The 246,636-nt window shown below is 44.0% G+C and overlaps 6 protein-coding genes and 1 long non-coding RNA gene across 9 annotated transcripts; 5 read left to right on the top strand and 2 right to left on the bottom strand.

Annotated features, from left to right (window-relative positions):
* The first annotated feature begins 56,989 nt into the window (after positions 1 to 56,989).
* Positions 56,990 to 152,426, top strand: gabra3 (gamma-aminobutyric acid type A receptor subunit alpha3). Of its 2 annotated transcripts, XM_076020269.1 has the most exons (11): positions 56,990 to 57,481; positions 86,356 to 86,462; positions 107,289 to 107,410; positions 110,003 to 110,070; positions 126,826 to 127,046; positions 132,279 to 132,361; positions 133,570 to 133,713; positions 135,894 to 136,046; positions 140,767 to 140,972; positions 147,109 to 147,147; positions 147,285 to 152,426. In XM_076020269.1, the coding sequence occupies exons 1-11, from the start codon at positions 57,479 to 57,481 to the stop codon at positions 147,603 to 147,605; spliced, it is 1,467 nt and encodes a 488-aa protein (XP_075876384.1). In that variant the 5' UTR covers positions 56,990 to 57,478; the 3' UTR covers positions 147,606 to 152,426. The 2 variants fall into 2 exon arrangements, with proteins under 2 accessions (XP_075876384.1, XP_075876385.1); XM_076020270.1 differs by lacking the exon at positions 147,109 to 147,147.
* A 13,400-nt stretch (positions 152,427 to 165,826) lies between these two features.
* tmem164 (transmembrane protein 164) lies at positions 165,827 to 182,397 on the top strand. The gene is made up of 6 exons (XM_076020245.1): positions 165,827 to 166,669; positions 174,321 to 174,370; positions 176,980 to 177,046; positions 178,171 to 178,249; positions 179,423 to 179,523; positions 180,865 to 182,397. Exons 1-6 carry the CDS (start codon positions 166,232 to 166,234, stop codon positions 181,069 to 181,071), a joined length of 942 nt encoding a protein of 313 aa, XP_075876360.1. The 5' UTR covers positions 165,827 to 166,231; the 3' UTR covers positions 181,072 to 182,397.
* A 4,926-nt stretch (positions 182,398 to 187,323) lies between these two features.
* Positions 187,324 to 199,860, bottom strand: ammecr1 (AMMECR nuclear protein 1). Of its 2 annotated transcripts, none has more exons than XM_076020242.1 (6): positions 198,193 to 199,853; positions 194,677 to 194,787; positions 193,446 to 193,560; positions 193,018 to 193,108; positions 192,825 to 192,921; positions 187,324 to 191,249 (listed from the first exon to the last, which is right to left on the bottom strand). In XM_076020242.1, the coding sequence occupies exons 1-6, from the start codon at positions 198,672 to 198,674 to the stop codon at positions 191,135 to 191,137; spliced, it is 1,011 nt and encodes a 336-aa protein (XP_075876357.1). In that variant the 5' UTR covers positions 198,675 to 199,853; the 3' UTR covers positions 187,324 to 191,134. The 2 variants fall into 2 exon arrangements, with proteins under 2 accessions (XP_075876357.1, XP_075876358.1); XM_076020243.1 differs by lacking the exon at positions 187,324 to 191,249 and adding an exon at positions 191,353 to 192,364 and having other exon boundaries at positions 198,193 to 199,860.
* Positions 199,861 to 203,177: 3,317 nt separating this feature from the next.
* Positions 203,178 to 215,717, top strand: kif4 (kinesin family member 4). Its single transcript, XM_076020244.1, has 31 exons — positions 203,178 to 203,382; positions 204,208 to 204,344; positions 204,440 to 204,554; positions 204,665 to 204,855; positions 204,950 to 205,039; positions 205,133 to 205,299; positions 205,391 to 205,485; positions 205,730 to 205,849; positions 206,075 to 206,250; positions 206,423 to 206,484; positions 206,601 to 206,733; positions 206,903 to 206,961; positions 207,095 to 207,200; positions 207,378 to 207,485; positions 207,635 to 207,805; positions 208,107 to 208,210; positions 208,339 to 208,483; positions 209,134 to 209,244; positions 209,373 to 209,456; positions 209,871 to 209,984; positions 210,118 to 210,273; positions 210,381 to 210,478; positions 212,570 to 212,699; positions 212,792 to 212,962; positions 213,074 to 213,184; positions 213,285 to 213,353; positions 213,487 to 213,588; positions 213,749 to 213,922; positions 214,004 to 214,129; positions 214,263 to 214,379; positions 214,995 to 215,717. Exons 2-31 carry the CDS (start codon positions 204,222 to 204,224, stop codon positions 215,199 to 215,201), a joined length of 3,735 nt encoding a protein of 1,244 aa, XP_075876359.1. The 5' UTR covers positions 203,178 to 203,382; positions 204,208 to 204,221; the 3' UTR covers positions 215,202 to 215,717.
* Positions 215,718 to 225,345: 9,628 nt separating this feature from the next.
* On the top strand, positions 225,346 to 232,907 carry adssl (adenylosuccinate synthase, like). Its single transcript, XM_076020241.1, has 13 exons — positions 225,346 to 225,628; positions 226,209 to 226,311; positions 227,007 to 227,075; positions 227,213 to 227,263; positions 227,342 to 227,408; positions 227,553 to 227,660; positions 227,825 to 227,906; positions 228,244 to 228,370; positions 228,777 to 228,931; positions 229,215 to 229,339; positions 229,417 to 229,514; positions 231,332 to 231,481; positions 231,658 to 232,907. The coding sequence occupies exons 1-13, from the start codon at positions 225,392 to 225,394 to the stop codon at positions 231,708 to 231,710; spliced, it is 1,425 nt and encodes a 474-aa protein (XP_075876356.1). The 5' UTR covers positions 225,346 to 225,391; the 3' UTR covers positions 231,711 to 232,907.
* Positions 232,908 to 236,257: 3,350 nt separating this feature from the next.
* On the top strand, positions 236,258 to 244,599 carry kcnk4b (potassium channel, subfamily K, member 4b). The gene is made up of 8 exons (XM_076020239.1): positions 236,258 to 236,513; positions 238,485 to 238,596; positions 238,833 to 239,109; positions 241,018 to 241,132; positions 241,213 to 241,373; positions 241,467 to 241,653; positions 243,203 to 243,342; positions 243,437 to 244,599. Exons 3-8 carry the CDS (start codon positions 238,921 to 238,923, stop codon positions 244,091 to 244,093), a joined length of 1,449 nt encoding a protein of 482 aa, XP_075876354.1. The 5' UTR covers positions 236,258 to 236,513; positions 238,485 to 238,596; positions 238,833 to 238,920; the 3' UTR covers positions 244,094 to 244,599.
* LOC142884538 (uncharacterized) lies at positions 240,132 to 242,138 on the bottom strand. The gene is made up of 2 exons (XR_012926179.1): positions 241,487 to 242,138; positions 240,132 to 241,370 (listed from the first exon to the last, which is right to left on the bottom strand). It is a non-coding gene; the product is annotated as an uncharacterized LOC142884538 (long non-coding RNA).
* Positions 244,600 to 246,636: the final 2,037 nt, after the last annotated feature.

The raw sequence follows: 246,636 nt of genomic DNA, 5'->3' as shown, positions 1-246,636 counted from the left end.
AAGGGGCGGCACACGGATTAAACTGGAGATGAATTTAATTCAATGAAAAAAAAAAAAAAAAAAAGAAATATGACACTCAACAATCAATGGGCAACTGAGCAAAGAGCTTTGCCAACGCATTCGCTCTTCACACTTAGTCCATCACAACAGTCAATGGTTCTTCCACCAAGCTGTTATGCTGCAAAGTACCACAGTATCAGAGCAAAAGACACGTCAACACACTACTGTTGCCCTCTTAGCTAAAAAAAAAAAAAAGAGTCACGTTTACAGTAATATTGTGTGTTGGTAGCTTGAACATTCCAGTAAAGCCAGACAAACTAGTATATAGCTAATTAGTTCTATATTGCAGGGTAGTGCAGAATGTTCACGGTGCATTTTTAATTGATTAAAAAGCAACACGATGGTGCAATCATTAGCGCTGTTGCCTCACAGCAAGAAGGTTGTGGGTTCGATCCCGGGCTTGGGGCCTTTCTCTGTGGAGTTTATATATGTTCTGCCTATGTTGTGCTTGGGCTCTCTCTGGGTTCTGCGGCTTCCCCCGGCACTCCAAAAACATGCATGTGAGGGGAACTAGTTTGACAGCCTCCTACATTGAACCCTGGAGTTTGAGCATGCTCAGTCCATGGACCCTAGTTGGTGGCATTCACAATAGTAACTATTTGAAGCATTCCATGATTACTGCAATTAACTCTAATTGGCATCTAGATCAAGGGCCCCCGAGACCTGCAAGTTGTATGCTCTTTTTTAAACTCCATTCATGTTGCATAACGCATGTGAGTTACTGGGTCACGCTTGCTCCTCTGATATAAATAGTATCACATGGTTAATGCATTGGTGCCTTCCAGTCACTCCCCATTTCTCTTGCGGTTCATATCTGCCAAATGCCCCAATCGACGCTAAGTAACAGATAATAAAATTTACTTGAGCGGTCGGAGAGATTTAAACAAGTGGTGGTGGTGGTGGTGGTGGTGGTGGTGGGGTGGAGTCTCAGTTAGGGTTTTACCTAATGGGCTGTGGGAGTTTGCGGGAGATGCGAGAAGGCAACAACAGAGAATTCATTTATCGCCGGCCAGAAAAGCGACAAAGGGTCTCGACCCTCGCTGCGAGATGTGCGTCTGTTACCGGGGCGGATCTGGTCGACGTCGCTGCTCTCTCACCTTGGATTGGAAAAAAGCAGAGGTGGAGACCACCCTGGGGAGGCCGAGATTGCAGTACTGGCCTGACTCATGTGAACTTGCTGACCCGCAGGCTATTGTGTTATCCAGACTTGACTTACCTGGACTTGATGGAGGAGTGGGATGACTGAAATCCACTGGGGTGGTCCAGCGGGGCCCATATGTCACACTCAGGTAAGAAGAAAAAAGCAAGGAGAAGAAAAAAAACAAGAAGGAAGTGCCTTGGTAGGTGATAATAAATGCTTTATTACAAGTATAACATATTATAGTTACAATTGAAATCATCACATTAAGAAGCAAACAAACACATGCACAACACATGTCACATTGTTAATAATGTTATGGCATTACATTTATACAGAGGTAAAAAAAAAAAAAATAAGATCTATGCTGTTGATGCTTTGCTGTCACATTTGCACCAAAACAGCTCTAAACTGTTCAAAGCAGCATTTCGGGAGACCTCCACCCCCCTTTCCCCCTCTGCCGTGTGTTACAGGACACATGACAAAGCTCTGAGAAAATGGAAATTCAACTACAATGTACATGACTCTATTCATTGACCGCAGAGATGAGATTGCAGGCTTTGAAAGCGCACGGCTCTGAAGCACTACCTTCGAAGCGGGCTACCAGGCAATTGTTGCTATGCTACGGCAGAAAGCCCCAATCAAAGTGCAGCGTGTTGCTCGTTGAGGCTGAACTGCACCACAATGTTCCACATATTTGTGAGGAGCGCTGTTTACACTCACAACCGTCGGTGCAGGAGAAAGGAGAGCAGGGAAATGCTTCGGCTTTGTCTACACCTCAGGCTCCAGCGTGAAGGAGAGAGAGAGAGAGAGAGAAGAGATGAATAAGGCAGAGAGATGCATTGCACAAGCAGAACCAATAGAGATGATTTCACTGAAAGTGGTGTAAACTCTGAATGCGACGCATGACCTCAGCCCTGCGTGACTGCCGTCCATTAAACCTGGTCATAACAATGAAAAGCCTAATGCTAATTGCTCACAGGGATGCGCTAATGTTGCAGCATAATTGGAATCGAATGGCCATGTCTTTATTGACCATAAACAAGACAGTCATGGCCCCTGGAAGAAAATGGTGGAAAATACAAGCCATACATTAAAAAGATCAATTGTGGCGTTACGGTGCGCTCATCCCCAGGGGCGTGTCTCTCCCTTCGCACAACAATTCTCTTTGTATTTTTAAGGAGATTTATTTGCAGTGCAGTCCATGGACCGGCTCCTCGTTGGAGCAGCGGCCAGCAGCTCACAGCAAAGAGGTCACAGGTTCAAATTTGACCCGGATCTTTCTGTGTCCGCGTGGGTTCTGTCCAGGTGATATGGCTTCTTCTCAGCATCCAAACACACACACGCTGGGTTAATTGTCTGGATTGTTCACATGTGTGAACGCGACTATATCCCTGCAATAAACTTGCAACTCTTCCAGGGTGTAAACCTGCCTTAAACCTGCAGCACCTCCGCCATAAGCAGTGATGAGAAAATACAAGTGGACAACCCATAGCGGACAATCGTCCATTTTCAAAAGTCAAAAAAAAACAAAACAAGACAGACCAAAACTCTAAATGCTAGCCAACCCACAATCAGTAAACAGCTCACCTGAAACACCTCTCACATGTTTACGTGGGAAACAGTCCAAGAATAAAGTCTGTGTAATTGCACAAACATTCTGTCTGTCACTGGCAATAAAAACAAGTAACAAGTAACTTTTCTGTCCTGTTTGTGGTGTTGTTCTCTGTTTCTCTAATGTTGCACCATTCACCATCAGTTGTAGCTTTGTTTGCATTGTTTACCAACTACCAGCCACTATTTGTTCCCAGTAAGTCCCTCCTCTTTTTCTGGTAATTGGCCCAATCATGTTGTGATCAATAGAAAACTCCTCAGAAGGGAGTGTTTCATGGATTGATTTACATGATTTCAGACTGAAAATCTCAGTAATCCAGTTCCCTTTGCAAGGTCACCGCACCAGGAGGGCGACAGTCACGTCATGCCTACTTCAAAATTAGCATGACACGCGACACTTGATGCTAAATGGCTATTGATGGGGGACAAACACTAATAAGGATCTCTGAGGCCGCTGGCCATCCTGCCTGTGCCTCCTCACAACTCTCAGTGCATTTCATTTAAAGAACACTTGGGGTGTTGCATATTTAACCAGACCCTCGTGGCTTTGTATCGATAGAGAGAAAATAATTAATTAAGTGTTTGTAAAGGTCTGACATGAGGTTAATCTTCTCAATGGTTTATCGATATCGCAACAGCTTGTCTGTGACACGCACGCTCATCGTCCAGTGGCATGGTTTCCTTTGAGGGCGCCTGTTTGGCTCGATTTTGATTTTGTCTTTTCACATTTAAGTGAAGTTGCCTCTGCATGAGTGTCACCTTATAGCACCCTGCTAGTTGTTTTTCAAGCTATGTCTATGCTTAAATCCATGACGTCTTTCCGTTAAGAGTTCAGCGCGGCGCTGATTTGTCTCTACGGCTGCGGCACAGCAGCGGCTTCATGCGGTCTTTCCCCACATTCCTCTGGCACATATGTAGCTCCGCTAGCCTCCTTTGTTTGCATTCAAAGCGGCCTCATTTCCTCAACATTCAAATGTCAACACAAGCCAAGCACCAGCCTGCGTGTTTGTCTGGCTCTCGGAAAGAAAACAATGGATGTCAACAGGAAAGCTGCGAGAAGGGCTTCACCTCCACACGGCACAAACGTGAAGCATTTCATGAATAGGATCATTTTGTCAAAAAATAGCACGGCAGCATCCCTTGCCCTTCTATCTTCTATCTGTATTCTACGTGGGATTTTCTACACGGAACTCCTGTGAGAAAGGGTTAATGAATTCCTCACACAGATAGATATTGCCATGGAAACAGCTGCGTGACTGCTTGCAGCTTGTATACACACAGGAGGGGGGGGGGGGGAGAGAAAAAAAAAACAATGGTGCCAAAGGTATTTTAAAATTCAGCAAGCAGACACTTTCCAGTGCACATAGCTGCGTTTAAGATTTTTTTTTTCTCCCTAAGAGCCACAAAGAAAGAGTGTTCAGCGCCCACCTTGCACCCCAACCTCAGGTCTCCCCACCCCACCTCCTTCTCTTCTCCCCTCTCCTCTCCTCTCCATCTTTGCAATTCAAAGGAATGTGATTGGCGCTGGAGATGCTATTAGCGGTAGTCGCCGAGTTAATGCATTCAAAAACACGAGGCGTGGGTGTGATGGATGGGAAATAACGCTCCGTCATTCCCTTATTCGCCTTGACAAAAAAAAAAAAGAAGAAAGTACATGCAGGCGCTAAAGTGTACGTGCGAGGGGCCGAGGCGATTCCAGCAGAGAATAATTAATTCACAATATGAAACAGACCTAAGGCGGCGGGCGCGCCTCACGGCTGAGCTGCCAGACAAGGGATGGATGGATGGATGGATGGATGGGTGGATGGATGGATTGATGGATGGATTGAGGGAGCCGCGCCACTTCTCACGCCTTCGAAGGGAGGGATGTACAAGTGCGCACGGCTTCGCCCGCTGCCCACACGTGGACGTGCCAATTTCTCATCGTCCACCATCGTGAAATCCGGCCTGGGGTTTTCCAAACGGGTGACACGGTGCTCCATGTCGCGGTGGAGTGGAGGAGCTCATCCACCCCTGCACAAGAACATGTTCTCTCACTTGGCCATTAGCCGTGCGACGCATGTTGATGGTCTCCTGCGCCCCCCCAAATGGACTTTCATCCTCAAGTCTGCAAACGCGGCTTTGTGGTTTGGTTTGTACGCCGCTCGCTGGCGGCACTCAGTTGCTACTGAAGCAAAATAACCGTGGCGAGATTCATAAATATTTTGAGGCGCATCGAAGAGCTTTCAGGACCATGGAGAGGGCAGGAGGGGGCAGGGGGTGAGGATTGTTGGGTTTGTCAACAATTTAAACAGAGCAGATGAATAAACACAAACAAACCGAGGCGAAGAAGACAAATTATTGCTCCAATTTTATTTTATTTTATTTTTTTGGTGGTTGTGGTTGTGGTGGTCCCTTTAGTGGGTTTTTTTTTTCTCTGCTAAGAGGTTCTTACTGACTGGAAGTTGGTTCTTTTTTTCCCTCCTCCAATCAGAAACAAGAGCAGGGATTCTCCGAGGAACTGAGCCACATTCCATCAGCATGTGTCCTGTCCATTAAGCGGGATGTTGCGTGTGGAGCATTGCTCCACTTTATTTCTTTATTTATTTCTTTTACAAATGCATGAACTGTAGAATACTGCATAGGGTAGCAACAAAATTCCTGAATTTTTTTTTTCTTTTTTGTAAGTGAAAGCAGCACCGGGGTCGACAGCTGTAAAGAAATGTATGATTTGAGGCACTGTTTAATTATTTGTGAGTTCTAAGTGTACTTGTGGTACTTTCACATTACTGATTTCGTCTTGTGGTTGCTGCTTTGCTGTGCGCAGCGTAATGTGGACCAAAAAAATACACATTTTTAAAACTTCTGAAACTTTTAGAACTTAAAAAAACCTTGAGTTTGCTGTAATTCCACACAACCATATACACACACACATATATACATATATACGTTTCTATATATAAACATAAGTGTTTTACTTCACTTAAATACTCAAATAACACAAATAAATGAATATGCACGTGTAAATGCAGAAGAAATAGGAAACACTGAAGTTGTGGATCGAAGGGATCCGTATCATTCGATTCATGATCTGGGATCAGACCAGTGCATCCGTTTTCCAGTCACATTCATCAGAACTAATTAAAAAGGGATGGACTCCAGCGATCTCCTCATCACACAGTAGGATTGAATGTGGTCAAGTATAATTACTGAGCTGCAAGCAGATTGTAATTGGATAATCATTTTTCTTAGTAATTCCGTTCGGTATCCTATCCTCCAGCGTATTATTGTTGAGATAAGTCACCTATAGCTGCGTTACACGTTACAGGATGAGATGAGAGCTGTCGCTTATCGTACAGGTGCAGAAAGGTAAGCACAAATTAGTGGGAGATCCTTTTTCAGACAGGTGTGTAGAGACAGCTTATTACCTCGATGGTTACGAGGTGAGTGGAGCCAAAACACTGAATGTCGTTAGTAAGAATGGAGGGAGGTTTTTCTTTTAAAAATGAAACTTGCACTGTTGTATATTGTCATTTCCTGAAATCAGCTATTACAGTAAATGTGCAGTGTACATTTTGACACTTGACATGTTGTGATTAATTCATGAGAACGTTGCATCGACAAAATGCAAGAGACAAACTAATGCTAGTTTTGTACTTTTTTACAAAGTTTTAGTATGGGCTCCCAAGAAAAGCGAGGCCTTTTGTGGTTGGTGGATTATATCGTTGTAACAATGCTTCTTCGCAATAAACATTATAATGTTGTAAAGCCTGTTTATTCCGCTCTTAAATGGAGCCTCATTAGTAAGGGAACATGCATTTGTGATTGAACAACAGGTTCTGGGGAATCAAAAGGTTTGCCAACTCTTGAGAGAAAAAAACACATTTTACCATTCAGATTTTATTATTATTTTTTTTTAATTATTCCACAATTTCAAAACAGAAATCATCCAGTGCTAAACCTTTTTTTTTCCCAGCAGTTTTGGCTGAATTTTTTTTAACACAGGGATAAATATGTTAGAATATTGTTAGATTTGATAGTGTAACCATTAAGTGAATAATGTATAGCACAGCAAAACCAATGAAAAGTCTCACAGTGTAAAACTGTCACTTTTTGGTTGCAGTGACCAGGTTTGTACTTTGTCACTGAAAAACGTTCCCATTTTGCTGCAATTGAACTTGCTCGTCAAAGCTGCAGTGGGCAACTCCCCCCCCCCCTCAAACAGGCCAAGTGGTAGATATCGCCGCTCACCACAGTGAAGTGGGATGTACTTCTATTCCGTTCAATAGACCAATAGCCGTCCCGTGCTTGTGTACATGAACATGGACGAGGGTCCTAATTAAATGACCTTGTTGAGCTTAAGCTGTAGCAGAACTTGCTGGTCGGTTGCCCCTGAGGACCATCAGGGAACCACTTCAGATTCTAATGAACAGGATGGAAAATCTCGGCTCCGCATGAGTTATGTTGATTCGCTTGTGTTGATCGATAATTCCATCCACCAGCCGCAAATAGATCATGGTGATTTTGCTTGATGGGGGGGCAGTAAAATCTTACTTATTGCTCCAATACAGGAATGCGGAGCTGTTACTCATTGCCGACATTATTTAGTGTGATACCAGCTTTTTGAATCTGCTTCAGTCATTAAAAAAGATTATCCACCCTTAAATTGTAAAAGTACGAAAAGTACTTTCCTCTTCCTTCTTTGTTGTAACACCTTTGACGTAAATGATGATGAGGCAAGGATCTTCACATGGATGCAGATAATGCTTGCGAGTACAAGAAATAAAATGACATACAGGTTCAAGCACATCCTGCACAAGAGTATTCGACAGAAGAAGAAGAAACAGACTGATCTGACAACATTTGAATGCAAATTTGCAATGAGCCTCGTCAGGACAGAAGCAACTACCACAACAGCGTATTACAATAGCGAAGGTGGATTTTAAATATAACATAGAACCTGAAATGTGGATAATTCAGACCAATCAAACAATCCCGAACAAAACTTAACAAAAGCTCCACATTAGGTTGGTTTGGTTTGCTGATGATGGTGCTGCGGCTAAATGCATAACAATGGCTTTGGTCCTTTGAGTCAGGAGGCTCATCCAATTCCCTCTTCATTTTTTTTCTAGGTAAAATAAATCTAGAAAAAAAACTAAATCTAGTTTAATATTATGGTCCTTGTAATAAGCATTAGTTAATGGGTAACAAGTCCCCTATAAGATGATTATTAACATTATTAAGTGGTAGTTTACACTAGATAAGTCTTAACACCGTTTTGATACTGTTGATATCAAATAACTAAGAACTTATTAACAGCTAATTACGATTCTTGCAGCTACCATATCTGATGCAAGAACAGGGACTTATAAAGGCTAATAAATGGTTTGTTATGTATTTATTAATGACTAACAGTCACTTTGACAGCTTCCACATGTGGAATAAATGTTGTGGTCAAGGTTGATAAATTTGGGGGAATCCCAAAAAACAAAACCTATTTATTATTACCTATTTATTAAGAGCCTTCTCCTTACACCCACTTTGTGTGGGCTGCCATGTCATCCAGGAAAACATTCAGGCTTCAAGATGCAGCATATTTCCCTCTGCAGTTTCCAAATAGTCCCGTTTTCTCCCGACTCTGCCAACAGGGGGATGCTTGTTTATTCTCCAGAATAGAGTTGGGCCCTCCCTCGATGAGAATTTGATGTGATGGATACGCCTTACATGAGCCATGCAGGCCGCCCATTTGCCCCGGCCCACAAGGCTAACCGTCTGCTCGCAGGGAATCCCACGCCGCAGAGGAGAGGCCGCTGTGACTCTTGAGCCACTCGGCTGGACAGATAAATTGCAGTGCCCACACGCTCCCGAGCCAGAACAGTGATTTCACTTGCCATTGTACATCATGTATTGGCCTGACCCGCACTAGGGGCTGGCCACAGGAGAGGGATATCAAGCCCTGGATAGCCATTGTAATCCAGACTCTGTTTAATCTAATATTTTCTAATGAGACCTGGCGACACCGGTGGACCACAGACACAGATGGCCGGCGTATAATGACCCGCAACAACTGCTGCCGAAGGGCCTTTCCCCACGTTTTGTTTTGCTGAAGTCCGAATGAGTTGACGAGCTGCTGAACTTTATCGGTAGGATTTGGCGTGGGCAACATGTCAGGAAAACCGAAAGCTGAGAGGATCCGTCGCCCGTTCATTGGACACGAGTCACAAGTGGCAGAAAAAAGAACACACTTTTGTTTAAGTGAGTCTGTTTCCATTCAAAATGAACCAGCAGATTTTCCTGCAGCTACCGCCAGTGTTGTTGGGATGACTCCATAAAGTAGTCCAACTACTGATTACTCCTTAAAAAGTAATCTAATTACTTCTTTGACTACTAATTACTTTTATGAGTTTTCTCTCAAAATAATGTTTGAATTTCCAGCTATCAAACGCAATTGCTGTTTTTTCTTTTGCTGCAGCCATGCTTGTTTTAATGCATCGTTGCATATCAACGACGTTGCATGCACGGCTGCATCATCAATCTGCGACACCGTTGTTTTCGGATGTTTTTCTAAATTTCAGACATTTTGTGGATAATCAGAAATTTTTAGCTTGCAAAATATTTCATAAAAGTCATGGATTTGTTACTTGATAAAGTAATTATGATATAATAACCATTTTTGCCCGAGGAATCCCATTACATTACTCTGTTACTAAAAACGTGCTTTAATTACAATAGTAGTTTACTTAGTAATAGACCACTCGCCAACACTGGCTGCCGCACAGGTAATATGGCTGAATGGCACCTTTGGCGGCGCTTCAAGGCAACTGTCTTGTGAACTTTGTGTTGCTTCACGTCATGCTCGACTCAGATTACATGGCGGCACAGTGGAGGACAAACCCCACCGCTCTAAACTTGCTACTGCACAGCGACGTGTGCGCTAGAACGGCGCGCAGTTCCTGCTGCACTTGGCCGCGATCGCGTTCGTTCCACAAGCGAACCACACCGGAGTTGTGAGCAGAGCGAGGCCTCCTCTTCGGGGAGCTCACGCTCCGGTCGTTTTGATCCACGTCCAGTTTGGATCATTAGATTCTGACCACCCCGAACGAAACCGTACCAGCAAGAAAACAGCACCAGAGGACCAAGTTAGCCAGCCCAGGGGCGATGTCCAAATTGAATAAAGCCACCGTTTCATTTTTATTTGATTTCCTCGGCTGTGCTCCTTTTAATCTCGGCAAAACAAATGGCATTTATTAGAAAAATGACGGCGCAACATTCTTTGACCATTTCTGAGAGCTCCACAGCTGACTCAGAAAGCCCTGAGGAGGAAAAAAAAAAAGGAATCCACACTGAAGACCACCCAACACAGCAACGGCCCCGACACCGCTATGATCATGGAGGAGGGGATTTGTAGGCATCTGCATCAAGGCGCATATCATCTCATCATTTATCTTTGAGAATAAACTGCGCCATTTATCAGCGAGTGCCACCGCCGACGTTCCTGGCTGCCACTGCCTTAAATCACACAGGTGGTCGACTGTGATGTACGACAATATGCAGAATCTCTCTCATATTTCAGTCGTGTGATCCCAGCGGTGGCGGCTGCGGCGGCAGCAGCGGGGGGAAACGGCACAGGTGTCCCTTTTGAACAGGAAATCCCTCCCCCCGCTGGGGGGGGGGGAAACACAGCAGATCAGAACAGGTTTCTGGGCACACACGCACTGCGTTCACAACAAATAGCATTAGTGCCAATTCATTATAAAAAAAAAAAAAACTACAGAAGGAAACAGAATAGGAATTGAAGTAAGGGAATAGGGTAGAGAACGTAAAATGGTTGGTTGGCGGGTGGACTGCTATGAATCATCTGTGTCTCATGTGTCTCTTCCTCCTTCACATCTTCAGAAGGAAACATATTTTACCCAATCACAGCCTTCATTAACGAGCTGGCAGTGCACACAAACAACATGCGTGTAAGAAGACAATGAACTACTTATTTATCACATTCTGTTGACTCTTTTGACACAATCCACTAATAGAGTTCAGCCACTTGATGGTTATCAGTAATGCAAGAAAAGAAAAAATAATAAAAAAAAAAAAAATCAAACACATTTTTCCTTTCAATACTTCATTATTGCAATTATTTGGACGAAACTGTAAAACATAGCTCAATGTTTTATTTTCCATTAAAATCATTCATTTGTTCATTTATAGGCCAAATCTCTCTCTCTCTCTCTCTCTCTCTCTCTCTCTCTCTCTCTCTCTCTCTCTCTCTCTCTCTCCCTCTCTCTTTTTTTTTTGCAAAACGTAATTAAAAATAGGATTTTGGTTTGGTCTTTGTGCAAAGTTAATTGCAAATGAAAAAAAAAATCGAATGCTCACCACAGACATTTTTATTTTTCCGGAAGCAATACTACAATTATACATCTTGATCTGATGAAACCGACACAACATGCTCTCTAAGACGGAGCCGCTCTTTGAACCAAATGCTAATGCAGCTCAGGTGCAATGAACGTTTTAGCATTGCAACATTTGCGATGCAGCATTTATGAACGGGTGTTGAGGGAAACATTATCAGTAATGCAGATTTGTGGAACTTCACCATGCAACAAACGAACAAATAAATAAATGCAATCAGCACTGTAAAGAAGCAAAACAATGGCTTGCAAGTTGTCAGACTGTATTCTTTGTGTAATTTATCTCACACTGTCATAGAGGAATTCTCACTGGAGGCCATCCGTATACAGTTTGGACAGGAACAAAACCACAGAGAAACATCATCTGGCTGAACAAATCAGATCCTCCTCTTAATCTATCTTGGCACGAGTGGCTGATGGAAATTGCAGAAAAACAAGGGAGGCCAGCACTGTCTGGCCAGACGCTTACTATGCCAAGTGGTCCCAGGGTTGAAGCCGACACAGTCTCAGTGGCACCTTGCCACTTTCAATTCGTTTGCTGATATGTTTTATGGATTTCTTGCTGTCTTCACTCTTTGTTTATCTGCATTACTAATGAAAAGGATATTGTCACTTTGCTTTTTTCCCCCACTACACCCCTTGATAATATAATTAAGCTATTACTTTAAAACGGCCTGCTTTCTCATGCCAGAAAGGCCAAATTGTTAAGAAAATGTTCCACTTTAGTTGGAGTTCCACCATTAAAACGGTGTATTGGATCTATGTTTCTGCTCTTATTTTGACTGCTGGCATCAACCAGAGGAAAAAAAAAAAACAGCACTGAAATGATGACTCATCATTCATTTGAGGCTTCGGGGCTTGAAATCTGAAACACTAGTACAATATGTGACAGACGTGCAGAATGACCCGAGGTCAATGTCATTTCAGATGTGAGCAATCAGCACGACTGTGCTGCTGATGCCTCATTGACCTCACTGATTGTGATTGGATCAATATATGGATTTTCCTGAAGGGGAAGAAAAAACATGTTAAACATGTCCAGTCTTACTGCTAAAGAAAAACAATGTCTTCATTCACCGATTGCAATAATTCACAGGAATTACATTCAGGATCACTGTATTTTTTTTTTTTTTTTTTTTGTAAAGTTGGTGAATTTTATGCACTATGCTCAATCTTTTCTTAACTCGACTGTTATTTTTCTTCCATTTCAATTCGAAAAAATATTTGAAAATGTGACTCATTGCACACTTAAAATGATGGAATTTAAACAAAATAATAATCATTATATTTTTTATTTATTTATTCATTTTCATTGTTGACGTACGTTTGTCTCGCAGCAAAGTGTTTAGAAATACTCCTCTGAGAAATACTCCTCTGAGGTTCAGAAGGTATAAAACAAAACAAATCGCTCTTGCCATTTTTCTACCTCCTGCGTAACGTGTCAGTTAAACACACGACATTGTCTCATTGTCTCACTATAGTGTCACTATGTGTGGGACTGATTGAAACCACCCAGACTCCCAACAGCAACAGCTGTGGCGTCCACTCCTGGGAAAAGGGACGTGTGTGTGCATGCATGTGCGGTGTGTGTTGTGTGTGTGTGTGTGTGTGTGTGTGTGTGTGTGTGTGTGTATGTATTCTTTGTGTCCAACGTGTGTACCTCTGTGCTCCTGTGTGCATGTGTTGCGTTGGCTAATGAGGTTCAGCCAAGGGACCTGAGCCATCTCAAAGCAGCTGCGCTACTCTCCGAGAGAGGTGCCCTCACGTAGACGGGGACAAATTAATCAGGTATAAGAGGCACATTCTGTATCTGTGGCTCGTCACTGTCCGCCGATAAGGCAGAGGGATGGAGCCCATCGCAGCCTATTTACAAATGCCTGAAACAATTAAATCGATGACAAAGGAAATCACTTTGCAACATCTGACAGAATCTGCACTCAAATTATTTACACCATAATTGTATGATCAGTGCACGTGCCACAATCGCAGTCTGTTACAACAAATAAGCACATGACTGACTGGCTTCTTTTCTCTCTGTGTCTCTCCCAGAGATGGTCAGTGTTGAATTAAGCGCACTTGAAGCCTGATTATGCATTCTTCCGTAATGCAGCCTTCAGTGGCCACTAATTTAGAAACAGAAACTTCCCCAGGGCTTCTTTCTGCTTTGCTTGGTATATACGGACTCGCGTATAGATGATTCACCTCTTATTCCTATGGCAAGAGGCTCTGTGAACTCCTGGGCAGGTCCTGGCGGATCGGGCTTTGGGCCGACGCGTTTCCCGAGGCTGGCCACGCTTCCAACGCTAAACACACACAGGAAGTGGCGGTCACTCCTACAGGGCAAGCCGGGCCTCTCTCCAGTGGCGTCAAAACGAATGCAAGCGGATCCGTCAGCCTAAAAGAAATGTGCACGGCTCAATATTTTTTTTTTTTGCGTGCGTAAGAGACCTGGGGGAAGAAACTCATACACTGCGCAAAATCAATCAAAGACAAGACTGGGGAGCCGGGAAAACAAACAGCCAGTGCGACTGGAGTGAGGATGTGCGGATGTCAGTGGAGTGGTGCTAAAGATTACGTATTGACAACCGCGTCTGCATGTTATAAGCAATGATGCTAGACGAATAATGCAGATGGTCACACAATCGCAGCAGACCGAGTGTTTCCTAAAGCCTCTGGATGCGTGTCGCACACCCCCTTCGGTAAAGAGGCCATTGAATATATGTGCACAAAGCGTGCATGGAAAGCATGGAACTCAGAAGTTGATTGGCTGGGTGAGAGCATCCCGTTTATAATCAACTTTAGTGCTGGTGGTATAAGCAGGTCGCTGGTTGCTGTAAATCTTGAGGCTCCCGTTAGCGCAAGGGTGGACATTGGCTGCAAACCTGCACCCTACCCCCCCCCCCCCCACACACACACACACACACATTCTGCAGGGCTTGCGACTGTGTGTCGCAATGTTTGTGTAAAGTTTTTGTCCTCACATTAACGTAGGAATGGCAGGAATGGACCACCGTGGCGACCTCCATGCCAATCCATTGAGTGGCAGTCTTTCAGTGCGTTTCCATAAAACCGTTTAATTCACATTAAGCATTTGAAATTTTATGGGAATGGCGTATTTCTAAAGGTCTTCTAATTTGCAATAAAGTTTGTAAGGTTGCTTGAAATGGTTTCAGACTTTTCTTCTTCAAAACTAGCTTATTGCAAATGGGCAAGAAGTTTTATTGAGACGGGTATGCCAGATAACCTTGCACTGACACATTAACATTAAGCTCATATGACTGTTGCTGTTTACCTCCTCCTGGATGTTTCCCTGTTTCCATTCCTTGGCTTTTGGCATTAAAATAAAAACATAAGGAAATAAAGCACTAGTGTTTTGACTTTTTTTTCAATTTTAAATGCAAATTCTCAACAATCCAACTCATATTCGCTCATACGTTTAACAGAATCTCAGATAGTTTATTTGCCTATTCTTCCCATTCTCAGTACTTCACCTGCCTCATCAGAGAGCAGGAGTATGAAGTATGGATGTGGAGTGCATGGAAACTTTAGAAAGCGCAATCCGCTGGAGGTTTTTCAAGACGGATGAGCGAAGATTGATCCCAGAGCGGCCCGCTTGCCGCGAGGGATCAAAGATCGCGCTCTGATCATGAAATTCCATTTACGCGACAGTGTGTCCTACTTTTTCAAATACAAGTCTAAGACGTGCGAAGTAGCATGGCCGGCCTCACCTGTCCCCTGGGTGTCCTCTGGTTATTTGAGTGTGAAGACCCAGTGTAGGTGTGTAGAACGCAACAGCATTTGTGCCTCCTGATCTCATCTGACAGTGCGGAGAAAAAAACGACAGTGACAAAACAGAGCGGATTTACGCAGATGTGGACGATCCTGAGGGAGTGCGCTTCCCCCCCCCACCCCCACTCTTCTTCTGCATCTTTTTTTTTTTTTGCACACGCGCTTCATTGATTTCCCAACTGAGGGAAATCTGTGCAACCAGAGGTCACACCTCAGCTCCCTCGCTCAAATATTCACCCTTTACAGGGAAAGGGGTTTTTACGGTGAGCGCGGCAACAAAGTGTAATATCACATTGTCCACACATGTCACCACTCGTGTCCGGCGGCCGCTCGTATCAGCCAGGGAGCAACCTTCAACACGGGGAAGGACGTTCCGGAGCCAGAGAGGATAGATGGATGTGATCCCAATAACCCTTGACACCCAGCGGTTAGTCCAGTAGTGGTCCCGCAAAGCTATCAGTTCTTTTCCGGTAAAGAGCATTAGAAGCCACTACATCATGTGTCCCACACTGTCAGCCCTGAAGTGGCATGTGATTCCCCCTGCACATTTATCATGCCGTTACCGCTGGGATAGCAAGCAAGGCCCCGGAAAGAAAGAAGAAAAAAGGAGGAGGAGGAAACATATACTTTTAATACCGTTTAGGATTGATTTCAGTTGCTGACGCCAAAAAACCCCCATCAGGGTCCTGTTCATCGGACCAGTAGTTTAATATCCCAGCGCAGTCCGTCACTGTCACCCCTCTGTTGAAAATCATTCATCAATCTGTTTGTCAAGTTACAGCGTGAAAAAGGGGGATGACAGCGTACAGCGGGATTTGGTTCATTCGGCAGATTTGTTTCATTCACGAAACTTGTTTGACTTAAAAAAAACAACAAAAAAAAACAGAAGATGTGTGTGTGTGTGTGTAATATACATATATATATATATATATATATATATGTATAAAAAAAATCATCTAAATAATTATGGCCTTTGTAATTAATCAATTGTAAATAATTGTATTTTAATCGCATATCAATATTTGAGTTGGTAGCAGAGATTTGGAAGTACTTAAATAGATTTTTCAGATTCTATACTTTAGTCGAGAAAATCTTTCATTCAACTTTTTACTTTTACTGCCTAAATTTGTACACAAATATCTGTATTTTCTCCTCCTTACATTAAAAAACATGCCTCTTACTTTTGTGTTTATATGTATTTAAAATTATTTATGTTAAAATAAATTCACTTCTCATAGTTGTTGTTGCTTGAAGTGGGGCTATTTGAACTATGTTAATGTGTAGTTCAATAAAAAACTGGATCATCTTGCCTGGATCTTAGAGGCAGATTATTTGAGAGTGCCTCAGCGTTGGGGTCACTGTTTAGTACATTGTCAGTACAAGAAAAATACAGATGTAGAAAATTATATTGGCTACTGTTAAATGTAAACATCCAATAATGGTTCATTGGTCATAACTATGACTGATTACAGTTTGGTTGTGCTGCAGTTGAAAAAGAACAAAATTGTACTATTAACAGTAGCAAAGCTGTTCAAAATGATCAACAAATATATTGTTTCTTTAATGGCCCAATAACGTTTCATTTATACATTTCATAACTTCAGGACTATGAGTAAAGGAGTTAAATCAGTACTTTTACCAGATTGTTTAAAAACAAAAAAACAAAAACAAGCATCTATACTTTTACTTAAGTAGAGAATGTGAATGATTTGGTTTATTTGGTGCTCTGACGTTCTTGTTAGCTCTGGTGCTCGTACTAGCTGCTAGTAAGTGTTTTGCTTTCAGGTGGTACCTGTCTTAGGCCCTGTCCACACGGGAACGTTGCTGTTTTTTTTCTTTCCCAGGGTCGAAAAAAGTTGCGTCCACACGCTGACAGATGGAAACGGAACGGTGGGTGAAAACGATGTAATGTAAGTATGCCACACCGAAAGGTGGAGCTGTTCACAGACGCTGACACAGCCACCGGACCCACGATTTAGAAAGAGGGCATTTCCGCTACACACTAAACACACAGAAAACAAAAACGGCGAGTAGCGGAAAAAAAGTGAGTCTGAGGTTTTGTGAGGTTTTGTAGAAATATTGCCAACAAATCTTGAAGCGCCTGCGATACAAAGACAACTCCGCTGGCCGCTATCGTTGTTGTTTGTGCCGCTGCATGCCGTGTTTTTTCCCGTCACTGTCGATGACGTCATCGTTTTACAAGGAAAAGCCGTTTTCACTGTCCACACGGCAACAATGTGAAAACTGTGTTGCCAGATTTTCCCACTCTGGGACCCGTTTTCAAAAAATACCGTTTTGCGGACCCAAAACGCCGTTGCCGTGTGGAAAAAACGCCATAACGGTTAAATACTTTACCGTTTCCACCAAAAAACATTCCCGTGTGGACGGGACCATAGTCTTCAAGCCAACGCCCCTTTTATATTGATAGCCAACGATCTTCGCCTTTGATCTGCACTGCCTTTATTAACCAGTCTCCCGTGTTCCCCCGTTGCCAGATTATCTGTTTTGCATTGCACCAGTAATCCAGCGCCTGTCTCCTTGTTGTGCTCCTTAGTTCCCCGGTTGACAACAGCCAGTCTCCGACCCTGACCCCGCCGTTTGCTCAGAACAGCCCTCTTATTCAGCCTTCCATCCACTCTTTTTTAAACGTAAATTTCCCATCCTAAGGGCTTAGCAAGACGGCGCTATCATTGTCATCTACCACATCTGTTGTTAGCACAGGTAACTTGTTATCCCAACTACGACTACTACTACTACTACTACTACTACTACTACTACTACTACTACTACTGCTACGACTACTACTCCGACTTCCGCTTGTCTGACGCCACTCAGTACGTCGCTATAATCCATATTGCCAGAAACTCAAATTAACGCGATAATGTCCCGATCCTAATATATACATATTTATACATACACATATAGTATATTTACATATACATATTTATATATACACATATTTGTATACACACACTCAGGTGTAGATCCTCAAAGAAGGGCGCCCAGCGCTAAAATGCGGCGCATTTTGCGGCGGGATTGCGCCCGCAATTTGCGCCACAGATGCGGGGATCCACAAAGGTTTTTGCGCTAATGACATGCAGGCGCAAACACGGCCACAAATGCGGCACCTGAAACAGGTGCGATTGTTGCGGTCTGGCAACCTGAGAGCAGTTTGTGTCAAAGGTTGTTGGTGAGTGCATGTGTTTGACAGTGAAACTCTGCTATAGGATAAACGCTCCTGTGCTCCTGGCATTACGATGCCTCCTCCGTCTACCAGACTGCTGCCATGATGGAAAGAAAGTCAAGACGCAAGACGCGTTAGAAGGGGGTGTCCTTTTGCGCGTAATGACTCATTTAAATAAATTCAAATGAGTCTGGCGCAATCCTGCCGCTACCTGCACCTCGGCGCATTTTCCTCCGATTTTCACGTTTGCGTCCCCTCTGTGGATCGGAATCCCCGTTTTTGGGGCTATTTACACAGATTTTCTGCCGCAAAAGCCGCGCAATCGCTTTGTGGATCTGGCCCTCACTCTCTCACACACACACACACACACACATATTTGAAGTGCTGACATTTCCTGTTGTCTGGCTCTTGTACAAATACGACTGAAAAAAATCAGGCTTGATTTATGAAACTACCTCCTTTTGCCCGAAGGTATTGATAGACCACTCGTCACACCGCATCTCATTGCCACTATTGATTTCATGGTGGAGGGGTTGTGCTGTGACCTTAGATACTGCTTGTGGATTGCCTGGCTGTCACTCACTTCACGTCAAGGGTCACACGCAGACCCTCACACATCCCATAATACCAGCTGAGGGTCGCTCCTTGCCAATTTCCTCTTCGATTAGTTCAAGAGTTTGCAATGGCGGCTGCGAGTGTGTGCACACGTGCGCTACAAGCAGAAATGAAGAAGACAAAAACAGACCCTTTATTCAAATCTGTAACCTATATTGCCTAGAAACAAATCTTCCCTGCCCTGTCTGCAATACACATCACACTATATGTATCCTATATTTAGACGTATGCGTGATGTGTGTTGCGTGTTACATGTTACACGCCTTGGTGTGTGTGCACCGGGGTTTCCGCCTAGAACATCACAGCTTTGGCTAGTTTTTATTTTTTTCCCCTTCCCCGGTGTCTCTATCTATATTTGTGTTGGCACGCGTCAGACAGCTCTGGAGATGTGACAGGTGAAGCCTTCAGCCGCGGCCCTCGCTGGGTGCACCTGCTCCCGGGGGCTGGCAGGTGGCGCCGAGCGTGCCGACTGCTCCCAGAGGGAACAGACGGGCTGGCGGAAGGACGCCTTTTAGGAGCAATCAGGGGGACGGTGGGAGAGCACTTAGCTACTCGGGCTACAGGCTTCTGGCGGCTCTGGTGGACCGGCGCATAAGGCAACATGTAATTAACTTCTTTATCTCGCCTGGTATTGTTAGCCCGGGCGCCACAGCCCCATTCTTCACTGCTTCACTGAGTACGCGGATGAGCAGCTCCTGCCACTGGCCCGCCGTATTTCTCCCTCCTGCCAACGTTTTTTTCTTTTTTTGAATAGCTGGAGCGCCTCTCTAGAAGGCTCCACCCCTTTCATGTTGGGACGATTATAACGCCTGTGACGATCCATACTGTGTCCCCTTCCATGTGTCTGCGCGTGCTCAGCACTGAAGCTCCCACTGACAGCGTGTGCTTTTAGCCCGCTGGCCACATGACGAGAAGGAATCCCGTGTATGGAAGCGCCGATCCGGGTCCCCGTAAACAGGCGATGCGACATAGTGATTAGACATATATGAAACAAGCCGGGTGAATAACAACATGGCTTTTAGTGTGTGTGTGTGTGTGTGTGTGTGCGGGTGCCTGTCTGCACAATAAAAGCTAGTTCCGCCGTGTTTCCAGGCAAATAAATGCAGGGAGAATCTCGTTACTGATGAGAGGCCCCTTTGAATCAAAGCATAAACAAGGCCAGTCAAACAGCACGCGCTCCGAACGAGGATGCCACACAGCTGGGGGGAGGTGTGTGTGTGTGATTCAGATTCAGAGGGGGTAAAAACAGTGGGGAGTGAAGGATGGGGAAACCCCCCTGAACTAAACAAAGCCCACAGATATGGCATATGTATATATATGTATATATATATATGTATATATATGGTCATTTATTTATTTATTTTTTCACCAGCCTGGACCCTGCAGCAGCAGCGAGACGAATGGCATCCAAACTGTGTCTCACGGCTGAGACGTGGGTTTACGGAATGACTCCACAACAGCACAGCCATTGGTTCAGAGGGGGAAAGACGGCTCAATCCCTCTACTCGGGGAGTGGGAGGTGGGCTTTTTTTTCCTTTTTTTTTTTTTTGGAGGGGGAGGAGGCGGCAGCATGGAAAGATGTGGATCCAGGAAAAGGGAAGTGTGCCCATGGAAGAGGTGGGGGTGGAATAGAAAAGAGGAGGAGGAGGAGGACGGTGGCGAGGGTTTTTCTCGTCAAAGCACGCGGCGAGAGGAGTGCTGCAAAAAATATGGCCCCGGATGAAGGTGATAATGTGATGAGAGTGACAAAGGTGGATGTGCCACAGGAAGAAAAAGGGCTGGCGTTAGACAATGAAGGCTTGCTATATGGTTGCCATGGAGATGAGCGAGTCTCCCAAGCCTCGTCATTTCTCTGACTCCTCCCGCCAACGACGAGATAAAAATAGACACGGACAGAGAACAAAGAGCTATTTCGAAAAAAAGATGAGTGAAGAAGATAGGTTGTGGTAGAAAAACAACAGGGTCACGCGTGCCAGGGTTCATGTGTGTCTTCAGTTGTTGGTGGTGGTGGAGGGTTTTTTTTTTTTTTTCAAGAAAATAATATCAAAGCGGAGCCACAGAGCAAACACGGAGCGGCTGGAGTGACTGACATGGCTTCGCTTGTCTGGCCGAGGAAATCCCATCATTACTGTTTGTCATTATTAAAGCAACAGGAGAGCAACATGAGGGGCTGGCAGGCTTGACGAGGCACAATGACCACATCGACACTGACAGCTCATCAGTCTCAGTCCAGGGCCGCCTGCGTCGCCACCGTCCTGCATTACTTGGTGGCAGCTACTTTAAAGAGCGCCGTTGTTGCATCTCCAACTTGATCTCTCCGTTTTATAAACAGCCATAACGACTTGGGTTTTTAGACACTCCTGCGCCTTTAAGCCCTTCATGACATGCTAGCTTTAATAACATGCTCCACTTCAGCACTGTGTGCCAATTTCAGACGACACGCTGATTCCTAGCAGGGCTTTTTTTCTCTCCCTCGTTTGCAGACTTTCTGCACACAACCCTCACTAAAGTCAAGGCCTCAGTCTACACATAAATGCATTCATTTGTTTACAAGCCAAGTTTTTTTTTTTTAACATCTGCATTTTTTAATCAAACCACACCTTTCACCTGTTTGCCAGTAGTTGGTAGCAGGTGAGAGGTGTCTCCACTGCGTGCATCAATTTGGAGAAAACAAGTGTTGTATAAAGGAATTTCAAGAAATGCCAACTCCAGTCTGCTAGAACAGTGGTGCATATTTAATACAAAGATCATAAATAACACGCTTTGTCCTGATTGGGATACATTTTTATTTTTTATTGTTATCAAACTTGAAGGAAAGTCATCATCAAAGGACTTTTATATCCACCTTTGCACTGCAACTTGTTTTCCTGACAAATTCATTCATTCATTCATTTTCTATACCCGTTTCTTCCCGAGCTCAGGGTCACGGGGGTCTGCTGGAGCCTATCCCAGCTGTCTTAGGGTGAAGGCAGGGTGACACCCTGGACGAGTTGCCAGTTCATCGCAGGGCCACATAGACACAAACAACCATTCACACTCACATGCACACCTACGGACAATTTAAAGTGCATGTTTTTGGATTGTGGGAGGAAGCCGGAGAATCCCCTGACAAATTAAATATTTCAATTATAATTTATTCTGATGTTTGGTTCAAGTGTTGTATTTACAGACGAACCATTAAATAAATAAATGTTTAAAATATATATAGTTTGTTTTGGGGACTCGGGGGAGGAGACGGGGCCCAGAGGCAGACCAGGGGAGCGGCAGCTGGCCCGAGCTGACAGGACAAGTGCTAATGGGATGCCCCATCTGCTGCTCCTGTTTTCCCTGCGACGCCCATCCCAGTGCCAACCTCTGTGCGACTGGGAAACATCCTGCGCTCTCCCGCTGTCTGGCACCTCATTAAGAGCACCAACGTCCACATTGTCCTGAATACCTGACACGGCAACTTCTTACTGTGTCAACACAAACGGAAAAGATACACTGGCAACAGCATTTTGTAGTACTAAACACAGACCGCCCATTTGGGTCATAAATCAGTTCGAAACCAGTTCCCTTGTGTGACATCTGAAAGTGACCTGTTGGAATGAATATCTACGTTTTTGGTATCATAAGAGTCACAAAACACAAAAATAACTTGCATTTTTATATGTTGTCATGTGTTCTATGTTTCATAGCACTCATTTACCAAATTGACAGGTTTGTTTGAAGGGAAGTGGTCGTATCGCATCAAAGTGTCTCAGGATGTGGATCCGTTCAAAGTTCTGTGATACTACTGAGACATCACAAAAAGCTTAAATATGAAAGAAAAAGTTTGCAAAATACTTTCTGACCACTAGAAGCTGCTAAATCTTATACATTTGTTCTTTAATTTTTTGCACCACTATTTGCATGCTACTTTTCTCCTTTGCAGTCATAGAATTAGCAAATTTGCACCAGAACACAGAGCTGCACGCCAAAAGCACTCAGGTGGGAGCAAAAAATACTGTTTGTGCATGAACTCAGAAATCGATATGGAGTTTCCCAAAGAAGTTGTAGCAAAATGTATGAATCATCAAGGTGAAATGTGCCAGAGGCTGAAGGATTACTAGACTCCATCATGATCACAGTGATTGTGTTTGTTTATTTTTCTCCTTGGCCACTGCGATATTTTACAACTCTCGATAGAGGTTTAATAAATATAAAAATGATGTGCCGGTAAACATTCTCCATCTTAGATATGGACCCGGCTGAAGTCCATTTATCCGATGCGAGCTGCATTCATTTTGGGCTCCCGCTGACAAATGCAGCAGGGTCTGGAGTCTCAAGTGCAGGTTTTTTCCATTAAAGGAGTGAGGAGAATTGTTTCCCCAGACCTCTAATTTGTAGAGTGCAAAGCATCACTCTCCTCCGCAGCATATATAACATCCTCTTCTCTCTCTCTCTCTCTCGTGCCACATTTATAGGCACCATCAGTCACTTGGCTGCACACGAGTTATGATGATTATCTGGACGCGAGGTGCCCCTCCACTTCCTCATTCCTTCATCCTCCTGCCTGGACCAGCAACACATGGATCAAACCTGCCTTTGCAGCACCATCTGGTGACCACTGCTGTGATTCAGGAAGCCTTCACGCAGATGACTGAGGAGGAGGGTGGGGGAGAAAAAAAAATATCAACCCCATTCTCACAATCTTTTTCCCTGCTGTCCTGTAATACCACTTTCGTCCTCTGGATGGTGTCTCAATCCTGTTTCCTTCCTCTTCAGAAATGATGTGAGCAGGTTTTTGCAGCCTTGGCTCAGTCGACCAACATGACATTTCCAGCGTTTTTCTTCACAACTCACCGGAAATCTAATACAGTTTGCTTTTCGTTGCTTTCCCTCTTTGAAAAATGTGTGTTCTTGGCCATTTTGTGTTGTTGCAAAGTTGCAAATCATTTTTTACAAGGTGAAGAGAATGCGGTAAATGAGAACTTACACAAACCATTGCAATGATTTGTGTCCTTATGTTCAGATGTTGTCGAAAAAAAAATGCAAAAAATATATAATGTCATACAATTGAATTTAATCAATGTAATTTCTTTTTTTTGTGGGATTTTTCTTTTCATCACTGAATCTAAAAATATTTTAATATAATAATTCTGTATTTAAATGATTTCTTTCTTCTTTTTTTGTTGAGACTATTCTTATAGTTCAAACAGTTCAACATATTGTGAATTTTGTAATATATTACCAGCGTCATTATTCATTATTATTATTGTTATTGTTATGTTGAAGAAAAAGGGCCAGGATGCTGATGGATGGAACCTATATTGTAGACTTTGACCTCTCATCTCGCTGGTTGCAACCACTTGCTGACAGCATATTAGTGTGGCGCTCATATATTTGAAAAAGAATAGGTTCATAACCTCCAAGGCCTCACTAAATGAGGGTGTTAATCTTTGGAGGCTGTGTCACACAGTGTACCCGGGTGTTTTAACTGGGACTGATGAAAACTTTTGCTCACTTGCAGTGATGCAGAATAGAGGTCAACCAGATTAGGTGTTCCTATTATATTCAGACAGCAGGTCAGCTAACGGCTGGCAGATAACGCTGATATGGCATGAACTTCAATTAACATTTAAATTGATGTAGACCTCAAATCAAATCGGATTTTCGTTGTTTTTCTTCCACCTGCATTGCCTCTGTTTTCCTAAATTTAACCTTTAATCCTTGACTTAGTAAAGCAGTAGTATTATTTTAGTAATCTGCAAAGAAAGGTTTAAAAAAAAAAACCACAGAGACAAAAGACAAAAGTAGCAGTGCACTGAACAGCAGTATTTAGAATCCCCTTGAACAAACAGAACTTTGTATCCCCTGCAGCAATTAGTGCTGTTTGTTCACCTTCCATTGGCATTATGTCCAAACAGCAAAAATCTGCCAGACATTCGGCCAACCAATTAATCTGTCTACCTCTAATCCAGAGGTGGAGGGAGGGAGCAGCCACGGCCAACCAATTGATTTTGGTATGAGCCAGTGGCAAAGGCAGTAAGTGAACTGTGTGTGGACCAGTAAAAAGTTGGACCGGTCACTCCCCCCCCCGCCCCCCAAAAAAAGACTTTAAAAAAGTTCTCCTGCTAAACTAAGTTGAGGAGGAGGCCTCCTTCAAGGGCTTTTTTTCTGCAGTCCCATCTAAAGCTCATAGTTAACACCAAACAAGTACACAATAGATACAATACAATGCTACAAAATACAATGCTAAAATATGGATGGACGGCCCAGGGCCACCTCTGGCCACAGCTCTGATTTGAACTGCACAGAATCTCGACTGAAAAGTAAGTGGCTTGGTTTTCTATGTTTGTTTATAGTGTTTGAAATCATCTCAAAATCAGCACTCAAGCTGCTGACTACATGACGCTGTATCGCACACGGACTGTGATTCAATACCTATTATTGATTAGAATTTTGCTCCGACGACGAGCATTACTAGGATTTTTAATGAACTATTTTCTGTTTAAAGACAGAGGAAGTACAAGCAATATAATGATCATTAATTGCTAATAATCACCATTGGTGTGTGAATGTGTGTGTGAATGGGTCAATGAGAGGCCTTTGTAAGGCACTTTGGGGGGTGCTATGAAGGGGCTGGAAAAGCGCTATATGCAGTCCATTTACTATTTTACCACCAATTTTTTTTTTTTTTCCCAATTCCCACTTTTGTGATTACAGGTTGTGAAAGATGACGGCTCGGATAAAATTGCAGAGCAGCCTCTGACAAATAGGTGCACAAAAAGTCCATGTGAGCTACACAAGGGTAAAAGGCTGGCAAATAGTGACACACAAAATGCAACAAGGAGCAGGCACAGGGTGGACTATATATAGCCCGCAAGTGACAAGACAAGTGAACAGGACACAAATGGAACTAATCAGAGCGGCACACACACAATCTGGAGATTGTCGCTGACTTAGTTCCTCCTTCATTTCGGCGGTCCTCCCTCGTGTGTTCTGCCTGGCATTACTTCTGCTTTGCTTCCCACTTTTTCAGTTCTATTGACAGCCGCGCGGTTTTACCTGCACCCTGTTACCTCGTCTGCTATCCCCCTGCGTGACACTCTGTCACTTTGCTGTCGTTTCAGCCGCGTCTTTATTTGCGTCTCCATCTCTGTGTCGTTCCTTGTGGATTTGTTTTTGTGTGTTCATGGGTTGCACTGTAGATTACCTGCCGCTGATAAACCTCAAGCCTTACGTAGGTTAACTTTAGCATTGCACAAAATACATTAACACGCAAGCTCCAGCCTCAGGGTGTTTCAATCTGGGCTGAAATCCACGTCCGTCTAATAGCAGAAATGGCCTTTGGGGAGATTTTAAACAAATCACTAAAAGTTGCAATAACACTTAAAGCCAATGATCCAGCAGGTGCATCTTTAGATCACTGGTGTATCAGGTTTTGCCCTTAATCCTTTGAAGTCCACAAAGACTAAATGTTCTTGGATACGAAAATGAACCTTTTCATCTATATTTTCAGCAGAATAAAATTAGCTGGACTCACCACAAAGAAGTCTAAAAATAAAGACAACAGTCTGAAGGAGCAGATAAAGAAAAAAAAAGATTATACGAATCCACTAAAGACCATTCTCTAGCTAAATGCTGGCATGACATATCTAAATGGCAGCAGGTATTAAGGCTTTCCATCATTCATCATCATTCAGTCTCTGTCTAAATCAACAAATTATACATATTTATGATGACAGTGGCAGCATCAATGGAAAATACTTTCCATCAAACAGCTAATACATACATTCACCCGGGCCACATGGCAGCAAGTCAATACTTTAGGAATGTGGACGTGGTGAAGACAAAGCGAGTATCAGAACGGGGAAGACAGGGGGTTTAGGCGACGTTAACCCCCTGCGACCCTGGCTGTTGATGCCAGACGAGCTGCTCTCAGTATCTCACAAACTGCTGATCCACTGGGATATTGCGTGAAGTGGCCCATGAGTGTGTAACTGCATGCAGCATTATGTTTAAGTAATAATAGCTTCAACAATGACCTTTTGCAACCAAAGCCGGCCCAAAAAAATGCCTGCCATTGCACATATTCAGATAACATTATCCTAAAGTGCAATTTGGTGGAGACGATAAAGTCACACTTATCTCTGGACAGATTAGAGATACTCTCCACGATGGAAATCATACTGCTTACGCTTTAGTTTGGTAAATGTTAAATTAACCCTAATCTCCCTCCAGTTGTGTGGGAGTGAAAAGCGAAGACAACCAAGCACATTTTTTTGGAAGGAATAGAGAGGAAGGGAAGAGGAAGAAGTAGCGTCAAGTACTGCGTCTTCAGGCGACACAGTCATGTCTCTCTGCTGAATCAGTGAAGCTGCTGTGTGACAAAGATTTACTGCGCAAAGTGAGAGGATGAAAGTTGGGATCGGTGTAATGATGTTATTCATATCTTTACAGCAGTGGCCCCGGGGTGGAGAAATTCACAGAGTTGTCATCTTCTCATTCTGCAAAAGACCTCCTGGGTCACAGCTAACGAGGCCTGGCAGACCTGCAGTCGGGGGGTCGTCAGACTGAAAACTGAGCCTCTTTCGGCAGAGAGCGGCGGCGTTCCAGCCTCCGGTTTTGCTGTCTGTAAAAATTCATCACAAATTCAATAATAACAAAAAAATGACACACACACAAAAAAAAGACACTGCCTCATTACCTTTCTCAGAATTAAATTTCATGGTGAAGAGCCGGACTAAATAACAGCCTCTGTACAGACGGATTCGCTTTCATTGCGGAGAATGCAGCTGTTCACACAACATCTCCCACAGCTTACACTGCAAAAAAAAAAGAAAAGACAGAAGCCACGGCGAGTCGTCTCTCATCACTCTAATTTCCCCGGGGTCTTTAGGAGGGAGGTTTTAAGGAGACAGCTACACCAGCGCAGCCATCTGAACACTCCTGCTGCCACTCCTAGTGCCGCCTCTGCCGTGTTTCTCCTGCATCCCTGCAGTCTATCTGTCCGACCGTTATTGCTTAGGAGGGCAAGTTGCCGCAAGTGCGCCCCCTGCTCGAACTCTCCATGAAGGGCACGCGGGTGTTATAGAAAAATCAGCGCATAAAGCTGCCAGTGTCCCCAGAGGGCCGTTCCTCGCCGTGCGGGTAGTTGGATTATTCGCGCCACTTGGGTGGCCGTCCATATTTTGTCCCCCTAGACTGCATATGGCACTCTAATCAAGCAGAGAGATATGTGATTTACATTCACTGTCACTCCACTCGGGGCCGCTTGGCTCTCCAAGGTCACTCGCCACCCGGGGTTCAACAGATAGTCCGTGCGGGCTCGAGGCGCTGTTAACACGGAGGGCCACTCCGTCTCAAGGAGGAGAGGAGAGGGGGAGAGAAAAAAATGACACGCAGAGCCGACACGGGTCAAAGCAGGCGTCCACTCTGCACACGAGACCTGTTATTTGTCTGCAGTTGGAGGGCCCCGCGTTAAGTCGGACCCCCTTCTGAAGCGTTGCTGGTTTGACGGCAGCCTTATATAATAGCAGCCGCAATGTCCAACAGCTCAGCAGACAGCAACAAATGCGACTCCTGAGATAACAGATATTAGCTGAAGTTATTGCCGGAGCCGGGAGAGCATCTATGGCTGAGGAGGAGCCCCGAGATGAGAGAAACACTGCGAAGTCATAGATTGTGTCGGAGATACTGAGATTAAAGGTCCAATTTATTCAACATGAAAGCGCAATCCAGCATGTCTGCACGGCGAGATACTCGGCACTCCTCGGCGAAGCAGCGCCGGGTGTACGTTAGCTTTGCAGATAACACCTCTTAGAATTAACTTATCTTCACATTAAAAAAAAAGTAAGAAAAATCGGTGACACCTGCTGACCAACGGCGATTGTGATGATTAATGTTGCGAAGCAGGTAGAGAGGTTTTGAGACGGGCAGCCATCCCCATTGATCATCATCATCGCTCATTCATCTTGATTCAGCAAATGGCCAGCGTGGAGTTGAGATTTCACACTGCTGCATATAAAGTGCAATCAATGCACTTTTAATTAAACCACAATATGGGCTAAAACGGGACTGTCTCACTCAGCCGAGTCTAATATTGACTCCCTGGTCTGTAGTTTAGCTTAACTTAAAAAAATAAAAAAAAGTTTTGGAATCAATGCCACTTCCCAGGCCTTCATCAACACGGGCAAAGGCCAACGATTCAGCTGCAGCTTATTAAAGGTATGTTCCACTTCACCAGTGATTCTTGACAATAAAGTCATTCATCGACCTTTCAGGGAACAGAACCTGTTTGTTGTTAGCTTTTTGCAACTATCAGGAAGTGTGGCAACACATGACTGGAAAGAACCGGCATCCAGGTGTTTTCAGTCACTACCTTCTTTGGGTCCCCTTTCAAAAAGTTTGAAAGAAGTAGCTTTATCAACATGCAGGTTTTTTTTTTTTTTTCAATCAATCAACTTTTATTTGTAAAGAGCTAAACGACAACAAAAGGCATCTGTCTCAAAGCGCTTTCTGTTGTTTTGCAAGTGCAAGGTGCAAACATAGACAAACATTCTGCCACCTACACAGAAGAGGTTTAGGTTCAGTACATGAAAATGCTTGCTGAAACAGTGCGCTACCGAAAAATGGACACGCATGGAGATAACTTGACTCAGTCGACGGTTCAGGTTGTTCAGTCAAAAAAAAGGTCAGAGGTCAGCGGTACTGGTGATGTTTTCCATGCAGGATAAACCGAAATGAGGAGACAAAGGTGCAACACATGGAGACAAAGTCAGCTTATCAGATAGGTTGGAAACTGGACAGGAAGTGAGTTAGAACCAGACAGGAAGTGACAAAAAAGAAGTAAACAAGGCACAGTCAGAAAACTCTTGAGTGGAATTAAAAACATTACATTTTGGGCGGGATAGCGCGCGACAGTTGGCTAGGAAAACAAGAGTGGCTGTAATAAAATATTCATTCATTCCACACAAAACAACAATTTTATTTCCCTGTGTTTTATCTGCTAATGTCAGCAGAATGGGAGAGTCTTAGAAATATAGACTTTTTTTTCTTTTTTTTTTTTTTAAATATGTTGATCTTTTCAACACCCACACTGCAAATAAATTCGGCTTACAATAATAGCATTAAGCAAATATGAGGGGGAGTGCTGCTTAGGCCCATACACGCTCTCACTATCCGATGCACGTGAAACACCTGCGCCCATTATTTTCCAAGCTCGAGCATATAGAGCATATAGTGACTTCACAACACTGTTTTATTCAACGGCCAAAATGTTACTCGGTATTTCTAACTTGCAAATTGCAACAATACAGCCGCACAAGGCAACTTCATGTTTTTTTTTTATCCCCGTTTCTCCTGCACTTGGGCTCACTGGGTGCTGGAGCCAATTCCAGACGTCTTGGTGTGAAGGCAGAGTTACAACCTGGACAAGTTGCCAGTTTATCGCAGGGCCACATGGAGAGACACACTGGAGACCATGCAAATTCCACTCTGATAGAATCAAACCCACGTCAACGAGCCTCGCAAAATTATCATCGCCTAACGAACCAAAGAAGGCCAACAATTACAGGCCGATGGGTCAAACTCAGCGTGCGCTAATACCGCAGAGTACTGGAGTGTGTTGGCCTTTACACTGAATATCATCGCGGCTGTGAAGGGTCCAAGGCGCGCGGCCACACTTGCACAAAATCTAATCTGCTGCCTTCATTTTCCTCCGTTATCTCGACTGCACCGGGCAGAACAGAACTGGTAATTAGAAAGACTGACCCTTAAATGTGACATCTCTGCATGCGTGGTCTGTTTCCCAATCATTTTTAATGAGACCCCCCTGCCTTTCCCTGAGGTACCGCTGTGCCATATGTCAACATAAATGGTGTTGAAAGGACTTTGTCTTGACTTCAGACCTCAGCCGAAAGTTGAGACTTGAGACTGTAACCGCAAGCTCATGGGAGCCTGTGTCACGCTGTGTCTGCCAATCACAGACAGACAGACAGACAGACAGACAGACAGACAGACAGACAGAACGCGGTGAACCACACAACCCAGTGGGACGCTGCGGGCCCTGTTATGTTAATTACACGAGACCCCCGACTGAAAATCACCGTTGGGTTCTGCCGCAGCACTGGTGGGATTTGGTGTGAAGAAGTGATTAGAATGCCTGCGAGGCAGCGTGATACATAAATTTAAAAGTCCCAGATGAGGTTATGCTGTACATCAGCACCATCGTGGAGGCGCCTCCCGTCAAATCAGAACGCTGGATCGGAATGAACTGTCACTGAAGACGGAGGGAAGCACTCGACTTAGCTCTTTCGAAAGCATCTCTGACATTAGGGATTAAAGTTCGGATCCATAACCTAATTGTGAGACTCACTGAACTGATCTAGCTCAATGAGTCATTTCCGTCACATGAGTCAATAATATTCAAAAACTTCATTATGTGTGCGGTTTGTGCCGTGACTTGACTCACCAACACAATCTCCGTCCTTGACAACTTCACTTACTCCTGCACGGTCTTGAAAGACTGTTTATTTGGCTATAAAGCAAGTTCTGATCCAACATCACACTTTACCTGTGTTTCAAATTATGACGAAATTCATGCTTTCACTGACTGTGTATTACTGTGGGAGCTAGATGCAGTTTTGGCCATTTTTCATTGGCGGTACAACTGGGCTTTGCCTCGAAGAGGATCGAAGGAGGTCTCAAGAGATGGCACCATTGCAAACTGTTGGGTTTAGGTTAATGTGGCCTTTAGATATCATGATCCTGAGAGATGTGCAAGCAAGACGGTGGAGGTCCTCCCTCATACTGTCCAAAGACATGCACTGTAGGTTAACGTTGTCTTCTTCAAGGGTGAGTGCGGGTGAGTTTGGTTGTTTGTCTCTTTCTGGCCTTGTGATAAACCGGCAATTTATCCTGAGTGTAATCCACCTTTAAGACAGCTGGAATAGGCTGCAGCAGCCCAACGAACCTGAGAAGTTCTGATAAATGGACAGATGGCTGCATCCAACATCACTCTTTTTGTCATTGTGCGATCAAAAAGATAAAGGAAAGATAGGCATACGGACAAAGGACTACTAGAAGAGATTGTGTGTGTGTGTGTGTGTGTGTGTGTGTGTGTGCGCCATTACCAATGAGACATATCAGATCGGCCACTGCACTGCAACATATACAGTGGAGCTGCTACCTTAGAGACGACACGGCAGCAAGGAAAAGCTTTCCGTCACGTCAGCTGCCCAAATAAAAGCGAGGGAGCGCAGACAACACAAGCGCTGTTTCCCTCTAATTCACTCTGGATGATAGGTGCTGATAGCAGAAACAATTACCGTGCCAATGGCCCTTGTTTTCTCAACGTGCTTTGATACAGCAAGAGCTCGAATAACAAGGCGACAGAGCCACACCGCCGTCAAAGTGTACAAATGGAAAAATGAAAAAAAACAAAACACCACCCTGAATGAACATGATGGCCCCGGGGAGTGGAGCAGACACAGAAGTGAAAGCTTTGCGGTTATGGGGGGGGAGAAAAAAAAAACTTTATTTCTATTGTGTTTAAAAGCGAAAAAGAGAGAGCGGATTGTGTGAATAGAAGATATCAACATAATAAAGGACTAGAAAAATGGCATAGTTGGAGAGTAAAAAGAGAGAGAGAGACTAAAATACCTTCACAGCTCTGTGCACCCCCCCTGCAGCTTAGCATTAAAGCCGCGCCAGCACACGATTAAATTATCATCTGCAACACGCTCGCGCAAGATCATTGAGGGTTGTGATACAGTAATAAATGGCAAGAAAGAGGGAGAGAGAAAGGGTGGAGGAGGAAGGAAGTAGGGTGCGAGCTTTTGTACCGTAGCTGTAAAAAAAAAAAAAAAAAATAGGCCAAGGCCAATTCAGAACATTAGAGTTTAGCATATGATTAGAGGGCACCGGTGTAATTGCACAACCCACGCAGCAAAGTTATTTTAATAATAAGATTGCAAAGCCTCTTGCTTTTTTAATTTCTTTTTTTTAAACATCTACAGACCTGTAAGTCATTAAATTGGCAGAAAGAATCTTTGGCTTACATGGACGTACGGAACTAATTCCCCAAGTTCACTTTTGGTGAAAAAGAGAAAAGGATGGCAACCAAACGAGACAAATGTTGGTCGAGGCCTTTTGCTTGATATGATGTTAGAGAGAGATTGTACGGCTGCACCACAACTTAGCTGCCATAGCAGCAGCAGCAGGATGGCAGAGAATCAAGGACAGCTTTATTCAGAATCAATCAGAAACATAGTTCTCTGCAGAGTGAATCATTTTGATTGGTGCAGACCAAAATGTGCAGCTTCCACTCCTCTAGTGGTGGCAGCTTTTCAGGTGTTGTATCTTGTTGGACATCATCATGTTTGGCACCAGCGTTGTGCAAAAGGGCGTTTGGTAGAATTTTGACTTTTCCTTTTCTTTTTTTTTTAACTCTGAAAAACACGTTCCTGGTTGCCGTGTGATGAATCGTAGGAACGCCACCTGTCTTCTCATCACACCTGCTTGTCAGCATGCGCTGTCAGAATCTGAATAGCACTGCTGTGCTGCTGCTGCGCCGCACAACGTCGGCAGAATACCAAGGTGACGGGAAGAAGTGCTTAATGAGGGTGGGAAAAGAAAGAAAAAACAAAACAGAGATACTTGGTGTGCATGTGAGAAGAAGCATTATTTGTTAACACTCTGTTCACATAACCTCTAATTGAAAAGAAACTAATTTTACATATCGGGCTCGAAAAAAAACTCAAGAGGAAATGTTTTAGAAAAGGCAGAAACCACAACTCACCACAAGGCTTGTTGAAATTGTAGACAAGTAGAAGAATCCGCCGCCTTATACATTCAAGGAAAAACATTGACGCAACTGTTGTACTTTTACATGTCGGCAAGAAGGGAGCGGAGTGAACAGAGTGAACAATATTGTCCAAGTCTGCTCTGGCATCAATCAAGCAGATGGACTCTCAGTCACTGTGGGAGGGACGTGTGGCAGGAGAAGGAAAGAAGTCATAATTCTGAAATGTTCCCCGGTCAGTGCTTGAGAGTGGCGCTGAGAAAAAACAACAAAAAGCTCATATAGGCGGACAGTTCTTGTTTCAAAGTCTTGCAAAATGAACATGTGTTATTTATTGAACTTGTTTTTCCACAGTGGATGGAGAAGAGTGACTGTCTTGACTTATAAAGTATGTTGTTTCCTCAATGTTTGGTCAGGGAGTCAAATGTAGACGTCCAATTATAAACCTGATAAACCTACACTTTCCCTTTATTTACTTGTTTATTTATTGATCCCATTACTCCCTGACCTCGCTGCGTACGAGCAGATTTTTTATCCTCTTCCCTTGCTCCCTCTAGGTGTGGCCAAAGCCAATCATCTGCCTCCGTCCAACACTCTGCATCCTCTTTCACGACATCCATAAATCTCCTCCCTGCTCTTCCTCTGGGTCTCCTGCCTGCCGCTTCGCAACCTCAACATCCTTCTGCCCATATATTCACTATCTCTCCGGTCATCTCAGTCTGGCCTCTCTGGCTTTATCTCCCAAACATTGAACATGAACCCTCTGATTCCCCCACCCATGACCCTCTCCTTCCAAGTCACCCCCACAGAAGAGCAACATCATTTTAATCTCTGCCCCCTCCAGCTTTGCCTCCTGTCTCTTCCTGTCTCAGTGCCGCTCTCCCTAAACCAGAAAGCATTAGCATTCTCGCCACAGTCTTGTACACAAGTGCTCAAAAATCACCACCTCTTCAGCGCTGCTCCCTGTAACCTCACCATACCACTTGGGTTCCCCTAATTGGTGCACATGCATCCTGCTCCCCTTCTTTAAAAGGGCCTCAACACCTCCTCCTACTTTCTGCTCTCGCTACATATCACGTAATCATCTGCAAAACACGATCGTCCACGGAGATTCCGGTCTAACCTCGCCCGTCAGCATGTCCGTCACCAGTGTGAACAGGGCGGGGCCTTCAGAGGTGATCCCAATCGCAGCCCTTTGGCATTTTGAAGAGCGCTGGGTGAATTACTGGGGAGGCCGGGAAGAGCTGACTAGCTACAAACGTCCCAGAACGCTCACACTAGCTTGACGGTACTATAAATACAGCGGACGCTGTTTTATGTTAATCATGACAATGCCGCATGTGTGCTTGCATGTGAATAAGAAACGAGGTTGCCACAGCTTGCAAGGCCAAGAAAAAAAGAGGGGGAGGGGGTGGTGGGTGGGGGTATGGGTTCTCAAGGTCCCACTCGTTAACTGTGTTACTTGAATACAATTTTTCTTTTTCGTAAAGTCCCAATTTGGAAGTCTTAACTTTGCAGTCGGGTCGGTACGCTGCTTTTCCACTGTGCGATGTGTCAGAAATCTTTAATATCTCCTTCAAAACGATACGACACAGAAGATGTGCTTTGTGTTTTTGTTTTTTTAATAACATGTAACGGCACTGCTGGAGCATCATCACAGAAAGTGCACGTGCAATCCTCATGAGATCATATAATCTTTTAAGCAGGGGCACCAAATTGTAACTTTTAATACTTTCGCTCCTGTATCGACCCACCCATTGTTCCATCATCACATTAGCGTTAAAAGCATTTAATCCTTTTTGATTTTCAACAAATATTGATTCCTGGCAGGCATCACTGTTGTTGTGGTGCATCGGATGGAAACTCCACAGCGTGCCACCCTATTTACAGCACACCAAAGCCCCTCTCCTGAGTTCGGCAGTTGCCAAGCTGAGGGGATGTTCCACCTAGATAAAAACGAACAACAAAAAAAAGGAAATGCCCAACACGCATTCTCACAACCAGCTATGATGAAATGTTTGGCGTGTGCTTTGGAAATGCTGTTTGGGGGATTCATGCATGCACTACTGGACGCAGTCCAGTCCTGTGATGTAAACTGAGGGAGGTTTCTTTTTTTCCTCCTCCTCCCTCTTCTTTAGATTATAAAACCAAACCGCGTGCGATCATGTTGCAGATCAAGGCAGGGCGCGTCTAAATCAGATTTTCAGCAGCCTCCTCCTGACTTCTCAAGCTGTGCTCAGTGTTCCCGAGAAGAAATCAGATTGTTGTTGGGGTTGGAGCTCATGAGCAAGTCTGTGTTCAGAAGCTCTGCAGTGCTTATTGGAAAACATAAAGTCCGGAGATTAATATTTCAGCACGGAGAGTTCATACCCCGTGCGATCGAGCATCCTCTTCAAAAAGTCGTCTGCGTTTCCAGCATACAGCAAGCCAGAGATAACAGGGAGGGAATCGTTTGTGCCAAACCAGTTCTCATGTTGCTGCTCAAGTCTGGATGATTGATGAGACAATGTGCAGCTATCAAATTGTGATTATGAGAATAACTATTTAGAAAATGGCCTGCAAACGCAAAGGCAGACTGCCTCAAATATAATGTGCAGCTTCATTTACCAGCACCAATACAGGGAGCTGCTAAGAGCTGCACCTTCCTAATGAAGGGTTCAGCCAATGCCAAGTTAACCCGGAATGCAATAATTGCACAAATTATCACAGAAGCTATACGAAGAAGAAGAAGAAGGCACACAAGGAGTTACAGAGTGGGGTGCACTCTCACGCAGTCTGCGACCTAACACTTATAACGAGGCTTATCTTTTACCAAAGAGCTTCCTGATGTCAACCTGATCAATCTGGGTTTAATTTCCCAACTATAGAGAGGCTTGATCATTTCTATCTGACTCGCGGGCAGTAATTAACAGGCCTATATTATAATCAATTATCCAAATTTTGTTTTTCTATTATCAGTGGACTCCACTGCAGTAGCATTGAACATTTCAAACACTTAATTATCAAAGATGAAATCAAAACATCTTGAGAAATCTTATTTTCAGGAAGAGGGCAGTCTCAGAGGGCAAGTGACAGACTGGGGGTCTTGAGAGAGTTTCCACAGCCCTTTGTGACATCACAGGGATAGGATTTCCAGAACTGTCTTAGCTGAAGCTTCTTAAAAGCTGAGGAAGCAAAATAAGTAGAGGATGAGGACTTTCCTCTTTTCTGGAGGGTTCACTGACAGACTGGAGACACTAACTGTTGTCGGCTTATGAGAAGCTGTGGCAAATTCTCAGCGAACGTTGTTGCAGCTTCTGTCACATTATCTTGATTATCCCGGCTGTTTAAAATTACAGTAGCTGCGTGTCGTGCTAATTGCAGACAGTGGAATCGGTTCTGACAGAGAGTGAAGTGGAGGGTGAAGTCATCTTGCCAAGAGGCAATAAAAGCAAGAGTACAAAGAGTGAAACCCTCCCCTCACTTGATCATTAAAACACAGCCTGGAACGGCTCTCCTGGTGGCTCGGTTTGCTGGGGCGAGTACCACGAAAAACACCATCCCAGAGTTCTGACGAGGCCGATCGATCCATGCCAGCCCTCTGTCCTCAACTCAGACTAATGACACAAACAATTGATGAAATATGTGCAACATAAGACATAAAGCCTCCTCTGTCTAAAATATGACTTTTCTCACAGTAGGAGTGAGAAAACAATCACATTCCGCCGCTAACCTGACATATAGATGAATTGTTAATTATCAGAAGAAGTCCAGAGCTCAGAGGTGCTGCGCTTTGATGTGCTGCAGCATAACAGACAGCTCGCCTGAACCAAGGTGTAGGCAGGCAGCAGTAGCAACAATCCAGCATCAAAATTTATACCCCACTACATTAACCATGCCGCTGTTTGTGGCAGGATCCCCGACAAGCTCTCGCCCCTCCACCATCTGCACCGCTGCGGAAGATCCACTGACAAGGCTGGAGCACTCACAGTATGTTGTCAAATTAAATGCGCCGCAACGTGTCAGTTCTCGCCTCGCCCTGGGAGCTTCACGTTCAAAATGTACCAGGTTTCCACCGCAGCGTGGATACATCCAGCCGTTCGGCTCATTTCTTGCATTAAGCATGCAGTCCTAACGTGCAGAGCGTGCAACTTTGCATTTTGCTCAGGAGCGCCAAGCATCTCAAGTGGAACTGTCATGATGTGGTGAAAGGAAGTCCAGAGTGATGTGCAAACATGTCTCAACATTCAGCATTTCAAAAGACACAGGAAACAAAACCCTTAAATCGTTATTAGAAAATAGATCAAATTAAAAGCATTGCACAAGTAGAAAGAAATGTTATACTCCCACAGAGTATAACATTTTACACATCACACAGTACAGAAGTGGTCTTGCGAAGCAGCATGCGTGACAGAAGTTTCAAGTATGACAACTTGGGAAAGTGCCATGGTCAGAATACAAACAGACCAATCAACACCCTTGGAGGAAAAAGAGACATCCAAAAAATAAAGTGGTAGCTCTGAGAGTGATGAAAACAGGACACGACTGCAACAGGGCGGTGATGCACGTCAAAAGACAACGGGAAGCATTGTACAGTTAATAAGGCTGGAAACAGGACAATCTGATTGTGATTGTCGAATCACCTTCCAGGTTGGTTGAAGATACCTACATTTTCCTGAAAGTAAGAATGGCGGCTCTAGATTATCATGTGAAAAATATCCCATATGAATATGTTCCAGACCAAATAGGATTTAGATTTAGATTTAGATTGTCACTTTCCACTCACTACACTTCTCTGTTCAGTCCAAACCAACAACTTTGAGCGCGTCGCCCCACTACAACCAACTGATTTAGCTTCACTTCCCAAAAACAACAATTTAATTTTGCATCTCTGTGTCACGTTTCCACACACACAAAAAAGCCTTTTCTGGCAGGTGCCATTTGAGGGTAGTACTTCAAATGAAGTACAAATCTCCAGGCACTCTATGTTCACAACTCTCGGCACACCATCTTAAATGGCTGGTCGGGGTCGCAGAGTTGGAATGAGTTACTGACTTCACCGCAGGCTTACGTCAGTTATTAAATGTCAGTCGCGAAATAAAAAGGTGTCGTTAAAATTGTTTTTGTCATGGCACAACATCTCAATGAGCTTGCATGTTGTCACGAAACACATTCTTCAGAGACCAGCAAAAAGCTGTAATTGCACAGGTTGCACAACACCTATAATAGTGTTGTCTGAAGCAAAGTCAAAAAGGAAGGGGCAACAGAAGTAAACAAGACAGTGCCGCGGCCTCATTAATTTTTCCACAGTATTTCGGAAGCCATTCTTCTATGTCTACTTTTTTGTTCCTAAGGTTAATAGGACCGGCCTTAGCTGTATTGCAGCATGCCACAGGAGGAAGCCCCCGCTGCGATACCTCTAGGGTAGCGCCAGTCGACACCTCCTCCACACATAATTCACGGGAAAATCTGATCATTAGTAGCGGATGTCGTCGAGGTTCCGGTCTGCATTTCTCACCTTGACGTTAAAGCTCCATGGTCCCAGGGGCGAGGGGATTCAATTTGTGGCAAACGAGCTTTCTAAACAACTCTTACGGTCTTCGCTCAGAGCGAAACAGGCCCCGTTATTTTGTTCAGTTTGAGACAGGTTATTCAAAACATTATCCCGCGGCGCCTTCACACAACTGCCTCATTATCAAAGGATTCATTAATCAAATTCAGAGGACAGACAGTCCTTAAATGTTGCTCCATGTGTACAGCATGTAGCCCAGCCGGTAACTGAAAACCTGACTCTGTTTTCTGGTGATTGTCCCTAGTGGGAGCACACAATGGTTACAGTGTGTTTGTGTTGGAATCAGATGGTGTTATTATCTCCAGGCTCTGTACTCAGTAAACAGAACATCTCAAGGCTGCAAAGTTCTCTAATCTGAGAAATTAAAATATTGTGATCCGCTGCAACATTGAATAAAGCACTGAAGTAAGAATGTAAAACTAGAGCAGTGTTAGCTAGCAGTTTTTTAGCCGAGGTCTTTCAATATCCATTCGCATTTAACAGCACCTTTACTGTAATGAATTAAATCAACACTGTACACTGTAGGCCAAGCATTGGCTCAACATTTTCAGTACTGTGCTTGCACCTTTCATCATCCCAAAGTTGTACTGCTACATAACTGGAGGAAACCCAACAAATCATTATTCCAAGAGCATGCCCAAAGTGTTTATCTTTGTAAAAGAAGTTGCATCATAATGTTAACACAGCAAAAAAGTGAACAACAGAAATGTTTTGCATGGTTTCCAGCTGAACTGAATAGAAATATATTTGAATTTTGAGGCATGTATTGTAGGAATATTTTTGAAAATGTAATATTTTTGTAATCCACGTTCAAGTGAACAACCAAAGCCCCCTTGACTGAACTCTAATGGTCTCTAATGGACTCCCATTGAGTGACAGTCGCTGAAGTGTGCTTACCAGCACACATATCCTGAATATTTTGGACAGTCCACTGTAATAATGGCTGCATCCTCACTGCTTTGCATCTGTCAGATATCCAGCTGGTGCAGTGCTGTCTGACATGAACTCTGCTCCTCCTGCACCTATAGAAGGGAGTTACCTCTTTTCTTTTATCTTGCCAGTGTCACACTGTTTCCCAGCTACACACCTTATAATTTATTAAAGCACTTACTGATAGATAGATAGATAGATAGATAGATAGATAGATAGATAGATAGATAGATAGATACTTTATTGATCCCTTTGGAATGACTCCCTCAGGGAAATTGAGACTTCCAGCAGCAGTAGCAGCACACACCAATGGAAAAAAAGAAATTTAAGCACACAGATTAAAATAAATAGCAGCACACAGATTAATAAAGAAATGATGTCAACCTGTGGGCGGTGGATTTTACTATCTACCACTCTCCAATGGTCTTCCCAATGGCAATTATATTTCCAAGAAAAAAAATCTCTACACCTTTGAATAAACGACAGCATACTTGGCCTTGTGTTTACAGTTGTTGGACCATCTGCATATTCGGAAGAAGACAAAAAACAAGAGCTGAGTGTCAGGATTCCCTACTGTAGCAGTGTTTTTGTCGCCCTCTGTCGGTCGGGGCTCACAACATCCTATTGCCCTTATGTTTCCTGTTGAGGAGATTTCCCGCCACTTTTTGCTACTCAACTGTTCCTCATCTGCAGCAATCAGCCAGTCTATTTGAACCCAGTCATGACAGACCTGCTTTGTCTGATCGTCAGCTCAAGTCCCTCCATGTTCCTGATCTGCCGTGAAGCCAGTTACTGCTTTTTCCGTTTTTCCTGTCCCTGCCTGTTTTGACCTCTGCCTGTTTTTGACTCCAGAACCTGCCTGCCGGTTTGGATTATCCTGTTTCAGTCTGCCTGCCAGCCTGTGTTTGACCCCTGCCCATTTGTGGATTCTGATTCTGCCTGCTGAAACTAAAGAACTATAAATGAAGAAATCTGTTTGCTGAAATCTGCTCGTGGTTCCTGACTCGTACCCTGACAGTACGATCAGACCAAGATGGAACCAGCGGATTTAGACCAGATGAGGACTGCGCTGGAAGGGCAAGGAACACTCCTCAATCGGCATCAGTCTCAGTTTGAGGCAGTCCACCGCTCCCTGGGAACCATTACCGGCAATATTACCAGCATGGCCACCCAGCTGCAGCAGATCACAAAGGTTCTGCCACCTCCTTCTGAGACTCATGCACGATGGTCAGCTCTTAAAGGATTCCCAAGAATCCTTCCAACACCTGAACCGTATGCTGGTGAGCCCGGAACCTGCAGGTCTTTTCTCTCCCTGTGCTCATTGGTTTTTCAGCTCCAACCAACCTCATTCCCGACTAATCGCTCAAAGGTGGCATACATCATAACCCTCCTGGCTGACAGAGCAAGGGAGTGGGGAACAGCATTGTGGGACGCAAACTCTCCAGTCTGTTCCAAATGTCAGGACTTTGCTGACGAACTGATCAAGGTCTTTGATTGTTCGGTGCAGGGGAGGGAGGCAACTTGTCAGTATAACCCATGTCACATCCCCGGTGAGTTTGCTTATTTCTGGTAATCATCAAGAAACCATTGTTTTTCACATCCTGAATTCTCCCGAAGTTCCTATTGTTCTTGGGCATCCTTGGTTGGTCAAACATAATCCACATATAGACTGGACCAACAACAAAATTCTAGGATGGAGTTCTTTCTGTATCTCCCACTGCCTTCGAAACGCCTGGTGATGCCTTTTGGCCTTACCAACTGTCCTGCTGTGTTCCAGTGCCTAATCAATGATGTACTACGAGACATGCTCAACAAATTTGTTTTTGTTTATCTGGATAACATTGTGATCTTTTCCCAGTCTATTTCACAGCACATCCAACATGTCTGTAAGGTTCTGCAGCGCCTCCTGGAAAACCAACTTTACGTCAAGGCGGAGAAGTTTGAATGTCACAAAAGCAATGTGTGCTTCCTGGGACATGTCATCACAGCAGAGGGGGTACAGATGGATGCCCATAAGGTGAGGGCTGTCACAGACTGGTGTTATGACCCACGGGTGGGTCTGGGTGCCTCTCTCTTTGTCTCTTTGTGTGTGTGTGTGTGTGTGTTATGTGTCAATGAGTGGATGACGCGTTGCAGGTGCGATTCAGGATCTCGGCTGCTGATTGGACGCGCCACAGCTGAAAAGGAGGAGCAGTCGAGCCAGCCGACGGTCATCCCTCCTCCGCTCCCAACTCCTTAGTTATTGCTGAACTTATGTTAGTGCACGCAACCGTAGGGGTGGGCTGCCACTTTTTTTGTTCCCCTTTTTCTCCTGTTTTATTAATTATGTAGGGAGTTCTGTATTTGGGTTCTCTTTCTTTCTTTTGTCAGTTCTTTGGTCGAGTTAGTTGTTTAAACCACCAATTGCCGTGAGAGATATTTAATAAGGCTTGGGAGTGGGGAAAGTTGTCCAACATGTTGCGTTCTCGGTCCCCCTAGACGGGACGTAACACTGGCCTCCACCAACTTCCCGACGTGAGTTACAGCGGTTCCTTGGATTTGCCAATTTTTAAGGCAGATTCATTTGCGATTACGGCATCATAGCTGCACTGCTCACAGCTTTGACCTCCTCGAAGGTAAAATTCAACTGCATGCCGGCTGCGGAGAAAGCCTCCTGTGAATTAAAGAAGCGTTTTACCTCAGCTCCCATCTTGTGTCGTCCAGATCCATCCCGTCAATTCATCGTGGAAGTGGATTCTTCGGATCGAGGTGTAGGCGCTGTTCTGTCCCAGAGATCTGAGACCGACCAGAAGCTCCATCCGCGTGCCTTCTTCTCACATAAGCTTTCCCCCACAGAGCGGAACTATGATATTGGGGATAGGGAGCTTTTGGCAGTAAAGCTGGCCCTCGCGGAGTGGCGTCATTGGTTAGAGGGAGCAAAGTGGCCATTCCTACTTTGGACAGACCACAAAAATCTAGAATACATCCACTCAGCAAAACGTTTAAAGCCCAGACAAGCTCGCTGGTCCTTGTTCTTTCCGCGATTTAACTTCTGTCTGTCCTATCGACCAGGTTCAAAAAATGGGAAGCCAGATGCCCTTTTGCGGCGCTTCCCGGAGTCTGATCATTCTGCTGTACCTAATACTATCCAGCCTCCTCAGTGCCTCCTTGGAGCTGCATCTTGGGATATTGAGCGAATCGTTCTCACAGCCCAGTCTGGTGATTGGAACCCAAGCGCCTGCCCCCCTAACCGTCTTTTTGTTCCTCAGTCCATCCGCTCACAGGTCCTTCAGTGGGCCTTCAAGCTGGCTTGCCACCCTGGGGTCAGACGCACTGCTGCCCTCATCAGACAACTCAAAAATTTTGTGAAAGCATGCTCCATTTGTGCACGGAACAAGGCCTCCAACCAACCTCCTGCAGGTCTTTTACAACCTTTACCTGTGCCAAGGAGACTATGGTCCCACATCGCCCTTGACTTCATAATGGGACTGCCATCTTCACATGATCACACCCCTGTTCACACCATAGTCGATCGATTTTCAAAGGCGGTTCACCTTATTCCATTACCAAAATTACCCTCAGTTAAAGAGACAACAGAATTACTCATCCAACATGTATTGGGTTACATGGTTTCCCCAATGATGTGATCACTGACCATGGGCCCCAATTCACTTCACACTTTTGGCGGGCTTTTTGTAAGCTCCTTGGCGCCAAGGTCAGTCTGTCTTCAGGTTTTCACTCCCAGAAAAATGGTCAGACGAAGCGGGCCAACCAGCAGATGGAGACGGCTCTGCGCTGCCTGACGTCTCAAGACCCAAACTCTTGGAGTCTCCAGCTGCTGTGGGTTGAGTACTCTATGAACTCCCTTTCATCCTCATCAACTGGATTGTTGGCTTTTCAATGTTGCCTTGGCTACCAGCCGCCACTGTTCCCTGTCCAGGAAGACGAAGTCGGGGTCCCCTCTGCTCAGGCATTCATTCACCGCTGTCGGCGGACATGGAGGCGCTCCCGGACTGCCCTGCTCCGTGCTCAGGCAGGCATCAAATGACAGGCTGATCGTCATCGCTCTGAAGCTCCCAGGTGTGTCGAGGGACAAAGGGTCTGGCTTTCCACGTGGGACATCCCTCTGAAGGTGAATGCTCCAAATATTAATCCTTGCGTCATTGGCCCCTACACCATTGCCAAGGTGATTAACCTATCTTCAGTCCGTCTGAACCTCCAGGCCACTCTCTGCCACATCCACCCCAACTTTCACGTCTCCCGGATCAAGCCCTTCATCCAAGAACCCCTGAGCTCTACCTGTTTTTGACTCCAGAACCTGCCTTCCGGTTTGGATTAACCTGTTTTATTCTGCCTGCCAGCCTGTGTCTGACCCCCGCCCATTTTTGGATTCTGATTCTGCCTGCTGAAACTAAAGAACTATAAATAAAGAAATCTGTTTGCTGAAATCTGCTTGTGGTTCCTGAGTCGTACCCTGACACTGAGAAGCAAAGGTGGTGAAGCAAACATATGTCTCAGGGTGTTGTCATTAACGTTGAAGGGGTACTGGGGAGGTAATGTGCCTCTCGTGACATCACAAAGAGCTGATGTCCAGAACTGGAAGTTTTAAGTCACATTTTCATAAAATTGGAGGGAGCAAATGAAGTAAAGAATGGACTTTTCACTAAATAAATGAGTGCATTTCAATGAAAAATTAGAGCTTTTACACTGCAGGCATTGGTCCTTTTGATGCTGGAATGTGACCAGGGACTCAAATAAGCCAATTTACCATGAGTTACAATTAGTGCTTTTCCTTATCAAATACTCCTTACTCGGTGTTGATGTGAAGACGGTGGAGGCTTGCAAAGGACTGCGTAGCAGGACATGGAGGAGTACCAGGCTTGTTCCAACTGGTGCTTTTCATTCAATTATTTATTTCTGGTGAGTTTTTCTGAAAAACATTCATACAGGGTGTCCTCACAGCTGGACAAATGCATTTGACAAAATGTTCAACTGCCAAATATTCCCAAAGTTGACAATAAAAGAAATAATATGATAGCATTCAAAATATAAACGTTATTTAGCACTCAAAATACCATTTGCATTATATATATGTAAACTGGTTAACTAACAAATTAACAACAGTCTCATGACCCAGCTGTAACATACATACATACATACATACATAAGCTCAAGCTACTAACAACAAGTCTCATGCTAAGATGGCCATAGCTAGTCAAAGTTTCATAATCATCTTCACGAACTAAAACACAGACACTAAAACTTAAACAAATGTTGTCTCTTATCATCATATTGCAGTATATTCATCCCCAGTATACCTAGCTACCCAGCTCACCTGAAAAACATACTTTTTGTGCATTTAGTGTTGCATCAACGCAAAGTGTTTCTGAAGCTGAATGAGTGCATCAAGCTGAACATTTTGCTGCGGAAATCTTGCCTAGTTAACAGGAGACTCAATGTGCATTGTGCACTGTCTGCTGGTGACTACTAGTACTGACATTATACCGTTTGTGATAATAATGGACATTATAAAGAAATCCATCCATCCATTTTCAATACCCTCTTCTTCCTGTACTCAGGGTCAGGGGATCTGCTGGAGCCTATCCTAGCTGTTATAGAGCAAAGGCAGGGTGACACCCTGGACAAGTAACCACTTCATCACAGGGCCATTTTAAATAAAACTTACCTCATTAATCTACCCTCACTAATAAACAAACTCCTTCCCACTTCAGGAACACAGTACAATGTTAATATCCACTACCATCATACAAATTAACTTATTAAATTGTGACCATAACTGCACCTTCGACACTGAAATCAGTTTGTCTGCCCAACTCACTAACAAAGCAACTTGCTCTGTCTATCTCAGCTATCAACAGTAGCTTAAGCAGAAAATGACATGAGGACACAAGGCAGCAACATGATGAAAAATGGCTCCCTGTGGATGTGGTATCATGTGGCTATCCTCTGCTCATTTTTTCCAGTGGGCCAATCCCTGAATGGAGGTGGGTGATGCTAACACATTCCAACTGAGGGGAGAGGCTGCCATAGAGCCACTCAGGAAGTTCACAAGAGACAGACAAAAGCGCAGAAATTCAGACCTCTGAAGAAATACCTAAAGTGACAGGAGCCACTGTTCACAACTGTACCCCTGCATTCTGTGCACGGAAACTGCAGGATGACTAAGACCTGCCACAGAGCTGCATTTGTTGATTTAATATGCTTGACTGGAAGCCGCGCTGCTGTCTCAACTCTACACGGACACACTTGTTCTTCTGACAAATCTGGCCAGACCTCTGCGACGCTCCATGTCTGGCATTACGCAGAGCTTGAGGCACTAATGTGCTTTGAAACACCCAAGTGTTGCATTTGAACCGGGGGCTTAAAGTCACACGAATCCCTCAGTGTTGATTATTGCACTTTTGACACAGCCGACGTGTCCAGATGGCTGCTGAGGACTTAAGGTGATCCTGGACAGGATGCCATATTGGTTCATTGATCACAGCGGGAATTCTGCGGCTGATGAGATAATTACCTCCGAGCCTTTCCCTTTCGATGCCTCGTCTGCCGAGTGGAAAGGTCAATGGCTGTCTTGTCAGTCGCTTTTGTAACCATGTTGATCAATTCCAGGCACTGGAAATGTTTTATTGATTGGAAGGACATTGGATATAATCAATCATTTTTTTAATTATTTTTCTGAGCACACACGATCCACTGGTGATGTATTGTGTGCCATCCTCGTAGTTTTCAACATCATAATTATCTTTTCATTGCATGTTAATTGCAGGTTAAAGGCCAGGTGCATAAGAATTAGCTACAGATTCAAGTGAACATATGTATTATGTTTTTCAAGTTAAGCTGAATGACCCACCCAGTAAAAATAAGTTGTTTTTTTCCCTCATGAATAAGCCCCACTGGGAAAATTCACTTCTTGTTTTGTTTTCTGATCTCTCTTATACCAACTCTGATGTCAGGGTAAAGCCATTAAAAGCCTGAGCAGATCCACAGTCTGGGCTACTGTAGATACATGGTTGCACAAAACAGGTACCTCCTAAGTGTAAAACGCATAAATATACGGCAGATAGTATTAGTGAATGAAATCACAGGTTTTTGTGTTTTCACAAGTGTTTTTTTTAGTGACATCATTGTACAACTACACATTGCTTTTGCTTTTCCATTTTATGTCAAGGGATCCCGCTGAATACTACATACTGGGCTGTCACAGCGGTCAAAATAAATTACTTGAATACTAATTGCAGCCCAGCATCAATGCACACAGTAAATAGCTGCAGCATACCAACTGCTTGAGATGAATTTTCTGACTTTGGGTCCTACTAAAGCCATTCCACGGATGCTGCTCTTTGCTTCTTTTTATCAGCTTGTGAAGAAGCCTTTGGCTGTTGATGAAAGGCATTTCTTTTTTCCAAAGCTTAAACGGTTCACTGTTCAGCCTTCGCCCCAGGCTCCGGGAGTTGCCGCTGTAGTCACGCCTTTTACATCCATATGCCTCATGTAAAGTATTTATTGCATCTTCCTCTCTGGCACAGCGAGTTCTCCAAAATAAACAGGAGGCCGAATGATGGATGTTTTCACAGAAGGTCAGGTGTAAGAGGATGGGGGCGTTGTTGTCTTTGGCACACCAGTCAGTTAGTCTTTTTTTTTTTTACATTTTTTATATGCCTCCCATTCCCCTGTGTGCTCTGGCTGACCTAACTTCTGTCTACTCAATAATTCTTTGTTATTTTCCTACCACCTAAAATGCCATAATGATGTATGGTTGTCCCCTCAAAGGCATCAATAATTCATCTCTGTTGGTTTACTTTGAATTACTACTTAGCTGCACGGCGGCACATGGCTATGCAGCCCGTGCCAACTGTGTCTGGAAACTTTGTATCCTCTCAGGATGCATCCGTGGTGCAGCTGTGCCTCTACTCCTTCCACATAAGCTGCTTTCCCTCTTCTTTTTTTCTTTGAACTCATCTCATTTTCCAACGTTTGTTTCCAACAAGGGATTTCTCAAAAGAAAAAAAAAAGGTTCACAAATGATTTTGTTTACTGAAAACTTCTTTTACAAAAGCTAATGGTGTATTTAATTGAAAGGCAGAGGTGGAGCAAAAGAACTCGGGATTGAAGGCAATTTCATGCCAGTAAAATTAATTAAGTGTATTTCATTAGGCATGGATGCCTGATGCACACATAGTTAAGTTTAATTTAAGGCTATGTTACGTGCAGCCCGACCGCTCCTTCCCTGTTCGCTCCTCCCCAGTCCCAGTGAGCACCAGCGTGCAATTGGTGCTCAGGACGGAAGTATAAAAGGAGCGAGAGCAGGGCGGGCTCGCTCTCTCTTACTCTCCCATTCAGGAACGCATCTCACCATTCGGTCGGGCGCATGCCGCGACCATCGGAGGCGTCCAGGTCGCACGTATTTTTGTTCTGTTAATCTAATCATTTTCCCTCTTCTCCTCACCGACAGGTGAACACACACTTGGGTTACTAGGACCCATGTGTTCTTTTTTTGTGTTAGTTTGGGTTGTGGCTGACCGGTAGTCCTGTTTTCGGATTTGGTTTAACTTTGTTGCAGGTTTTGAGATTCTTCAGGTTAAACTGAATAGTCGGGACTCGGACGGGGTCCTACGGCCCTGTGTGGGCTGGCCTAGTCCGTTTTCCCTTTGTTTCGTTTGGCCGGCGCCCACAGCCCTTTTTGGTTTTCTGAGTTGACACTTTTCACCTGTCCAGGGGGTTGGGGTTTTTAAATACAAATAAAATACTTTGCGTCAACAAATTGCGGTCTGGTCTGTGTCCTTATATGCAACGGGTCCCCCGAGCCATTTCTTGTTTTGGGGCCCGTAACAGGGTAATTTTAAGGTTCATTTGAGTTCTCAGCTTAGCTCAAGGATCCAAGGTTTTTCATCATGTAAGGAAAATGCAAACAGTTTCATGTTTACAAGTTATTCCTGAAAGACGTCTCAAACAAACAAATGGAAAAAAAAAACAAACAATAGTGCTTGCAAACTCTCTGAAAGCAGATTCTGTCTCACAGATGCACCAGTGTTTTGAGCCACCAGACAGGTCTAAAGGTTCACATTTTAACACTGGATGCTCTAATTCCTTAATCGTAACACACAATAAGTGTGAACTTGGAATCGTTTCCCATCAGCAATGTGTACCACCATCGCTGTGCTCTCATGTGAGCACAATATGAGAAATAAGTTGTTCACTCATTTATGTATTTACTTTTATTCAAAAGAAGTTCCAATGAGTGGCACGCTTTGCCAGGCATCATTCAACATTTATGAGCACCAGCAATAACTTTGTATTACTATTACTGGTGCATCACTACAGAGAAATGCTTCTGCTGATATCCTTTTCTTTAATATTAACATTAAGCGTGAATTATTTATCAAGCCCTCATTATTCTGTTGAACTTGAATGGCTTAAATACAGCTGAGATTGATGTAACTTTACTGAGAGTTAAAACTACGGCATCTTACGGTTCCAGACCCCAGGGGTCCAATGCATGGCTGCTCCTTGCTAACAGTTTGTGCTCATTTAACTGCATTTTGAGAAACTTCAGCACTTAACAGTTATTACACTTCCCAACCATATATAACGAGTAAGTCATAATTAGAGCTTTTGCACACAACTTGATTTATTCTTAGCATTCAACCAAATCTCACTTTCACTATTTTTATATGCCTTAGTTGTGTAGTTGATAAGTAACTGGACTTCTGTTGGCTGTGTGACTTTATAAGACTGAGCAGCACCTTGTGTTAAGAATGCATGGCAACATTAAAAATATATAGAATTATTTTAAAATACTAATATATGTCAATTTAAATGCTTGTTATTACCAAAGTATTGCCTAATTCTTATTTCATTAAATTTCTATTTCATCATGTTGTACAACTAAACAAGCTTATATATATATATTTTATACATTTTTCTGTTAACAGATTTCTAACTTACTCGTGTCTCTGTATTTGGTTACTGCAGATTTGGTTGAAATGGAAAAGGCAAAGGATTCAGCATATATAAGGAAAAAACAGCTAAAACTTCATAGACTGCCTAAATTCCTGTTAAATCACAGGCCACAGCGAGACAATGCAACTTGATTTATGAGCTCATGTGCAAAGATCGTAGAATAGGTCTTCTCTTTCCTATAACAATGGTACCTATGTATTCGTTCCACTTGTCTGGTTACCAGAAATAGATCTCAATCAGCTGCCTTTCACCCGCTACCCAGCATTGGTGGTTGCAGCCTGCAGCTCAAATGCTTTAATTTAAGGGTCTAATGGAAGAACAAGAAAACTGGAGGATTATTATTTCTTTTCTGCTCTCTGCAGCGATTGCAGCGAAGCAGGTTGAAAGGGGGTTATGTTACCATAGCTAGATAGATAGATAGATAGATAGATAGATAGATAGATAGATAGATAGATAGATAGATAGATAGATAGATAAATAGAACACTGTTCTTAACATGTACTCATGTAGAGAAATTGCAATACTTTTTCCTTAAAGTATGCTTGCATGACTTTAAAATGAAATGCATAGTAGGCCTGAATTTTCTCAATACATTAATTATTCAGAGAGGATGACTCCTTTATATGGCTTGCTATAAGTGCATAACGATCACTTTTAGCAAAATCTACATATTCATACAGATAAAGGACACCACATGATTTTTTCATGATAGGAAAGGGTCCTCTGGAAAAAAAAAAAAAAGAAAAACCCACAAATACACAACTTGGGTCTGCATAATCCTGCAGAACAAACGTTTGCAGTCTCTTGAGAAATATTTTTTGAGAACAAATGTAAACTTCTCCTCCACATTCAATAGCTAAATATACTGCAGGCGCTCCTGGGACTAGCTAGCGAGATCACCTACTCTCATGGGGCCCGTTGTCCACGTTACATCTGTGGACGAGTGCGGAGGGGATTTCAGTCCAAACATGTTTGCAGCCTCCATTCCAGCTGTGATTAAACGGCGGAGTTGTGAGGGAATGCAATCAGCCTCGATTAGCAGCGTGATGGGATAGAAAAGCAAAGTGCCCAAAGCCTGGAACAAGAAGAGAGTGTGAATAGTGAAGCCACATGTTTGGCCACGAGCACCTCTTCTCTTGCAAATGCGGTGCATTTCATCTGCAAAATGCCAGAGTCCCATCTGGGATTATTTTGAGCTAAACGATCTGGTGCAGATTGCTGCTACTGTCTTTAAGGGGACGGAAAACTGCTGCGCTCTCATAATACATTTAAATATCATCCGTCCAAAATGACTGTGGAAACAAAGGATCTGATTTTACTTGGCAACAGGGAACGAAGGAAGCAAAGCAACCGCCTCTCGCAATGAGCCCAAGCCAGGAGGTCAAAACATTCCCTCAGGAAAAGCGGCAGACTGTGAAACCAATTCTATGTAGTTTCCAAAGTCTGTAATAATAATGTCACACAGCACATAAAGGACAAAAAATACCTTTTCTTGTTTTCTCCCCTCCCCCAGTGTTGCAACCCTGCAAAATGACTCATTTGGATATCAGACCATGGCCCTTGCTGTTCAGCTGGATTAATTTGAATTTGAGGGAGGTGTGTGATTATATTAATTTGGTAGAAGTAGATTTTAGATAGAGTTTAAATTACTTTAGGCTCCACCCACCCTGAGTGCAGAATAAGAAGTCACATAAAATTAATGGACAGATGAATGAAATTAAAACAATGCTACAGCAGTTGAACTACAAACAATTGATTATTTTTATTCCCACAGCACAGAATCAGGACGAGCTTCTCACTCCATTTTCTCTCTACTACTCCTTTGCTGGCTTTTAATGTGGGTTGCAGACGGCTGACCATGATGGCCAGCAGTTCTGACAGTTGTCCCTCTGCCGCCACTTCCTTCAGCGAGCCGTCTTCGAGCTTGGAACGATGGCACCAGACTTTCCGATAAGCTTCCTCAACCTGATGATACTTGACATGCGTCACCGCTCCCGGCCAAGTCCTGATACACGGTGCGTTGTTTAACTTCAGTCTTGCCAAACCTTGTTGCGAGTGAAGCAGAAGCATTTTTTTGTCCCTTGAAGAAAAGCTTTCATTGTCCTTCTTTTGTCCTCTTCATGTGAACCTGCCATCCAGTTCTTACGAAAGCAACGCCTCTACAGCATGTTCGTCGCTTGAGCAGAGGCAATTATTTCCAAACTCCTCAGTGATTTTCTTTTTTTCAGGCCGGCTTTGCAGGGGTCACTTCCTGCGTTTTGGTTATTCAACAATAAAACCTGCTGAAAATCCTTCACATTTTGATGAGCTGCAGCTGTAGTGTTCATTTATTCTAAAGGTTGCAATCACAGGGCTCGACTTTTGAGCTTTTCTTCCATTATACTGTTTATGAGAAGATACTGTTCACCAACAAGTAACTTTGAATGACCCTTGACTGCAGTCTATTTATTTCACCTGCAGAGCACGGATTAGTGTTATAAACATTCTTCACACTGTGACTGATCCATCCATCCGTCCATTTTCAATACCCGCTTCTTTCTGAGCTCAGGGTCTCGGGGGTCTGCTGGAGCCTCTCCCAGCTGTCATAGGACAAAGGCACTTCGACTGATCTGTTTTCTAAAATGTTTGCCACAACTCATTCACAAGCTTTCCCCCAAAACTTGCGAATTATGAAGAGCACTCATCTGCAGCAACGTTCCGTGAAGCCTCTGAGCAGGTACTCTGAGCCATTTCTCCTTTAAGAGGCAGAGATGAACTAAAATCTCTTGTAGCTAATTCACTCTCTATTTACAAGCTCCTCAACCAATCCAACTACCAAAATACTGGCAAATATCCTCAGGAACCCCTGGTCAGTTTTCTTTCTGGTTTCTTTACAGTTGGGGACAAAAGAAAATATTATTCCACAGCGTGGACAGATTGATGGATGGAGGTAGGTCTTGTTAACAAGCATCAACATTTTTTCAGAAGCAATTAGCATCAAGCTTCTGTTTTGTATCATGACAGTGTTTATGAGCTAAATCCCAAAGCAGTTGCTGATTAATTACAATGCTGACAATGATTTGTGTTGCTTAACTATTCGTAGGAGGATTTCTGCACTTCTCCCCTAAGCAACAGTGTTTGGTTTTAAAAACAAAACAAACAAAAAAAGAAACCTGCAAAAAAGATTTTCCGGGGGGCAGCCGCAGATGTTCAAACCATTTGGTTTTTTAGGTGGTTGTATTGTTTAGGTTTTTTTTTGTTTCGTTTTGTTTTTTTGCAGATGCAATTCACACTGTCAGGTTGCAAACGGAGCCGTGCATTCCCACTCCACTGAGACGTGGCTTGCGCGTAATTAGAAGGGACGTACCTGCTGATACATACCAGCGCATGAGCATTTGATCACCAAGGAACCATAAAATGGAGGGTCCGGGTGGGGGGGCGTGTGGCAAGAACCATTAAGCATTGACAGAGCTGATGACTTAAACAAGGAGCTGACAGCTTCAGTGAGCCGCCTGCCATTAGGTGCTGATTAATGCTAATTAGAATCTACTGTGGGTTTGCACCAAAGAGCTGTTGCGGTACTTGCTGCGACAGAATATATACGTTTTCACATATTTAACACTTGACATGCTTGGCATTTCTTAACGCATTGTGACGGAGTTGATTGTTGATTGAATTAAGCAGCCAAAGGGCCACAGCTGGTTGTTGATCACTGATTAATCCAATCTCAGGGCTCGGGTGTGTGCCGTGTATAAAAGCCATCACGCTGCTCCATCTTCATTTATGGAAGAAAAAAAAAACTAGAAAAACAATAGCCTTCACATCTGCTCGTATATATTTGTCAGTTTGGCGGCAACCCCTGCACCTGTGGCTCAGACCCGGGAACACACACATCAGGCCGAGAGCCGGCCCCTGTAGTTACATTTTCGATATGCGATGATGAATGCCACGAAAAAGGGCCGCCTCGTATCCACGAATACAAAGTGGCGGAAAGGTCACGCTCATTAGGCACAGAGGAGAGCGGAAAGAGGGGCCCAAGGAGTTAGAGAATGAGATTTCCTTCCAGCAAGACATCTGGATGCATGTGTTCACACCGCCGAGTGCTAAATTTTAGTCTGCACCACCTCTTGAGGCTCAAGTACCGGACCCACAGTGATTTCCAGGGTTGTTATCAGTGATGCGAAGTGCTCGGTCATACGCAAACCGATGTGGACACCGAGGATTCTTCAGTCTGCCGCCTGAACGAGCGTAAAGGAAAAGTTCTGCCAAATTCAAATCTCATCATTTTACTACCACGGACGGTACGGTGACATTTCCTATACCCCACATAACCATTACTGTGTCCAATAAAGGAAAATTATTTCGCCTGATTTTCACAAACTGAGGCCAATGCCCCGACTGGAAAAAAAAAGGAAGGGAATAAATAGATAACAAGAGGCTTCGTGGCAGAAGTCAAATGTACGTAGCTCGTGGCTTGGAGGCTGGAGCCGCTACATGTCGATAAAATCACAGTCTTGAGACAAATTGGACTGAAGCGTCTCCTGGATGTATGAGTGGTCTGGACACCTTGCTTGGAGTGCTTGACCATAACACACTATTCTTTTCCTTAATGAAACCCAGCAATGGTTTTGTTAAATTATATTATGTAATATTAAAAAAAATAAGCCACCAAATCCTCCATTGACTTTGGGGTATGTGGTAAACGAGTGCAATTACAATTTTAAGCCAACCTTCCCTTGAAGTAAACACTTTTTTTTTGTTTAGGACCTGCAAGAACATAGATGATGGAATCAAGAGTCAATAACAGGGCACAAAGAAAAAATAACTGCGCATTAGAGGTCTCGGCTGTTGCACAATTTGTTCTTATTGTGACATAATGTTTCTATTCCACCGTACTACTTTCTTGGTACACTTTCGCACAGACTCACACGTCTTCTTATGACATGGGGCTAATTACCAACAGCAGCCGAGACATATCTCAGTGTCATTTTTTCCAGAGTTCATTATTACTAGCTGCAGGACATGATTATGCCGGCTCAAGGCTTTATTAAAGCAAAGCTAACTGTGGGCTGTAAGGTAAGAGAACTTAAAAGTGTAAAATGGACGTCCGGTGTCCCTGTTTCAACTGGAAATATGTGCATTTACCATCAGGCATTAATTGGCTTTATTCTCAAACGTGGCCGCCTTCCTGGATGACGGGTTCTGTTGCAGAACTGGCCTCATCCCCTCTTCTTTGCTCACAGGAGCTCGCAGCAAATTAAGTTCATAACAGCCTCTAATTACAATTGAAGCCTCCACGGGCCTCACACTGAAACAATAATGAAAATGATGAATGGAAACTGCACCCTCACCCCAGGCCCTCAGCAACGGCACGGGAAGACCCTTTGACAGCGACTTAATTAGGGATAAGATGCAGGTAGGGGTGGACTTCCCACAATCCAACAGCAGCTGTAAAAAGATCACAGCATGCTTTCAACAGGTCTTTAGGACGCAGAGAGACAAGGAACTGATATGAACCGACACGTCTGATGGCTCTCACTTGACTGTCAAGTCACATTTTAGAATTAGCTGTAAAAAAAAAATAATAATAATCTTTAATCCAGCCATTGTTTATCCTGCTAAACCAGATCAATCCCAGGGGCTGCAGTCCAATCCGACTCTCCCAAAGGTTCAAGCATTGTCTCAGCTGATGTGATTGTTTAAATCTCAGAGGGCTTTATCTGTAAAGGTTGCTCATTCATTACTAATGAACAGTAAGTGTATCTTTGGTTTAACCACCCAACCACCCACCCACACACACACACACGCACGCACGCATGCACGCACGCACACACACACACACACACACACACACACACGTATGCGTGCTATATAGCAGCTGACTGAGTATACCAGCAGTTTTAGAGACCACACCATCAGCCACCTGCAGCAATATTGGAAGGTCCTGCATGACACACATTTTTCAGAACTCATAATTCTCATCCAGGCACAATTTAATGACGTTTTTAGACTTTCACAAAGCAGCACATTTATTTATCCCTTTGTTTACAACCTCCAGTAGAAAACAGTCTTTCAGCTTCCTACTAAAACTGATGCTTTGCTGTCCCCTTCAACATCTTCGGAAAGGGACAAAAACAAGGCAGCCATGAGGCTGCCTGTGGCTGGTGTCACTAAACTTGGAGAGCTACCAGTTCCCTTTGTGATGTCACAAAGAGAACCAGTATCCACACCAGCACATTTCTGTAAGCAAACAAAGTAAAGGTTGTTTTTTTTTCTCAGTTCTGACAGATTTACTGGCAGGCTATATTGATATTGTTGCATATAATAGGATGTTTTACAGGTTGTCACGTACCATCAGTTTGATGAGTTCCTGTTAATCTAGTATGTCTTTGCAGGACCAAGAAAAAGAAACCCGGGTCGGACTCGACACTGATTATACAAATATCCACACAGACGCACATGCCGAAGCACAGTTGCCTCACCTTGCCGCTGCCTGAGATGACATTGCATGCCTTGCACAAGGGCACCTTGAGCGCACATGCACACTTTGTGACGATGCTGAGACGTCTCATTTGTCTGTCTCCCCCTCCTTAACTCCCCCCCCCCCCCCCCCCCCCCCCCCCACACACACACACACACACACACAGATGAGACCACCCCAAGGTCAACAGAGTAGGGATCTGCTCCCTTTCTCCTTACTAACTGCAGTGACTCAGACTGGATATCACTGTCAGCGGCTGCTCATAGGCTTGGCATCCCTGTCAGTTGCAGTTGGACCTTGGGCACCTGCGTCAGTGGCCAGACCGAGCAGCTCCACTGAATAAGTGGGCTCACTCATGGCTACCCCCTTCCCCTAACTCCATCCCGTCCCCCCCACCTCACCCTTGCCTGGGAGGTTGTTGTGCAATAACGCACGAGGAGAGAGAGGAAGGAGGGGAGGGGGAGGAGGGGAGGAGGAGGGGGAGGGGTGTGTAAAATAGTCTCTTCCAGCTGTCAGGAGCATCAGTGCCAAGCTGCTCGCTTATCAGTTGCGCCCCTTTCGAGTATCAATAATAAAATAAAAATAAAAAATACTAGTCATAAAGGGAGCCCCGTCCGGTGCGTTCCCACCACGTGCGCATCGATTCCGCGCGACAGAGCAGCTCATCCGAGAGCAGCACCTCGGGTTCAGGGTTTCTGCGCCTCCTGACCAGCTCCAAGCTGAGATGGGCACGAGGAGGGGGCGGGAAGGTTAGTTTGAGGCGAGCACAGATTTCTTCTTTATTCGCGAGCGAGGATGCCGGCGCTGCCCCTCTGTCATCCCCCGGCGTTGAATTAGATTTATTTTCTCAACTAAAAAGGTGCAAACCCGCGGGGACGATAGAGAGAGAAGTCAGGGGGAACAAACACGTCAACTCCAAGAAGACAAGCCAGAAGAAGAAGAAGAAGAAGAAGAAGAAGAAGAAGAAGAAGAAGAAGAAGAAGAAGAAAGAAGCAGAACACACGCGTCCTCCTGCTGCCGCTGATGGTAAGATTATCTTTTTCTTTTATTTCCAGTGTAGCGTGACTTTTTACGCGTGCGGCGCGTCTTGTGTGTGTGTGTGCGCGCGCGTGAATGTGTTTTTGTGTGGATGCGCTCCGCGACAGTGTTCTGCACTCACACGCAAACAGCAGTTTTTTGCGGAGAAGCCGCAGTATAATTGACGGTTTAACAGGTTTCCCCCCAGCAGCAGCAGCAGCAGCCGCGTGCTGTGGAGGGCACCGGGCTGATGATGATGAGGAGGGTGATGCCGCATCCTCGCGTCAGCCTGGTCGGCAGCTTCCCTCTCAAAGTGTCCCTTCTCCTCTCCGTGCAACAAATGCGTGCGCGAGGGTACCGTGTGTGTGTGTGTGTGTGTGTGTGTGTGTGTGTGTGTGTGTGTGTGTGTGTGTTTGTGTTTATTGTTTTTTGTTGTGGGGACGCTGGTCAGGACGCTGATGTCGCGCGTTTCACCCGCGAGCTTCGACTTCTCACAGGAATAATAGAGGGGGGGGGGGAAGCACAATGCGTCACCGCAGGTTCAAGCCCCACACACTGTTATTACTTTACCCGCCTCCCCCCCCTCTCTCTCTCTCTCTTTCTTTCTCCCATGTGGTTAATTACGACGACACGTTTCCGGTCATAAATCGCGCACCTGCACCGCGCCATGTGAGCCAGCAGCGCTTTTGCGCGCTGACAGGAGATCCCGACAGTGACGAGCCACCGCAACCAGTGCCAGCACTGTTGAGCCGCGGCGAACTTAACCTTGAATGGAACGGAGGGAAAATAGACGCCAACCCCCCCCTCCCCACACACACACACACACACACACACACACACACACACACTCCCAGAGTTTTTAGCCCCCGCATCTCCTCTCCTCCTCAGTAGCGTCTTTACATTCTGATCAATCGAACGGGGAACAAGAGCAAAGAGCAGACGAGCTGATGGGGGTGAAAACACTTCTATGTCATCGTTCAAACTCCTGCTGTTGTGCCTGAGTGAAGAGGAGACATGCGTCTGCATCACCAGATAAGAACTCCCTTCAGATTCCCTCCCATAACCTCCCCTCAGTGTGCTGACCACTATACAGCTCCTGGTACATTGCACACACGTGTCAATGGCCTCGCACCATCCAGAAGCCACTTCCGGCTGGAGTGATGCTTTTTTTTTCTCCCTTCCTGTGTGTGTGTGTGTGTGTGTTGTTGTTTTTTTTACTAATTCACACCCAACAGCTTCAATTATTTACACGTTCCAGAAACACTTCATTTCGCTTACAGAAGAAACACGTGCAGCCCCTCCCTCCCAAATGAATCTCCAATTGAAGTGGGCCACTTAGAAAACCTGTGGCTGTTGTTGTTCCACTCAGAGATCTCGAGGAAACCGTGTGGGGGGCGGAGGTGTAGAGGGGGTTGTGTTTCTCCACGCCGGGCTTCACAGAAGGTCACGGACGGCCAGGGGAGTGATCGTTCTCGACAGGGTGAGAGCAAACCTGTTGGTGGCGAGGTGGGGGGTGTGGGGGGCGAGGGGGGGAAACGTGCCTGGAGAGGTGAGGGAGCATGCGCTCGCTTCCATTAAGGATGGATCGCTTTTATCTGCTCGCGCACCTCCGACAACCCCCGTGTCAGAGGCCACGCTCGGCCGCTAATTGGTGAGCACCCTCCAGATCAAGGTTACAGGATGTCTTTCACGCTGAGGATGATGACAAAAGAAAAAAAAGAAAAAAAAATACCCCGCCACCCACCTGCGCGCACCTCCCTTTCGCCTGCCATGTCCCAAACACTTCAGTGCATCGCTTATTCACGCTTCTGTAGCACACCTCTCGTTTAAGGAAGAGCCCTGTCATCTGCAGAATCTCCAAGCCGCCCCCTACACCCCCCTCCTCCCCCCGCCACCAACGCCACCACCCTCCAAACAAATGACTTTCTCAGCCAAAGCCCTTCATCTGTTCGAGACACGCAGAGCACCTTCCTCGCTAACAAACGGCCACTCAGGACCGTCACCCACTGGGGAAAATGTGTCAAGGAGAGCCGCTTTTCCATTGAAAGGGGGAGGAGTTATATTTCATTCATGTCATTCATTTATTTATTTATTTTTGTGTGAGAGTTGCAGATGGCTGGTGTCGTGCCTCCGTGACTCGGCGCCACGTCTTAATTGGCGCGATCAGAGGAAGCGTTTGTAATTGCCGCTCCTCGGATTCCGCATGCAGACGCAGTCAAATAAAACGCCGCGCGGAGACGCGGGCAGATTGTTGCAGAGATTAGCATTTCTGTATTGTTCCTCCAGGCACAGTAAGGCGTGATGCAGTAAAATGCAAAGCATCTCGGGTGATTACAAAATAAATGGGGGTTACGTCTCCCGGAGTGCTGAGGGAAGGAAGGCACAGCCTTTTGTTTTTACTTTGCTGTTCGGCGGGAGGCGAATGCTCTGTGCCCACACACCGGGCGTTTATATGTGGATAGCATAAGCAAGGTAAATGTTAGCGTCACCCGCCGCTGCTGTTTACGTCTGCGGCTCCCAAAGCAGCCGGCGTGCACTCGCTGACCTACCCGGAGCGGTGCAGCGCAAAGTTTCCCCTTTTGTAAAATACATGTTGAGATCCAACACAAGTGCCGCTGAAGAGGAGACGGTGCCGAGGCCCAAAGCCGCCGTCTGACGATGACGGTGATAGCGGCTGGCAGGAGGTAATGGAGATGGCCCCGCCAAGTACACCCAAACCACGGCCGGGATCACGTCAGTCATGAACAAGAAGCCATGATGGCAAATTTACAGCTCGCCTCCGCAGGGGCTAAGAAGATGATGGCAAGTGGAACAAAGCGGATAGGGATGGGGGGGTAGAAGAAGACGCGGGGCGACGGAGGGAGAGAGTGACGGTGGAGACTCGCCTTTATTTTCCGACGCTCCTCCACAGACAATTGGCGGAACCGAGTGGAGGAATTGAATATTTCAAGGCTGCCGTCCTGCACCTCCCCTTCAAGTAATTGAGCTTAGCTCGTTTACCCGCCGCCCTGTTGAGCTCCCATCATTTCTGTGCAGGGGAGGAGTGAGATTAATCACCCAGGCGGCGTCCACCTCGTGTAATGTGACCTTCAGACGCCCGCTGATTTGTGGCCATCACAGCGGCTGTCGCTATCTCTATCCTGTAGGAAATATCTTCAGAGATCGTATCTGTGCTCTGATGATCTGTACGTTGAAACATCCAACTCCATGATTCCAACAGAAAACTACAGATTCATTTTGTTCACAGCGCTAGAATCAACGGTTGGTTTTCTTCCAAACACACTGTGTGTTTGGAAGGGGGCAAAAACAAGATTGCTTGCAAGGGCAGAACAAAGCAGTGGGAGGTGTCAGCACCCTTCATGACATCACAAAAGACTTGAGTTTTTCCTGTTTCCAGAATAATAATTGGCAGGCTTGCAACATATTACAGCTAGTTTTGGTCCCTGGTCGTGGATATTCCAACAACACTGTGGTCGTGAAGGCGCTCCACTAAACGCTTACAAAACCACATGGAAAATTGTCTAAATAAGTAATTCCAACAGACAATCTGTGGTTTGTTTGGCTGTTGTGGGGCCTTTTTTGCACAGTTCAATGTTAAAACCGAGCCTGTTTGTGCAGACAACACAACACAACACGAGGAAAAAAAAACCTTAATTTCCACACCAGTTTTGCACACCAACCTGGAGATGAAGCCATTCATCCTTGAACAATACCTTCACTCAGGGCCCATTGTGACCGTAGATGTTCACCTTTTGTTTTGTGTTGTTTCCATTGGTAGAGCCAAGACAGAGGGGTTAGAGAATCTCTATCCTGTGCACAAAGCAGCAGGTAGATCCAATAGTCATTTAAATGGAGCCTTTCAGTTCAGAGCCACCATGAGGTTTTTTTTTTCCAAGAACCCAGAGAGTGAAGAAGTGATGCTGTGTGTGTTGTGTTGCTCTTTATTTCTTCTCCTGTTTTTTTAACCTGTTATCGTGAAGCGCTCGTGCCTGTCAGCGTTTACTTTGGCCTTTACGGCTGACGGTTAAAATCTCTCAAATGTCAGAATCTTCCTGGAGCCCGAAGCTTTGCGTCAGAAAAGTGGTGCTGGTGCTGCTGAATGTGTGTGTCTGGAGGGACGCGTGGTGAGAGTCCTACGTTGCTGCTTGGATGTTTGCTTCCTTCTACCCCGACACAGGAACTTTAACGGCAGCGCAGAGGAAGCAGACGGTTAAAGAAAAAAAAAAGTCAGGACCTTAAATAAAGGTTTGATGCTGTTAGAAACCGGGAAGAATCCTGCAGAGATGTGATGTCAGGACTCCCACTGCAATGTCGGGAGACTTATACCAGTCAGTCTGCGTGACCTGCCAGTGCCAGATGGAATGTTTGCCAGATCTGTTTGATTTATTTTACATACCCATCTGGGAGAGAGGCAGTAGGCGCTTTTTTTTTTCAAAGACAAAACTTGAAAGGTGATTGGACAAACCGCCTGTCTGTTCCGTTCACAGCGTAAAAAAGTCAGATGTCTGGCGGCAGCTGCGCGAGTTTGTAACAGCTTGTGGTTTCCTATCTGTGTCTAGGGCAGCGGGAGACGTCACCGCCTGGGAGGAGGTGCGGGGAGGGGTGGCAGCGTTCAGACAAAAGTCAGTCAGTCAGGAACGTGAAATGTTGCCCACTGCTGGAAAGTCTTTGAGGATGCCCTTTGTCGTTTTTAAATGTGGAAATGACATCCAGGTCTGGTAAAGCTGCTGCCGTTGCAGCATCCACGCTCGTCTTTTTGGACTCATTTGCTTGCACCTGCTTTTATTTGGTCTTCTTTTGCTTACAGCCGTCGCTTTTTTGCTTTTCATCCAGCTAAACCTCCTTCTTGGGCTCTGTCACTTTTTTTTCTCCCATTCAGATTGGTTATGCAATGTCAAGGCCAGAAAACCACTTGAGATGTGACTGTTCAAAGATGGCCATGCATGCTTCCTGAGTTGGTGTCTGAGCGATTCAGCACTTCAAGGTTAATGTCAACAGAATTAGTTCTACAAGTTGTTCAAGAGCTAAAGCATATGCTTTTGCTTGAAATCACAACATTAAACAGCCAAGAGTGTGTATGTCTAATTAATAACCGCCGCAGTCATTCAGTGAAGCGATCCATTGGCCCCTTGAAGGGAGCAGAATCTTTAAGAACGGGCTTCAGGCGAAGGATGTCGAGGTATTTAAGCCTCTGGAAATCACAGAAAACGATCGGCCCGCTTCTGTCGGCGATACAGAGAAGTTTCATTTGGTTTTTGGTGTTTGGTGTGTGGCTGCATACTGTGCAAACTGCAGTCAGCTGTGAAGTTTTGCAAAGGGGCAGCTCACTCTGGGTGTTTTCAAAGGCTGCAGGCACACTAGAATAAACAATTAAAGTCTCTCACGGTTGCATAACGCGTCACCCAATCTGGGAGCCAGTGTTTCTATTCCTCCATCTGTCTCTTTCTCTTTAGCAAATTTAACATGAATTTAATACTATGTTGTTATTTTAGTTTTACCCACAAAGCATTGCACTGGCAGCTAATTCAGCTCCTGTCACACAAGGTGATGCAGCTGAGAGGGGGAGACAGAGAGAGCGAGAGAGTGGAGAGAGAGAGAGAGAGAGAGAGAGAGCGGGGAGGTGCTCTAATTGCTGTGTTTTTTTGCCACGGCGTCCTGAAGGTGTCATCCTTTTCAATGCCGATCTGACACATTCAAACTGTGCGGGATGTCAAGCCGTAAGTCAAACAGTGTGAGGCGGCGAGGACACGAACTCTCACGCCCTCCCACTGCTTTACATGATGCACGGTGATGGTTTTAAAAGAGTGAATAAATAGGGCATATGCGCGAGACCTACGGGTGCATTTGGGTTGCAAATTCAGCAGTGCTGTCAGAGGTGCTCACGAAACACAACTAAATGCTCACAGTCTGGGGTCTCCGCTCGCACGCAGAGTCCAACATCTTTCTTTGTTGATTTAATATAACAATAAATTCAGTTACTTTTAGGCATTTCTCACCATTTTTGATATCTGGTGAGTGCAAAGTTTCTGCCCCAGCAGATGTTAAAGTTGCCTCCAGGTTTGCAGCTCGTGCCATTTGATTTCTCCCGTTCAAACTATTCCAAGGCTCTAAAGCATTGCAGGTTTTTGCTCTCCACTTTAAAGCATAATTCTCCTCCAAAGTTGTTTTTCAAACCGCAAGCTGTAGACCATTGTGATGATTTTAATGTGTGTACAGCGTTTGGCTCGCAAACCATGGCGCTCTTCAGACTCCTCGTTATTGCTGCATGGAGACACATATTGAAGAAAGATTATTTTACATCACTGTTGCATTGCCACACTCAAACAGGGTTTGATGAGCGCTGTGGAGGGAAAAAAAAGTCATTTAAATGGGCTAGGAGATTTCACAGTTTGAATTGTAGCATAAGCGGTTCCCCTGACAAAACAAAAGGTATCAGATTTTCCGCGCTCCCGTGTCTGTTACCGGAGGTTATAAACCAACGTCTGGCCCAAAATGCCCCAGCAAACAGAGAGTGGGAATAACGCTTACAGAATATTCGGCTCAGGCGCGGCAGCAGGGGTGCTGAAGGAGTCAGCGTCAAAGATTAGAGGGATCGGCCTCACCTCAGATGTCACAATGCTGGATGGAGCTGGTTCATAAGCTTCTGAGCCCTGACAGCATCGGCGTGCAGGCAGCTGCAGGCAAGAAGCAAAACTTCCTGGAAGTATCCTGCTCCCCAAGTTGAGCAGGTTTAGGGAAAATATCAGCGCTGCCTCTCTCGTCCGTTCTGATGGATATTCAGAAGTCTTTCACCAGGGGTCGGTCACAACAGAGCTGCATGTCTGGGAGCGTTTGCTTTATTTCAATATGGTATGTTTTTGTTTCGTTCTTTTGATTTGTGCATCATTGACAGAAACCCTTAAAGTTTTAATGACAACTAAAATTAAAATTTAAAAAGCTGCACTCTTTTGCACATTTCATAAACCCACCTTGAGCCAGAAGAAAGTCACAAACCTACCACTGCTCTATCTGGCTTTCCCATTTTTTAAAGATCTCAGGTAGATTAAGGCAGAGAAAAAAAAATCTCAAAAAAATAAAAAATAAAAATCATGATAGAAAATCTTCTACGATTCTAACTGACAACTGAAAGACCAGCACTTGGACCGTGGGTTTTATTTGCCACTGCCACTTCACATTACAGTTGTGTTACCAATGATCATCTGGATAGCTTGTCGGCTTATTTTTTTAAAAACCCACAGCGCATCCGCAATTATCGTAATAACCAGCACGCAACACTCTACTTGACACTCACTCAGAATCGATAACAGGAAAGCCACTGCAGATTGTATGTGAAAGAAACAACGAAAAAAAACAAGACGATGATGGAGGCAAAAAAAAAAAAAACAGCAGCCAGTTAAGGACATAACAAGAAGGTGAGGAGGAAAATAAAAAAAGCACCTTGCGGCTCAGTGCAGGGACAGAAGCACAATAGCAAATGCTGCATTCCATTAGACCTCGGTTGTTGGATGTTGCGTGTGCACAACTGACTATGACATCAGAAATGCCCCTTTTTAAATGTGCAAATGTGGTCGGTAAGGCAGAGGAGCCTCAACAATTCCCAGTTTGCCATCCAAGACGGTTGCTCTCTTTATCAACATTGACGGCGGACTGTGCAGTTCATTCATCAGCTGCTGGGTCCATTTTGTGTCTGTGAAAAGTCTGTTCTTGTGCTTTCACAACCAGACACCCTGGCTAACAACACTGAGGCCAGCAACGGATGGGAATCCTTCATTCCCTTTCGTACCTGGAACGCCATCAACCCTATTATGAAGTCATTCCTTCTGGCAAATTGTGACTTTGTCACCTGTCTGTTCACCTGTATGTCTGTTGTTTTTGGTGGATGTTAAACAATCTAGTTTTTGCTTTTCAACCTATGTATGGCCAGCAGGGCGACCTAGCAATATTTAGGCCAATAGTCCACCACCTTCAGCCTCAGGAAACTACAAATGAGCGCTCAAAAGTTCCCTTACTCGTCATCTGAAGCAGCTTGTCCTGATGGTGCGGCTGGTACTCTTTAACCCTGACACAGGAACTGTCAGGGGGGCTGCGGTCTGCGGAGCTCCGGCTGCACAAAGGGCCAGGTGAAATCTGAAATTCAAAGACATTTTGGGGTGAGGTCATCTAAACACGCATGCATTAGCTGTGGGGGAGGGGAAATCAATGAGAAACAGGATTCCTGTCACAGGATGCTAAACCAGGCGCTGAGATTTTGGTCCTTCCTGTTTGCTTGACTTAAGAGCCTGCAACAGTTCTGCGCAGGCTGGAGGAGTCTCAAGGTTAACACGGATATATAGACTGCAGCGTTGAAGTGATGACTGTGAGCGAGAAGAGCGCGCCCATCTTATGTCTTATTTCTCTCCGTTTTGAAATATTCTCATCTTCTCGGAGAAACTGCCAACCCCAAGGCCACTTTATTGGGAAGAAAATCTACTTTCTCACATTTTATGGACCGTCTAACTGTCAATCAGAGAATAGTTTGCCCGAGTAAACAATTTACTTCAAGCAGAGCTTCAAAATATTTTTTTTTGTAATAACCGGTGTTCTGTGTTGGTAATATTATTTAGTGATGCTGTTATGTTGTCATTTGAAAAGCATTTTAGAAAGCCACATTTCAGCATTTTGGGTTGCATGGCTTTCTGTTTACACGACAGACAGTCAGTCTTAAAGCAGAACTTCATTCTCCTCACCCAAACACCAGGCTGAAGACGAAAAAAAAAAAAAAGATCTGTGGTGTGTTTCCTCCAATCAGCAGAAATGGCTTCTTGCTGGACTGTCGCAGCCAGACCTTGATTTTGCTTTGATGTGTATCCGTGAACCATCACGCTGAGGCGAGAGGGCGACCCTGTTGGAGTCGGACACCTTTAACGAGTCTGACTCTGTGCCAGGAATGTGAGCGTGGTTCAATGCGAGGACACGCTGACCTACAGCAGAGGCCCTGTCCTGTAAGACCACAGCCACAGGTTGCAGGACCTTGAGGTCGAAGCAGCTGCTGAGTCACTGGATCCCAGCTGATGACTGAATTCATGCTGGGTGCTTTCATTCCTGTTTGATAGAACTGAGGGATCCAGTTCAGCCCAGTTTGCTGGGAGAGTCTGGTTTGGTTGGTGTGAATACTGGTTGGCCTAATGACTTTCAAGGTCTCCAAGGGAACCAAATGCTTTCACCCGCATAGCAAGTTGTCCTGCGTTTACCAATAGATGATGAAGGCGCCTTTCATTGTTTCCTCTTTCATTAATTATTGATGCAGCGCCACTACAGGTGAAGAGGGGAATAGGTGATTCAAAAGGCTGTTTGTTTGACAAAGTGCAGTGTGAACGCAAACTGACAGTATAGCCCGAGATAGTCGAGAGAAGCAAGACTAACCTTTAAGAAAAAAAAACAAAAAAAAAAACAAAGAATCATTGGTTTCTATTTATTCCTGTAGAAGATGAAAAGTGTCAGCGTAATTAATACAAAACTTATAGTGGAAATAGTTTAGGTCTTGATGGAGAAATAATTAAATGACTTAATCCTCCACTTTGCCGATGGTCCCACAGTGTTCTTAATCTTTCAGAATTTGTTTTTCAATCAAGGAACCCACCAGAGACCAGTGATCTCCATTAAGCCACACAGTGTGCTTAGTTAAAACTGTGATTATCCAGCCAGTGTTTGCTGCTGATATTTAGCGATCCGGTTCCAACCGTTTGTAGCAGATTTTATGCTGCATAGACATCAGCTCTTCGACCGACAGTGGAACAGAAGGATGTTTTCAAACTGCCTAACAGCTCGCCACTTGGAGAGTGAGTCTGTATTCAGACTAGATGAACGCTTGCACAGCGTTGGGTTCTCCATCTTCAAACAATTACAATTTTGCTTTGTTTTGTTTTTTCTCAATAACCCGCAGCCATCTGACTGCAAGAAATGAGGTTCTGTGTGGCAGGGCAATAGCAACTTCCCGACTTCTGAGCAGCATTTTAAAGCAATTGTGGGGAAAATATTACAATATTACTTTCAGACAAGTCTGACTTCTTCCACTTTTTGACATTCTCCATTTGTTTTTGATCGTCTACATTTTTGGGGGCCAGTTTTTCCTCCTTGATAGAGTTGCATCGATGCTTCAGATATGCGTCCATATTAACATTGACACTCAAACTCATCATACAGCTGATCACACTAGAAAGTTACCACACTCTTTGCAGGGACTATTCTCTCTCGGAACGACTCCTGCTTCTGCAGTATAAATGCATCATAATGCAGCCCTGTGGTGCACACACCCACACGGGGTGCCATGAGCCCGTGGTGAGCGGAGACGAGACTTAAAGGATTTCTTTTGTAAACTTGCAGGAGGACGGTAAGACAACATGTAAGTTGAGAAAATAAGAAACATAATGGAGTATGCAGTGATTTAGACACTTAACAAGTTGCTTTTTCAATGGAACACATTCTTGCACACCATGGAGAACTGCTTCCGATTCGTAGGCACGGGACTCTGCACAGATTTTCGATAGTTGGACTGTGTTTTTCAGGGATTCTTTTTAAGAATAGGAAATAATTGGATTCAAAATAAGCGTTAAAACATATCGCTTGCCAGTCAGCAGCATAACAATCACTGCAACACATTTGGACGGCAAATTTCCTTAATACAGCACTTAATACAGGAAATATGCTGCTGACAAACACCAGCGCGCACACAAATCCTCTTACTCGCAGTGCGACCCGTGCCCTGTGTCGTGTTCACTGTTGTGTGACCGCTGGTCAGGCTTTTCAGCAAGTGAGTTTGCTGCTTCTCAATAATGGATGAGGAAAGAAAGCAAAGTGAGGACAGCCTGAACACAAACTATATGCGCAGGCTATTGTTGGAGTTTTGCTGGCTTTGAAGCCTCATCAAAAAGAGTGTCTGAAAATAAAACTGTCCCACACTCGAGCGACACAATGACTCTAATTCAAGAGGACTTTGTGCCGAAAATAGCCAATAACCTAAGAAAAGTGACAAAAAAAGGGACAAATACACAACATTTCATTTCTGCCTCATTATTCAAAGTTGTAAAAATATGTTGGATTAGTAATTTCTTGCTCTGACCAGTAGATTTCAAATTATCACGGCTGCACAGCAAGAAAAAAATCTCCATGAAGTTAAAGCTGAGAAGTCCTCCAATGCCAAACCCCCGACACTCCAGCAGACGTTGTCAACATGATTTAGTACTTGTGTGTCAAGGAGCGCGCTTCATACCGCTATGATACACCAATCTGATTCCAATGTTGTTTTAACCGGGGATCCGAGCGGCTCCTCATTTTATTCTTTTCCTCCAGCGAGCGGGACTTAAAATTATTCACATCTTTGAACTCATGAGATAAGAGGGCTGCTTTCGCTGCGAGCCGTGCCGCGGGACTTTGCGAGCACTTGCCATTTTGCAGGAAGAATCAGTTGCCATTTGTTTAGAGACCAGGCTGTGATCTCACCAGTTTGCTGCACGTGCTGCAGCCGAGTGAGTGAGAAATTGTCATCTTTAAGGTCGATTATGAAACAAAATTATGTCTGTTGCCTCTCTTCGCCATGAGGTGCATTTTGATGAGGCACTTTTGAGTTGCCGTCCAAAACATCCCTGTCGATCAGTTGTTGGAAAACATCTTCAGAGCTCACAGTGAGCCTGGGCGTTTCAAAGACGAGGGAAAGCAATCCTGAAAGCAAGGGAATCCTTTATTAGCGTTGTGGCGCTGACCCAACATTTAATGAGCGCCATACAGAAAAGGTCATCAAGGGTTTAGTGCCTATCGTCACGTTTTTATGCGTTTATTATTCTGTTTGCTTATTGGCATCAGGAAAGATGACAGAAATCATCTTGTTATTTCCTATGCTATCTTGAGCCTGTACTTTACGAAGATGGTTAAAATACATACACATTTAGCAAATTAGGAAATTAAAAACGAAAGTAATCAAGTAAAAAGGATTTGAGAATCCTATTTATTCATTTATTTGGTTGTTTGTTTCGTTATTTGTTTGCTTATCCATTTCGATGATTCAATAACTGGGGGACTATTAACTTTTTGAATGATTTGAATTACAGATTTCTTTTAATTTTGTCTTTTAAAAGCTATTAGATATATATAAAAAAAATATATCAATATTTCTTTGAAAAACTATTTTAAAAATATTCTAATTTACTTTCCATCTTAAAGCTTTTTTTTTTGTCTTTTTCGACTGACGCGTGACAGGACAGGCATGAGCTGAACCTGCGGCCTGTCAATAAGAAAGTCGTCTGAAGGCTTTTGGTTTAAATCGACTGACCGCTCCATAACTCCTTTCAAACCTGTCCCTTGTCTTGCAGATCTATTGAGGTTGAGATTGCAGATATGCGGCTGACGAGGGGTCAGGTAGGTTGTGACAGATGTAGTCGTGCAAAGTGCGAATCCAAGCGAGGTCTTAACATCAAAGCGCTTTGCAGATGCTAACGCTGAAGCTCAGACGGGCTGTTTCGTGCTTTCCCCTCCGCTTCCTGCTGAATGAAACCCATGCGGCTTCTTTTCTACACCCACTCACCGTAATGTCACATTATTTGTCTGCGCTCAAATGCAGCCATTCACCACTCAAGTCGCATTTCCATCCCAATGCGCAGGGCACAGAAAAACATGCGCCCTCGCTCGCATTCGTTAGCCCAAACACGCTCAGCAGTGTGTGTCCAGATTTGCGGGAGCACTGGAGCTTATCAGCCCCACACGCCGCCGCCGCTGCTGGAAACAGAGGAGCCGCGCACAAGGCTCAAGCGGGTCCTGTTCGCGCCAGCGGCGTTCAGTCGGTCACACTTGTTGTGTTTGTGTGTGTCGCGGCCGCATGCAGCCCAAGCGGCAAACTCCACGGGCGCGCTAACTTGCTGCAACCAGCAGTCGGGGCCACTTTGATCATCGCTGTCGTTCCCACCTCAGTGTGTCAGTCCGGCCAGCGGCTGCCCACACACACAAGCACGCACACACGCATACACGGCGCCGTAGCCATCGCACAACCGCAGTCCTGCACTGAGAAAAAATAAATAAACTAAAGCTGCCCGCTGTTTAAGTAGCCATCTGCAGCGAGCTGATGCTAGCCGTCACGAGCCGCGGCCGCGGCCAGGGGCCCGCACACCTGATCCGGTGCCCACCTCAGCCACAAATCAGTCATGCTCGCCGGAGTGGTACATGGCCGGAGCAGCTGCTGCCGCGTGCTACAGGAGACCAAGCAGCCATAGTTGGAGTCAGTCTTGCCAGAGGTGTCCTCACAGCTGCCATCATTCACACTAACTGGGATCCTTCTGGCCACACACACACACACACACACACACACACACACACACACACACACACACACACACACACACACACACACACAAAGCCTCAGAAATCATCTCATCCACGGAGACTCAGAGCAGCACCCAGAGCTGATCACAAACCCACTCACCTCTTTAACCTGGAGGGGAAGCTGATGCTTATCCAGGCTGAGTGTAGGCAGTTGACAGTGTTGAGGAGAGGGGGGTAAAGGGATAGCCATGAATTTATTTATGTGTGTCGCCCCGATCATGATGTAAATATCTCCTCTCTGTCTGTTGTGGTGGGGGGTAATTTAGAAGGTAATGGAAATTGATGTGCGTGCAAAAAGATTCTCGGAATTCGCGTTTGCAGCATTTTTCTTCTTTTTCTTCTTCTTCCTTGATGCGCAGTATCTGCTCTGCAGATAAGCTGAACTATTTCTTGCAAGCCTAATGTATTTCAGGGAAGGACACCAGCAGTAATATCCCCTGTGCGTGTCACACACAGAAAATGGGTGGCCGGCTCTCGCCTGTGGCGTACACGCAGTCCAATCCGGCCGCGACGCGATAAGTTCAAATACGAATCGCCTGCCGAAAAAATTCAGAATTGCAGCATTTGCTCCACATATAGAGGTAATTGTGTTGCGACGTGCCGGCCTGGTTGGATTCTACAGTTGTTGTGTTTAATTTTTCTTATTTTTTGGCTTTAAAGCTTTAAATAATTCAATGTTAAGTGAGAATAAAAGCGGTTCCAAGCAAGTCAAAGTGTCTAATCCAAAGGGCAAATAATGAAAGAAGGATAAGAGTGATTAAACTGAATTATAATTACATTTGGCTGCAGTCAAATCAATGAATTAAACTACTCTATGACAAACCTTAATGAACTGAACCAGTAAAAATGGCTAAATGCTTCTAAGAACTCGATGATACTGTAACATATTTTATTCTTCTTCTGGTTCCAACATGCTATCAGGTCCAACTCCAGAAAACTCCAGAGCAACACACCTGAATAAAACACCTGAATAAAATAATAAAAACGTTTTTCAAGCTGGCCGTGTTCCTCCTAAAAGTTGCACCCTAGCGCTCCTACACTGCAGCCTGCGCGATGCGTTTCTCCAGCAGGCAAGAGTGTGCATGAAGCACAGACCGCCCCCACCAACCTCCTGACCCACCACCACCACCAGCACCACTAAGTGGCAAAGACAAGCCCTATAGCTCCTCAAGGTGAACGGTAACGTGCACGTTTGATTTATGGACTAAATTATAGCACGGGGCTGGTCAAGTGTGTGAGCTGAAACTGGGCTGCTTTTTGTATGGCTATTACCTGAGAGCCAAACCTTGCATTCCAATTACAGCGGGGCCATATAGCTGTCCGTGGCGTTAGTGATGACTGTAGCTCCGACGCTCCCTCCGCCATGATCGATAGCTTCTGATCAAGCCACTTCAGAGACGCTCCTCTGCGTCATCCATCCAGCGGCCGTCGCAAGAGGAGCCGTTTCACTCTGTCGTGAATAATCACGGTGTTATGCGCAAGTAATCTGCGGCGTCGGTCTGTTTTCAGCTATTTCTTTTCCGTCACGCATAACTAGGTCGGCGGCGACAGCCAATATTTACTGCGGCATCTGATTAAAATGACTTTTGAACGGGACCGCAGCACGAAGGAACGCCTGACTAACGATTGTTTTAACGTCTGGGTAAAGCTGTGTGTTGTGCGATCACAGCTTGACTCCTCAATATTCTCAGGGAATGGACGCAAAAGCCCAAACGAGGTTTCAATTATATGACCGTAACGTGCTCAGACGTGTTTATCCCGCAGCGGGATGCTCCCATACCGACGGTGGCCCGGCAACGTTGGAGGCTGAACAGTGGCCTGTTTCCCACAGGCTTTTCATATAGACACAGACAGCCGCGCCAACGTTAATACCTATAGGCGAATTGAGGTGACCCAATAAATCCACCATCCATGTCTTCCGAGCGCACGCACACCGAGAGGAAGTCGGTGTGCGTGCGAGGAGAGAACCGACACCAACATGAGCAGGTTCAACCTCAACAGGGGGAGAGAAAAAAAATGCACTAGACCGCTGAATCAGAGTCTGGACGCTACTCATCCAGCAAAATGTTCCACCGTTATGTAAATGACATGAGTTCACTTGTGAACTCGGAATCAACAGTTTGTGTAGAAATAAACGTCTGTGAACATCACCCGACAAGTGGAACAGTGGAACAGTGGAACAAGGAAATGTTAGGATCCCGATCCATCAACATCCATTCGAAGGATGTGCTGGATAGATGAGGATCTGTCAGAATGCATCACAATCAGAAGGATTCACAGCCTCAAAGTCAAGCAACAAAACTGCTTCCACAAAAGAAGTGATTGGAATAATAAGCAATATTATCCAAAATATGAAAATATCCGGATGTTGTTGTGATTGTTTTACACAGTGCTGGGTACCAGTCTGTCTCATCACCTCACTGAGTTACATAACGCATTAAGCATGTTGCATCCAAGGCGGAACTCAGCGACTCGAAACAAATGCTGCTAAATGAAGTGCTTTCTTCTGCTTTCTTCGAGTAATTACGCAGACGTCGCACAGGTTAATGCAGAACCCCGTGAAAATTACCGCAATCTAAATGGTTTTTTTTCTTTTCCTTTACGTATAATTAGGCCACTGCCTGGTTGCCTGGTGGCGTAAGCCGCTAGCCGGTACAGCTGCGCTGCTGTTTACCTCTGCTTTCCAGGAAACGGACACCAGCTGAGCCTGGCCTAGAAAACTGGGAGATAATAGAGCCGCCGGCGCTCTCGCTAGCGGTTGCCACTGAAAACTGTATGCGCTGCCAGCACGATATGGCTACCGCTATGTGTAGCAGGGAGGCTTTCAAATACGAGGCGTCTACCCACAACACTGGAGGGGCGATTAGATTTTGCCTCAGAGTGTCAGACAGCCTGACGTCCGTCAGATCATCCCCTCAGTGACGTGCGAGGACGGACGGTGAAGGTCTGGGGAGCACCTGACATGTTCGGGCACAGACCATCTTTGTCACGACAGCGATTTGCGGCGATATGCGACTGACTGACTGATGGCAAGGACGGCGGGGACGTGGTGGGGGGGGTCCCACCGGAGTTTAAAGAGCCCATTTCATGTTCCTCCACCGTCGAGCCTCAAATCCTCAAGAAACCACGAGCTTCAAAGCTGGACAGATGTGTCCTGGCCTGGTTGTTCTTTCCTCCCCTCCTCCTCTAATCTCTTCAGGAGGAGAGCTGTCAGTTCTGGATGGACTTTTCCATTGAAGTATGCGCTCTGTCACATATTTCAGAGGCACTTTATGACACTAAAAGCTCTAAAGTCTGGGCTAGCCGGAGCGACTATACGATGCCAGTGATGTACTTCATCTTCGCCGGCCGGCGCCAGCCTTCGCAGGGCCACTGACCTTTCCGCAACAACCAGGAAGTCTGCGTGATTCAGTCCTTGGCTGGCGCACAAAAACTACCCACTCGTCGCGGGGAAGAAAACGATCCTGAGGCGAGTCTGCAATCATCGGGATAAGATGTAGATTTCTAACCTAAAAACCCAAATGCGAGACGAAGGTTTGAGTTTGGAACAGGAGCTGGACAGCATTTTTTCTTTTTTGTAGGCTCATCATCGAACACCATGTTCTGAATTTGCTTCAGGGGACACTTCATAAGGATTTTTTTTTGCCAACTGAAGTGAATCTTTATTTATAATTCATCGCTGTTTGGCCTGTGTCGCTTTTTTGGGGGGGAGGAACATGGCGGCGAGGTGACTCAGCGTCTCATGGCACTGGAGGCGCTGCACTTGTGGACGGAATTGAATCGTTACGTCCCTCGTAAAACAGCCTCGCACGTAATTAGCTTGGGGGCCTTTTTGGCCGTTAAATGATCCTGCATATTAATCGAGCATAATTATTTTCCATGTTAGTGTCTCTTAATTGATTCTCATACAAAAAATGATGTTTCCTTTGGAAACATTCCCCCTTCCTGCTGGAGGCGTGTAATTGCAATCTCCCAACAGGGGGCGTGGAGGAGTGGGGGATTGGGGTTCATTTTATCGTGACTATAGAATGGTCAACCAGTATAAAAGAACAGCTCTGCAGCCACAGCCCCAGCGATGAGGCGCCAGAGAGATTTAGTGGGGGACGGGTAGGGCCTAACAGCTGATCAATCAGCCGGTTAATCGCGGAAGCATTACTTCCATGCAAACAAGAGGAAAAGGCTGTTAGCCATGAATAATGCAGGCGGCTTCGGGGGCCAATTAGTGAGTGAGGGGCTCGCTTCGAGTGTGAACGGCCGAGTCATAACTTGTCGACACCACCAGTCTGAGTAGTCGGACAAGAACCTGAACGCTCCACTGTGGTTTCCTTCCGAGGGGTCTCATGGCATCCCATAACCCTCTCCTCCTCCGTCCAGCCGCTGCAAATCCATATGTTCCGCTCCTCGCACCCCCCCGGCCCCCAACTCGAGCACCCGTGGCACACACGTCCACATCCGCTCACGTTTGCATTCCCATAGCAACCTCGCAGCAGTGGGCCCCTGTTGTGACCCACAAGAACAATCTCTGAGGGCAGCTATACCCGCTGAGTTGATTGGTGCAAATCTTACTCCAGCATCTCGTCTTTAATATAAATCACAAAAAATAGGAGAACAGTGGGTGGAGAGAAACATGAAGGGAAATAAACGGACTCGAGCGCTTTGATGCTGCATCCACAACATACAAATAAACACAAAAACATAAAAATAAAAAAGTTCAGACAGACTTGGAAAAAAAAAAAAAAAACAGACCGGAGTGAAAAAAAAAAGGTCTCAAAATATGCATGCATGGATTGAAGCACCTGGAACAGCCTTGCAGGTCTGGTTAAAAGCGATGAGTCATGACAGTTTGCAGAGCCCAAATCCAAAATCACCATTAATGTTGTTTCGTCTGCACACTGGATTGTTTGTTTTTCCTTTTCCCCTCTGCGCGTCTCACGTCTCGTCTCATTGTAAGCCAATTTGGTGCCATCGTTCCCCAGTGGTCAAAGACGCCGTTCCAGCTGTAATCATAATCCATTGAGGAGATGCAGAGGACGTGTCGAGCCTGCGTGGAGATATTAATTTTGTCTCCCCATGTAATGCTATCAGCTTTGAAGGCATCTTCCCCGCTTAAGCCTTTTACCAATGTACTTTTTGACATCTTCATTCATGCTTGCACCCCGACTACACTGATGGCGCACAAGAAGAATTCATGTTTGAGGGTTTATATCTTTCCAAATTTGAGTGGGCATTGTTCTTTTTAACATATGGGTTTCAGATCATTTTTGAATAACAGTAAGATTCAAAGTGTATAATGTCTCCCTCTCCTTCCCACAATAGGTGACGGGCAAAATGCCTGCCTGTGAAAAAATGTGTAAAAAAAATAAAAGAACGTTTAAAAATATTTGTTTCACAAGCTCTCTTTTTAAGAAAGCCACTCGAAAACCTCAAATTAATTTATACATAAATTTGAATGTAAATGTGTGAATAAATTTGTGCTCTCCCTCATATCTCACGGCGGGAGACCTCTTTCTGTTTCTCGCTCGTGGATACAAAGGCCGCTCTTTGTTGCAGAAACTCGGCTAATAATATTACGCTCCCCCCCCACCCCATCCCTGTTTATACAGTAATGATGCTGAGACTACATTAGCATGAAAAAGAACCCGGAGCTGTCCTCTTTTTAAACATTGCGATGCCGTTCCTGCGTGTTGCGCTTTCCACCCCCGACTTGGGCTCGAGGAGAACTTGGTCGTGTGCTGTCGGCACCGTCCGCGGCCCATTTTGCTCGGCGCCGTCGGTGCGAGCGCCGCCGTATTCCGAGATGTAAACAGAAATCGCAGCCGCTTTTCGGCGCGAACACAACGTGAGGAAGTGACAGCAAGGGCTCCGAATTGTGGTGACACGTCGCTGCAAAAAGCACAACAAAGGCCCGAGGTAATACACGAGCACAGGTGCCGAGTGCTGGAGAGGGTATTGCTCCTCACCAGGAATCCTTGATGAACTCTGACAGATTTCACCTACGAGGCAGACACCGTGTCCCCGGCCTAACAGCTGCTTTTCACCGTTTTTTTTTTTTTTTATCCCAGTTTTTTTTTTCACCCTTACCCTTCTTCTTTTAATCATGGCTATGTGCAGCACTGCTGGAGTTTATTGTTCAGCGCCTGTTTCTGGAACAGCCCCGAATGATCTAGATGAATGAGTTTTCTTTGCCGTTAAGCTTTTCCTCCTATAGTAGCAATACACGGTGCAGCGCGGAGCAGAAAGGGGGAGATAATTCCATAGGTTTGACGTAAAATTAAACGTAAATACGATTTTGAAAAATCGTTAGCTGGTTGCAGAGTGCATATTATTGATAAGTAAATTAAATAAAGTTTTAATTAAAACAGCAAGGGGCCGTGTGCAACTATGATGTTATGCGCTTGTTAATTTCGACACAGGGTCTTTCTCATATTCCAGAGCTGTGGAATATTAAACCAAAGAGGTTTACTGCATCATGTAAAAAAAAACCCGCTTTGGAAATGCCATGTTGGAAAACGAGATAAAGCCAAACATCCAATAAAAGTTTTTGGCTTTGCTTCTAACACCTAAATGTAAGTGCAACCAACCTCTGCATGAAAAAGTGACTTGTTTTGTTACCGTGAAGGTCATGGTTGTCTACACTGTTCAAAGAGCTGCAACACATATTACTATAATATAGACGTTCCGCATTTGATAAATGGATATCCAATACTGTAGATTCAGCAATGTGCAGTGCAGAAAAAAGCCAGCCTTGCCGTCGTGTGCGCAAAACGCGTCCTACCGCGTAAGCATTATAGACCTCGGCCATTAGCCGCATTACAGGTGAGAGCCGCCGGTCGCTCGGCGTAATGTTGAATCAGGCCGTCGGCCAAATCGGCCGCGCGCAGCAGGCAGATGGTGGGCGCAGGATCCATCAGGCAATCAGCACTCACCTGAACACACAGCGGAGGTGGGGAGTCATTATACGGACAGAGAGGCTGCTCCGTCCACGGCAAGCGGTCACCATTTCTGAGAGGGGGGAAACAGCAACAAAAGAAATTGCGGGGTTCAAACCTTGCAGTGCTCGCAGTGAGCTGCATTTCGCCACCGTTGCCCCTATTGTTTTCCCTCTCCTCTGTGGCCCAGCCACAGCAGCTCTGCCTCCACAAAAGCCTAACCCCGCTGAGAGCCGAACCTTGTCCAGCATCAAGTTGCATTTAGTGTCAAACCCGCCGCGCTTCCGCCGCCCAGGCCGCATTTATTCGAGTCTGAGGCTTTGTGTTTTATTTCTCTGCGGTAAAGAGTCAAAAAAAAAAATGTTTTGCGTTTGCCCTGAAAAAAAAAGAAAAAAAAAATCAACTCACTCATGTTTAGGGGCTGCGACAGCGTTTTACTTTTAACCACTCTGGCCTCATTTTGGGAGCGAGACTCCTGTTTTTTTTCCAACCTCTTACTGTCATGGTAAATCTATGCACGTGGGGCGAAATGTCAGAATCTGTAAAAATAACTGGATCTGGTATACTCTTTAATTAATTTCAACTTGCTCATAGAAGTTGCTGCGGTGTTCTGCACAGTCGTACACACGCAGTCAAAGGCAAGCAGCCTCTTGAAGTCGATCCTGGCACAACTGACAGTATAATATTAGATTTTTATTTTTTTTCCCGTCCCGAGCTTAGTTTTCCGCTAATAGGAACATTCATCAGGGCACTTCAGGTTGAATTGAGGGGAAATTAAATATATTTAGCTTTGTTTCAACTGGAGCGTCAGGGCCAGAGGCTCCATTTAATTCCCCTGTTGTTGTTGTTGTTGTTTCTTTCGGCACCTCGAGCGACGCGCAGCCACACCAGGCATTAGTTAGGAATCTTGGCGGAGGATGCGGCAGCCCGGAGTTTGTCTCCTGGCCTGTAAATGCATCCGCTGCACTCTCATTACACGTTTGTGCTGCGGAACAAACATTTTTTCAAATTATCACCGCTGTAACTTAATAGCAGCACGCAGTGCAGCAGCAGAAACAGCTCCGCCTTGCAGCCCGCTGCATTGATCACATGGCAGCGGCAAAGCCTAATGGCCACATTAACAGTGGTGCGCACAGTACCCGCGAGCAGCAAGGGGCACTGGGTAATTTTTCTGGTTTTTAATTTTGAAGTTTTATTTGTGGCTACAAATATTCCTCCATGTTTTAGGTTCAGGTTTGAACTGGAAAATACTGAGTGCAACATCCACTAACCTGCCAGTTTATTTTGCATGTTAGCACAAATAGCTAATCAGCCAATCACATGGCAGCAATTCAATACACTCAGACGTTGTGAGGATGACTTGCTGAAGTTGAAAGCGAGCATCAGAGTGGGGAAGACAGAGGATTAAAGGGGATCAAACTATCAAAACTCATTTTCTCCTCCTTTTTTGTTACTGACATGCCAACTAACACAGCAAGTATGAACATTTTAGACAGGATGGCCTCTTCCATGTTACTGCTCTGAAACAATTCTTTGGGATTTTGGGAGGCTTTCTATGTCACGAGCCAACTTGATTATCATAGTAATGGCCCAACAGACATTTTGGAGCTAGTAGCCATGGCCAATCAGAGAGGAGTGAGCTGTTCCAAGGCGGAGCCACAGATGGAGCAGGTAAGGGGGCCAAAACAGCCTGGGAGAAGTGTTTGCTTTGTAAGGCCTGTACAGCTCAAACTAGGTCTTTTTTTTTTGACCAAACAAACCTTGATTACTGTTGGAGCCCCTTTCAGTGATATTGAACATTGGTGGACATGGTTGTTGGTTGCAAATGGGTCTGAGGTCTGATTAGTTCAATAACTGCTGATCTACTGGGAATTTCACACGCAACCATCTCTCATAGAATGGTCCCAAAAATAGAAAATATCCAGTAAGCAGCAGTGGAGTGGAGGAAAGTGTATTATTGACATCAGGGGTCAGAGACTATAGAAAGTTTAAAGTCACGACACCTCCAACTTTGAAGCACCACATATACAGTATATATCACTCACCCGCCACTGTGGGCCTGTTACCATTAAGGTGTACCTAAAGTGGCCGGCGAGTGCATATTTTTAATATGCATTGATCCAGGTTTGTTTGTTGCATATTAGGTACCAAACCCTTGTGTACAAAGATGCAGCACACTTTGTAAATGTCTTCTACAAAATAATAGAAACATTCATCAGGACACTTTAGGGTGCATGCAGGGGGGATTAAATATATTCAACATTGTTCAAACTGGGCCAGCTGGGCCATTTAATCCTCCGGTTTTATTGTTTCTCTCAGCCACTCTTTACATCATGTTCACGCCAGGCGTTAGTTAGGAATCTGGGCACAGAAAGTGGGAGCCCGTTTCTGCTGCGTAAAACGGCGCCAGGGGCTCCTAATGTGTCCACCGTGCTCTTATCCTGTGTGCATACTGACACAAACATTTCTTTCCGTCTTTTTTTATTTATTTTTTATTTTTTATTCTTTTTTTTTATTAAACTTAATAGCGATGTGCTGTACACAGCGGAAACTGTTCTTGCCTGCCAGCGCGGTGCTTTGATCACATGGTTCTAATGACAGAGCCATGCTAATGATAGCATGAATGCTCGTGCCCCAAAACAGACGGAAGAAAATAAACGTCCTTTCTCATTAAATCCACAGCTGAGTGAGTTGCATGCTAGGGAAAGCAGGCGACCTCAAACAAACCCCTCAGCTGAGTCGAGGATGACAACAGCCTGGACGTGGAGATATGAACGTGGTCGCTGCTACCTGGTTCGCTTTGAGTGGATTAAAATTTTTAAAAAAAAGTTCCTTCATATAGATGTTGCGGTTAGCTTTTTATTAAGTTTCTTGTTTTTACTCTGAGTTAATGTGATTTTGTAATTCATCTTAAAATGAAAGCCAGTTCCTTGTTATTAATATCTGAGTGCCCTTGATCCAGCAATTCAAATTACTTAGACATTTGTTTCACCTTGACTAATTAAAACAACAGTCTGAATTTCCTCCTTTAATTATGAGCTGAATAATCGTTGCTTGGTTCTTCCACCAGCCATCGGATTGACGAGTGAAGTTACTTGTTCAAGTAACTTCATCCTTTCTTATGGTTATCATAAATTTCTTCCAGCCCTACTGAAATGGGAATATTGAACAAATTTGTCTGCATCATTAAAGCCCGGTTGCTTAAATGACAGGAAGTAATCATTTTCACTTTTGAATTGAAAACCTTTGCTGCCATTTCAAATTCTTCTGGCTGACGTTAAATTACAGACGGCTGAGATCACTGGTAGATGCTCGGTGCATGACCATCACATCAAACCAAATGTGACAGGATTTAGGGCTATTTTTAGTTGAACAGTCACTCGGATTACACGGCTATAGAGCAGTGTCCTAAATTCAACAATTACTGCAGTCCACAGCATTTATTGGCTAATGAGGTCTGCAGATTTTGGGGACGCTGGATGTTCCTACCGATCCTGCTAATTTAACGCACCAGGGCTAAGCCACACATTTCAATTTAAACTTCAAGCAACTCATAAACAATGGTCCGACTGCGCAAATTCGAGACAAAGTGATGAAATTGTCCCCGTCTGACATCTCTCTGGGAGAAAACAAGACCCTGCCATTCATTATCTGACTACTTATTATCTTAATTGTTCCACAAATCACTCTGCACAGTCGGCAAGTCACATTATTCAGCAAAATTGCATCAAAGGCATTTATGGTCTCTCTCTCTCTCACTCTCTCTCTCTCTCTCACGCTCTCTTTTTTTCTAAATTCTGTCAAAAGTGACTGCATTACTCACTGCATGTGCTCGCTCTTGCCGCCTTGAAAAAGAAAAAGAAAAAGTGACAGTGGAATTGCAAAGAAATGTTAGAAGACGTGCGAGCGCTTGAGCTCTGCCGTCACCTTAGGCAAGCTATTTTTAATTTGCCAACAAAGGCGCCATGTCTCTTTTACCGCTCCCTTCATTTTCTGTGTTTCAAGCGCAATCGGAGCCGCCGGGACCGCTCAGCCCCTCATTTGCATGACAGGTATTGGTAAATCAGGCGAGGAACTGCAGACGGCAGCGGGCCGGCAGCCAGTCTTTCCACGGCTCCTTCTCATTCAGCGGATTTGTTGACACTTGTGAGAACGCTGTCGTTTTCACCGGAGCTCTAATTGGTGATGTGCTGTGGAGATGCGGGCTGGATAAACGGAACAGAGGCCCAATGGAAAAAGGTTTTAGGCCAATTAGAAGAATTAGATCTCGATTGTCGTCGCCGCCGCTGTTTCCTTTCTTTGAGCACACTATGGGTGTAAAAATATCTGTCCCGCGCCTTTTATAATGAGAACTCATCGTCCCGTTCAACTAGCACTGTAATGACTGCCGGTGGATGAGAGTGCACCGGGTTATGAGCGAGCCTCGAGGCGCCGAGGAATCAATGTGCTTTTCTTTGATGATTTATGTCCACGACAACTTCCAGACCCTTAAAGATGACACATACCCGAAGATGATCACGGCACAAGTGGTAGCGACTTAAATAGCAGGCCATATATATATATTGTGGAAATTAGCGGTCGGACGTTAGAAGACACGGAAATGATCGCTATGACTCCAGGGGGTGGTCCCGCAGTTCCTTTTTATGGGGAGCATAAAACATTTAATGTAAAACCATCCAGAATCAGCGTTAACATAAAGACGTTTGGAAAAGGTACACTAGGTATAGGGAGATGAGGGGGGTGGGAGGGGAGATGAAGGCGTACAGGTGCCGGAAAGCATGAACTCTGTCTGCCGTTCTGCTGAAATGCGCTTGTCAGGCAACACGAGACAGGCTTAATTCGACACAGTCTGGGAGTTCGGCTGCCCTTGAGCCTGACATTTGATGAAAGAGTTGAGAGATAGGGAGAGAGAGAGAGAGAGCGATGAGGGCTGATTTATTTCTTTTTTTTCTTTTGCCGCCCAAAAATAACGTTTCGACTCATTTGCATGAACCGTCTTTGGTTTAATTGGCTGTGTTGACAATTTGCCTACTTGCGTGTCAGAGGCTGAATCCGTGTAAAGGGGACCTCAGTTCCTCCTGCCTGTTGAGAGGAGCCACCGCAGTCACCGACGTCACTGTGTTTCCCGAGAACGGAATGGCGCCGCGTTCAGCTGAAGGACAGCGCAGTGGAGAGCAGGAACGGACGGATGTGGGCTTTATTTATGGCACCAAGGACACCCAGTCCTAGGTTAATAACAGTGACTGTGAACACCCTCACATCAATAACAGCTCATGGTTCTTGCATTCATGAGGCACAGGGTCGATTTCTATGAACTCTTTTCTAAATCCCCTGCAAGCACATTGATTAGAATTGTCAACATGTTTTATCCATTCGTGAGAAAGAAATTGCACTAAATTATTGCCGCCATCAATGAGCGTCGCCGCCGATCGTTCAGTGCAACATAACTGCTCGCGTGTGCATTTTTCTTGTTGACGTTTTTCATGTTATCTCAGTTGCCACACCGATATATCTGAACTTATCCGGTGCCATTTAAATCTCACGCAGACATGCGACGATTTGTTTTTTGACGTGGATGAGCCTCGCTCCCTGAAGAATGTCCACCAAGACAAAATGCTTCGTTGGAATGAACATCAACATCAAGTCGTCAGGCTGCCGTTTTGCATTCAAGCGACGACATCAGCTAAGAAAATGTACAACTTGTCAAGAAACTGACTGCACGTGTAATTGTAAAGGATGTTCTGCAGTAGATATGTTATTTATCACAATCAACGCAACATCAACGCCCACTTTGTGATGCACCCAGTACTTGCCAGGAGTTCCTAATAAAGAGGCCGGTGAGAGTCCCCGACAGCAGGATACGTAAACATAGTTGCCGTTTCATGCAAAGCACCAGCTGGTTTCTCTTCCCCTGCTGCCGTTCCCAAAGTAGCAGCGAGAGGTTTTTGAGCGCTACATCACCAACGTGGCGTTCAATGAGGGCGCAGGGCATCCATTATTGCACATTTTTGCGTAACTCGCCAAAACAGGTTGTGCAAAAACGCACCCTCACGATGGCAAGCAATGGCAAGCGTGGATTGGGAATGCAGCTAATATCGTCCGCGGCTCAGAGGCCTCGCTGCCAGTTGGGCGACTTATTAGATCTTTACTTTGGGCTCAGCTGCAATCGATACAAAGAACTCCGTAGCAGTGGCTTCCCCTCAGAGCCCGTCGCCGGCGAAGCGCGGATCCTTATCCCAGCATTATTAGTGCACAGCACCAGTATTTTAGCACCTTCCGAAATCTATCTATCCATCCATCCACCTATCCGTCAGTCCATTTGTCCCTCACTCCCCCTGTGCTGATCACTGCTCTACTGTCACAAAGACAGAGCCGACCCACCCCCATTCTCCTTCAAAAAAAAAAAAAAAAAAGCTTTTGATCTCCCCTCTGCATTGTGGCACTGAAGAAAGGGATGAATCCAAGCAAACCACAATGAAAGACCCTTTTTTTCCCTACCCGAGCCTCTGTCTGAGTGGCCGTGCAGCAGCAGCAGACGACCGGCTCACGAGGCTTCCCTTCTCCTCCTCGTTCCTCCCAGTTGCAGGCTGCAGTCAGAGGCCGGCTCGCCAGCTCCTGAGCGCATGCATTTTGGATGAGAGGTCATTCAGTCTCTCTGTAAAGTGCCAGCCTGCAGCTATGCTGAAATAATTACCAATAATTATCACGCCGGCTGAGGGAGACTACGCCGATGCTTTGTGATTTGTTTATTCCGAGAGGGTTTTTTTTCTCCGTGTGCCGCATTAGCGCAGGTTTAGATATCGCACCAATCAAAAGTCAAGAAGGCTTGTAAGCCACTCAGTCTTCCCGTGATTACCGGGGGGCTGGGCGCATGTGAGCAACCTCACAATAAATGCCTATTAATAAATGAACGGGAGGGTGTAATCGTACTGAGGTAGAGTAGATTTCATTTTCTTCTGGAATATTTAGGTTGGCCGTTTAATATTTCAGTGCAGTCTGAGGAAGGTTTAATTATTGAACTTTGCATCTGTGATATAGTGGTGATGTATAAGTTTGCAATTGTGTACACAGTATGGGCACGGATGGAAGTGAGAGTTTAAGGAGGAGGAGAGTCAAAAGTAAGGGAGCACCCAGAATATCACGCTGTGCATGTCCAATTAAACACTAATTAAATGCAGCAGAGCACAAAAAACAAACAGACCGTCCTACCTGAGACTCCAAATAATAAGCAGAATGAAAAACGACGTGTATCTAATGTGGTGTCCAGATTGAGATTAATGTGGATGCTGATTCTGAATCAGGTATCCGTTACCAGTGTGTGTGTGTGTGTGTGTGTGTGTGTGTGTGTGTGTGTGTGTGTGTGTGTGTGTGTGTGTGTGTTGGACCAGCAGCCGCAGACTCTGAGGGGGGAAGAGCGATTCTCACACAGACAGGTGTGGCAGACAGCGTGGACAGATATCATTACCTGCGCTAATTATTGTCTGGAAAACTATGGAAGCCCACTGCTCTGCCGCCGCCACCGCCGGGGGAAGCGAGAGGGGACACCAGCTAGACGCGCGCCCCCTCATGCGTGCACCCTGTCCCGGCGGCTCGTTAAACTTTCCGATCGGTTTCCCACAACAGTTTTCAATGCTCCTTTAATGGCAAGAGCAATGCGTCGCTCATTTTTACACCGTGCTCGTAAATGTGTTTTGTTTTTGTTTTTTACACACACTTTGATTCACATCGCATGCTAATCAAGCCTTACATTATGACCGTGTTTGGCTGTAAATGTGTCAGCGTACCTGTTTGAGTCATAAATGATATAAATCAAGAGTTGAATGCTGAACATTTATTTTAGCGTCTAATTTATGGCCTGTCTGGCCATAATGCCAAGCGATGTGTCTGAGTGTCTTTATAATGGCTGACAGATTTGTTCTCAAAGGTAGAGCTTGAGACTCGACAGTGTGAATCACACAGGTAGGTTCAGGAAGTACCTGTCGAGTGGTCTTATTATATTTTAATGTATTAACGATATGCAGGCCATGACCGCACTGAGGGAGGATAGGGAGCGAGAAAGAGAAATAGATGCACCATCCCTGAAGATAGATTGAAAATTGCATTTCTTGATCATTGGAAGTCGTGTAATGTGTGCAACCAGTGGTGCCATGAAATCTAGAGTAGGAAGTGACATCACGCTCCCTCTGCGTGTTCTTGCTTACTGGACAGACGACCAGTGATGTGGACAAATCCCATCTGCTACCATTGGAACTGTTGGCACCTCCCCCCTTTAATCATCAACTGACAGCGCTCAATATTAAAGACACCCTGCTCCGTTTAAGTGGTGGCCTTAATTCTATAGCAACACAACAGTATAACCTAATCAAAACAGAAGAACCTCTCGCTTACAGTTTAATCTACCGAGTTGATCATTTGGCATTTCCCACTAAATAATGGTGGTTGTGTCATGTACACCCGATCCTAATTTGCTCAGAGTCCAGTTCATATTTCAGTAGTGGGCGCTGTGGATGTGCAGCGTTTATTGTGCTTTTACAACATAATGCGGTGAAATTAGTTTGTTGTTTAAACAGTGTTTCAGCTCCTCACCCTCCACTTTGGTCTTCACAGGTTCCTGCAGGTCAAGCTGATATGGCGGCTGTGCGCTGGAACCCTAAATCCCTCCACTCGGCCCTGGCCTTCATCCTCCTGCTCCTCACCCTCCTCCCTGAAGCCAGGTACGACAGCAGGCTGTATCTCAGCCCTCAGATCCGCCTCGGATCCATATTTTCCTCCGTCTTCTTCTCCCCTGCTCTAAACATTTCATTCCCTCCAGACTCTTGTTTATTTCCCGGCGAGCTGTTTTGTATAATACCTGTATTTAATCAAGTTTCCCTGCCGCAGCAGGCGTGGTAATCTGAGCAACGCCATTAGGAACAATATAAATCGTTATTATGAGCGGAGAAAAACTTTGTTCAGTATTAAACAGCGAGAGGCTCTTGGATGGGAGTTCAAACGCAATAACAAAAACCTCTATAATTGTCCGGGTAAAAACAAACAACACTACCTGCAACATCCTTAAACTGATAAAGAGGATCTTCAATCAGTCTCTGGACAGTTATAGATAAGTAGTAACAGTGTTTGTGCTGGCTTCATGCGCTATGGACAGCGAAGGGACTGAATCCTATTCTAGTATACATGGAATAAGTTGGCACTTTATTGCAGAAACACAAACAGGTATCCACACTTACATTCACACCTATGGACAATCTGGAGTTGCCAATGAAGCCCAACTGAAATCTGCACATTGTGGAGGGAAGCCAAGAGTAGATTAGAGTGAAGTGGAGCGCTTAATTTTAAATGTGATCAGTGGTCTCCGCTGCACTGCTCTTCAATTCCAAGATTAGGTAATTCAGTTACATCGCATTTATAATTCATAATTCCCCATCTGAGGCATTTTGGCTCCCGCATCCCGAACATGTTCCAGTTCGCGTGGCACAAGAGCAGGACCAGTTCCAGGATTCAAATCGCACCCCTTGTCGTTTCAAAGGGGAAATATTGGACAGGCTGCCACCCATGTTAGCGTTGTCCATAAGGTGGGATGTTATGGTATGGCAGTGGGGATGTGGGAGATGTGGGGGGGACGCATTCTAGCCGAAATCACTTTAAGATTTTGCACGCCAGGGAAGGGCTCACTAAAGCTGGAAGACAGCAGCGGGCAGGGGAAAGAAACCAGAAAAGTGTGACAGGGATTAGCCCAGTTTGCTTTGTCATTGTGCCACTTGGCTTTCCTCGCTTATAAGGAGCACACAGCGCTTGTAATTGCATATATCCAAGAAAAAATGTATAACCACGGGAAGGCGGAGGCCAATCCTAGCAGAACATACATACGAGAATGCACCCCGGCCTTGCTGCAGGTGGCTCAACTCAAGGACATGATGTTTGAGCTCCACCTCCTCTACCCAGCACAGAAGTTGCTGTTGACACCCTTGCATAATCTAATAATCCCAATTTCCGCTGGCCTGGACACTGCTCCACAGTTGGGTTGGATCCTTTAGCGGAAAACTCTTCTGCCGTTCCAGCATAACAATGCTGAACAATACTGTCGCGCAGAGACTTCAGCACCTTGCAACTGAATACATTACAGTGCTGAGTCATCTACGTTAAGCAGTCGCGCCCGGGGAAACTTCTCCTAATCCCTGCGGATTTATTGAATGTATCTATCGGGAAACAAAGCATGTTGGAAAAGACAAGGGGATTGGCTAAACCCTCTACCAAGGACATTCAAATGGACCTATCAGATCTGTCAAGTAAGCCAATGCCTCCTATTGGTGCACAGGATGACATCAGCTGTGTGGTAGTGCCCCATGGAAGTCTTGGCATAGCCAGTTAGATGGAAAGCACAACAGCCTCCAGTGTTATTTTCATGCCATTCCTGTCCTAGGAAAAAGCTACTTCTTCTCTTCTGATAAAAAGGGGGCAATAGCAGTGTCCACACTGTCTTCAGCAATCTTCCTGGTCTTCTTTCTTTTCAAAGCTGCTGTTCACTCTCCACTCACTCTGTCTTGCGCCTCTTTCAGCAAGCTGATGGGTCACTGACTGCATGAAAAAGGAGGCTACGTGTACCTTGACACATTTAGAATCTAGTTTCTTTTATCCAGAAGCAGAAACAGTGCAGCACACTCTCATGCTACCATGCCACAAGTATAACACAATGTGATCACTCGTGGGCATTTCTCCCTGCCTCTGCTGCTGTTACGTCGGAGAGGAATGCGCGACCAAGTGTCTGAAGATTGATTATGGAATTGCTTTGTAGCAATCAAAGATGCATAACGGTTCGCTGCCACAAATAATTGCATTGGATCTTTGGATATCGGGACGGCCATTTAGACATGAACATCATGATTATTGATATGCCCCTGCATTCCACCTACCCCCAATCCTATTGCTCATTCTTAACAAGCATGCGTCTACGTATAGGGTTTGCCATGACATGCAACACTGGGTCCTTATCTTGACCTCAAACGGAGTTAAATCATTGAAATAAGATGTACTTACAAAGACGCTATTAATGACAAGTTGCCAACAGATTATATTCCAAAAATGACGGTACGTGTTGTGCGCACACTGGATCACTTTGCATGGGAACTGCCAACAGCTCAGTCATCAGGGTGTTACCGTTGCCAGTTTGAGGAAATAAACAGGTCCAAGCCAAAAAAAAATCTCATAATACTGTGAGTGGAGTTAACAAATAAGCGAGCCAAAAGTTTTCATTCAAGTTTTTTCGTAAAAGCATCACCAACTCAATTCCTCATCGCTTTTCTATGCATGAACCAGAATGCACCTCCAGCATTTACGCCTCCTGGCTGCAGTCAAGCCATGTCTGTTGGGTGGAGACAGACAATGTCGCAGCAAAGATGACCTTTCCAATGCAAAATGTAAGCACTTTGTCATTTTTATCATTTTGGATATTGGTGTGACATTTTATGGCATGGTAAAACGTATGGCAAAACAGAAAAGTTAAACCAGTCACAGTGCACGCAGCCTCTGACCTCAAAGCATCAAAAATGAATAAGGCAGAAGCACGAACGACATTCCTCTGAAGTTTTTTTTGGTCATGCGGCAAGGGCCATTTTTTTTTTTTATTATTGCATTAGTATTCAGAAGTGAATAAGTAAATATATGGAATATCATTAGGGTTGATGCACAGGAGATAAATAATAGAAATGTTGAAGTGTTGACATGCTGAGGGATAGAAGATTGTGGTGACACACTTTCCAGCAGGTTCCAAGCAGCCAACACAATTCATTATGCATGAACACAGCACGTGATGAGGATTTTCCCAAATGTTAATCTTTCTGGATTTACTTAAGAAACGATGTAGAGCACATAGTCAAAGCCCTTGCATAGTGGCCCTTTTTTTTTTAACACATTCCAATCAGTCTGACTTGCACAATGACTGGCCTGGGACGGCTCCATTATTTGTACCTCTTGAGAAAACTCAAACCTGAGAGGCTGGGAGGGAAAAAAGGAATTGCCTCTCAACGTCATATCTTCGTAGTGAGTTAATACTAATTGGCCATCAGAGTTCACGTTGCCAGAGTTCTGAAATAATCCCCCAAATATCGGCACACGCGTTCACTGTATGTGTGTGCGTATCAGCAGAGCCGCTTCTCTCTGAGAACTGCCACCCCCTGATGCCTGCTGATGCTATCACCAGGTTCCAAATCGGCTTTGCCACAGTTGAGGCAGGAGACTTTCCTAATGGATTAAGGTGTAACAGACAAATCCCTCATATAGTGTAAGGGTCTGTTATTCCGCGCATCACCAAAACTTTCTCAGTTGACCGCACAGCTAAAAGACAGGCCTGACGAAGTCATTATTGCCATGCGTACGTGTATTACATGCAACCAAGTGGGGGATGCCTTTATTTTCATCTGGCGGAGGGATTTTTTATTCATGAGCTCAATGGTCTGACCTCCCCCCGCCGACAGTCAACTCTTAACAAGCGCGGACACCGGGGCCGTCTTGTTGTCTGTTTTGTTTGTGATCTATTACCAAGCTGCCCGCCAACACGGCACATAATCAATAGCTATAAGGATGAGCAGCTATATGTACACTTAGCCTATGGATTGGCTCTGAAGTTGGCCGGCCTTTGCTCACATTCTCACCCCTCAATCCAGCATGAATTATTCACAGCAGAGCAAAGAGGGGCATCACTTTGAGATGTGACCTGGTCAACAGATAACATTCTGTTTCAGTGGCGTCGTCAAGGTTAATGTGTCGGGAGTCTAGCCAAGGGTAATATATTCATGGCTGGGCCACTTTGCTGATTGAATGACCAGACCAACAGTTTCATTGTGGACACAAAAAGAGAAGACATACAAAGGTTGACCCGCTGTGAGTTATGTTTATTAGCAATTATCTGTGTCAATATGTCCACCCATGCAAAATTTAATTATGCTTTGCTTTTTTTCCCCTTTTGTTCAGAAAAATGAGTGTAGGGGAAAAAAAGCATAATCATATTAACAGAAGAGAAAATTAACATCATTAGCTTAATGCTAATTTTAATTCCAAGCACGCATAATTAACTTTACAGTTCTTGTCATTCATTTTAAGTGGGACTTTTAGTAAAGTCGGCACATCAAACTTTTTTTTTGTCCTGAAGGTCACAGTGAGCTCAACTATCCTTTTCAATTTTAGTCAGTGGATGTGAGGCAGCAAGGCCAGCCAACTTTCTGTCATATTAATCTTTGCCTTAAGCAATTGCATGGACACACTTACTGCAAGTGTGTCCATGAGTGGGCATGGATTTCACTTTGTATATGTATGTATTTATTTATTTATTAGGCTGTTAAGATAAAAGGCTAAAGGTCTTCAACCTGTACAAGACCTCATGTTTGCCAAAACAAGGGCAGCATTTAAATCTCATCAGGACAGCGCTGATCCGGTTCTCTCAAGTGGCCACTTCAAGCACTGCAGCTACACAAACCTCAGAGGGCCGAAGAGCCAGCGTGCATAGCAAGCATCAACTCTAGTGGATCCATCTTGATAAAAAAAATCTATTACATATGTTTTCAGATGGCTGGAATGTAACTGGACCAATCAGCAAAGGCATTAGTCCCAGCCAACTGTTATAAACTAATTCCACTAACAGGGATGGCATCTCATTGGTCTCATCTTAATTTGACTGGCAGGTGGTTTATACAATCATCCAGCAGTTTCCAAACATAACTAATCAGCTCTTTCCTTGATGGGCATGTGATTTGGATCCAACAGATGTGGGAAACATTCCATCTGGCTTGACAGGTTACAAAATAGGATTTGGTGACAAGCAAGAGCAGCGTTCTTATAGAGAGGACTGTGTTTTATTGGCTGGATAGCAATGGCATAAATAAGAAAATGTTTGCGCTGTGCCAAGTGAGTAGAAGGTTAGATTGAAGGGGGTTTAGGTTCTTTAATACGTCTTGTGTCACCAGACACACCAGATCAAATTATTTGTATTTCAATGGGATGTATTTGTGATGTTCATCTGGGCCTGTCCGTAACAATTGAAAAGAGCACTTTACCTTTCATGTAAATGAAACCCCTCCCAGAGGACCCATCTCGCTCTGTTCATATTCTGACTTTTCATGATCTGACCCTGACTGAATACTATGAGAGGATGAGTGGGAGAGGTTTCAGACTTAGATTGTTGGTGGCCCAAATGCCTTGTATCTGGTATTCCCAGTTGAACCTTTCAGCACAATTCAGAATTTAGAAGAAAAAAAAAAGTCAGACAGTCAATACATAAGTATTTTTTCCAATGTCCTACATTTAAAAAACTTGCTTTTCACCATGAGCCGCCAAAATTCTTTTAAAATGTAATCGATCAGCTTCCTAATTGCTTCCGAGTTTCAGTCAATTTCCTATTGATATAGTGAGCATCTGGCCCAAGATCTTCAAAGTGACCAATTAGTGGACAACGCCAGCAGGCATGAATCAAACTCAACCTTGATTGGATTTCCCAGAAGGTGTCTGCACACTACAGACAGACCAGTCGCTGCTGGAGAAAAACACAAATGCGGCAAACTTGTAGGTCTCCTGGGGGAAGTGGGGGAAAAAAGGCCTTTGGATGATTTTCTGGTTGACTCTGGTATTTCAGCATCAGCTGACTTGATTGAGGAGTTGGAGCTAACAGCTTTCTAACGGAGCACTGTGTGCCAAACACAGTCGCTGCAGAACATCCCATATCCCCAGCCACCAGCAACATCCGCCCCCGACTCCCTCACAAGTTGACTGTGTCTGAGGCAACGCTGTGGATAAACAGCCTGTTCGATACAGATTAAAACCCCTCCACCTATCTGTCTCGTGGGAAATGATGCAAAAACTGGGAGTAGGGTGAGCGAAGGGTTTGCAATGGCTTTTTTTTCTTCCTCTTAGCTTAAGACAGTTACAATAAATCTCACTGAAGTATAGTGAAGTGTTTGGGTTTAAATCATTGAAATTACATGTCAAATTTCTGCTATATTCAGACCAGGTGAGCATTTTTTCCCTTTAAAATGAATAAATGAATTATGTTGTTGGTCAAAACTGTTCTGAAGGATAGATAAGAATAAGAAACTCAATTTTGCTACGAGGCAAATGAGAAAATGAGCAGCTGACAAATAAGAAAAGCATGATTTTTGAGGATGGTATTGCAAATTCTTTTGACCGAGGTGTTAGAATGTTAGTTTAATTGGATTTTGGGGAAAGACTATTTCTTGACTCCTGCAGCAACTCAAGATAGAATCTCCCGGAAATTCATTTATGTTATCAAGATAACCCCGACAGAATCTTATGCATTAAATTAAGAACATTTAGTGGTCTGACAAGCTGCGGTAGTATTTGTATTTCAGTGAAGTTGGCCCCAAGATCTTTAGTTTACAGTGTCTGTGTTGTGACAAAGAAAGAAAAGTGGCTCTACGTTTTTACAGCAAAGCTATGTTGAGATTCCAGAATGTTCTAAATTAAACAAGAGCGGCTCGGGTCAGACAGCCTGTTGCGGCCAAAATAATGGGCACATTAGTCAGATGGCATCAGGAGCAACATCATGCTCACCACTCTTTTTGTGGCAGATGGTTGGAAAAAGCACACTTGTATGTGTACTTTTTTTATACATTTTTTATACAACTTTGACAAAATATGCAAAAATATTCATATTGTCTGTTTCTTTAGGCGCTCGATGTTTCGCTCGAATTACCTTGCTTGTCTTTATATTAAAAACAGAACACTAATTTGTACCATCAAAAGCAAAGGGTAGAAAAAAACATATAGCAAGGCATAAAATAAAGCATATTTTCTGAATAAAATACAAACATCTTCCACAAGGTCTCTTGGAAAACAATCCACTCGCTATCACATCAAGGGAGCAGATCAATAAATATCCTAATCTATTTTATTCTTTTCACACTTAAGTGAAAAAGGAAATCCTGCTAAATGAAGCAGGATTTGTTTTAATCCGACTGTCATACCTTGAAACCAGTGGCAGAAACATTCATCCATGTTTTGGAGAGTACAGCCAGATTTGGCATTTAAACTCCAGTGTGGACAGAAAATGACGCCCAGACATAAAGTCTGGGAGTCTGTTGGCGTTGTGCCAGAGTGGCCCCGGCCCATTAATTGGTGAATGCATGTCTTAAAACCCAATCAATCATCTTCAAAACCAACATAAAGGTCTTGCATAATTTTTTTTTAGATGATTTACCACATAATCTGCCTGACTTTATGCCTCTGTCACCAGAAGAGGTGCTCAAAGTGTGAGAGTTCCTCTTGTGTGAGTAAACTCATAGAATGTGCAATGTATATGTCGCCACCCAGACATGCTGACACCAGGAGAAACACAGCATTCACTGCCCAGTAGGAAGACTCATCGATTACCACGGTTGTTTATGCACCGACACGCCACAGCATCGAACGTATGAGGACACGATGGAAGAAAAGAAAAAGGAACAGCGTGACATCTTGAACTGACCTCACAGTGACAGAACAGATGCCTGTGTGTCGCTGCAAAAAGACTGCCAGCAGCAACGTGGTTATTTTTTTGCTCTTGGTGTTGGTATGTTAGAAGCTGAGGAAAGGTCCAACAGATGGCTTCAACACTTCTGTTTAGAAAGTACAGCAGTGAGCAGAGACAGGACATTCTGAAAACACAGAGCAGCAACAGATTCAAAACTCAAAGCCAGTTTTAAGCTGCCGCAGCTTAAGGAGATTTCCAAGCAAACCCGACCCAGCCTGATAACTTAGTGCTGAATCATGGGAGATCAATCGTTTTGCAGACGATATCAAGGCATCGTATGTCACTGATTTGGCTCTGCAATGAGTTATTAATAATTATTTGATTAAATGCCATTAAAATGGACTTTAAAAAAGGAAAGTTAAAGAGTGACAGTTTAGCCTCTGCAGTCCTCCCAGTAATCATCATAGCTCTGACTCCTTGAAAAGATCCCCAGTGTAGTTTAACTCGTATTATTACGATTTTAAATCAAGACTTTAGATGGAAACGACTTTCCCCCATCTTTGCAGCCATTAAGCCTTGGGGTAGTAGTATTTATTTCAAAAAGCTCGGTAATCCCTCGTTATACTGCAGGGTCTATGCTGTGACTTGCAGAGATAAATCCACACTTGTTAAATGCATTTTATTTTTTTGCATGTTGACAGCTGTTATTTTTTGTTGTTTTTTGAATTGCCATTATCAGTTTGTAAGTCCTCAGCTTCTTAGATGTATTTTTTTTTTTATTATTATTATTATTATTATTCATTTATTTTTACAAATATTGCAATGCTCTTTTAGCCGAGAATATTCACAAAGCTCTCTTTTCAGACTTGGTGGATTTTATCTTTTTCTGATTCCAGAGGTCACATGAGTGTCCTTTGCGTTGCAGTGTGGTGGTCAGCTGCCTAAACCGCTGCAACTGAACCACGCGTCAGTGCAGACTGGCTTTTATAGTGAGGAAATCTCTGGCAACATGATATTGTGCACCCATAATGTTTACCGCGATGGGGTGCACTTACAAATCCAAAAAAAAAACCACACCCACCAGACCTTATCTGCTAGAAATATGCACCACTTCGAGAGAATGAGTAACATTTAGACCCCCTGATCGCTCTGAAACAGCTATTTTTTCTGCTGGCGTCGGCAGAAAGAAAGGAAATGGAGGCAGGGAAATGAAGCTGACGGGAGCCCGGGCGATCAGAGATGAGGCGAGCGAGCATGTGTTACAGAAATGGGAAGCGATGGAGGGATAAGGCTCATGTCAAGGATACGGGTAATGAGAAAGAGCTCCAATATTTTCAGCCTCTTGTTCCAGGCGCACACAAGGACATAGCATGGCCCTGACAGATGGAGCTCCATATGTTGGCTGTAAAACCCCGCCAAACACGCCTGTATGTGCCATCTACCTGTGGTTTAAGGATCACTAAATCAAGGCAATTTGGGCGAAATGGGGTAAGTATGCGCAAAGTGTCGGCAGGATTTATGGGTTTTCGGTCCATGACAGGGAGGACAACACGGCCCCGCTTGATGTATTGGACGGTGGCCTATATTGGCCCTCCTAGACGCCGCAGCGAAGCTGTATTCTTTTGGAAAACCGTTATGAGATCTTGAATCAAATAAAGGAGAAATGTCAGGCCTGGGATCGTCTCCTCCCGAGTCGTTTTTAATCTGCCTCTCCCGCCGCGTTATGGGAACTTACTCACCATGAACCCATCCGCTGGTCCTGTCTTCCTCTATGAAAAATAACCAGCTCTACAGTCGCAGAACACTGCAGACCACACAGTGTTATGCAGCTCGCTTACGATTGGAGATGATCTCTTCACTGCTGCTGGTGCAGGTAATCACGCCTCCCTAATCTGTGTAGATACGAGGGCCCCATAACACGCTGGGCCCGGCTTCCTGCCGAAGACGCCTGAGAATGCGGGTTGATGTCACAAGAGCTGCTATCGCGGGGATCAGATTGTATCTATCTGAGATAATTTCCCGATGCTCCAGGGATGGTGTTGTGATGTGCAATAGGTATCACACTGCACGGCTTTATTTCTAAGTAAATGTATTAATAATAATAACATATAGTTTGATTGACAGTGGGACTAATGAGAATGTAAGCCTGTTTAGTTTACAACTAGGTCCAGGCTGCTTAGCTGTGAAACTGAACAGGTCTAAATTCTCATTAGTCCTGCTGTCAATCAAACTAATAAATAGAGAGAGATGAACCTCCTGGCAGCAGCTGCTTTTTGTTTTGTGTAGTATCTGTAATAATCTGTGTCGGGCAATAATTCAATTATAGACCTCTGTGCAATAGGTTGAATTATTGTTTGTTTGTTTTTCTTTGAATTTTTTTATGTTTGTAGTATGGCTAGAGCATTATTGTCACAGTGTCCCCCATCTCGAAGCCTAATTTCTCCTACTGGAGACTTATTATTAATAATAATAATATACTGATAATAATAACAATAATAATAATAATCAACCGCAACAATGCTAGCAGCAGTTCTCCAGGTTCAGCTTGAAATTCATTAAAAAAAAAAAAAAAGTCAGCCAAACAGAGACACGAAGACACAACAAATGCATTTTCCCTTTGCCCTCACCCTGACCTTGCTTTGATGGTAAATGAATTAGAGCTAGTTTTGGATCAAGGACAACAAGAGAGGAGAAAACTGTTAAAAATCCAAGATCAAGTAAGGCAGGAGCTTTTACAGCAATGAGCCAGGGAATTGAGACTGTGCGGGAGGAGCGCAAGTTGCGTGCGCTGAATGAGAAAGAGAGCACTAAGGAGTTGTGTTCTTCATGACAATGCCAGTTTTGCCAAAACACACAGAGATTGTGATTTCGGAAGGATTTAAGCGCACGAGGCATAGTGTAGCTCAAATCTTAATGTGTGGCCACTGGAAAATAGAAAGGAATCTGAATAAACACTGCTATGCATTGCTTCAACTGAATTTGAGATGACTGACTTCTGTCCACATGCCATCATTTTTCTAGCTGCTTTCATGTAAAATGGGTTTGGAACGCACGCTTGGTCTGCAGTAGCAGTTTGATGTTACCACCATATCCTTTGAGCACAGTTGTCCAGTTGTCTATTGTTTGGGGATCAATAGTCCACACTTTCAAGATTCGGTAAACAGAGGACATGGCTGCCATTCAGAGTTAAGGTATTGTGATCTCAAACGATAATAGTCCTCCGGCCAATTCAAACGCTCTGGAACCACATGACAGTTTGGCTTCTCAGATCAATAGAATAGGTAGAAAGTTCTTGGCTCCGTCTTCCCAGTCAGCACACAAACGAAATTGGCACAAATCGTTGCCAGCTGGGATTGATTGTTTGCTAAAAATGTCACTCAGACGCCCGCTTGAACAAATGTGCCAGACATGCCCAACAGGGGAAAAGCGCAGAGAGTGTTCTAAAGGAGGGAGAAAGCTTGGGTCTTCACAGTAAGGGGTCACAGGAAGTCCGACTGTAAAAATGGATGGTAGAAGAGCAGGGTAGTAAAAGCTGCTGAGATTTTTCCAAGTCAATTTGCTATAACCTTTCACGGCAGCAGGATTCCACAGATTTCCTAAAATCTCACTAACCTATCCTGCCAACCTACCGTAGAAAGTGTACTCCATCACCCGAGATTTTAAATGGTTGCATAACCAATCGGCTTCCTTTACAGAAAAAGAGGCACAAGATTAAAGGCAGATTATGTCATGGTGAAAACAAGACGTGGCTGCTGCAATCTATGTTAAGAAGACCTGGAAGAGGAAATGACTGCAGTATGTGTTGTAAATAACGGCTAGTACACAGATTAGCATGAGTGCTGCAGGAGTGGCTGTTTTATCAGAAGTAGAAGACGTTTTTTCACTCTAAAAAAGAACACAGGCCAGGACAGATGCTGACTTTTGTCAGGGGACCTGTTCTGTTCTTAGCTCTCAACCGAATATGACAAGAGTTTTGTGAAACACCACCATCCATGGTCGGTAGCCACTGGTTGATAACAGAAGATAATGCTCAATTTTGCACCAAAAGACAGAGATACCCAATTCCTTGGTGAGGCATTTCTGAGTGGAGCTCACATTTTCCATCCATGCAGTTAAGCATGCATCCTTGATTAAGTTAGTTGACTGACTAGGTGCAATGATAAAGGGGTGGGATCTGGTCAGCAGGTGCAGCATAACAACTTCTCAAGGCAAAGAACATATTGGACTATGGATCAACTTTTACATCAAACCAAGAAAATATTTTCTGCATTGTCTCACAGATTAAAAAAAAACTAACAATTTAAAAGAAATCTCTTTCTTCCACTTGGTTCATCCAATCACCCTCCAAGTTTTGCTTCCCCTTTCCAAAGGCTTTCTATGGGCTCTTTATCAGAAGGACACAAGAGCTACATCCAAGAGATCTAGGAAAGATTCCACCTGGCATGCCAGTGTTCAGTGTAATTGGACGGGAGACATCCCATGCATACTTAATTTGGATGCGCTCGAAAACACCTACACACTGGCAGTACATGCTGATCTGGCCAAAATGTGGTATGTCCTTTGCAGGATGCAGACTAAAGCAAACTATGCAGAAGCATGCCAAAAATACATGGATTTTTAGGGAAACAGAAGAATCTTTTTCTCACTTTACCGCTGCAATTTTATGTGAACTACCAACTGACCAAAACTGCAAGGATTTTTTTATTTTTTATTTATTTTTTTAGAAATTACTGTGAACAAAAAGAAACCAACAAACTGTTATGTTTAAAGTTTGCTTTTTCACAGATTGATGCTCATCTATATGAAAAACCGTGATAGCAGAGCTTTCCTTGACTGGAAAACCGCTACGCCTGGCCGAGAACACAGCAAATTGACAAGTGACTGGGAGTCACTTGTACCGTCATCAAACTCTGTATGTACGATGTCATACATTGCAAAGTTTTACATAGCAGCAGATTCCAGCGACTCGTTTTCAAACAAGTTCGAAAAGTGTGCTCTTCTCTTGTAAACCTACAACCTGAAGCGAGTGCCAGAACTACCATGACGACCAGTATCCCAGGTGATTAACTACAGACGCCACAGTGGAGCCAGTCACGGCCACAGCATACCGGCAGCTATTATATCCCCACTGTTCACTTGCTCTGGTGTGCCTATTATCAGCCACCGCAGGCGCTCGGGAGACAGTGGAAGGAAGCGAAAAGAAAGGAAATCAGTCACATTGTCGGCCCTTTGAATGATACAAGACATCCACGGCTATGAGACAATATGCTGCATAATGAGCCGCCGCGTAACATTAGCGGCATATTGTTAGTTGACTGCGAGAGAAAGCGGGCGGGAGGATCTGGTGAGGAAGATTAATTGTGCTCTAAAAGGTTAACTCATGCATGCAACTCAACCCAGTAGTTTTCTATTTATTAATAAGGAATGTCTTCATTTGACGCCCGCCCCTCCCCCTCCTGCTGGGATTTAGTTGAAAGGAAGGAGGGGCTGCATTAAAAATTTGTTCCCACATACATGCCTGTAATAAATAAACCAGTGGCCCCTGTAACTGCAGTCAAGAACAGCCATCAGCCTCCATTATATCTTCCTCACAACGCTGTGAGCAGCCTCGCTAATCCCCTCCAATTCCATTTCACTTGCCCCCAGTACTCAGCGGCGAGACAGTTCAGGGTGTGTGTGTGTGTGTGTGCGTGTGTGTGCGTGTGCGGTTCACCCAGGCTGCAGGAGTGGATGGAAATCAGGATTCTTATCAGTCATTCGCAGCTTTGACATCCCTCCAAAACAGGCCGACTAACCAGAGAGAAACAAGGTAGCTGGGCGAGGCTTTCTGAAGCGTGCACTTTGAATTGGAGATGCGCCAGAAATCCATTGGTTGCTTGGACGGCAGAGAACCAGAGAGGACGAAGAAAAAGTTTTTGTAGTTTTTTGTTTTTGTTGCTGTGGTTTTATTTCTGGACTAGCTCACCTGGTTCTTACTATCGTGTCGCTATCAGACCAACAGACCAGTCAAACATCTCGGTGAGGAGTTTGAGAAATTCTTAGATTTATTTTTCGCTGTGAACCAGAACGGTGCAACAGTTGCACCTTTTCATTGAACCAGACTAAACTGTAACAAGAAATTGCAGCATTTGTGGACCTTATCATGACAGCAGAAGAAGGCCAGAGACGGATGGATGGATGGATGTAGTGAAAGAGGACATGAAGTCAGTTGGCGTGAGAGTCGTTTTTCCGCCTTAAAATGATGCAGAAACTCATCGGACTCGTAACAGCATGGATGGGACCCCTGCCACTGACACAGTGGGCCTGGCCAGCCTAGAATTGGTTTGGTTGCCTGCCTGACACCCTCTCACTAGAACAGCCCTCGTTTTAAAGCAACACTTTACCTGACAACAGCCGCACTTATTGCCCGACTTCCGAAGAAGCCAACTAGGTCAGTGGCGTAGATAGAGAGGTGTGTTTTTTACTTGTACAGTCCAATGTGAAGGCCAGCAGGGCGCGACATCTGTCCTCTGAGCTGGGTCACCTTTCTCCCCGTTACAAGCCAAAAATCATTATGGTTTCTGGGGGAATATGGTTATAAATGTATGAAATTTTATGGATAATAAAATCTTAGCAGATCAAGCCTATCAGTGGTGGATGTGTTTGCACAGTTTGGTGCACCACTGTACTGGAACAAGCAGATTTTCTAAGATTTATTTTTCATTTTTTTAACAACTTTCTTGTTTCCCCCTTTTAAAAAGAAATCTGTATAATCTCAGTTAAATACTCAATAGATGAAATGGACAATTCTAACAACTCTATAGGTTCAATGCCAGAGAGACAGAATGTAATACAGTATCTCAATGTGGCGTGTCCACCTGTTACCGTGACCATTTTTTTTTTTTTTTTCTCTGAGAACAATGAGAGGGCCAGTGTTGCTTTGTTCTCTTCCTCCGGTGTGGGTGCTGGACAGAGAGGAGAGGCCGCCAGGCTCAACGCTCAGTCAAAGACACACAAAAAACAAGGGGCCTGGGCAATTTCATACCTCGGAAAAGGTTAATTGAAATCTACATTTCCTTACGTTCAATCCACTCATATCCTTCACACTGAACCTTTTAATTTTTTTTATTTTCCGCTAGGCTTTACCTCCCCCTTGTTCCAGCTTTATATTGAAATGTGAGTACCCCTGCGTGGCGCGGGGAGGGTTTAATCAAACTGTTCCAAAGTGCTTCAAATATTCAGCTTCCTCAAGGACACGGGATGAAATTACCAGTCAAATCACTCGCCGTCACGTAGAAACGCGCCCTCGCACGCACGCGGCTCGTGCGGGTGCTCCTCCTCGCGTCCATTTGCCGCCACTTTGCCAGCTCCTCAAGCGCCTTCATCTCCCGCCGCCACCCGGACGGCTCTCATTACCGCGTCCCTCCCTCTGGCTTCTCCGCTCATTCCTCTTCTCCACACAGCTCCTGGCTGGCTGGCTGGCTGGCAGCTGGTGCCCTGAGAGAACGCCACTCCATCTCTACCCCAGCCAAGCCTGCGGTCCCTCACCTGTCAGACTGGTTCAGTGGATCCCTTGCCTTGGAACAGATCCAGTCCCCACTACCATGCCAACTCCACTCACAACGCTCAGCCCACACAATGTTATTTCCCCAACAGTCCAAAAATCTAGTCTATATACATATATAAATATAGAGAGAGACTATTTATATATAAAGATGGATGGAGTCATCGTGACGTCAGCCATTTGTTTACAAATACTTGTTCAGATGCCCAGAGATTAATATTTCCGGTCAGCACTATCTTAAGCTTCCGGTCCATTTTTTAACCCGAGGTCTTCACATTTTGATGTGTGGGTAGTATCGGAGGTGAGCAGTTGTTGGAGTATGAGTTACCACCAGGAAGCCCACTATGCTAGTTAGCCACTAAACTTTAGCTAAGGCTACAATTCTACTCACAGTTATACCAAAGCAGATAAAATGGACGTTAGAACTTATTTGATGATTTTTTTTTTTTTATATACTAGTGAATTAGACCAACAATACAAATTTTAACCAGGTTGCAACCTATCAACTTAAGACTCCTGTCAGTAGTGACAGCCAGTCATTCTTAGCCTTTTTACGACCAATTTTGGCGGTCCCTGCTGGTCATACAACAGAATACCGGTTTTTGATTCTCCCGCATTGAACTTCTCTTTGAAACCTGAAGTTCCGTCCATCTTTTCCGAAGGAGAAACATCTCTGACATCCGGCAAATGTATTTGAATAAAATGCTACAAGTAGACAAAGTCGCGAACAAAGCAAAGGGACAAAGAAGAGGCCAGTATGCATTCAGTGCTGTGCAAATCTGTGGGCTCTTCTAAATGGTTCGTGTTTGCACTGGAGTTAAATATTTTACAGACTCCAAAATATACCCTGTCTTTCATCTTCGAGAGAGAAAAAGCCTCGTTCATTTTGGCGGAGGAGCGGCGCAAATCCGGTGCAGCTGAGCAATAATTAAAGAGGTGACTACTGCAGAAGACGGCCAATTAACGGCCTTGATTTTTGCTGGGGCGATACTTCAATCCAGAGCGTGTACACATCTGAGGGGAAGATGTGTCGCAAGACACGAAATACCCTCGGCCAAAAACATTGCCTCTGATTTGTGCCTTGTCAACCGTGAACATGTGCAACCTCAAAATCCCAGAATCAAGCTTTCTCCCTCTAAATAAAATTCAATTTAATGGTTTAAATAATTTGAGCAAACAAAAGAAATGAAAAGAAAAGAAGAACGTTTTTGAACGTCTGCCAGTGAGACCGACCTCCGGTGAGCACATTCCAGCACTCCATTAAGCCTGAGCTCTGGTTGGACGCGGCGGTGATTCCTCTGTCGCAAACACTGAGGGATGACTCATCAGTCGCAGTTCTTTTCAAATGTCAGACCGTTCTCTTTAAAAGATTCTTCACATGTGTTCAATTAGGTGGTAAACAATTGAATATTTTGATACATTCTGGTGTCTGCTTTCGGGATGCCAGAGGTTATTTAGCCATGACGGAGGACTAATAGAGCAGTTTAGAGACCAGAGCAGCTGACCCTGGCAGAGGATGATGCAGCCTTAATTCCTGATAATGCTACAAGTCAGAGAGAGAGAGAGAGAGAGAGAGAGAGAGAGAGAGAGAGAAACCAAGCAGCTCATAATTTTCACGTTATGAGCCGGGCACGTTGTGCATGCTAATAACTAGCATCTCGTTAGACCCGGACTTAATCTTCCACGCAACCTCGGCGTGCTAATCATCTCTGCTCCTTCAGTCTGCAGCGAATCACATGTGAGTTTTTGCAGCAGCAGCCGCGGTGTCGGTAAGATTCGCTGTACAGTGAGTGTCTTGACAAGCTTTTCAGCAGCTGCAAGCCGTTTGTGAGGCCCCGGGAGCTTGAACATCTGTATTATTAATGTCACACATAAGTCGTTAAAAAAGAGAGAGCATAAGAAAAGAGAGGGAATCTGGGAGAAATGTTTACTCCATCTGCTCAAACCCAGGCGAGACAAAATATCCTCACACTCATATCTCTTCACTCATTTTTTTTTTTGGGGGGGGGGAATTTTGCAGCATATAAATCCCTCAGAGGGACGCTTGCCAAATGCCAGCCAACGCGCGATCAAATGGCAGGGCGCGCTTCTGACTTGATAGCGAGCGTGCAATAATGCGGTGTGACAGCGTGGTAGCGTCAAAAGATAAGTACTATGTGTGTGTGTGACCGAAATTCTGCTTTCGCACAGGCCAGAGGTGTCAGATTTAGCATTGAAAGGAAATGGGAAGTGTTCTTAAAAGTATTTTGCCACTTGTTTATTTGACAAAGATAAAGACATGGACTTCAGATTCCTGATTCCTGCTCTTTTTTTTTTCGTGTTGTGTTTATTTTTGCGCACATACAAAACGTCACGTAATTCGGTTTAGATGTTGACCTATAGCAGTAAACGCACCAGGCGCCTGTGCAAATAACACGCCATGTGAAGAAGGCAGAAAATGCATGTTCACAGCGATGTGAACATGCAGGTTCTCCAGGGTGTAAACACAAGCAACTCAGGATACTGAGGTCCATGCAAGCACAGTTATTGCTTTACAAAAAAGTACGCAAAGCACGATTGTTTCTACAGCTTCAAATAGCTAACCGTACCATATGTATCCAGCATAATAGCACCGTTCACTCCCACCTTCAGTGTTCACACATACAGTATCACTGCTTCCTCCCTCGCTTTTGCTGCTTGTTCTCCTTCAGGCAACACTCTGGCGAACGTTTAATTCACTGTCTCCTGTTGACACAGAGCTCGTTGCTTCCCCTTAGATGTATGTGTACCGCTCAGAAATACAATGGCTGTTCCGTCCTTGCGAGGCAGCTCGACGCCCATGTCGAATAGCGACGGGGACTGCAGGTGTCAAACAAGCAGCTGTGGCAATTATGAAAAGTGTGTGTTTTAACCAAAGTGATGTCAAATTTTGGGGGTGGGGAGTCCGATATCCCTGTTCTCATCAGGGAATTGAAACAGCTGGCTCATGCTGGCATATGCCCGTGTGTGTGCAAAGTTTTTTTTTCCATCTTTTCAAAAACACACAGATGCTTTGCGGTGCACCAAGTTTTTTCTGAAGTTAATGTTTTGAAAGAGTGTGGTGCAGACAGAATGCCCCCCCCCCCCCCCAAAGAAGAAAACCGTTTCTCATTAATTTTTGAATTTTTGAATAAAAAAATTTTTGAGGCCACAAAGGCTTTTTGTTTGATATGTGATTCATGCTAAGAGAGATATCACCTATTGCAGTTCAGACTCATTCCAGGCTTCTCCAAAGCGTTTTGTATCTGCTGGGTTTTTTTCTTTTCTTTTCTTTTTTTTCTTTCGCGCCGAGCCTAAGCCGCCTCAGACGCGCAACGCCTGTCACTTTTTGATAAGGAGCCTAAATGAAGAAACGTATATTTCCTTCAAATATTTATGAGCAACTCTGTAAAACTGCCACATTCGAACAAATTCCTGGCAGTGGTTGATTATGCGCTGAGGTGCCCGTCCTGACACGCAGAATACATCAACCCAGTGAAGTGCAAATCGTGAGCTTAGTGTTAAAAGGCTCAGTCTCGGCGGAGCGCACTGCGCCCTCCCTGAGCCTCTTATATCTGACATCATCTGGCTAATCAGCAGCACTTTCTTCTTAAACATGTAATTCGCCAGATTTCGGCTGCCGTCGACTCGTTTGACCACCCGAGCCCGACGCGGTGACAGCGTGCGCAATGGTGCAAACACTCCTGACGCTGCAGCCTCGTTGCAGAGATTACAGTGAAGGAGGGGGCGAGCGTGTCTTCTGACACCGCAAGCAACCAATCACGACAGCATGTTTTGCCCCGCAGCATCGCAGAAGTACAAAACCCCTAGATTTCTTTCAGTTATTTATTTTCTAATAATCCGAGGGCATACATTAATAATGAATGATGCAATGACAGTTGTCACTGGTAGGAGATGGAAGTTGTGGACCACAACATGTGACGTTTATGTATTGTGTTACTTCTTTTACAAGGAAGCCGTTTGTGAGGTATTCCTGTCTGACTCCAAAGATTATTTGATGGAAATTCACCAAACTCAAGACTTTTTACAAAACTCACTTTTTCTAGTCATTTTTAATATTCCCTCTTGAAGCCAAAAAAATTCAAGTTGACAATATCTCAGTTTGGAGCACTTGCCTGTCAGCTCTGCTTACTACCCTGCACTGATGGAGTGAGAGGCTCATGAAGAATCTTGACAAGAATTGAGAATTTCCACCAACAAAAATGGCATTTTTATTCATCAAACTCCAATAATGTTTTGCCCAAAATTTAGTATATTTTGTTCAAGACCAGCTACAAAAACTATTGGTTAAAAACAAACAAAGATGTAATTTAAACCTATGTAATGAAGCAAAAAGCCTATAATGTTGGCTTTGTGGCGTTAGTGCTGCATTCAAAATGCTATTATAAACCTAGTTTGACTAAAATACATACATATGCTGTATATATTGGAGGTGTTTTTTTTTAATGGATCAGAAATCCTAAAGCCTGTGATTATTATTCTATATACCACCAGCACATTAATACCCTCATAAATAATCATGTAATAGCCACTTAGCTGGAGTGAAGTAATTTGCACAAATGCCTCCAAATGACAAGTGTTTTAACAAGCCCAGAGCGTGCAGCAATTATTTTTTTGAACCGTGCGCCCCAAACTGACTGCAGCGTGCACCCCGAGTCCTGCCTGTCACCACTGGGTATTTTAACAGATGAGGTCGTGGCTGTGAAGGACTCTCACGTTGAGAGGGCGTTACAGGGCATATTAGGCTGCAGTCCCTCCGTCCAAGCTGCCTCACCAAAAACAGATTTGTTAAGAGAGCGGGCTGCCCCTTCACCAGAAGAAAAAAAAATACTCTTGTTGCTAATCAAGTGCTGGAAGGGGGACGAACAATGCTGTTTGTGCGATAGCGCATCAGGGTCTGGGCTGCTTTTTGAAGGGTTATTACTTGGATATCGTAGGTCGGCTCCTCGGGGGATTTAAGTTTAATTAAAGCCGCTACTCATTAACTCATCAGTGTTTCACGTACAGTACAGTATAGCGTCCTTTTCATCTCCTCAAAACATTGCTCCACCGGGGATTGTGGACAGTGTGAATTAATAACCAGCCGGTGATATGTGGACGATGATCATACGAAGGATTCATTAATAATACACTCTATTTCCTTGGCAGGAAGAATTAATTACAGTAAATTTTACAGTGTGTTGATATATGTGGAGGTTTCACTCTATAAAGGCGTCTGTATAAGAAAACAAACTCAGCCAAATGGTGTTATTCAAATATTGATTACAGCCTGAGGCTGATCATTAACCTGAGATATGAGTGGGGGGAACAATTAAAGCTTCTTTACAAAAGCAAACCCCATTTGCACCATTATCATCTTGAGTTTCAATATAAAACTGACCTTTAAAACAAAATGTAAAAGTACCATCTGTATTGTTTCAATAAAGATTTGTTGCAGGACCAGCCAGCCTCCAGAGCCTTCGGGTAACAATATATTCTAGTTTGTGCTACATTTTGTATGTCCTGCGTTTGTTTTGGCCCCTGCAGGGCAGTGGTCGGTCACAGAGAGCCGTTGCCCGATGACAGCAAAGACAATATCACCATTTTCACCCGGATCCTTGACAGGCTGCTGGATGGATACGACAACAGGCTACGTCCAGGGCTGGGAGGTAAGAAACAATGAATGTTTGCTTTAAAGTGCTTTCAAGTTCACAATAGGTAGTTTTTCTAATGTGATAATCATTTTTTATATTTCATTGGCTTGTGATGAGGAGAGTGGCACGCCCTATGCCCTGGTGAGGGTCTGTGCAATTAGAGCCTGTCTTACACTTAATAAGTGTAGACAGTCACCCCCAGGCCAGCTGGGGGCGCTGTGTCAAAGTCAGCACTGCCATTCTCCCTGTTAACAAGTCATTCAAGAATTTGTTATTATAAGTTGTTGTTGGGTGCAATGTTCATCATTGCACTCATTTACCAATGTGCACAGCACATTACAGTGCCATTTTCACTGTAACCCCAATCTCCGGCTTTCCAACCTCACAATTCCCTTTAGAAATCTGCAATAAGCTGAAAGAGGTTCTGCACTCGGATTTGGCAGTCTATTTGTTCCCTTTTTGTGCATTGTTTTTAGAATTCCTCACCTGACACGTTCGCTCGTTTAAACCTGCTCGCCGCCGGAGGACATTAGTGGACACGGCGCCACAAAAAGAAGGAGCAGGACAACTGAAACACATTAGTTTAAGGTCACTTGGAAAAAGAGTCTGCCCTTCGATGGGCGGAAGTCTTTTGTTCAATCATGCCCATATGGCAGATAGGCACATATGCTGGAGGGAATCCCTCTAATTGATGCCATTTCACCCCCGTTCCCTCCAAGGACAACATACTGCATGACAGCGAGCCCACATGCTCAGGCAGGCTTTGCCATTTCTCAGCCAGCCAGCTGGAATGGTCATTTCTGCTCGGCTGCGTCTATGCCGAGGCCACGAGCGTGGCTACCAGGCGGCCGAAACCACCAGGCTGGATGACCTGGACTCAGGCAGCGGAGCCATCGTTAGACGGTGACATCACTTCCTGCCTATGTGCGGAGGTTTCACATCTCTGAGGGGCCAGCGCGACTGTGGTCTCTCCGGGCACGACAGGGCGCGGTGGGTGAACTAGCGGATCGACGTGATGCCACGGAACCAAAGCGGATGAAGTATTATCCTTCTGCCGCTTTGAAATACCCCTGCTCTTCTTTAACACCGTCTGCTATCAATCTACCCGCAAACAAACACACCATCCCGGGCTCCTCCTCGATCAAAGTCAGATGCCTCTACACGAGCGCTAACAAGACCGCCAGTCTACTTTCTGTTCCGCGGTCCGCCCAGTGGTGTGAGTTCCACCCAAACAAACTTAGCAGGAACTGCAGGGTGCCGAAGGAAATTCATTTTCAGTGACACCTAATATGCCCTGCACAAGGCTCCGGTGGCTTCTTGTAAACAGAGAGAGACCAGCACATTCCCCAGCCACCGCCAGTCCATGCGTGCCATGCAAAGTGCTGACTGGGTGTTGCGATAATCACATATTTGTGAGAGCTATTTGTGTCGCGGCATCATGATTAATGTGGGAGCGGACCTGCACTCCCGAGAGGGCCCTTTGCCAAAGGACCGGAGGCTTCACCTGTGGGTGGCCGCTCAGACACGGGACGCACTTAGAGCCAAGGATCCGTTCACTTTTGGAGAAGAGGCTCATCACTCACCAGTTGTTGCGCCACTGGGAGAAGCTATTTGTCTCACCGACGGCCCAAAAGCCTGATTCTCACATTTGGCCCAGAGGAGCTGATGCGTTGCGCACTTGCAGAGGGCAAATTGGGTTCTTCGGTCTGGACTTTTGAGATCATGGCCTAGTTAATGTTGCGCTCAGACCATTTTTGAAGTTTGGCGGAGACCAAATTGCTTTGAGCTGAGTGCCCATGTTTGTTATTGCCAACGTGTTGAAAGAAAAGGTGTAATGGCACCTTTAGAGCGTCACAACGCGCAGTGGCAATACACAGAGCAGAAAAGTGCTTGTTCTAATTCATACATAGAAACGTTCAAGGGCAGCAGAGTGTGCCCACTTTTTTTTCTTTTTTTTCAATACACAAGGGAAGGCAGCCTTAACGCTGAGCCGCTGCATTTTACTCCTGAGCCAGTAGTCCCTCGGGAGCTGTTAAATGTTTTGAGGCAGGCCAAATAAAATTATTTTGGGTCAAAGGGGATGACTTCTCCCCTTCGAAAGACACAGATCTGGGCTTCGCCCGGAGCGCATTTCATGCTGTAGTGGACAGAAGTAGCCGGAGCAAAACAAATGGCAGCTCCGCTGAAGTGAAAGCTCTCAAAAAGCATCTGTGAAGAAGCTCGCGGCAGCGTTTTTCTCTTCGCCCTGAAATGTTGGGATGTTGGAGTCATGGGCCGAGCACCGTCGGCGTGAGCGGCGCGGCGCAGCACGGACGCAGTTACCACGAAATGATGCACAAAGACAGCGTTGGGGTACTTAGCACATAGTCATCACTGAGCTTTCTGATATGCGCAATTTCCCTCAGCTGGCACATCACCTCTAACCCTTGATTACAGTCGAAAATGTTTCTGAAGCCGCTTAGCTAAATGCCAGCAGACTGACTTCCTTGTCATGTTACACAAACAATCGGCTTAGCGCAGACGAAGCAGCAGCGAGAGCTCCCTGAATACCGACTGTGCTGAAATGTCTCCCCCGTGCTTTTGTCTCTCTGTGTTGTTTCCTCACAGAGAGCGTGACAGAAGTGAGGACAAACATCTACGTCACGAGTTTCGGGCCTGTGTCGGACACAGACATGGTGAGTGTTTCTCTTCTACCCCTCCTGTGTTTAATCACCAGCGTGAGTCATCAGATACGAGCGGGTCATCAATCCTCGCTCCGTCTACTCGTTTGACTTTGATTAAAGAAAAAAAAAGGGGGGGGGGAAATGCGCCGGGAGAGGACTCAGCGTTTCAGACTGGTGACAAATAAGCCTCCTTTTTCTATTTGCAGGACGATAAGGTTCCTTTTCAGCGGCAGGATTGCAAACATTTGATGTCTGCTGAGTCTAATATTTCCCGTCCTCTCCATGTGAAGGCCTTGATGTGTTCTCGGTAGCTGGCAATCGAACGTCCTGTCGTTGAAAGGGTTTTTTCTTTTCTTTCTTAGCTTTGCAGGAACTTTGTAAAAAAAAAGAAGAAAAAAAAAGGAGGCTTCAATCAGGATATTTTTTCACAAAGTGTTAGAAGCAGAATCAGCCAATACAGTCACCAGTCGTGATGTTGAATCTTCAAATTGTCGTCATTTGAGAGTGTTGTTTTGAATCTACCCTTTAAAAAAAACCTTAACTAAAGCCAGCTTCAACACTTTAAAACAGCTGAAAGTAAAATATAGGGCATACAATTGTAAAACATCACTTTCTGTGCTCTACTTCGCGTTTCCTCTTACTTTTTTGAGGTTATTGTGGCCCCAGACGCCTTGACCCCATTGCCTGGCCACAGCTCTTGTCTGCGTGCTTTTTCCTCTGACAGGGGTTTGATAAAACTCCCACTGATGTGAAGCCACTTGAAAACAAATCACTTTACCTCCAGACTGCGCTCAGCTCACCCATCACGCATGCATTGTATTGAAAAGCGCCGTTGGGACCTGACATCACAGCGCAGTTCACAGTTCAAACCCTGAACAGAACACAAAACGTATTGCAACTGTGCCGCCAACGGACCAAGAAGCCTTTCAGAAACGTTATTTTTTCATCGGCTTCATGCTGAGCAGCAGCATGAGAAGACGCCCTCTGATGTAGGCAGAGTTTATCACTCCACTGATCCATAGTGTGTTTTCCTCACATTCCCAGACAGGATGTGGGTACTTCCACTGCATTTTAGCCCAGCACAGGCGAGCTGTAAATGCAGATGCCGGAGATAAGTTTAGGCTTTGTCTCGGGACCTTATGCAGCATTTGACATATTTGATCATGCAGCTCTAATTGACCGCCCTGAGCAGCGGGTCGTTTCAGCGGCTCAGCGCTGAGCTGGTTCGACAGCCTGTGGGAAGAGACGCGATTAGTGGGTTTTGGAGAACTTGAGTTTCTTGGTCTCACTCGAGGGCTGCTTCATTTTTTAATAAGACTTTTCCCATGAAGGTCTGAGGAGTCTTTTAGGTTCAGGCTGTCAGATCCAAACTTTTGCATAAGTCTGTCAGAATCTCTGGGTTTTACGCTCAGCTAATTATTCTGGCTGGGAGAAAACAAGGGCTTTAATGGAAGTTAATTTGTGTTTGTTATGTTAGCAGGGTATGTTAGACGGTAAATTACCGGTAGCTAAAGAAATGGGTGGATTAGGTTCTCTTTTGGGGTAGATGATGCAAAGACTATGCAAACGTCAGAGAGCCTCATGTTGTGAGGCTTAGACCAACTCAGATCATTTTTAATATTTTATCAGCATAAACCTGCTGCTGTGCTGCTCAGATCAATGGCTTCATGAGTCTTTCCCAGATAATCACACAGTCTCAAAGACTTCTCATGCATTTGGAAATAGCGATCAATACTTAATCATATTTGCATATTAATTTTGCAAGTCTTGAGTGATTCTTCCAGGTGCCGAGAAGCCCTGCGTTTTGAAAAATTCAGTAGTTTCTGATGGTGAGAAAGCACACAGCAAACAATATCAACGTAAATCCCTGTTTGGCGATGGCCCCATTTGATCCCACCTCTTTCTTACACCGGCTGTGATGTCAGGATGAAATCAAGAAACCATATGGGTGGACGCACTGTTTCTGGAAATAGAAATACTCACTATGAGCAAATCCAAACAGAAGTTACTTATTTTTCAGTCCACTTCATTCAAATAGATATTTTTGAAATGTTTCACTCTAAGCTCCTATAATTCAGTCAGTGCTGTACAACATCAACTGGTTGACATAACTAATAGGAACAGAACAGAGAGATATGATTACATATCTTTTCATTTAGTGAAAATACATCTTCTGCTGCAAAAGACAGTACGTTTCCTCAAACCAACAGATTTATTTCATGCTTGTTTTGTTGTTTATTTTTGCAAAAGCCGCACAAGATTAGTCAAGATGTGTGGCACTGTCTATCTGTGCTGAGCACTTCAACCCTGAGCACCATAGAGTAAAGCAGAGAAGGGGAGAGATGGAGAAAAGGCACAGATAATAGACGTTATGACGTACATCCCGGAAGTAAACCAGCAAACGGGTTGATCCATATCCAGTCGCAGAGTTGGCGGAGATTTAGAAGGTGTTTTAGCAGAGATTTTGTGCGATAGAGAAATGTCAAAGAAAATTGATATCAGAAACAGGATGAACAGAATAATGAATACCATATACACACAGAGACACACAAGATTGACATTTAGTTTTTTGGAATGCCAATCTTGGCTAAACTGAAAATATTTAGCTGAAAGCTGCTTTTTGTTAGTTCAAATTTTTTGTTTTTATTTTGATGTCCATTGATGGGTTCTTTCACTTGTACATAGTTGTATATGGGTGGGTGTTTGTTTGGTATGTTATATTTATTTTACAGTACTGTGTTCCATGTTGAGTGTCTAAGTAATACACATTTAATATTTTTGATATCATGAACATTAATTATTTATATCACATAATTTGGTCATAAAATAAAAGAAGCAACAGAAAATCTAAGGAGCCACTTGGGAGCCAAAAGAGCCGTCTCTTCTTAGTGAGCTGAGCCGGAAGAACCAGTTCTCTGAAAAGAGCTGGAATTCCCATCACTAGTATGTTTAAAGTGGACCAGGCACATTTTTCAACTACCAGTTCAAGCAGGTAGTTTAGGGCTTTCTGCGCATGAGAGAGGCAACATTCATCATGCCACCTCACTCAGTGACAAGCTGTGAGGCCACAGTTGACAGTAGAAGATGCTCCGATCGACTGGCCGCCAGTCATTATCAGACCCTTTTCAAGGACCGGTGATCAGCTGGTGCTCTCAAAAAAGACCTATCAGGAGGTCAGATTGGAAGGCAAAGCAAGGGTGTCTCAGACTGCGGTGTTTTCGGACACTCTATGTCTGAGGGTTTGGAGAAGCAGTTTGATTTCATTGTGCATTATGCTGCAGTCACAGTAAATCCAGCACTTGAACAGAACCTGGTGAGTTGTGCCGCAGGGAGGGGTCTCATGTAATGAACATATCCAATCAACATGGAGTGCCTGACATGGAGTCGTGTAGTCGACGCCGTTTGTGCTCATGTAGATTGTTGAAGGATGTAGTCAGAAGCAGCAGCGTGACACGGACCCAGTCATTCTCCCAGCAATTAACAAATCCCTGATGAAAACAGTGTTTGTAGAAGAAACACGTAGCAAACAATCAATTGGCTTGTTTCAATAGAACTACCTGATGTGTATCGGCTGATAGGCTGGTTGGATGACAATTATCATAAGTGGCAGACACAGACTTGATCGTGATTGGTAATCGGCCACGATCATGGTAAGAGCACCCTTTGGTGAGAGAAGGTGAAAAATGGTCAGGGTCTTTCTGTTTTCTTCTTGAAAAGTGAACATGACGTACAGCCCAGATGAAATTGTCACCACTGCAGCATATTCACTCTGAATATCAACTATTTGGATGGCTTTTAATTGAAGCTTCATAATAGCAACTCAACAGAAGTGGATTTGATGTGGAATCCTCAGGCCAACTCAGAATGCTTGTACTGTAGACGTGGACATAGACAGACTTTATTGATCCCCATGGGAGGACTCCCTCAGGGAAATTAAAAACATCTCCAATATTCACTTATCAATGTTGTTGATATTGCGGGAGATGTGCAAACACATTTGCCATTGTTGTATGTACCTTAATGTTGAGAACAAGAACCTAAAAACACACATTCTGGCTTCTGCTTAGTTTTGCACAAGAGGTTGAGTCCATGCAAGCTTCCATTGTTTCTGGATGGACGTTCTTACGTGCATCTTTTCAACTAACTGTTATAATTTCCTCACTTGCATCCCCACACATTATCTAATAAGACGACTTCTGCCACAGTCGGGAGCACTCTAGCCAACGCCGTCCCTTGACTTACATTGTGTAGGAGCTCCCTTCCCCTGTAACAATGGACGGCACTTTATCTCTCTCAGCACAAATCACCTTTAGGGTCTCTCAGGATCCAATTGAGGCCGCGGTTTTGTCGTTCCCTTCACATAATCAACTTGGCAACGCCATGAATCAATGACGAACATCGCGCGGCACAATCAGGGGCAGGGAGCGACGGCTCCACGGGACATGGCGACCCACTTGTACGAATGCTGTGATCAAAGAGGGTTCGAGAGGTCACAACTCTGCGCTTTCCGTCTGCCGTCAAAGTCTGAATCATGCTTCAACACACACACAGACACGGAAACACGGCCTCACGCCCGGAGCGATGTACGTACTGTTGCTGCAGTGCTTTTGACAGAACATGTTTACTCATCCGAAACAAAGCAATGCATGAAAACCAAGATAAAAATCACAGATCCGGGGATTTCAGCGATCAATATAGAAGTACTGCGGCGTTTTCTGACGTACAGTCACTGCCAAAAGGGCTTCAAGCATTTTCTCTGTAGATTCTCCACAGTCTTGCTTCAGAGGATCAACAGGACTTAGTCACTGAAGGAACAAAACCCTCATTTTTCCTTCCTCTGTCTTCTATTTTGCCTCGGTTTGTTTTCGGGCAGAGGACAAAAAGTTACCGCAAGATGCCCTCATGCTAAACGTAAGGAATTGAGAATGAGAGTGTATTTTTATAACCCTATATAGATGGGAACGGTTATGGGTACACTTAACATTAGCACCTACCGTTGCAAGTTGCTCCAAATGTTTACATATTCTTTCAATTTGCCTTCTCAACGGTGATGGCATCGCTTCCACAGGAGAGCACAGAGGTCACGGATCAGCAGTGGGACCTGCGGGGGAATCAAAGGACAAGGCTTTATGTGCTTCCATTTAGCAGACAGCGCAACATTAAAAGGTCTGAACTCCTGACTCTCATAACGAGCGGTCTGAAATGCATAAAAATCATTGCCCATTTCTGAAAGGGAGTGCAGCCTGGAAACGAGTGGGCGTGTGGCTCATTTTTTCCTTTAGAGAATGACAAGGACGATAGTGCGAGAAAGCTGAATCCAGTTTCCACATCAAGGTAAAACTGTGTGATACACTGTGGGGGAGTCAATTTTGCATTTTTTTTTTTTTTTTTGGTAATTTTTTTCATGTGGGCTTTGAAGACACTAGAGTTCTGGCACTGCAGGCAAATCTACAGTAGGTCAGGGTCGTGCAGTCATGTTTTCTGGTTCATGTGTTTTCAGGCTAGCAAGCTGGGAATGAGTCGGACGCGTCGCGGAGCTGGACGGCCTCTCGTAGTGTCGGGCGCTTCAGTAAACAGTGCTGGGAAACAAAAGCATGGACGGCTTTATCTAGGTCAGTTAAAAGTAAAAGTAAATGGCTAATCCTGGAGGTACTTCAGAGGTAGAGGGGAGCTCTTTAAAGATTTCCTTGATGCGCTCACCAAAGGAGAGTTCTTTATCTGAGACAATTCACCAGATTAACTATGCGCCGCGATGCAGTCATTAAAATAACGCAGAGAAAATCAGCTTTAGGCTGTTAAGAATCTTTCAGCTTAGTCTTCTCTTGGTCATCATGTTGCTGCTCCATCGTTGTTTTATCGAGGCGCCCGTTTGAATTCCTTAATAAGCTGCTGAATAAACCTTGATAACTCCTTAATAAGCTTCAGTGTCTCCTCTCAAAATCTTAAATACGGAGCCCAGCCGAAGGAATCCACTTTCACCATTAAGCAATAAAGTGAACCTCAGTTCGCCTCTGCTGGTTTAATATCTGCAAGAAAGACCCACTTAAAACATTGGATTCGCATTACAGAGGAAATGAAACAGGTTACCCGTGAATAATGGTGACATGCCGAAGCTTTGAAAAGACGTGAAGAAATTAAAGGCTGTGTTTTAGATTGAATGGGACACCACTGAAGGATTAGTGGACTTAGATAAGCGTATTGCATTGTGGGAGGGGAAGGCCGCAGAAGGCGTGGGCCTATCGGAGAGCACTGTTTCGTGCTTGACATTTAATTCCAAATCAGCCGTGTCAGGCAGGGCTACTTCGCATTCTGCGGAGGCTCCTGTTGCCCACTAGACTTTGCAGCGGTGTCGTTATCTCTGCTGCTTAGAGCACAGTTAGTACATTAACCGCGGACGACTTTGATTTCAACGTCAGTCCAAGCATTTTGTTGGCTTCAGCTCCATAGATTATTTATAAGGTTCAAACAAGACAGAGGACCCACCGCCGTCACAGCGAGGCCGCGCTCGGAGCAGAGCACTCCCGCTTTCTATGATGGATGGGCTAAAGTACATGTCATTAACCCCTTTCTCCCCGGTGTAAGCAAAGGCCAAACCGAAGCTGTCAAACAAATGTTTCAAAAGAGGGTGTCTGCAGAAGGCTGATGCACTGAAGACTCGTTTGGAAACATGGGCTGAATTGTTAACACTGCTCCCCAGGTGGCGCCGTGCAGGGGAGGTAAGAGGATGAGCCGGGTGATTGAAAGTGACTCAGATACCAAGTGTCAAGACGGTAAAGGGTTTGAATCAAAGTGTGCACGTTCTCCCCGTGTTCTCGTGGGTTTCACCCCACCATCACAAACCCTGTTAGTCACGTTGGCCCAAAGTGGCGGCGCACTCGGTCGCAGCAGCTCGCAATTCCGTCGAACATTTCCGCGTGTAACGACAGCTAAGCTGCTTCACCTTTTACCAAAGTGTGCAAGGACACGAAGGTTTGTGCTGGAGGTGCAAACAACAGCAACTGCGGTAATTGTCTTGACTTTTTTCACCTCTCAGCTAGAACACTGGCAGCTCAGATGTGACGTAGTTCACAGCCCTGAACTGCCTGACTTCCGAGATAAATGGAATGTACCCTTAACAGTGTACAGTTCCAAAGCTGTTTCATGCAGGCAGCACTTACATTTGGAATTTTCCACAGGAAGTGATGCTCGATGGTTCACTGGATCCATTTTTGTCAAAATATTTTTGTCGGAACTAAATTTGTGACGTGCCCGAGTGCCGCTTGCAATCTCTGAAGACACTCTAGCTGCAAACAAGGAGCATAAACGCTCAGACATTGTGTAAAAAGAGCTGAGATATAGACAAAGCACACTCTATACCCAAGGCATCTCTTACTTTACGTCGTGCGTATCCAGCGTTCCAATTACCCCTCCCTGGAACGTCAAGTGTCCCAGAAATGTCTGCTCCTCACCCACCCTGAGGGCTACTTCTTCAAGCCTCCACTTGGACCCCAATACGTTACATCTGCCTTTTAGCGTCTTACTACCACCACCACCACCACCACCACCGTTGGGGGAGGAAGAAGTCAACTGAGGAACTGGAATATTAGGCCAATGACGCAGCACGTTGATCAGAGCCGTCGGATTTCTGGAGCGTGTCGCACCAAGACCAGAAACGTGGGTTTTGGATCTTGACGCTAATCTTTGTTAAGTGTGTGTGTGTGTGTGTGTGTGTGTGTGTGTGTGTGTGCGTGTGCGTGTGTTTGTGTGTGTGTGTCCGCGCGCGCCCCCTGTCCACCCCCCTTCTCCAGCTGATGTATTTTTTTTTCCTTCCTGCTTTGCGTCCACCTATGGAGTCGCGGCTCATTCACATGTAAGCAGTGTCACGGCCCACTAGTGGTATTTGACAGGCCTCACTGTGATGAAATGAAAAGCGATTGAGGCTGTCGCAGGTACTGTACTGAATCTCACTCTGACAAAGACATCAGCGATGGCCTGATCTCACCTCTGTTTACCCGACTGTGTGTGTGGGACTTTTTTCTTTTTTTTGTCCAGCCCACAACTGCTTCAGAAATCTCAAACTTTATGTTTTTTGTGGATCAAAACAATGTAAATGGGACAAACTGAGACTTAAGTCTCCAAAACCTGAAAGTGCCCTCACAGAACCTGCATCAATCACGCTGACCTTGTTCAGGGAAGGTTTGGAACATCTCCACCTTTTTGTGAGAATTTTTAAGATTTGTCCCAGATTCTGAACACAGTTCAGGTAATAAGGCCAATTTCCCAAAATAGGTTTTGATGTTTTTCCTCTCCTTCTATTCATCAAATCACAATGTTCCTCAGTGTAATCATAGCGTAAATATTACCCATTTAGAAGTGTTCATTAGAAAGGCATCTCAAATTTGGAGGATTTTAGTCACATCAAGAAAACAGCCCCTGGAAAACCTTTGGGCAAAAAAAGACACCTTGCAAGATAAGGAAACAACAAGATCAAATGAGCCCACATTCTTTAAAATTTATTTTTCTGCCATTTAGGCCAGTTTGCAACCACTCAAATCACCTATAGGTGCAAGATGCACTTCAAACTTTGTGTACTGAAATTGAGTGTTGTCCTTGGGTCTGGCCCTCCAGTTACTGTCAGTCACGCTATTCTCTTAAGCAGCAGCTAGGTATACCACTGCTCCCTGGATTTCATCTTTGCTTCATACCTTTGTCACAGCTCAAAGGGTGTTGATTAATGATGGAATCAAAAGATCGACTGAAAACACTTTAATTAGAGCCGGTAAGATGGATGTGTTTGATTTCAGGTCTGAAATATCTGCGATCCAGTTGCACTCCAAGGTTAATTCTGCCCCGCTGAGTGGGTTTGATTAAAAAAAAAAATCCATTTCCACTCTTGTCATAATTAGTCAATATGAGTCTATGTGTGAACAGGTAAAAATTATGACAGGATCAGTTTAATATGTTAATTTCACTTCACAGTTGCCACAACAAGTGAAGACTTCTGTCCAATGAAATGCCATCACAACAAAAAGACTTTGAAGTCAACCCAGAGTGAAATATTGATACAGTAAAAAGGCCTGGGGGTCTCGCTACTCTCACACCAAGGTTTTCTTGTCTTGCCAGAAAATGGAAAGAAAAGCCGTCATCTTCCACCGACCAATCTTTGCAGCCTTGCAAGGCTCGTATGTTATCTCCTTCGTGGGAACCTGCTGACGTGCAGTCTGCACGGACGGCTCTTTTAATTGCACATTTAATCACGAAATAAGGGCGGTCCAATTAATGGAGAGGGAACCAAGAAACCTTAGGCCTGGTCTTGCACCGCGGTTATCCCCATCATTTAGCTACAGCCAGGGTGCCGAAACTGCGTTTGCATGGACCTTATCATCTGCACATGCAAAATATCAGTTGACTGGGTTCTGATAACTGCAACAGAGCAAAAAAAAAAAGAAAAAAAAGAGAGAGCCGCAATTGTTAAGCCAAGGACGCTGAGACCACTGTAGCTTATTGAGCACTTTTAAATGCCAACCTGGTCTTTCAAACATGGCTTACCCATCGCATTTTGAGCAAACTGATAAGAAAGCAAGACGGGATATTAAACATGTCGTCACCTTTGGCTGGTATCCGGCTGTCACTGCTACCATATAACGCAACAAGGAAGCAGTGTGTGAGGATATCCAGAAAGGACTGCTGGGATAGGCTCGATGATATGGAGTTGAATAGTTATTATATGTATTCCATTTACAGATATGGTACATTGTTGCTCAGCTTATCCTTCTGTGAGTGTTAAAACCTGCACAACTGGTCAAAAGCTGCCATTTTCCAGGAAAAGTTGAGTGCACAGACTGTTTTCTTTTAAGAAGCAAAATCAGTCACTGCAATTGGGATATAAGGAGTTCACGAACAAAGAAATTGCACACTTTTTAAAAAAAAAAATCCAGTTATAACCTGGGTACTAAAAACCAACCGTGCAGCATTCAATTTTCCAAAAGCCACATGAACCAGAACCATAAAAGTGGCTGCAGGGATTGCGCACAGGCATGATTATGTTCATTTGTTTTCAACTTGTTCACCTCTGAAACGTACGCCACCTCAGTTGCTCACAACAGTCATAATTAAATAATGGCTCTTGACTTTAAAAATGCATCGTGTTTTTAATGCCGTACACATGTTCACAGCGAATCTGCTCACCACCTTCTCGTTCATGCTCAATTATATCTGTGAAACTAAATGTTAGCATCTGAAGTGAAGCGCAAAAACATGTTTTCGCCTCAGAGCCGCCGAAGCATGGTGAACGATGGATATAATTGGAGTCAGTGTGGGATTCGCAGCTCATTGCGAACCACAGACAGTTTTTTTCATCTTTTTCTTTCGTTTTTTAACTCCCAGGTGATGGGGTTGCGCCACGCACGAGAAGTGAAGCGAGGGGGGATAATTGACAACCAAAGGAGCAAGATAGATTAGCAGTTAAGACATTAATCTAATCTCTGACTAATCATTACAATGGCCAGAGTGTGAATTTTGGGGGAGCCGTGAATGGATGCTGTGCCTCCAGGAAGTGGTCTCTATCATCACCACGGAGGCTAATCACAGTGTTGTGTCAAAAACTAGCCATGGCAACATACATCACACTAAATATTCCTGCACATTAAACAGGGGAAGCGCTTTCTCGCAGGATATCTTGTCAGGGGCACTAAATCACAGCTGTCAAAGCAGTCAGCTAAAGAAGATAAACAGAACATGAAAATCATGGTGCAGCCAAGCACGAACCCAAGACAATAAGGAACTCTTCCTCCTGAGAGGGCGAAGAGGAATCTCAAATTCTAAGAGACTGCAAAGTCAGATTATTTGTTTTCCTAATATAAAGCACTTACAAATGCAAACCACTCGAGAAGGCAGATATGGCCCTTAATGAACAAATTCCTCACTAACACCGCTGGCTCATGGGCTAAATGAAGATATCGAGGCCCGTTTGTGTGAGCAGAAAGCAAGTGAAGACCAAAATGTGATGACGTTTTTGAAATGTGAGCTTAAACTCTTTCAAATTTAATGAACTCATTAAGTTGGGATGAAACTCTTCATTAATATTCTATCAGATATTAGACGCAACCATTCCGAAGCAGACACCTTGGCTTTTTAAACATCCAGACTGATTTAGCCGGTCTGGGCTACATCCTCACACCTTCTCGCCACGGCTTCCTCAGCTTCATTTCCCTTCCCTCTCGTCATTTTGTCACTGCACTCACCAGGCTGGTGGATGTGCCTTTCAAAGGCAAAGACACAAAGACTACGTCAGAGGCAACAAGAATATCTAAAAGACAAAAACAGCTAAAATTACATTCATTAATAATAAATAATAATAAAATAATTGTAATAAAATGACATTTTAATAAAGCATGAAATTCTGAAAATAAACATTTCAGGCCTGATTTAAATGAGCAGTTTCGACAGACCATAGGTTTTGTTCCACATGAGTCACTAAACGCTGCTTCACCCTCCCTGGTTTTGGTTCTGGGAACACACAACACGTAGCCATGTCCCAGATGGCCGCGCCACTTTTCTGATAAGTCATTCCATGAGAAATATTGAGGCCAGTAAAGTATATTTACATAAACCACATGTGAGAGTCACAGGAGCTGGATGTCCATAAGAGTTTGTGCAGCAAAAATGTTTCCATAAAACATTTTGCACATTTGCTTCGACACAAAAAAATATATGTTGCGTGACTCGCTATGAAGCTCTCTGCCTACAAGACATATTATTAGAAGAGTGGAGCAGGGGTAGGACTTGACAAGCTTCATGTTTTTATTGTTTTGTTTTTGTTTTTTGGTTGATGCAGTTGTATTTATATTTCCCATGTTTGTTGTAGAGTGACCATAAACCAAAAACAACCTAAACTGACGTGACAAATTCATCTCTGGTGTATTTACTTTATTGCGAATTTTATGAAGTTGTTTTGAATTATAGTGTTAAATAACTTTTATAATGCAATATTCTCCGTAATGCGCCTCAAACACTTTACGGGACTGTATGTACGCCTTGTTTCGCGTGTGCCAAGGAGTGTGTCAATAGCTTAATATTAATGAACCTTTTATGTCCTGCCTAGCAAGAGCAATAACCACTGCATCACTGAATCAGTGTTTTTAACTGAATTACTTTCACTCCACTGGAAAAAGAAAAAAAATAATTGTCATACAATTATATTTTTTAATGTAATAGCATTTTGATAGCCTCATCAAAACATTATTAGCCTGATGAAATGACACCAAATTCCTTTAAGCAAGCACCGAATTCTAAAATGATTTGATAAACTTGGGAATGAGTTGGGAGTATTATTCTAAGGTTTACAATGTCTTTAAACTGCATGTCATTCCTTTTAAATGTCTGCGACAGTCACAAAATAGCTTTAGCGTTCAGTGATGTTGGTGCCTTCTGCCAGTAAAAAAAGAAAAAAAGCAAAATGTTGCTGTGCTGGGAGTTTATCAGAAAACAGCTGCTGCTGGAAATGATGCTGATGCGCTCGGTCACGAATCTGCGCCAAGTGCACGACTTCATGTAAACAACCACTGAATCAGTCGGCTGCCTATTTCTTTCACTGAGGTGTCACTGTGTGATAAAAACCTCGTCCTGATGGGTGTGGGCAACTGACACGGCCTGTTTTCCGCTAATCTTAGTTTTATTAGCAGCCAGGAGAAAAACAACAGGTCTGTTTTAGCTTCAAGCCTTCACGCTTCTTCCTGCATTATGCTACTTTATGAGAGGGTAAATTGCTTAATTTATACTTTTCCCATTTCATATTTTTCACTGCTTAACATGATCAACTACCATGTTATATGGAATGTGCCACGGACATCCGCTAGAAGCACTCTGCACTCATGAGCGATGTGAAGTGAAAACCGTTAGTGGCACATTAAAAGATCATAAAGATAATAGAGAAATTTTCATTTTAAAAAATGTTGTTTTTTTTTATGTTTTTTTATGTTTTGCACAAGTTGGTGCTATAAGTCTTCACAACTTGCTGGCGAGACAAACACCTAGTTTCAAGATGTCACTAAGAAGAAGAACTGTGTCATTCATTGTATTTGTATATGTGTCTAGAGTTCTGTGACATATAAACTGATGCGTCAAGTCTAAAATCTGGCTTTTCATTGTGTTTCCATTTCGTTCACTGCCAATCCAAAGCCTTTTTTTCATACTATGTTCACGCACTGTTTCCAAAAACAGACATATGAAATACGCTGTATCCATTGTCTATGTACAGCGTTACATTTTGAGTGATTAACGCACAACTTGACCACTCACTGGAGGCGCTCCAACACGAGAGGATCGTCGCTCCATAAAAGTCGATTGGATTGGTGATTAAAAACGCCTTCCGTCCCTCCAGAGGCCATTAAAACATTCACTTCCCTCCCCCCACCCACTGCGGTGCCAGCTCTCCTCCAGCCTTTGAAATAAGGGCAGGGCGCCGAAAAGACTGTAAATGCCACAAAAATGGATCCATGTTATATTTATGAACAGTGATTTGGTATTCATGAATCTATTTGCCTCGCTGCCACTCAGGTGCCAGGAGTTTGTTTTAAAGTGTCATTTAAATTGCGGTTGTTTGCTCGGGTAAACCCAGCCCTGCACTGCCATAAACAAGACATTTGAAAACTACCATTGGGGTTGTGGCTGCGCGCTGTCAAGGGGGAAATCAATCATTGTGTCCCCGGAGGAAGACAGCTGGCATTTGAACTGACTGTGCCATTCGGCCTTGTGCAGAGATTGACTGCACCATTCCTTACTCCCCCACCCGTCCCTCAATTTTCAAATGAATTCCCAGTTTTTTTTCTGGGAGGTTCTCTGTCCAACACGAAACAAATGATGGCTGGGCCAACACCTCCCCGTCCCGCGTGTCTCTCCATTCAGAGCTGCGTGTTTTACATTGACGGGGACGGGATTTGGCCGTCTGTCTGGCTCGCATAAAGGAGAGGCCAGACAAAAGCCCATCATATGGTGTTAAACTGAGATAATAGGGATTTAAATGGCCCGGGGTTGTTTTGTGCCAGTATCGAACTAAGATAACTGTCACAGCGTTCCCAGAAACTTTTGGCAAAAAAAAAAGGATGAAGCAATATGACTTACCTCATCGTGGGTGGGTGTGTGTATGTGTCCTTAAGTGCTGCCAGATGAGTACTTTGCTGTCTGCAATGGGTATCTGGGTAACTTCTGCAGACTTATGACACCATAAAAGGGAAACGTTCTTTTGTTTCCCCGTCAATTTCAAGTCCAACGGCCACTTCAGAGATGCAGCAATGACTCAAATTAAACATTTGTTGTCTGAAGACAGTGTTTGACGAAGATTGTGATTGCCTTTAGCCTCCTACAAAGCCTCTCTGCAGGATTTCTTATAAGCTCAGTGCTGAGGACGACTTTATTGTATAGTACAGAGATTTTCCCAGGGCTCCGAGTTCAATCTTCTATTCTGGACTGTTCCATAACACAAAGGCCTTGTCCACACATCTACAGAAGTACTTTTTTTAAAACATTTTTTTCAGGCTCTAAAAAAAAATCAGTCCACACTTGAGGTATAAAGGATGTCAGGGACCGTCAGCACTCACCATTGCAAGAGGTGGCACAATGACCTCTAAGTGTGAGGATGTGGTTTCCAGTCAACAGCCTGAAGAAAAGCATGACAGCGTTCGTCTGGAAAAGAAAGAGAAGGGAAGGTGTGTTGACTAACAATGAAGGGGAGCTACTTCTAAAGATCACACTGGACCATAAAATGTATTTATTTTTTAAAAATGTCAAGGAAGAAGTGCTGAAATAAATGAAAATGCAGTTGAAGGGTGAAACTAGCACTGTTTTGAGACAAAGGTGCGCATACAAAAGTTGCAGACAAATGATGTCAGCTACAAAGGAAAAGACAAAAAAAAGCAGAATTTTCTGGACATGCATGAACGCCAAAGTCAAATTTTCTGGAAAATCCTCTTGGGAATAGTTTCCAAAAACCTGTGAGTAGACTGAGGGCCAAACCAGAAGAGGAAAACATGTTTAGAAGTGTTCTTTTACAACAGGGCCTGGTCCTGGATCTGGGCGTGCTTAACATTAGTTTAATGATTGTGAACACAACATGTGTCATTCTTAAGCACAACTCACCATCCAAGCCCTAGTCTGACACAGATTTAGAGGCAACCATACCACCATGAAGATCACCATGGCTAGACAGGGAGAATGTGGCTGTAGTATTTGACTGGCCATGAATGTGGCTGCACATATTAGATGTTGGCAGTTGGGATTGAATAGCAGGTTGTAAAGCAGCCTGGATGGTTGTTTCTGCCATCTTTAAAGTCTTTCATTTCTGTCCAAAAAATGTTTTTGGTATACTGCCAGTTTCAGGGTCACTTAATTCTGATTCTGCAAAACCAACCTGGCGCATATCACCTCTCACTGTACTGGACTGTGCACTTTACATGCAAGATTAAGGCACAGAACAATGACCAGCAGTTGTGTGTGTGTCCCACTGCGGACTCGACCTCATCAACCCTCCGTTTAGGATCAAAATCCCTCAGTTAAAGGATACAGCTTGCCTTTTGGCCAATAAACATCATGAATGCCAAAACTCTGGAGCACAGTCATGGCATCAATTAACAAAGCAGCCCCCTGTTGCTGTGTCAAGGAGCTGTACACCTTTCCCGCTGACTGCGACGCTTCCCTGTTGTTCAAGTCGCTGCGAAATGGCTCTACGAGTCCCTCGCGCTGGGAGAAGCCAAGTCACAGCTTGCGGGTTTTTAGCAGCGCCGCACGGGGGGCCCTTTGCTCAGCGAAAAGCACAAAGAGAATCACGGACTGGGCGCGCTCTCATCGATCGCTGATAATGTGCAACGCTGCGTAAGATGCGAACATCTTACTCCCACCTCGAACAGCTGCGTTGGTCCTGCAACAGCTGATGCAGGAAGTCTGTTGCTAGGACACGGCCAGGAGTCCAAGTGAATGAGTCTTGCAATGTGAATTCCCTCTGACAGGCTACTACTACTTCCTGGATTTGTTTCATTGGCGTGTCAGCGGCGCCCGCAAAGACTTTGCCTGGTGTTGAAAAAAACATGAAACAGTTGTATGACAAGAGTTCGGGGCGAAGCTCATTTGTGCGTCTGTGCACAGCGGATCCAGATGCTAGGATCTTATCGCATGGTTTCCACCACACTGCTGCCACAGTCTTACACACATTCTCCATTTGATGCTTCTAGAAGGTTCCCTTAAATTCTTATCAAATAGTTTTAGTCACATACTTTGGTCCAATGGGTATTATTTCTCTTTTTTGTCTTTTCCTTTTGAATTATATAGAATTCGAGGTTCTGGATTCAGATTCTATCCATTGATTCTATCCACCAAAAACAAAAAATAAAAAATCACTATTCTATTACAAAACATATTTTATGCGTGCGTTTACATACAACACAGAATGTGTTAACAGTGACTTTGAATTTGCAATTTGTTGACAAAATTAAACCTTAGATTCTTAGGCAAGAAAATGTGAATAGTGAAAATAAGACTCTAAATGTAACACAATCGTCGTCGGCTCTGCAAACGTGTTTTATAAATGCAAGAGTCTGACAATGACCACGTCCCAAACCTTAAAAGCATTCAACTTTTTTGACTAGAAGTCTTCAGGCGATGATGAAACAATCCCATTGAAGCTTCTGAATCATTCATCACTCCATCATTTCCTTCTCTACTCTCAAGCCATAAGTGACTATGTGTTTGCACAAGTTCTGTCCCACCAACCGACCTCAGTCACCCTGTCCTCTATAGGAGTACACCATCGACGTCTTCTTCCGCCAGAGCTGGAGGGACGAGCGGCTGAAGTTCGACGGACCCATGCAGGTTCTACCCCTGAACAACTTGCTCGCCAGTAAGATCTGGACTCCCGACACCTTCTTCCACAACGGGAAGAAGTCCGTAGCCCACAACATGACGACGCCTAACAAGCTGCTGCGCCTCGTTGACAACGGCACGCTCCTCTACACCATGAGGTGAGACGCTCGGGGCTGATGGGTTCAGCTGTTCCTGAGTGGTTTTATCCATGCTTTCATGTTCCGGGTGCAGTCGGAACACAGGCGGAGCTGAAACTGGCAGGAGTTGGTGAATCTTTGAACTCAGGAACTTAGCGGCGACAGAAGAGACGGCGTTGAATCACCTCTGTGTGACTCGGTCAATCAGTGTCTTTGAGCTGCTCACTGGTGACTGAGAGGGCTGCTGTCAGATCAGCTGTAATTCACTGTCGTGCCTCGACATACATTACCTGCGGAAATTAAAAAAAAAACTCCCCTAGCTATCATGGTGCATGAAATGAAATGTGTTGTGGGAAAAAAAACTGAGCTAGTGTGACACCCTATTAAAAGCGGCTCGGTTTTATGCTCCCGTCGATGATCAGCACTCCAAAAGAAAAAAAAATGATAATTTGAAATTTTACTGCCTGTATTTTATCTTCAAATAGATGTTTCTATAGTTGGAAAATGTAATTTCCTCCTGGAAGGTCATAAATTATCATACACTATTACTATTGTTGAATCAATAGAGAATAGTGTCAATAGATGTGAAACATTAACTGTATATAGCTAAACATTAATGAATTATTTAATTCTGCTAAATGTTAAAAAGGCTCCTTAAGATCAAACTGCTGTGATATATTTTCTGTACTATTATAAATATTTCTTACGCTGAACGTCGGCATCACTACTGTCTCCTTTATTATTTATGACACTTTTTTTTACACTACTCATTAAAAAGGAGGGATACTCAGCTTCAGAAAGCAGATAAAATTTACTATAATCCTTACAGCTGAACTTCATTTGACCTTCTCTGAACATGACACGCTGTTCCTGTCAAGCTCTTCAAATGAGCATCGCAGCGCCAAGATGCGTCTCATCAAATCTCTGCAGTGGCTTTGAGCTCATGGGATAACGTCCAAATAAACATGATGTCCAAGCAGAGCAGGACGTCGATCCAACCAGCGTACTACCATCCCAGCTTCACAATGACTCACCGCTGCATCGTGGTCGTACCGAGGAGCCATCCTGAACCTGGGGGGACACGAAATGTACGCAGGAGAAATCTATAGAAGCAGCATAAGAGGATAATATTTTTACTTCAAACACGGCCAAAAAGCCCGTCGTAAATAGTGCTTGTGTGACCACTATTATCTTCAGAACAAAAATAATTTATTAGTTTCCAGCGCATCTAATCATCGCATCTGTCAGTCAGCCGTCGCTGTGCTGCAGCATCAGAGGCTGGAATCGCATGAAAAGAAATGTTTTCCACAGGGCAGCTATTGATTTTCAAAGGAGAAAATGAAATAGTGAAAGATTTCATTTGATAGGGCCTGATGAGTTTATTTGATGCGGCTGCACTTCTGCCAAGGCCAAGAAAATTGGCTGGGCTCTAATGGGGTATAACCAACACTGCTTGAATAATCAAGTGAACGTGTGGCAAGATGATAGAGAATAAAGTCGTTGTGGGAGAAGTCTGTTTGTCATGATTTGATGAATCCAAACTTGATTTCTGCTCTGGCCATCTTTAGCGTTGCACTCAAAATGCGTTTGCATGTAGTATTTAGACCAGTCACAGCACAAAGGGTTGGACGGTCAAGAAGACGCCAAGTAGAATATGTTGCAAATTTGGGGGATTTATTTCAAGTAGTCCATGCAGAATACATGCAGAAATTACCTATGGAAAATATTTTGAAAGCAGACACTCATTCAAATAAAAAATTGCAAATGTTTTTGAAGGAGAAAAGTGCCATTCTTTATTCTTTCTCTGCATTTAATAAAACACTGCAGCATCTTGGCAGCTTTTTTTTTTTTTTTTTTTTTTTTTTGCTAATTAACATCATTAGCAGCTCGCAGTCAATTATTTTTTTTCTCTTCGCTTCTTTTGCGGCATATAAGAGATGCGTGCAGCAGTCACTCCCTGCTTTAATCACGATGTAAAGGTCAGGGAATGGTTCCTCATTAAGACAAACAGACACTTCAGATTTGGCTCTTTTCATAACAGATGAACCAGCTGCAAGATTACCGAAGGCTTCAATCCTGGCTGCTTGTCCCAGCTGCAGTAACTTTTTCATGACTTTTCAGGCAGTAGCACCTTGCTGGGTTCCATTACAGGGGGTCTAAATAAAAGGACGTTTTTTTGTTTTGTTTTGTTTTTGGTCTGTAGTGCATTTTTTGCACAGCATCCCAGGGAGAGAGACTGATGCCACCTTTGCCGCCTTTGACAGCCATGCAGCTTCAGAACAAATCCATCTGTTTTTGTGGGAAAAGTTTAGTCGACAACATATCACCGCAGTTCTTTTAGTTGATTTATACTTCTGGCCCAAACAACAGCAGAAATCCCTTTAATCAGCAAATCTACAGTATCTGAGGAGAAAAATGCTGCAAAGTCCACCACACTGCAGGACTGTGTCATTACTTTTTGAATTGAGGGGGCCGGAATTGTCTGTCAGGGTTGCTGCAGTTGCGTATTTTGTGCGCGCGCCTCTGTGTATGTGCGCGTGCAAGTGTGAGAGCACATTCATCACTCACTCTCGCCTCACCTCAAAGTGAATGCGGTTTGGCCGGAGAGACTCTTTTGATCCAAAAAGGATTATTAAATTGCGAGAGAACTCATCAAAGAAAAGTGGGGTAAAAGTTTTTGGGTTTTTTATCCCCCCAAATTATGTGTTTATTTCCTAAACCCCCCTCAAATTGGCCACTCACAGCCCATGAACCACTGCTAAGGAATACAATAGTAAAACCATGATTGGGGATGTCCAGTCAGGGAGTGATGAAAGCATTTTCAACAGGATCAGAAACGTGGCGAAGCATGACTGAACACTCGCTGCTGCACAAACGCAGCTGATGTAATGCTGTGGCAAAACAGGCTGATTAAGGGCCCACTGTTTATAATTGGCATGAAATGGAATTCAAAAAAAAATACGCTTGTACACTATGTTTATGGTCAGAAACCATCACTCAGAATAACTGCTATTTTTTGTTTGTTTGTTTGTTTTTTTGTAATACAAATTTTGAATGTGCCACCATCCATCTTCAGTCATCCAGAAGGTGGAGCTGCTCTGGATTTTAGGATTTTTACCGTGATTTTACAGCTGGATCAAGTGGGAAAACAAAATAACAACATGCTTCCCTACCACTAGATGTCACTACATCTTACACAGTGGACCTTTAAATGTTTATTTGATATTGATAGACTGGTGCATTGTGCCTGTGCAGCTCAAAGTGCTCTGTAACTTTGTTGCAGCTGAAAGAGTCACCACAAAAAAAAGATTTATTAACAGTCGTGGCCGCCCAGGGATACTGGGTAATTTTGTGGAGCCCTCAATTTTTTATATGGCTGCACCACAATACTGAACCAAATAGTGCTCAGTAAATTGTTTCAGTGGTAGTTTCAATGTTTGCAAGGGTATCAGATACAGGTGTGAGTCCTGCACAAGGAATTTGAAAAATGCACTGACTTTCACACTCAGAATGCCTTTTTTTTTTTTTTTTTTTTTTACGTTTTCCTTAAATACCTCGCTGTTAATGACCACATCCAGGTTAAAAAGTAATTTCCTCACAACTTTGCTGTGTTTTGCTGGCTAATTAGTATATTCTATCACTCCCCCCTGCAAATGTAAGATAATAAACACGGAAGCAACGAGACTTCTGCTTTGAACATTTATCTTCAAGCGCTAATGTCCCAAAAGGGCAGCCTTGACAAGCTGCTGTCTTTGCCATGGAGCCTCTCGTTTCGTTTCCTTTAGACTTGATACCAAGTTCTGTCATTACCCAAAAAACTTCCTGTGTTCTTTTTAATCAAAGAGAGTCAAACAAAGTTATCTATACTTTTTTTTAAATTTCATTATTTATATTTTGTCTCTGTTTGTAACTAAATGCAAATCGAGCTGAGGAGTGAGATGAATCTTGACAAGAAGTCGGAGGTTTAAGTGCTGTATGGTATGCAGCAGTGCATCGCCTGCATTTGATTTATGTTGCGTTGCGCTCGTTTGCGTCGTTACGGAGCCACTTATCAGTAATGAGTCAGCACCAGAGAGTAGCCGAGAGGGTGTAATAAGAGGGTGACAGGGGTTTTGCAAGTGCAAAACAAGGAGCTAATTACAATAGAGGCAAAGAGATTGTGTGAGGAAGGACAAGTTTTGTTGTGCTGTGACAACAGCAAATTTCAAATTTGGAATAATTTGCAACATTATACATCCAATTGTATGCGCCGTCAAATATTTGCTTTGTTTTTTTCATTGGGAGCGCCAGTAGAGCAGCTTAGCGTAGCTAAAAGTCCCAAAAAAAACAAAAAAAAAAACTGTACAACGTAATTAAACTGTGATGACCTGGTTCAGACATCAGTGAAGTGTCAGTGCCCCTTGTGACATCACAAAAGACTGGTTTCCAGACTTCCTGAAAAATGGATCAAGCGGAAGTAAGGAAAGAAGTAAAGCACGGAGCTTATTGGCCAGCTTGAGACACACAATTTCATCAGACATCACGATATGGGAGCAACCTCCTGCATTCTGAATGAGTCAAATCTAAATTTACTCATGACATTCACTAAGTAATCCTGCCCGTCATGAGATTTACAGGTTTAGCCATTTTATAAGCACTACTGCGGTGTTCAGTATGTTCAATAGCTGATACAAGCATGTCCCACTGGCTGTGCTCCGTGCAGCTGCATTCACAAAGAGGAATTAAAAATGCTAAATACCTTACATTCATTTGCATACCTTTCCCCATGCCGCGCCCTCAAGGAAGCCAGCTATAGATTGACACCTGGACCCTGAATGTTCCACTGTAGCACCTCCGAGCCAGTTTGTGATCCATTTTATTTGAGGTCCAGTGCGGTGCGGAGCCGATCTTAAAGGTTGCTACTCTGTTTGAACTCATCGAATGCAGTTCTCATGTTGATTAAACATGTATGAGAGCGATAAACATGCGCAACGTTTGCACCCGGAGGAGCTCACTTAATGGCTCGACTGCATGGTCAAATTTCCAGATACTTATTTACGTAGTTTGTTTTTGGTGTCTTTAGTGTCATGTGGTCATCCAACTGATTGGATTGAAATATGTGTGTGTGTGTGTGTGTATGTATACATATTTATATATATATATATATATGCATTCACATACACATAACCAAGACGTAAAAAATGTGCATCGTGTAGTGTTGATGTTTGTCACGATGTGATTACCAACAACCCCCCATCTGTCTGCCTCCCTCAGGTTGACCATTCACGCCGAGTGCCCCATGCACCTGGAAGATTTTCCAATGGATGCACACGCCTGCCCACTGAAATTTGGAAGTTGTAAGTCACATCTCACGACTGCGCGGTAACTGTCAGGAAAAATCGCTCTCAGTCTGTAGAAGCACCCTGAGCGTTAAGGAGCTTTCGGTAAATCTCTGTGATCTGGTTTTCCATTCAGCCAACACGGAGGATATGCGCAACAATGAACTGAGCTGGATGACAAAAGCCCGCATGGAAACATAGTTACATTGACAAGTAGTCACCTTTGTGAAAGAGGACGCCACTGAATAAGACTAACAGTGCAGCAATGGCCAGAGGTGGAGGCCAGCACAACAGTGGTGCAAGATGGTAATTTGCAGTGTGGTTTTGATACAAAAAGTATTATTTTTTTTTTTAACAAAAAAGACAGGAAGACATCCACATAAAAAGTCACTTACCAGATCAGTGATCAGAGCTCTGTGTGTATCCAGGTTCTAAATGAATCAGAATGATCTGACCGATCACAATTTCAAGGAAAATGGATAGATTTCCATTTATTTATCTGTGGCCAGATTAATGTGGCATTTGTGCAAATATCTCTACTGGGATGCACTGTTTTTAAGATGAGAATATCCTGAAAAATACTAAAATCATTTTTGTCCTTCAACAGATTTTTTCAGCAACAGATTCAAAAATTACTGATAGGAAAAAGTAAACCACTTGGACTATGTTGTGTGGAAGTTTCCAATGTCAAAGTCAAGAAAATTTTAACATGCCTGCGAGTTAAACTTTTAATGGGAATTTAATGACTTGTGGAAAGAAGGACATCTTGGAATGTGGAAGGCTATAAAATAATAATAATAACAAAAAATATAGTGATATATTTTCTTCAAAGATGTCATTTTTTTTTCCAATTTCTTCCCACTGGATGCCAGCCGCAGTACATTCACACATTGTTGTCTCCTTGCTCCGGTTATACAGTACATTTTCTCAATTGAAATACTGAATCTCAAATCGATTCAATTGAAATTGCGTGGGCGCCACGTTCCTCTTCATTTTTGAGTTTGAGAATAGCTGAGCGAGTTAATTCTCTGTTCTGAATTGAATAGCTCCCTGTATACGTACGTAAACAAAGGCTCACTAAAGCGTTCAAACAAATGTAATGAAACAGAGGCGTGAGCACCCCATAAAAATGAAATACTCCTGAAATTAAAATTGTTCTTAATGAGATCACTGATGTAGAATGTGGCAGCCAATCTATTTTTTCCCCTTCTCCTCCTCATGATCAGATGCTTACACCAACAACGAGGTGATCTACTTGTGGACGCAGGGAGACGAGAGGTCCGTCGCCGTGGCAGAGGACGGCTCGCGGCTTAACCAGTACGACCTGCTTGGACACGTTATCGGCAAAGAAACCATCAGCTCCAGCACAGGTACAGTGTGGACCAGCACAGCGGACCAATTACCGTCAAATGTCAGATTTGGCAAAAAGTACATGTATGTGTCCAAACTAAAGCTTGGGGACCTCTTAGGGACTAGCTAGGGCACCGGGAATTGGGAGAGAAATAAAGGCCCAGCAGCCTTTTTAACATGTATGCTTAATACGCTATGTAAACCAATTTTTATTCAGTGGGCCCAAAATCACTGGTGGCGCCATCAACATTAAGTATCATAAACACCCCAGACTAGAAGAAAGTCTCATCCTGACAGCACTCTTTAACTTGCAGCCTGCAGGAGTTGGGGGGAGCCTGGCTGTATTCTTTTCCAAAGCTGTTCCGGACTGTTTTGATAAGAGATACTGCAGAATGTAAAGGTCACCTTAAAACAAATGGGCTCAATGTATTTTTCCTGCAAATTTCCTCAATTTGGTGCCGTTGATACGTATATATGTATGTATTTTTTTCTCTTGGCCTTCTTTTTCTCTCTGGTAATTTTTGAGCAAGCTTGCATTATTTAGGTCCATCGAGGAAGATGATGACTTATCAGCTTTAGGGGGGAAATTGTTCAGCGTATTTGCAGAGGTAATGCGTAGCGGAAGCCGTTGGGTGAAAGTCTCATTTGAAATTCTGTTCTGCCACGGCACAGAGTCAACTTTAATAAGCACATCATGTAAAGAGCGGCGTGGAGGGGAGCCGCCAGGCCGTAGTCCTACACTTTCATTTGATCTTATATTCTGATTGTGAACGCCGTCGCACATCTGACTGTCAGAGACAATCAAATCACTTTTTCCCCGCCCACTGGCCGTGAGCGATCCTTAGCATGATGGGATGAAATAACAAGGTGAGGCCTCGCTGCCAACGAGCCTGAATCCCCAGCAATTATCTGGAAGTGAAAAGAAAGGGGGGGGGGGAGGTCTGACCACCTCAGGCTGCGCGCGTCTATAATTTATTAGAATTTATCATTTGCAAGTAACTGTAAGTTTTCATGTAATTTTGATCGTATCTATCAGTCATGGCGGCGCTAATACACCAACACAAATCGGCAGATTTAATAAGCGTCTGCGCGGGCAGGCGGGATAAGGTGCCGATTCGTTTAAAGCCGGAGATAAAGGGTTGCCTCAGTGGGGCAGCGGGTAATTACTGGAGGAGTGCGAAGCTTATAGCAAACGCCGGCCTTCCATTTCGAGGGCTTTAACCTCTGCTTTGAAGCCTCTGCCGCCACCGCCGCGCTCGCACTGTGTGCTGCAGGCGAGCCACCGAGTCGCGCACATCTGTTGGACTTCGGCGCAAGACTTTCTGCACCTCATAGGCCAGAGATTTGTCAAAAGTTGTCGGAAATATAGCGGCCGGATGAGCTTTTATTGTTTTGCTTTCCTCGCGGTCTGACGGTGGAGTCAAGTGAATTGTGGGAGCGTTATGAAAGGCGGGGCAGAGGGGAGGGAAAAGGGAGCAAATAAAATCTGCCTGCAGGTGCCGAAAGCCAAGATGGAGTCATCGTGATTTCCTTTCATATGGCGGTTCAGCTTATGGATGTGATGAAAAATCTCATCGCTGTCCAAAGTTGAAAGCAAATAGGGAGGAGGAGGGGGTGGGGGGAGGAGAGGAGGAGGGGAGGGGTTTGAGCCGGTTCAGCTCCGGTTAGAATGTTTCTAGCAAAGAAGAGAAGCACCTGAGGGAAGGGAAGGCTGCTGCTCTCATATCTTTGCAACACAGATCTCAGCCGTGGCCCAAGCGCCGCTGCACAGGCGCCCGCTGTTTATTGTCCGTTTGCTACCGTCATTGAGGTGAAGGAAGTTTACCAGGGGTCTGCCACCTTAGGAGGGGGGGCTTCAGAAAAAGAGGGGGATTTCTTTATTGCGAAATACTAAAAAGTTGGAATTCTTCCTCGGCTTTTCTGGCCAGCAGAAGCAATAACAGCAATAACAACTTGTGCCCTCGCACTCTGAAGGGCACTCGAGCGAGTTGCATTTGCAAGGACAATTTCTGGGCACACAGTGTTTCCCAGTCCAGTTCCTGATCGCTCGGAAGGGCTTTGAAGAATTCCATCAGCTTGTTTGACGTTTCCCTGCCAACGTTTTGAACTGTAATAAATGTGAAATTCTTCAACTCGCCGTTGCTCCCCTTCCTGTTTCTTCCGTGCTGACGCGACGTGTCTCCCTCTGTGTCTCCCTCAGGGGAATACGTGGTGATGACGACGTACTTCCACCTGAAGAGGAAGATTGGCTACTTTGTGATTCAGACGTACCTGCCATGCATCATGACCGTCATACTGTCTCAAGTCTCCTTCTGGCTGAACAGAGAGTCCGTTCCCGCCCGCACCGTGTTCGGTGAGTGTCGCCTCGCGCCTCTGCCGCAACAACACCCCCCCCCCCAAAAAAAGACGGTTGAATTAAAAATGGATGCATACAGGTCAGGCGGTGCCATGGCGCCTTCCCGAGGTAAGAGCAACGCAAACGAGTTGTGAGGCGGATTCGTGCACATCACAGGATGATTCAGCACAATAAGCCGAGGGTTTATTAAAAAAAAAAGGAAAAAAGTTTCACCTTGAAAGGTTCAGATTAGCATAACGACGTGGAAAACACAGCTTAGTGCATTCAGGTAACGCAAGCGAGTCATTTATTTTTCACCCCTAAAGCTTTTTATTGCAGTATTGACTTCCCCCCTATGCTGGCCATTAATCAAGATACGTTCAAGCAAAGTGTGAAAGTAGGAGATTGGGGAACGGGTGGCGGGTGACGGACGAGCTGCCGCGGCTCCCAAAAGGAAGCGTCCGGCTGCTTTGTCAACCACGCAAACAGCAAGTGTCATTAGTCACTGAGCTGAAGGTAATTTGGGGAGATAATCAGGATAATAAACAATCCGTGCAAATCCAGAGGGGTCCAATCACATGTTTGCAGCCAGCGGAATAGACTAGGAGAAATTCACTTTTATGTGAAGCGATTCCTCTAATTTGCAATAGAACTTGTACGCTTGCCTGACGCTGCCTTAGCCTTTTTCAAATCTGAGTTGAGGTGCAAAATGTTTTCTGGCAACAGGTTTGACAAACAAAGATACAGATTTACTGTTTGTGTCTTCCCTGAATGGCTCCAAAACAAGTAATAAAACATGGCCAAAATGACCAAACTTGCCAGTATTTCCTGAAATCCTCTCAATTCTTCAAGCTGGTTGTGTTTACTACTGCTTCCTCCGGTAACCTTATAACCCTATGGCGTAACTGCTCTCCACACAGCCTCATTAGTTCACATCTATTCACCTGATGGAAATGTGCCATTGGTTGTTGGTTTTTTTCCAACTCTCAGGCAAATTCCCAAAAGATCGCCTGAAATTCAATCGACATTTTATGGGAACGCACAACACAGTAAAAACAATAAACAGAAGACGTCACGGTCAATCAATTGGACATGGAAGCAAACTGGCTTTCACAGAGGCTTGACAAGAAACAATACGTTGCCGGATGATGTTTAAAAGAGCCGCAAGCATCACACACCTTGTTATCCCTCCCTTTGTATCTTGAATTTTAATAGAACCAAATTTCTACCGTTCGAGCTCCATCCACGTCAGAACGCCAAGTCCGTTCAGGCACATCAGCCTGCACTCAAAGACGGGACGTAATTCAGCCCGCTCCTCGCCGTTGTTCCGCTGCATATATGTATGAGAAGGTTTTGTTTGACTAATTAGCATCAGCGGCCGCGAGAGAAGCCCGTGTGAAGCGGCACTCGTCGTTAAGCAGACGTGAAGCAGAGAAAGAGGCGCCTTGTCCTCGCCGCTGAGACAACGTACAACCACCCTGCCCGCTTCATCCACTCCTTCTGAATAGTCACACCTCCTGCAGGTCTCCAGAAAACAAACCCATATTTTTCTTTTATTCCCCCCACCCCCCATCCCCAGTGCAGCCCTCAGGAGACGTCTGGGAATCATTTCGGTCACATCAGAAATTCTATCTTTCAATTCAATTTCCTTTCCTCCGCTTGAAGAGTGGAGCTGTAATCAGCACTGGTTCCCCTCTCATGCAGTAATGATTGAAATATTTGTGGTGAAGGCTCCCCGGCGGTGTTCTCTTCTCCGTGGGTTTTTTGTTTTGTTTTGTTTTGTTTCAGGGGTTTTTTTTTCACCATGGCTGAAGTGATCACCTGAAATCTATTCCCCCCCTCCCTGCCATGTCCTCAGCTGTGATGGTTTTTAACAGACATCACAACTGATTTATCCTCTCTGTCCCCTTCCCAGCAGGTTCTACTTTATAGACATGATTAAAAATGTGTTTTTTTCCAGTGCCTACAAGGTTGATTCCAGGCTGTCATATATCTGAATTTATGGACAGGTATATTAATTAAGAATGTCCTCACTGATGGGCCAATCGCTTCACTGTCCTTCAACTGTCCAGCAGTTATTTTTGAAGCAACTCTGTTTTTAATTACTGCAACCTATTTCCTCAAATTTGCACAAATTGTAAAAACACAGTTTGATACATGAGTAAACTGGGACGCAGACACAAAATTCCACTAAAGTGCCATTCTCTGTCATGTGCACTGCAAAGGAGAGTCGTGCGTGTTTGATTCCTGAGCTAAAACTGGCAGCTCTAGAGACATTAGAAAGAAAGAAAAAAGACAATTCAAGAGATGTTGTTGCTCAGCGTGCCAGATGGTCAGTCCAGTCATGGGAAAAAAAGATAGTCAAGTTACGTAAACTCATATTAAACAGAAATGTGTGTATTCACTCGTCAAACGAGCCAAAATGTTGGAATTGAGACAAGAAACGCAGGACCCAGAAGAATAAGGACGTAATAGCCTGTAATATGCAAACATACAGTGTGTTTACGAGTGTCTTATTGTTATTATGCTAATTTCATTTCACTCAACACTGTTGCCTCGAAAAGAGAAATGTCATCCTTCACTTCCTTAGCTTGCCCCACCTGTCAAAAATATATCCTTGAACGCTTGTGATGTCACAAAGGGCATCAAACAAACGTTTTGCAAGATGCTGCAAACATTGGGCTAAATATAACATTTTCTGGAGATTCATTCTTTTTGGGGGGGATCACCTTTAGCAGCAACGGTGTGAATTCTACCTTTCTGGATGATTAATTGGGGCTTTATGGCCTGAGGTAAAAAATAAAAATAAAAGATCTGAAAAAAGTTATAATATTTGACCTGTGAAGTAGTGAAACACTGATTTTAAAATTCTGGGCTAATCGCAGTGTGTAATAATGCTTTTTCATGTCTTTTTAAACTTCTGTCGCCAAAGAAAGAAGTTAACTGTTAATATTTGTTTAGAAGGAAGGACTTTTAGATTTTATTTCTCTCTCCAAGTCATGGAAAAAAATTCTTCAACTTCCTCTAGATACACTTTTGGCCTGTCACACAACCATTTACTCAATATGGATTTATCAACATTAATACAGGCTAGCAAAAAATAACCCACGCAACGCTGTTGGCGAGAGATCAGTCAATGTCATTCAATTTGCTGATAAGCCGACAGCGTTTAACAGGGGAAATATGTGCAGACCTATTAAAAAGACGCCCAGTCAATATGTCACATCTTGCACAGTGTGATTGTGTTTAATGGCCTCCACGAAAAAAAACAAGTCTCAGTCTGGATCCATTAAAAGTGGACATTGGCTACACCAGGAACTCCAGGCTAAATTATCCCACAGAGCAGCAAAGCAGTCTCCAGATTAAGTTATGCAAAATGCAACACAGGAAAATGAATCAGGCCAGTCTAAAAGGGAAAAAAAAAGTCAATAGTTACCGATCAATCTTTTTGCCAAGGCAAATTCTAATTTTTCATCCTGGACTCGGTGGAATGAGTTGACCCGCTCTCGTCTGTGACACCATGCTCATTTTCCGAGCTTGTTGCGGATCCATTTTTCATTAGATCTGATAGAGTTTGGAACAGATGAGGTGATTCTTTCTACGTGGTTGAATGGGCAACCATTGTCCCGCCCGCATCCTATTCCAGCAAAGCTGAAAGGTTTTCGAGGGGGGTTTTTTCCCCCCTTATGCCAAAGGATTCATCACCAGATAAATCACCTTTCACTGTTACGTGTGTTCTAATTTCAACGTCATTAGAGCTGACCTTTGCACAGGATTGTACTCCTGAGGCCACATGCTCGGATTGTACAAAAGCAGAGCAGCGTGTCTGTCTGTCCTTGTTCATGGAAGGGAAACTTCAATTTATCTTACAACCTGGGTCTGCAGCCAGTCGGACTGATTTGAAATGAACTGCTATCTCAAGAAGAGTTGGTCATCCACACAATTCCAAGTGATAAAAGCTGCTCACAAACACAACTCACAAAAAGGTTTTGGCATTTTGTGAATCTACCAAATATATACACATACAAAAACGGGGTATTTAAGGAAAAGTATACATTAGTGATTTCTTCACCCCGGACAATTTATCTAAAGAAAAGCTCTAATTCTAACAACAACAAAAAATACCTGTATGGTCAATGGACTGCATTTACATGGTGCTTTTCATCACCTTCATGCTAACCCAAAGTACTGTGTAAAGCCTCTCATTCGCCAAATCACACACACACACACTCATACACCACAGGGAAGCAATGTAATATCGCTATAACCTGTCATGAGACCTTTTTGTCAGAAGTTGTCTTGGTCTCATAATGTCAGAATGCGAACAGCGTGTTGAGGAGGACTGTTTTGATAGAACTGCCGGAGAAGCAGAACATCTATTGGTCAATTCCTGGATCAGACACCTTCTTAGAGAGCAGCACATTCTTAAATAAGCGCTGAACAGTTGTATATATGCATTCAAAAGTTTAGAGTTTATATCCCTGACTTTCTGTGAGTAGTGAATATCAGTCCATCATAATTACAAACAAAATACTGTATCGATGTGCTTTTATCACTTGAGATAGTTAAAAGAGCTGTGCTATTGCTGAAGCTTCTATCTTGTCAGCTGACATAGATCCGAACTTCCATCCTTTATAAATTCATTCAAACCTGGACCCAAATTGTAAGGCAATTGATTTTCCTTTCAACAGACTCATACAGAAGAACCTGTGTCCTGATGTGTTTGTTTCATCCTCAGGGGTCACCACTGTCCTAACCATGACCACCCTGAGCATCAGTGCTAGAAACTCCCTCCCTAAGGTTGCCTATGCCACGGCCATGGACTGGTTCATGGCTGTGTGCTATGCCTTTGTCTTCTCTGCATTGATTGAGTTTGCGACAGTCAACTACTTCACCAAGCGCAGCTGGGCATGGGATGGGAAAAAAGAGGGCATGGAAATAAGGGTGAGTAATCTTTTGTATCTCCAATATCTTTGAATGAAACAGATATGACACGCACATGAACTTTTATCCGCCATTAGTCGTCACTTGGGCCTCAATATGGCCACTTCTTTCAGTAGAGAAGCACCGACGGAAAGGCTGCTTTTTTCTTTTCTTTTAAACACTAATAGAAAGTTCCTGTTTGGAAGCCTGAGGTAGTCCATCAAGTCGTCAAAGAGGGATTTATTTGACCATAAATGTCCAAATGAACCCAAGGTTAAACAGGCCCAAGCACATGTTTGAATCCCATCCCAACTTTTAGTTTATAGCAGTGAAAGGTGGTGTCCTCACATCCACATGAGGCAGGCAAAAGAGGCCCTGATACAGAGGAAGGGGGGAAGAAATAGCGTGAATTATTTAAACGAATCACCTTGGGTTGTTGGCTTTATTTGAAGTAGAAAATCCAATAAATCCGAGCCTGCAGTTTTTAATTTGTCAATAGGTTGCTGTTTACAATGACGTTGAGTGAATTATTAGGTGGGATGGTTTAAGTACAAGGCATTTTCTGTACTACACTTCTTTTAAGGACAGTTTTTTTGTAGGGGTCTGTGTGGGAGTAGCAGGTGATTTTCTAGGGGTAACATTAACCGACTTATTGATTTTCAGGAGAAAATCGATAAGTCTTGAAAATTGAGAATTATCCATGATTCTATGGTGCTTTGTAGCTGTTCCAAGTGAGAAAAAAAGTACAAACTCAAGGCAGTGGAGCAGTGGCGGGGACGTGAGGGCGGCTTCGCTCCTGCTTCTCCTGAGTAAAGGCACTCTTTCTTCAAAGAGACGTCCGCTCCTGCACTGAAAGGAACAAAAAGCTCTGCTCCTATTTTTGGTACGGATGCTTCTATCCGCCTGTAAGTCTGATGTGCTTTGATTGACAGCGTTTGGAAGAGGGGCTGTAACATATTCTCGCTTCAATTTACATTTACATCCATGAAACATTAATGCGCCCGCTCAATGTTTTTCTGATCAGCTCTCTCAGCAGAACTCAAGGTAATTTGGCCAGGTCTTGTGAGCGTGTTTCTGAAGATTAGAAAGTCTAATTTTGTGCACAACTTGCTCGATCCACAAAGTCACACCGACTACCAGGAGCGGGGGATGCGTCGTACGTCTGCATTTCACGTGTCAAAACAGAGGTGCAAGGAAGTGGAAGAGCTTACTGCATGTGTCACAGAGTTTTCTTCCACATGTGATGGGTTTATATTGGAACGATCAAACCACGCTTGTGCCTTTGAAGTAAAACAGCTTACATGTTGGCGTTAAAACAGCTTACATGTAAGGTGTTTTACATATTCATATATATATGTGTGTGTTTTCAGGTTTCCAAAACTGTATTTAGGCTAATAAAAAAAATTAGGAGAGATGGATAGGATAGGATCGAAGGATATTTATTAAATGACAGGAAAAAAATGATTTATTCTTCATTTGGGGAGCAAGTCGTTAAATGAATAATCGGAAACCAGACACGATAATCACGCTAAATATGAAGGCTCTGTGTGCGGCAATGCGCTTAAAAGTGTTGGTAATGTAAAACTCTTATGCACATTAAAAAGACATCCATATGAACATTAAGATTAACCTTATGCTTCGCTGCTCAGATCTCAAATGCCGAAATATAACTCATCCACCTTGCCAGTCTATAATAGAATATCTTTTCAGTGGATTCCAAATTTAATGGTCTTCCTTCACGGATAAAGAAGCAAGAGGTATGAGAGAGAGACAGCGGTTGAAAGCCGCGCTATAAAAGGAAGCGCAAAACAGAGCCGGTAGTTGTGATCGATAGCTGTAGCTGAAGTGTTTTTCGTGAATGCTGTTGTAGCAGCAGTTTGGTCAGAACTGGACATTTTCAGCAAAACTGGCAGTGGATAATTTTCTCAGCACAACATTGTTTTACTTTACTTCAGATCGGCTTTGGTTTTACTGTAACAAATATGATTTGTCTTTAAAGCGCTAAACACCAAAGGTTGCCCAGTCCGCTAACATGTTTGACCTCTCCGTTCCACAGCTTTCAATGTGCTCATTACAAGATGGACGGGCTAAATCAATCCCAGAGATTTAGAAAAAGGTACTACCTGGCGTGTCAGGTTGGCATGAAGCTTCTCAAATTGAGAGAAAAAAAACATCATAGGAGCAATCTTGGTAAAAGTGATGGGGCGAGTTATCCCGTGCCACTGCATGCTATCAATGGGAACACAGGAACACTTTCAACACAGGAAAAACATACTTTCTTGACAGCAAAAACATGCAACTTGTGCACAGTTTGACACATTCAGTTCAGCTTTCTCCCACTTTTTTTCCTTTTTAAATAGAGTCACATTCATTTGGTCCTTCAAGTGATTGGCAGGAGTGTAAACTGCTGCCACAGAACTTTTCACTCAGAGGGGATAATTTGCCACGGATTGAAGGGATGCACATCCCCCTCCCAACTTTATGTTTTTTTCCTCTCCCTTTTGATGCCTCGTCTTAATGGCAACAGACTTAGCTGCATTCTCAGGGGCTGTGCTGAGCATGCAGTTGTCACGATAGATAAAAAAGAATGGGGTCACAATGCTCTACCATCATAGTTGCCCTTCCTTCCGTGGCGAGCGAGGGGAAAGCAAAGGGATCACAAAGTACATATGCTTTTTTTTCTTGCTAAAAAAAAAAAGCAACATGAAAAGGGAACTATTGAGGGCCGCTTGACTTTGAGAATTTGTCACTCAGTGGGTGTTTTTTGAAGCGAATGCCCCCGTCGTCACATGGAGGGTTTCAGTCAAAGCACTTTTCAGAGACAAACAGTCACTCCATTGGCCCCCAGCCTGCTTTTTTTTTTTTTTTTTTTTTTGGGGGGGGGGGCTTGAATTAGGAGCTATAGACCAGTCAAAAGTGCCCTGATTCACCTCGCTGCTCCCACTTTCTTCCCTTTCTTTTTGTCACCTCATTCTGTTTGACACGCGATCTACATAATTAGCTCCCTTCTCCCCGACCGAAGACGCGCTCATTACACAAATTAAACGGCGGGGAGTTTGGGGCGAATGGCAGTCTTCAGCCTTCCAGGTGCTCCGGGACACATGATTGGACGCTGCTGCGTTGGATGTTATGTGCTGGTTTGAGCAGCAGAGGCAAGGGCATCGGCTCATCTGTGCCGCAGGTTCTCGCCGCCAGAGCACCGAGCTGAGTGTAGTTTGGTCTCTTCGGAACATGGGGGAGACGCAGCCTGTCGTCGCCGCCCCTCACAGTCATATTTCAGCATGAGTCCGCTAAGTCTTTTAGACTGAGACTCACATGCCCGGCTTGATACGTTTTCCTATTTCTGCCAAGTTATGAATGCATGTGGTTGTTTGCAGAAAACCGTCCATCTCTACAGGCATTTTATAATGATTAGTCCATTTAAACACCTTGGGTTGCTGATAAGGTTATTGATTTTTTTTTTAAGCCAGGCATAATGTTTGTCATTTACAAGAATTGGATTCAGCCGTCCTAACAACATCCTAACATTGCTTGGGGCCGGTAAGCTAAAACTGAAAAGCTGGATTCATTTTACACTTTTATTGTTTCTAGATAATGAGGCAGTTGAGTGCATTTGGTTGTTTTTTGTTGTCAGTCTGAATCGTTTTATATTGAGGTCAGATCAGATTGTCCCGTTTACATGAACACTAAATCGGATCTGTGTCAATTGTGACACTCACACATGATCGTACTGACTCTGCTGTACGCGGAGGCCCGTCAGGATTGTTGTTAGCGAGACTAATCAAGATTGTTGTGTTTCTTTTGAAACTGCGGTGCCAGGGAAATATCCTCCGTGTTTAAAACATGAGCAGGAAGAGCCGAGCACCCAGCGACTACCTTGATCCGCAATGTGGCCTGCAGCCTGGACAAAATGTTTCGAATCAGTTGGTCAAACTTTTGCCTCAGTTGTGCACACGCGCGCACGCACACACACACACACACACACACAAGAAAAACAATGGCACAGCGTGGGTCCCGAAACACTGTCTGCAAGCTCCTTCACCCACATGCTCAGAGGCTTGAGGCTATTAAATATGCCAACACCTCGTCTCCAATCTCCAATCAGACAGGGACAGATGGCAACAAGGCTCACTTCCATGCACACATGCACACAAGTTACGGAGGGACACAGCCCATGCACGCTCACCCCCGGGTTGTGCAGCAACACTCATACAGAAGTTCTGATGCGACAATTTGCACAGATTACAGAGACGAGGTTGTTGCCAACCCACCAAATTTTAAGCAGTGCACGAGAATCTCTTGGGAGGGAAATTGTCATGTTGACTTTATATGCACACTGACCTCACTAACATGCACACTGACCAGTGCCACATGTGGTTTCCCCAGTTATTAAACCGTACAACTTGCCGAGCGGTCTTGCCAGGCTAAATTGCAACAGGAAATTACTTTTTCTCGTTCTGGTGCAAAGGATCTCTCCAACGCCAAGGACTTTAGAGAAGAATAATTAAGGTCATGCGACACGTTGCAGCAGTCATTGGCTTTTTCTAGCTGATGTAAGCAGTTGTTGTGATAGAGGATAGTCGGCTTGGTGTTAGATGTGGTGGAATCGATACCAAGGGAAAGGATATGGATACCCAAAGGGATAACAGTGCGACTCTTTATCTTCTCGGTGCTAATTGACTAGAGATAGAGCCCTTCAGGCGGCGGCTCACTGATTCCTCCTGTTTAATGCAATCAGCCGTGTGGGAGGTTTGTTAGCCACTGCCTTTGCCGCGGAGCGTCATCATTTGTCTCTGTTTGCTGGGTAACAACACGCTTATCCAGACCTCATCAGCCATTTCATCACATCATTGGAACACCTACTGCGCCAGATATTCCCCTGATGGCGACATTGGGTGGAGGTGCAGGTGGTGGGGGAGGAGGGGTTCTGCTGTATAACAGTGATACTAGCTAAGCATTCGAACTCGTGTAAAAACCCCTTTTCTGCTTCGAATTGAGAGCATGTGAGAATATCTGGGAAGAAAACCAAACAAAGCATTTGGGGTTAAGCTTAAATTCACCGTGAAGTATTTTGGAGGAGGGTAAAGAGGGGACATTAGATATGCTAATTAAAAAGATGGAGTCAAAAGAAAAGAGGAACGAAAATTAAATGAAGCCGAGAAAGCGGAGAGGAAATTAGAGCCGGGGCCTCGACGCACCAGCGAAAGGAAGGGGGAGGAAAAACTGGAAATGGAGCATTGAGAGTTGTGCTACTTGGCTTTAGTTTTGCTGCCGGTGTGAGGGCGGGATGAAAGGTGAAGGAGTGGGGGAGGAAAAAATGACCAAGAGCTGACCGACACGCAGCATGCTGCACAGGAAAACGAAAAAATCCTCCCGGTGATCAATCTTGGTGCCCTACTTGTTCTACCACATTTGCCACGCGCGTGGCACCACGATCCTTCAGGGCTGACAGGATCCTCTGGTGATGCAAGTTTAGCTATCTGAGCGCGGCAACTTAGCAAATAAGAAATGTGTCTCCCCTGGTGATTTCACTGAGAGAGACAGCCTCGCAATTCCTCTCCAGGAGACGGGGGAGGGGCGGGGACGAGGAAGCTTTTCCAGCCGCCTCCCACAGCCCCCCCACTCCCTCCCAACCCCCCGCTCTCCCACACCCTCGCTATCGCTGGCGCTGCCTTTTGTCGTTTCCTGTTTTATCGGGAGCTGTTTGCCTGAAGAAGCTGCTCTCATTGATACAGTTTGTCAGACATGTTTTCAGGCCTTTTTTTCCCTTTGTTTCTTATCTGGCTCTGTGCGGCTATGCTGCCACTGTTAGCAGCATCAGGCGACAAGTCCGGCTTGGCCTTTGCAATGAAGAAAGAAAGAAAGAAAGAAAGAAAGAAAGAAAGAAAGAAAGAAAGAAAAAAAGAAAGAAAGAAAGAAAGAAAAACATGAGATTGTCCTTTTATTTAGACTTCATTTGATCGTCTTTGTCATGAATTAGCGTCATGACCCTTTTTTGTTTCTGCAGTCCAGATTTGATGATGCAGAGTTGACAATATTGATGGTGTGAAATGTTCAGCAGCAATTCAAGCTAGACAACTGATGAGTAGAGGATGTTAAGTTGGGAAACTTTAATATAATTAGTAAACTTTTTTTCTTTTTCTACTTTTCTTTTCAGGAACCGTTTCAGGCTAACATGGCCAGGATTAAAGATATGGTTAGGCTTTTGTTTTGTTCTTGTGTGTGTCGTGTCTCGTGGTGTTGCTTCTATTTCCTCTTCATGAGTTCAAATGGAAGTATTGTTGAGTCTGGTGCCTCGTTTTTCCCTGACGGTCGTTGATTTCCCCCTTGCAGAGGAGAGAGTCGGCAAATTTTACCAAAAAGGCCAACAACACCTTCAACATTGTGGGCACCACCTACGCCATGAACGTGGGCAAAGACCAGGGCCTGACCACCATCTCCAAGAGCGCCGTGGCACCGCCGCCCAAGCACTCCTACATGTCCAAAGTGGACGACCCCTACACGGAGGCCAAGAAGTCCTACAACCGCGTCAGCAAAGTGGACAAGATATCGCGCATCATTTTCCCAGTTCTGTTCTTTATCTTCAACCTAGGCTACTGGGCCACGTACGTCAACAGGAAGCCGGCGATCATGAAGGCGAACAACCTAAACTGAATATGTGTTAGAGAAGATCCAGTTTGCTCCGAAGGATAGGGAAGGTTCGCTGGAGTCCATTACATCTTTGTGTGTGTTTGTGTGTCTGTGTGTGTGTGTGTGCGTGTGTGTATGTGTGTGAGTGTGTGTGCGCGTGCATGCGTGTGAGTGTGTGTGTTGGTGTGCAACTGTGAGCGGGTGAGCATTTTGTTTTTTCAGTTTTTTTCATTTTGTTCCGTTTTGTTTTTTGTGCGTGGTTTGTCTCCTCGAGGATTTGATATTTTGCACGTCTGTATAGATGCAAAGCAAATGTTGACACTCAGTAGATTCACAAGTAGTCGCCGACCTTGGCGGGAGCACGTGGTCGCACTAGACTGTATTTGTGTCGAGTCCCCCCCTTCCTCCACACACGCACACACACTTAGCTCTGGCCCTGTTCCCCCGCTGTGGCTAAATCCCGGCGTTTTCCCCTCCCCGCTCTCTCTTTCTCTCTCTCCTTCCATCGCTTTGCGTTTCCGTAGAGTAGGCAAAGCCGCTGGGGGCTTTCTTTCCCCCCCCATTCGCTCGTTTCTTAGTTTGTTTGCACTCTTTGTTTTGTTTACGACATGTTTGCGCTTGTATTAAGTGGCAGCGTGCATGCCTTTTTCAAGTCGCCGTCCTCGAATCATTAACAGCGATGAGGTCACGACGCATTCGTTCAGTCGACCATTGCGGCGGCGCCCACGAGGTACCGCTCTTCATCCTCCTCCTCCTCCTCCTTCTCGCTTTCCTTTCTGCGCCCCGTGAGCCCTGGGGCAGCGCGTACGGTTGCGCAGGAGCGTCATTAATAATCGTCAGTGTCCGGCCTTCAGCTCCCGCTGGATCGCAGCAGGCCCCTCGCTGCAGCATCGCCAGGAATTAGCCGCAAGTCCCGTGACTTCCGCCTGTGCGTGTCCTCAGCCCAGTGGCTCATTTGACGACAGAGAAGCTATGTGCCTTGGTGAAAGCACAAAGGAGGGAGGAAAAAAAAAGTATTTTGACGCGAGTGCGTCCGCGCGCACCGTCGTCTCCGGGGCTCGGTCTGTCGCCTGCGACCCGCAGACGGGCCGCCGCACCGCAAGCACCCGCCGTAAAATTGCCCATCAGTGTGGAAGCTTGATCGACCTCTCTGCCTGTAAAAAAAAAAAAAAAAAAAGGGGGGCGGGGGGAAGACGAGGCGAAGCTGTTAAAGGATGGTGTAAAATAAAGCGTTGTGTGCATTTTGCGTTTTGGCTCCCGAGCCCAGCAGTCGAAACAGAACCACCACAAACATTACCTCAGACTGAAGTCGCTTTCTGTGTTGCAGTTTCTTGCACGTTTTTTTGTTTTGTTTTGTTTCATTTTGTTTTCATCACGGAGACAGAAAGAACAGGAGGTGTTCTGCACATTAAACCCCAGCAGGCACCAGCGCCTCCTCTCTCATCATGGATGGCTTTTTTTTTTTCTTCCTCTTCTTCTTCTTCTGCTTCTTCTACGCATCAGCGGCCGCTTTTCGACACGAGCAAGATGATTTGATTCATGTTGTGCTTTAATGGCCTTTTTATACTTGATTGTGTAAAGTATATTGGTGTTGATTTTGATTGTCTACATATGCTGTAAATGTTTCTGTGTATCAGTGTAGACAACAAAGGCCAATATGTCACAGTCAGTTCGTGCTTCGTGACAAATGTCGGCGACGCTGCCACCCCTGGAGACTGCCAAACATTTTGGATTGGGATTTTTTTTCTTCTTCTAAAAAGAACATTGTCATGGTAAAAATGAACTCTAAAGTTTTGATCACAGTGAAATTAGTGAAAGTTTGTCTCCAATGGTGGCGACCGTCTCTAACTTTTGTGTTTTTGTTGCAGTGGCATCTGTATTTTTGTTGCGTGTTGAATTTGCTACGTGTTTGCGGGACTTTCATGTGACTCTAAAGCAAATTCAGTTGCTTCTTGTTTTTTTTTTTCGCCAGATGCACTTTTGCATCATCTTAAAGCGTAGACTGGCCACCACTGTACTTTTAGCCCCCAGCACGCAGTGGCATCTCTACAGACTGCGTGTCTCAGTGGTAAGCAACGAGGGGAGAGGCGGGGCTGAGCCAACTGTGTCGTGGCCTCTTTAAAGCTGTGCAAATAACACAAAACGATGTATAATGTATCGGTCATATAGGCTAATGCATGACAATCTGTACATGTGTATGTCTGCAACCTCCAATAATGGTGTTTGTCACACTGAAATAGGGCTTTGTACCAGTGTTTCTGCAGCTCATCGCCGTTTCCCATTGATTCCCTGCTCATCAGAACGTCGGCAGAGATGCACTTGAAAGTTGAAATGACACGTGCACGCGGTTGTGGCGGTCTTCACTGCGCGGCTGCGGTGGCGCCCTGGAAGTTTTTTAATCCTTGTTTGCCGCCAGAGAGATTATAGGTTGAATCCACTGAACGAACACACACACTAACACATACAAGCACACGCACACACTCTGCTCTACATTTACTCAGTGACGTGAAAATAAATCAGGAACTTCAGTTGGAGAGAAAACACATGTTGTTGCCAACCTGGATAATAGACGAGTCATGTCCATGTTTTCAACTCTCCCTTTTTTGAACGTTAAACTCAAGCGAATCCTTCAACCTCATCCACCTTCATCCACCGCGGCAATCAAAAGTATTGATCCAACGTGCGTGCGGATTGTGCGCACCTCAGAGGACACAGTGGCCACATCCAGTCAAGGATGCCTTCCCCCTGGTTTCCATTAACAACGTGCACGTACAAACGCGCACCCTCCAGGCATAAACGGCGGCAGGACGGACGTGATTTGTCTGGGGGTTCATGAAATTTTTATGGCGGCGTTAAATTACCAACCAGGTGAACGTGTGCGTCCTAGTTTGATGGTGATTTATATTTACGTCGCCCTAATATTTTTCATCACCGTTGGAGAAGATTAACCGGACGGCATATTTCTCTCTGGCAAAGAATAGCTGCCCAAATCTAGTTTATTTCCCAAGTTGACACGCCGATAACGTGAAGTCACCGCCTCATATTTCCAGATGGAATTTTTTTTAATTTCTTATTTTTTAACGACGTCCCAAAATTGTATAATTATATGCATCCGCCAAGGGGTGCCGACAGCCTGCCGGCTGCCTGCTAATTTGGGATCTGGTGACACAGAGAGCAAATGTTTATGCATGACTCCTCTGAGTAATGTGATCAAGGTAGAGCAGGTGAGGTCGGACTCACCGCCACAGAGGATTTAGGCTGCCTTTGTGAAATGACTTCCCCGAAACAGTCGGTAACAGTCATAAATACCGCCGAAATGCGCGGCTGTCACGTGCAGCAACAACACGTGCAATTCAGTTGCCATTCGCATGGCAGCGCCCTGTGTTTAAGGCCAGTTTAATCTGGTAAATACAGTTTAACACCACCCATCTAGAGAGAAGTAAAACACCGGAATTAGAACATTTTTTTCTCATCAGTCGCTTATGAATTGTACTTCCTGGAAAGAAATTACAGCTTATGAAAAAAAAAACATTAATAATAGTAACAAAGTATAATAAAATGTCAAATTACGTGCTTTACGGTCAGTGGCCCACTGTTGAATGGCAACAGAAAATGTTTGTATTCGCCTGAACATTTTCAACTTATCTCTGTTTCATATGTAGGAGAGCAACACATGCCCACACACACACACACATACACACTTCCAGAGCCGCTGAACCACAAACTCTTGAGGAACCTGACAGGGGAATCTCTCATCTCATCCAGGCTGCTCATGAACTACATGACATGATCAAAACAAATAAATTATACAGCGATACGGCAGTCTGACAGTGTGGGCAGGAGTCTGTGGTAATTCACATCATTTCTTCTTTTTTTTTCTTAATCCCTCAAGGGGTTTCAATTTACTCCTCTATATTGTTGCCATTTCGGTTGGGTCAGAATTACCTGGTTTATGTGCTCAATCTTTTTTGCTCGCGGGGCCAGAGTTAATGTCAGCAGAAACACATCATCCTATAAGATAGAGTATATTAAGAGTATATTACTATAGGAGTATATTTATGCTATTCCATGCAGCATTTAATACTTTATGTTTTATACGACATCACCTCTGCAGCACTGATGCAGATCTCTTGATGGCTAGAACGCTGTAGACAAATAGTAAAACTGAACTAATTATTATCAACTAAATGGCAACAATTCTAATTGCTCTTAATAGTGTGACAGAGTTGTGACTATGTATATTGTGAATTCGATTCCAATAGTTTTTGGGGTTGTTGGGTTTTTTTTTGTTTTTTGTGAGCCTGCGTATGTCATCACTACTTTGTTTCTCACATTGATCCAGTGCTTCGGTCCCACAGCTCCGTGTGGGACTGAGCGACGTGCAGTAGAGGCAACCCTTCATTCAGCTAAACTTAACCAGATCATTACCTCTGTGTACACTTTCTTCAGAAAAAGTAACTGTGAACTAGCAGCCGTCCACAAGCAAGAGTTGTACACACTGTTGTTCACTCCCTAGCTACTTCACTGCATGCCCCCCTTCCAACGCGTCTAGAGATCAAAGACTTCCTGCGTGAAGACGGACTCTGTGGACTCTGTGGTTTTTGTTTTTTCATGTTTTTTTTTTTTGTTTGTTTGTTTTTTTGTCGGGAAGTTTGCTCTACTTGCAAATATGTGCTCAGTGACCGAACTCTGTATGTTGCCCTCTCTCGTTCATGTCCTTACTGTATGAGATGTAGCGAATGGAAAACGGGGATTAAAAGGCGTTGTATTTTGTCTCGGAGTCGCAAGGCCTTTCTTTTGTCCACATCTTAGACGAGAATTGCATTTGCTCACAACAACGGCCCTCCGGAGGCTCATCCCTCATGTTGTCGGCACTCCTGCATGTGGTCTGAGGTGTCTCGCATTGAAAGTGTTGCGCCGCCGGTGTATTCGACTGTCTTCTTTTACCTCTTCTGATCTCCATTTCCTCTTTTCTTCCACTTTCTTCTCAACTTTGTCTCAGCGGGTATGACGCTAAGGTCTTTGGGTTGCAGTTTGCAAGGGTAACTTTGTACATTTCAGGACATCCAGCATGTGTTCTACCAAATGTAAAAGTCCACTGTGTAAGATTTTGCTTTATTTATGGTTTTTATATTGGGAAATGTTTAAAATATTGCCCATAAGCAGCACATTAAAACAATTGGATACCTGCAGTACAATAAAAGTAATTTGGTTTTCCTACATTGGGTTCTCATATATAGAAGAATATCCATAGAGCAAGGGTCTTGCTCCTTGTTAGCTGCCATCTTGAAATGCCATTTTTAAGAAAGCCCAGTATTTAAGACCCTCCTAAGCTCACCAGTGAGCTACGGTGACATTCGCACCCAAACCTGGGTACCTCATCCAAAATCTCTGTATTGGTTTATTTGAAGATTGCAAGCAATCACCTCAATAACGACATGTGCTGTCAGGCAGGCTGGATTGTCTATACCAGCTTCCTTAGAAATATGGCGGTGTAAGATGGCAGCTAACTGGGAGCAAGACCCTTGATCTATGTATATTGTTATACACATATAAGAACCGTTCTAAGCGTAGGAAAACCAAATGACTTTTTCATTGTACAGTGATTATACACTTTTATAAATGTATTTATCAGCATATTAAGCTTTTACCAAAATCAAAAATCAGGCCAAATATTACAGACTGGATCTTTAAATATGCAGCTTCCATGTGTTCAGTGTGTTACATTTATAGGGTTAGGTTGGTATAAAGTAGAGCACACAATACATATACATATACATATATATATGGGATTTTTGTTGGTCAAGATAAGGGCACAATAATAAAGGTGCAAACATTTTTACACGTTAACAATAACCATAGGGGGGTTTTTGCATTAGATGTGACTAAATCTTACACTCTGGGCATCAAAGTGTTATTTCTTCAACTTGGGAAACTTGTATGTACGCTACAAAAAAGAATAAATGGATTTAATCAAGCTGGGGAGGCAATTAAGTCAGGTTTATTAAATATTTTGTAGTTATGAGTGTAATATTTTTGCTTCACTTGTGCCCAGCATGTAAAACTGTCTTTGGCCTGCTTGCCTGCCCTGAATCTGGCCAGCCACCGCTACACCCATTAGACTTCATGAATAAATAATAGAGTCTAAAAATAAGCGTTTCCCTAAAGTTTTTCGCCGTGAGAAAACTGCAAAGGATTTAATTTTTTTGTAACCAGTATTTGTTTTCATAAGCCTAAATAATATCCACCACCAAGTCTGGAGCAGAGATTTCCAAACTGCAAGGTAAGAGACATTAAGAGCTCAAATACACAATCTGCTGAGGAAAAAAAAAAAAATCTCTACAGGGCAATGAGCAAAGAACACGAGCTTAAGGTGGGAAAATTACTGTGTGTTTTCAATAAACACGGCTGAGCAGCAGACTCTGAAGGTTACAGCCCTGACAGTGTTGTTGCTGTCCTCAACTGCACGGGAGCGCTATTATGTCGAAATATAAAACGCCTCATTTTTCTCGCCACGCCTGGGAAAATAAGCTCTAATGCACAACCACCCACCCGCGTGTTTTCACCCTTTTTTTCTTCTCTGTGTTTGTTGTGATAAATGAAACAATCCATTACACATTTACAATCTGCTGTTCCTTAAAGCTCCAAGACCATGTAGTTCTTTGGTTGTTGTTGGTTTTTTGGGGAGAAGGGGTGGTTTTTTCTCTTTCTCTTTCTCTTTTCCTTTCTTGTTCTCATCTCGCCAATCATAAACACAAAAGCAGGCACACATTTCAGGATGGGATGACAAACTAAAGGCCATGCAGTCACTTTTAGTCCGACTCAAGGCCAACCGAGAAGAGAACGCAATGTAGGGTGGAATGAATAACAAATGTTCAACGCACAATATGGTATAATAATTCGGCTGGAAGAAAATGGTCATTCGTAACTCACACAAAAACACAAGATGCAATGGCAGGAAAGGAAACATCAGGGGGGTGTTACAGTGTTGCAGTAAAGATTTATCACATCTACTGCGGGTGTCATTAATATTTATCAAATGACCGGACCCTGAGTGAAACAATCAATCACAAACGCCTGATACACTAGATGGAACAGATGTGTTCCGTCTTGTCATCACATGACCAGGCGATGCAGCTAGATTGTGCAGATTTCAGTTCTGAAACCTCACACATTCATCTCGCCTGGTTGGAAACAGAAAATGCTTTCAGTCGGCTTCATTTCTACATAACAAATCAGTTCCATACAGGTTTAGACATAACAAGGAAGCAACTGCTCCAACCTGCTCTTAAAAGCACCAGAAGGTGAGGAAGCAACTGTAAGCCCGTGGCCAGTGCTAATGGGATTAACGCAGCCGATGCGGTTGCGGTGGTTTTCACAACAGTGGATTGTATTTTCACTTTAATAGGACAATGACTGGCAGGGAAGGCTTTGTTTATATCAATTTTACTGACACCTGGCTTTGGTAACAGTAAGGGGAGACACCTTATGGTTTGCATGAACAGAAACAAGTGTCCCTCAGCACTCTAAAACAGCCTAAACAATGGCTATCTGGTTCTGCTGGCATTACAAAAAAAATAGGATAAATGAAATGAATCAATCTTATTGGTCCACTTGAACAAAGGTTCATCCATCCTCCTACCTAGCTTGTGTAAATGGGCCTATGCTTAATTACAGCTTCATGAGGGTTTGTTACTCATATGGATAGATGAGATTAATTCCAGATAATGTTGGACTGTTGCTCTGCACAAACTAAAACTCTTTTGGCTCAATAAAGTTTTTTGAATTTGAGTATAGTGTGTGATTGTAAAACATGCACATTCATTGTATGTCCATCTCTTTCTAGCATGTTCGTAAAAAGCAAATGACATAGAGAGATAGCGTATATTGACTGCCTCATACATGTGCATGGTATTTCTGCATTATTAACAAGAATAGTAAATCACATTATGGTTCTTATTATTGTTGTTGCTGGGACGCAAAGGCAGTGACAGGTATTTCATGGCAGTGTACGGCATACATACTTAAATGTGTGGTCTAATACCTAAGGCTGCATTTTTCAGTGGTGAGTGCGAAGGTGTGAATGTTGCAGGACCTTCTCACATTGCACAATGTGAACCAGCATTACAAGAGAGAGTGAAGCTGAAATCTGGTCTGGAGATAGGTGGTCAATACCTCTCTCTCATTGTTAACCTTTGCAAATGGTCCACCTTTCTATTGCTGTGGTTTACCCACACCACACAGTGCAAAACTGGAATCAGCATTCTCTTCTGTTGAAATGATAATAAAATGGATGGTTCATAATGTTGGCACTTCATGGATTTTGAAAAAAAAAGTTCAGACAGGTAGCCACAAGGACGTCTGTGATGCATTTTCCTTGCACAGAACTGCACCTTTTAATATTTTACTCAGCTCACAAGAATCAAAATTTCAATTTAAACTAAAAAATTGTTGCACGGGGCGGAAATGTCAGAAATATAAACACAAATCACCATTAAACAATATAATTATAGATACTGTATGTATGTGGCATGTTATGTGTGTGAGAGAGAAGATGTATAGAATGTATAGTTTGTTTTAATAAAGTCAGCCTGGGACTGCCAATAACTGCCAGTAAATGTATATCTCCATAGAGAAGCTAAGCAAATCATGGAACCAGCACCACAACATGTCCAAGTCCTAGTCTAAGTCTACATGCCACGAATGCTCTAATCAAACTTGCTAAAACCACTGGTACTGTATTTTGTGCCACTCAACCGTCTCATGCAAAGTTCAGTTATCTTTGCAGTTATGTACATTTTCCAACAGCTTTTTCAATGAAGAGATTTAGGCTCCAGTGATGGCACAGCTACAATCACCTCAACTGTGTTCAAATCTGAACATCCATTCCCAATCAACTGGACCAATTGATGATCTCATCCAACAGAACTACTACAGCATCAATCAAAGAGAGTCATGCAAGGAGGAAGTTAAGCTCACGATATTTCATGTTTTACAATTGACAATTTATTTTGAGTTAAAAACCACAGCAGAATTTATTGTGCATTTATAAAAACTATTCTTTCAGGCCACTGTGGCAGACTGACAGAATCTGCTTTGACTGCAACAAACTTCCCACATCACATTCTCTTCATATAAAGTGGATACAATTAGCATGACAGGCTGATGAAAGTGCTTGTCCCTTGGAGATGATTGTGTCTTTCTACAAATTATCAGTTGTCAAAGTTGCCAGGCCGCGTGGGAAGCGAATGAGGGTGCGAACAGGAGGCAGCGCAGGTATAATGCGCAGACTGACATTTAATGACTCAATCCTCCACCAACCTCTGAAAGCCTGACCTTTCTCTTGTCGCCAATGTCTGACAGTGGAGGCACTGTTATTATCTTTAATCGCAGTCATGTCGGGAGCTAGCGGGCTGCCTGTCAAGAGTTTGGGTCAGTTTCTCCTCACCGTCCACTCCCACCACTGGGGCTTCCTTTTATACACGGCTCAGTTTCAACCGTTCGGGTGACGTCTACTGACTACCTTAATCACACTGCAAATCCATCCATTTATTTCAACCACTGCTTATCCGGCACGCGGTGTCATGGGCACACTGGAGCCTATCCCAGTTGTCTTTAGTTGAACGCGGGGTTACATTCTAGATTTGCTGTCAGCTCATTTTTGTTCAACATAGAGACAAAAAATCAGACACTCTCATATTCCCACCCACGAACAATTAAAGTTAACACACCAGCCCGATGTCATGTCTCTAAACTGTGGACGTCCTGGACAGAATCCATGCAAAAGCAGAGAGAATGTGAACCCCACACAGAAAGAGCTGATATGGACTCAAACCTGCAACCCTTCCTGCTGTAAGGTGGCGATCGTAGCCACTGCACCACCGTGCAGCCGTAAATCTCATATGTCAGACTTAATTTTTTGTTTTGTTGTTGTTGTTTTTCTTGAGTAATAGGCTTACATATTTTTACTATTGAATCTTTTTATTTCTTTTCCTTCTTTTTATGCTTGAATGAAGAATTAGATAAAATAAATAAAATAATCACTAAAATGAACGTTGACTTCACCAGAATTTTTTTTCTATTTGATATTTCTCTTGATTCCATTTTGATTCAATAGCTGCCATACTGCTGTGAATGGCATGTAAAACACTTTGAGTGGCAGAATGACAAGACCCCGAATCAGGTGTTTATTAAACTATTTTTGCAAAACCTTAGAATATAAAACAGAAACGTTGATAGAATTGAAAAGATTTGACTTCTATCTGCTCCCAAAAAATAATTTGCCTCTTTTTGGAATCTCAATAATAATTCATGACCAGTTTATTCATGAGTTAAGAGCCAACTGATAATACCACGGAGACAAGTGCAACTGCAGAGCTGTATCCGCTTTATGCAGGTCAGCTGATCACATTAACAATGCAAGTCGGTGTCGGGCCTGCTGTGATTTATTGTGTTGTTTTCCCTGGAGGTGCCGTCGACGTACCTGCTAATGTGCGGAGCAGAAGCTGGACTACGCAGTGCTGTTTACTCTGTCTTCATTCCCCTGCGGAGACGCTCCACTTTGACGACAGACACTCTGCCTGAAGGGTTTGTCTGGGGCAGGATTTGTAGCTTTGTTGTTATTATTCAGGCTGCTGCTCTTCTGTACCAGTAGTGGGGGAGAAAAAAAACAAATTAGAATGTTCTACATTGCTAATATTCTCATAGAGTTTGTGCTTACTGGAAAAAAAAAAACAATATTTATCAAATCAATTAAATCACCTCCAAGCCTCAATATCAGCAAAACTATTAGTGTGCTGTGCCCTCTAGTGCCTTAAGCGGTGCACAGTGCACAAGTAAGCACATCCGAAGCTCTTTTACTGGAAGCAAAAATACTCTAGGAGCACATTTTTGTGTTACTTTTGCAGTTGCTCAGCAGGTTAGATGACATTACCCATTTCCCATGTTCCAGGTTTATGTCAAATTCACTTCACCATTGTTTTCTACCCACACTATGCATCTCTACCCTGTCAGGCAAATCCCCAGCGATGAGAAAGCTCCATCTCTTCTTCAGCCTGCTCTCAGAGTGTCTACGTCACAAGACAGATTTCTGGAAATTGGACCTTTTGTAATGTCGCACAGGGCACAGATTCCTCAATCAGGCTTCACCTCCAGCCAGGCGTTGGTTGTGACTTGTCATGCCTTGCTTTTGCCCCCTGACAAAGTTGTTGGAAGCTTCAAGCCAACATCAGTTTCAGCAGAAAGCTAAAAACCGAGCATTTTTCTTTCCTTGCGCAGTTTCATGGATAATTAATCACGCAAAGCTACTCCACTGGAGTTGAGATGAAAAAAGATCTGAAAATGGGGAATACCATGGGACCTTTAAGTACTTCTGCATACAAACCTGCGGGCACAAAGTTGCCCCTAAAATCTTGCAAAAACACACTGCAGTAATAATGGCCGAGTTTTTGTTATTACACGTCGCAGCAAATTCATCGCTGTTTGCGTTTCGGTTACAGGCACTGTGTCTTTCAGATGACTGTGCCTAACAATTTGTCATTTTATCTTCGGGGGAAGAAGACGACTTGACAAATGTTGACGATCCGTCAAGCATGAAGGAGTAGACTGGCTGGTCCAAGCATTACAATGGGGCTATTTATCTGCCTTTTAGTTGTGACGCAGCACTCTGCCGCTGCTGCGATGAGCGCAGAACCCCCGTGGCTGCAGATTATAGGCAGAAAAACAAATCAGAACGAATCGTGAGTGAAAACAACGTGCAGGGAAACGCACTTGATGGCAAGTGCAGTGGATTGGCAGAACAAGATGAACCATCCCATAAACGAGGATGTGACGCTGCTAAAATTTTATCACAGATACGAAAACCTCAATTTTAAAAAGAGTGAATCCAAGGCATGACTTTATTAAAACTTAAAAGGGGGGAGGGGGGGGAACATAATGCAAATGGGTGCAGCGTAATTGACTTTTAACAGATTCAGTCCAGCCCAGAATTAAACATCTTCTCAGGCCGACTGTTTCTCGAGGAGGTTTAATTTCAAATTCCGCACATGATTTTCAGCCCGGTCGATGTCATCGATTAGCCAGTTAGAATGGACTGCGTTGGCATGTTCCCATAGCTGTTGGCACGCGCTGCAGCCGTTGGTACATTGGATGAGCTGCAGAGTGGAAAGCTCAGACGCCCTGCAGTCAGTGTGGAGGTGGGGGGGCGGGGGCGGGGGTGGAGGGGAAGGGTCCTCATGGAGGACACGGCTCAACAGCTGCACTTGTCCTTGGGAAGATAAACCCGGCACGAGCAGAAGCAAAAGAGCACGGGCAGACAGGGCAGACATCTTTTTCTAAAGAGGTGATGAAGGGAAATGAAATGCAGCATGTTGGAGGTAATAAGAAAAGAAAAGCGGGCTGCCGCTGCTGCTGAATTTTAATATTTCCCAGCGACTTGTGTGGCTTATTAGTAGGCTGGAGGATTAAGATGAATCACATTAACATCTGACTCAGATGTGTGCGCTTGCCTCGACTGTATTCCCCATGAGAACAACGTATTGTTGTCTGCGCCGGTTTGCACCGTGGGCACCCTCAACTCTGTGTCATTGTAATCCAGATTTTCATGTGTGTGCCGCGCCTGGGCGACGCACAAATTACAGATTTGGCTATGCCAAGCATTTCAGCTTGGGTTTTGCCGTCAGTGTGCCTAAAGTCAGGCCGCATCGCGTCTCCTGATAGATGATACCCTGACATACTTATCCATTCAACTCCCCTCCTCATCACCACCACCGTGTCCCCGAGGAGATGCATGGATGAGCAAGCTTATTCTCCTCATGGGGTGTTCCCCATGCATGACTGATGTTTAGATTAATATCCTTGACTGATTCTTGCTCTGCGGTGAGGGGAGGACCGAGCCTGTGAAGGCGCAGCCACCCCCTCAGGAGCCCATTGATTTTCACACCGTTCCCGACAAACATAAACCTCCTGGTCCCACAAATATACTTTATTCGTTCTGCATTTTTTTTAATGCCATCTCCTCGGGCCATGCTGTCTACATCGGAATGCCTTGGAAATGGAAAACAACAAACAAGAAAGAGCCCAGTATTGCATGCCATGGATTCAGAGTCATTCCTGTCTATACATGGGGATTCTTAATTATTAGAATATCAAATGACGCTTGTAATTTGGGAATTGCGTGAATGAAGCAAGTCAATCTGAATAACATTCATTGTTTGCTATTTATGTTTTCAGGCATGTGGATCCCCTTTCAGCGTTTCACATCAAAATATAAGAATACATCATTGTTTCAAGAAGAAAAGCCATATAACTTTATGAATCAACATGACAAACTGAATACCATTCGGAACCTATATGTAAACCTATAGGCTGAGTTAAAAACGCGCTGTGGCAGCTGTGCAAGCCTTTGTGTTCAGGCTGTTGTAGCTGCAACGTTTTCACACACACACAAAAAAGATAATGCGTGTTATTTTTAGTGCACGTTAAACTGTTAACTGGCTGAGATCGTACATGCAACTGCCATGGGTTTCGATTTGCATATAGGAGGATCTTTCTCTGAACACAATCCCCTGTACAAAAGCCTGCCTGTAAAAATGTATGCCGCGATCCACTCGGGGAGGGGGAAAGGAAACATCGCCCCCTGGCGGCGCAAAGAAATGGAGGATGAGACGTTTGGACAGAGAAACGTGGAGCTGTGGTTGAAGACAAAAGAGGAAAAAAATGATTTTTCTTCCTTCTCCCCACAAATATTTGGTGATATCGTATGTTTGGTCCTCCACTCATTCGCTGTCAGAGTCGAGAGGGCCAGAGGACAGACGGCGGAGGCGGCACTTACAAGTGTCATGTGGGATTTTGTGCATCTTCGTCGCGTGTTTGTGACACGCATAATCCGTTTCATATTTGCGCAGTGTGTTGACTCAGTTGTGGAAACACTCGGCGCATGCTGTTTGCAGTATGAAAAGCAGGAGAGTCAAACCGCCTTTGATTTTTTTTTTTACCCCACCCCTCACCCTCAACCCAAAAAAGCTTTTGAGTATGGAGTTGAAAAGCTGACATGCAGTAAACATGATAAGAACTTGCAGTCATTCACTTTGAAAGCTCAGTGGAGTATTTCTTTAAAGCCATGTGAGTACAGAGTCACAATGCATCAACTAATAAACCGCTAAAGAAGAAAAATAAATATAATTACAATGATGTATGACAAGAATATCACTTGCATAATGTTTGGCTAATCAGACCAGGCTTAAGTGTAAAGCTATGCTTGTTTATTTGGGGGATTTAATATTCAAATTAACTCCTCACTGGAGAAAACAAGGGTGTTAATGAGCTCTCTGTAATATTGTGTTGATACCCTGAGGGAATTAGGCTTCTTTCCTCACCTCTGAGGACACAGCCTTGACCCTACTGTAAATAAGCACTTTAAGGGGATTTCCAGTGTAACTGAAGCCAGGGCTTTTCTCCCTACTCAGCTCTTCTTTCTCTTCAATCTTCTGCCAGTTGGCCTCCTATCCGGCAGACCTACGTGGTCCTTGATTTTGCCAAGTTGCTCCTATTTGGCGTTGGTCTTTTCTTTTCTTTTCTTTTTTATTCCCATTTCTTGATAGATGGGTATCAGCGTCTTGAGCCAAAAGGCAGGTTCTCACACTCATCCCACTGGCTCAAGTGCTTGGAGGCCAGTTGATCTTTAGCCCTGGCTCTCTGCCCCTCTCAAGCACCTGAGGCAAAGGCCTGCACTTTCATAAGCTGCTTCGAGGAGTTTCGCCCCCCCTCCCACCCACCTCCCATCGGACACAGAGGACATTCCATGATGTCCTTTCCACACGGGTGAAATTAGATCCATCTGTTTTTTTGTGGGCATCTGGGGATGGGAATGAGCTGCATGCCAATAAGAATATTTCTTCCTGAGAAAAAGTGCGCTGTCACCAGTTCAGTGTCTTCCTTCTGAACCATGTTAAGGACCGGTAGCTGTAACATGTGCTTTTGACCTGTATGGCTTGTATTATTTCTAGTTTTAGATATTTACTAATAAATATTAAATATTAATATTAGTAATATAATAATGATATTATACTGTGTTTGAACAAAATCCTGTCTTATTTTTTAGTTTGTTCTTTATCATTAATATTAGTAGTAGTAGTTGTTGTAGTAGTTGCAGCAATGATAAGAAGAACATGAATATATAGTTCCACTTTGTTATTTCTTTCTGTTTTACTAGACATTCTAAATCCATCTATGTACCCTTCTGTCTGAATAATATCATCATTTCATCATAATATGGAATTCAAAACAAGACCATGATTACCAATTTGAACTCTGTTTATCACATCACAAGAACAATATAACCAATACGAAATGTTCCCTTTGCAAACATGGTGAAGCACCTTTAGCCACTATTGCAACATTTCAGCATCATTCCAACATTTGCATTCCAAACGCTGGACAAGCTCTCAGGCACGCTGCTCCAAAGCCAGTGCTTCACACACCACAGCGCTAATGGAGGCAAGTCAGCATGCGGTTACTTCAGGAAAAAAAATAGGTCCCACAGACCATGCAAAGCAAACTCTGTGGGAGGAAACTGTTGATGCTCCTCTTGTGTTTTCTCATCAGTCTCACATCCATGTTGTTTACCCAAACCCGCGCTAAGTTCACATCATCTCCTCGTGCGAATATGTGAAAAAGCTTTTGCCAAATTGAGCCGAATCCCAACCAGAATGTCTAACCCAGTGACCGAGAAGGCAAATAAAGAGCCAGAGGAGCATGAAGGCAACAGAACAATTCACTGGCTCTCGGTGGACTGGCTCAAAACCAACCCTGGAACATCCACGGTGGAAAGCAGGCATTTTACTAGTAGGTAAATGTGATTCACTTGAATAAGAATCCAGAAATCACACCTGTATTCACCTCCCTTCTGTCATTTGATTTTCCTTTGGTCAATTAAATAGCATGACGAACACCAAATGATGATCTACAATGAACAGAAAATCCATTAATCAGCCACAACATTAACTTAACCTCAGCACAGCTACATTTTCAGCAATCCTAACACTCACAGATGTGCTAACTGACAAAAACGCTGTATCCACACATTTGCAAATAAATCACATTCCTGTTGGAACAAGCACCTGCACCGTGATGAAATCTGCCCTCCAGCTAGACAAATGTGTATTGTCACACACAAAAGACTGCAAGGAAACAGCTCATGCAACTTCACAATGAGTTTAGGGTGTCCACCAGGGCTTAAAACACACCACATCCAAATCTGATGAAGCAACGCTACTGATACCATAAGGTGACGACGTTATTGTGAGGAAAGTGGTGTTGTGAGTCGGAAACTAAAATAAAAGTAAACTTAATTTAAATTTCAGGACTTACAGGACTTTTTGCAAGTCCAGAAGAACAGATAAATGGCATTTCTTCATCTGTCAAGAGTTTCAATGTTGCTGAAATGTGTGCAGAAATGCAGTAAATTCCTGTTCTAATTATATACACATTTTCATACTAAAAGGGATTAGGTGTAGACAAGCAGAGACTTGTGTCCAAATAAACTCGCCTGGAGGATTCAGAGAAACCAAGCACAAGAAAGGTTTTCCAAACCTCAACTTTTTCTTTATGCTACAAGACCCATGGATGATATTCTTCAAGGTGAATAAATGTGTTTGCATTGTTTCTATTCAGAAAGATTTGCCCTGACTACTTAGAAACTTTAAATGAAAAAAAATACTTTTAATCATTTATTCTTTCACATCTTCTGTTGCGATGGCCAATGTTTAATATTTTAATAGTAGAGCTATATACAAGGTCAATCAATTGCACTCATTTAATCAATTAGACTCCTCCAATTCAAGTTTAAGATAGAAAAATGTGTGTTTTTTAATATGTGATTCCTAGAAATATAGTATGAGTATAGACTGCTCACAAATGCTTGAAGATTTAATCCAGATAGTATAAAGTTAAAGTCCCAGTGTCACATCCTGAAGGATGCAAAATCTGTCCTCTGCATTTGACCCATCATGCCCTGAGGGAGCAGTGGGCATCAGCGATGCCGTGCCCGGGAATCATTGGGTGATCTAATGCCCCAATTCCAACCCTGAATACTGAGTGCCAAGCAGGGAGGCAATGGATACCATTTTTACAGTCTTTGGTAAAACCCGGCAGGGAACTGAAACTATACCAGTCTCACGGCGGACATACCACTAGACCACAGAGCTGGGAAGGAGTGCAGGAGTGTAACAGAACACTGAAAGTGTCTCATATATTTGCGCTCCACTCAAAAGTGTTTAAAAAAAAAAAAAAAAAAAAGACACCAAGTAATGGGCTTATTTTAAATTCTTAAAAAAAAAGAAAGAAAGAAATTCAGCTATATAATTCTGTAATTAAATTAGGCAGAAAGTCTCTTCCAGGCTTAACTTTCAGTTCATTAGTCCTTATATGAATTAAAATGAAAAGTTAAAAAAAAAATGCAGAACAAATGTTGAAAGTTTGTGTAGAATCATTGCATCCTAAGAAACGACGGGGGGGTAGTTATTTTTGTTTGTTTGTTTGTTTGTTTGTTTGTTTGTGTGTTTGTATTTAAAGGCAAGGCAAGGCAGCTTTATTTATATGGCGCATTTTTTAGACACAATGTGCAATGTTTAAAGGGAACTGGCAGGATGTATTACTTGGTTTGATTATTATAATCATGTGTAAATATTATTTCAGGTTTAGTTGTAACTTGGCTCACAAATAAACTCCAAACTGAAACAAAATATTCCATCAATGCATTAATTTAGATTAAGAGAAAGGGCGATTACCGTATTTCTCCTGAACGTTCAATGCCCACTGTCACGTGTACTGGGCGTCCTCCTCGGTGCCACTTCAAATATATCCCTCACCATTGCCTCTCAGGCAGGTTACAACTTGGGTTAAATGTGGTGCAAAATCCCCGTTTTAAACATTGTTGTATAAAACGATCAATGTATACATGTTATACTAATCAACCTTGAGATTAAATGGGCTGATTTGTTGTGTCGTGACATTTGATAATGCAGTTTACAAGCGTCAAGCAAATAATGCCTTACATGAAATTAAAAAAAAAATATGAAGAAAAAAGTGTTATTGGCCTTAATTCATCTTCTTCTGTAGGTAACGTGGCCCGTTCTTGGCCAAAATCGTTTCTTAAAATAAAAATAAAGGCGGCTGTGTTGTATAATAAGTGCTATGTTTGAGCCTGAAAGTCGATATTCGGGGGGTTAATCGTTGTTGCTAGCTAGCTGTGCCGCTGACAATCCCGGTGTCTGCGGGCAGTGTTGCTAACACATGCTAACCCGAGTGTTATTCAAGCTACGCCCCTGCTTTCTGTAACTAATTACGCTAACCAGAATGAGTGCTTTCTCTGTGTGATGCCGGGTGCAATTTAAACCGTGCACGTCACCTGGCTCACATTGTGTATATGTTGAAGGGGCGAGAAAGACAAAAGCCGCTTGTGACTGCCACCACGGGGCTGCTACGGACAGTTTTGAATCCCCCTGTCTCCTCCTGCTGCTAGCTCAACTTCCTCATCTGTTTGCGGATGAGGCAGTTTGGCATTTAGCGGGGTTGAACACGCCCAGGCGCTGTTGTATACATGTCTATTTTTCAACGGCGGCACCGGCGACTTAAAGGAAATCGTGCAGTTCATGTTTCGTCAAGAGGTCGGTGTGACGTCTTTTATTCCGTCTTGTTCGTATCTCTTCCAGTACGAGAAGAGGAACATGTCCAGGTATAACATATACAGCATGTTGGACTGGGTCTACGGCGGCGTGGACCCGAAGTTTGAGGGCAACGGGGGCCCCGAGTGTGCCGCCTTCATCACCCCGCAGCAGCGCATTATCGAGAGCCTGGTCATCACCCTCGTCGCCCTGGTGGAGGTCGGCGTGTCGCTCAAGAAGATCAGCCTCTCCAGAGATCACAAGGCGGTCTTAAAAGACGGCACGAAGCCGAAGGAGGACAGTTTGGGCAAGAACCTGTTGCTGGTTGCCCTGTGCATGACTTTCGGAGTGGAGGTCGGCTTCAAATTCGCGACCAAGACTGTGATTTACCTGTTGAATCCATGTCACGTCATAACCATGATCCAGGTGAGGATGACAAGGTTGCCTGTTTTCTTGTGAACTTTCAGATCGCACTGCAACGTTCATTTAACACAATTAAAGAGACCGCTGAATGGATTTTTGTTTTTTTGATTCTATGTTGTTGTTGTTGTTGTTTTGTTGTTTTTTTTACTAAGGCTGGCTATGATTGGAAAAAAGGCTTTATGTTTTTCCAAGCCCATCCCCAATATTATGATTTGACTTGTGAAACATGCTCGACCGAGCTGTTCAAAACTTTAGTGGTTGAATAGTCTGACAGTTGTGTCTCCACATTGTTTGGTATTGTTCCCCTTTTTATACATCTTTTCACCTCTCCATCTGCACCTATATTGCTTAGATCCTGTGAAGACTTGACTAGGATGGCGTGGGGGCAGGGGGGGCAAGTGATTACTTGTATTTCCTTTCCCAATCAGCAGCATTCTTAACCCCTGACAAATATGATCAGAGTTGAAATAATAACAATCAGAAACAAGCTAAACCAAGATTGTTAGAACCTGCAGCACACTCCACTGTTCTGTGCTGAGGAAGTGGTCGTGTCCACCTCTGAAGTAAGACCTGTTGCTTCAAGCTCAGCGATGCAATAGAAACTGAGCTTCATCCAAGTTGAGCCCTGACGATTGTGTACGACTTGCAGGCGCAATATCACAAAAACATCAATGCACAGAGGAGCTTTGTGTACAGCCGCACTAGTAGGTTAGACTTTGATCGAGGTAACAATGGGACTGAAGTAGCTAATGTGTTTGCTGTGCCATTTTTTAATCAGAGGTTTTCGAGAGGCTGAGGGCGCACAGTACTTGGAAGGCTCTCCGTCATTGCTTCTGGTCGGCTGACCTTTATCGTACATGGATGCACACCGTGAATCACAGGAGCGGGATGTGGCCAACTGCCAGCTTTAATGTACTTGACCGATGTACGTGATGAACTATAGAGTTACTTGTTGTATTGGGATGACCCAGGATTACATGATAGTGGTCTGAAAGTATGAGTTAAAAAAAAGACAAAGACTGGTAGTTGCAAAATGGCGTTTATATAAACTGGTGAAGGTGAGGCAAAGAATTTGCACTGAAAAAGTGTAAAAAAAAAAAAGTGGTTGCCTGTTACATAGTGACATTGTTACAGTTGAAAGAGAATCAAGTTCCTCTGGACAACACTGCAGGGACTACGTACAGGCGTTTTTTTTCTTTTCTTTTCTTTTTTTGTTCCAGGAAACAGATTTCTGGGCTTCACTACCTCACATGCAATGGAAGAAGCAAAACAGGAAACGTGTGGCTAACGACTTATTGCGATTTGAGTGTCACACCTATGGGCTTTTCTGTTTTACGGGTATTTATTAATTTGTGAAGATGTTACTCCGTTTGAGCCTCTACTGACTGTGAGCTCCTACCAGGTCACTCGGGTCTGCGGCTGTGCAGTAACTTGGGTGTGGCTCCATTTTCAATCCTTTCCAGATGAAAAGATCAAAGATCGTCCGCCTCGGTTTCCTGTAAGCCTTCAGCTCATACACGCAGCAGCTACAGGCAAAAAAGCAACTTGTCGGGCGACAGTAGGCGAAGGAGCTGATGGTCCCTTTTGATATCATGGTAAACGAGGGCCTCTGTTAATTTCCTGCGGCACTTGCATAGAGATTAGCCAAATTGAGTGGATCTGTAATTAGAGCTGACACGGTTCTGGAGGTATAAGCAAATGTGCCTCCTTCACCTGACTTAGTCATCAGTAGAATCAAACTATTAATTGTGATGTTATTATGCAGGGGGGTGTTTTTGCCAGGATGCCACAGTGCACCACTTTACCACTTGCATGACAATGAGGCCTACGTGCAGAAAAAAGGCCTCGCAAGGTTTGCAGTTTATTTGGTAGGATTGAAAGGGTAGATTTGCAAGCTTGCCTTAACTTCTGATTTATGGGGTAAGAAATGAGGCATTGTATGAGCATTTAGGAAATGTTGGGGGGGTCTTGAAACTCACATTGAAACAGCGACGCATGAATCCACTGTGGTGGATGTGGTAGCAGGGTTTGTTTGTCAGAGGAGCTCTTGATAAGCGAGTGCATATTCAGGTTGTTAATATTATAAGTGTGTTTACACGAATATCACGCAGCACAAAGCTGGCGAAACTGCCGTCAGGTGAGGCGTCTCTCAGCCGCCGAGGTCACCTGTGTTTCAAACGTGGGCCCGGCTGAGTGATCGTTGCTCCACGTACGATGATGGGGTGAAGAGTTCAAAACACGATGACTGATGAGTCGACGCCTCTTGGCTGACAACTGGGATGTCTGTTACATTCCCTCTCCACGCTGGAACTGGAGCAGCTACAGCAGCTCCAGATCACCGACTGATCGGTTTGCTGCCAGCCGTTTCTTCAACTGGGCCCAGTCGGATGGCGTGTGACAGGAAAATCAAATAGTAGAGTTGGCGAGTTGAAATAAGGAGGAGTGTGCAAAATGAAAGAGCTTTTCTTGGGGGGGGGGTTTGCGTGTGGACTAGATGTGATGAACTTGCTGTTCCTCTATAGGTCAGATGCACTGTTTAAAAAACAATTTTCATAGTTTCATTTTTTCATCTGAATTCTTGCTAATCCATTATTAAATACTCTAATCCACATCCCTGTCAGCCAGCCTTATGATGGCGCACCCAATAAGAGTCCTTTTTGTTGTGACCATAGCGAGACAAGACTACCGTGAGCTACCCTGAAAAACAGCAGAAATGCGAACCCTGCAGTCGCAACCGTTTCATCACAACTGAATGGTATTTTGTATCAAAAGAATAACAAAGGCTTCTCTTCCTGAACGGCTGCATGCAGAGTTTAGTCCAAGGCCTCAGTGAACAAATCGGCACATTTAATCATGACTGATTTAGGGAACTTGCTATTTGGCTTGACGGGTTACATGCAGTCGCTACGATGTTGCCGCGTTCAAAAGGTGGATTGCGTCTGGAAGAAAAATGCTGCCAATTATTGTAGGCGTGGTGTGTTGAGTAGCTCAGGAGAGCAAAATAACTGCGACACTTACAGGGTCCTCCGCTGACCCCAGCGGGTTTACCTTCAGCACTTGGTGGCTCTTGGCACTTGCATGTGCAGACGAACACCCTTATCTGGCTAACTTTATTCCCCTGTTGAATCTGAGCAAAGAGGAACTTGGGATAGATGTCCAAAACAGGCTTACGTAAGGTCCCCGTGTAGAGGAAACTTGTCAACTTGTCCCTGCTCCCAACGTGCCGCCAGGTGTTTACACAGAACAGGTTTGCTTGGAATTGAACCGTTTGCAGGTTTAATGATGCCTCGGACAATAGGATCGGTATAATCTTTGGAACAGAGCCACATTTATCAGCTGTAGCTGCAGCGTCAAGTACGACAGATAGTCCTGACAGCAATTCACACTTCATTCTGCTCCGTTAGGTCACACTTGTAAACAAGCGGCTGCTGCTTATCAGTATTGATAAAGTAGTCCATAAGTAGTTTCACCTTGCAAGATGAAAATGATTATGCGGCCGCAGCTGCACTTTTACTCTGAAACTGTCATCTAAGCAGAGGCCTCGCTACGATAGCATTATCAGAAATGCAACCTATTATTTATTATTTTGCAATCACTTAAAACTAACACTGTAATATAAGCTGCATATTACTGGTCACATAATTAAATGTAGTGCACTGCAATGCAGTACTCCTGCTAGGGCAGTGTCTGAGGGTGTGAACTGTCCAAAAATAACCAACACGATTGGTGGGGATTTTTACAGTTTCTCTGCCAGTGTTAATGCTATAGTCCTAAACATTCTTAGCAAGAGGTCCCTTTCATGCTTTTATTGGTGTGAAAGAAGGCAATGTTTAACTGTTGTCAAATTTGTTACACTGCCACGTAGTGAAGCTTTATGAAGTAACACGGTTGTAATGGTCAGTCAGAATTGGCTGTGAAGTTTTATTCTAGTTTTTAATTAAACTGCTTTGTTATTTATTGATTGTGCTGTTGTTGCTTGATGTCAGCTTACTTTCTTCTACGTATTGCCAATCAGCAGGAAATGTGAAGATTCTAATGTCATACGTTTGTCGTCACTTTACATAAATTTATATATCAGCTTTAAAACTAATGGGGAGAAATGAGCATTAGCGTTAATGATGTCTATTAAACTGCAACTACAATGTCAAGGCTCATTGGATCTTAGTAACTGTTTGTGCGTGTGATTATAGCCGGGGTCAGACTGTTTCATGAAGTCACAGAGGCTTTAACACTGTGAATACATTTAATGTAAGCAAAATGATAGTTTCTTCAGTCATATTTTAACCATTATATCACAGCAAACAGATTTATCAGCAATACTGGAGTTTCTACATTTAATTGGAACTTAAAAGCCTTACATAGGTACTAACAGATTTGCACTTTCTAGTTTTTTGGACGTCTTTATACACAGGTCATAGAAAAACGCACACTGAAATTTGAAAAGAAATCCTGACGACAAGCATCTTTGGGGGGGGGGCAAAGCTCTTTCCAAAAGACGAACTGAACAAATCTTGTGTCTGCCACATTCAGAGTGGGCCAGTCCGATTTCCTTTCTCCGCTGCCAGTTGAATGAGTTGGCAACCTCACAATACTTCCTGTTGGTTTGAGGGGCGTCGCTTAGGGAAAGTCATGTGGTGAGCTGTGATGCACCGCAGCGTTTATCTCTCCAGTGGAGAAAAGCCTCCTGTGGCGTTATTTTCTTCCTTTTTCGCTTTTAACAAGGAAGTGTTTTCCTGTTCTGATAGAACTGCTTTCACTCTGGCCTCAGTGCTTGCGGACAGCCTTGCAGCATTCTAGTCCGTGTGAGAACTAAACCCGGCCTGAAACGGCAGCTTTTGGTTTGGTCTGTCATGTAACAGAATGGCTCAAAGTGTGACTGGATGGACGGGAGCTTTTCAAGGTGGCTGTGCAAGAATTCAGAACTTGAAACCTCAATCATCCACGTTCTGTTGCATGACGCCGTAACTTCACTATTCAAGATCTTACAAAGTAAAAGGAATTGTTTCCCAACCCAAAGTCGTTGTTGTGCACTGTATACAACAAGCGTCAGCTTATTATCCCTAAGATGTTTTATCTTCTTGGTGTTCACGCCTGTAACCTTTGATTTCATGAGCTCACCCCAACCCACCCGCTGCCTAATTAGTCCCTTGCCTCTCTGACTTACCTGTTCTCCCGCAGAGAACATTTATGGGAAGACAAGCCCCAGCATGTCTTAAATTTACTGTCATTTAGAGGAAATTGCCATGAGGAAGTGCTTCCTACCTATTGTGCATGATGAAATAGATGTGGGATTCTATTACTCAACATCGTCGGGGCATGGTTTGACCAACCGGGCTGCAGGTTGAAATTACTATGCATCGCTGAAATCACAAGCCTGAGAGCTGATCAACAAGTGGATTTGTACATTAAATCAACGGTAACTAGCTATACACACCATATATCATTGTATGATAAAGTATATCCTAATATAAATAGTTTGACTTTTCTTTTGGTTTGGTTGATTTGAAGCTTGTTTTATTTTTTTTCCCAGTGTCATTCATATATAAAAAAAAAAACAACTTGATTTTGTTAGATATGCGTATTGACAGTGTCAACACTGACAACAAGATGGCTTTTCAGTTACATTGTGGATGAGGAAGCGCAACCAGTCAGATGAGTCCATTATTTGCATAAAATCCATTTCTGTCCCCCTGTGCACAGTGCATTTGCAGAGATAATGTTGCTCCCTGAGGCCAGATGGGCACTGCACTGCTGTCACAAACATACATGCACCCACCTACAGAATGATATCCATATGCACCTGCTTCCATTAGCAGAGCAGAGTTCCTTTCCACCACGCATTAATCCAAACTTCTTTCGGGGGGGATAAAAAACCCTGCGGATGGTTGATGGCAGTTTGGGCTTCAGTGAAGTGTGGACTATTCAGTTGAGCATGTCATACATGTAAAAATACATTTTGAAAATGAACAGGCAAAGAAAGGAATGCAGCATCTGACAGATTCTTATTTTCTGCAACCATATTTGAAATTGCTAATATAAAACACAGTGTGTAAGTAGTTAATAAATGTTGAGAGTGGTGACTGAAATTCAAAAATCTGAAGCAATGGAACACAGTCCAAAGCAAAACACATTGAATTGGAGTCTGTAAATGCAACATTTGATCCAACAGTTTCAGTTTCATCTCGGTTTCAGCTGCTTTACGTCTCATACAGTTTTACATTTTGAAAGACACTGCTCTTGCTTTTTTGAAATGCTGTGGTAGTTTGACTGAGGGAGTCTTGCACTTTGTTCTGTGATATTCTGTTTGATGCTATGAAGTATTGAATGCTCACAGGGTAGGTTACATGAGTTGAGAGGTGTGTCCAGCAAGTCAATCTTTCAAACATCAGCCAGCCGCTACATTTCTTTCTTGTGATGTTATTTCCAATTGTTGCTTTCGAAGGAAACACATTCTTCCACCAGGCAACAGTTTGAACTTATCTGCATTTGTGCTATCCTCCTCCTCCTCCTCCTCCTCCTCTTCCTCCACCTCATGCTTCTGTGTAACCTGATTGGAATCCATTTTTTAACAATCAGCAAGTGAGGTTTTTTGATGGTGCACTATAATATATAATCAGAAACTTCCTCACGTTACATAATTTTACAAACCTTCGCACACTGGATGCATAATTAATAAACAACATCAACAAACATTCAGATCCAATTTTTTTTGACTGCGGTAAAAACACGGGAAAGAATATTTGCAGAATTGAGGACTGCCTGCCCTTCCGCCAGAGTAGAGATGGAGCAGAGAGATTCGCTCCCACGTAGAAGTTGCACCAGCTAGTGATGGACATGAACCACTGTGATTGGTCGACACATTTGTTTGCAGTGCAAAAATGAGAAAAAAGTAAAAAAGTTGCCCTATCAGCACAAGATATTGGTCAGAAATAAACAAATAGGAATTGTTGTTCTTAAAAATATTTTTCTGGAAACTGCAACGTTCATTATATCCTTTATAAATCAGTACTTTCATCTGATGTTTGTCTTTACTTGTTTGTTTTTTTTCAAAATGTAAGAGTTCAACTATTCCAGTGTTTCTGCCACATTGGAAAGAAATCTGCACAAGCTGCTTCATAAATCCCTAGTTTTCTTGAAACTAGCCGTCCTTACTCTGCATTTGGTAAGTCCTTGGTGATTCAGATGTGAATCACAAATTATGCAGCCTGGCAGGTCTTCAGGTGATGGCACAGTCCCGTTGTGAATGTAGAACCCCACAAAAACATTGTCAACATGTGGCAATTGGGGACCATAGGGTCTGCGGCTAAACGGCATTGATTATTTGCCCTCCCTGCTGTCCCAGGAGTAATCGGTGGATGATGGTTTCAGTCGACAGCCCAGTTTGAAATCAGGTCGTAGAACACACACTGGCCGATAACACACTGCCGTTTTAATGCTTTCACATTCTTTGCTGATTGTCCGAGCATCCACCTGGTTCTCATCTGGGCTCCACAGGATTGTTTCCTTGTTTGTACCTGCAAACACTTCTTCATTCAATGCTCCCACTTCTTTATTGTATTCATAAAACTCGTTCAAGCAATCAGTTCCTTTTCTGCACCCACACCTTGGAAGGCGTTCAAGCCGTTTTAATCACTCATTTTCTCTTCCTCCACAGATTTTCCTGCTGGCCTGCCCGCCGTGTAAGACAGCGATGGTTGTTTTTAGGTGAGTGAGACTGTTCTCTTGGTCTTCCACCTGTAGCTCCCTGGACGAGTTAGTGGTGTGACTCAGAGTTTCTTGCATTATTCAGTTCTGCTCGCTGCACCTCTGACTTCCAGAAGGAGAGGCGCTCACGGTCGAAGCGTACAGACAGATATTATTAACCAGGGTTGGGGTTCTTCATAAAAGTATTTGCATGTAGGTCGTAATGGCTCGCAGGCCTCCAGACATAAAATTTGGCTCCCACAATGCCCTGCTGTAATGAACTTGTTTGGTTTTCTAGTCCTCCCTCGCTCTCACACACAAACACTCACACACACGTACAAGCACAAGCGTTCTGGTCTGTGCGGTTAATTATTCATGAGAAATGTCTGTGCTTTCGCCAGTGGGAAGAGAAAAGTTGGATTTGCTCGGAAATAGATGCAAGCCAGGTTGCTGGCTGATGCGTCCGGCCCAGGGGAGCCGTGCAGCGCAGAGCTGCTGGTTTTTATTAAGGCGGCGCAGCAACGTCTCACCTGGAATAACCATAAACTTTTAGAAACACCCTGCAACAGTGAAAAATCATATTTGCCCAATGGGACGAGATGTTATTTCTCAAGTTAATGTAATAGTGTGTCAGCTTACCAGATCTTTTGTCAAGGGGTCTTTTTCCCCCTCCAGGGTGGAAACTGTTGAGCGTGCACTGGATTCGAAAGACGAGCTAGCACCTTCCCATCTCACAGAGCCACACCCTTTAGTCTAGTCTAGTCTAGTCTAGTGTAGTCTAGTCTAGTCTAGATTAGGTAACTTTATTCATCTACAGCAGTGTAATTCAGTTGTTTCAGCAGCTCTGCAGGCACACAAAGAGACTGATGCAAAGTGGCGGGTGCATAAATCGCCTCAGAAGATAAAAACTGTAGTTTAATATTTACACTAGATACAGGCATGCATACGGAATGTACTGTTTCCAAATGCAGGTGTTTAAACATACAGCACGCATCTTGTGACTCTTTTCCTTTGGGCCGTTTGAGTGCAAACCGCAGTATGACCTACTGACAAAAAGTTGTGTTGATACAAATACCTTTCAGGTGCCTTGAAATTCAATCCCAGAGCCAAACATCCCAGGTTTGTTGGGAGGAGTACATGAGAAACATATCTCCATGCTTCATAATAAAAAATAGACTATGCATGTAGTATTACTGGGTTTATTGGTCAAGCTGTAATAGCTTTACTTCTGTCCAGTTGGAGGAGATGTAGCTTGTACAAACATGATCTTTTGCCCACTAAAGTAGTGCAGCGTGAAGTGTAAGCACACTTGCAGACATATTTATACCACAAATACAAGTCCGAGAGTCTAGTCTGAGATTTAAGTGTTTTCAAAACTTACACAATGCTTTTCTATCATGTATCATATAGCTGCAAAATAGCTGCAGTTCCCCATTTACCTCAAGTTGTAAAGAGGTTGCAGGAGAATTAAAATGTTCCAAGAAAATAATGACAGAGCACATAGTACATCCAGTCTGTCTGTAAAACATCTTCAGTGTCAGTGCTGTACGTCGCACAGTGACAACCAATAATCATGGGACAAGTGTGTATGTATTGGAGCAGACTGTTTTTGCAGGAAGGGTCTGGAGGCCCCCCGGAGTGACAGCTGGGCTCATCTGAGCCGACAATCCCGCAGCACTGCTGTTTTCTCAGTGACCTTGGCTGTCATAACAGTCATTTTGGCTCATTTGACAAAGTGTCGCGGTCGGAGGACACGGATGTCGGTCCACACTGGGGCACGCAGCCTGTCTCGTGCACTGCATTCACTGACACTTGGTGGTACCGTCCCGACAAAGCAAGTCAGGAGTCCACTAGTTGTATCCAACTAGTGTCCCGAAGCCCTTCTGGCAAAACCAGTGCAAGCGCACTGAATTCTCGTCGGGCTCCGTCAGGTGTCATCGCACAGGCTGACTGCTTCGTATCGCTCCAACTATCAGCTGGCTGACATCCTCCCTGCAAGGTTGGACAACAAATCTTCGATTCCTGTCTGCACAGCGAGATGAAGCCGCCGCCACTGCTGACACTCTTCCCACCGGTTCCTCTCGGTTCCTGTTGGCGCCGATCCAATACTGCGATATCCCAACACGACGTGTTCTTTAAATGTCCGTCCACATCGATCCGGTCTGAACACCTGGTGGTCATGTGACCTCCTGGTCTGACTAGCTGTAGGATGAAGGGAATTTGTTGTTTTTCACCAAAAATCTAGACATGTATGCAAACAGATCTTTTCTCTCGTTTCCGCCCCCTAATGATCCGACTCCATGAATCCGCTTTTTACGGCCTACTGCAAAAATGCTTTGTTGTGCCATGCACATGATTGGAAGGGAATGGAGGGAGGCAAAATGCAGCTATGAGAAGTAAGATGTCATTGCTTACTTGGAAAAGGTAACAGTGAAGGATGAGAGGGTTTTGTGACTTCAAACTGCTCGTTTTAGCTGTAGCACTTTCTGGAAAAACAGCAGGGCTAAACAACAGCCGGCTCTCAGGTGACACATTGGAGGTACACAAAGTGAACGTTGCCTTACATTGGGCCTTTTTGATACGCTTGAAATGAAACGGTTGTTCTCCTTTCCCAATGTGTCTGCTTTCAGGCTGCACGTCCACATGCTTAATGGTGCGTTGCTGGCTCTCATGTTCCCTGTGGTCAACACTCGGCTGGTGAGTACCCCCCCGTTCACTCATCTTTAAAGCTCTTTGTCCGTCCGCGAGACACCAACTCTCCTTTCTGTCCGCTGTGTTTGAGTTTGTGACAGATGAGCAGCGGAGGAATCGCAATCCTGCACTTTTTGATATGTTAAGCGAGCTGCGTCGTTGCTCCTCTCTGCACACATGTGGCGTTCATTAGGATGGCTGTTCAGACAAACGTAGTTTCCCCGCCCGCGGATGAACACTGTGTTGCCTGGAAATTGTTCCCTAAAGAGCTGCAGATGCGGAACTAACTTACAAAAAAAAAAATAAAAAGGCTCGAATGCTGCATGTGAGTTTGTGAAATGGAAACTTATGGAATCAAACGCTGCTAATATGCTCAGGCGTTTCGCAACACTGCTTCTTATATTCATGCGCGCTGGTGGCCGAAGTGATTCGAACACCTGGCAGATATGAAAACAACGACCTTTGTGTGTTGTTGAGTTCATTTCATGCAACATGCAGACGGTTGCTCCGAGCACAGCCAACCTCAGATGAAGTGAGCACTCTTAACTTTAATATGTCTTATGTAAGCATATATTTGTGATGATAAATATTTATATTTGTACTACACATATTTAGCATTAATGCTACATTGATGAGCATCCCCTTTGGCAGACGAACCCCACAGTGCTTACTGTACATAGTTATAAATAAGCTCGACCAGAAAAAGGTAAATTATATTACAACCCCCAGAAATCTTCTTGCAACAAAATTTGCCTCATTTGTATTTGAAATGGAAGCCCTGGTGCTTGTTGTATGTGGAAGGGTTGCTTTACATTTTACCCTGAAAACACGCTTTGTTTTCGCTCTTTGCTGACATCTATTTTAAATAAATCTCTTCAAGAAACGGAGCCATGAATAAAACTTGCTGTCTTTTCATTTTGCTGCGTCCCCGTCCGCATTACGATCGTTTTGTCCCTCTGAGGCGGAGCTGCAGTCTGATCTGAGGTCACCTCTGGCGCAGTAAAACCCCCCAAACAACACTTCAGGGGCCCGGAAGTATTGAATTTTCAGCTCGAGCTGACGGCAGATCAGGACCCACCACATCATCATTATGTGTTGCGGTAACTGAAAGGATTGTGCTCTCTCCGCAGCTCCCGTTTGAGAAGGAGATCTACTACATCCAGCACTCCATGATGTACCTCGTGCCTCTTTACCTGTTCAGGAAAGGAGGTACGTGCTGCATTCTCAAAGCTTTTCATTCACAGGGTTATCCAAGTCCTTAAAACAAACAGCTGCTCTGCTTTTGCTCACAATCTGGTTTGCCTTCATGTTTAAGTCCATTCTCAGATTTTTATCTTTCATGCCAATGGTGCAGCTTGGATGATTTGTTATGTAGCTCTCCCAAAAAACGATGTTTAGGAATTTATCTTTCAGTTTTAGCTTCCTGCTAAAACAGTTGACTGAACATCGGTGCAGTGAATGCTGCATGCTAGAGGACATTGATGGCACTTCAAAGTAAACATGCATACATTTGACACTTTTGCCAAAGGTCCTCTAAAAGAAGGCGGTCAGAGTTCCTCTGGGTGCGACTGCGAGAGGCGCAGCTCGACAGTTCTGATAAAATTGCAGCTTACTTAACCTTCAGATATTCCCAGCAGTACATTTAAATCCACAGTGTGTTATCTTTTCGTGCAAAAGCCCGATATTGGAGCTGCAGAAGCATGTCTGGATAAAGCAATCTAGTGGAGACGCACCGAGGAACCACTTGGCTGCTCCCAAGGGTGGCGGCGTGATAAAAGTGCGAACATGAACCCCCGAAGTTTGCTCGGGAAAAAAAAAGAAAAAGACTTCCTGAATAGTTAAGATCAATGTGTAGTTTTACAAATACAACATCCCATAGTGCAGATGGGGCGGGCAGTCATTTCAAGGCTGCTTCCTGTCAGTCAGTGATCTGCCAGTCACTCACTCCCTGTGCATCTCGCCTAACACCTGCGGCACACACAGGAGGAAATGTTCCGTGTGTGAATTGATAAAATTGATGCACGTGTGTCGCCCTCCCCGGGTGCCGCTACAAGGAACAGGAACAGCCAGTTCTTTCACAAAGGCCTGCACGTCTTCTGTATGCGACTACGGTCTGCTTCAAGGTGAACTCACAATGGCGTAAGCAGGTCTCAGTGTTGAGCCTGGAAGCTGCTTGCAGCCTGACTCTGAATATTCTTTCAAAATGTAATCTAGTCAAGTATGTTCAATGGTATAGGGTGTGGTTCTCCAGGTTTTTGCTTTTCTTTTCTTAGCCTTTTTTGTTTTGTTTTGTTTTGTTCTTATTTCATAACAGGAAAAACTCTTAAAAGCCACTTGGTATTTCTCTGCTGCTTCTCTGACACAAGCGTTTCCTCTCCGCAGGCGTTTACAAGCCCGAACCTTTGGGTGACATGTGGTGGTCGCTGCTCTCCAACGGCATCCTGTTCGTCTATCACTTCCTCTTCTTGCAGCTTCTTGGCCTGGTAAGATGTAGCCCTCTGCTGGCCATCAAGGTGTATCGCAGCACGTGGCTGCGGAAAGAGCCCCGGTAAACTGAGGCACCACTGTCATCTTCCCAGTGGGACAATTGGTGGAGAATATGGTGCAGTGCGATTAAATGCAGCGCAGGTGTGCCTGAGTGATAGTTTCCGTTTTGAATAATACATTAATATTCAAAAATGTTTTTTTTAAATGAATTAGAACAGTACAGTCAGAGGAGGATCTTCCACACTTCTCAGTCACTAATGACAAACCTACACTGGCTTTCAGTCACTCACACAAATGCCAATTTTTAATGCCGCAATGTTAAAACTCCCTGCAGGAGGTGGTGCACCCGTATATTCACTGCTTCTCTCAGACGGCCTCTGGAGGCTTGGCTACAGTCCAGCTCAGACGCCCTGACAATCGCTGTTCTGCTCCAGCGACGGTTTGTTTGGTTCACAGACCAAGACGCCGTCTGACCAAAAGGTCACATGACATGGTTATTGAGACATTGACTTTTTATTATTGTGGTTTGACTTTACCACCGCTGTCAGCTATCCTCTCATGAACAAATGTGTGCTTCAACTTAAAGGCTCTACTTACATGATCAACAATATCACTGTAGCTGCAACTCCATGCATTTTACTCAAAAGCAGACTATCCTAATTCTTTGTGAGTGCTGTGTTACACTCAGGAGCTATGGAGGTTCTGTTTAGAACATTTCTGGTGCAGTGATTCATTCATTCATGCATTCAATCACTCAATTATAAATTGTAATCTTATCAATTATAATGAAATGAATGCCGTCATTGCTAAGGACTCAAATCATTCAGTAATCACAAGTCATTCTGCAGTTGCATCTACCAGGGGTGGGCAAACTTTTTGACTTGCGGGCCACAATTGGTTCTAAAATTTGCCAGAGGGGCAGGAGCAGATGGATGGAGTGTTTTGGTGACCCATCTCATAGGAGGAAAAACATATCATGGGATATGTAGTGAACCTGCTTTAATGTCAATTGAAATGAACAAAAGTGTTGCAACAAAATGTGTCTTTGAAGCCCCATGGTATTTCGCTCTTTATTGAAATGACTCTTGAAACAAAAAGTGTGAAATACAGACGTTTTATGACTCACTTACTTTATATGATTTCTTCAAGTTCGGTGGGCCAGTTTAAAAAGCTTAACCGGCCTGTTATATCTGCGTTATAACCATGATGATGATGATGATGATGCAAAGTGTCGTCCCTGCTGCTCTAACAGACCTCATTATCCAAAGCAACAGCCGTTAATTCAGCCCGAATCCTGCCGCTGTCCTGTTTTCACCGAGCCCTTGTGTCCCCTGCAGGTGACCGAGGTCAACCTGAACAACATGCTATGCCCGGCCGTGTCCGACCCCTTCTACGGCCCCTGGTACCGGGTGTGGGCCACGGGCCACCAGACCCTGCTGACCCTCCTCCACGGGAAGGCCGTCACGTTCCTCTCGCAGCACACGGGCTCGGCGTGCAGATTCCTGCAGGACACATTCCGACTGCGCAGCAAGAAGGTGGACTGAGGGATCGGCGACGGTGGCGGCGGCGCTCGCAGACTGTTCCGCTGTTTTAAACGCTTCATTTAATGCATCTTTTAAGACTCGCCGTCTGTTTTACGAAGAGAAGGGAGAAGCTCCGTGGCAGCAAATAGAAGTCTTTTTTTTTTCTCCACCCTTTCTTTGTTTCTTTTTAATTGTTGAAAATAGTCACATTACAAACACAAACACACACTTGCATGCAAGTAGTAAAAGCCAGTAGCTGGTAGAAGTTGCTAAGTCAGGCAGATATTTAACCATTATTTTGTACAATCATAAAAAAAAAAAATCCAAGTGGAATCGTGAAGGATTTTTTTTCTCAAGCTGCCTTTTGTGTACAGTTCCGAGGTCAGACAACAGATGTCACCTGAACGTCACTACGGATCTGCAGTTGTTACGCTTTCATTTCTTTGCGCCGCGGTGGCGCTGCGGTTAGTTAGCGTAGTTAGCCAGGCAAAGCGTTTTTTCTGTTTTGGGTTTTTTCTTTTGTCTGAAGTGCGTGTTGAGGGGCAGGTGGGGGACCATGAATGTGAGCTGTGCCGCGGGAGTCGACGCGGTCGCCTCTTCCGTGTGTCGTCACGATTGCGAGTAGAAGCTTCTTTATGGCGTCCCTCTTCTGCAAAACACTACCACACACATCCACGGGTTCTGTAAACATTGTAAGTGGCCTATATTTTTTTATACATGCATATGTACATAGACGTATCCAACCTCTTCTGAAACCATTCCAGTCGCGATCATTAGGGGACACGAGGAAGTGTTGCGTGCTGACGGTTTGTTGTGACATGTGAATGCATGGATCTACACTGGGACGTTGTTATTATTACTGCTGCTCTGTCCATCCTTTTCTCTGGACCACATTCAGTGAGCTGGGAACTTTCTGTGGGACGAATGTTTGTGTGCCTCCATCGAGCCAATCCAGTGGGAAAAAAAAAACACACACACACACACACATTTCTGCGCTGGTACATTGCACCACGACACGACACCCTGAGGTCAACCCCGCCAACGTGCGTGTATCAAGTCACAGCCAGTGTGCGGTGCTGAAAGGAGAGAGAGAGGGGGAAAAAAATCATCTTCATGAAGTCACTTTGGGTCAAGGGCCCTGTCAAGAGAAAGTATTAGGCAGCCGATTGATAATGGGAACGTCAGCCATGGTATATGTCATTTCAAGGGTGAGGGGGTGTGGGGTGTGTGCACTACTGTAGCATTTTCTGCACTTCATTGTCAAGAAGGGATAAGACAAACTTGTTTGTCAACAAGTTTGATTGTTTTTGTGCTGTATTGAAAAATAAAAAATACATTTCAGCTGGCTGTTTGGCTCCTGTGTATTGCAGATTTTTGCCCTTTCAATAACACCGCAGGGCTACACGGTGGCACCTCACAACAAGGAGGTTGTGGGTTCGATGCCGGGCCTGAGCCCTTTCTATGTGGAGTTTGCGTGCTCTCCCTGTGACTGCGTGGGTTCTCCAGCTTCCTCCCACTGTCTAAGAAGGAGGCCATCTGGAAACTCTAAATTGTCCGTATGTGTGAGTGCAATGGTTTGTTTTTGACTTGTCCAGGTGTCACTTTGCCTTCGCCCTACAGCAGCTGGGATGGGATCCAGCAGACGCCCGTGACCCTGAGCTCAGGAGGAGGCAGGTATAGAAAATGGATGAGTGGAATAATAGTAGAACACTTAACACTGCCGCAACAATGCATGTTTATAGCTTTCATAAGTTCAGCAGTATTACATGATCCAGCTAGTTAACTAGTGAAGTTTGCTAGTTTAGCTTAACTTACACCGAGACTGGCCAGCTTTATCTGCTTTAGCTCTAAATCGTCTTTGCTTTTGATTTTTTTACCTGTGAAAACCAGCTGCAGTAGTTGCTTCCTTCCAGTTGCACTATAGGCCAGATTGGATTGATTCGCCACCATCAAGTACAAAAAAATGAATTTCCTTTCCTTCATGTTTGTTAAAACACACTAGACAGTTTTACATGTCTGTGTGTTCCCTTCTTGGATGGAGCCCACCACAGGCCAAAGAGTTGCCTGAGAGTCGACCCCACATATTTAAAGGACCCATGATGCACCCATTTTTTTTTCTTTCTCATCCTGAACTCCAGTCTCCACCATCAAGTACCGAAAAACCACTCTAGGTCACTAAAAATATCATTTTAGTCCTCCGTTAACGGTCTACAGCAAAAAAAAAAAAAAAAACGTTTGGAAGGGGAAACAACCACAGAGCTGTTAGATTGTCTCCAACAAAATCCTAGCTGGGGGTTTGTTGTCATAACCTGGTGGTGGTAACACTGCTCCTTATGACATCACAAAGGGTTCCATTCAAGAACAGGCTAAACACAAATTATAGTTGGAAAACACAGGTGAGGGGAATGTCGCACAGCATGGGTCCTTTACTTTTTGATATTAAGTGTTTAAATTGGTAATAGACCCATCTTATTAACAGCAATACAATTAAAATATTTCCTCTCCAAACAAATTATTACATTAATCTATCCATCCATTTTCTGTACCAGATTAGTCCCTGCACAGGGCCGGGGGGGTCTGCTGGAGTCTATCCCGTATCATTATTATTATTATTACAAAAATTATCCAAGTAAGTGGAGAAAATAAAAATAAAAATACTCTGGAGAATTTATGAAGAACTCACAGCAGGATTGGATGATCTGCCCTCTCAGAAGTCCTTGATGTGATGTATTGACTGGGGGGGGGCTGTTACCATAGGCCCAGAGCGTTTTATCGCTTCCGAAGAGAGACGCAAAGTAAGGTTTATTTAATTTAATACCACCACAGAGGAACAGAGCTGATCCATTTAGGCCTGGAAATGTTGCTTTGTACACCACTGAAAACACAATATGCAGTCTGGGATGCAGGGGAGTTTAACTTACAGACGTCCATTTTCGAATTCCAAATGCAGGAGATACGACAGAAAACACTTTGCCAAGGCTGCGTTCAAACAGCAGGCCCAAGTAACAATGATGATTAACAAAATAATAATAGAATATATGAAACAATATAAAAAGTCTTATCTCGCGGGGTCACAGTGAGGTCTAAGGTCAGTCAATGAAACCAACATGCAACATGCAAGCTGAAGCGCAGCTGTCGTCAGCTGAAACAAGAAGCAGCTGCTGGAGGTGAGGCAGGTGGTGGAAAGGCACTTTGATTCACCACAGCAAGACTGGGCGCCGCGTCAACACACAAGGTAGTCACTCTGCATCAGCCAGGCCTCTCCGGAGCAGACTGGGCTTCCAAGGCCTGAGGCGCTAAGGGCCGGCGGTGAAGCCCGGGCCATTTGATCTCAGGCACGTAGGCAGCACGCTGAACTATCGCCGAGCACCTCCGCCTCAATATCACATAACTTCACTGCTGAGTATTTTCGGTTCCACCTGCCAACAGTTCTTCCTGACTTGGCGCATGCTGGTTACTGCAGACGGACTGTCAGGAAAGGAGGTCCGTGTATGGAGGGAGGTTCGACAGGTTGTGAGCTGAAGTTTACAGTCGCCTGCTTCAATGGTTGGAAAACGGGACAGTATTTTAGGCCACCGGTTCGTGATAGCAATCAAGGACTTCTGACCAACCAGAACCAGGCAGTCAGGATCCAAAGTCCCCCTCTTGAATGTGATTTAGGTTAATCCACAACTAAAACAATTACATGGATTTATTGTCTATATATAAACCTAAAATTCTGTTTTAGTTGCTCAACCTCGCAAGGAGGATCAGAGGTTTGTCGAGCTCCAATCCAAAGCTTTCAGTCGTTCACGGTTTGCTTTTTAATTGGCAAAAGCAACAAGCCAATTCAGACTATACAGATCTAAGGTTTATCATTGATGCTGCAGGTTTATTAAACCTGGACTGCAGGACCAAGAGTTTAATTAGCAAGTCCTCAAACTCACACTAAGCAAAGGGGCTGCACTGAGGAACTCTCCATAAGCTCTTTCACAATGAAACTAGTGAGTGAAGCAGCTACTTTCAAAGGTACAATTACTCAACATATTTGCTTCCATTTACATCATTTTAATTTCAACAGTGCCATCTGACCAGGGTTTACTGTGTACAATTAATACGCAGAACCAAAAGTGAGACACTGAACTCCTGATTACTGGAGCCATTGGAACCTTAGACAAGGCAGGTGGTGGTGGAGGGGTTTTTATTGCTGACACCAGTGTGCAGCAGAGATGGCTAGATAACAGTCATGTTATATATGGAGTACGTGCAGTGGGAAAATGGTTATGATTGGTCAGCTAGATCAAGGCTGATACAGGGTCAGGTGCAGTCCGTTTTTAGAATGACACAGCATTTTTTTTTTTACTTGTACTGTACCATAAATCATGCACTTGCTTTGTAACTCAACATTACATAGAGCTGTCAAATAAAACAGGTAGCAATAAATAAGTAAGAGTCATATGATGTATTGATATTAAGCTCACTCACTTCTTGCTAATATCTACTAATAAAGAATTTATCCACGTATTGCATTTTCGCTTGGCAAGGCATATTTCCTACAAATCATGTCCCACTGTAAAGACATTCTGTAGGAACAAAACGTGACAGGAATTCCTCTTGACGTTGCACTTTAAAACTTACAGAAGTGTAACAAGAAGTAAAAACCACAAAACAAAATCAAAATCAGAACTGTCGAACGTAACAGATTTGAAATTAAAGTTACGCAAATACAGACTGAAGAGAAATGTCAACTTGTGTCTGCTCCTATCATGTGCTTAAAGAAAATCAAACACACTTGCTTCTCCGTTGGTTTTGTATTTTTATTGAATAAATGATTTTGAAAGGTAATAACAATGTTTAAAACTACATTATCTTCACAGCCATAGCTTACATACTCAGATACCCCTCTTTATATAGTCTTTCAACCCTCCCCAATCTTTACCTTTTTTTTCTCCTTTTATTTGCTTTTTGTCTATTTTTTTTTTTTTCTTCGATTCTTATTGATAAATGCCCATTTCAAGTCGCGTCACACTAACAGCAATTCAACAGGAAAGGAGGAAGGGTCTAGCTCTACAGGGGGTGGATTTGAAGTTCCCAGTTCGTATTATTCCATCAACAGTTTTCAAGTTACTAAAGCAGGAAAAAAAAAAATCTTCCAAAAAAGGTTCAAATAAAAAGAAGTGAACGTTGGTATGAGGAGTTACACCAGGCAACCCTCCCAGCCCATCAGGCCACTGCAACGGAAAAAAGTCATTTTGTACAGTGACACGTCTTAGAAGTCAGTGTCTCAAAAATTCTGAACATAGAAAACCACTAAAATAATTTTGAAACTAGATCCAAAATATTCTTTTGAAAAGAATTTATTTTGAAGTACAAAAACAGTCATTTTCTTTTTTTATTGTCATTTGTTGATGTTTTTTAATAAAAGTTTATAACACAAGTTTATTGAAGTTCTTATTTTATTTGTCATTATCATTATTATTGTTGATTTACTTCTTCTTCTTTTTTTTTAACTCATCTATCAGTGCGATTGTATACCAGTGCAGCTACTGGGTCCAGAGTAAAGAAAACAGGCTTTAATCTTCTTCATTTTTTCATCTTTAACTGCATAAAAAATAAGGAAAATCCATCTTTTTCATATAAAGTATAACTGCTGGTCTTAGGGAAAAAAAACATTTAGAAACCCATAAAGCTAGGAGGCACACCATGGGATTTTCATTTTTGTAAATTATAGCAATAATAATACTAGTCATACTAAGAACAATAATAATAATAAACAAAAAACAAGTAACGACAACTTGCAACCATTTTTTTAAACCATCTATCGCGCCGAGTTTGGCTTCAGAGATAGGCTCAATGAAAAGTCATTGAAAAAGAAAACAAAAAAAAACTTGGGTTGCTCAAGTCAAGACAGTGGAGAAAGATCGCACGAAAGAAAGGAGACGTTAACAACGTTTAAGTCCAATTTTTTTTGTTTTTGCAGGGGGTGTCTTTTGGAAGGACAGGAAGCCAGGCCTGGAGAGCAGCATGTGGGCGCGGCCGCTGGCGTCTTTGGTTCAGTCGAACATACGAAGGTAATACGAGCTCGAGCATTCCGGAGTTGGGGCTGGGGTGTGAGAATGACTACGTGAGGAATGCCGAGGCTGAACTCTAAACCCTGGTATGGAACTGAAACACTATCTGCTACAACTGACTACCGATGTCGTTCCACGATAATCTCCCGTGAGGTATCGGAAACCGCTTCTCCGCCCGTTTCCGCTCTGCGCGCTGGCCGTCGATAGAAGTTATCTTTTCGGGGGGGGGAAAAAAAAAAAAAAAAAGGGCTGCCGGAGTCCTTAGCGACAGGACGCCAGCTGACAACTACCAATCTGCCTTTTTCTTTCTCTCCCCAAGGAGGTCAAACGATTTGAGCAGCTGAAGGAAACCCGAGGAATGCGCTTCGGGAACCGAAAAAATAAAGACAGCAGCAGCATCCCCCATTTTTCCCCCCAATGAAAAAGGCATCAAGCACTCCTACAGCCGCGGTGTAGCGGATGACGAGTCACACCTGTGCTAAGCTAGGCCATGAGGTCGGGCCACAGTGTGGGGCGTTACCGAGGGTTTCGGGGGAGGAAGGCTGTGTGTGACTTCTTGTCCTTTCAAACCTGCAAAGGGTGTTGATTTGCACTGGTAGAAAAAACAAAAACCAAAAAGAAAAACAAAGAAACACATAACACCTGTTGGAACAGATCTGCATATATCGAAGATAAAAACGACATGTAGGATTTCCTCTCGACATGCAGCTGCTGAGATGCGCCGACGGCCGTGAGAGCAGTACATTCCAGAGCCCCGTGTGATGAGTTTTGCTGCTGGGACTCGTCCTTTCTGTCACGTGTGTTAAAAAGACTATAAGTTGTTCCCATAGGGAATTGATCCCCGAATCACACGTGAGCGCAGAATTTGCGGCGGCGGCGGCTACCGTTCGCGTCCCGTCAGGGTCGGAAGAAGAAGAAGAAGAAGAAATGAAAAAGCGCCGTCGCGACCCGTACCGCAGCCGCACGCCGGAGAGCAAATCTTACATGTAGCATCTCTTTAAGTATGATATGATCGATGAGTCCGCATGACCAGTCACGAGCTGTGACCACCCCAATATGAGGTCCGATAGCACCATATTTGTCTTTTTTTTTTTTCTTTTTTTTTTTTAAATCTCTTCATGGTTAACAAGAGTGTCTAAGCCATAGATCAAGCATATCATGGATAAAACCATAGGTCTCATACTCATACGTACATGCAACTCCCACGCATTGCATGTGTATACAAAGACATATATGTAAAAGAGCATGGTCAGTTTGGTTTTGCAGCAGATAAATTCAGGTTGTGCTGTGTCGAGCGGGCCAGTGAGGCCGAGGCCGAGCGTTCCCCTCTGAAATGTTGGGTTTTTTTTCGATGTAGTGCATGTAGTGCATTTACTGCGAATGCATACATTCCGCTTGAGGCATGAAAGTGTCTTCCCACGGCGTAAACATAGAGGATAACAACACCACAGTGCCAGACGATGCAATGCAGGATGTGTGTGTGTGTCTAATGGGGGGCGGGGCGGGGGGGTGCGGTGGGGGGGCCTTTAAAACATAAAAGACTCAGGCTGGGGAGGCTGGGGAGGACGTCGGCGAGCAGGAGCGCTGCTGCCAACAGTCCGAGTGGGTGTTGTGGGCGATGGCGTTCAAGTGAGGAAAACCTTCATGCGTCGGGCCTTTTCCTGCACTGTGGTGTCGGGATGGAGCAGGAGGAGAGCGCCTGCCGTGGGATGGAGGAGGCGGAGCGCTCGGCGCCTCGTCTACTGGCCCGCCGTTTCAGAAATCATTCATTTAAGGCAACACAACTTAAAAAATCTGGGTCATTTCGGGGTTTACTGTGGATGGATTGCCAAAAGCCCTTGACGTTTTTGCATAAAGGAAAACAAAAGAAAAAACTAAAAAGCTGTCAGTTAGTGAAGGCTGTTACGAAGAGGGGTGTTTTGTCAAGTAACGAGAACCTCTCAAAAAAAAATGTTCCCAGTCAGCCAAATTAAAGCGTCAACGAGGAAACCGGCGGATACACCTGCTGGATCTGCGCTTCAGACATTCAGGAAATGTAAAATCCCACTAGCCTAGTGTGTGTGGATATGACTCACAACATCTAATATTTGGATGGGAAATGGCTTGTTAAGTCCTTACAAAGCCCTGGCTTCTATAAGGTCTTTTCATTTGATTTTTGCTTGTTTTCCTCCTGCCTTGGCTATTTGTAGACCTTTTGACTGCGAGCCGCTCGGCCCCCCACGCAGACATTCTTCCCCGAGTCACTCCACTGCGACTGCTCTCACCTACCGCCAGACAGCTGACAAAACGGACCACACATCACAACAGCTTCTTGTGCCCCGGACTCACACACAAAACACACGAGACGGCAAAAAAGAGGGAACAAGAGTAGAAGAGAACGGGAGTTTTCGTGAGCTTCCGACAACTGCGCCTAACCGGCGCCATGCACTTCTAAAATGACACAATTACGTTAAGTTACGATCACTATGTTTGTGCGTCGAGTGGCGTCTCTCCATTCAAAATGACAGTTTCTCAACACGTGGTGCGACGAGTGACGGTGGTTAAACTTACGATGCGAAAAGGCAAGACAACGTTTTCAACATGACACGAGTGGCGCCCGAGGCCGGCGGCCGAGCTTTGCATTCAGAGGTCCGACACCCCAGGCGTGCTGGAGGTCAGTGAGCAGAATGCAAAACACTTTGAGCCAAAACGACAGGCGGCTTCTTTTTTTTTTTTTGTTGGTTTGCCTTTTTTTTTTTTTTTTTTTTTCTTCCTTACAAAGTGTGGAATAAAGAGATTATGGCTTTAAGAAGTTGTAGCACGTTCCTGTCCAAAGACTCCCTGCCAGTAAAACCAACAAACAGCAACACTTAAATGAAAGCTTCACCCCTCTGATCAGAGGCGGGGGGGGAAACATTAAAAAGAAAAATCAGACCCACTTGCGGCCCGTTTAACATAACAGAGATTAACAAATGACTTGCCCTGACAGGAGTATCCTTAGAAAAGGCTTCCTCCACGTTTGCCGTAATTTGAACAAAAGTTGTCGAACAAACAAAACGAGGGAACGTTCACCGTGAGCTCGAGCCAAAGCAAAACCGGCTCCGTAGTTTGTTTGTTTTTTAGTTTGTTTTTTTCACGACTTCCACCACAAAAAGAACGCACCACTAATACGCAGGTGCTCTAAACATTTTTTTTTCCATGTTGGGACTCTTATCTCATAAAAATCCAATTCCCATTTTACTCTGTTTAAATCTCAACAGACCGAAAACCTATATCCACACACAAAAATGAAAAGCTGGCGCACACACGATTGCGAGCTCAAGAAAGAAAAGGAAAAGCCGCCAGCAGAGGCTGGTCGAAAAGGCATCACAATCCTACCATCTATTCTCTTGAGTTTGTAGATCCCAATATGTGGTTCCACCTACAACACGACAAGAACTTGAACAAGGTTTTTAACAACCTCAATAGTCAATCTTTTTCTCTTTTTTTTTGTTTTTTTTTGAGAGGAGTAAGAATAGAGACGACACAGCCTTTGAGAACTGCAGTTGCCTTGCTACATGAGATACATATTTGGATACTAAGATAACGAAAAAAAGGGAAAACTAAGAAGGGAGGAGGTTTTTTTTTTATAGTAAATGCGAAGGAGCCGCAAAGCCTAAACAATTTAGACGAATCCACCTTAAGAGACTTCCTTCCATCCACAGAATCAAAACACCTCATTAGGTTTGCTCAAAATACACGAGCTTAATAAAACCTAGGACTGGTTTCATCTTCGAAAATTATGAATGAAGGGGGAGGTTATAGATATAGGTATACATAATGCTGCAAAAAACATAACCATCGGCAAAGAAAGAAAGAAACATGGATTTCTTGCCATAATCAAATGATGCTTCATTGCCACCCGTTGCCATGTCAACGCCTGAGACGACCAGCATGGCAACGGAAACTATCATCATAAAATGGTACAGTAGTAAAAATAGCTAGACCAGGTGGGGGCGGGCTCTCCTGGGAAAAGGTCCGCGGAGAGGTCCAATGATTGGTCATGCGGCTCGCTGTCAGGAATAATGGTTGTAGGGTGGTAGAGGGTGCCCGATGCCATTCTGGTAGTGATGGTGCTGGCGGTGGGCGATGTACTCTGCATAACCCATTGTCATCTTCTCGCTACGGTACCTGGGAGCAGGAAAAAGACCGTTAGCGCTAGCAAGGTGCAGTACCGCCGACGTCCACCATGATCCGATAAGCAAAACCAAAGGTGGTTCTGCAAATAACTAAATTTTTTGTAAAGCAAGGCTTAACGTTTTAATAGAAGGGAATTTTTAAAACTGTTTTGAATTTAAGCTACACAATTACACTACATCTGAATAATATCCATGTGTTCTTGTGTTTTACATCATATCTGGCTTCATTCATTTCATTTATTATTTTCTTAAAACGGCAGTTGCATTCTGTTGTTCTCCCGATGTTTTATGGTGATGTCTATTTGTATCGTATACATGTTGACATGTCTGCACATATGTACTGTAAACAGATTATTTTGAGAGATGTGGTGATGTGATGTGGTGGGGGAGTTGTGGGGGCTGTGGAAGTTGGAGAGCAGTGTGTTTTGCATATCTTTGTAATGTACTTCTTTGTGTTATTTGTATGTGGGACTTCCCTGACAACAAGATGCTGCGTCTCAAGGGGCGATCCAAAGTAAATTGAATTGAATTAATCTAAAAAGTCTTCTTCCAATTCATGCATCAGCCTTTTAGTAAAATGGTGCATGTAGCATTTTTGGTTGGAGCATGCCAACCGGGCCACACTGGTACTTTCTCAGATGTCTCCTCTCACTCAAAAGGTTTTTTTTTGTGACACAGCAGCAGCAGTTTTTCCCTTCAGTCATCTCATCATTGGTTTGGGGGGGATTTTTTTTTTTTTTAAGCAATTATTTGTTGAGTCATAAATGTGTTGTTCTTAAAGCAGAAAAAAGTAGTAGGGGAGAGTTTTGATACTTCATTATGAGAATGAATCTGATACCAGACACACCTGGTGTCATAGCAATCAATGCTATGGTATCAAACCAAACAACCTGAGTTAGTGCGAGCTGGTTCCTGAGTAAAATCACTGGAGTTTCAGTCCACTTTATACCGCTAGTGTCAAAGCTCAACTTAACTCCAGTGACCTGACACTGACTTGACAGTGCGTATTGGATTTGATACGGGTCACTTTGAAGTTTAATGTGGAGCGGCGCTCTTCAGGCCCAACAAACACACTTTGATGTTGAAAATTAAACTTGCTTCTTCTTTCTAAGAAAAGAAAAAAAAGGACAAGAGGATGCAGTTCAAAAGGGAGAAGACAAAGAATTTAATCCCATATCAGATTGTATAGCGTTGCCTATGAAAATGACTTTAGGGCTCAGGTCTGATAAGAGAGGGGGATAAAAAGAACTAAGTGACACATGCCCTGAAACAAGCAGGGCTGGATTACATAAAGCGAAGCTATAGAGAGAAAAAAACAGATCAAATAAAGAATCAATCAACCACTTAAGAAAAAAAAAAAAAGAAATAGGGGTTCTGTCTTGATTTTGATGGGGGCTCTGTCTAGTGCGTGAATCTCATTGTTTTTCACCACTTCTATGGTTCTGTACAACCAATAATCATGCTGGTTATTAGGCTAAGACTCTGCTTTGAATTTACATTGCGTGGGCATGCATTGATGTTACAGGTATACAGACAGACAGCATGGCTAATGGAGTGTTATCGTTACCTGGTTAACTTAATGGTCTTCCTGAAGTCATTTGTGATGGGAGCTTTGTAACCTCCCTTTCGTAGTAAGGAATCTATGGTTTGAATGTGGTCCCAACCTTGATGGAAACAAAATGAATTTCTCTTTCAATAAGTGCCAAAAGAAATATATTGAGCTCCCATGCTATAACAAGTGGTCCGTTAAAAGGTCTCACCTTGCTCCTTTGCGACCTCCGGTAGGTAGGTGGCGGTGCGCTTTGATCCTTTTTCATTGAAAAACTCTATCCTAATGCCATGAACACCCACCTGGAATTTACGAGAACCGGACAATGAAATAACCTTCTCCTGACGGTGATGTATAAAAGCCCCTGTGCTAGACCTTTTTCTGACCTTTTTTTAAATTACGTGATTCCAGGAAAGTCGTGGAGATTTAACATTTGTGGAGAGTACTTCAAAGTTACACACTTCCAATATTTTACCTTTTAACTACATCTGTAGTGTTAAATTTGTAAATGATAGGGTCTTAAACACTAGTGCAGTAACATCTGCTCTCTTAAGGCGGAGAACAAGGAATGTGTTTGGGCAAAAAGCGCTCAAAATTCTCCATAAATATCCTTTTCAATAGCAAAGCAGCGTCAGCTACCTCCCAGTCAAGGTAATCCCCAACGTCCTCAAAGTTGGTGAGAAGAGACACTGAGCAGAAGAGGCGAGGCAGCTCATCCCTAGTCATAGGGGGAAAGCGGCTATCTTTAAGGGCACTGTGAGAGAGGAGCACAAAGAAAACACAATTTAAAAAAAAAAGAAGGTAAATCAGGCAGACAACAGTCAAGACTCACGAGGCGAAGACATAAAAGGGCAGTGAGTTTGCAGCCTGGGCTCTGATCATATCACAGGAGCTCAGAGCCTGTGTGTGTGCGTGTGCGTGTGCTGCTGGACTTCACATGTCTGGGGAGCTGCGCCCATCGTCAATATACACAGAGGGCTCTTGGTTTACAACATACATTTACAATTTACAAAACCCTACTGCTACCTTATTTACTCTCCAAGCCATGTGACTGCACACTTCATCTTGAAATATCAACAATTCATAATAATCAATTAGCCTTTAAACTAAATAAAAATATAACGAAAGCCCTGTTCAGCAAAGCCTGGCAGTCGCCAAATGGCCGTTAATTCAGCAGACAGATGATCCATTCACATTCCCCAGGGGTCCATCTAAAACCACTTGATGAAGCTACGCAAGAGCTATGTGACAACGTGCCACTGTTCAGTCAGTTGAAACCTTCGACTGCAGTGTGCAGATTACAATTAAAATGCATTCTGTGTGACTTAGTGATTTGAGCCATTGGAATAAAGAAACGTGCTTGGAAAAAAAAACAGAAGGAAAAACAATTTCATGTATTTTCAATCACTGGACGGAAGTCACCAACTGTAACAAGTGGCATTGCTGCCGTTGCATCTTGCGCCATGTTTTGTTTACCTGCATTTCGAGGTTACTTATACGTGGCTGTCAGAGATAAGAGGGAAGAGTGATGTCTCACTCCCTATCCCTTTTTGTTGCCACCTCTTGAGCAATGATTAGTTTGACTTTGCAGTGTTAACAGTAACCATGACGACGTAGCCGACTAATTATCAGCTGTTGAATTGACTGGAAACTCATTCTCTCATTGGTTTCTGTTGACTTCGACTAACTGTCGCAGCCAAAATAACAAATGTCAATTCTATATACTTTTATTCACGCAAAGAGCATCTTGTACCAAGTGCATCAACTGAGTGGTTTTTTTTGTAAAAATTAAAAAAAAGCCCCGAATCATTTTTATTTAGAGCTGAGGTGACAGAACGCATGGTGCCAAGAAGCTAACCACGTCACTCACCTGGTAAGGGTGTACTCCCTGAGTCCTGAGTGCAAATTCATGGCAGAAAATGTACCTATACAACCCCTCAACCGCTTGTCTCGGCCTATTTTCCATGTGACAAACAGCGGGCTGAAAAACACAGACGAGAGACGGTGTTAGGGCAAACAAAGCAAAACACAAAAGTTTGCACATGGCACAAAACAGCAACAGTTGTCACTTCCAGTGGTTAAAATGACAGCATTCTCAGCACCACAATGAAGACGTACCAGGAAAAGTCCAATTTTGAATGGTACTAAGTGAAGAACTTGTCTGCCATTTTCTTTCCTTAAGTTGACTTCACACAAGACCCTTAGAACAACTTTCAACACCTGCGCCAGTACTCCAAGTGCCATCTGCTAATAGACAGCCACCACTGTCACATGACTGTGCCAAGGTTACCCTACGGTAAACAGCCGCAAGATGTTCATTTGCACTGTATTGTCAAATGCCCGTCAAGAGTCCCTCTGTCAAACTCCTCAAATGCCACTGAGAAACTCCAGACCAGGAGTTTTGCAAATTAGTGGGCACCGATCTAATCTTGAAGACATTGATCAGATTACAATTTGCAGCGACAGTTCCATATTAAGACACTACATTGCATTTCCTGAGACATCTGGCTTTTTTCAACCCTGCCTTTACTGTAAGGTCGACCCAGAATGTTGAAAGAGCATTTTTTGGAGGCCTTCCTTCTACCCAGTTCTTTTCATGTCGACAATAAATAGAAATAAACAAATAGACTTTTTTCTGGAAATCATAAAACTTTATTTTGTCATTGCTTTGTTACACACAAAATCATCCTTTTTATAAAATTCTGTTGGCTACAAAAGACAACACAAAAACTAAACAGACTGTTGACAGCAAAAGACATATTTGGCAGAAAACATCAGAAAAAATGTTAGCTGGTCCTCTGCTTTCCAACTCTTGTTAGTTACACACATTTGGCATTATGTTATGTTCATACAATGTTTTGCTGACAAAGCTATTGCTGAAAAAGTATACTAATGGTGATCAAGTTATAAGATAACTCAAATGAGCAGAAGTGACTGACTTCACGGGTTAGATTAGTACAGTCATGCTTACATACCTCTGCTTGTGCCCGCTTACTATTGTCGTCCAGTTGCTCTTTTTGATGCCAGAATAAAATGACTTGATAATATATTGAAGATGTGACATTTGTGTTATCAAACATCAAAGTCAGGAGAACCTCAACAATTCCATAATTGTTTTTATTACGGCTTCCCCATTTTGAGTGAGAACTGTACATTGCACTGTCAAGCGGTCTATGCACTCGGCCCGTTTGTCATTTAGTGACAAAAAAACCCTATAAAACCTCAAGGCCTAAAAGCAATATGAACTCGGTTACCTTAAAAATCAAGTTATTATTTACAGTACTGTTACCAGGATTGGCCAATAATTCCAGTAAAACAAAATATGTGGTTCCTGAGTTACAAGTGGAATGTTGTTACATCAAATGTGATGCATTCCAAGATGCAAATTCCAACTTCTGAGTTAAATGGAATGTCTCACTGCAATGGTACAAAGTGCACAGTATGTTATGATTTTAACGAACAAAGAAAAAAAGTGGCAAACAAGCACATTTGCAAATGTCTAGAGGTTTGGATTTGTGTGTCTAGCACATCAGTACTGCAAGACCCTGGACTGAACTGTTTACTAGCTTGGCAGAGCTGTGTGTCAATGTCAAATGTAGCATTTGTTTCGAAGATGATAATTCAAACTGACAATGCCCTCAAGTGAAGGTCGTGTCAAGGATGCCACAGATCATGAGTATGACTTCCTAAGACCAGTAGCACTAATGTGCATTGGTCTACTACATTCCCAGTCATTAGTCTATTGGTTTAGCTCAACTCTGTTGGTTTTTTTTTTCATGGTGGTGATGTCTAATCTCTTATCCTGTAGGGCCGCCAAAGAGAAGATCAATTTCAGCTTAGATCAGCGTTTACCTATGCAGGAGAGCTTTAGTATAGAGGTTTAAATATGCTCACACAAACCAATATGGCAAGGAGAAAATATTAATATGTTGGAATTCATTTAAAATAGCTGCATAAGATGTATATTTTGGTTTTTAATAATGCCAAAACATGCTCTGTGTCTTGGCTAAATAATTTTCCAAAATGAACAGTGACATGAACAAGTAGTCTGCCTCTTTGTTTATCTTGGGGAAGATTGCACAGACAGTTTCAAAGTGCTAACAACACTACTATTGTTGTTGCAAATTCCTGAATCCGCAATAATTGAGTGACATTAAGTCAACAGAAAATTAAGAAACAAATTCAAACTGAAACCAGTAATACTGCTGGGTCAGTTTCACAAGGAAATGTATCTCAGTTTAACAGTAGGGGATCAACAAGTGATGGAACAAAAACCTTTATGAAACCAGAGAATACTTTACTTTAACTTAAAAATAATAAATATAATAATAAGTAAAATAAAAGTAAAAAATAATACACACATAATCAATGACCGAAACAGTTGTAACCCAAGTGCAGAAGCAACCGTTTAAAATTAAATGTGATTTTTGTTCGAGCTTTTACACAACTAAGAATTTTGTTAAACGTGCTCGTGATTAAAAAGCTTATGACTTAGCACACAGCATTTTCTTTGTTGGCTGACGCTAAAGCTTCTATTTCCGCGATTTTAATACATTCATTTGATTGTGTTTTACCCTCAAGGGTCTAACCAAAACTATCGAGTAACCTGCCTTGCCATCGAACTGTGAGACCAGAGGTACTTCTTACAACATACCTTTAAATTAATTACCACAAGCTCATTAGTACCCAGTTACAAAGCTAATGTAGCTCAAAGCTAACAAAGCTAAACCCAGCATATGTAAGAAAAGTAGCCGGTGGCAACTTCGAAAACATTTAGCGAACTAAGAATCGTTTATTGCGGAATAGTTTTCAATTATTTTAATATTAAGTCCTGACTGACAAGCAACCATTGTTGCACCAAATAAACGTTGTTTGTTATCTGGCTTGTTCCACCCAGTCTGTTAGCTTAACGTCAACTAGCATTAGCAATAAGCTAACGGCTTTAGCTAACGTTAACCTGTGTTAAGAGTTTGAAAACGGTAATAGCAAATTGTTGTTTCACGGAGGCAACAATGGGGAATCAAAATATGAGTAGGTTGATTGATCCCGCTGTATAACACGGCTTGACAAGCCAAGAAACTACCCTTTTATTATCAAGGCTACGATAGTGACAGCTTAATTATGCTAAAGGCCAGTGGAATCTCTCTGTAACAAGGCCCAAATTCCAACTTCGGCGAAATTAAGGTAAGATCCGAAGCTTTTTCGCGTCTTAATTTGTCGCACTGAAACGTTGCTTTTAAATGACAAGTGGTGACACTGTGCGCTGGAGCAGAAATCTAACGTATGGCAGCAATTTCTGTCGCTCCAGTCAATAACAAGTGGTGAATGGATGCATCAATGAGCTTTGACATACAACAGAACAAACAAAAAGACAAGAAATACTCACTAGGGATCATTTGTAAACCTGGGTGTTCTCGGAGGTTGGTATCCATAAAGATGGCAATAAAGCACGTCAAAACAGAAGCAGCACATCTCCGCTGAGACGACCATTTTCCTGCCTCCACTTCCCGAACCGGGTCCCGAGCTAAGATTCGGGGAGAGGCCGGATGAGGAGTAACCGGCCGGGGCTGGGGACAGCGCGTTGGTTCCGCTGCTACCACTACTACTGCTGCTGCTGCCGCCGCTAACGTTACCCCCAGGTCCCCCCAGGCCGTTGGCTCTGCTAACGTTCCCAGCCGCTGCCACAGTCGCGGAGGAGCCAATCCCCAACTCCGAGCCGCAATGTCCGGTTCCTGCCACCCCGCTTCCCGCCCCCACCCCGCCGGGACCCCCCGACCCGGGAGATCCCGACAGTTTCTGCTTCTTCACCCCGCAGCACCCGGCCGCCATCTTGGAACAATCTGCACCGACACACCGCTTCCGACCCATAACCGTCACCGCGGGAAGGGTGGGGGGGACGCCGACCAGACGTAGAAATCCCTCTGCGTTGATACGTACAACTGGCAATACTCCACTTTCACGCTTTGCTTTCCCCCCCCTCTTTTTTAATGTCGGACGACGAAACAAGCGAGTACGATGAGAAGACTGCAATGTCACCCTCGCGGTGCCTTTAAAGAAAAATGCGTGACTTCGCTACGCAAGACCCATTGCTGAATAAGTGCTATTTTTCCACGAGTAAGCGCACTCGAGTCCAGCTGTTTTCTTCTTTTTTTTTCTTTTTTTTCGGGCTTTCCCCGTGCAACGCCGATAACGTCAAGTCCGGGACGAATAACAGTAATGACAATCACCCCCTCGCCTCTAACGCGACGCCATCCGAATCAGAGGCGAGCTCAAGTCCGGTCCCCCATAAAACGCACAAGTTGAGGGATTTGCACCGAGTCCGAGCAGGCCGCAGATGACAGCAGTCAGGCGGTCCAGATGTAAAGCCGACAGCCGGTGCGCCGTAGCCCCGCAGCGCACCTCTCCGAGTGTGGAAGCCGGCAGCCGGAGTACGCAGGACCCATAAAGCTTCAGCACGAATTGCGCACGATGCCTCGGCCAGCGTCGCTTCTCATTGCACCAGCCCCGTTTCGGCACTGCCTCACGAACTTCTAATTACACAACAGGCCCAGTTTGTTGGAATTCCAGACGCTGGGTGATACAACGCAGAGTAAAATGGCATCGGACAATGCGGGGTTGGCATGGCACGGCGAAACGCGTCAGCTCTCCCGAGTCACATCGGCAGCGTTAGCCCACAATTTGCCACCTGCATGATGATGTTGATGAGATGATCTGCTCTTAGATGTACGATAAGGAATCCCACGTCAAAGGCAGAGTTGAAAGTTTTCACTGTTGGCTTGTTCGGAGGCTGTCATCCGTTTATGGGGGTACAGATAAAAGCGCATTCTAAGCTGCGAGCGGTAATAAATCCTCCGCTTCTGTTGGCAACTGTCGCTCCCGCACCCGGTTCTCAGCTGCTACCATTCAGTGCTGGTCGGGTAGAAAAAAAGATCCTGTGATCAGGTCTGTGGGCATCGGTGTCGTCGGCACTCCACTAAGCGGATTCAGAAAGAGGGCTTGCGCACAGTTCGGTGCACATTCTGCGTAGGTCCTGGGTGGGAGGGGGGGGGACGAATTTGCAATTCAGAGGAAATCGTCGCCGAGGAGGCATGCGCAAGCACGGCGATCAAGTCATGAGAGCGCGTCTGCGCGCGCGCATGGAGGACAGTATCGCTATTGCACATCTATTAAAGGCGTCGGTGCACAAAGGCTGGACTCATCTTTGGTTTTATAACGGTCCTATACTTTAAATATAATAAAACGTCTCCTTTTTTGCCAACGTGTTTCCATCATGAGGATTTTCAAACAGAACCGTTCCACTTTTATCTGTAATGTAATACAGAACATGACAACTCATGTGCATGAGCATGCAATGGGCATCAGCAGTTCTTCAAATAAAGTATCTGTCCGCAAATTCTGACATCACAACCTCAATGCGTCATGAGATTCATGTCCAAAACTTGGCTGACTGAGTGAATGTGAGCGCAGCGTTATCTAAATGCCATTCATTGATATATGCGGTAGGCTTGTATGCTATCCAGGCCCTGACTCATAACTCCAGAAAGTGAAGCCAGGCCTGCGTATGTGAAACAAGGCCTGAGTGGATGGCAGTGAAGACGTGGGTGTCCTGATGTCCAAATGCTAAATAAAACATTGATCAAAGACGTTACTGAAATACTTGCATGATGATGCGTGGATTTGCAGTCATGGCAGATCAACGCCTCATTAACTGGAGCAAGTTGTTTTTCTAGACGGTTTTATTTTTTTGTAATTACAGCCTCTTCTTGAAGTGGACAGTTTCCATTTGTTTCGTCATTGCTCAATTTTCTGTCAAATCAAAGCATATTATTTGCTATCATGGTCCGAGCCAGAGCATTTAGCTGTGACTCACTGCCTGCCATTGCCATAAAGTGTTCCATGTCTGACTCAGCAGAAGGCTTCAAGCACAAGTCTCACTAGTATTAACTTAAAATGACCAAGTCAATTTAGATTAATCGATAGTGCTATTCTGATTATTACACACTGTGACACTTTATATTATTTCAGATTTATATTCATAAATATAATGCGCTTTTGTTGATAGTATGAAGGGTTTGAAATCACTTTCTTCCCCACAAAGGTAACGTGTGATATTTTGGCGTGTTGTTAGTTCCACATGATTAATATCTCAATGCTCAAAAGGAAATTACATAATTTTTTTTAACACAGTGTCTTCAATGAGTATGTTTGAGTTATCTCAAAAGTTCTATATATACACTTTTATATGACACATCATCATCACTTTATACCTTCTGAGAAACTGTACAGAGTGATTTTGACTTGGATTTGCAATTTGCAAGAAGATTTTCTTGATCCTGCAACAACATTCAGTGAGTGACCTGGAAAGGGTTAACTCTGATTTCAGTTATTATCGTTGTGTTGCATTGACAATGTGAAATCTCAGCAGTGCATTCAGCTTAGCAGAGCATAAAGCTCATATGGTTTAGAGAAGCTGTATCCTTTTCAATATCCCATTCTTGCAACCGATGGATTTTAGGTCGGGGTGATGTCATTGCAGTGCAATTCACCACAGATTAGCTTTCCTGAACAGGAGCAGGGACAACAGGGTGAATTTTCTTCTGCCCCCATTTTACTCCCACAGCACACAAGTAAACATTTCAGAGTCAGGATTAGATTGGAGAGACTATTTGGTTTCAATTAAAGAAATACTGTCAGCCCTCTAAACAGTTGAATAAAGATCCGCACCATCGCCATTTTGCAGATGCATTTGGAAAGAATAGCCTGTTCTGTTCAATTCATTTCCGGTCTATTCTATCTGTGGCTGCAGAGACAATTTGGTGTGTTGTGAATGAAGCTTGGGATGGAATTTTTCCACAGCACCAGCAGGATTCATTCTCCTCTAAACTACAGTCAGCTGCATAAGTGAAAACACAATTTTCAGTGAAACTTTACAGCTGTTTTTTGGGGGATTAAGGAGGAAAGAATAACACAACATGCACATTTTTATTTATCTGACAAATTCTAATGTAACACCATAGCAACGGTATGCAAACTGGTTTTCAATGTGTGATTGACATTTTACTGCAACATTTTTGCAGTATGATGTAAAAACTGCCACATACCTGCAGAAGACATCATCTTTCAACTAATTTATCAAATTACAGTTGTATGGTGTACGGTATGGTGGAGGCTGAACTACACTGTGAGTGTGTGTGCCTCTGTGTGAAAGAGGTCCATCATTGTTGTCACAGATAAAGGTCATGGACAGCAAAGGACCCAATTACAACAACACTGTGAGTGCCCTTTTCTCCTTTTTCATGTTCTAACTCGTCTGGTATATTTGAAAACACAATAGTGAAAACATACAAGAGGTCATTTTGGTGCCTTGTGTCTTTTTTGGTGGGCGGGGGCAGGTAGGGGGGTGATATTGAAATGTAAATGAAGCTGAAGCACATTTAACTACGATGTCCATATTCTCACTTTATTGCCTTTTTTGCCCTCTCGTTCCAGCAGAAATCTTGTCATCACTTTATCTGGACTCAGCTGTTTCCGCCCCTGGCACCCAGAGTAATGACCTTTCTCTTCCAGCCAGAATAGAGGAGTCACTCCACTTTTTCCATTGTGGGCTGAAAACTCATCTCATCAAGAGGGATGTCATGTCGCCCTCTCAGCTTCCTGTCCGTCGTGTCTTCAGCCTTTAGCTGTACCCCAGGTGAAAAAGAACTCTGCTGAGCTTTAATTTCCTGGACTTGGCATGACCATCAACACAATTACTGAGTCACACACTACAGGGCACAGAGGGCTGAATGACTTTGACGCTTATTCACTTTGTTCTGGCTCTCCCCTTTGTTTTTTAGTCCTTGTTTGAATGTTTGTTTAATATTAGTCATCCAGGAATTAACTCCAGGTTTTCTCACTCTCCAAATACTGGCTCCTGGTATAAAAATGAGAATTACTGAAATAAAAACATAAGATCCTCTGTCAAGAAAGACAATAGAATGGAATAAACATTCATTTATTGGAGAGATCACAATAAATACTTTACGGTTTCAGAGGAAAGGAGCTATTTGAGCAGACATTTTTACAGTATAGAATTTAGCAACTCTCACAATCATTTAGCCATCTGGGTCGGCGTCTCTTGTGCTCATCTCCATTCTCTGATATGATTTAGCAGTCCCAAAACATATGCTGTTTGTTTGTATACGAAAACGTGGAAATAAATTAATCAATTAAACTAGCCCAATCAGTATTCAGAATGGTCCCGAAAGTAAAAAATATCCAATTTTTTAAACACTGCTATTGTGTGTTTTTATTTTGTCCTGCAGAGGTCAGTATGCTGCCGACTCGCTTGAGGTCTACCATTAAATCCGGGGTAGAAGAAGTAGTAGGAGGGGCTCCGTATTTGAAAGTGGCGGGTAGGAGCGACCATTGACTGTTCAATTCAAAGACTTGTCTTATATGTAGTAGCAAAGGTTCGCGGCGGCGGGACAATTCGAAGTCAAACTAGTCGCCCCACCCGTAATCGGCAGAGTCACTGAATGCAGTTTTTGTCACAATTAAACTCGGATAACGTCGCTTTCCGGAGGAATCACAAGAGGTAACGTTCACGTCACCGTGTTGCTATTAATACAGCTAGCTAGACATAAGTGACGACTAACTTTGGCAAAGTTCACCCTCATTATCGTTCTCCTGCTACATTAAAGAGCGACAACTGACGTTTTTCATTCCAATCATTGTCACTGCTATTGCCTTGCAAACACCATGTCTCACATAAAATACGCTTTGAATTGAGGACGCGACAAGAATACAAGCTCATAATTGAAGCTTTGTAGAAGGGAGGTTGGCTGCAGGCTGTGACGTCATTTTCAGTTGAGTCCCAAGGCTGCCCCATAACAAGTGAACAACAAATGCCTTGCAACTCACGAGAACACCCAAACCTATTTCTGCTGAGACTTGTGATCAGTTTCTAAATTCTTCATAAGAGGCCAACATGTATTGTTTACAGTTCAAGTGAGCCTCCTTTCATTATAAAACAGAGAGCAGTTTTGTATGTCCACAGTGGTTAACCATGAAATTGGGAGTGTGTCTAACTGTAAAAATGGAAATGACTGGCATTGTGTCCCAGATGCTTTAAAAATCATTTAACAAATGTAGAGAATATTTCATAAATCTTTTTAAATCTTGCCATCAGAAGTCATTGAATGTTTCACACAGGAAATATTTGTGTGTTTTTTTTTTATCCATCTGTTGTAGTTATTAAATTTGAATTGTGTTCCTGTGTATATTTTCAATTAGTTGATTGATCAGTTTTGTGTTCTGTAGACTGTCAAGATGACAACAGTTGTCAAGAACCTCAGCTGTTCTTCCTTCCGGGGAGGGAAAATTTTGTGGTTTTGGTGTGATGATCCCCCTCTGTCTGCAGGAACAACTTCCATCATGACACATGAGGATGCCAAGGTGATCCCTGTGCGGGTTGCCTTGAGGTGCCGCCCACTGGTGCCTAAAGAAATCAATGAGGGTTGTCAGTGTTGTCTCACCTTTGTGCCAAGAGAACCTCAGGTCTGTACTGATATGTTATAATAAGTGAATTCATTTTTAAAATTGTATGCAGCTGCATTAAACAGAGCATATGGAACATCTTTTCCATCCCACAGGTAATTGTCGGCTCTGAGAAAGCTTTCACCTATGATTTTGTGTTTGATCCCACTGCTGAACAAGAGGAAGTTTTCACCACAGCTGTTTCTTCTTTACTGAATGGACTTTTTAAAGGTAGCTATAACAAAAAACAACCTCTGAGATATACATGTTCTAAAATATCTTTAACTTTTCTTCATCATTCACCTGTACTCAAAATATGTATTTGCTTCCCTGTTCATTAGGCTACAATGCTACAGTTCTTGCATATGGACAGACTGGATCTGGGAAGACCTTTTCCATGGGAGGAGCGTACACATCAGCGCAAGAAAATGATCCATCAGTTGGAGTTATTCCAAGAGTGATCAGAAGGATCTTTGAGGAGAAGGACAAGATGACAGATGGTGAATTATTTCTGTCAGTGTCTTACCTGGAGGTTAGTGGACACCTGAACATTTGTTTCCTCATATCCAGCAGATGTAATTTGGCTGATGACAGACTTTAAACAACGGCCCATTTTCTGATGATAGATCTACAATGAAGATATCCTGGACTTGCTGTGTTCATCCAAGGATAAACCTGCTCTCAGCATTCGTGAAGATCCAAAAGAGGGAATCAAGGTCTGGAACTGAAGTTGTTTTTGTTTGTAGTCGTGTCCAGGAAAATGCAACGGTATATTTTACATTGAATATCTTCTCTCTTTTTTCGGCCAGATTGTGGGATTAACTGAAAGGCAGGTGCTCACTGCTTGCGAGATGGTTGGTTGCCTGGAGCTCGGAAATTCTGCACGAACTGTCGGCTCCACAGCGATGAATGCCGCTTCGTCGCGCTCACACGCCATCTTCACTGTCACTCTGGAGCAACGCAGAGGGACAGACAAGTCCGTCTTTTATCTTTCTTTGTTTCAATAGCATAATTCACAAAAAAACAGTGATCTGATTGTTAAATGTTTGTAAAATCTCAAATTTTAGGGTCGACTCCATTGTTTCTAAATTTCATCTTGTGGATCTGGCGGGTTCAGAGAGGCAAAAGAAAACCAAGGCAGAGGGAGATCGTCTAAAGGAAGGTAAAGTGTGTGTGTGTGTGTGTGTGTGTGTGTGTGTGTGTGTGTGTGTGTGTGTGTGTGTGTGTGTGTGTGTGTGTGTGTGTGTGTGTGTGTGTGTGTGTGTGTGTGTGTGTGTGTGTTGGTTTCAATGTTGCCAGTCTCTCGGTTCTATAATTGCCAGTGAAATAAAGCTTTCTTCTTCACATCTGTGGTTATAATCTGCACCAGAAAAAGTTTGATCAGAGCCATTTGGTTTCCTCTACAGGCATCAGCATCAATCGCGGCCTTTTGTCGTTGGGTAATGTGATCAGTGCCCTTGGGGATGAAAGCAAGAAAAATACTTTTGTTCCGTACAGAGACTCCAAGCTCACACGCCTACTGCAAGGTAAGCTGGGATGCAAATGTTGAAAATTGCCATTTGCTCAGGCTTGGGCACCATTCTTACTCTGAAGAATGATGATAATAATCATTCAACAAGCTAATGCAGATAATATTTGCCTTTTTGTTCTTATGCCAATTGATTGATTCATTCTCTATTGACTCCCATCACTGTCGCTCCAGTGGCTTATTTCCCTCCTCCTTACAAAACTTTTCTGTTTTGTCTCATCAGACTCTTTGGGTGGCAACAGCCACACTTTGATGATTGCGTGCATCAGCCCTGCAGACTCCAACATGGAGGAGACCATCAACACACTGCGCTACGCTGACAGAGCTCGCAAGATTAAAAACAAACCCGTAGTCAACGTGGACCCAAGAGCAGCAGAACTGAGCAGTCTCAGAAAACAGGTGAGGTATATTGTTATGTAACAGAGAAATGGATAATTGTTTGTACCGTTTATATTAATTGGCTTCTATGTATCTACTGTAATGTAGGGAAACCCCCAACATGAATAGTTGCTAAGTATGTGCACTCTGCAATTCATCTGCATTTAAATGTCTGAGTGGTTTCCTGGTTTAGGTTCAGGAGTTGCAGGTGATGCTGCTTCATGCCCGCGGAGGTGTCGCCCCAGTGCTCTCTGGGTAAGACATCAGTTTACCACTAAGCCATTTTCCTCCACAGCACAAGATGGAGGAATTCCAAATCGCCAATTAGAAAGACCTAGGAACTCAACGGTCACTCTGTCCCTCTGCTGCAGGCCGGAGTCAACAGAGAAAGTTACTCAGCTGCTGGAGAGGAACCGCGCTCTGCAGGACGAGAACAGTAAGCTGAGCAGGGAGCTGAGTGAGGCAGCCGGACAAACAGCCTTCATGTTTGAGAAGATCATAATGGTAAGCGACTGCTAAATACTCATCCACTGTAAGTGAGAGTGTATTCATGCCTAGAGCCAAAACTGATTCAATAAAAACAAATGCAACTAATACATTTTTTTATTTTCTTTCATTTTACCCATCATTGGTTTTTGTCTTGCAATACTCGTAATATTGCTGTGCTTCCCAGTCGGAGCAGGCCAATGAGAAACTTCAGAATAAACTGGAGCAACTTCAGCACCATGCAGCGTGAGTTGAGAAAGCGCCACCTGGAGTTCAGGATGGGCTACAAAGAGGACAAATGATACTCACTCATACTCTCTGACTCTTCATTGATGAGCAATGACACACTGATCGCGTGACGTCACTGTTTATGTTTCAGATGTACGTTGGATCTTCAGAAACTGATGGAGACACTAGAGGATCAGGAGATGAAAGACAATGTTGAGGTGATGAGGAACCTGCAAGAGGTCATCTTGGAGCTCAAGGTACACAGTGTGGGGCTACAGCCGCTCACTGGCAGGATGAACGGTGGTAAAGGCACCAGTTAGAGCTTGCCTTGCACTAATCCTTGTAGTCAGTATATTTCAACAGTCCTCCCCTTTTATTTGTGTACTCTAGTCCTAAGCTCTGAATCATCATTGTAAAATGTTGTTTTTGCTCAGAGTGAAAGTGCCGGCATTGCTGCCTCCATCGACGCTATGGCTGCAGGAGAGGAAGGTCCTGAGATGTTGGAGAGCATGAGTAAAAATCCCTCAGATGACTCTCAATCAGTGAGTTGCAGAACTTGTTCTGTTGTGGTTTTTGCTTCATTTAGCTCATAATACCTTTACCTGAGAGGAAGAGGTTTACATCAAACTTTTCCCCCATTTTCTGATGGGCTACGGTCATTAAGTCTTTGATTTCCTCTCTCACAAACAAGGATATCGGCAAGGAGTCCCCAGAGGCTTTCACTACCCATCATGCACTGCGACAAGCACAGCTTTCCAAGGAGCTGATAGAGTTGAACAAAGTATTGCTTTTGAAAGAAGCCTTTGTGAAGAAAATGTGTCAGAATGACACCCACTTGGAGCCATTGCAGTCAGAAAGCCAGGTTTGTATTGGCTTTCTTAAAAAAAAAAAAAAAAAAAAAAAAATCAAATCAAATAATTTTTTTTTGTTTTACATTAGCAATAAAAATGGATTAGATATAGGTTTTTGATCAGTTTTGGTAATAATTGTCTTAAGGTTTTTGCTTAATTCCCTTTTGTGTGTAAGTCTGACTGAGAAAATACCTGCAGTTACAGGTTGCTTAAGAGATCCATGCTGTGGATGCCTAGTGTTTTAGTTTGTCATTTGGGGATGTGAGAATTTACCAAAACTCACAATAATGTTTTTTTCTTTATGTCCGACAGAAAAGCATACATGACCTCCAGTCAGCTGTGGATTCACTGCAGAAAGAGAAGGAGGATCTGGTTTTGGCTCTTCAGTGCGCAAAGAAAGACACCAACCAGGCTAAGTATGAGCTTAATGTGAACTCTGGATCATTATTAATATTATTATTTTTATTATTGTTATTATTATTTATTTTTTTTACATTGTCCACTGCCTGCTACTATTTCACTGACACCCTCTACCTGGCTTTAGGCTCAGTGAGCAGCGCAGAAAGAGGCTGCATGAACTTGAGGGACAGCTGGTGGAGATGAAGAAGAAAGTCGTTGAGCAGTCCAAACTTGTGAAGCTCAAAGAGTCGTCCGATCAGAAGGTTGGCAAGCTCGTGCATGAGATCCAGGTGAGCAGCGACTTTCTTCAATGTTGTCCCATGAAAGGAAGAGTGTGTTGTGTGAGCGCGAGAGTAATTACAATAACATTTCCTTCAACTCTAAAAATGTTATTTTTGTCTCAACTTTGCAGAGCATTACTGTAACGTAAACTTAGTTTCCTATTTCACTGCGTATTAGCTGTATAATAACAATGGTTAAATAACAGAACTACCTCTTTATGGTCATTAAAAATCTGTCATAGTTCTTCTTTCATTCTAATTGTTAATACTAAATGTTACATGGTCTATAGGTTTTCCATCAGTATCAACTGAGTGAATACTCACAGTGTCAAATGTTACATAAACTAATGTTAAACAATGCTTTTTAAGTTGATCACTTATATTCCTTGTATCTTTATTTTTTATTTGATAGGAAATTATGGTTTATTACCTCAGATTTGCTATTTGTACCTTAATGAACAAATATAATGATTGTCTACTGAGAACATTCTGAAAATAAAAACAGGAAACCTCTTTAAAGCATCAAGTTAATTCCTTTCCTTTCTTGAATATTGTATGTAAGAGTGTCGTTTATTTTGTGTACTGACATTAGTACTAGTTTCTAAAACTGGAAACCATAGATTCCAACAATTTACGCCACCATGCCAATGTTTTCCCAGGCCATGAAGGTCCAGCGTAAAAACCTGATGAAGCAAATGAGGGACGACTCTGAAAAATTCCGAAGCTGGAAAAGCAAGAAGGACCGAGAGGTGCTTCAGCTGAAGGAGAAGGTGTGTGCGCTGCTGGACAGTTTCCTGCATATTCACATCAGTTTACGTTAGCAGAGGGTTTAACACTTGCTTTAACCTTTTGTTTGCCTAATATTCTAAACACTGCTTATCTTTTATCTGTTGAACAGGACCGCAAACGTCAGTACGAGCTGCTGAAACTGGAGAGGGACTTTGAGAAACAAGCCAATGTCCTGCGGCGTAAAACCGAGGAGGTGAGCTGCTCTGATCTGCTCGTCAAACTTGATGAACACAAGAACTAAAACCAACAGAAGTGTTTCATATTTTGAACGTCCCATTTATGTGTCAGATCTTTTTTCGTCAAGCCCTCCAGCTGTGGAAACTCACACAAATAAGGGTCCAAAACCCATGTGGATCTCCAGAAAACAACATACACAGCCCTCTGTTTACAGCCTTCTGCAAAAACACCTGCGTTTATCCCCCTGCAGGAAGGCAACTACATCACTTCAGAGTTTTTTTGTGAAGCAGCTGTTCATTATAGCCTTAAATTAACTCGGCTCTGTCTCAGCTGTGTGACAGCGTTCTACGACAAGACACACGTGTGACACTATGATAAATAGTGCAGCCAGAAAAAGCAGCTCATCAGCAAACAACAAATGTCTTCCCAGGCTGCAGCTGCAAACAAACGACTGAAAGACGCACTGCAGAAGAGAAGCGAGGTGGCGGAGAAGCGTAAAGACGTCCATAAAAGAGGAATGGAGAGTGTTGCTACAAGAGTCAAGGTGATGAATCTTTGTTTTCAAGAGCTTCCCTGTGGCTCCCGCAGCCAGGCAGTCGATTAGGTTTCACAGGCTGCTTTACGCATCTTGGCCAGCTTCGTGTTTTTTCATGCTCCAATTATCATCGGGTTGCCAGACCTGGCTTCTGAACGAAGTGGAGGTGATGGTCAGCACAGAGGAGGCCCGGCGCCACCTCAACGACCTGCTGGAGGAGAGAAAGATGTTGGCTCAGGAAGTCAACAACCTCAAGCAGCAGATGGAGGCCGGGGATCGACCGGCTGCCAAAATCAGGGTGAGCCGTGTATTCAAACTGATGGAGATGTCCGTTTGGATTTAAGAAAAGAAATGAAGACCTCTGTAAATGACTAACTTCTTTTCGCCGTTGTGTGATCCACGCAGCGTCGCACTCTCATCATATCTGAGCTGGAGAGCCACGCAGCGCTCGAGACGCCTCTGAGCAAGCAGGTGGAGAACCTGGAGACGGAGATGGGCCTCAGGTGAGTCCCACAAAGCAGCGGAACTGCTCCCTCAAAGCGACGGTTGACCAATGGAAATAAAGAATCATCTTCATAGTGACACCCAGAGATTTGGATGTCATCATCATACAGTGCGTTTACATGGCACTAGAGAAATTCGAATTATTGCCGTAATCCGATTATGATCAGAGTTTGAGAACTCCGATTGGAATCGGAGAACTCCAATTGAGACACCCAGATAATGCGATTGGAATTTGAATTTCTCTGCCATGTATACGCCTTAGTCGGACTATTAACTGGACAACGCGAGTGCGCACATGCCACGTCTCCCTCTCGCGACTCATGACCGCACAACTATGTCGTCTAACAAAACAGACGGCGCGAAACAACCTGGCAAACACGAATAAGAATGTTGACATTTGGAGAGAGGATGAGACCGGGGCGATGCTTTCTCTTCTAAAAGAGATAGACATATTAAAATAATGCGCAATGGAGACCTTTTTAAAAAGGTAGCGCAGCAAATGCAGGGCTCTGGCTTTGCGCACCCCTGAACAAATACGTATTCGTTCGTATTTATATTTCTACCTTTTCGTTCACATTTTTTGTAAGTTAGAAGAATTTTAACGTTGTAAATAAAAGCACAGCAAAGAGATGTTTTCCTGATTTGTTTTTATTTTGGTAATTTCACTGTTATTCTGCTGGAAACGGCGTGTAGCGGCACGAGCTTCCTCCACGGTCGACACTTTAATGAGCGTGTGTATAACTGAAGACACCGTTCCTTTGCAAAACCTGTACACAAACTCTCCCACCAGTCTGCTCCGAACCCGAATCCAACATGAACGAGAGTTTCGGGTCCGTAGCGACGGCCCAAAGCAAAGCGTAGCATCGAAGACATTGTGTTGTTGTAGCCCTCCAACAGCAAACAACGTTCTTGTCTGCCTTTTAAAATCACCATGAGCACAAGAAATAGGGTACACCTTATCTGCAAAGTAAGTAACACGTACATTATGAACTATCGTTCCATATCATAATGATTTAATATGTCAACCGAAAGCAGCTGACCAGCTGAAAAGACTCACTCCACCCCCAAGTGTTGGGAGGATGACATGTTCCCATCAATAATTCGAATTTCTCAGCTGCATGTATACGGGGACAAGGTGAGAACTCCAATTGGACGAGAAAACCGAATTATTGCTTAGTCCGATTAAGCTCTGCATGTAAACGCACTGATAGACACCAAACTCTTCTCAGTTGCTGCGTTTCCATGACCCCTAGAATTGCGCAAAACCTAAATATTGCAATTAGAAAACTGGTCATGGAAACACCTAAACTTCAAAAAAAGCTCTCAAATATCGCAAAGGTTTTTATACTGTCATGAGGTGATTTTTCAGACGCATCAATATAGAGGGATATCGCAACAGTGTCATGGAAACACTTTTTCATTTCTACACATCAGCGGACGTAACCTACGGGGTCACGTGAAAGGGAAACGAGGGAGAAGGCCTTTGAAAAGCTGTGGTCTCGCGGCACGAGATTTTGGCAGAATTACAGCAATGCGCTTCACACCCTTCAATGGAAACACCTGATATTGATGTTTGACAGGAAATGTTTTCTGTCTTGCAAGGCTTCATTTCATTATTTCACAGACTCACACATGGCAAAAAAACAAAAACAAAAAAAAACTTGGAGCAGGCCAGTCGTCTCCTGACTGCTGAGCAACGCTCCATTGCAGATTATAGCCCTGCTGTGAGCCGCAGTGCACCCTGATGTTTAACCACTTTACCTCAAAGTCAGAGGAAAACAGACAAAAGCTGCATGAGCTCCGCTTTGTTCCTCTGTAATGAGGAAATGTTCAGCTCCACGCTGCGGCCGCCGCCATTCTTTCCAACTCTGCAGTAGCTTCCTGTTTTGTGTCTGTGTGCTGAATCCTGGCTGAAGCCTCCGTCTTTGTTTTCTCAAAGGATGTTTGTTCACCTCAAAACTGAGTTCAGTTGAGAAATAATTTGGAGGATATGAAGTTGCCTCTGCAGCCAATCCACGGTGCTCCAGCGGCCTTGTAAGGTTCACGTCTCCTAACCTTAAGCTTCTTGTTCTTGTTGTTTCTGTGGACAGGAACGCCCAGATCGCTGACCTCCAGCAGAAGGTCCTCGTCGCAGACAGCGAGAGCCGTCTCAAGCAGCGCATCGACGGACTGGCAAGCATCATCGACGCCAAGTGTGCTGTGAAGGTCCTGATGGCCGAGGTGAGAACACCATCGAAACCGACGCCCCCAGCCGCCGGTTCGTCTGTGTGTCGCCGGTTTTCAGAACGGCTCTTGTTTTCCACGGCTTCCAGCTGGTGTCTGCGAAAACCGCCAGCGCCCGGCTGGAGAGCGACATCAAACAGGAGAGAGGAACCTTGCAAGATCTGAGGAAGATGCTGGCGGATGAAAGAAACGTGATGTCGACCATGGACATGGAGCACCAGCAGCAGTTGGTGGAACTGGAGCAGAGGCATCAGGAGAAGGTTCCAAACGCTTTTACCTTTCTACCACAATTCACTCGCTGGTGTGGACCGAAATCCTTCATTTTACTCATTTGTTTTCTTTTTCTTTGCCCTCTCGATCCTCTTGCCCAGGTCCACTACTTCCTGAACCAGCTGCAGAGCAGAGCGGAGTCTGATGAGGCAAAGCAGAAAGATGAAGGGCGTTTAGAGGACATGGAGCGTCAGCAGCGCCTTAAAGTACAGGTTAGTTTCCAACTGCCCCGGCGGCCTCCGCTGCTGAATTCCTTCTCTGTCAACGTGAGACCCGGCAGCTTCACTCTGAATATGTGGGTTGTTCTATTAGGAGGACAAGCTGCATGAACTGACTGAGGAGAATCAGAAACTGGTGGAACAGAATGAGCAATACAAACAGGTGAGCTGGAAAACAAATGTCACTGCATGAAATGTACAGTTTGATTGAAAGATCTTTCACTTGGATCTGACCTGAGGGTGATTTTTGAAGATATTTGGGACTGAAAACTCTGAAAACTCGTCTTTTTTCTCAGAGGTTCTCATTGCTCCACCTTGCAAGTTCAAAGAAGGTCCTCGCACCCACCACCACCAACGAAAACAGTCTAGACGACTCATTTGACTACATTCCTCCAAAGGTACGTTACCAGAGACTTTACTTCCCATTTAATCTGTATTTATTTCTTTATTTTTTATTTTCTTTGAGGGAGGGGTGTGAATTCCCAGTTGTTTTGCATTGTTGACAGTTGTGGCTGTTTATGTGTATTGAAATGGGCCAATTTCCTGCATTCCCCGAAGCCCAAAGTCAAGCGCTTCACCACCGCCAAAGCACCGCAGAACGCCACCATCAACGTGGAGGAGCTGATGTCCCCCAGCGAGGACGAGAACGAGGAGGAAGAGGAAGAGGACGAGTGGCGTCCTCTGAAGAACGAGAAGGGACGCAGGGTGTCCAAGAAAACCAAAGCCACTGGGGTGAGCTCAGAGGCCCCCTGCTGGCCATACACGACCATGTGGGACGTAGTGGTAACACGAGACTCGCTTCCTTCCCTCCAGTGTTCGTGCAAAGGTCGCTGCATCAACAAGCAGTGCAGGTGCCGAAAAGGGAAGATGACGTGCGGCGAGAACTGCCAGTGTGATCACGAGAAATGTCGAAACATGGATAACTTGGTTCCATCTGAGGCAAGTCATCCCAGTTGCCTCCAGCTGATAAAAAATACTGAATTGTCTTTCACATTTTCAGACGTGTGACTGGTGGCTGTTTTACACACTCCAAACCAATGATAAAAAAAAAAAACCTCTCCACTCCTTACAGGACGCCGCTCAGGCAGCCGGCGCTTTCAAAGACTCCACGTCTCTTCAGGACTTGTCCTCCGGCAGTCCCGACAACACCACGTTTTTCAAGCCTCCGTCCTGCACGCCCACTAAGAAGGTCAGCCTCTGTCCGGCTTCAAATGCCTGCATCGGAGATTCCAAGTCTGAACTCTTGTGCATCCATCTGACAGCGATCAGAGAATCTTCCAGATCTCCTTACGTGTCAGCAAGCAGCATTCAGTGGGTGAAGCGAGTGCAGCTCAGAGAGGTTTAGTGAGAGGTTAGCCTGGATGCTGCTGCTGATGCTGCTGCTTTTTTGTCAGAACTGGCAGGTGTGTTTGCTCTTCAAGAGAGACAAAGAGGCCACTGAGGGGCCCCGACACTCATTTTACAAAAACATTGTTTATTGCCGGTCGCCACAAGGCGGTGACACCCAGTGTCAGCCTACATACTAACAGGAATCATCACTCTGTGACCTCGTGGTTGTACTGCACTACTAAAATCTCACCTGCTCCCTCGAACAGGATTGACAGGATTTTTGCCCCCAATTTTTTTGCAGCAGACTGAGGGAAACCATGTCTAGCATGTTGGGTTATGTCCTCTTTGTTAGCCGTTGGTGTACGCTGGCACATGCCAACGCTGATGCACTCTGACCAGTCAGGGTTATTTTTTATTTGGGAGAAAACAAACCCCAGAACGTCACAAACAGCCTGTGCTCATGTGCTTGTCGCAGGTGCTGAAAGAAATCGTGGACATGGGCCACGCCTCGTCCGACCTGAAGCTGGTCAGGAAGCCCAGCGTGCTGGAGGAGGCTGAGGAAATGGAGGACGAGGTGGAGGAGAGGACCACCGTCAGCTTCCTCAAGAAGAAGAAAAAACTCTTGACCAGTTTCCAGAACAGCTTCTTCTCGGGATGCACTCCGATCAGCGAGGAGTCGTGAGCCGGGAGCGAGCCAGGCCCAGTTGGAATGGAAGGTGTCAGCCTGTGCTTGTCGTCTGTCCGTCTGTCTGTCTGTTGTCATTTTATAAATGTTGCTAGACCGTACTGTAGCTAAGTAGCTGTTGATTCTAATTGTATTGAGTAGGGGTTAACAAGAGGACTGTGAATAGAATGTTAACTGATTTACTGTGCACAAAAAAAAAAAAAAAACTAATTTCACTTTCCTGAGGAGTCAAATCACAAACCAACACTTTGAACAATAATCAGTCATTCTTGGGGCGGAACCTTTGGTTTAGACTATGCTTTTACTCGCTGCGAAATAAAATCTGACAGTCAGTATTGTTTTTCAACAAGCGTTTTAAAATTTCGGTAGTGCTTCATTAAAATTAAGTTATTTTGTTTCCTAGTTTGTTTAGGGAGGCTGTATTTCCTTTGCAGTTTTTAGGCTAAACGTACGCTAGGGGAAAAAATCTGCATTAACATTCTTCATGAACTGAAATAAATGGATGATATGTCGGCTTGGCTTCGTCTCTTCTCTCCATGTGGATGAGTTATTGAGGTGCAGTTCACCAGATTCACCACTGTGATGGACAAAACAGGCCATTCTTCTAAACACTGCATTGGACTCGCTTGCTTTAACATGTATTTGATTCCAGCAAATATATCAAGATACACACACAAAAGCAAGTCCTGCCATATACTTTCTGAAAAAGTTCAACATAAACCTGCCTGAGCATATTTCGATCCATTTTAATGCCCTTGTAGTAATGATTCAGGAGATTCCCTGTGCAAACATTTTCCACTTGGTGTCGGGTTACAGCTTTTCTCCAAGACTTTCTGAAAATGATCAATAGAAGATGATTAGTGAATGAGCAGAGGACATTTTCAGCTGTTCTGATTCCCTGGAGCATTGTCAAATTTAAATATTTTAATTTAATTTAAGATACAAACTCTAAACTGATGTGCAAAAAAAAAAAAAAAAAAAAAAACCTGAAGATGTCATACCAGTAAAGGAGACAGGGACTCTGGGGTTTGGCCTTTATTTGCGAGTCAGCAGAGGAAATTGGAGATGGTCCTGGATCAGAGTGTTTTCATTTTGTACAAAGGGGAGCATTCGATATCAGTGGGACGTAAGAGGAAGCTTCCCTTTAATGAGAGTCACTGATTCAGCCTGAAGAGTTCAGAATGTCAGAAGCGGTGTCTGTCTGCAACAAGGGGCCTTTTCTCTGGAGGTTCTCCTGAGGCCTTCGGCTATTGTTGCAGTGCATTTTAATCACCAATAGAGGTCAGGATACGTCTCTCAAGGCTGATGGAAAATAAAAAGAATCATTCTGCCCAGAGTCTGGAGGAGTTTTGTGTCCCGCTGAGACCGTCATGAGGACCGTCTACTGCAAATGAGCTGGAAAAGGTCACGGAGGTGGCCAGAGGCTGCAGAGCAATTAATCACACTGATTACATTAGACCTTCAATTTATGGTCTCCAGAATAATGAAGGAATACAGTCCCATTGTGCGTATAATCAGCTGCTTTGTGTGGCTGGAGATTAAACAGCTGAGTGCTGTGGAGACAATTGTCAGGGAGGCTGAGAAGCATAAAACTGCCTCAACTGTTTTGTCTTTAAGTCTTTTTTGTGTTTTTGTTTATTTGTTTATTTCCCGCAACTATTTTGAAGCATTTACTCTTATTGATACACACATACGCACATAACCAGTATTTATTTCAATGCCCACATGTAAAACTAAAACTATATATTTATGATATAAGACAATGAAGGAGAAGGGACAAGGCAGTGTCTCTGCCCACAGACACTCATCTGAATCACAAGTCCAGGGCACATTAAGGACAGACAAGCCAAGACGACTTCAATTCACACTTCAGCATTTGTCACATTTTACTTGTTCTCTTCACACGCAGTAGCAGTAGCAGTATAGTGGTAGTAGAAAGTGGAACTCAGCCAAAGGTCCATATGATGTTATGACCAGAACCTGAGGAGATTTATTACAATACATCACACAACTGAAATAATGCAATGAAATTCTCTGCAGGAGAGCGTCTCAATCAATCTGTACCTGCAGCAGAATGGAGAGAGAGAGAGAGGGAGAGAGGGTGGGGGAGAGAGGAGAGAGAGAGAGAGAGAGAGAGAGAGAGAGAGAGAGAGAGAGAGAGAGAGAGAGAGAGGTGTAGGAAGAAACACAGGAAATCAGCACAACCAAGACAACCAGATTTTTCAAACCAGTCCAGAAACCTTCCTATTTTGAAATGCATAAGTAATCACATTTGGCAGTATTGTGTCCTCATTATCCAAAGTCAGAATTCAAGCTTAACATTTGTATGGCGCCTCAAATGTCAAAATAAAATTATTATTTGTACTTCGTTCCTCTTTTTTGCGACGATAATTCTGTCTCAGCAGTGTCAAGGTTTATTTCTGCATATGGAGTCTTATTGAAGGCAGCTGGGGAAAACAAATGAATAGAATTTTCCTGAACACCCATCAAACTACTCTGAAGCTGCACAGCAAAATAACTTGTACAGCTATTGCTGAAACAAAATAAGCGCTGAGACTTCAGGACTCAAAGCTTGCTGATGTCTGAAGCAAATCCACTCGACGCTTCAGGTGAAGGTATTTGATACTTGAAATGCCTCCACTGTAGCTCAGAGGTCCTAATGTGACGGAATCTAAAGTTGTGCTTTTGCCATTGGTACATTTTTGCAACCGCAGTGAAGATTTCAACTTAATAAAAGGATCAGAACAGCAATCGATTCAAATCATTTGAGGATTCCGGGCGTTTGCAGAGCCGTTAGAGCGGAGCACGAGTTAACCACAATAATGCAACAATGATTGCACGGCAGAGACTGATTTGACAACTTGAGATGGTGAAGGGAAATGCTTTGCAGGAGTCGATCTGCTGTTTTAGGTTTTAGGGTGAGGTCAGAGGTCACCGCTGGCCCACATCTGCGCCTAAATGTGCTGGCCGTCCACATATCAGTGGTGCTGGGTCTTTGCATGGGAGGGTTGGCTGAAGGTGAGCAAGTGATCAGCGAGAAGAGTCACACCCAGGCAAACACACACACACACACACACACACACACACACACACACACACACCAACTTAAGACAGAGTGAGAGCAAACAAGAGAGCCGAGGGCGGGGCAAAGAGCAGCAGCCTGGAGGAATGAGGAGAGGCCCAGCTCAGCCATGACAGCGACACGTGCTGAGAGCGCCTCCATTGTGCTGCCCAGACGCGGTGCGGACGGGTCACCTACGTACCACCGTACGCCCCTCTGCCATCACAGACGCTGCCTCTGGAACTTTGCTCTCAGTTTTTCTTAAACATTCCGTCAGGCACGTTTCATCTGTCTTTTTGTTTAAACATTACGCCTGAGGCTCAGAATGTGACAATAGCTGGCTTTTCCAGAGTTTTACCCTCTTCAGCCTCGTCATGACATCTTTGGCTCTTACTTAATGCCGCACTGTCGCCAGGCTCCATAGTTTTCAGTGTCCTTTCCAAAGTTAAATGTAGTTTTGACTCTTTATGATTTGAGGTGGTTTCAGTGGTGAAAACCATGTAAACCTTTTAATCTGTTTGCCCAGCAGTTAAATTAGCCAAGAGAACCCCCAGCCCACCCTTGCTTGCACACAAAGCCATTCTTACCACACCACAATTTGATCACCTATTACACACAACCCTGTTGCCCTCTACACCTGTCAGGTTTGGTTGCTCAAGATGGGTTTCCGGGGGAGGCTGTCAAAATGCATTCGCTAGATTTCAGAATTTGACTTTTTGGGGTCCTGCTGAGGAAACTTGTTAATTTCTCATTAGATAAATGAAAAAAAAAGACAAAAAAATAATCACAGACGACCTTGTTAGGAAAAAAAATTAATTACCTGTTAACACAAATGGCTGATTGGCTGAAGACCTGTGGTAGAAAGCGAACATCATAATGTAGAAGAAAGAGGATTTAAGTTACTTTGAAATTGGTGAACATGGTTGTTGCTGCCAGACAAGCTGCTGGTCTGTTTCACTGCTGAAACAGATTTGATTGTTGCTGGGATCTGCTGGGATTTTCACAACACCACAACCATCTCTAGGGTTTACAGAGAATGGTCCCGGACTGAGAAAATACCCAGTGAGCGGCACTTGTCTGGAGGAAAATGCATAGTTGATGTCAGAGGTCAGAGGTCAGAACGGGGCAGACTGGTTGGAGACTATAGGAAGGCGACAGTGACTTAAATAACTGCTGTTTGCGACCAAGCATAGAATCTCTGAATGCTCAACACATCAAACCTGACAGCAGGCGGCTTCAGGCTTGTTTATACAGGAACTATGCGTTTAAATAATGTGTCATTTCAAGCACATAAACTCACATGTATCGTCTTTCTGTCTCTCCAAGACGGGTGCTTGGACAGCAACCTTTGATGCGATCTGGCAGGCCAGAAGGCGGCGAGCGACCTCCTGCAGATAACTCCATGCTCAGCAGGAAGACTGTGGGCAGGTTCTTATCAAATCTAAATTGCAGCAGTAGATATTACAAGCCGAGACGCTGCTGATTCCGAAGAGCGAGAAACGCCCTTATCTGTGCGGGAATTAATGCCGCGCACGTATTCTAAGGAGACACTGGACTCTGCACTTGGGCATACCAATCTCTTGAACTTCAGAGATAAGATAGCCCAAGGTTATGAATAAAATAGGAGGGAGCACAGAGAGAGACAGATAGAGAAAAAATATTTTAAAAGTTAAGATCTCCACTTTTTTTAACCTACGCATTCTGCAGTTTTTAACCTGTGCTCATGACAGAAATGTTTTCCTCCGCAGCTTTTAAAGTACTTGCGTTTAATTCAAAGTGCTTGGTGAGTTCTGTCACCTTGAGCATTAGATACAAGATTTTGAGCTTTATTTGTCCCTGGTTCTCCATAAGAAACAAGCACCTTTTGAATTACCCACAGTCAATGTTTGATGGCAGGTCTCTGACAGGAAAAACATATTTGAATGTTCCATGCGGATGTTTCTTTCTTTAATAAAACAGGAAAAGTGTCACTGAGTTATGACTAAGACCTAAATAAACAAAAGTGCATCTGTTTTTTTATTTGAATCTGGAAGTGAATTGTCTTCCTGGAGAGCCATTAAAAGATTATTTGACAGATACACTAAATCCAAAGTCCATCGAGGGGAAATAATTGCACTGATATTAAAAGCACAAACACCCAGTGTTAAAGTTGTTGTTCAGCCCTTTGCTACCTGCCCTTTATGGCCGCATGAGTCATTTTACTATTGCCTGAAAGTTAAAGAGTGACATACTGGAGGAGCCGTTTATTGCTTCTTGTATTGCTAAGCGAGATCCTCTGAGTAGACACACAGTGATTACAGTTCTCACTCAAGAATAACGTGTAAAATCACGTCACCCTCCAAACTCAGATTTCTGTCTCGCTTGTCTGTCCTCGGCTCCCAACTGAACCACTGCATCCAGCGCTCCTCTGCTTCCACCTGCAGCTTCCTTGTCTCTAGCATCTCCAGCAGTGGCGGTTAGGAGTGTCCGCGCTCATGTGAGACAGGCTACTGTGGCAGTAAATGTACAGGTGCACTCACGAGGTGACACCTCGCCGGTCATGCTGCTTTTACAGCTCTTCCACAGAAAAGTGAGACAGAGAGTTCTACCTGACTTCATGGCATTCATGCTTAATGTCAGTTCCAAGATCTTTACTAACCGTATACAAAGTGTTTCCTTGTCTCTTTGTATTTATATCATATATTCCTCCTCCCACGGTCCATAGGCATTGCAGGTTTAGCCCAACTATCATCACTAAATCTCTGCCCTTCGCTCCCAACAATCTTGGTTTGTGCCCTGAATCAGAACCGATTAATTCCAGGATTAATCACGATAGGTGATTAACCCCTAGCAGATGCTATACAGATGTATACATGTATCTGTGGACTGTATGTCTGTAGTTATGTTCTTCAATGTGTCAATGTTCTTTTGTTTTTCCTGCTTTACCTCAGCCAGTTTGCTCTGAAAAGATATTTTTTTAATCTCAACGATGCCTTTTCTGGCTAAATAAAATATTTGAATGATAAGATTGTCTGTAGGTGTTTGTCTCTCTTTGTGGCCTTGGAAGCCCCCGTAACCTGAGTGCAGGGCAATCTGTGATCAAAATGAATGGATGGATGAATTCATTTCAGTGTCCGCCAATTTTGTCTCAAGAACATTGTGCGTGCTTATTATTTTCAATGCTTTCGCTTTTATTTTAATCAGTGTGTTTTTCGTTTTCTTGCTTGTTCACATTTGCCATCTTTGACATTTATGAATGATGTTAAGCTCTGTACACGTAGTGTGTACATCTGAAACAATTGCATAAAGTGCTGTATTAAGGAGGCATCACTGATTTCAAAAGCTTTATGTTTTCTTCTTTTTGGTTCACATTCCATGCAAGGCGTCAAACACACATTTTGTGTGGTGGGCGGGAGGGAGAGGGTTGCAAAGGATGTGTGCCTGGCGGCTGGCGGCCCTACCCTCCGTGTCAGTCAGTGTGGAATCAGGATGTTGGACTGAGGGGCAGGGCGCCGGGCCTGTTAAATATTGACTGCAAGTGTAATAATTAACCTTCCGCCAAATCCCAAAGCCTTAAACCGGCCGCGCTGCCTCGCTGCCATTGCTCGGCTGTTGAACTCAAAAAGCGGCTGTTTTCATTAAGCCGCTCGCTGTCACTCCCTTTGCCTGCTGCCTCCGCCTGCTGCCTCGGCCTGCTGCCGCCGCCTGCTGCCTCCGCCTGCCTCGGCCTCGCCCGCCCCGTCCGCGCTCTGCCGTCGCGCTCTGCCGTCGGGTTCCACCTCCGCTTACCGCGGGCCCGGTTCCTCTGTGTCAGGACGACGTGCTGCTCTTTAAACCTTTGGCCCCGTCCCCTGAAGCCAACAGGCCGTGTTGCATTCAATGGTGAGTAAAGCTTTTAGAAAGAAAATTGGGATCTGTCCCAAAATCAAATGGGTTTACTGACTTGTGCTTTTAATATAACTTTAATGTTTTTGTTGTTGTTTTGTATAAGAGGTTTTATTCTTAACAAAAGTTACGTCTTTATTAGTTCACACAATGGATCTCAATAAGTTCTGCCGCTCTGTATCATCAGAATTGGAAACAACATTGACAGAACTCTTCTTTAGCGAATCAGGCCAGATTGTTTTATTTCAAGAGGCAGAACTCATCAGATGAGTTTGGATTGGTCTGTTAATCTGTACAGAAACACCAAAGTGCAAACAAAGAGGGCACTTTTTCTTCGTGGTTCTACTCCACGGCAAAGTCTACACAGGAGTGCACGCTGGCCGGGTGAGGCAGAATGAAAAATTGTGCAAACAGGGCTGAGAAAAAAAGACCCATTGAGTTTGAGTTTTTGCGCGTGATGAGGACAAATGTCAGCGAGCAGGAAATGCTGGGCCTGCAGGTACATAGGTCAGACACACCCATATATTCACATATTGAAAAGTGGCCTCATGTTGACAGGTACCATAAAATCAGTGTTATCTATGCAGGCCATGGCCCTTTGGCCGATCTGCTGGTGGAGCGAGAGCAATGATGCTGTTTTACCCTGGGCAATAAAACAGGGAGGAGGAAATTGCCGGGTCAAAGTTACTCTAAAGTGGAGAGTCCTCCTGTATTAAAGCTACGTGCACTATCCTCACTTTAACTTTGGTGTTTTCTCTCCCTCTCTCTCTCTCTCTCCCCCTCTCTCTCACAGGTATATCCACAGCAACGGTCCAGCCTCCCTCAAGGTGCAATCTCAACCTTGGTTTGTAACTTCTTTACATCTTTGCCTCTATGTCTCTTACCAACACTGAGGCTGCCGAGCGTTCTGGTGCTCGCTGGGTGTAACAGCAACTCCATGTGGAAGCTGTGCATGTTCCACTGGAAGTGCTGTTGCTCGCAGAGAGCCATCAAACACAACATAGAGGCTCCCCTCCTCTGATCTACGCGCGTCTTTATTCTCTTGTGTTGCTTTGCCAAGATCGTGCACTTTGACTGATGACGGTCCATGATGGGGCACAAGGTGATGACCTATGAATTGACAGCCAGTAGGTTTGAACGTCTGCCTGTCAGTTCTGTAGGCCACTGCCGCGTCCGTCCCGCCACACAGACCTGAACCATTTGAAGGACCTGGGTTCACTGGTGCACCAGGCCAGCCAAGTGTTGTTCCAGTGAATAAAGTCGGATATATGTTTTCCTTTGCGTAGGTGTTGAATGATGATATTGTGTTGAAAGACATTAAGAATGTTGCTAATTTTCCTCAGAATTACAAGACGATGGAAGGATTAGCAGATGAGTATGGGGATAAAAACTTGTAAACAGCGAAATGGATGAATACATAAATGGTTGAATAAAATATGGCTCTATGAATACAGTGTTTGGTTATTTATAAAAACCAATGTGTTTGCACAATTACCATGAAACAATAAAAATGAACAAAGCATCTAGCACACTTCACTTTTTGCATTCTGCAACATTAATAATGTACCATTCACATGACCACCGAACAAGAGCCAACGTTCATTGATGCCAGTTTATGAATACAAATGTGTTTTTATAACTGGACATTAATCACATATCCAGTGCTGTAAATTAAGAAATTATTAAGTTCAGGTGTTGTCGTTTCACTCTCACAATCAAATCAGGAAACAGGGATTTGTTGTGGAATTACTTTGACAGGAACCTCTTCAAAGGTGGAACTTTTGGGGGCATTTTTGAACATTCTTTTTTAACTGTTCATTTATTATTATTATTATTTTATTTTATTTATGTATATATATACACACATATATATTATTATTATTATTATTATTATTATTATTATTATTATTATTATTATTATTATTATAATAATAATAATAATAATAATAATAATAATAATAATAGTTTTTATTTTTTTTAAGTGGATATAAATATTTTATTTATTTGCGATGTTGTTTTTATGTAATGACTGTGATTTTTGAAAACAACATTTTCAGCTAAACAGTAACAATAAAAAAAAATCAAAAAGTCTTGTTAAACACAGAAACAGCACTGAAGTCCAGTGTGTTAAGGTGACCACTAATACTTGAAAATGACCATTGAAATACAAAGTGAAACACAATATACATGGCACTTTTTCTTTGCACTGATTTCTTGGAGATTAAAAAAATAATAATATAAAAAAGGTTTAGTAGAACACTGGGTCGTAACCGTGATATAGACGTCCTGTTACCCATAAAGCCTGTCAAAACATGGCATTACATTACAAGCAGCAAGCAGCAAACCATACATTAGAGTAATGCTGTCACATGCTGCTCATTCTGATTTACACACAGATACATTTAGCTATGTGCCTAGCCCTGTTCCTGTGCTGTATTTCTGTAGATTGGTAGTTCACGTTATACTGTCGACAGACTGACAGGCAGACAGACTCTATCGCAGGGGATGCTGCACCAGCACCCCAAACGGCCCTGAGCGCAAGCGATGGCAGAACATTGATCAACTATTGCCTGAATGGTGCGCTCTTCACCTGGGAAGCAACCCTGTTCATCAGCCTGATAGTTCATCGCAGAGGTTAACCTACACTGACACCAAGCAGTTAATAAGACCACTGCAGTGGTACACGCAATAAATCAGGCCCGACGCCTGATGGCATGAGACCTGAAAGTACCTGAGGCATTTTTAACAAATAATCAAAAATAGTCTTACTGAATCTAATTGATTACATTAAAAAAAAAAACAAAAAAACAAAAACAAAAACAAACAAACAGGTGACAGATATTAAAGGTCCTACGATATGCACAAATATAGTTGAGAATATGGGATATTGTCTGAGAATCAAAACGAAGACGGAAGTGCAAATGTGTGAATCATACAGATATGGCGCACTCTTCGAAAATCGTGACTTCCGATGTCGCCTGATTGCATAAGAATCAAAAATAAAATCACTGCATTTAAATTAAAACGCTTTCGCTAGAAGTTGTATGAAAAAGAAAATATGAGTGACCGCCTAAATCTGCTATCAGCATTATGATTATTAGCATTTTTATCACCGACACTTCACATCGGACCACCGAGCGTGTTTTGTCAATGCAGGCATACAGCACTGCCATCTTGTGGCCACTTAACAGCACAGCACTTCCCGTGACGCAGAGAAACGCGGTAAAACGATATTCCGGTTCGTGGACAGAAGGGCAACAGCATGGCATCCTCCGACGGCACCATGGCTAACAGCAACGGCCGGGAGACGCTCTCCCTGAACGGGGAGCCGGTGGTGAAGCGGCCGCGGGAGAGCGCCTCGCTCGACTCTCCTCTCCGCGTGCCAAAGGAGCCGCAAAATAAAGTGACCGTCGTGCTCGGAGCGCAGTGGGGCGACGAGGGCAAGGGAAAAGTTGTGGACTTGCTCGCCATGGATGCGGACATTGTGTGCAGGTGCCAGGTAGCCCGCCCAAACCCTCTCTCTTTGACTCTTACATTTACGTTTAATGTCGTCACAGCGATTGGAGTTAAAGTTGACCCGCTATTTAAGCGCCGCAAGCGCGTTTAAGCCGCCGAATGAATATTCATGAGCTAGCTTCGACGTCAACCACCTTGTCTGACCTCCCGGATGTGGAAGCGCTAAGTTGATGCTAGTGTGTTTGCTAAACCTGCCGCCGTCGAACGTGTGTGTGTGCGCGCGCGCTTGCCCTAGCTAGCAAAACGTGTACCTAATGGAGCCAACGACCTCCACGCAGTGATAACGGCACCCGGTCAATTTGGTGACGTGTGGGAGGCCACCAGCCGCCAGTTGTTGACCAGTTGTGACTTCCTCCCCCATGTTAGCATGTTGACTGGTCAGAAGCAGTGACTTTGAATGCCTCTAAAACACAGCACAAGTAGAAAGAGGTGTTATGTAATATCTTGACATTGCTATTGTCATCATTGATGGCGAGTTATCTCGTCCAGCTGCTCACAGTGTGGTGTGAAATCATGAAAAAACAACTTCCACTAAACCACCTGACTGTGTGTAATGTCTGCAGGGAGGCAACAATGCAGGACACACTGTGGTTGTGGACTCTGTGGAGTACGACTTCCACCTCCTGCCCAGCGGAGTGCTCAACAAGAAAGCTGTCTCCTTCATTGGTACGCCACAGCACATCTGTTTTCTGTCTTACTACATCTGTCTTTGTTTTCCCGCCAAGATAAAGGCTGAGACGAGGCGGGAAGATACAGGCCTGGGAAAGCGCGTTTATGAGCTTTATCAGAGTGAAAAACATGATGGTGTTATCTCTACTGTCTCATGTTGATGCCATTCAATTTCAAGGAAGTGCTTATTTTTTTAAATCCTTGAATTAGCACAGAACTCTACGTGCTTGAGTTCATCATTCACGCCTTGCTGCAGTCAAATAAAGGCCGACTGCTTGCAGGCTGATGAAGGTTAATGTTCTGCCGTAAAAGTAAGATCATCATTTAGTTCCATCACAGTTGTAATTCTGCTGCTTTTCACTCTTTTAGCATCATTGTCACATCCCGCCGTCCCGTCACTGTTCATCTCTTTGTCAATGAAGCTCAACGATTCTTAAAAAACAAACAACAAACACAAGTGAAAAAGCAGCAGATGGCTTTAGATTTAATTCCATGACTTTTTTTTTTTTTTTTTAACTTCCTCTTTCACTGAATCTGTTTTTTGCAGGACTGTGATGAGAGGAGGAAGGACTTGTTTATGATCAATTCCCACTTATATTGTGTGAATGACACCCCCTGGAAAAATGCTTGACACTTGGTTATGTATCTGTATATTTAGCCGTGTCAGTGTTTCCATTTTTTTCCCTTTCTAGGCAATGGAGTGGTGATCCATCTGCCAGGTCTGTTCGACGAGGCTGAGAAGAACCTGCAGAAAGGCAAAGGTAAGACTGTCCATCAGAGTAATATAAGCATACTGTCCAACCTACCTGCAATACTAGGTTAAGATGTCACTGTATGAAAAGACACAGGTGTAACTTAACAAACCTAACAACTGAATTCCATTTGTTGATTTCTGTAGGATTGCAGGGTTGGGAGGAGAGATTAAAGATCTCTGATCGTGCCCACATTGGTGAGTAAGCTCTCTTTTTTTTGGAATTTGAAGTGAATTTAGCAACTCCTTTTGATGAAATCCTCTTCCCCCCTGCAGTGTTTAACTTCCATCAGGCTGTTGATGGCATCCAGGAACAGCAGCGACAACAGCAAGAAGGGAAAAAGTAAATACTGCCTCAAGTAATCTCTAATCTTGCTTTGACTTTATAATATGACCGATCTACATCATTGAAACTTGAAGTTTGTGATTATGTTCTAAAAAAGGTTTTGGTTCCGGTTCCCTTCTTAATATATATTTTTATGTCCAGTTTGGGAACCACCAAGAAGGGTATCGGTCCCGCCTACTCATCCAAAGCTGCTCGCAACGGACTTCGAGTCTGCGACCTCGTCTCAGATTTCAAAGTGTTTGAGGACAAGTGAGCTATTGTTCCTTCTTTCAACTCTCAAAATATCAGCGATATCACTTTCAGCGGGGATGAAGTTTTTTTTTCCTCCACCAAGCTGATTGCACACATGTTGGCACAGAAGGAAGCCCAAACTCTTAAATGACACCCCCCCCCCCCTTCTGTTCTCCTCCCAGGTTTCGTATGTTGGCAGATCATTTCCTGACGATGTATCCCAACCTGAACATTGACACTGACAGTGAACTGCAGCAGCTGAAGGTAAGCACGGGTCACAACGCAGAGGCACAAGCAGTGAAAGGAGCAATGACTGAATTCATTCAGCTGCTTCTTGGCATTGCAGCTGCTGTCTCACTGTCACACTCGTTACTCACTCTGACACCGTTGTTGTTAACTTCCTCTTTAACATGTTTGACTTTGTCCACACCACAGAGAAAAATGTCTGTGTAGGAAACAACAACTCTTGTGGCTTCATTACTTGTTCTAAAAAAAAGTGTTTTACAAATATGCATTTTTGTAAATGTATTTTTTCGTTTAGTTCTCGCACATTTTCAAGTGCATGTAACAACTTAAGAACCTTGCTGATGCTGCTTTTCAGGCTTACGCTGAGAGACTGCGCCCTCTGGTGACTGATGGTGTGTACTTCATGCACACAGCTCTGACCGGACCCAGTAAGAAGATCCTGGTGGAGGGAGCCAACGCTGCGCTCCTGGACATCGACTTTGGTTAGATTTATTTATTTATTTATTATTCCTCTTTTATTTGAAGAGGACAATGCACATTCATTTACATTCCTGTCAATGTGCCGGTGTTAGCCAGAGGCTAATTCTCAATTGCAGTCCTCTGGCCTGATGTTAAGAGCCATTAAAAAACACATAAAAAGGACACAAGGGTCATATTGTATAAAAATAGGGACACAGGAGACTTCAGATTAGAGTAAAAACAGCAGACAATGACACTAAATAGGAGACATTCAATACAGACACATACATGACAACAAAAACCATTATGTGCGGTGCAGTTCAGATGGAACTGTCAGTGCAGCAGTGCAAAGACCAGAGCAGGGTTTCTGATAGAGACCCCTCCCCCCACCCCCACATCAGCCTTCAGTTAACAGATGTCTGTGCTCAGGGACGTACCCTTTTGTGACGTCTTCCAACTGCACCGTGGGAGGAGTGTGCACCGGCCTGGGCGTCCCCCCCTCGCACGTCGGCAGAGTCTACGGCGTCGTGAAGGCGTACACCACCCGGGTGGGCGTCGGCGCCTTCCCCACAGAGCAGAACAACGTGAGTATGGACAACCACTCCCCGCCGGTCAATTATCACCTTAATGATGACAAATTGGACAGGAGCCAAGTGATGAAGATCTCAGAGGTCCACTCTGGAGAAGTGGTAATGACAAAAAGAGCACGTCATGTTCTATCTCAGCGTGTCAGCAGGAAAGAAAAAAATTGATGCGTATCGCAAATCATTAAAGGTTCATCTGCAGCCAGAATGAGTTTTTTTTTTCCTTTTTTCTTTTAATCTCCTGTTGCCACATTTTTGACTTGACACTGCGGTGTTGTTTCAGGAGACTGGAGATCTCCTGCAGTCCAGAGGGAGGGAGTTTGGCGTGACGACGGGCAGGAGGAGGCGCTGCGGGTGGCTCGACCTGATCTTGGTCAGATATGCCCACATGGTTAACGGCTTCTCAGCGTAAGCACCCAGAGCAATCCTCGCTCACCCCAGTCTCTGCCCAGCCACAGTTGGACCCATTGTCTTTGTTTTGCCAGGATTGCTCTGACAAAGCTGGACATTTTGGACACGCTGCCTGAGATCAAGGTGGGCGTGGGCTATAAGGTGGATGGAGAGCCTCTGCCCAGTTTCCCTGGTAGGTCATCACTACCCCATTTAAGACCTTCCCTTAATGGAGATATTTTTGTTCCTGAATGTTGTCATTTAAAACCTGCATGCTGAGATGTATTTTCATCACACATTTATATCATAATCACTTCCATGAAAACCAAACTAAAAGGGCTCAAAGTTGGCCCCTAAACAGCAGTCAATAACTGTGTACTTCTCATGGTAGTCAGCACGCCTGTCCCTCACCACTTGATACAAGCGCCACCTACTGTGGCAACCAGAAAATGACATGGTAACACGCACATATACATACATAAATGGCTCTAACAATCTGTTTTCAGATTTAGATGGTTGTTTTGGCTCTTTGTCATATTTGTCATGTTCCTGGTTCAGCTGCTGCAGTCTTTGTGTCGAGATAAACAGACACTGTTGAAAAACAAAACAAACAAAAAAAAATACACTTCTCTTTAAAGGTCACCTATTATACTAATTTGATATCTGGCCCATCCAGAGCAGCAACGCACGATTTTCCGCGCTGAAAGCTTTTTGGATTTGCGTATCTCGCGGCTCGTTTCCTCGTATTTACTGCATCCCGCGAAAACGCTCTGTTTCACTTCACTCCACCCCCAGCCTTGCCGGTGTAGGAAACAGGCACAATGTAAACACTTACCGTCGTGAAGGCTTCACCCTTTAGCCGCTGTTTACCGGCTAATCCAGCTTCGTACGGACCCAGTGCGGGATGAGTTACGGCCGCAAGGCGGACCGAAGGTCCCTGGACGTTTTTTGTGCCTTCCGTGTCCCCGGAAATATATTTTACTTTGTGTACTGACCGTGTTTTTGTTTTGTATTTTTGCAAGACATTTTAATAGGGCTTAGAATGATTTGGTTTCATACTGTTGACTTGTATCAAAACACTGTCCTAGCAGAGAAAATATGTACGCTGAAACGATCACTTCAGTCATAGAGTCGTTTATTATTAGACAAGAATATCTGCACAACTTACGTCCACACCAAGCACAAAGCAGGAAGAGCTCTATACAACCCATGTGACCAAGCTGGCAGCGTGAACATCGCTATAAGGAGCGAAACTTGCCAGTCAAAATCGCTGCCTCTTCAGTTTCGCTGCTAGCGAACACAACACACATAACAAGCAGAGCACAGAGTTAGCGGTGGTGGCTAACAGTTCATCAACACGATTCAGCGGTTGTACGTTGCAAGTAGTCTTAAAACTAATGTTGCTTGAGGTCACAATACACTCACAGTCCTCATACATGTTTTCAAATATTGCCGTGGCTGACTATTCTCTCGTCGTCCACCAGGGGGCCGAGTCGAGCCCGTCTCACTCCCATTGCCGACCAACCCGGTGTTCCATCACATCCGCATATTAGGCTGAACAAACCTCCAACATTTTCTCTGTTCGTTCCACTCCGACGGTTGTGGTCCTTGGTGCTTCGGTAGTCGCTTGGTATTTTTTATTTAATATTTTTTAATTTCCCTGACACCGAAAAAACATTTTCTTGGAGCAGCGCATTGCGGAATCACTTCCAGGGCAGAGCGGGGGAGGGCGGAACCAGTCCGAGAGGGTGCCGGACCTTGGCCACGAAAGGAGCTCCGGCACACAGTGGCGTCACTCCGTGCCCAGTGTTGAAAAAATCTCCGTGAACAGAGCGTTTAGAACCATGCCCAACAATTTGCAGGGCTCACGTCCAAACGCATGAACCTCATTATTTGACGATATCGAGATCGTTTGACGATAGAGTTCAACATTGTAACAGTTTTTAAAGCTCAGAAAAGTGGAAAAGCATCATAGGTGCCCTTTAACTCTTGTCTCTGCTTCCATCGCAGCCAACATGGACGTTTTGACGCGGGTGACGGTGGACTACGAGACGCTGCCCGGCTGGTGCTGCAGCACTGAGGCTGCTCGAAGTTTCGAGGATCTGCCATCACAGGCCCAGAAGTACATCCGCTTCATCGAGGACTTTTTGCAAGTGCCAGGTCTGTTAACCAGCACCATGCAATGAGATTGCAACCTACTTCTATTTCTTCTTCTTCTTCTTCTTCTTTTTCTTTTTCCTCTTCTTCTTCTTCTTCTTTTTCTTCTTCTTCTGTTCATCACCATCACCGCCTGCTGGCGCTAACTCTTTCCCTTTTCCCCCTCTCTCTCATTTCAGTGAAGTGGGTTGGAGTTGGCAAGTCCAGGGAGAGCATGATCAAGCTGTTTTGATCCATCTGCACACCTTCAGCCCTCATCAGCCCTTCAGATTACAGTGTCACAGTTTGGACTCAGTACCAGAGGGTTTTAAAAATCCCAATAGTGGGCAAAAAAAAAAAATCACCAGCAAAGCTGTTTTTGTAACTTTAAATTGTAACATCTTGTGCAGTTATTATGAGTTTACTTCTTTCTTCTTTGATTTTGATTCCGCTGGACGCGGCAGATCCTTCTTGCAACATGTTTGGCAGAGTTGGCCGCAGAGATTCCACACAGAGTTTTTTAAGATATTAGCAAACAAACTGCTTCCCATGTACATAGAATTACTCACTGGTCTTTGTTCAGATGGAGCTCTGTCTAGCTGCACAATGCTAAGCCAGATAGAAAGTCAAAGATAGAAAGAATGGTAATAGGGTATCGGTCCATTTTTTTTTTCTAAGTGAAATTATAAAAGACAAGGAAAAGTTAGTAAACAAAGACTGAAGGGAACAAAAGCTTGAATTAAAGCATTTCTATTTTTAAAAACAAGCAGCAAACCTTTAGCGATGCGTCGCGCTGCGTCCAGTGGGATCAAGCTCTATGTTATCCACATTCCGTATGATGTTTTGTTTCTTTAGAAGGACCTTAAGACCAACCTGCTTTTCATTCCGCAGCAGATTTATCTGACTTTTGAAACATTTTAGGCTTATCATCCTAATTAATGGTCTTTCTAATTAATTGAATATATGCATTTGTAGGGCTACTGATGGACCAGGTGTAAACTAAACTGCATCACCATTAAAACATTTTTCAGCCTTGATAGTGAGATTAAATAATATTAAATAAGCAAATCAGTCACTGTTAATGTAAACATTTCTATTAACGTGCTTTAGAAAACCCAATTGTATTTTCATAATGATGATGGTGATAAACATTAAAAAAAAAAAAAACACAGACGAATTGACGAACATCGATGAAGCTGCTTGACTTTGTGGATTGGATGGATTGCTGAATGTTACATCACATTTACTGGACATAAAAACTTCCGATCCTAACGGAGACATTGCGATAAGATGATATAAATGTAAAGGATGAAAAAAGAAATTGATGAAAAGGCAACAATGTGCCGGACTAATCCTGCAGTATCCTTTACGGTTCCATTCATTTCAACATTATTGTTGTAAATTGTTGCTCAGCTTGCTGTTATCAATAAAGGGTGTCCTTCACCTGCAAGTTTTCCTTTTGCGTTACTTTCACATTCGGTGTACGGAATCAGAGGAAGGGCTCCACTTTAATAATTAGTTATGTCAAAAAAAAAAAGAAAAGCCCAAGTAAAAGGGTTGTAAATCTATTATAACATAGTGTGATGCTGGAATGGCTCTAATTGCAATAGAAAAGCCACTGTTAAGATGCACTGCAACAATAACTCAGTGGCAAATGTGCGAATGGTCTTCTAGGATGCCTTGCCTGTGTTTTATAGATTCTGAAATAACATTCTTTATATATTTAGATGCAATGTTTAGGTGTTTACATTGCTTTGTCAGATGTGTAGCTCACATATTTGGCCATGGTAAGGCTGCGGTTCGTAAACCTTTCTCACTGTTACACCTTCTCACTGTTACTGCTACAACTGACGTGGATAACAGCTTCCCAGTGATTCTAGAAGCAGGTAGTTCTGTTTGAACTGTTATCTGTCTGAACAAAAGAAAACCAAGAGTAAACCAAGATTCTGTTCTATCTGCACTTAATAAACCTAATGAGCTGTATGAATGGCACTAGTGTATCTGCAGTTTCTCATTAGCACAACTGCTGCTGCCTTCAGCCAAACAACATTTTACAGGCAGTCGCTGCACACGTTTCTTTATCAAATTTGCAATTTTGCGATGCAGTCCTGACACATGAAACATTGTCAATTGAAATGTTTCCGCCGCCAACAGGCCTCCACTTCCTGTGTGAGTGGGACTCCTTGATCTGATGATGTTTTAAAAGATGGATATCTGGACTCCTTCCCTGCACCTTCCACACATTCCAGTCTCTGATTAATCTATTTAAGTCTTACTTTACACGCTCACTGGTTGGGTGGATTTCCTCTCACATCATAAAAGCTTTGCTGGAGCGCAAGCCAATAAATTAGATTCTGAAGTGAATTCCTCTGCAAATCGATGAGGCGGTACTGAACATCTCTCTCAGGCTTCCTAGTTTGATAAAGGCGCCCAGACGGATGAGAACACCTGTGAGGGTGTGCAGGAACTCTCCCAAGTTAATACTGGGGAGAAAATTTTTAATTATGGGATGTTATTAACCTAGATGTGAGGAGTGGCCGAAGCCGGTTAACCGGTTAAGGATAAATATCTGTTGTCCATAATGGTCAGAAGAAAAAAAATGAATGAAATACGTACTAACCACACTCTGCTTAGAGGCTCCATACAACATTGATAGAGATTTATTTTTCATTTGCAATGTCACACTTGTGATGCAAACTCTGAGGTAGAAATCATTCCAAAACAATATTGACTCTGCATCCAGCCACAGTTGCACAAGTTAGCAGCTGACTTGATGGGAAAAGTCCACATGTGCCATACTAAACACTTTTGTTACTAAGGCTACAGCAGCAGTTCTGGCACATATTTCGGCAATGTTGATTGTATTTGGACTGTGGTTGGTCGTTCGCTGTCCATTGGAGAGTGTTTGGGACAACTTTACAATGGAGGATGAATATTCGAGTCGTAATGTTGTCACTGTTCGATCCTGTGTTAACCTGATGTCAGCCTTAGTTTTGCAGGTTAACGCACGAGAAATGAAAGAAGTTCACTGTGTAAACGTCACCTTACACGAATCTCTCAAAATATGTGCGCACACGACCCACATTCTTTGTGTCTTCTGAAAAGTGCATCTTCCATTAAATGAGCAAAGTTGCAGACGTGAGCCGCCCAATCAATTTCCAGTCCGAGAAGCCTGTATCATCAAAAACGGCAGAAAGTGTGCTTACAGGAGATGCAAGAGGCCCTAATTGAAAATAAAGTGCTCATAATAGCGGCGGGTTAAAGCGTCCCCCCCCAACCCCCCCAACACACACACACACACACACACACACACACACACACACACACACAGCCTGACCCCCCCGCCTCCCTCTCCTTTGTTTACCTCCACCTTCCTTTGCCTAATTGCAAGTACGCTTATTATCACTGGTCAATCAATTTTAGCGTGTTGTTCGAGTGTGGACTCTTCTTAGATGGACATCACTGCTGTGATGTCTTCAAACGCCTCTCGCTAATATCTCCTCACCGGGAGGACCCGCTGTTATTCCACTTTTATACTTTCAACTGAGCGGCACTGAAGGAACTGACCAGCGAAAAGTAAGGAGTCTTCATTTTTTCATTTCATTCATGTGTGAGTACAGGAGCTAGATATAGATTTCAAGGTGGTTAAAACACAAATAATTAGAAGATGATTGTGAGTCGTACAGACAGTGTTTGTGTTTTAGATGCAATAATGAAATAATGTATGTGAAAATGTAGGCTTGACGACGCAGCAAAACGGCCAGACTGGTTCCGCCTGATCTTACAAGCACTGCGAGATGAAAATCTCACTTTGACATAGAACTGCAAATCATTTTACATGCAGCAGTCATAAGACGCCATTATTACTGTGGCAGTTTTACCGCTCTTGTGAAACTGGGCAGCGATCATTCAGGCCAAATTGAGGGAAGTGTATTTTACAGTTGAGTTGGTGAGTGCATTAAAATAGATCAAATTCTGCAGGAATGCAGAATGGACTTACTGATTCCATCCTGCATCCTGCAGTTATATATTTATTTTTTGTCATTGTTGCTGTCCTCACCTTTCGGCACTTTTGTTCTGTCTCCCAGATGACCACTCAGGTTTTGAGTGACTTTCTATCAGCTTCTATCTGGTTACGAACAGTGATGTTGCCTGGCAGTTTCAGTTGTTTTTTAAATCAACAATGAGCCTATTGTTGCTCTTCTTCCTCTATCTGTCTTTGCTGCCACCTTTAGTTTTCACATTACTTCATGACAAAAAAAATAAGACTAGATGTTTTCTCAGGATCAAATTTTCATTTCAATCGATTGGCAGAGACGCGTATGATATCTGTTTGCAGACTGAACAGATACCGAACCCTGAAGGACAACTTCCATGTTTCCACAGAGACATAATGTCTCGGACCTATGTGTATTTTCAATTGAGTTCTTGACTTTCTGTCAGGCTGAAGTCTGACAGAGTTCCACCTCCTCCACTTGAACAAGATGGGGTCCTCAGTGAACAGTTTGGTGGGCATATCAGCGTCCTGCTTACAGAGAGCACAGTGAAAACCACAGACACTCGACATCAAAAATAGAGAAAAACACACACGATCACATCTCACAGAGAGGGATGAGAGAGAACGCTGAGGGCGTTCACCCCTGATGAAGAAGCGGGGCAGAGTTGGGAGGAGGGTGGTGAGTGGCTGAGTTTGCCAAGTCTGCAGCTCGGGACCAGCAGGACCACAGTAAATCTGCTGGTATTGATCCCGTGGATCCTGACCAACACGCAGAGATGTGAAGGACTACAGACAAAGCAGGCGTGAGCATCACTGGCAAAACCTGAAACCTCCTCCTGCTTCACGTCTTCCTTCCTGAAGTCGCTCTGATGGAGTGTCTTTTATTTGCACGGCGCGAGGCAGCCAGCAGCCTCCCTCCTCGCCCACGCTCGGACACACATCCACTCAGACTCTCTCACGCACACAGACACACACTCCTGCCTGCAGCTGACTGCTACTCATGCAACACTCCGCACTGGAGGACTGCCACTCAGGGTTCTCATGATCTCCCATTCTGAGGTGAGCTGCTCACACGCACGCACACACACATGCACACACTCACACACTCAGACACACTGGACTGCCTGCCGTCTGTGTGTCTTACGGACTCTAAGTGGCGATAAAAGATCATCACTCTGGCTTTGACTGGGTTCCAGCGGCAGCTTTGTTTGCACTTAATGCAGTTTCCTCTTATTGAGTAATCTGTGTCCAACCCAAAAGCGATTGCATATTAGATGAGTTTGTATAATGTGTCTTGTCTAGTCGGTGTGCTCGATTCATCCTCACGAGTCTGAACATGCAGTAATCCTGCTAACGCGGTGATGAACCCCTGCATGCTCACCAGAATGTGTGATTTGACCACTAAGGATGAACTGCTCCTTTTCATGGGTTTTTCCACAAAGATTTCAGTATTTTAGGCAGTCTTTTTTACACACACCGTTACCCACAATTTTGTCGCCCATCTGATAACATCAGGAGCAAGTGTCGCTGTCACCGTGTGACAGCTCATTGCCTTAATGGAGGAGAGCGGAAAACATAAAGGATCCGCTGGCTGAAGAACTGCTGCCACTGAGCTTTAAAACTGTCAGGTTTGTTATTTCTAACTTTGGCTCGCTCACTCAGTCTATCTAGTGAGTGAGTAGATTCAGATTCAGATTCACTTTTATTTGTCACTTAGTTGCACTGTTTAGGTGCATACATGTGAAAAACTTACACACGGGAGCTCCAATACGATAAGAAGAAAAAACATGATGGAAATACATGATAAAACCCTGAGAGCCATGAGACCTAAAAAAAACACTCAAAGACACTGACAATTCAAACATTCAATGAATAGTAAAACACAGTGCAAGGTGCAAAGAGTGATTGCACATTACATGGTACTGTCATTTATCAGTCTGGTGGTTTGTGGAAACAAACTCTTCCTCGGGAGCATCGTGTATCCCGTCACTCTTTTCGACTTCAGAGGGGAGAACAGCCCTTTCTGGGGGCGGGTGGGGTCTTCAGTTATCCTCAGGGACTTGTTGAGGCAACGCTGAGTGTAGAGGTCCCCCAGACTGGGCAGCTCACACCCAGTGATGTTCCTGGCAGTGCCAAGAGCCCTCCTCATCGCCCTGTGGTCCAGGCTGTGAAGCTGCTTGTCAGGAGGCTCTCTATTGTGCCTCTGTAAAAGTTCCTGATGGTGTTTGCGTCAGGCACCTGAGACCATACAGGTGTTGTTGGGCCTTTGTAATCACTGCCATGACATGGCAGTCCCAAGTTGGTTAAAAAGTAAATGGCGGCAGGTGCAGACAAATATCCAACATCATCACAACGCACCGGCCGTCTCTTCTGAAATAACGCCTCTGTCTCTCTGACGTTATCACAACATCAGGGTAGTTTTGAATGGATGGAGATTGGAAAATCCTTTTAATGCCTTTAACTTTACGAAGTCGAACAATCCCAAGTTGTGATCTGATGTGTAGCTGTGAAAAAGTCTCTTGGTTGTTAACGGGCACCAAACAGTCTCTCTCGTCCATCCTCTTGTCACTATGGTTGTGATTTTTGTGTGACATAACTAAGACTTGACTCAACCTAACCATTTATTACATGAGCGCAGATGTTCACTGACTCACACACTATTTATTCTGTGCTTATATCGAACACCAGCAGCACATGATGATCTAGTTTCATTCAGAATCTCATATCTTCTATTTTCTTTAGCAACATGTGTGTCCCACACCCTCATTCGTGTGGTCAATTATTGCCTGACGGCTTACTTGTCAAAAAAAGTCTATAATACTGATGCCCTTTTTCCCTCTATCAGGTGGCTGGCATCCAAAAAGTGTTGTATTGCAAATCATGCTGCTCCTTGATCATCCGACTCTACAGAATTTGACCGCAACGGGCCTGTGTTCTGGGATTCGCTGCTCTTTTCTCCTTTCAAACCTCCAGCGTAATGATTTGAACACCTGATTTCCTGAAGAAAACGTGTGTTTTATTCCCACCTAGTGTCGCCTCCCTCTGAGTGTGAAGGGGACGGCATCCCCAGCTACGGCTCCAGGGACTCCATCCTCAAAGCCAGGGAGAAGAAGGGCTGGAAAAGACGAAAGCGGACCAGCAAGTGAGTTCAAACCAATGGTCGGATGCATGTGTGCCAGTGAGTCAATGCACACAGCGCAGCCGGTTCACATGGGCTGCGTTTACTGTGCGTCTGTGGCGAGGTAATGCACTAATGTGGCCTTTAATGCCTCCTGCAAGCCGGTGGACTGTCGCAGACGTGTGCAAGTCCGGGGATGCAGCGAGGCGCTGCGGTTGCATATGAAACTCTCATGTCTCAGCGCTCGCTCGTGTTTTCAGCTGCAGCAGCTGGGCGTTGGGCCACAACGGCTCCGAGGCGGGCAAGGAGAACCAGGAGTCGGCGTTCGGACTGAGCGGAGGCGTCACCATGCGCTGCTCCACGGTGCTGGCCATCCTCACCGGGGTGCTGCTCTACCTGGTGCTGGGGGCCGTGGTGTTCCGCGCCCTGGAGGCTCAGCAAGAGGAGGACAAATACATCCAGCTGCAGGACCTGCGGCGGAACTTCCTGTTGAACTTTACGTGCATCGGCCCACAGAACCTGCAGGATCTCATCGAGGTAACCGAGAGTTTATTTCACTTCATTTAGACGGAGAAGCAAACTGACCTACAGCTGTTTGGGGAGATTTAGCTGCCTTGCTTTACTTTGTCTTTATAATCCAGTGGCTGTGACATCACTAGCTGTGAGAGCAGCTCTTCCTCTTGTGTTCTGGCCTTCATCATATTAGTGTCACATCACAGCCTCAAGACTCAAACTGCCTTTTGGCTCAAATTAAAGTATTTTTAGATGGTCTATGGTTTTATTTCCACCCAGAGGCTTTCTGGAGTTTGTTCTCCCTGTTGGTCGCTTCTCTTCTCACTTCTCAGTTTTCTCCCACGTGGAAAGAAATACACATAAGCAAATCTCAATTGTCCATAGGTGTGAAGAGTTGTTTGTCCCTATGTGGCCCTGCGATAAACTGGTGACTCGTCCAGGATGTTAGCCCACCTTCTCCCCAAAGCTCCAGCAACCCACAACCCTTTGTGCAGGAGAAGCTGTGATTGATATTTCATTGCATTAATACATTGTGCTTTTTTTTTTTTGGAATGGATTATTAATTAATGCTGAAGCCATTAAGGCAGTCACTCCTCATGTTGGCAACCACCAAAACAGCTTGGAGATGACAAAATTCAGTGCCAGAACCATACAAATAAGGCCAATGATGTTGCACAAAATAGTGCAGGGTTAGGATGATTTTACTTGCAATGCCTCTGCTTTAAAGTCTCCTGAAGACATTAGGTTAAGTAGCAAAATTGCCATTAGTTGCAAGTTATATTAGAAAGTGGAGCTTTTGCCGTTGAAATATTGGAAGAACTCAGTAATGGAGCTTTTCCAGTATTGGTTGTAATGGATTATAACCACTCCTCAAGAGCCCAACATGAGTCCAACATGCCAGGCGCCACTAGAGGTGGAGCTCTGCTAAACAAAACGTTTTAAAAAGCAACAACAACAACAAAATACACAAATAGGGTTGCAACACAGCTAAACATGAAACATTAACAATAAAGACAGCACACAATCAAAAGGATACCAAACAGATGGACAATGCAGTGCATTTATGTAATTTCTTTTGTCGGATTCATCTGTTTCTTCACAAAAGGTTTTTGTGCTGCCGCTGCTGCTTTGCTGAAATCCCACAGTGTTTTGTTTCACCTGAATAAAAGTTCAGAGCTGCTCTTTTGGCCCAGCAATTATTCTATTAATATACAGGCTGACATCTGTAATTATCTGTAATTGGATTTAAGGATGTGACACAAGTAAATGGTGCCTCCTGTTTGTTATTTGATTATTTCCACTGATTAGGAAAGACTGAATGGGTGAGTCCAAATCCATAGAGGTTCATAGCATTAGCATCGAATAGATGATTTATAAATTTGAACATGTTCACCATTGAACACACGGTTTGAGGCCTCGCTCATCCAAAATGATGCTGACGTTCAAGCCTTTAGCTCGGAGGTCACGACATTATTACTTTCATTCACTCGGCACGCACACACACAGCTGTTTGTCTGTGATTACAGTACAATAAAGTCTTGGTAAGTACAGATAACTTTCCCTCTGTCTTATATACATAATATAAATAGAAATTCACAAATGTCTTTGGGTCTATAAACAGCAACGAAAAGGATAATTAGCTCCGGGAATTAAATTTGCTGGGCAGGCAGCGGTTCAATAGACTGGGGGCGGAGCAGAACCGTTGCACTTGTGCATCATCAGTCGCTGTGTCACTTTTGCTCACTTCCAGCTGCTGATGCAGAAAGTGAGCGTTTTGCACATTGCAGGACCTCTATCAAGGCCAGTTACCCTAACGTACTGCCATCAGCTAATCAAGCCTCAGCAGATCTGCAGTTGGTCCTGTGAATATGTTGGTTTCTTCAAGATTTCACACAGTAAACAATGAATTGTCTGTCCGTCGCCTAATTCCAGGAAGTGATGGAGGTCGTGGGTGCGGGCGTGGACCCTGCCAGCAACTTCACTTTCGTCAGTCAGTGGGATCTGGCCAGTGCCTTCTTCTTCTCAGGGACAATCATCACAACCATTGGTGGGTCCGCCATGAGACAGATGCCCTGGAGTCTTTCTCTTTTCCACTCAGCGACTGATCAACTCTTGTCTCACGTCCAGGTTTCGGAAACACCTCCCCTAAGACAGAAGGCGGGCAGCTGTTCTGTATTTTCTACGCACTGGTTGGTATCCCACTGTTTGGTATCTTGCTGGCTGGGGTCGGAGACCACCTGGGAACTGGGCTGAGAAAAACTGTTGCCAAAATAGAGACTCTCTTCCTGGTAGGATGAGACACAGACAAAAACAAACAAAGCAAACACATTTTTACTTGTTCAAATTGTTGATGTGCCTATTTGCTTTTTTGCACTTTGCAGAAATGGCGAGTGAGTCCAACCATCGTGCGAGTCATCTCGGCCGTCTTGTCCATCCTGCTGGGCTGCCTGCTCTTTGTTGCACTGCCTATTTTTGTTTTCCAGGAGGTGGAAAAGTGGTCTCTTCTGGAGTCAGCCTACTTTGTGGTCATCACACTAACCACGGTGGGCTTTGGTGACTATGTCGCAGGTATGCGACGCTAAACAAACCTGGTTGTCTCTTAACGTGTCATCAAGGAAGTCAAAAGTGAATTCATGCATATGACCAAGACGTAACAACAAACAATAATGATCGAGCAAAACATCAATAGTAACACTTGGTTTTGATAAGATATTCATCTAAAAAATGAATTCCATTTAGATATGAATGTGCAAATCATTTGTCACTGAATAGATAAATAATAACCGTTGGGGCACTTGGCTTCACATTTTCTTAAATGTAGCTCAAGTTTGGGCTGTTCGCTGATAACACTTTTCCGTGTCCTCATTTTTTTCTGTACTTTATTGATTTTTTTAAAAGGTAAGTTGCTGGTCTTAATTACTGCGCATGAATAACACTGTCAGTCGCAATGCATCAGGTACATTTAGCGCAGACAGTTTTCATTTACATCATGAATAATTCAGGGTTTTTGTTTTTCCTATGAGATGAGGTATTGATTGATTAATGTACTTCAGCGTGTTACTTCACAGACAAGCATTGAAGGAACAATGGATGAATGATGGATGGATGGATGGATGGATGGATGGATGGATGGATGATGGCGGGCTGGCTGGCTGGCTGGCTGGCTGGTTGGCTGGATGGATGGATGGATGGATGGATGATCGCTGGATGGATGATGGATGGATGATGGCTGGCTGGCTGGATGGATGGATGGATGGATGGATGATGACTGGATGGATGGATGGATGATGACTGGATAGATGATGACTGGATGGATGGATGGATGGATGATGGATGGATGATGCATGGATGATGACTGGATGGATGGATGGATGATGGATGGATGGATGGATGGATGATGGATGGATGGATGATGGATGGATAGATGATGACTGGATGGATGGATGGATGATGGCTGGATGGATGATGGCTGGATGGATGATGGATGATGGATGGATGGATGATGGATGGATAGATGATGACTGGATGGATGATGGATGGATAGATGATGACTGGATGGATGGATGATGGATGGATGATGACTGGATGGATGAAGACTGGATGGATGGATGATGGATGATGACTGGATGGATGGATGATGGATGATGACTGGATGGATGGATGATGGCTGGATGGATGGATGATGACTGGATGGATGGATGATGACTGGATGGATGGATGGATGATGACTGGATGGATGGATGGATGATGACTGGATAGATGATGACTGGATGGATGGATGATGGATGATGACTGGATGGATGGATGATGACTGGATGGATGGATGATGGATGGATGGATGATGACTGGATGGATGGATGATGGCTGGATGGATGATGACTGGATGGATGGATGGATGGATGGATGATGACTGGATGGATGAATGATGGCTGGATGGATGATGACTGGATGGATGGATGATGGATGGATGGATGATGACTGGATGGATGGATGATGGCTGGATGGATGATGACTGGATGGATGGATGGATGGATGGATGGATGATGGATGGATGGCTGGGCGGGTTGCCTCTATCTACCCTTTCTACCCTTTGACACATGTCTTCATTTTCTTGAAGGTTCTGGGAACGATGGTAATGACAGCTGGTACAAACCCCTTGTGTGGTTCTGGATCTTACTGGGTCTCGCCTACTTTGCCTCCATCCTGACCATGATTGGCAACTGGCTTCGAGTTCTTTCAAAGAAGACCAGAGCTGAGGTATTTCTCTCCTTGTGGCTGCTTTACCATTTCACGTCCCCGGCTTACTTCCTCTCCGTACACCTGTGGTTTTTGTCTCCTGTCTTCCTGACAGATGGAGGGCCTTCGAGCTCATGCCACCGACTGGACCCAAAACATCCAGAACATGTCGGTGGATTTCCGAATTGCAGGAAGGATCGACGACCCCTTCAAACGGCGTCGGCGAAAGAGACGACATGGCGCTCGCGGCCACGGTCATAGTGCAGGGACGGGCGATGCTGAGGGGAAAGAAGATCCTGCCGGGAGCCAGACGGGCTCTGGATCTTACAGCACTTCATCTTACACCAGTGATTCGGGCTCCGAGTCAGAAACAGACTCTCGGGCAACTCAGTCGGACCAAGTGCTCGAAGAAAAGACTTCGGAGACTCCTCGTGATCCCCACTTGTCTCAGCCTCTGGACTACTTTGGGGAAAACCTGGCCTTTATTGATGAGTCTTCAGACACTCAGAGTGGTAAACTGCACTTGGATCTTCTGCAGGATATGGTCCAAGACAACAATACACGGTCTCGGTACGCCAAGAGGAGGCGCCACAGAAAACCTGTTCCACCCAGAAGCCCCAGAATCTCCAGAAGCCCCAGAATCTCCAGAAGCCCCAGAATCTCCAGAAGACCCAGAAGCCCCAGAAGCCCCAAAGCCAGTCGCTCCAACCACGAGAAGAAGAAACACAACGGAAACCCCAAACCAGTTCCAGCTGTGCAGCCGCAGGCCTGAGCCCTATCGATAACCACAAGCTTTGCCTTATTGCAAGAGACCGAGTGAAATGATGTGCAACATGTTCCCGATGCAGTCATTCATTATTGCACCTATCCGCTTGACCAAAACTTGCTGTCGATACCTTCACCACTTGTGGTTTGCATTTAATGCTTTTAGCATGTGAGAAGAAAATATGATTTCAAGCGAGCATGGTGGTTAAGCCAGTGGCCCCGTTTCTTCTCTCTTCAGCAAGGATTTACTGCCCCCTGCTGGCGTAAAATACGAATGCAGCAACTGCGAGGTGCCTGAAACTGCTTCCACCGAGCCTGCAGCTGGATGCTACTGCTTAAGGCGACGAGAAAGGGAGGCTCCTTTGCTCGGAGACAGGCCTACCATTGCTATTAAAGAAGTTATTTTCACATTGTTTGGTATGATTTGTTCATAAGTACACTCACTGTATACTACACTTGCACATCAGATACTCTTCTGCATATAGTGCACAATAAAAATTTGAAGGAAAACCACTCCACTTCAACGTTTCTTTCAACCAATGCATTACTCTAACCTGTGAGCTAAGAGTCTTTAATTGTGTTTTGTGTAATATTCATTTATATATTTTAAGTATCATCATTGAAATATTGGGTCTTATTTTTGCTTCACAGTCAGTTACAGTGTAAAACAGGATCAGAATCACTTGCACTCACAAAATGACCAATGTAGATTTCTTATTAGCCTGATGTGAATAGTTTTGGACTGTCATAGGAAGCCGGGATGCCTGGAGAGAACCCACACAGGGAGAACGAGCAAACTACACACACAAAGGCCCCAAGTCCAGAAACTGAACTCTTGACCTTTTTGCTGTCAGACAACAGTGCCAACTGCTGCACCATCATGTCGCCCGCAGCACATTGGAAAACGTAATAAGTTAGCTATTCCTTGGAGAAATTCACTTAATGAAAAAACAAAATCAGGCATGTTTAAAAGAACCTACGATAGTACACCCAAATGGGAATATAGATATATCTCTTAGCAGATAAACTGTGACCCTGATGACTAAGAGAGGACAACATTGAGACATCATGACATTATGACTAAGAAGTCAGAAGGAAGACAGAAATAACATTCCTGATGCCTTTAACTCTTGCGAACAAGGAGTAGACAAGTAAAGGCTGTTAGAGGCTCTAAGGTTCTGGAATGCACTATAGTAATAACGTGTTTTGAGAACCACTTGTTTGACAGCTGCCTTCTTGGAATTTTCAAGTAGACAGTTTAGTACGTCCTTTCACTCTTTCGTGGCCCATGTAAGTAACATGCAGCTTGAAACTCTATATGACTGCTCCATGCTTGAGAATGGTACCAAGGGCAAACATGGAGCTGCATCAAAATCGTGACAGCTGCTCTTTTATTCTTTGTCTCCTCTGTATTCTGAAAGAATGTGGGATTGAGGGGTTTTATTCCTAAATACACGTAAACACGTTTATCAAGATGTTTTAGTTTCAACTTGCAGTATCTCCTGCCAATTTAAGGAGAGGCCATTGGAGTAACAGACAAAAAAATAAAATAATAATAATAAATCCCTCCAGCAGATGGCGCACCGTGACACACTTTGCTCATTCTGGCAGTTACAGATTGAATTTATAAAAACCCATATTTACAGCTAAGAATTTATTATCTTAGATTTAAACTTTCGGTAACTAATACAACAGGATGAAATTAATCTAATAATGAGCTGCCGTTTTCCGCCACGATTATGTGATGGTGTGGTGAATAACAAGGAGGCGTGTAAAAGCAGAGGAATAATTATAGCACGTATAGAAAACTGACACTTCCCTGCTTGACGTGTGGTCAGAAAAAAGGCAAAGGCAGCGTTCTGGAATCGCAATCAGGAAGTCATTTGACAGCAATGATGTGCCTTGGCAGTGGGTGACCTTTCACTGGAGGACACGCTCACAGCTGTTGTAACGTCATCACTACAGCTGTGGTTCCCCTGGGCGGCCACTAGGGGGGAAATAACTGGTATTGCTGGGAGGAAGTGGTGTGTGTACTGGTGACATTGACTCCACTCCTGACCTAGTGATAAGGAAAAAATACAGACCCCCCCCCCCCCCCCTTTTTTTTTTTTGCTTTAAAAAACGCTGACAGCAGTGATGACGTCATTGTCAGAGCACATCATATATGATGTATAGTGGAGGGGGAAAGAGGACACTTGGATGAGTGTTACTTGTTTCTAGGTTCTGATCCTCCCTAATGTGTGCCATTAAACATTCTCAAGTAATGCGTGTTGGATTTCTAGTGTAACAATACTTGCTTCTCAGTTCCATTTAAATGAGACTTTAAGGTCCCATCATAAAGAAATGACTTCACCACTCCTTTTGAACAATATAAACTGTGCCTTGACAGTCAGTGAACTAACTACAATGAGAAAAGCCCATACTTTTCCCCTTTCAGTTTTCCAAAAAAGTGTGCACTAACTCACTTCTCTTCATCTCTTCATCTTTGGGAATCTGAATTTTGCCATGTCAGGAAAGAAAGACCAGGTGTTGAAAGCACATTTGGCGCTT

Source organism: Nelusetta ayraudi, unplaced genomic scaffold (genome assembly GCF_046127955.1).
Source record: "Nelusetta ayraudi isolate G7.1 ecotype Tasmania unplaced genomic scaffold, CSIRO-AGI_Nayr_v1 ptg000011l, whole genome shotgun sequence".
Taxonomy (NCBI): domain Eukaryota; kingdom Metazoa; phylum Chordata; class Actinopteri; order Tetraodontiformes; family Monacanthidae; genus Nelusetta; species Nelusetta ayraudi.
Note: the sequence above shows the minus strand (reverse complement) of the source record. Positions and strands in the feature narration are given on the sequence as shown.

Bases quoted from the DNA above. Each gene is read 5' to 3' on its own strand.
- gabra3 (XM_076020269.1), top strand. The intron at 107,411-110,002 runs GTAAGAAACAAT...GTTTCCTCACAG, and splicing joins GCTACGTCCAGGGCTGGGAG to AGAGCGTGACAGAAGTGAGG. The intron at 110,071-126,825 runs GTGAGTGTTTCT...TGTCCTCTATAG, and splicing joins CTGTGTCGGACACAGACATG to GAGTACACCATCGACGTCTT.
- tmem164 (XM_076020245.1), top strand. From the start codon at position 166,232: ATGTTTCGTCAAGAGGTCGGTGTGACGTCTTTTATTCCGTCTTGTTCG. The intron at 178,250-179,422 runs GTACGTGCTGCA...TCCTCTCCGCAG, and splicing joins TTACCTGTTCAGGAAAGGAG to GCGTTTACAAGCCCGAACCT. The intron at 179,524-180,864 runs GTAAGATGTAGC...TGTCCCCTGCAG, and splicing joins TCTTGCAGCTTCTTGGCCTG to GTGACCGAGGTCAACCTGAA.
- ammecr1 (XM_076020242.1), bottom strand. From the start codon at position 198,674: ATGGGTCGGAAGCGGTGTGTCGGTGCAGATTGTTCCAAGATGGCGGCC. The intron at 193,561-194,676 runs GTGAGTGACGTG...CCTCTCTCACAG, and splicing joins AGGGAGTACACCCTTACCAG to TGCCCTTAAAGATAGCCGCT. The intron at 193,109-193,445 runs GTAGCTGACGCT...CGTAAATTCCAG, and splicing joins GGGATTACCTTGACTGGGAG to GTGGGTGTTCATGGCATTAG.
- kif4 (XM_076020244.1), top strand. From the start codon at position 204,222: ATGACACATGAGGATGCCAAGGTGATCCCTGTGCGGGTTGCCTTGAGG. The intron at 204,856-204,949 runs GTTAGTGGACAC...TTCTGATGATAG, and splicing joins TGTCAGTGTCTTACCTGGAG to ATCTACAATGAAGATATCCT. The intron at 206,485-206,600 runs GTAAGACATCAG...CCTCTGCTGCAG, and splicing joins GTCGCCCCAGTGCTCTCTGG to GCCGGAGTCAACAGAGAAAG.
- adssl (XM_076020241.1), top strand. From the start codon at position 225,392: ATGGCATCCTCCGACGGCACCATGGCTAACAGCAACGGCCGGGAGACG. The intron at 227,907-228,243 runs GTAAGCACGGGT...GCTGCTTTTCAG, and splicing joins GTGAACTGCAGCAGCTGAAG to GCTTACGCTGAGAGACTGCG. The intron at 231,482-231,657 runs GTCTGTTAACCA...CTCTCATTTCAG, and splicing joins GGACTTTTTGCAAGTGCCAG to TGAAGTGGGTTGGAGTTGGC.
- kcnk4b (XM_076020239.1), top strand. From the start codon at position 238,921: ATGCGCTGCTCCACGGTGCTGGCCATCCTCACCGGGGTGCTGCTCTAC. The intron at 239,110-241,017 runs GTAACCGAGAGT...GCCTAATTCCAG, and splicing joins ACCTGCAGGATCTCATCGAG to GAAGTGATGGAGGTCGTGGG. The intron at 241,374-241,466 runs GTAGGATGAGAC...TGCACTTTGCAG, and splicing joins AAATAGAGACTCTCTTCCTG to AAATGGCGAGTGAGTCCAAC.